General features: G+C 41.8%; 2 protein-coding genes and 1 pseudogene across 11 annotated transcripts; 1 reads left to right on the forward strand and 2 right to left on the reverse strand.

The window, feature by feature from the left end:
- Positions 1 to 2375: 2375 nt before the first annotated feature.
- On the reverse strand, positions 2376 to 150296 carry Mllt10 (MLLT10 histone lysine methyltransferase DOT1L cofactor). 10 transcript variants are annotated; one of them, XM_057787271.1, is made up of 24 exons: positions 137195 to 137272; positions 135720 to 135931; positions 127985 to 128131; positions 127457 to 127507; positions 116610 to 116664; positions 107308 to 107417; positions 100704 to 100807; positions 98814 to 98907; positions 96355 to 96450; positions 80902 to 80997; positions 69411 to 69666; positions 66281 to 66850; positions 59088 to 59132; positions 58239 to 58271; positions 31224 to 31402; positions 18009 to 18126; positions 16452 to 16524; positions 13764 to 13918; positions 11512 to 11700; positions 11069 to 11157; positions 10568 to 10932; positions 9589 to 9685; positions 5926 to 6120; positions 2376 to 3981 (listed from the first exon to the last, which is right to left on the reverse strand). In XM_057787271.1, exons 4-24 carry the CDS (start codon positions 127460 to 127462, stop codon positions 3937 to 3939), a joined length of 2970 nt encoding a protein of 989 aa, XP_057643254.1. In that variant the 5' UTR covers positions 127463 to 127507; positions 127985 to 128131; positions 135720 to 135931; positions 137195 to 137272; the 3' UTR covers positions 2376 to 3936. The 10 variants fall into 10 exon arrangements, with proteins under 10 accessions (XP_057643254.1, XP_057643250.1, XP_057643248.1 ...); XM_057787267.1 differs by lacking the exons at positions 127457 to 127507; positions 127985 to 128131; positions 135720 to 135931; positions 137195 to 137272 and adding exons at positions 144293 to 144372; positions 149751 to 149910; positions 150160 to 150296; XM_057787265.1 differs by lacking the exons at positions 127457 to 127507; positions 127985 to 128131; positions 135720 to 135931; positions 137195 to 137272 and adding exons at positions 144293 to 144372; positions 149751 to 149910; positions 150038 to 150118.
- A 16696-nt stretch (positions 150297 to 166992) lies between these two features.
- On the forward strand, positions 166993 to 169858 carry Skida1 (SKI/DACH domain containing 1). The gene has a single exon (XM_057787692.1). The coding sequence runs from the start codon at positions 166993 to 166995 to the stop codon at positions 169699 to 169701; it is 2709 nt and encodes a 902-aa protein (XP_057643675.1). The 3' UTR covers positions 169702 to 169858.
- Positions 169859 to 191265: 21407 nt separating this feature from the next.
- Positions 191266 to 225206, reverse strand: LOC130886106 (40S ribosomal protein S26-like; annotated as a pseudogene).
- Positions 225207 to 288358: the final 63152 nt, after the last annotated feature.

The following is a 288358-nucleotide window of genomic DNA, read 5'->3' on the forward strand; positions in this document are numbered from 1 at the left end:
CTTATAACAGGGGACTGAGTGCCCCACAGGAGCAGGCTGTGTGGCCAAAAACTTGAGGGATCCTGTTAGCCAGTCAAGGAGAAAAAAACAGGTGCATCAGGCAGAATTTGAGAGAAAGAAAGAAAAAAAAGACGGACTTCAGGACCTGGGAGCTGGCTAAGTGGATAATGCCACTGGCTGACAAGCTTGGCAGCCAAGTTCCCTCTCCAGGAAACACATGATGGGAAGTGTGAGCCAATCTCTAAAGTTGTTCACCTTTGTGCTGTGACCAACAACACACAACCAGCCCACATACACACATGCACGCAAATAAACGTAATTTAAAACCTTGAAGATAATTTCTTGTTTTAAAGATTTTTGTGTATTTTGCCTTCATGTATATCTGTGCACCCCATGTATGCCTGTTGCCCTTGGAGGGCAGAAGAGGAAACCCCTCACCCCCACCTTTACTACTATAAAACCCTATTCTAACTGAGCTCGGGGTTCTCCGTTTATTCCAATATGTTGGACATGTGGAGAAACCGAGTTTGCAAACTTGCATAAAATAAAGGCTCTTTGCTTTTACATACGGGACTCAGTCTCCTTGTTGGCTTTTGCAGGGACTTTGCAGATTTGGGCACAACACTGTAAACACTGAGAGAAGAGTAAATGTAGCGTGGAACATGACATCGACCTAACAGCTTCCTGGCTGGGGCACAGGGCAGGAGTGAAGCCATTGTCCACCATCTCCAAGGCCCAGGGAAGCAGCTGCACAAACGCTGCCATCTCACTAAAGGGTTGGTTTAATCTAGCAGAAAGATGGTTCCAGGGTGGCCGCTTCATTTTCTTTCTGTTGGTTCTTGAGACTGGATCTCAAGTAGCCCAGATGAGATCTGAATTCTGCTGACCTTGAGCTCCTGAAGTCCCAGCCTCTACCTCCCTGTGCTGTACCAGCTGTACCTGCCTCTGTGGACTTGAAGCACATGGCTCAGCAAAGGGACATTTCATCCTACGAGCCTCCTTGAAGTCAGGCCCTCTTGCTCCTATAAAATGCCCAGAGCTATGAGGAGTATCCCTCCCTCCCTCCCTCCCTCCCTCCCTCCCTCCCTCCCTCCCTCCCTCCCTCCCTCCCTCCCTCCCTCCCTCCCTCCCTCCCTCCCTCCCTCCCTCCCTCCCTCCCTTCCTTCCTTCCTTCCTTCCTTCCTTCCTTCCTGTGGTTGGGTGACAGTTTAGCAACTGGGTGAACAAGTCTATAGATCCCTGTCAAATGGAGCCCAGACATGGACGTCCTGCTTAAAAAATATTTTTCTCACATTTTGGGTGAATGTTTGCCTCCGTGTGCATATATGCACCATTTGTGTGCATTGTGGCCAGAGGCCAAAAGACAGCATCAGCCACCCTAAAAGTAGAGTGACAAATAGTTGAATCACCACGTGGATGCTGGGAACCGAACCTGAGCCCTCTGCAAAAGCGGATGATGTTGGGTTTGCAGGTGTGAACCACCACATCCGCCCAACAGAAAAGACTTTCTAAAGTCAATTTTTTACTTGTGTCTTTCCACAATCCTAACAGTCAGTCCATGGTAAAGTTGGGAGCTCAAGGATGGAGATGTAGCTCCCCCAGAAGTACTTCCATGAACCCTTGGTTCTATCCTAGCACCAGATAAACCAGGAGAGACAGCACATACCTGTAAACCCACCACCCAGGAAGCAAAGGCAAAAGGATCACAAGTTCAAGGCCGTCCTTAGCTACACACTGAGTTGAGCTGGGGAGGATACATGAGCCCCTTGTCTCAATTAAAATAAAATAGGTATCTAGGATTGGATTTTTCTGATCACTCAACTCTTGATTACCAAGAAGAAATGACAACACACCTCTACATCCCAATGCATCCTTCACCCAAGGGCCATTAACCACATCTGTATTCTCTTTCAGAGAATACCCTATTTTACTCTGTGAACAAGTGGACTTCATCTTCAATCAAGTGTGTACGTTATTTTTTTAATGTAGTATAATTTTTTTTTTCGAGATAGAGTTTCTCTGTAGTTTTGGAGCCTATCCTGGAACTAGCTCTTATACACCAGGTTGGCCTCGAACTCACAGAGATCCACGTGCCTCTGCCTCCCGAGTGCTGGGATTAAAGGCATGCGCCACCGCCGCCCGGCTAATGTAGTATAATTAACTGTCTCCTTTGGAGCAAAGTCTCTGTCCTCTTACTATGGACACACCCAATCCTCTCTCAACAATCACCTGCCATCTCTGGCCACTGCTAATTTGCTCCATGCTGTTCTGCACAGCCCACCCCTAAGAAGTCAGACCGAACAGCACACTGCACATGAGGGCCCATGGGCTCAGGACAGTCATCTGTCCAAAATAGAATAGCACAGGGCTATAAACATCATTAAATTTTATTAACAAAACTTTGTACATTTTAATACATGTGGAATTTTACATCTAAGGAAAATAACAGCACATTCAAAATTTACCATTTATACAAATTGTTACAGAATAACAACCAGTGGGTTAAATAAGTAAAATAAACCACACTGATTCTTTGAAATTATCTACAAAAGGTTTGACTTTAAAATTCCCCTGAACATATAAAAATAAATTAATTTTACTTTTCAATTAAATCTACCAATTAGAAATATTACAAATCAAAATATCAATGTTATCTTATGAATTTTTCACATTACAAAACAGATTCACAAACCGTATTTACAGAAGTGAGGTAAGAACTGTGCAGTCACCAGGAGACAGACTGCAGAGCTAGCTTGTTCTTCCAGCTAAGCACACAGTGGAGGCCGAACTGCAGCTGGGCCTTTTCCACTAGCGAGTCGTGCATTTCAGAGACAGATCAGTGATTATATCCCCAACTGTTTAACCTACCCGTCTGCCATATTGTCACAATCAAGAGTGTGACTACCCAAAGTCAAAATGCTGAGAGACAGATCTCAGGAACTGTGGTGGCCCGTTCATTCCTAGGGCACTCTGATAGGGTGATTATATATACTCTCCCCAATCCATGGCTTCCTTGTGAGTCATGAGTGGACAAATACCCAGGTGAGAGTTTGCATGAGCCCGACAGTGGCGTAGAGAAGTCTCAACAAAGGCAGAGGCTCGGGGACGGCTGCTGGCACAGTGGCCGACTCTGCTGTCCGGAGCCCTTTCATGTGGAGTCCGAACAGGCACTTCATCTAGGCCAGACCCTACCAGCAGTTTCCACATTGGTGTCTCTTTCTGAAAAAAAATTTATTCATTTCTAATTGATCTGGTTTTCCCAGCAGCCTTAGAACTCACTTAACTCAAGATCTCTTTAAATGGAATAGATTTTTAACAATAAAAAAATATTTTTTTGCAAGACTGTCAGCAGAAGCAGGTGTTTCCATCCTAATCTGATCAGCAAAGGGAAAAATCTCATCACAATAAAATTTTTAAAACATTTGCAGAGCCCCAGGTGAGGACCTGTATGATCACGGTACCCAGTGACCACAACTGCAGGAAAAGAAGCTGGACAGTGCTCAAGACATACGCTCTGCCCTAAAGAGCAGCCACACTCTATCTCAAATGAGATCATATTTCATATTCCAACTTTTACAATAAAACCAAGTGGTTTGCAAATGAGCTAAGTCTTCAGTTGTGCTACCTGTGTCTCTAACGTGTAACAAAACCAGCTGGGTATCAAGCACATTACATTTTCTTGGGTTGATAAACTCTGCATGTGAATTATCTCATTGACAAAAAAGTTATTCATTTTTCTTCCAAAGTTCAAACACTCTGGCAGGGGATGGGGACATAGGAATTTCATTTCAGTGCAACAAAGCGACAGGAAAACTAAGCAAAGCCTCCTATAGGAGCGCACGCGACGTCCTTTCCTGTGCACCCCTGCCGCCTCTTCCGTCACCACAGCTGTGCAGAGCCGCCCGGGGGGAGCAGGAGCAGCAGAGGCTTTCAGTGTCAACTTTTCTCCTGAGCTACAGATCCAGCTTTATCACTAAGTCTCTGTGGTTCAAAACAAAACAAATTAGGAGCATTAGTTCAATCAGTTCTGGCCAAGCCAATACCCTCTAACTGAGACTGTCCTGAAGCTGGCTACTTTGTTGTACAGTGTACACGAATTTTCTAAGGAAGTCTTTAGAAACCACACTGGGCATATGTGAAGGCATAAAGGTGGTGTGCCCGTCCTTGAACAGTCCCCAAGGAAGGGGTGCAGAATTGCCCTTCCATACACACTTTTCCAAAGGAGAAGCAAAGTATGGCCAATACTGCAGTGTTATGGACTAAGAAAGTCATTGTTCTGACCCAATGTTGTGTGTTTTCTGAGCGGGGCCGCACCTATCATCAGATGACTGAAACCAATCAACAGTGTATCCCATGGCGCTGGGACCTGCAGGGACCCCATGACTTCCCTCTTAGTGCTCTCTTGTTTGTTTGAGATGGGGTCTCAGCCTTAAGTCCCAGTACTTAGAAGCCGAGGAAGGTGGATCTCCATGAGTTTGAGGCCAGCCTGATCTACAAAGTGAATTCTAGAACATCTAGAACTATGTAGAGACCCTGTCTCTGAGAGCAGGTTGGGGGAAGGGGAGAGAGATCCAGATAGATGGACAGATGAGGTCTCTCTACATGACTCAGGACTGTTGTAATATGGAGCGGTGGGCTGCGTCCAGCCACCCGGCTAGCTTTACCAAAATAATTACACGGAAACTGTATTCTTTTAAACACTGCCTGGCCCATTAGTTCCAGCCTCTTATTGGCTAGCTCTTACATATTGATTTAACCCATTTTTAATATTTTATGTAGCACCACGAGCTGGCTTACCAGGAAAGATTTTAACCTGTATCTGTCTGGAGTGGGAGAATTATGGCGACTGTCCTGACTCAGCTTCTTTCTCCCAGCATTTTGTTCTGTCTACTCTGCCTACCTAATTTTATGTCCTATGGCAGTTTCTTTATTTAACCAGAAGGGGGCGGGGCCAGAAAATGAGGCCGAACTCAGCCACCCACGGGGAGGGGATACAGAGCAGTCACGTGCGCGGAGTGGCACTGTGTACTGATCACGCTGTTGACTGTGCTGGGGGGGGGGGGGGGGTTTGAATACAGAGGTGCTTGCACCCCTGTTGCTAGACTCGAGCAAGCCCGAGTCAGCGATCCACCGAGCCGCGGGTACTCTGTTTTAGGCGCTGTGAAAGCTGTGGCGGGCTAGCGGCCCGGGCCAAGTATGGTGGGCCGGCTGAGTCGCCCTTTAGAAGTCCCGTTTGCTGACGTTTTAGAGTCGTTGCCAATGTTCAGTGACTCAGAAGCTCAGCTGTGCTGAGAGGGTACAATCTGCGTGGAGGGAGAGGCCTCCGGAGAGAGGCGGGGGCCGCTGGCTTCCAGCGGTCGCCACCCAGGAGGCTCTGATTCAGAACGGGTATCGGAAAAGCTGTGGCTGTGGATGGCCTCAAGGACTGCAGTCATCTCTGTACCAGACTCCTTAGAAACACTGTGCCAAGTTCAGAATACTGACCTAATTTTGTATATTTACCATATCAAATATGTAACATCATCTAAAAAAGCATGTTGGAACAAAATAAAATAAACACATAATTTTTTTTTCCTTTTTCGAGACAGGGTTTCTCTGTGGCTTTGGAGCCTGTCCTGGAACTAGCTCTTGTAGACCAGGCTGGTCAAACACATAAAATTGAAGGGAGAAAAATTCTACAAACAAATTAAAATCTCGTTTTAAATAATCTGTTTTGAATGGGCTGTCTCATATCTCGCTAACTAAAACATTTAGGAAAATGCCTTCAAACATTATATGGAAATTCAATTGGCTTAGACCTTCTATTTACAATATCGAGTTGCTGAAACAAGTGGTTTTATGAAGGAAACATTGGCTAAAGAGCACCCACCCATCTCTGCTCACTATGTTCCTTGCCTCCCACAGTGTATCACGAAACACACTTACTGTGACTTTCTGACTCGTGTTGTCCCCGTGGATGGTGAGAAAGGGGTTGGTGGTGGCCGTGTGAAGTGGGGGCGCCGGAGTGCCTGCAAGGAGGTTGTTGATGGGGATCTGTGTGGGCCCAGGGAGCTGCAGCTGCTGGAGCTCAGGTGGGTGGTGCTGCTGCATTAGCTGGTACAGAAAGGCCTGGTGCTGTTCCTTCAACAAAAATGGGAGAGAAGATGAGCTTCAGGCAGAGAATACAATTGTCAGCAAAACATTCCTTTTCTATTTCTTTCTTTTACAGTATTATTTAAAAGTAAATCACATTCACACTAGTAAGAAAGAGCTGTAAAAGCTGGGTATGATGGCATAGGCCTTTAATTCCAGCATTCGACAAGCAGAAGCAGGCGGATTTCTATGAATTTCCGGCTAGTTTGGTCTACGTAGTGCCCTGCCAGCCAGGGTTATATGATGGAGCCTATTCAGAACAAAAGGATGAATGGATGGATAAATGCATGAATAAATAAATAGCTGCTTCTAAAAAAACATTTGCACTAGGTGATAACCATTTACTGAAATCCCCAGGACCACCTGAGAATTGACCATTTTTAAACCACAGCAAAGTAAAGCTAGGAGAAATGAGGCTGTCCATCGTGAACACAGAATGGGCTGCTTTGGTTCTGGTTCACACACAAGCATGTTATCTGAAGGGAGACCCTTAACTCAGAAGATACCTTTGTCAGACTGGCCTACAGGCAAGTCTGTTGGGCATTTTCTTGGCTAGTGACTAATGTAGGAGGGTCCAGGCATCTGAAGAGAGTGCCACCCCAAGACAGAGTGGAGAAGAAAACAGGCTGGACAAGCCAATAGGAATAAGCCAGCAAGCAGAGTTCCTGCTGTGTTTCCCTGGATGGTAATCCTGTCGACTACATACAATAAGCCCTTTCTTCCATACATTGCTTGGGTCAGTGTTTTGTCAGAGCACCAGAGAGACAAACTGCAGCAGGCAATCACACTGCGATTAGCTAGCTACTTTACACCTGCTTCCCATGGGCCAAATCCTGCCATTAACTCTTTTCTAACATATCTAAAAGTTGCTATCTTTTTTTTTTTTTGATTTTCAAGACAGGGTTTCTCCATAGCTTTTTGGTTCCTGTCCTGGAACTAGCTCTTGTAGACCAGGCTGGCCTCAAACTCACAGAGAACCACCTGCCTCTGCCTCCCGAGTGCTGGGATTAAAGGTGTGCGCCACCACCGCCCTGCTATTCACTCTTCACAAGTATTTTCTTGCTGTAGTTTTGGATTCTTCTTTTCAGCAAGCATAAATTCCTTTCAACATACATTTCCTGGATGCTGATGATTAGACACTATAATTAGCTGTTTGGGAAATATGATGGCCGGTGTCCCTGCCCGCCTAGGGAATGAGAAACACTGCTAGACAAAGTCCCTGAGAATGCATTAAGTAGTCGGGGCAGCTCTGTCAAGTTAACATAGGACAGACTTGGAGGACACTGGCAAGTGGATAAGGAACAGTTCTAGGTTCTCAGTGAGACCTTGTGAAGAAAATGTCTGTACCTACAAGAGCCCAATGAGGCTGGCAGGCAGTGCTGGTCAGCAGTTAAGGAGGGAAAAGAATGCAGGGCTCCCACTTAGACCAGGAGAGGGCAGCTGGGAAGTCAGGAGAAAGTTGAGTAGAGGAGGGAGCGTTCTTTTTCCCTTCCTTTTTGGGGGTGGGGACAGACATGGTCTCATCATACAGCCCTGTCCTACCTGAAACTCATTATACAGAGTGCCTACCTCTGTTGCTGAATGCTGGGATTAAAGGTGTGTGCCATCACACCCAGTGAAATGAGAAGGGATTACTTGATGAAGTCACTGGAGTATGTAGAAAATGACTATAGTTTTTGACTTAAGCAACCCCAAGAATGGAGTTGGGGTGAGTAGGGCAGCCAAGCGCGGTAGCTCACTCTAGCTGTGAGTGCAAGGGCAGCTATGTAGTAAGCAGGTGGATCCAGAGTGGAAGGCTCTGGGCAGAGGTCTAATCTGAAGACGCCTACATCTGCACACGGACCACTCTGAAACACCTGAGAGGGAAGGGCTGCTGATCTCTTTTAGTTAAGAAGGTTGAAGAGGAGAAGATCCAAAAGGGGAACAAAATGGACTAGCTAGGTAGGACTGTGATGTCACAGCAGCTGGAGGGAATGGCGACTGTCAGATGTGACCGCCAGGTCAGGAAGACACAGGGAAATGACCACTGGACTTAGAAGTCTGCCATCATCTGTGCGCAGACAAACTGGTAGCAATAGGGGCCAACATGAGGGTGGGATTTTGGTTTTCTAAAACTGTCTCATATGGTTAGTCTGGCTTCCACTCCCAAGTGCTAGGATTACAGGCATGTGCTATCCTATCTCATACACTATATATTAGAAGTATACTTTATCTTACATTTTTAGGACATGGTTAAAAAGCTAAGTTTTTCACATGCCTGAAATCACAGCACTTGAGGGGCTGACAGAGGACTATGAATTTGAAGCCAGCTAGAGATACATATCAATACTGTCTCCAAAAAAAGGCATAGTGTCTGTATTTAACTTGTGTAACTCTCCCATACACTTCAAAACCATTGCTAGAATACAAAGAAAATAATGAATAATAATGTATAGCTAGTTACACAGTGTTGTCCAGGGAATTGTAGCAAAAACAATTCAGAACAAATGCACATTTTTTTTTAATATTTTTGATTTGAAAACAAAGGAACCAACAGATGGGGAACCCATGGATCTGAAGGATGAACTGTATGTGATAATGGAATTACTACTTCTCAGGAAAATAACTTCCTTTCTGTTCCTCTACATGTCTGTAAAAGTCAACACCCAATTGTTCAAGGTTCCTCTTTTTCTTGTTATCAGCAAAATATACAATTCTGCAGATATCTTACCAGAGATGGCGGTGTATGAGGACACAAACTGTTTGTGATTCCTATTTCTGTTGAGCCCGTCTTTCTTCCCTCCTAAAACAGTTTCCATACAGCAACTAATCTTTCTAAACCCTTGATCACTATCATATATCACTGCTCAAGTTCAATATTCTCCAATGAATCCTTTAAGAAAGAAAGAAAAACTAGGGCATGAATGAACCAGGGTCAGCACCACTGATCGAACTATCAGAGAGAGGCGGCAGAATGATGGTTCAAATGCCATCTCCCAAGAAGCTTGGACCAGTCCGTCTAAAACTCGAACTCAGGATGGAGAGCCGTAATAGAATGCTAGTCCAGCAAGCCTATCGCACTGAGGCCCTAGGTTCTACTCCCAACACCATAAAGTAAAATGGCCCTCACCTTACTTCATCCCTTGAACCATTTAAAGCCCTAATCCTATTTCATTTGCCTTTTTGGAATTTATCACCAACAAAACAGTGTGTACTCATTACCTCCCCTCTCAGAGTGAACCACCAGGAAGATACAGCTTGCTTCCAATCCCCAGAGCCTAGTGAGCCCTACAATACATGTTCTAACATTTGTAAAACAATCAACAAATGTGATGGTATAGGTTATGTCAGAGGGTAAGGCAACTTGATGGATAGACATTCACAACAGAGGGGTCTTTACCACAATCAACATCTATTACAGTCTATAGTACCAGACTCTAACAAAAAAAAGAAAGAAAAAAATCTCAAAGAACTTACAGGTGTGAGCTGCTGGGAGTTTAGCAGCTGCTGGAACTGCTGCTGCTGGATGAACATCTGTCTCTGTTGGTCGGACAGGAGTCCTAGCCCCGAGGCACTGAAAAACCATTGCAACCCTTACTTCTACGGCAGCCTTCTCAGGGATGACATCAAAGGCAGCCTTTCCAGTAGGCATTTAACAAACTCAGCTTTACCTACAACACTTCATTATGCACAAATCATTCTTTTTTCTATACACATGTATACAACAAAGCAGAAACGCACTGTCAAGAAGTCGTTTTAAATACGCACAAAAACAATTTATGGGTTTGTAATAAAGTATATGTAATAATCATCTATCCCTTGCTTCATCAAAATCTTTGATTAGAGAATATCAAAATTTTGATTAGAGAATATCAAAATTGTGCTGCTAAATCTTGCAGAACCAGTATCATGTGTCTGCCATAATAATACCTTTGTAGAGTAAAATACACATATGCAGAAGGAAGGGATAAGAAAGAGTAACATTTAGGGGGCTGGAAAGATGGCTCAGTGGTTAAGAGCATCGCCTGCTCGTCTAAGGGTCCTGAGTTCAATTGTGAGCAGTCACATGGTGGCTTACAGCCATCTGTAATGTGATCTGGTTGGCGCCTTCTTCTGTCCTGCAGGCATGCATGTAGGCAAAATACTGCATACACAATAAATAAATGAATCTTTAAAAAAGCCACTTATCACAAAACGGGAATGACATTTTCAACATGGAATGTATATATTATGTTACTGAAACTGATTTTTAAATGAATTTTATCAGTCTAAAAATTACAATGAGTAACAAGCACTTACTTACTCAATGAGATTGGGTAGCCATTTTTCTTAGAGAACATCTATAAAATACATTAAAACTCCTAATCCAGAACAAGGGCAACACTGGTAACATGTTGCATGGAAAATAAAACAAAAGAAAAAATAATAAAAAACTTCATATAAGTCAGTTTCTTACCTGTTAGTCAGTGCAGCTGCCGGCACTGGATGAGCCGCATTAGGTGGTACACTGGCGTGGGTGAGGGGGGCAGGGTTCTGGGACATCGTGACAGGGGTCTGAATCACGCCATTTAAAGCTCCTACGATGCCATTAATTGCCAGTTGGTTACCTGGCAAAGCTCCAATTATTCCACCAACTGCAGACACGGCAGGAATGGTGGATGTTACGGTCTGCATTCCACCAGCTAGCGCCCCTACTGTCACGCCATTGACCTGCTGAACTCCGCTAACTCCGGAGCCTTGCTGAGCTGGACTCTGCCCAGCAGGAGGGGGGGTAGAAAGAGCAGAAGAACCGCTGGTGCTTTGTCCACTGGACGCTAAGTCCTAACGTAAGGAAAAAGAAAAACACACGTTGGAAAGAGTACATCAAAACTGTTTAAAAAATTTTAAATCAAGTGTAATATGCTATATATCACAAATAAAACACACAAATGAATATAATCACACACACAAAAATTACCTGATTTAATACAGGAAGAGAATTGTCAGGTAAAAAGCTGTTTCCTATATGTGGGCTCTTACTGCTGTTCAATGAATCCGTAGTAGGAGCTAAAAAGAGTAAAAGATTAAAAAAAAAAAAAAAGTACCCTGTTAAATTGATTGTAGTATGTGTAAAATTAAAGGCTACTTTAAAAACATATGCTGAAGCCTACAGTCTTGTTATTCCTGAAACTAATTACAATGGGGCACAGGTAGTGTTGAATACTGTAGCTTTAAGTCAATTATGAGATCATTTAAATAAATTTTACCATTGAACTATGCACTGAAGTGAGAACAAACTCAAGACAATTAACAGGGCCTGTCATGTCCCGCAGACATAACCCAACATTTGTTTCCTACATCTTTACAGACGGGTAACCAGGTACTGTTGATTGTGTAGGTGACATTTCCTTCAACACTCACCAGTCTGTGCGGGAAATGTGTGTATCGGATGAGGTGGACTAGGATTGGTTGCTATTGTTGGAAAAGGCACGGAAAGCTGTGCGTTCAGTAACTGAAGACGTTCCTTTTTGGCAGTCAAGTTTTTAATTTGTTCTTCTAATCTTCGATTTTCAACTTGAAGTTGGTGTAATGACTTCAGCATTCCTAAAACTAGCAAATCATTTGTGTGACTTTCAGTAATGGCAATTCCACTCCCGTGACTAAGACTTTTATGGTCACAGCATCAACTGCTTTAGAAATGAAATGAAAACGTGGAAATTCTGTACACCAAATGACTGAGCTTTATTCCTAGATTGGAATATAGATAGATATAGGAGTGTATACATAAAAGAAGACTGTTCCTAGACGTGCCACATTCATGATTTGCTGCCAATATTGATCAAATAAACAGAATCCCAACCCAATCAAGTTCAAGTAGGTTTATATACTCAGAGAAAAAAAGATGGCATTTTATTTTCCTCAAGAACCCAAAACAGTAACAGCAGTAGCAGCAGCATCAACAAAACCCAAGCATGCCACAGACACCCGGCGGAAAGCCTGCCATCCCAGCTGCTCAACCTGTCTCTCTGCAGGCTCCCCAGCAGGGAGCGCTGTTATCTGCACCCTGCTACTTCTCCCTTCCAGGAGAAAGGCCTTTCTGTTAACAAGCTTCCTGCCCTACCAGACCACCTCAGATACTGTGTTAATTCCTCCAAGGGTGGGACGTCCAGCTGACAATCAAGAGCACTGCTGTCAGGTCACAGTGATGGACACTTTAAAAACTCCAGGTATTAAAAAGTTGTATTTGCTTAACACGACCTCAGAGCCTTCAGACAACCACAGCTCTAGCAGAACAAGACAAAACTTTCTCCCTTAAGGGGAGCCAAGATGAAACTTACCCCCCAGCTAACCTGTAAAAGGTTATCTGCACATCAAGTTCCTCACGATATAGGCAGTTTTAGACAGGGGCACCATTCATAAAAATATCAATTTAAAGCACGTGGCTCACTAGCAACTAAAAAAAAAATCTTGTTTTCATAAAACAAAGCAGTGAAAGCTTCCATGCCAGAGTGACAGAAACCACCTGCTTTTCTCCCTATCTGTTCCAACTTTGCTTTTTCTGGGTTTTATTTTTGTTTTTTTTTTGGTTTTGTTTGTTTGTTTTAGTATTTTCCCTTGTAGTTTTAATACTTAAAAGTACTAAATATGTATATACAATGCACATGATATAATTTCATAAATTGGTGAATATTTCAATTAAACATAAAATTTACTAATTACTATTCCTTTTCGGGGGACAGGGTCTCACCAAGGAGCCCTTGACGGGGCCTGAACTCTCTATAAAGACCATGTTGGCCTCAAACCCAGAGATTCGACTGCCTCTACCTCACAGTGCTGGGATTATCGGCGTGCGCCACCTGCTCCTATCTCCTAAGTGATAGGATTAGAAACAGATATCACCATGCCTGCCTAATTATCATTCCTATAAATTGTAAAACAGATACCTAGCCATCCCTGACTAGATATATTTTTAATTTATTTATTTGTATTTTATGTGCATTGGTGTTTTGCCTGCATACATGTCTGTGTGAGGGTGTTGGATCCCCTGTAAAGGAGTTACAGACAGTTGTGTGCCGTCATGTGGGTGCTGGGAATTGAACCCCGCTCCTCTGGAAGAACAGCCAGTGCTCTTAACTGCTGAGCCATCTCTCCAGCCCCTAGATAAATTGTTTTAAAAGATCTCTGGGAGTAGGCATATATTTTTCAAATGCTAGGCTGAGAGGAGACACTGTGTGTTTCCAAAGTTGACAGACAAGAACAAAGTATAGTATGACAGAGAAAGGGCAGCATGCTATGTTGTGTTTCAACAATAACCATCTAACACAAAGCACTTAAGGCAATTTTCCCAACTTTTCATGTAGTTTACCTTCATAACAACTCTAAGTTACAGGTACAGTATTACTCCCAATTCCAAAAGAGAATAAAGAACTTAAAAACCACACCACACCAAACCAAACCCTTGTCTGTGATCATATAATAACAAAGACAAGTTTGGAGTTAACACTGTAGAGTCAGCTCTGCCAATGCCTAGCACCATACCGCCACTACTTAGACGGAGTGTATGCCATCATGTCTTTATTATCTTGGTAAACACTTTCTTCTGCATCCATTAATCTATATGTCGTTCCACCCAATGCTGTTCCATTTTTAGACACAAGAAAAAGAATACTTACTGTCACTAGGAGTACCCTGTTCTAATAAAAATTGCTGTCCTTCACTCCACTGCCTCTCCAAAAGTTGTTCAATACTTGCTGCTACCGGAGGCAGATTTTCCAAACTGCTATTGCTTGGTTGATCATAGCGAATCTGTAAATTGCTTACAGGGGATCTGTCAAAAATATTAATTCTCAAGTTAAAAAAGAAGGGAATGCTTCTAAGTAGCTGTGCATTGGTTTTTTGCATTATGCCAAGAGCCCCTTTTCCTGTACAAATTTTTCTGGTACCAAGTGGCCTATGGCAGAGGTATCAGGTCTCATAAAACCATAATTGAGTCATTATCATTCTTCCTCCCTAAATGAGAAATTAAAATAGCTGAACACAGTAGGAAATTAAAAAAAAATCATTAGAAAACACACTACTAATAATCTCTGAAACAGATTACAAACAAACAGTATGACTTTCTTTATAAGATATGGGAGACAGACTGTAGGAGAACTTTACTCAAAACACTCAGAAAGAGAAGGGGCTGCAGAGACAGTTCAGGGGTTAAGAGAACTTGCTACTTTTGCAGAAGTCCCAAGTTTAGTGCTCAGAACATACATGGTGGCCACAATCATCTGTAACTCTAATTCCTGAGGACCTGATGCACACTTCTGACCACCCTGGGCACTAGGTCTTCATGTGGTACACATACATACATACATACATACATACATACATACATACATACATACATGCAGGCAAAGCATACATACACATTAAATTAAAATAGCCAGAAAGTTCTACCACTGTCTTAATATAAACACTACTACAAGTGTAACACTGTGGGAGACATTTGAATTCACAACCAAGGAAATTCTTAAGTTCAGTGAAAAGAAAATCTAACAATTCTGAATTGAAAATGAAAACCTGTTTCAGTTCTGAGGAAGATCATTCAGTACAAAGCAATTTTATGTGTAGAATGCAGATTTTTTTAAATTTTTAATTTTTAAAATGTTTAGGTTAGTTCTTCAACAGAGCTTACCCCTTCCAAGATAAATGTTTCCTGAATGAAAATGAACATGTAATGTTCCCATGTCCAGTTGTGATTTTACATTAATAAATGGGGGCGAGCCATTTTTGGTATCTACCTTAATATATCAGGAAAGATATATTAAGTTTCCTGAGTATTTTCTACAAAGTGGTTTTACAGACAAAATTCTCCAAACACGGAGAAGGGAGGTGTGGGGTTGGGAGGGCTTCTATGGCGTGCTCACAGGTGCACAGCTGGGACACAGCGTCTCTAGCAATGCACTGGTGCTTGTTATATAGCAATCCCTTAAAATGAGGACTTCAATCTGTGAGGCAAGCATCATGAGCTGGCCACTGTTTTCTGAACACGTTATGGAAGGATAAGTTGAGCCACTCCAGGCTGATATTTAAACAGTAATGTAGCGTTCTAAATGCACACTGAAAATAATTTAGTATCATTCACTGTACGATGGCCTGTTTTTAAAAAAATAAAAATTTCACGAAACAAAATTGCACTAAGGGATTCTGAACACATTTTACATAACTTGTGTGATGTTTTAGGTTTAAAAGGGACAAGAAAACTCTTCCTGTACTAAACAGGAGCAAGATCCCATTAACAGTCTCATCTGAAAAGAAACCTAACAGTACATATACAATTACAGACCAGCAATTTCATAACTCTCCCATTCTGTAGTTCCGATCTCTGGTTTCCAGATGAGGAATACTTCCTCCAGAATTTAATAAGGAAAAATATCATTACTTCTTACATATAGTTGCTTACTACAGGAATGATGTGGGGAAGGTATACTCAATGTACCATTAGGAAACAGGTGAGGTCACTGGACTAGTGTCTATAAGGACAAAGAATGTGCCCCTTAAAAACTGGATGGTCAACCTGAATGTTCCTTGTGTCAGAATATGAAAGGTCCTCATTTGCAATTACTTCCTTCCTTACATGAAAAGAACCAAGAATTGGCTTTTCCTTCTGTTTTTGCCCTCAACCAACTTAATGTAAGGCATAGTTTATAAAACTGGAGAACACAGAAAAAACAAACTAGAGAAGGATGCAGAGGTTGAAAATGGAATCAACTCCACGCCATTCTGTAAACTGGCACCCACTCCACAGCAATAGCCCTCTTTAGAACAGAAGCTATATGGCTCCATAATCCCACTCTGACAGATTAAACAGTGTTGGGTGGTTCTGGGGTACCACCTAAAACCTAAGAAAATTAATGAAACACATAACATATTGGCTATACCCTCTTCAAACAACCTAAAAGGAAACAGAGGGACTTATTAATAGCTTCATTTGTGGGGTAGCAACTAAGAAACTTAGCCAAAGCTGTAACCCAACAGTGATAGTCTTGTGTTTGAATCTTCAGATATTTTATGATAAAAAATGATCACCCAAGCCAATGCATTAATCATATCAGAAACTAAATATACAAATGTAAATAGTTCAAACTGATTAAAAACATGAAAATGTATTCCTTTTAGCTTAGAAATCTAACAACGTGTTTAAAATTAACATTTCAATTAATTTAGAATCATTTTTCTTGACTGTCTAGACAGGGTTCTTATTTACAAAATCTATGTAGAGCCTCAACAAATATACACTTTACTGCTCAAGATAACCAAGTTTCCAATCTCAGTGTTCCTTCCCTATGGTTTGCAGTATGAACAATGCTTACCTTGGTGAGAGACTTCCTCGGGGTGAGCTTCCTCGACCAACTAGGCTTCGGCTATTGTCTCCGAGATCTTGATCTGCAGTATAAATATTTCAGAGCTTATAAAGTGTCTCTCTTACTAGATAAGATGTTTCAAACTCTTACTCTGAGTTGTCCTAAAATACATAGTAAGCCCAGTTAGGACAGTGGGAGACTTGGCACGCTGCTGTTGAGAGCCATTGAACTGTGGTGTGTAAAACGTCGTCTGTACACGTTGTTGTGGGTGTAGAAGGCCATGGATTATGTTCTCTTCTTTCATTTCTTTCAATATTACAGCACGGAAGCGTGGTTTGAATTTGTACTGCCCTCCCCTCAGCCACTTTTAATTTCTACGGTTAAAGTAATGAATCACAGCTGTAGAGAGCTAATCTGTATGCTTATCATAGCAAATCCTTATGTGCTGTATTTTAACACCTCGTATCCCGAGCAAAGTCACAAAATATATTTCTACAGCACCATATATGCCAAGGCTAAAATTAAGTGACTCTTCATAAGAATAAAATAAATGTAATATACATCCAGATTGGCAAAAAACAAAAACAAAAAAAAACCAACAAACCCAAACACCCTAAGAACCTTTATTAAAATGATTTTAACCCTTGATAAATATATTGCTGATATAGAAGAGATCTTCATCTCCCAAGTGGCTTTCATTCCACCTGCAGACTCTTTTAGAGTTTCTCTGGCCTCTTTCAGGTTCCCTCCACCCCTTACTCTAAGTCAGGTAGCCACTGACCCTTGAAGGGTAAAGACATGGTGAGTGATCCATTATTGTGAACTGGTAAAGCCGTTCCCTTCCCAGGTAGACTAGGACATGCCAACAAACCCTTAAAGATGGAATGAAACAAAGTAAATGCAGAGGTAATTAAAGAAATGCAAGAGGCAAACACTACAAATATCAACTGGTGAAAAAAAAATCACAGGATTACTAAACACTGCAGAAATCCTCTAACAGCCGGGCGGTGGTGGCGCACGCCTTTAATCCCAGCACTTGGGAGGCAGAGGCAGGCGGATCTCTGTGAGTTTGAGACCAGCCTGGTCTACAAGAGCTAGTTCCAGGACAGGCTCCAAAAACCACAGAGAAACCCTGTCTCGAAAAACCAAAAAAAAAAAAAAAAAAAAAGAAAGGAAAAATCCTCTAACAGGATATTTTTTAAAACCAAGTTTGTGTAATTCAATTTCATGAATTATGCAAATAAAGGCTTGGGCTATTCACGGCAAACCCCAATGTTGTGTTCCTTGCACAGCATAGACTGGATGACTGAAAGCATCTATCACTAAAGTCACAGGAGACACTGTCACTCCTGCCTGCTCGCGGCTCAGCTCAAACAGTTACATTTCAGACAGAAAAAACACGTCAGTGCTTTGCAGCATGGCGTCTACTTATTTCAAATTGTGGTTCTTTTGGTTTTTAAAAAAGAAAAGCAAAATAAAAATGCAATTCCCTAGTTGGTTTTCTTTATTTATTTTTTGTTTTAAGAAAATAACTAACAGAGAAAGTGTACACGGGGAGGGCTTTACCTGTTTGGTTGCTTTCAGACTGTGCTATGAGAACGGCCATGGGTGGATTTGGATTTAATCTACTGCCATACAGATGAGCTGGCGCCTGGCTAAGAGAAGGTCCAGAAAGGGCGTTCGCCTGCACGGAAAGAAGCACAGTAGTTACTGAGTCAGACTGGAATGGCTAGAGGGTTACCGCCTACAGTCGCAGCAGTAGTCTCCACCTTAGATACAAGCAGAAATGGCTGACTTTCGACAGTAAACACTGTTTTGACATCTGTCAATTTTTGAAAACTATAATATTTTTTAAAGGAGTGAATCTAAACCTAGTAGTATGATAACTCTGTGGACTTACAACTAATTCTTTAATCACATAAAACCATTTAGAAGAGCAGGCAGGTAGACAACGGATGTTTAACAAATGCTGCCTTTCCTACATCACAAGCAGACTGCAGAAGTCAAAGGTTCAACTTCTAGTATTTTAACTGCTCAAAGTCATGCTGCTATTGCTTAACTCTACCGTCAGAAAAACCTGCACAGTGCTTTGTTACTTCCTATTCTGGTACACTTGGAAGCCTGCTGCTTGTGGTGTTTTGTTTTGTTTTTGTTTTAAAAGAAAGCAAACAGGCATCACAAGAATGTTTTCTATACAATCCAGAGCTCAACCAATCACAGCTTTACCCTGACCCCATATATGGCACTGTCTTTTTGGCAGAAAGCCAATTCTACTAACTGAAGAGCTCCTTCACAGTTTGTGATTCATTCATGTTGCTAACCACAAATATGAAGGCCTCTTACTGGGACCTGTGCCAAATAACGAAGAATGAACCCTTAAACAGATGAAGTTAAGGAGGCTGGCCAAAGTGTTGCATAATCCAATGTAATAAAAATGCCTTCTTTGATGTATATAGGTTCCCACTTTCCAAGAATATCAGACCCTTAAGATGTGCCATTTTGGAAACAAATCTCTTGTATACAAAATTCTGTTGCTAACAGAAAGCTTTTATTACCCTAAATAATTGTCAGATTTAACAGAATCACAAAATTTAAAGTAAAATTACTCCTCTGTTTCATTACTAAAATCAAAGCATAGCTATTTAAGAACAAATCTCTTGAAAATCATTTTTAAAAAGCTAGAGCATTTCTAGCAAAAAAAAAAAGTGACAGCAGAAAGAGACATGGGGCCTTGTGACATGGTTAACAGCACATACCTAGAGAATAATATGTTTCTGGGGAACTACCAGCTCAAGCAACAGTATATCGTGTCATTTGGCCAATTTATAAAGACGGTATCCTTTGTTGTTGTTGTTTTTGAGACAGGGTTTCTCTGTAGCTTTGGAGCCTGTCCTGAACAAGTTCTTGTCGACCAGGCTGACCTCGAACTCACAGAGATCCGCCTGCCTCTGCCTCCCGAGTGCTGGGATTAAAGGCGTGCGCCACCACTACCTGGCGAAGACTGTAGTCTTATAACCCATAGTAGTAATTTCCATGATGAAGAATCCTTTGCTTTCTATTGTTCCAAGGCATTTTGCAGTTCACATTTAATATGTAAAGTCAATCTAACAACTTCTGTATCCTCTCAAGAACATAAAGATTAAGTTTATATATGAAGCTGTTTAAAAATTAGGCACACAAAACAGCTGAGTGGGAAAGAACCCCTGCTATCAAGCTTGATGACTTGAGCCCATTCCTAGGATCCACTCATTGGGAAGAACTGTGTCCTACAGGTTGCCCTCTTCACACACCCATCCACATGCATGCACACACACATGTACACACATACCCCCCAAATTATCAATCCACAGTGAAAAACAAACCAACTTCAACCTAAAGATCAACAATGGATACTTACTATGTATTTAATAGTATGGATACTTAAAACACAATTCATAAACTAAAATAATACGACTCTTTTGACTATGAAATAGCTTAGTGGGGGCTGGAGAGATGGCTCAGCGGTTAAGAGCATTGCCTGCTCTTCCAAAGGTCCTGAGTTCAATTCCCAGCAACCACATGGTGGCTCACAAACATCTGTAATGAGATCTGGTGCCCTCTTCTGGCCTGCAGACATACACACAGACAGAATATTGTATACATAATAAATTAATAAATATTTAAAAAGAAATAGCTTAGTGGGTGAGGGGACAGGTCACCAAGCCTGATGCCCTGAGTGCCATTCCCATGACTCACACGGCAGAGGGAACTGACTACTCCCAGTTATCCTGACATCCACATGTGTGCTATGGCATATACATGGTAGGAATAGATAAAACAATCATTTTTTAAAAAGTGACTTTTTCCCTCTCCAAAAGCAACTATTTAGGAGTCTTAGCTATTCGTAAAATAACTAAGAACAAAAACAATGCAAACAAATCTCCATCCTGGGCACCAGTAACAACTCTCAGATACCGACACCTAAGAGTTCTTTTCATGGAACCTTTTATTCTTACTTGAGACATAAATTTTTTAAAGATCAGCTAAGCATATAGAAAATTACAAGGAGGAAGAAAGTTTGAGATTTGTTGACAGCAAGAGAGGAGAGAGATCTGTGTGTAGCAGGGACTACTGAGTAAGGGTACGGAGGACTACTGAGTAAAAGTAGAGAGAACTGCTAGGTAGGGGTAAGGAGGACTGCTAGGTAGGGGTAGGGAGGACTGCTAGGTGGGGGTAGGGAGGACTGCTAGGTGGGGGTAGGGGACTGCTAGGTAGGGGTAGGGAGGACTGCTAGGTAGGGGTAGGGAGGACTGCTAGGTGGGGTAGGGGACTGCTGGGTAGGGGTAAGGAGGACTGCTGGGTAGGGGTAAGGAGGACTGCTAGGTAGGGGTAAGGAGGACTGCTAGGTAGGGGTAGGGAGGACTGCTAGGTAGGGGTAGGGAGGACTGCTAGGTGGGGGTAGGGGACTGCTGGGTAGGGGTAAGGAGGACTGCTGGGTAGGGGTAAGGAGGACTGCTGGGTAGGGGTAAGGAGGACTGCTGGGTAGGGGTAGGGAGGACTGCTAAGTGGGGGGTAGGGGACTGCTGAGTAGGGGTAGATAGAGCTTTAGCACCCAGCTGCACAGCAGAAGACACTCAGCATGTGGGTCTCCTTCCCTTTGCTGCCATCTCTGTTCTATAACTTACTAGCAGGAATACCTTCTCAGTTTTGAGTTCCTTAATAAATCAAGAGACCGAACTCTCTTACTAGTCTCTTCGTGAAAAGAAGGGACCCTGCTGCCACTGGCTTCATAATTACTCTTGTTAGCTTCAAATTTAAGAGGGTAGCATTTTCATATCTCCCTCGGGCACAGTAAACATCACAACAGAACACAGTCCAGCGCAGTAGTGGAGCCCATCTGATAACCATGATCAAATTTATGAATAAGCACAACTGTCTTCAGCCTATTCTAAGTCGACTTTTAAATTTACAGTTTCATTATTGTTATGGGTATGGAGATTTTGTCTGCATGTAAGTCTGTGGGCCACATGTGTGCTATACCCACAGCCCTCCCCCTTTTCCCGTTTTTTTGAGCCAGGGTTTCTCTGTAGTTTTGGAGCCTGTCCTGGAACTAGCTCTTACAAACCAGGCTGTTGGCGAACTCACAGAGATCCACCTGCCTTTGCCTCCAGAGTGCTGGGATTAAAGGTGTGTGCCACTGTCACCTGGCAAAGACAGACAGTCTTGAGATGCCATGTGGTTTCTGGGAATTGAGCCTGGGTCTTTTGGAAGAGAAACTAGTGCTCCTGACAGCTGAGGCAGCTTGCCAGCTCCAGAAAATTCTATCTAAAAGGTAAACTGGGGGGGGGGGGAGGAGTACTGTTCTACGTGATCAATTTCCAAAACTATCTGAATGGCTAAAATAAAAAATTACAGTATTCTTTTTCTAAAAAGTTGTTACATTTATCTAAACAAGAAATGGTCAACCCAAGTATGATGTCATATTCTTATACTTCCAAAATTTACAAAGTTCAGGCAGGAGGATCGCAAGCTTGAGGCTACAAGGAAAGATCGTGTTTCAAAAAGAAAAATAAATTTTCAAAGAGAAATTGTATTTAGTAATTTTGCTGGACAGGAAGGTGCTTTTATTCTGTACAGTGATGCTTCTGAACCACTGCACATTGAGTTCAGAAAGACATACATCAATGTGAGGGAAAGAACATGAGTCAGGACTATCACTGAACCCAAGGCCAGCCTGGACAACACAGACCCTGTTGTTCCCCCTCCAAAATTAGCTTTGCTGTCACCAACAAAAAGAAGTATCAAGATTCAAGAGGACTAGAAAAAAATCCCTGTTAACCTACAGAAGTAACAGCAAAGGGCACTGAAAGCTTTTATACAAAAAAAAAAAAAAATCTTTAACAAGGAATAAAGGAACTATTAACAGACACTTCTCTAAAGCCTATTTCCAACATGGGTTTTAAGAAAGCAAAATGCTGAAAGCAAATTACCAATGTATCACAGTCTACTACAGAGTGTATGGTATAAAGAAGGGGATTTTTTGGAAGCAAGTCCCTATGTTATAGCATTGCAGCACTTCATTCTATTCTGTCCAGGTAAGGGAAGTGACTTCTGAAAGCCGTCTCTCGAGCTGAGTAAACAGGTCAGTCACAATTTATGTAGGAACATTTTGCACTGCTGTTAATAGCTTTTCTATGAATCTAGAAGGAATTCTAACAATCTATAGAAAAGCTCACTTTTATAAAATACAATATTTTATAATTGGACCCAAAGACCAACAAACTAAAAATAAATTGAACAATTATTGAAGTAAATCTAAATAATTTTTAAACAAGTATCTAACATTTTTTAAAAGGCATTAACAACTTAATGTATCAGACAGCTATAAAAGGCACAAACATTGATCTCAAGGCAACGTTCAACCTCAAGACAAATAAGTAAAACTCAGGGTTTAGTCTATCCTATTAAAAATCTTAAGATCAAAACTCTACGTCTGCTCTAATCTATCTATTAATACATCTTTTCTATTTTAAGGACTTGCTTATGATCACAGATGTGTCTGTGATGACCTCTTGCAAACTGGTGACTACACAATGCCTACATGCTGGGCTTGCTCTAAGGAGTTTTACCTATAAAGAAGGGGAAAGGTTTGGTCTTAAGCTGACCAGACGACCTGAACTTGCTGTCAAGTCTGCAGGACCAGATGAGTTCAATCCTCAGGACCCACACTCCCAAAAGCTGTCCTTTAATCTCCAGACACATGCTGAGCTGCAGGCACATACGCGCATGAGCACACGCACAGACATACAAGCACAGACTAAGTAATAAAAAGAAAACTGGAAAGAGCTAGGTCTAATACATTATATGATAAACAAACACGGAGAATGACATCAGACAGGACATGGCAGAGTCTACAACCCCAGGATTGGGGGGCGGATATGGGATGACCAGCATGGTCACCTTTGACAGAAAAGCAAACACATGAGACTCTTCTTCATAAAAATAAAAATTAGGGGCGAAATACAATAGTTACTTGTAAAATTTTCAACCTTAGAAAATATGATAGCAGTGCATTTAGGACAAAAACTGTTTTAAAGCACACAATTAACCTGTTAGTCAACACTGCAGTCAAATGATTTAAACAACTTTCAAAATGTAGTAGTAGCCATTTTTTCAACATTCTAGCACTGGAACATAACTTTATATTCTTTCAGCCAGGTAGCAGTGCCATCTTTTATCCCAATACTCTTAGAAGGCAGAGGCAGGCGGGTCTCTAAGTTTGAGGACAGGCTGGTCTACACACAGCCAGGGTTGCACAGAAAAACCTTCTCTCGAAAAACTAACCGAAGTCAGGCACTGGTGGCGCACGCCTTTAATCCCAGCACTCGGGAGGCAGAGACAGGCAGATCTCTGTGAGTTCGAGGCCAGCCTGGTCTACAAGAGCTAGTTCCAGGACAGGCTCCAAAGCCACAAGAGAAACCCTGTCTCGAAAGAAAAAAAGGAAAAAAAAAAGGGAAAGAAAAGAAAAACAAAACCAACCAAGCAACACCCCCCTCCACAAAAAAAAAAAAAAAAAGAGAGAGAGAGAGAGAGAGAAAGTTTGAAAGAAAAAAGAATTAAAGAAAGAAAAAAGCTTAACTTTTAACTGTAACTGTCTTGGTGGCTAATACAAGAAAAGATCAAAAAGAAATAACAATAAGAAAAACTGTAGATAAAATTACAGTTTGACTTCATTGTAACAAAAGTTCCTTAAAATTTTTAAATAGAAAAAAATTACACATAAGAAAGCAATTGAATTTACAAAAAAAAAAAAAAAAGCTTTGTCTACAATCAAAAACATCTTACCAGGCTATGGGAGCACGCACCTTTCATCCCAGTCCATGGGAGACAGAGGCAAGGTGGATTTCTGAGTTCAGGCTCAGCCTGGTCTACAGAGTGAGTTCCAGGACAGCCAGGGCTGCACAGAGAAATCCTGCCTCAAAAAGCAATACAAACAAAAAATGTGTTCTTCCAAAATTTTTATTAAGATTATTTGTTAGATGCTGAGAGAGACAGCTCAATAGTTAAGAACATGAGTTACTCTTTCTGAGGATACAGGTTCAATTCCCAACAACCACGTGGCAGCTAACTCACAACTATTAGAAATACCAGGCCCAAGGAATACAGCCCCCTCTTTAGGCAGGCACTAAATACACACCAATTGTATGAATTTTTTTTAAGACTACTTTTAAAAATTACCAATTCATATATACTTAACGTTTTTTGGTTTATTTTGTGGGCTGGGAATGAAACACAGGACTCACATATGCTAGGCAAGTATTTTATTACTAAGCTCCATCTCCAGCTCCCTACTTCATATATACTTTTAAAGTAAAACAATTTTTTTTAATCACCGCTGTATTTGCTACTAGCTAAGCTGTAGGCAAGCCATTAACTTTCTCTATCCTCAAATTCTTATTATAGGAATGATGGTATAATGCTTTTCTTACCAGAATACTGTAAGAATATAGTTAATATGCATAATGGGCTCATAAAAACATCTGGAACAGGCTAAGTAAGTATCCCATAGTTCAGCTTGTTATTTTATTTCTGTGACAGTCAAAACTATGTTTCAGCACATGAAGGTGCCTGCTGCCGAGTGTGACAATCTAACTTTAATTCCTGAAACCTGAAGCAGAAAACAGCCTTCTGCAAGTTCTATTATGACCTATACACATGCACACTGTCCATGTGCACACCCACACAATACCCAAAATAAATACACAATAAAAAACTTTAAAGAGCATACTATTTGTAAACTAATATGATTTCTGTATTTCCATAAACTTGGATAAGATAAATTATCAATTATATACTGATACTAGTTGTGGCAAATATCCACGAGTAAAAACAGTGTCCAAAGAACCATTAGATGGCATAAATGCCTCACTGTAAGAATTATTTCACCTGCAGATTCGATAACAATACAGCAATACCCCTGAGCACAGTGGTCACACCTGTAATCACAACACTGGAAAAGCAAAGGAGAAATGCTAAAACACGATGTGCTCCATACCACTTTAGGAGACAGGAGTTCAAAGCCAGCTAGCCATGACTATATGGCAGGATTGTCAAAAAAGTAGAAATTTTTGTTTTTGTTTTTTTCCAAGTCTGAAAGTTTCTTAAAGCAGGCAGTTCTGGCCAAGCAGGACTGCTGCGTAAAAACTGAGCTGCTAAGGGAAGGTACACCTGTGGCTGCTGATGAAGGTTCCACAGAGACACAGACAGGAGAGACTCCCATGGCTACAGATGGAGAAACCAGTGGTTCTTGTGAAAAGAGCAGGGACACCAGCCGTCCAAATGCACCCAAACATACTCAGGAGAACACAAGAGCTAGCCCGTAGGAAGGTACCAACAGAGCATCTCGGGTGGCCAAAAACGGTCTTTCAGAAAGAGACACAGGAGTTAAAAAGCAAAACCATGTCACAACTGATGACTTCATGCAGACTTCTGTCACTGGCAGCAATGGATATTTTTTAAATAAACCAGTCCTGCAGGGGCAGCCCTTGAGGACTCCCAAAAAAAAAAGAAGAATCCACACACACACACCACAACAAAAGCATACAAGACTTCAAATACAATGCTAGTATTAAGATGTTTTAAAGTTTTATTTACACACACACTTATAATTATGAGCACATGTTTGAACAGAAAGGTTTTCATAAAGAAATAATGACCATTAGAAAGGACTGGAAAAGTTTCATTTATTCTCTGCCATGATTCAAACTTCATACTTTCCTGAGAACCAACTCCAATTCTGAGTCAGCTACCACCAGTGAAGCATTAATACCCAGCGTGTGATGAGAGATGAACCAAGTGTGAACAACTTTCTGGTCCCATGAGTAGGCAGACTGTTGACGCTGTCAGGTTCAATTGCATCATTCCCCATTACTCAATGCCCCAAACGGCTCCCTAATTGTTAGGAGCTTAATGTATTCAAAACCACTGTTTAGGCTAATGCTGAATGTTCCACAATTGAGTCTCCAAAAAGTAGGAGGAGGATTAAAGTGCAGTTAAATCATTACTGAACATTCTCGACAGGACAGGAGAACTGGACAGAATAACCAATTCTAAATAGATTGCTTAAGTGGTTAATATCTAATCAATGTTATCACTTATCTTTTAGGGAGAAAATAGTGGAATATGAAAAGCAACATGAAAAGTCAGCGGTACTCCTAAAATGATTTAAACCCTTTACTGATGATCCAATTAGAAAGAATACAAAACATTTTACCTTCCAGTAATGGTAAGGATCTACAGTTATGACTACTGATATATTATAGACAGTCTACTATGTACTGAGCTTTTATACCAACTACATGTAAAGGAAAAGTTACTCTAAAAAACAAGTACAGCATATCAAGTAAGCTAAAATATAACACTTAAGAATATTTAGTATAAAATATTTAAGAATATAAAATTAACTTATAAAACAGTTTTTTATATTTTTTCTTTTCTCCACATAATTTTACAAGTGTCCTTTTCCGATTAAAACCCCAAATCTAACAGAGAAACCCTGTCTCGAAAAGCAACAACAACAAAAAAAACCCAAATCTATTCTTACTCTTTAATTTCTATCAGCTTGTCCTGATTTTTATCTTCTTTACTACTTCTGAGTGACAATTTATAAAGCAAAATAAATAAATAAATAAATAAATAAATAAATAAATAAATAACGTGAAAGGTCTGTTGATCTTACTTACACAGAGGGCCAGAAAGAATGACTGCTGAACTTCTAGCTTCAATCCAGGCCCTAAAAATTCTGACTTTATTAAATTATGTGGTGAAGGGTTTGGCCAAAAATTATTTACATTTCTATTCTCTACACACATTTTAAAATATCTGCTGTTAAAGTGTTTGTGTGTGTTGTGTGTTTTATCTCACTTTCTTTTTTTTTTTTTTTTGGTTTTTCGAGACAGGGTTTCTCTGTGGACTTTCTTTTTTTTTTTTTGCTTTTCCAAGACAGGGTTTCTCTGTGGTTTTGGTTCCTGTCCTGGAACTAGCTCTTGTAGACCAGGCTGGCCTCGAACTCACAGAGATCCGCCTGCCTCTGCCTCCCAAGAGCTGGGATTAAAGGCGTGCACCACCACCGCCCGGCTCTCACTTTCTTTTTGGCAGTGCTGCGTGAACCCTCCTAGCCCTTGCACATGCTATGTTCTTAATGTTCTTGCACAGTTCTTAATGGTAACAAGACATCTAGGATCACATTTTAAGTACTGATAATGTTAACTACCCATCTTTTAACATTGCTTTGTTTTACACTGTATATAGTTAAAATGCTAAGATGTAAGTAACTATGTTTAAAAGCCAACTAAGATTTATGGAACGGTTAAATTGAAATGAACGTTGACATGGGGGGAGAGGAAGGGAGTCAATGAACAATTTTAAAAGTTCTCTAATTTTTGTTTCTTTCCCCTTATAGACTGCTAAAACATTTTACATTTTCACACTGAACACCTTTTTATTGTCTCAGGCAGCTAAACTAAAGTAGATCTGCACTCAGTTCAACTGAGAGGTCAATGTGCCTCAGTTGCCTGGAGACTGATGATTGCTACAGCAGCACCAGATAAGCCAGACATATTAAATATGATTCAGCTTCAAGGCAGAATGCATTTACTGCTAGACAGAAACACACATGCAGCTGTCTCAGCATGCAGCATGTGAATATAACTGGATCTATATGGATCTCTCTCTCTCTCTCTCTCTCTCTCTCTCTCTCTCTCTCTCTCTCTCTCTCATATGAGAGACCCATCCTACGGGACCATGGAAGGAGACAGAGTAAAGGCTGTTTTGCTCTTCACTCGAATCACATGACAAGTGAAACTGTTTCCCTTCACTTCCAGACCACTCACCCCCATGTACCTCTCCCTAATGACAGTCCCAAGACCACTGACTTAACGAATGAGAAGAAATGATACTTTGCTAAATTCAGCCTGGAATTAACCAGAATAATTAAAACAGACTTCTATAAAGACAGAAAAGAAAATGCAAACTGGAAATATTCAAAAGTGAGACTTGGTCCAAGGGTAAAGAGCTATCAAACAGCACATAGTTACATTTAATTAAAAGAGATAAAACAATTAGAGCCATTCTTTCATTTGTTCTTTCACCCTCCCTAAATCCTGTTATTTCCATCCCTTACTTTTCCAGAGAAATAAGCTAAAGAAAGGTTGGGCAGTGGTGGCGCACACCTTTAATCCCAGCACTCGGGAGGCAGAGGCAGGTGGATCTCTGGAGTTCGAGGCCAGCCTGGTCGACAAGAGCTAGTTCCAGGACAGCCTCCAAAATTACAGAGAAACCCCATCTCGAAAAACAAAAAAGCTAAAGGAAACCCTTCTAAAGTAATCAAGCTACCCTTATTCACCAAATAGTGCGTTTTCATGTTCAAAGATGGCACAGATAATCATACTCTTTGTTCAGTCTATTATTTGGCTTAATTAAAATGATGACTGCCCAACACCATTTATAAAAACACTCATGACAATAATACAATGTTGTACTCTAATAATACAGCATATGGGGGATGGAGAAATGGCTCAGCGGTTAAGAGCACTGACTGCTCTTCCAGAGGACCAGGGTTCAGTTCCCAGCACCCACATGGCAGCTCACAACTGTCTGAAAAATCCAGTTCCAGGGGATCTGACACCTTCACACCAATGCACATAAAATAAAGATAAATAAATCATAAAAAAATTAAAAAAAAATACAGCATATGGCCAGGCAGTGGTGGCAGACACCTTTAATCTCAGCACTTAAGAGGCCGAGGAAGGTGAATCTCTGTGAGTTTAGGGCCAGCCTGGTCTATAGAGTGAGTTTTAGGATAGCCGGAGCAACACAGAAAAACCCTACTTTAAAAAACCAAAAATAAATATAAATTTTTAAAAAACGGACGTCCAGAATACACCAAAGAAATGCATATTTTAAAGTCTCATAATAGAAATTATGCACATATAGAAAAGCTCAAATTTGTATTTTTTTTTTTTTTTAAGCTTGGGTAGAGAATCAAACCTACGGCCTCACACAGGTTAGGCAAAGGCTTTCTCCACACAGCAATTAAACGTTAACTAGACAAACTAGTGCTTTAGAAATTACACTATAGCAACTTTCTCCAATGTTAGAAAATCTGTTACTAGAGTTTTGAAGAGAAGTGAAATAAGATGATTATAGAGTTAAGCTGGGTGTGGTGGCACAAAGCTCTAAAGTCTTGAAACTCTGCAGACAGACACAAAAGACTCAGTTTGAGGACAGAGATGTAGCTTTAAAATAGTGGGGAAAGGCAGGACAAGCATGCACAAGACAGCTCAGAGGGTAAAGGCACTTTCCTTCCTGTGATACAAGCCTAGCTACCTAGGTTTCATCTGAGACCTAGCTGTCTCAGACCTAAACATGCACACTGCTTTGTGCCCACATATAACAAACACAAATAATTCAAATATACATAGTTTAGGACTCTCAAACGATTACCTTTAGAAGTAACGGTTTAAATGGCTTTTTAAAACATCTAATTATTTTTCTTATTAATAAGATACAAGACTACGTTTTTTCTTTTCTATCACTTGTTTTTCGTAACATTCCTATTGCCAGACCTAGTGGAGCTCACCAGTATCAGTTACTCAGCACTCCAAAGCAAGAAGACCACCAGTTCAAGGCCCACTTAGTCCAAAGAATTAATTTAAAGCCAATCTGGGCAACTTAGTTGAGACCATACCTTAAAATTATATATAAAATTGAGGGCTGGGGCCAGGCAGTGACACGAGCCTTTAATACCTGCACTCAGAGTGAAAGGCAGGTGGATCTCTGTTCCACCTGCCTGGTGTACAGAGTAAGTTCCAGGACAGCCAGGGTTACACAGACAAATCCGATCTCGAAAAAAGCAAAGGGGGTGGGGGTGGGGGGTCACAGGCAGGCGGGAAGAGAAGGGGAGGGGAGGGGAGGGGAGGGGAGGGGAGGGGAGGAAGAGGCAGGCAGAAGGCTGGGTAAGATAAATTTCAGTGGTAGAGCACTTGTCTGGTTTATGGGAGCTCTGGACTTAAAGATAGAAAGAATCATAACCCTACAGAGTAGGCTGCAGATGTGACTGTGAAAGAGAGCAGACAAAGGAGAGCCTGCAGTCTATGAAGAGCTCTTTCATTTTTATTTATTCTTTTAAGTAATGTATTGGGTGGATCGATTTATATTTGGAAATTTTGAAAGGTTTATTTTGTTTTAGATTATGTGTATGTGGGTGGAAATCCGCACAAGTGTAGGTACCAGGTGTTAGAGAAATTGGATCCCTGAGTTGCAGTTACACCAGGTGCTAGAAACTGAACTCTGCTTTCTTCCAAAAGCAGCATACACTCTTTTTTTTTTTTGAGACAGGGTTTCTCCGTAGCTTTTGGTTCCTGTCCTGCAACTAGCTCTTGGAGACCAGGCTGGCCTCGAACTCACAGAGATCCGCCTGTCTCTGCCTCCCGAGTGCTGGGATTAAAGGCGTGCGCCACCACCGCCCAGCATAGCAGCACACACTCTTAACCAGTGAGCTATCTCTTCAGCCTGGAGTCATTTACTCTTCAATATTATCTCCTAGGTTAATTAAAATAATTTATACAAAAGATTTTCAAATACTATTTGTGCAATTTTAAATGTTCTTTTATAAAAAGAGGAAGAGCGCCAAAAAGCCCACAAAAACGCCAAATTGACTCAGACATTTTTCTACATTTTCTGATTTTTGTTGGAGACAATCACAATGCTTGCTAATAAGGCTGACTCTGAACTATGACATACCTGAGTTGTAGTGGCTGCAGGGGTTACAGATGACGCAGCTGAGGGGGAGAGGGCTCCCACCTGTTGCAAATGCCCAGATGACTGCTGAGGTATGTGAGAGCTAGAGACAGGAGTGCTAGATCCCGAGCCAGACACCACGTTTGGAAAGGACACAGCTACATCATTGCTGTTATAAATACCTGCAACCAAAGAAAGTTTATTTAAATATCTTATAATTTAGCAGTCAAATTGGTCAGACAAGATTTGTCCTCTAAATAAATTTAATTAGTGTTTAATAACTACTAAAATAAGCTAACACTAAAAAAATATTTTCACAAAATATCTGTCTAAAAGAATCTAAGTCGCTTTTGACTTAGCAAGTATTTTTCTTAATTAAACAAACAACCAAAAGTTAAGCATTGTAGGCATTTCTAAGAGCAAGAAAAGGTTTCCAAACAGAAGGAAGCAGCTGAGAGCTGTGTTTTTAAAACCACTTGGTAAGCCATTCAAAGTGCGTAGGACCTTAGAAATCGTAACTGATGAGCTATGAAACGGACAGAGAACTTGTTCTAGGAAGGTACAAAATAAAGTACAATAGTATTGGATTTGATTTCAATATTAAAAATGCTAGTGTCCTTCATGCATCCCAGTTGTGAGACCAGAGGTGGCATCTAGAATAGCCAGGAATCGAGCAGACAGGAGTCTCTGAGTGACCGCACTAAGTGAATGAGGCCAACATAAGAGGAAGAATTAAAACACCAAGAGATGGAAGATGAGGTAGTAGCTACCTTTTGGGGACAAGAAAATTGACAGCATACTTGACGATAACAGTTTTTCATTGTTCCATTGGGTAAAGCAGTAAAGGAAGAAGGAAACAAAAAGTAGATTTTATTCATTCTAGAAGAGCTGAGAAGCAGGGGTGGTTGGCGCACACCTTTAATCCCAGCATGGGGGGTGGGGGTTCAAGGCCATCCTGGCCTACAGAGCAAGTTCCAGCACAGACAGGCTCCAAAAAGCAACAGAGAAACCCTGTCTTGAAAAAACAACCAATCAAACAAGCAACAAACAAAAACAAACAGGAAAAATATTAGAGCTGGGCAGTGGTAGCGCACACCTTTAAATCCCAGCATACGGGGAGGCAGAGGCAGGCGGATCTCTGTGAGTTCAAGTCTAGCCTGGTCTACAAAGCGAGTTCCAGGACACCCAGAACTGTTACACAGAGAAACCCTGTCTCTAAAAATCAAAAAAAAAAAAGAAAAAGAAAAAAGAACTGGAGGAGGAAGTGAAGCAGAAGAAAAGAAAATCTCAGCAGAAAGTAACAGTTATTGAGGACAAACTGTGCCCCATAATCTGCCCCCATTGACACTGGGGAAAGGATCAATTGGGTGTGTGTATATATATATACAGGCATGAGAACAAGTAACTTTGGAGGTCTCACTGGCAGTGAGAACAGCCTGACAACAGCAGCAAGCTCTAGGTTCAGTGACAGACCCTATCGCAAGGGAATAAGGCTGAGAATAAAGAGCAGGGAACACACCTAATGTCCTCCTCCATCCTCTATGGATGTGCACAGGTGAACCCACCTGCACACGTGCGGAAGCAACAACACCCCCCCACACACACACACACCAGGAGGCCAGGGGAATACAGAGAAAAAGCAGCTAATCTTCAACCAGGAATGACTGCCCACAGAAACACTTGACTAATTCCAGGAGACATTTTTGTCAATATCCCATTTTTTCAAAACTTGGAAATGCTACTGGTACAAACTGAGAGGCCAAGGATGCTACTAACATCTTCCAATGCATGTGACAATCTCCTGGATGGTCCAGAGCATCAAGGAGAATAAAAACTGAGAAACCAGTTACAAACCTGAGAGGAAGAAAAGAGGAAATGGATGGAAAGAAAAGAGGAAGGGAAGGACAAATCAAGAACACTGGCATTTAAATAGAAGAAAAGCAGGAAGGAATTAAGCAGGCTGAGATGACTCAGTTAAAAAAGTCCTGAGCTGGCCTGGCAGTGGTGGCGCACGCCTTTAATCCCAGCACTCGGGAGGCAGAGGCAGGCGGATCTCTGTGAGTTCGAGACCAGCCTGGTCTACAAGAGCTAGTTCCAGGACAGGCTCCAAAACCACAGAGAAACCCTGTCTCGAAAAACCAAAAAAAAAAAAAAAAAAAAAAAACCAAAAAAAAGAAAAAAAAAGAAGTCCTGAGCTTAATGACCTGAATCACTGACAGGCACCCAGATTCCCTGAGGTAGAGACAGGAGGGTGAGCCAGTCTAGTCAGATTGGTGAGTGCCAGGCTCAGCAAAAGATCTCAAAAATTCAGGTTTGTGAATTTTTGGGAGATACTCTCAGTTTTTGGCCTCTGAATGTATGTACACATATATGAATCTCACACGTAGACACACGCTCTCCTCCCTCATCCCTTCATAAACTATACTAGAAGACAATAATAATTAGTAAATTATATCACTTATCAATGGGGTTTATGTGACTCTAAAAATTCCAAATATCAATTTATGCTTATAGAAACACCTACAACCTTCTTCAAAAAAAGAAAATAGAAGAATCAGGACACATTAAAAGGCTTTACACCTAGAATTTAGGGCCTTATATAATGTTTGCCTCAACAGTTTCTATAAAAAAATGATTTATTCATTCTGCCTGACAACTCACTGTTTCCCAGATATTTAGATTAATATTTTATAATCTAAAGGTAAAATTATTCAAGATACATGGTTTCTGCCTTCAAGAAGCTTGGCAGAAAAGAGAATTATAACAATCAGAAAAATTCTGATGAAAACTGCTCGACTGTCTTGGGATTGGGTGAGTGCACACAAAAGGATATCTAACCTAGTCCTTGATGACGGAGTGAAAACTAAAACTTACTCCCTGGAATGAACATGGTTTCTAGAACTGGTTTCTAAATGCACTACACAGCAGAGAATGATTGCATGAAAGAAGCATGTGCCAGAGAGCAATGAACCTGTGAGCAAGAAAGCAGGGACCAGATCTACAACAATAAAAGTTAAATGGTCAAGCTTAGACACGGTGAGATCTTACGTCGGGGATCACTGGCAGCAGGCTAAAAAAACCTGTGAATGGAAGCTACGATGCTACTGATATACAAAAACAAGGACTCGATGAAGGCAAAAGAGACATTATAGAAGCAAAGAGCATGGGGCCGGGGAAAAGAATAAATGGGTATGTCCACGATAATCCCTAGGCACTGCTAAGTGGGGTGGAGAGCACTGGAGCCAGAAGAGCAAAGGCAAACAGTATTTGGTTCTGTGTGCAGCTAACAGTGGTGGCATCTAAAATTTCAAGGCTTTACACAGAATCAAACATAACTTTAAAGAAAGTGACTTCTTGTCCAAGTCAGAATGGCTATCATTAAGAACACAATGACAATTTCTGGCAAGGATGTGGGGAAAGAGGGACCTTACTCATTGCTGATGGGAGGGTAAACTTGTGTAGTCTTCATGGAAATCACCATGGAGACTTCTCAAAACCTAACAGAAATATCACGTGATCCAGCTCTACCACTCTGGGATACATTACACCTAAAGGACTCTTAAGTCAGCTTACCATAGAGATACTCGATCAATCATGTTCATTGCTACTCTATCTACAAAAGCTAAGAAAAGGAATAACACTAGATATTCATCAACAAATGAACGGATAGGGAAAATGTGGTACATGTACACAATGGAACTGGGGGGAGGGGGGACAGTTCGAGACAAACTTTCTCTGCATAGCTAGCCTTGGTTGTCCTTGAATTCACCACCTTCCTTGAACTTCTGAGTGCTAGGATTAAAGATGTGTGCCACCATTGCCTGTCAACACAATGGAATTTTATACAGCCATAAAGAAAAGCGAAATTAAGAATGTAGGAAAATTTTGATGCCGGGCTGTGGTGGTGCGCGCCTTTAATCCCAGCACTCGGGAGGCAGAGGCAGGCGGATCTCTGTGAGTTCGAGACCAGCCTGGTCTACAAGAGCTAGTTCCAGGACAGGCTCCAAAGCCACAGAGAAACCCTGTCTCAAAAAACAAAACAAAACAAAAACAAAACAAACAAACAAACAAACAAAAAGAATGTAGGAAAATTGATATAACTGGTTATCATAATATTAAAAGAAACTAGCAAGACTCATAAATACTGTATGTTTCCTCTTCTGGGGAATTTAGACTTAAAAGTGTATGTGTGGGGGGTGGGGAATGGAAATAAAGCAAAAAAAGTTTGATGATCTTGTAGATAGCAAAATCAAGATTAATAAAATCGATTTCCTAATACAAATCAAAGTATCAAGGGATTATCATAGTCTTGGAGATTTCTGTGGTCATAAAATAGTTGCATAATCTAGAACATAAAAGAATGAGCATGAAGCCCCAGGGCCAGCCCAGCCCCGCATTGGCAGGAAAGCCAAGTGCCTGTTATACAAGCCTAACTTGATTTAAATCTCCCAAACCCATAAAAGTAGAATGAGAAAACTGACTCCACATCTGTGCTGTTAATATGCACATGTGTTCATGTACACACATGCACGTACTCGCGCATGCACACAAACCCCATAAACTACTTTTTTTTTTTTTTTTTGGTTTTTCAAGACAGGGTTTCTCTGTGGCTTTGGAGCCTGTCCTGGAACTAGCTCTTGTAGACCAGGCTGGTCTTGAACTCACAGAGATCCACCTGCCTCTGCCTCCCAAGTGCTGGGATTAAAGGCGTGCGCCACCACCGCCTGGCCATAAACTACATTTTTAAAAACCAGCATGAAGACAGATCTTGAGGCCATAGCGTACTGACAGTATGTAATCTTCTGAACCTAAACTTTCTGTTGCTCTGTGTTATGGCTCAAAGTTCTAAGTAGTAAATATTTATTTAGAAGAACACAAATTTCATTAAGAAAACTGAATTTTTAGGTCCTATTTAAAAACAGATGGAGCATGCCCTTTGATCCCAGCACTGGAGAGGCGGAGGCAGGAGGAGGACCTTACAAACTCGGGGGGGGGGGGGGGGGAGTTTGGTCATGTGGGACAGAAAAGAAAATAGCACTTCTGGGACTGAAGAGATGGCTATTATTATAAGATGTGCTACATTTGTTAATGCTGTGATACATTTGCTTTTATGATGCAAGATGTGTTGCGTTCTTTTATGCTGCATTTGTTTAACTCTGTGAAGCTGTGTTACTTTGCCTGTCTAAAACACCTGATTGGTCTAACAGCAAGTCAGGAGAAAGGATAGGTAGAGCTAATGGGCAGAGAGAATAAATAGGAGAAATCTGGGAAGAAAAGATCAAAGAGAGGAAGAGGAAGAGGACATCAGGGCCCAGTGACCCAGTTACATAGCAACCAATGGAGGAAAAGGTAAAGAAAGGTATATAGAAATAGAGGAAGGGAAAAGCCCAGAGGCACAAGATAGATGGGATAATTTAAGTAAAGAAAAGCTGGCTAGGAATAAGCCAAGCTAAGGTCGGGCATTCATAAGAATAAACCACCACGTGATTTATTTATTTGGGAGCTGGGAGCCAAAACATAAAAGGTTAAAAAAAATTAAAACAAACAAACAAAAATTAAAAAAAAAAAAATGGCTGGGTGGTGGTCGCACATACCTTCAATCCCAGCACTTGGGAGGCAGAGGCAGGTGGATCTCTGTGAGCTTGAGGCCAGCCTGGTCTACAGAGTGAGTTCCAGGACAGCCAAGGCAGTTACACAGAGAAACCCTGTCTCAAACAAACAAACAAACAAACAAACAAACAAACAAACAAACAAAAACTGCAATTAAGAGCACTGGCTGCTCTTCCAGAGGTCCTACACCTACATAGTGGGTCACAACCACCTGTAATGAGAACTGGTGCCCTCTTCTTGCCTGCAGACATACATACAGACAAAACACTATACATAATAAATAAGTAAATCTTTAACTAAAGATGGTGCCAGATCTGAGTTACACATGGTTTTAAGCTGTCATGTGAGTGCAAGGAACTAAACCTGGGTCCTCTGCAAGAGCAGTAAATGCTCTTAACTGTAGAGACATTGATCCAGGACAAAAAGGGACTTCTGAATGAAGATTATTCCAATAGTTTATTTATTAGCTTTCTGTAACAAAACATATGAAACAACAAAAAGAACTTTTGCCTTAATATTCTTCCAGTAAGCACTTGTAATCTAGCCGAGGTAGGCATGGTGGTAGAGGGTGACTCAGGAAGCAGATAGAGGGATTAAATTCAAGGCCAGTCTGAATTGCAGAGTGAAATTATGACTCCAATAATGGAGGAAGGCTGGAGATGAGAGGAAAAGAAAGTACGAGTATGCAGAAATCTAAGTTCATGAAATGCTTGGACTATTTTCTTCAAGGTACATTAAAATGCTGACTACCTAGACCTTGTGGGTGTGGTATGGCTATTTGATTGTGAGTGTTTGTGCTTTGCAGATAGATGTGTGGAGGACAGAAGTCGTTATTGGGTATTTTTCTTTTCTTGTCTTTCTTGGTTTTTTTTTTGGGGGGGGGGGCAGGGTTTCTCTGTATATCCCTGGCTATCCTGGAATTCGCTCTGTAAACCAGGCTGGCCTCAAACTTACAGAAATCCACCTACCTCTGTCTCCTGAGTGCTGGGATTAAAGCATGCAATACCACCACCCAGCATACTGGACATTCTAGACAGCCCCCCCCCCCGCCCGCCCCCGTTTGTTTGTTTGTTTGATTGATTGTTTGTTTGTTTTTGAGACAATCCCTTCCACCACCATCCCACTCAGGTCTAGCATACACTTCAACAACAGTCACAGCACTACTAACTGCCTACAAGTCCTGAAGGAGAAAAGCCTACCATACACTGAATATCCAACTTCTAAAACTAAGAGCAAAAGTTAGAGATAGCATGCTGAAACCAAAATGGTGCGATTTCTTTTCATAAGTACAAACTTCTAGATGAGATAAAATTGAGTTCTATGTAAAGTTTCAATAAATGGTAGCTTACAGCCATTTTAGTATTTTAAATTCTAATTTAAAATTTCTAAGTAAGTAGTACTATAATTTTCTTGCACACTTAAAGCCCCTTCAATACTAAAAAAGCAAAAATTACTATCACCATATGCCGTAATAATCACAAAATATAATATTGAAAAGCAAAACTGTGGTGAACAAGGGTCTTCAATTGTTTTGATATGGTATTAATATGTACTTACTTATATAATTTATCCAGTCTGACTGCAATCCTCTAATCCTGCTTCGAGGCTGTTTGTGGCACTTAGGTTTTTGTTATAAAATACTGCAAATCAAAATGTTCCTTTCATGACACCGAAGTTCAAGAAGATCTCTGATTTCACTCACCACCCTGGCATGAACATTTTCTGCATCTACTTTCTTTAATAATAATAATTTTGAAATTAGGACCTAGAGAGATGGCTCAGAACTTAAGACTACCTGCTATTCTTGCAGAGGACCTAGGTTCAACTCCTAGCAACCACAGAGTGGCACAGAACCATCCATAACTCCAGTTCCAGATAATCTGGTGCCCTCTTCTAACTTCTGCAGGACCAGATATCTATGCAGTAAGCATACATGCATACAAGAAAAACGTCCATACACATAAATCAATCCTCTGCGAGAGCAGCAAGTGCTCCTCACTACAAAGCCATCCTCCAGCCTACCACCACTGCCATTTTCTATTTAACTCCATTCTATTTCCATCTTTTACAAGTTTTACAGTTTTTAATCCAAATCCATCTGACATTCATTTGGGTTCAATGGAGCTAAATCCTACAACATACAAGCTCCAGGCAAACTCTGAAGTTCAGGACAGAGAACAGAAATGATAATACAGTGGATGGCAATGACATATTGATTCACATTCTTTTATCCACCCACCCAGGCTGCTGTTCCTTCATCCAGTTGATAAACAAGTACTAAGTAACTACTAAGAAAGAGACAAGGAGTTTGGAGCAAAAGTAAAACTAAAAACAAGAAAAACAAGGTAAAACTGTTCACCAGGAACATACAGTTCAACTACAAAGACAAGCTTACAAAAACATACAAAAATGCATTCCAACATAAACTAGGATGGACAAGGAAAATATGAGCAAAATAATTAGAGTGCTAAGATATAACTCAGTTGAAAGTGCTTGCTTAGATACACATAGCCCTGTGTTTAATTCCCAGTACCACATAAAACCAGGTGGCACATGATTGTAATCTTAGGACTCTGCTACTAGAGACATGATGATCAGAAATCCAGAAACATTTACACTGCCTCAAACAACAAAGAATAAAAAAATTAGGAATCAATAAGACCTGAAGAAATATAAAACTGTAAGCCAAGATCTAAAAAGTTTGATCAGTGCTACCCAGACAGAAAGAGAAGTACTCACAGGAGACTTAAACAAGAGAGAGACTTCAAATGTGCTATTATCCACGGGCAGATGCCTAACCCCTAGCCCCAACCCTATTTACAGCACGACATACCCTTTAAAACAATAATCCCCTAACCCCTATGTAGCAAGGAGACTGAGAGGACAGATGTAAAAAGAAGAGTGTTTCAGGAGACAGTTCAACAAATTTGATAAAAATTTATGCTTCTCTGGAAAGGGGTGGGTCTGAAGCACACCTACAGGTTAGAATCCTCTAAAGTTGATGCTATATTAATTACATTTGCTAACTAGAGCAGAGAAAAAACGAATAAGTCATAGAATTCTCACTTTTGATTAAAATTAAAAGTGCCGTTTGTTCAGAGGTGAAAACTGATACACAACAAAGCAACATTTTGTTAAAAGCTGACCTTGTGCACCAGCACCAGGGAGGCAAAAGCCAGGAAATCTCTGAGTTCAAGGCCAGCCTGGTCTAAAGTAGCAGGACAACGAGGGCTGCAGAGCAACCCATCTCAGGAAAATAAAACAAAAAAAAGTTGACCTTATTGACAAAATACTTGCAGTCACAGGAAGGCCCCTTGAGTTCATGAGTTTAAGGCCAGTCTGGGGGAGAGTGTAACTTCATCTCAGTCAGTCAAAGACAAAATAAAATAGCCAGCCTTGAGGATCACCAATTAGTTCAAGGACAACTTGTGAAAAAAATAAATCATAAAAAAACCTAACAGGAAGCCAGCCGATGGTGGCGCACGCCTTTAATCCCAGCACTCGGGAGGCAGAGGCAGGCAGATCTCTTTGAGTTTGAGGCCAGCCGGGTCTACAAGAGCTAGTTCCAGGACAGGCTCCAAAGCTACAGAGAAACGTCTTGAAAAAACAAAAACAACAACAACAAAAAACTAACAAGCTATGAAAATCATGATGTACTGCTGTGTGGTAGTAGGGCAGGCACACTTTTAATCCCTGCACTTGGGAGGCAGAGGCAAGCGGATCTCTGTGAATTCAAGGCCAGCCTGATCTACAGAGCAGGGCAGCTAGGGCTGTTACACAGAGAAACCCTGTCTCGAAATTGCGCCCCCTCTTCAACAAAAGAAAAAAGAAAAGAATGATGGGTGTCACCGAAAGCAACAAAAAGAGTATGATGAAAGGGTGTAGTTCTATCAAATGCTGTTGAGATTATCAACTTGTCACAGGCTATAGTCATTTAGGAAGGAAACCTCAAGCGAGAAAATACCTCCACAAGACTAGCCTTTCTTGATTGATGATTGATGTAGTGGGGCCAGCTTACTACAGGCAGTATCACCTTGGGTTGGTCATCCCTGGTGCTGTATGAGAAAGCAGATTGAGCAAGCCATGAAGAACTCCCATGTTGTCTATATCGTTACTGTCTCTACGCTCCTGCCCTAACATTCTTCAGTGGTATACTGTAGTGGTGAGCTATAAGCTGAAATAAACCCTTTCTTCTCCAAACTGCATTTTGGTATTGTGTTTTATCATAGCAATAAAAATCCTGAGATAGTAAGCAAAACAAAACAAAACTATTAAACACAAAGGAAAAGCACTACTTCTAAGTGTTTGTTCCCTTTGATAACTAGTGTTCCCTTTCTAGATTACAGAATATGCTCCCCCATTGTGCAGGAAAGATAGAACTTATTTTCCTGAGTTTCCTGGCCATCCTGATGAAATTCTACGTCTGTTAGCTTTTTCACAGGTGACTCCATTTTAACATGAAGATTTATTCTGGTTGGCAATAGTTTAGTGGGAGTATTTGCAAACTTGTAGAAGGCCCTGTGTATGATTCTCAGCTTTGGCTCTTTTGTTAACACTGTTTGTTAAAAAGATTGGTTATAAGAATGTGAAATGTATTTAAAAGGGTGGGGGGAAAATCACCCACAAACACTGGTATTTTGGCATACTTTCACAGTTCAATTTTGTTCTACATACCAGCCTATGAGATGCACATGTATGAGATTTTGGGAAAGTGGATACATGTATGTGTGGGTGTGTGCTCACTTGTGTGCGTGCATGTGGAAGCCAGAGGTCAACTTCCTCCATTGTTTAAGCTCATCCTTTTGTCTAGACTGGCTGGCTACTATGCCCTGAGATGCCTCTCTTTCTACGTCCCCTGCCGGGTCCTTTACAGACTTAGTATATTCAATGCCCTTTCCCAAGCCCCTAAATCTACATCTCTGGTAGACATCTGAAGTCATGGACAGTACCAAGCCCCCTAAGCACTATGTCTTTACCTATGTGCCTGCAGTGTTGACAAACAGTCCTGGATTTAGTATGACTTCCCATGTTTCATGGGTGCCTCCTGTACACCATTATTCTTCAACTGTGGTGTTATTTTTAGTAAAATTAGAGTTATGAACTAATAACAGTTATTGATACTGTAATAATCAAGCTGTGTGTGGAATATTCCTTTACACTATGTGAATATGTGTCACTCTGCCCGGTTTAATGAAGAAGCAGCTTGGTCAATAGATGGGCAGGATAAGGTTAGGGGAGGGCCAAACAAAGAATGCTGGGAAGAGGGCAGAGTCAGAGGGTGAGCAGATACAGAGAAAAGCAAGATGGACAGACATGATGTACTGGGGAAAGGTCAATAAAAATATGGGTTCACTGAAAATGTAAGAGTCACCTAGTAACAAGCCTGACCTATCGGCCGAGCATTTATAATTAAGTCTATGTATGGCTACTTGGGAACGGCTTACAGGACAAAACTTGTGTGTACAGACAGCTACCACACTGACATAACATACATAGCATGGTTTTAATAGAGGGACAATTCTCACCCAGGGTGGGATAAAGTAATGACAGGACATACTCCGAAGATTATTTCTGGAATTATCTTTTGAATAGTTTCATAGCAAGCAACTAAAACTAGAGAAAACGTAGCTAAGAGAATATGGCCGTGTAAGTTTTACAATTTCATGTAAAATTCAGCAGGTAGTGGTGGTACACACCTTTAATCCCAGCACTCGGATCTCTGTGAGTTTAAGGCCAGCCTGATCTACGGAGTGAGTTCCAGGACAGGCTCCAAAGCTACAGAAAAACCATGTCTCCAAAAAAAAAAAAAAGAAAAAAAGAAAAAAGAGAGAGAGAGAAAGAAAGAAAAGAAAAAGAAAGAGAAGAAAAAAAGAAAAACCAGCTGGTTTGTTATAATGAATATACAAACAAGAAGCTCAAAGATGGAACTAGGGAGAAACGCCTCAATTTCACCCCAATGGATGATACTGGAGATATTTGTGTTTATACACACACATATATGTGTACATATAATACACACACATACTAAACCATGAGTGGTTTGATGAAACAATGTTTAAACGTATACCAAAAAAACCAAATCGCTATGGCTATCATGTGGACAAAGACCTAAAAGTAGAATTAAAAAGTAGAATTAGATCATTAATATTTTATTCAGTGGGAATAATAGGGGAAAACAGAGGTTCATTGAATTTAAGCATTAAACTAGGACAAAGAAAAGCCACAAGAAGTCAAGAGTGCAGCCAAGTTATGGCAAGCTGAATGTCAAAGGAAAAAAAAATAATAAACTGCTTCCAACAATAATTCTTTACCAAAAACAAACTTGCTAAATAACATTCACTGACTTGACAACGTGAAAATTATCCTAAGAGAGATGGCAGCCGCAGAAACCAGGATAATGTGTTTTAAAACAATAAAAATAAAAAAGAATCTTTGGAAGAATATCTGTTTCTAGAAATAAGGTAAAGTAGATAACTAATAAACCCTCCTAGTTAAAGTTACCTAAAAATGAGCTAGGTCGTGGTGGCTCACGCCTTTAATCCCAGCACTCAGGAGGCAGAGGCAGTTAGATCTTGGTTTAAGCCAGCCTGGTCTACTGAACAAGTTCCAGGAGAGGCTCCAAAGCTACACTGAGAAACCCTGTCTCGAAAAACAAACAAAACAAAACAAGAAAAAACATAAAGCCTGCTCTCTACCCTAGAAGACTCATCCTGCACTAGTAACTCATAAGCTTTGGTTTTGAAGCCAACAAGAAAAAGATGAGACCTTGAGCCTCTAAAGAATAGAAGGCTGAAAAGGATGACACTGCTCATGTGGCTTAGGCGTGCAAAGGGACACACTATCAGTGAAAGGGAGATCACCACACAAAAATCCTGCCTTAACCAGGAGTGGTAGTGCATACCTTTTATCCCAGTACTTGGGAGACACAGGAAGGTGGATCTCTGACTTCAAGGCCTACCTGGTCTACAGAACAAGTTCTAGGACAGCCATGGCAACGAAAACAAACAAACCCTGTGTGGGGATATTGTGGGATAATCTTTTTGTACACTGTAAAGATGTCTCTGCTTTTAATAAAGAGTTGAATGGCCAACTGCTAGCAGGAGAGGATAAGTGGGACCTCCTTAAAAAGAGAGAAAACTCTTCATCATGAAGGGTGTTGGATTTTGTCCAATGCTTTTTCAGCATCTAATGAAATGATCATATGGTTTTTTTCTTTCAGTTTATTTATATGATGGATTACATTGATAGATTTTTGTATGTTGAACCAGCCCTGCATCTCTGGGATGAAGCCTACTTGATCATAATGGATAATTTTTCTAATGTGTTCTTGGATTCGGTTTGCCAGTATTTTATTGAGGATTTTTGCGTCGATGTTCATGAGTGAGATTGGCCTGTAGTTCTCTTTCTTGGTTGTGTCTTTGTGTGGTTTTGGTATCAGAGTAACTGCAGCTTCATAAAAGGAATTTGGCAATGACTTCTCTGTTTCTATATTGTGAAATACATTAAGGAGTATAGGTATTAGGTCTTCTTGGAAGTTCTGGTAGAATTTTGCATTGAAGCTGTCTGGACCTGGGCTTTTTTTGGTGGGGAGGTTTTTTATAACAACTTCTAATTCTTCGCGACTAACAGGTCTATTTAGATTGTTCACCTGGTCCTGGTTTAACTTTGGTATATGGTACTTATCTAAAAAAGTGTCCATTTCTTTTACATTTTCCAATTTTGTGGCATACAGGTTTTTGTAGTAAGATCTAATGATTCTCTGAATTTCCTCTGTGTCTGTGGTTATGTCTCCCTTTTCATTTCTGATTTTGTTAATTTGCGTATTCTCTCTCCGCCATTTGATTAGTTTGGATAGGGGTTTATCAATCTTATTGATTTTCTCCAAGAACCAGCTTTTTGTTTCATTGATTCTTTGGATTATTTTCTGTGTTTCTATTTTGTTGATTTCAGCCCTCAATTTGATTATTTCCAGTCTTCTACTTCTCCTAGGTGAGTCTGCTTCTTTTTTTTCTAAAGCTTTCAGGTGGGCTATTAAGTCTCCAATGAGTGCTTTCTCCGTTTTCTTCAAGTGGGCACTTAATGCTATGAACTTTCCTCTTAGCACTGCTTTCATAGTGTCCCATAGGTTTGAGTATGTTGTGTCTTCGTTTTCATTGAATTCAAGAAAGACTTTAATTTCTTTATTTCTTCCTTGATCCAGGTGTGGTTCAGTAGTTGACTGTCCAGTTTCCATGAGTTCGTAGGCTTTCTGGGGATAGCATTGTTGTTGAATTCTAACTATAATCCATGGTGATCTGATAAGACACAGGTGGTTACCGATATTTTTTTGTAACTGTGTAAGTTTGCTTTGTTACCGAGTATGTGGTCTATTTTCGAGAAGGTTCCATGAGCTGCAGAGAAGGTATATTCTTTCCTCTTTGATAAAGGTCTTAGATTAGGGATACAAGGGTCGTACCTAAGTATAATAAAAGCTATTTATAGCAAGCCGTCAGCTAACATCAAATTAAATGGAGAGAAACTCAAAGCTATTCCACTAAAATCAGGAACACGACAAGGTTGTCCACTCTCTCCATACCTCTTTAATATAGTGCTTGAAATTCTAGCAATAGCAATAAGACAACATAAAGGGATCAAAGGGATTCAAACTGGAAAGGAAGAAGTTAAACTTTCATTATTTGCAGACGATATGATAGTGTACATAAGCGACCCCAAAAACTCCAGCAAAGAACTCCTTCAGCTGATAAACACCTTTAGTAGCGTTGCAGGATACAAGATCAATTCCAAAAAATCAGTTGCCCTCCTATACACAAAGGATAAGGAAGCAGAGAGGGAAATCAGAGAAGCATCACCCTTCACGATAGCCACAAATAACATAAGATATCTTGGGGTAACTCTAACCAAGGAAGTGAAGGATCTATTTGACAAAAACTTTAAGTCTATGAAGAAAGAAATTGAGGAGGATACCAGAAAATGGAAGGATCTCCCTTGCTCTTGGATTGGGAGGATCAACATAGTAAAAATGGCAATTCTACCAAGGGCAATTTATAGATTCAATGCAATCCCCATTAAAATCCCATCAAAATTCTTCACATATCTTGAGAGGACAATAATCAACTTTATATGGAGAAACAAAAAACCCAGGATAGCCAAAACAATCTTATATAATAAAGGATCGTCTGGAGGCATTACCATCCCTGACCTCAAACTCTATTACAGAGCCTCAGTATTGAAAACAGCTTGGTATTGGCATAAAAACAGAGAAGTCGATCAATGGAACCGAGTAGAAGACCCTGATTTTAACCCACAAACATATGAACACCTAATTTTTGATAAAGGAGCTGAAAGTATTCAATGGAAAAAAGAGAGCATCTTTAACAAATGATGCTGGCAGAACTGGTTGGCAACCTGTAGAAGAATGAAAATAGATCCATATCTATCGCCATGCACAAAACTCAAGTCCAAATGGATTAAAGACCTCAATATTAGTCTGAACACACTGAACCTGATAGAAGAAAAAGTGGGAAGTACTCTACAACACATGGGCACAGGAGACCACTTCCTACGTTTATCCCCAGCAGCACAGACATTAAGGACAACATTGAATAAATGGGACCTCCTGAAACTGAGTAGCTTCTGTAAAGCAAAGGACACTGTCACTAAGACAAAAAGGCAACCCACTGACTGGGAGAAGATCTTCACCAACCCTGCAACAGGCAAAGGTCTGATCTCCAAAATATATAAAGAACTCAAGAAGCTAGACTTTAAAATGCTAATTAACCCAATTAAAAAATGGGGCACTGAACTGAACAGAGAATTCTCAACAGAAGAAATTCAAATGGCCAAAAGACACTTAAGGTCATGCTCAACCTCCTTAGCTATAAGGGAAATGCAAATTAAAACAACTTTGAGATACCATCTTACACCTGTCAGAATGGCTAAAATCAAAAACACCAATGATAGCCTTTGCTGGAGAGGTTGTGGAGAAAGGGGTACACTCATCCATTGCTGGTGGGAATGCAAACTTGTGCAACCACTTTGGAAATCAGTGTGGTGATTTCTCAGGAAATTTGGGATCAACCTACCCCAAGATCCAGTAATACCACTCTTGGGAATATACCCAAGAGATGCCCTATCATATGACAAAAGTATCTGTTCAACTATGTTCATAGCAGCATTGTTTGTAATAGCCAGAACCTGGAAACAACCTAGATGCCCTTCAATGGAGGAATGGATGAAGAAAGTGTGGAATATATACATATTAGAGTACTACTCAGCGGTAAAAAACAATGACTTCTCGAATTTTGCGTGCAAATGGATGGAAATAGAAAACACTATCCCCCCCCAAAAAAAAGATAAAAAAATTCCCCCCCCCCAAAAAAATAAAAAAAATTTTCCAAAACCACAGAGAAACCCTGTCTCGAACCCCCCCCCAAAAAAAGAAAACACTATCCTGAGTGAGGTATCCCAGACCCAAAAAGAGGAACATGGGATGTACTCACTCATAATCGGTTTCTAGCCATAAATAAAGGACACTGAGCATATAATTTGTGATCCTAGAGAAGCTAAATAAGAAAGTGAACCCAAAGAAAATCGTATAGTCAGCCGCCTGGATAGGGGAAGTAGACAAGATTGCGGGGCAAAAACGGGAAACTTGAGGGTGAGGTGGCAAGGGGCAAAGGGGAAATGGGGTGAGAAACGTGAGAAGGGGAGGATGGGAGGAGCTTGGGGGATTGGGATGGTTGGGATATAGGAAGGGTGGATATGGGAGCAGCGAAGTATATATCCTAACTAAGGGAGCCATCTTAGGGTTGGCAAGAGACTTGACTCTAGAGGGGTTCGCAGGTGTCCAGGGAGATGTCCCCAGCTGGTACCTTGGGCAACTAAGGAGAGGGAACCTGAAATGACCCTATCCTATACTGATGAATATCTTACATATCACCTTAGAACCTTCATCTGGCGATGGATCAAGGTAGAGACAGAGACCCAATTTGGAGCAACAGTCTGAGCTCTTAAGGTCCAAATGAGGTGCAGAAGGAGGGAGAACATGAGCAAGGAAATCAGGACCACGAGGGGTGCACCCACCCACTGTGACAGTGGAACTGATTTATTGGGAGCCCACCAAGGCCAGCTGGTCTGGGACTGAATAAGCATGGGTTGAAACTGGACTCTCTGAGCATGGCGGACAATGAAGGCTGATGAGAAGCCAAGGACAATGGCACTAGGTTTTGATCCTAATACATGAACTGGCTTTGTGGGAGCTTAGCCTGTTTAGACGCTCACCTTCCTGGACGTAGATAGAAGACCTTGGTCTTCCCGCAGGGCAGGGAATTTGGACTGCTCTTCAGTATCGAGAGGGAGGGGGAATGGTGTGGGAGGAGGAGAAGAGGAGTGGGGATAGGGGGAGGGGAGTGGGGGGAGGGGGTAATGTTTGGAAATGGGAAACGGGGAGCAGGTGGAAATCTTAATTAAAAAAGAATAAAAATAAAAATTAAAAAAAAAAGAGAGAGAGAGAAAACTCAAAAGGAATCTAGGAGTGGAGATTTTGCCAGCAGCCTTGGAGCAAGTCAAACATGAAGTATTGAGGAAAGGTAAAAGCCACATGGCAGAACATAGATCAATAGAAACAAGTTGAGTTCTAAGAGCTAGTTGGGGACAAGCTTAAACTAAGAGCCAAGCTTTCAAAATTTTAAGTATCTGTGTCATTATTTGGGGGCTGGTGATACAAAGATAGTCTGGCAAAAAAGTTTGCTACAGTGGAGAAAGAGAGAATCCTGCATAATCTGTTTCATAATTTGTAGAGAGGTGGGAAAAAAGTCTGCTCTAAAGAAAAGCCTTACTATCAAACAGGTTTGGGGTCTAAACTGAAAAAGAAGTGCAAAAATCCCTTCTGAGGGGATACCTTAACCATAGCCACAATGAATTCACAATCCACAATTAGGAGATGTAAAGAAACAAACCCTAGGATGACAAGAGATGAGCAGACACATGAACTCTGCCTGCCCTCCAAGAACCACAGAAGACAGAAACGGCAAACAAAACTCATCTGATACATACTGTGAATGACAAACAACCTATGAGAGCTCGGTGCGGTGGTGTACACTTAGAGTCCCAGGACTTGGAAGGAGGAGCCAGGATGATATAAAGTTCCAGGTCATGCATCATCCTCAGCCACCCTATCCTATATGAAACCCTATCTCAAAAAACAAAATCAAGTAAACAGAAAAATCCTAAAGATCCTAGCCTGGTAGCATAGGACTACTCAAGAGGATAAGGCACCAGAAATTAATCCAGCCTGGATTATACAGCAAGCTCAAGTGAACAGCACCCTAATGTCAGTCATGTCAAGTCTAAACAAAAAACAAAAACAAAACAAAAAAATAGCGACTTGAACCCAAATTTCTTTCATATGAATAAAGCAGAGGAAAAGAAAAGAAATAAAAGCTAATAAATGTTTGTCCTTTAAGCTATTAAATGCGTACAAATCTGTAAGGGCAACAATAACGGATATCTGCAGTACCATAAAAGAAGCAGGAGATGGAAAGATGGACACATGAGGGAGGGAGGGAGGGAGGGAGGGAGGGAGGGAGGGAGGGAGGGAGGGAGGGACTCAGGAAAGAGAACAAACATTCAAATTACAGGGATACGGAATGAGGTTAAAGGCAACACAGAAAATCTATAGAATGACTCACAGCAAAACCCAACAACTTAAGAATCATGAATAACATCAGAAACTGAAAGAATAATAATAAATGGCTTTCACATCGTCTCATATCTTAATTCTACAAATTACTCATCATAAAGGGAAAAAGAAACACTTTACATTAGTAAAAAAGCTGATTTTATACTATACAATGAAAAGATTGTTTCTACTGTATTTCTCAAAAAGAAAACTTGAATCTAACAATGGTAGGGGAGAGCCCTAAAGTAAGGAGCCCATTCTGATGGTTGTTCTTGGTTGTCAACCTGACTACATCTGGAATTACCTAAAATCCAAGTGATTGGGATGTGAACACAACCACAGCCACTGGGCAGCTTTAAAAAGCTGGACACACCATTTCCCTCTCTCTCTCCGCACACTGACTTCCCCAGGCCTGGACACGGCCCCCTCTAATAAACACCTCAGCGGGTTTGTGATGAATTCCGTGTTTCCTTCTCACTCGCACCAGGTAATTTCAAAGGATACTAGTATACGAGTCTAAAAACAATGTTTTAAAGATTTACATATTTATTATATATGCAGTATTCTGACTGCATGTATTCCTGCAGGCCAGAAGAGGGCACCAGATCTCATTATAGATGGTTGTGAGCCATCACGTGGTTGCTGGAAATTGAACTCAGGATCTCTGGAAGAACAACCAGTGTTTTTAACCAGTAAGTCATCTCTCTAACCCACAGAGATTTGTTCTTAATTAAACCATTTGAGATGGGAAGACCCACCCTAAATCCAGATCTTTTTAGGTGGGAAGATCCACTTTAAATCTGTGCCATAATCTCTGATGACAGCCCATGTAAAGGAGGAAGCACTTGCTCTCTGCCAGCTTCTGCTCACTCTCACAGGCCAAGTCCATCCTTCACTGATACTAGAGTCCACTTCTCTAGGATTCTGGTATACACTGAAGAACAACTGAGACAACCAGACTCGTGAATTCAACAATTACTGGATCCTCAGATATCCAATATTCCATTGGGATACAGTCATCACTGGCATAGTCAGACCATAACTTGTAAAGCACACTAGCAAACCCCGGTTGTATATAATAAATATTCCTATCAATTCTGTTTATCTAGAGAACCCTGACTAATATGCCTGTGTTCTTCAAAATTACTGAGATAGACATCAGAAAGACTGATGACAACAACAGCAGCACAAACTTCTTGCTCTTTTTGTAGGAATACACATTCAGGGCAGATAGAGTACCATGCCTTCAATTTCTTCTCAAGTGCTTTATAAAACTAAAGCTCTCTTAATGCTTCCTCTAAGTTTGAGACTGTTTAGAAATTTTAAGATACTTTTACATATGGGAAAAAACTACAGATTTAATAAAACAAAAAGAAAGTCAAACAAGGTCCATTTTAAAAGACACTACAAAGAATGTCAAAAATTGAAAAATGCCAGTTGTGGTGGTGCACACCAGTAGGATTTGCTGAAGGAAGCAGAGGCAGGAGGATCACGAGTTCGGGGCCAGCCTGGGCTACACAAGAAAACAAAAATTGAAAAAAACATGCTCATTGAAATTCTTTACTCAACCTCAGGTGAAACAATCTATTATACAAAGCTGAAGAGAGCAAGGGGGCGGGGGCGTGTTGCATATTTAGAATAAAAGGAAACATGAAAAATATGAGCCTAACTTTTTTTTTTTTTTTTTTTGGTTTTTCAAGACAGGGTTTCTCTGTGGTTTTGGAGCCTGTCCTGGAACTAGCTCTTGTAGACCAGGCTGGTCTCGAACTCACAGAGATCCGCCTGCCTCTGCCTCCCAAGTGCTGGGATTAAAGGCGTGCCTCACCACTGCCCGGCCCAAGCCTAACTTAAATGGTTTTAAAAATCCATAAAACGAAAAATTTTACACAGCAATATTAGAATATAATTGAAAGATTATACCCAAGACTGAAAAAAGGTGTGAATTCTCTCATCCAGGAAGCAAAGCAGAACTGATTCTCTATACTGGGGTAACTGAGCCATACAAAAACAACCTACCAGAAGACATTATCTCTGACTTCAGGTTTAGTTAAAGTGATTAGGGTATAGATTCCACAAATACAAAACTAGACATTAATCTGACAGTATGCAAAGAAATAAATTACACAAAGAGAAAAAGAATACTGTGAATATGATACTCTTCCAACGTGACCTACCTATCTGATATTGAACTAGCTAAGCAAGCATGTTTCAATATTAACTTTGTTTACCCTTAAGGAAAAATAAGACAACACTTGGCATTCGTTATAGTTATGCTTTATCAGGAGATTAAAGGCATTCATTCTTCTCTACCATCATGTAAGGGACCGACTCAAGTCTGCCCACATGACCAATTCTAGATATATTAATGAAACAAGTATTATAATAATCTGTGGGAGAAATATAAGGGCTTAAATGAACGCAGATATACAAGTGTAAGATAGATCTTGAAAAATAATAAGTTGGAAAGAAACGTTTATCTATGAGAATTTAATAAAGCACAAAAAGTTAGAAGAAATAACTTCATAATTGATTTAGGTGTGGAGCCCCAAACAGGACAATGTAAGAGTGCCGAGAACCCCTACTATAGAACAAAAGTACTGCAGGCAAGAGTCCAAGAGCAAAGGAGTGCTAGTGTCTACCACACTTCAGTTGGGTAAGCAAAGTGTTCCACATATGCTAATTTATTGCTCTGGCTTCACTGGCAAAGCACTATCTGAGGGACACTTAAAGAAGGGCAGCTATTCTGAACTTTACTGAAGGTAATAAACAAGTCTGTGGAAAGCAACAAGCTTCTTCTCGGGGGGGGGGGGATCGATTCTTAAGATTTCTACTAATTTAAGCATTCATTAGTCAAAGATGATACAGATTTTTTAAAAAAAAACTAGAGGCCCCTTGCTAGCAAGATGGCTATGGTGGTTTGAACAAGACTGATCCCCATAAGCTCCTATGTATTAATGCATGTTCCCCCAGTTGGTGGAACCATTTGGATAGGATTAGGAAGTATGGTCTTGGAGGAGGTGTGTCACTAACCCCCACCCCTTTGTCTCTGGTCATGTCCCCTCACTTATCTCTGCTTCCTGGTCTTGTTTCAGGATCTAAGCTCTTAGCTACTGCTCCAATACCATGCCTACTGTCTGCTCCCCGCCAAAATGGTCATGGACTCACCCTCTGAAACTGTAGGCAAGGCCACAAATGTTTTCTTTGGGTTAAGGTGGTTGCTTGCTATGATGACAACCTAAATTCAATCCCATGCATCTATGAAGCAGGAGGAATCCATTGCCACTGCAAGTTGTCCTCTAACTTCCTTATATAGGTGGACACACAATAGGCACAAAAACATAAACATGAAAAATACTGAAAACTAGAGAAGAGGACAAGAAAGGATAAGAGAACACACATGACATGAAAGCAGAGAACAGAAGACAAAAGCAGGGCAGGGCAGGAGAACTAGGCAGGATCAGCAAGAGCACCTGTGCATGCACGCATTCTCCTTCAGCCCAGTGCTGAGACCCCACTTGGGTCACTATGGTAACCCCCACTCCCTATGACTTGGCTCCTATTTTTGTCTTTACTTTGTATTGACTTAAGGATGTATAAAAATTTCACAATAAAGTTCATTATTTTAAAAATTTAAAGAAAAATTAAAGAGGGCCAGGAAGTGCTGGTGCACACTTTTAATCTCAACACTTAGGTGAGGCAGGTGAATCTCAGTGAGTTCAAGTTCAGACTGAGTTCCAGGAAAGCCAGGGCTGATACACACACACACACACACACACACACACACACACACGCAAGCAACTACAGAAGATAATCTGAAAGCTAAGCTGTCATGTTGTACTGAATGCTCATCGTTTTCAGCTCTAGTATCTCTACTTGCCTCTCTTCTCATCAAACAGCCTGTCTTAAACCTTTATCCTTCTTTTCTCTACAAGTTTCCCTTTCAGTACTAGGATGTCATGACTGTTAACACGAACTAGACACCAAAGACCACAGTAGGGCACAAAACTGTAGTCCCAGCACTCGTGAGCCTAAGGTAAGATTAACTAGAGCCTAGGAATCCAAGACCAGCCTGGAAAACAGGTAATTCTCTCTAAAAACAAAGACAAACAAACAAACAAGTCCAAAGCAAGTAAAATAAAAATCCAGCACTTTTCAATTACAACCAAGAGTTTCCCTATATGAACTAACTGTAATTCTTTTGTGCCCAAGTGTTACTGTTTTGTATGGGCTAAATACTGGCAAATTAGTGCCTTCCGTCCCCTAGACACTGCTACTTAATTCACTAAAAACCACAAGTTTCTCTCTCTCTTTTCGGGGGTGGAGTGTAAGCTTATTTTTGCTCTTTCAAGTTATTGACAAAAGGTATGTCTATAAACAAGAGATTCTGACCTAGGGTGTGGTTAATTAGTATTTTGGATATAGAGGAAGACTGCTCCACCAGGACCAAAGGTTGGAGAATTCAAATCTATTTACTTTATCATGTTAATGTAGTCTGTTGCCTCCCCCTCCCCTTTAGGAGTGAAGTATATAAGCATGTAGAAAGTAAATGAGGAAGGATTCAGGGTTCAGTATTCACTGAATTTCGCTCCTGATGGTGTTCTGTCTCTTATTTCTCTTAAATCTCTGCTCCTTTTGCTTAATAATTCTAACCCTCATGCTCCTACCCTGGAACTGGTCTTTTCCAGGAGGGTGAGGGAGTATGCTGACTATCACATTCCTCTTTGGGTCCCCATAATATTATAACAAAGTTCTATTTGGTGTCAGTCTCAGTACTAACTTTTTCAAGTCTTATATGCAATCATCCAATTTACCTCCCTAGATAATAGGTGTACTATATGCTTTTCCCAACTCAAAACACCAACTACTTTGGTCTTCCTGACCTAAAAGCTAAGGTTATTATTTTATTTATGTTCTGAATCAAGTATCAGTTATTACTGTCACCTTGCACAGACTGTGTGCTGGTTAGCTTGTCAACTTGAATAAAACTAGAGTCATCTGAGCAGAGAAAACTTCAATTGAGAAAATGCTCATACCCGATTGGCCTATGGGCAAGCTTTGACAATTAATGTGGAAAGGGGTCCAGCTCACTGCAGGTGGTGGTATCCCTGGACTGATAGTCCTAGGTACTATAAAAAGTAAGCTGAGCAAGCCAGTAAGTAATGCTTCTTCATGGTCTCTGCATCAGTTCTTGCCTCAAAATTCCAGTCCTGAGTGCCAACTCTGACTTTCCTGGATGACAGCATGTAACTAAGTTCTCCTAAAATGAATTAAGCATTTCCTTCCTCCCCTACGCTGCTTTTGGTTATGGGGTTTTATCAAAGCCAACAGGAAAGTAACACTTGGTGGGACAGACTACTTGTGCTGATCAGACCCTGATGCCTACACCAGATAGCTGGCCCTATATACTCTCAAGCAAACAGGTCCAATGCTACATTCTCAGTACATGTTTTTCCTTCAAAGGTAATTTTCCATTAAAACTCTTCTGTATTGTAAATCATAAAATTTAACTGTATTTCTTGAAAATGTTATTAATAAACATATTTACCTCTTGTTTAGAGTGTATTCCCTAAAGGCAGGATCCATTTATATTATCCATTTTCCCAACACAACTAACAATCTTCTACATGGAAAGAACTTAATGTGTATTTATCAAATGGAGGAAGGAGAACTAAGAATCTTGAGGAAGACGGTTCTGTGTTTTACAGATTCTTGTACTGATGATATGTTGTCCATGTGAAAACCAAAGGAATTTAGGTGCTGATTCCATTCTGTAAATTATAGGGATATTTTATTTATGCTTTAATAATTAAAGTTTGCCTGACTATCAGAAGAAGAAAGCTAAGCCATTAGAGGTCAGACAGTGGTGGCATACACCTTAATCCCAGGATTTGGGAGACAGAGGCAGATGGATCTCTGTGAGTTCAATGCCATTCTGGGCTACACAAGATTAATGTAGAAACAAATCCAGGTGGTCGTGGCTCTCACCTTTAATCCCAATACTAGGGAGTCTCACTTTAATCCCAATACTAGGGAGTCACACCTTTAATACCAGCACAAGAGGGAATATAAAATGGGAGGGGAGAGAGGCTCGGGCAGCTCAGTCTGTTTAGGAGGCTTAGTCTGTGGTCAGCCAGTCAGCTTTCATAGAGGTAAGACTTCTCTAGTGGCTTGGATGCTTTGCTTTTCTGACCGACCCCAATATCTGACTCTGGGTTCTTAATATTCGTACTACAGTAAATCAGAACACCCATGTCACTCCCTACCTATCTAGAAAACTGTGAGCTAAAATTTTTTTATTTAATACACCTTACACAATAAGACATACGCAGAAAGCATCATAAAGAAGGAAGCAGCCAGGCAGTGGTAGTACACACCTTTAATCCCAGCACTTGGGAGGAAGAGGCAGGCAGATCTCTGAGTGAGGCCAGTCTGGTTTTTTCTTTCTTTTTTATTTATATTTTGTTGTTGTTGCTTGTTTTTGGGTTTTTTTTTTCCCCCAGCCTGGTCTAAAAATTGAGTTCCAGGACAGCTAGGGCTGTTACACAGAAAAATTCTGTCTCAAAATACCCACCCCCAAAAAGGACACATAAAGAAGGAAATAATAAACATTAGGGATAATAAAACAGAAAAAAGATAAACAGCCCCATAACTTTAATTCCAGCATTTGGAAGGTAGAAGCAGGATTATAGTATCAAGATCATTCTTAGCTACATAGACTACGTGAGACCCTGCTCATAGATAGATAGATAGATAGATAGATAGATAGATAGATAGATAGATAGATAGATAGATAGATAGAGATAGATAGATAGATAAAAAATATGTAAATAAAGAGGGGGAACAATCAAAAGGGGTTGTGTAGAAAGAAGTGTAATAGGATGTTTAGTGCTACCATATCCAAATGAAAAGATATAAAAATACTATGAATAGTTATATGCCAAGTACTTAATACACAAAAACCAAAACTTCAAGTCACTCCATTGATAGGCACTTTAAAAAAAACTATAAGGCTTAAAGAACATTTTTAAGAGAGAAAAAAAATCTGTATTTGGAAAAAAAGAAAAATCATCAGACAAAATATAATTTATAGGAAATCAACCCTTCATCTGCCTTTATAGCCCCCCAAAAAAGGACCATTCACTTATTTTCTTTGTAATGCAGAGTGAAGAAAACACAAGAATTTTCTCAAACCTCAAACTACTAAAACCCCAAATTTTAAAGAAAGTTCACATTATAATAACCTAATGACATTTATTTACCTACTGAGGAACAAAAGAAGTTTTCACCCCAGTGTTTTCTCAGTGCACAGTGGAATCAAAGGTCTTTGTGATAGCTCATCAAAATTACTCCCTGTGATGTCTACTTTATGAAGTATAGCTGGGCTTAAATTTTTAATATTCCAGCAAGTAATGAACATATAAATACAGCTGTGCAAACTGAAAAAAACTGCTAAGGCTCTTCAGTTTTTATACTCCCCTATGTCCCCCAAAAACCTGTCAAGTGTTTAAACGTTGAATTTATTCTTAAGAAAAGCTTTCCGTCCTTTTTCCTATCATTACTATTTCTATTGTCTACAGTTGTTCATTTCCTATATCAGCACATGTACAGGCTTAGTAGGAAAGTCAAAGTTAAACTAAGAGCGAATACAATTCCATGGCAGAAGACTTCTCTACAAGCATAAGGCTCTGGCTCAATCCCCAGCACTGCACAAACCCTGTAAATAAACACTTTTGTTCATAAGCAACACTTCTGAGTTTCCACATCAACCACCTCTACCCTCAAAGCAATGAGGCTCACTTATATCTGCTCATTATGCCACTTGTCTCTTGTTGACTGTATTCTGTAAACATCTGACATTATAACCTTTACATAATGCCAATCTGTTACATCAACAAATTCCAAGTTAAAGAAAATGTTTTAGAAAATTGCTTGAAATCATAGTCTCAAGTAAATGAGCTCAATTAATAACTGAAAAATAAAGATGACATCATATTAGAGAAATTTTCAGGGCCAGCAAGATGACTTAGCAGGTAAAAACACTCACCACCAAATCTAACAACCTGATTCAATCTAGGGAACTTGTAGCACAAGAAGAAAATGGATTCTTCAGAACACACAATTTAAAAATTTTTGAATACAAAAGGATTACAGAAAGTTCTTGGGGAAACTGAAGAAATCCTCAGACATTCTGCAATAATGACCATCACTATAATTACACTGTTCAAGTGAAAAGTGATAGAATTTGCCTTATATGCTGACTTAGAATTCAAAGCGGCATAAGATGCGATCCCATTGTGAAAATAGTTCACAATTTAAAATACTATCTTCTACTTATTTACTACATGAAAATATAAGAGTATTAAAATTAAAGATCTGAAAAAACAAAAATCACATTCCACATTGAAGTTAAAAGCAAAAAATTCCTCTTGTATATACTAATTACAAATGCATTAGTAAGAAAGATCACGGAAGCAGACTATTTGCAAACAGAAAACTTTCAGAAACTTAGAATTCTGAGACAATAAAAGCCAGACTGAAGATCTTAACTAACCTATCCACCCTTCCTTCTGTAGACAAGCCTACCATGTTTTTACCAAACAATTAACAAGCTCACCGGAACACTAGACCTGATCTATTCATCAGACTGCCCTAACTTTCAATTGGGCTTCTTGACAAAAGACAACTTTTGTGATAAATGAACTTCCAGAGAAGATTCTAACAAAACTTACCATTGTGTATTGCATTCAGCAACTCTGAGAAAGCTTTTAAGTAAGGAAAAAAGGACGTCAGGTTAAGATCATTCTCAAACACACAAAAGAAATACATAGGCATAAACTCAGTTTAACAAAATCTCGGTATCTTTGCTTGAATTCTTAAATCTGAAAGCTTTATTCTTTTTTCAAAGCATAACTCCCTGAATGCTACATTTCATTCAGTAGTATACTGCCTAGTAACCTGAGATAATAGGTAGGTGTACTGTCACAATGGTGACCCTTTCTTTAATATGTTTTTGAGAATTCCTTTAAAAAAAGACATCTACATATTATCTCTATTCATCTATGTAGTATCACAATAAAATTGAGTATTACAGGATGTAACAATCAGACTTACAAGATAATCAACAAGATATAAAACAAAATCTCATTACATCTTCGAACCCTACCAAACATTTATTTTCACTTCTTAAACTTCACTGTCAGTTTCAACACATACAGTAGTCAAAACATAAAGCTACCTAATACTAATATACAAATAATGAAAACATATCTACATTAAGGCTAATGGCACCCCAATACTGAAAATAACATTCTCACTAAGAGCAGAAGTCACAATTTTGCAACATAAATACTATAGTAAAAGACCAATAATAATTAAAGTTTGCAATATTTGGCTATAATACAGATCCTGAACACAAGACAAAGTATACAAAGGCATCTTCGTAAGACAAAAAAATCTACACAATAAAAACCTAATGCACTTTAAAAAATAATATTTAGATCTTCAAAGGTGGTATATTATACAAGGCACTGAACTAAGAGTCAGAAAGCCCAGGTTACTAACCCAGTTGGACAACTTACTAGTTGTTGGACAAGCTCCATCATGCCGATACTGCATGGAAATTTCTGTGGATAAGGGGAAAGGGGAATTAGCAAAGAAAGTGCTAGTGACTTAAGGACAAAAAAGAAACAGGCCAGAAAACTGGGGGAAATTCATGGCAAAGTCCATTTGAGAAGACAAAACAGACCTGCAAGAACAAAAATTATAAAATAGTATTTGCTATACTAGGAACAGGAAAATTAAACCTAATTCTCACAAATATCAACAGGCTAGTCCAAGAACACATATGTGTATGTATAAGGAGTAAGAAAAAGGTACAGTTTACACATCAATGTTCATAGCAAGTATCTGAGAAGTAATGGCTTTGTTATGCCCAACTGACATAAGTTAGAAACACCCAGAAAGAATCTCAATAGGACTGTCTGTATTTGGTAGGCCTGTGGGATTGTCTAAGTCATATGAGAAGACCCAGTTCACTTTGAACATCACTGTGTGTGAGGTAGAGACACCAAGCTAACTAAACACAAGCACCAAGTATACATTCATTTTCCTCTGCTCTAACTAGAGATCAAAAAGCTCCCATCTTAACTTCTCCACAGTGCTAAGTCTGTAACCTGAAAGTATGCTAAAATAAGCATACTTTTCGTCAAGCATGATATAAAGAACAATTTAGAAAGAAATCTCTGATCACTGGCAATCTTTTATTTTGGTAGAAACTAAAGTGGGTGGGGGCCTTCACTCCTGAGTGGTCAATTTCAAGAACTTGCCTCTCTCTGACTTTATTTTGAAAACAACACGACACGCTCCATCAAACAATGCTAAACCACCAACCCCTTGCTACATTTAGGTGTGGACGCACCATGCCGTTTTTATGTGAGGATGTAGGACCATTTTGTGGAGTTCTTTACCTATCTCTGCATTAGTGCCAGGATCAAATATAGGTTTACCAGGCTTGCATGACAAGCGTCTTTATCTGCTAAATGATCTCACCTGTATTCTTTTCCTTTTCAATGTGTATATATGATGTGTGTATGTGACTAAAGGCACATGTGTGAAGGTCACAGAATAGCCTTCCATCTTGATTCAGGCAGGGTCCCTAGTTTTCCACTGCTGTGTAGACGAGGTTATCTGGCATGAAAACTGGGGATTCTGGTTTTCCTCCCGCCCTGCCAAAGGTGAACTGGAATTACAGATGCACACTACCACATGCTTCTTTACTTAGCATTATAGGTATCTGAACTCTTCCTTAGAGTTCCAAGTAAATACTTGATCCATTGAGTAGATCATCTATCCAGCACCCTAAATCACGAGACCATAAAATGTCATAAGAAGAAAAGTACAAGGTTTGGATTTTCTAAACACTAATATTTAATCTTTCAAAAGGTCAGGTTCCAGAGCTAGAGTTAAGAACACTCACTGTCCTTACAGAGTGAACTTGAGCACAGTTCCAAGCACTAATATGACAGCCCACAACTTTCTCTAACTGTAGTTCCAGGGCATCCTATGCCAAGGATACCCTCTCTGTCTTCTGTGGGCACAAACATGAATGTGGTACACACACATACAAACACACACACCAACACGCAGACAAAACACTGACACACATAAAATAGAGAGTAGGGGCACAAAGCTACCTAAGTGCTCATAACCTAAAAGTTTATTTACAGAAAGTAATGGATCAGAGTCTTAGTATTAAGACAGGCATGGTGGCACATCCTAGCACTTAAACAAGAGGATTTCCAGTTCCAAGAGCTCCTTGGCTAAGACAAACAAAATCAAATAAAATAACAATACTAACAACAACACCAATTGTCCTGCCTGGATTAAACCAGAGTACCTAAGGTGTTCTTTAGAAACTCAAACATAAGACAGTACTGTTACTATAGACTGAATGAGGCAACTCTTTTTTCTATGAAATTGTGAAATGATAAATTATCAAGACTAAGTCCAGAATGTCCTATTTTTTTTTTATGTCCTATTTCTTAATCCTGGTACTCACCCTCAGTTTAAGTCCACCCACCCCCCACCAACTGTGACACAAACACAAGCTTCTCATTTCTATTGGATTTATCCCTTAAATATGCATTTACTTCCTTTTCTACAAATAATGTAGAGCTACTTTTCTTCTTACTCCAAAGTACAGCTTAATTTCTCTCTACTCTCTTCCAGTGTGATACAAAACTTTACAATGAAAAGATTTGTATTACAGCTTAACTGTAAGCACCTGAAGCACATGATACGATTCCCATATGAAATAGACTCAGTGCTCACCACTTTTAAAAGACAATACTTCATGCTATGTTAAAAGCACTGTGCTGGCAGTGAAGATACAGTGAGAAGACAGAGTCCCTAACCTCACTAATGTGACAGCTGATCATGCCTAGCCAGTGCTTCCATAAACAAACAAACAAACCAACCATTAGTAACTCACCAACCTGTTGTTAAAACAAACAAAAAACAACTTTTCAGACCCGAGTCTCAACTGCATAGTCTTTAGCTGGCCTGGAACTTTCTAGGCAGACCACATGGCCTTAAACACATAGAGATCCTACACCTGCCTCAGCCTCCCTAGACCTGGGATTTACGGCATGTGCCACCATACCTACCTTCTTCCTACTTTATTACTTGTTAGAGGGATGGGGGATGACTGGGGAAGAAGAGGGGGTTTGAGACAGCCCTGGCTGTCCTTGTCCTTCGCGGACCAAGCTGGCCTAGGACTCAAGAGATTCAGCAGCCTCTGCCCCAAAGTGCTGGGATTAAAGGCGTGTGCCACCACATGGTGATGACTTTTATGGTTAATAAACGATTTCTGAACTTAAAATTTAAGAAAAATTAATTCTTAAATTTAGGAAATTTTAATTTAAAATTTTTTTTATTAATTTAAAATTAATTATTTTAAAGAATGAGGGTATTATTACTGAAAATTACATTATTTTCTAAATTTGCTCATGCATTTCACTGCTTGCTTAAAGAATGACATTATACTATCAGTTGAATTTACAACCAATTTTTTCTCAAATCAGGAATTCGGTTTCAGCACAAGCTAAGTATCTGTACATGTTAGTGTTGTAGAATATTATTTTAAGATGTGTTATATTTGTTTATACTGTTGAAACATTTGTTTTAATGATGCGAAGATGTACTTCATTCTTTTATGTTACATTTGTTTAACTCTGTGAAGCTGTGTTGCACTGCCTGTCTAAACACCTGATGGGTCTAATAAAGAGCTGAACGGCCAATAACAAGTCAGGAGGAAAGACAGGCAGGGTAGGCAGTCAGATAAAATAAATAGAAGGAGAAAGCAGGAAGATGAGGAGCAAGATAACAAGGAGAGGAGGACATCAGGGACCAGTCACCCTGCTATAAAGCTAGCCATGGAGTAAGAGTAAAGTAAGATACACAGAAATAGAGAAAGGTAAAAGAGCAAAGACAAAAAGTAGATGGGATAATTTAAGTTAAGAAAAGCTGACTAGAAATAAGCCAGTCTCCTTGTGTGTATTTATTTCAGAACTGGGAGGCAGGACCCCAAAAGAGCCAAGAGTAAATAAAATAACCAACTACATGTTAGTTTCTTCTCCAACATAATAATAATATTTAATGCATCTTAAGAGCTTAACACAATGTAAAGCACACGCTCGACAGCAGTTGTCAATTCCTAACACATTACTTTTAGGAAGGTATAATCATCCTAAATACACACAGTTAGTCAAGCTTCTGGAGAGCAGACTTTTTACTCCCAATTTATCAGTAAAAAAGCACTCTGTTCTAGATACAAAACTTTTATTAGAAACACATAAAATGGCCAGGCAGTAGTAGTGCATGCCTTTAATCTTAGCACTTGGGATATGGAGGCAGACAGAACCCTGTGAGTTCCAGGACATGTTCCAAAGCTACATAGAGCTACATAGAGAAACCCTGTCCCTGTAATTTTAGCTATTTTAACACATATTTGGTTGCTTTAACACAATTTAAAATTTATTTACATTATTAAAATTTTAAATAATTTACTGATTTGAAACTATAGTATCTTCTAAAGGGAATTCCTTTTTGATAATTGATTATATAATAGAGATAAAAAATATGAATTAAGCTTTATACTGCAATTAATATAACACAAACTCTGCTCACTAAAAGGAACATTACTTTTCATGCCTAAAATCTCCCTAACAGCTTTAAAAAAAACTCTTCTGAGAACTGTAAATTAGCTATTTTTTAATTCCATTAATCTAAAGACATGTGTTTCAAAGAAGCATTCAAATATAACTTTGAAATTCAAATATTTTCCAGTTATGTTTCAAAATTACAGTACTCAGTGAAGACCTTAATATAAATAAATTTAAGCTTTATATTCTCAGTCAGGTTTTCATTTAATTATAACTTTTGCTAAAATAGTATGAACCCAATTTTTATGAGTAAACTTGCATTTAAATTTGCTTTTTGTGGCAAAAGGTTAAGGCTGATTGCTAGGCCCTTATAGTCTCAAGGGAAGCATAAATAATAAACATTTATTCAAATGTGCACTATATTTAAATCTTTTTAAAGAACTTTGTTCCCACTGTAATTTATTTTTCCCACTTCCTGAAACAGTGATTCTGAACCAGAGGCAATTTTGGCCTCTTGGGGACATTTAACAATGTCTGGAGACATTTTTATTATGGAGGGAGTGCTACTAACAACTAATGAGAGTGGGCTGGGGATTCTGGTAAACATGTAAAAAAGACAAATACTGAATACAAAGACTATCCCACCAATAAGTCAGTAACACCAAGACTGAGGACTGACCTTCAACCCCCCACCCCCATGGCATAGTGCTAGCAATGTAACAATTTTACAAATTCCACTAAATTGGGGGCTGTTTACAAAACTACAACAGGTACCAAAGTAATCTATTTAAAAAACAAACAAAAAACTCCAGGATGTATGGAGCAACTTTACCCTCAAAAGCTCAGTTTTACCAGCTCTGGAACAGGGACATCAATAGCCCTTTATAAAACTCTTGCTAATTGAGATATAAATAACAATGCACTTAGTGAGACCTAATGTAACAGATAACACAGTGTTTTCATATAGGATTGCATATGTATGCTTCTTGGAATGGTTACTGTTATTTTTGCTTACTTCCCCTTACTGAAGTTAATACACAAGCCATTCAAAGATTCTTTTATTTTGTTATTTATAAAATATACAATATAAAATATAATGAAAAAATTTTAACTTAACTGTTTTTAATACACTATTTCTTCCTTCCCTCATTATGGACTAATAAAACTGATTTTATCCATACTAGTGTTTCTTAACTGAAATCTCATTTCAACCATCAGAAATCCAAAGCTAGCAGAGAGGTTTGCAGTCAAGATTTATTGAAAACCCAAATTATCTCATATTCACAGGAAAAGTAACAGACAAATGAAACTTGAAACTGTTAAGGGTTGGTGCTGGAGAGATGGCTTGGTAGTTAAGAGCTTTTGTAGTTTTTCCAGAGGACCTGAATTCAACAACTATACTGGACAGCTCACAACAGCCTGTTAAACTCATTTCCAGGAGATCCAATGCCCTCATCTATTCTGACTTCCATAGGTGCCCATACATGTGCCACACAGATACACATAAATGAAAATAACAATAAATCTTTAAAAAAAAAAAAAAAAGCTGAGGCATGATGTCATGATGTCAGCTAGGGCAGAGGCTAGCAAATGTCTGTGGGTTTCAATATTCTGAGCAATGAGACAGCCAGAGTTACACAGGACAGGTAGTTCCCAGCACCCACACAGCAGCTCACAATCGATCATCTGTAACTCCAGTAGCAGAGGGATCCTACACATATTTTTGGCCTCAGAGACCACCAGGCACGCACTTATTCTCATAACAAAAATCATTAAAATGAATAAAGCATGCAAGTCCAGCATTTTTAAAGACTTAAAACTGTAACACAAATTACAGGTTGCATAGAAGCATACCAGTGACATGAGCACTACATATAAATTCATGTGTACTGTCATAAAAATAATGATAAAAGGTGATGCACACCTGTAATCTCAGCACCAACAAGACATGGATAACTGATTCACAGCCAATTTCAGGCTTATGTGTACTAAACAGTCACTTCTAAACAAGACTAGGACAGTTATTACAAAATCAAAAATAAAAGCAAGGCTGGGGACCACGTTCAAATCTATGTAATCAACTCTAATTTGAGATAAAAATAATGGTTAAAAAAACCTCTAAATACATTTAAAACGAATTTTAAAACAATTCAGGTATTTCGACATGAAATGTACCTAACAAATACTAACTTTAAGTCAGAGTAATTCACATTATTTGTGTACAATTATAGAGAAAGAGAAAATTAAAGATGAGTTTTGCAAAAGAGCTCAAAACAAGAAGACACCAAAAGTCAGTGGAGAACTGTTCACATGTTAAGATGCGAATCCTGTTTTTGTGTTAAACATAATGTGCAGGTGGAACAAAAGCACAATTGGGAAATAAATACCAGATGAATAATAAGCTATTTAGTCTGTATTTAATAACATATGAGATTATTTGGTGCTTAAATATTTAGCACTAGTTTTGCCAGGATTGTAAAATACTTTCACTTTTCTCATTAGGAAATGAAAAAAATAGTTGAGATGGCTCAAAGGTTTAAACAAATGTTAGCTACCAAGTCTGATGACCTGAGACTCACATAGTGGAAGAAAGAAGAGAATCAACTGCTCATGTTGTCCTCTGGCCTCCATGCATAAGCTACAGTACATGCCATCTCCTCCTGAAAACTGGCCAGTCATGGAACAGACCACTGCAATTCCAGCACCGAGAAGGCTGATTCATGAGGCCAAAAGTCCGAGGCCATTCTGAGTTACAGAGAGATCCAGGACAGTATGGGCCATTTAATGAGCTCCTATCTTTTATTTATAAACAAACATTTTTTAAAAAAAATAAAGTGTCATGTTAATTACCCAGCACTTGGGAGGCTGATCCATGAACAAGAGTTTGAGGTCAGCCTTGGTTACAGAGTGATTCGGGCCAGCCTGGGCTATTTATTAAGCTCCTGTCCTCAAAAAAAAAAATAAAATAAAATAAAAATTAAGAAATGCCATGTTAATTAAATGTAGCTCACCAATTCAAAATACACTAATAACAACTGTTCATAACTTTCTGGCGAGGGAAAAAAAGGATAGTGAAGAAATGAAATGGAAAACAAGGCACAAATCTCTACCTGAACCAACTGGAGATGAGCCAACACTAAGACTCTGCAGACTTCCATTCCTGAGCAACGTAGGAGATTTCTGAAGACTAGAGCTTGTTACACTTCCTGCAGCTGATGCAACAGATGATGTTGGTGAAGCAGAAGAAACTGAGAGGTGAGAAACATTTTCTTGATTTTTGTTTCCTTTGGGTCGGCCAGGCCCGTGTTTACTTTGTTTATTTCCTTTTCGTTTCTTTTCTTTTACAGCTTCCTCTTCTATACCAGAAGTCTGAGCTCGCTTATATCCTGCTGTAGGGAGGCTGGAACTACCCAAATCTCCAGGTGAATTTTCAAAGCTTTTAGGCTGTGAAATAACAGTTGAGGTCACAGGGTGACCCACTAAAGAACTGAAACTATTTACTCCCCCCTCCTGGCTTCCAGACTCTCCTTTATGTACATCTTTGGTTGATGATGATTGCTGGGAGTGAGGATACCCGTCATTCCGCAGATCCGAGTCTGGAAAGCTTAAGAAGTCCTGAGGGGATTGCACTGAACTCCCCGAAGATGATTTTACACTGCCCGGAGTTCCTGAAAAACTGCCTGCAGCAAAACACAAAAAAAACACCAAAGGTAGTGGAAGAAAAAAACTTGGACACAAAGTTCCTCTAAGCAACAGACATAACACAATTATCAAAAAGAAAAGGATGTTTTAAAAGTAAATTATAAAACACAGGTTATAGCTCTATGTAACAAAGTTTGATACAAGAAATCAACTTTATCTCTAAAATTAACTTTAGAACACTTGTCAAAGACAGTATCACATACTCACTCTTGAATTGTACTGTATTACTAAGACACTAGCTATGTCTTATTTAACCTGATCTTTCTGTTTTGTTTTGTTTTTCGGATAGGGTTTCTCTGTGTAGTCCTGGCTATCCTGGAACTCACTTCATAGACAAGACTGACCTCAAACTCCCAGAGAGCCGCCTGTCTCTGCCTCCGAAGTGCTGGAATTAAAGGCATGCGCCACCACTGCTCATTGGGAACTGTCCTTTGTTCATAATGGAAATGAACAGTCATAATTTTAAAAAGAAATTACCATGTAGAGAGATGGCTCAGTGGTTTAAAGTACTTGTTCCTCTTGCAGAGTTCCTCTTGGTAGTTTGGCTCCCAGCGCCCATAAAGTGACTTACCATCATCTGTAACTCCCATTCCAGGGGATCTTATAACCCTCTTCTGACCTCTTCAGGCACACACAGAGTACACAGACATACACACACAGAATACTCATAAAGTAAATAAATCTAAAAACAAGAATGAAAAATCATGGAAAAAGAGGTAGCTCTTCTTTGCCTCTTTTCCAACTGCTTATTCTCTCCTCACTCTAGTCAAAACCCTTAGCAACCCCCTGCCATTATGCAGTCTAAGAAACTCTAAATCCTTCTGTGCCTAGTAAGTAGAAAATTGCCCTGGGAGAATAGTTTCCATCACCCCTATTTCACTATACTCTTCCCTTGTTTGCCAAATGAAATAAGCAACTAAACTAAACAGACTCAGCTCAGACATCTACTGTTTCATAAGTCTAAACTGTAGAGTTTGCACAAAATATGGGAGACCCTAGTCTCAATCCCACACTAAAACACACACATGTACACACATGCACACATATACAATATTAAAAATATCAAATACTTCTATTGGTATATTTAAATTTTCTATAATCCACAGGTAATAAGAACAGTTAATAAAAAAACAAGGCCATCTTAAATACCTTATCTTCATATTTCAACATTTTATTGGTTACTTCACATAACTATAACATATTTCCTATCTTTAATATTACAAAGTTCCAAAACCACAGGAGCTACCTCTTCAAAATTGAATAGCACTTCATACAAAAAAAACCTTAAGAATACAGTAGGTCTGGTGACCCACACTTTAATTCCTGTACTTGGAAGACTGAGAAAGGATGATCAGAATCCACACAGGCTATTAAAGGCCATGCTGGGCTACATCTCAAAAACTCAAATAAACAATTTTAATGAGATTAATTGACTTCTGCTAATACAACATTCATTTAAAATGTAAATGAAGTTACATTTAAGGTTAATTAAGGTTTGACTGATTTTCAAAGTGGTATAAAAATAACACTAATTTTTATTTAAATAAAATAGTAACTTTGGCATTTTGTTTTATCTATGCTTACTGAACTTTCTGTCCAAAAAGAAATACATTCACATCCATATACCTGGCTTATATTTGTAGCTCCAAATTATTCCTATGACATACATGAATATATTTTTAGTGAAAGGTCAGCAGATTAGCAATCTACTATTTATCTATTACCATTAAGACCTTGGATTTAAGTCTAACAAATGCTTCAACAAAGATAAATGACAGTCCTTTCATTCATTTCTAAGGGAACAACAGACATACAAGTGAACAAGCTACTTAACTTGGTTTCTTTCAAATCATAACATTTCTGTTATTCAAGGTATTTGTGTTGACATTTAAAATGACATATAAAGCAAGAACATTAGTGTATATACTTTAAAATGTAACAGTGTTCCTATTTTCCATAAAACTACACATATTGAACTTCAGTCTTTAACCAAACAGTATTTGGGAAACACACTAAAATACTATTTGCCATTTATGCAAAACTCAAATATATAGGGCATCCTGTTGATACAGCGGCCTGAGCATAGAACATAGGGCTGATGAGTAAAAGTCTACTTCAAGCTTTATAATTAATGCACTGCTTATAATATCACTAATACCGACTTTGATTCAAAAATTTGCTTAATTCTCATCTACTTACTAAAACATAAAATGTTATTAGGAGAGGTAAATAAAAACAGCTTACAGAAAGAATACCTATTCGGGGGGGGGCGACTTTTTCTCCCCAATCTTGTTCCCTATTCTATAGCCATTTAAATATTAAAATTACAGTTTAAAAAACATAAATCATTCAATAAAGAGAACAAAAGCTCCAGAAACACTTTAAAATGAAACACTACTTTTGGAAGTAATCCTACACTACCAACTACTTACATAATCTAGAATAATCCTTAGTCATAAGAAAAAAATGAATTCTTTTACAAAACATTAACAACTACTGGCTACTATCAAAATAAGTATTTTTACTAAGATATAATACCTTGTGGAAAGGGGCTAGATGCTGACACAGCTGTTCCTGGATTTCGTCCACCACCAGGCTTCCTTCCCCTTTGACCTGAGCTGTGAGCTGAAGATTTCTTCCCTTTTCCCTCTGACCCTCTAGCCTCTGAAACATCTTTTCCACTAGAGGTGTGTGCAGAGACTTCCTGGAAATTTGCATTTGTAAATCGTGCTGCAGTATCTTCCAAGCGCTTCAATGATCCAGATATAGAGTTGTTGCTAGTGCTTGTGTAAGTCTAACATTTTGATTCCAAAACAAAAACAAAACAAAACAAAACAAAAAAAAACAAAGAAAGAAGGGAGTAAAAGGAAAAAAGAACTAATTATATTTGGCTAAAGAAAACAGTATAAATAAGCACTGAACTTATGTGAACATTTCCATTCTAAAAAAGTCAGGCTCTACCAAAGAAAATCATACCATAAAATCTATTTTCACTTTTTTTTTTTTTTTTTTTTTTTTGCTGGTTTACCATCTTCACAATCAACCCCAGGGCCTTTCACATGCTGGGCTTCCACCACTGGCTTTCTACATACCCCACCCTATCACTACTTTGAAACAAAGTATCTATAATAGATAGGATGACTGACTGAAGGTGAGGCTGCAGCAAGTAACACTTGACCTTATTAATATATTTTTAAAAGCAATTCATTTTTAAAGCATTATTTTCACCAAGAACATACTATTGCTTAGCCATGAAATTATAAGCTTTAGTGTTCAAAACAGTAGTCAGAGTTATAGAGAACAAAAAGCACATCATCCACTAGAGGACTACATGCATTAGGCTCCCTCCTAGAATGTAACAACAAAGTTCCAGTATTTGAAACACAAATCATTTCTCTGCAAACTGAAGTAAAGCTATATGATGTGCATATGACTAAAGAAAAATAAGATAAAGATTGTGTAGACAACCAGTTTCTGGGTTTAGAAATCATCTTAAATGCAATGTATGGCCAAATAAAGGGAGTGTGGATGTACACAAACTAGATGTATGTTAATTAACATGATTCATAGCATCCCTCAGGAGCAAGACTTTATATCACCAGTATATTCACAAGTATCCGATATGTTTAAATACACTACCTTGAACATAACTAGTAATAAATTTTGAATAAATCTTTGTGATATATCTGTTATCAAACGTAATGTGAAATTAAAAAATCTAAAGATACACAAGTATTAATTTCTATGCAACACTTAGTCTGAGAATAAACTTAAAATTGAAAAATAACAATCAATTTTAAGAATGAGTGGTGAAACCACAGAGAAACCCTGTCTCGAAAAACCAAAACAAACAAAAAAGAATGACTGGTGATTTTTGCAAAATCAATGTTCAAAAGAAAAAACTAAGAGAAATGTTTTGAAAATCAAATCTTGCTGGGTAGTGGTGGCACTTGGGAGGCAGTGGCAGGCAGATCTCTGGTACTTGCTAGAGTTTAGATCTTGAATATATCCAAGGTACCAATGCTAAGAACTGGCTAACAAGTTCAAGGCAGTGGAACCTACAGGTGGGGCCTAGTGGAATTAGGCACCAGGGACGGGCCTGTGAAGAAGACACTCAGGGCCTAACTTCCCCCTTTCACCTTGAGATGAACAGATGACCTCTATCAATGCAGGTTAAAGCAATGAGACAAAGCAACTCTACACCGAAGCCACTGAAACTATGATCTAAAAAACCCTTCCTTGTAATGATCCCGTTGTGTATGCTGTTGAAGTGAGAGAAAAGGTGGCTAGGGTACACTCGACTGAAGGCAAGTATAGCCTTTTCCTGTTTTTAAGTGTATATGACTGTTTTCCCTGCATGTACGTATGTGGTACACCAAGTGCATGCTTGAGTTCAAAAGACGAGATCAGATACCCCTGGAATTGGTTCTGAGCTACCATCATATGGGTGGTTGAGTACTGAATCCAAGGTCACCACGTGGGTGCTAAAAATTGAACCCAAATCCTCTACAAACACTACTTGTGCTTTTACTCACCGAACCCTGTCTCTAGCAACCCCAGTCCCTTTTTTTGTGGGGTTTTGTTTGTTTGTTTTGAGACAGCGTTTCTCTATGTAGCTTTGGAGCCTGTCCTGAAACTAGCTCTTGTAGCCCAGCCTACCCTCAAACTCACAGAGATCCACATGCCTCTGCCTCCTGAGTGCTGGGATTAAAGGCATGCACCACCACCGCCCAGCCCCAGTCCTTTTTTAAATTAACATATACAAATGTAATTTTAAAGGCTTCATTTATTTTTATTTTATGTGTTATAGGTATTTTGTCTATTTACCATGAACATACAGCGCCTGCAGAGGTCAGAAGAGAGTGTCAGATCTTCTGGAACTAAGAGTTACTACAGGTGGCTGTTATCACCAAGTTTGGGACTAGGAACCAAATCTGGGTCCTCTGCCAAGAGCACCTACTGAGCCATCTTCTAAGCCCCATAATACAGTCTCTCTATCCTTTCCACTAGAAAGAAAACTGGCTATTTGGTTGTAATAAGAATCAATTAATGCATGCAAACATTGGTCATTCTGATTTACAGGCAATTTAATGAGTAATTAAGAATATGCTTTGTTTCACAGCCTGGAGTCACTAGGCTGCTGCTAAAATATGGCATTAATATAACTACTAAGTTGCTATACTAGGTACAAATTATTTCCTACTTTAAACAAAACTCTTAAGTTTATAAAGAAGAAATGACTCTGTAGTAGGGAACCAAAATTTTCAGTTATGGTTTTATTTAAAACCTGTAATTGTGTCATACTTTTGTACAAGGCTCTGTCATTTATACTGGAATTGGAAAGTAACAACAGAGAAGGGCTATTTCTTCAATCATGAGTAGGTGTAAAATACTGGACAAATATGATATTTCGTTTGTGTTGTAACAAATAAAGTTAGCCTGAGAATCAGAGTTAGGAGCAGGATACTAGTCAGCCACAGAGGCCAGGCAGTGGTAGCACAAACCTTTAATCCCAGCTCTCAGGGAGGCAGAGGCCTCTGTGAGTTCAAGGCCACCCTGGGCTACACTAGAGAAACAGAGCCAGGCAGTGGTGGCTTACACTTTTAATCCCAGTACCCAGTCGCACACCTTTAATTCCAACACTAAGAAGGTGGACACTGGAAGGGCTATGGCTGGGCAGAGAGGAATACAGGGCAGGAGGAGAATAGTAGTGCAGTCTGAGGACTAGCAGAGACAGGACACCCTATTCAGTGGGAAGATGTCGCAGAAGAACTACTGGCTGGTCGCTCTACTTCTCTATCTGTCAGCATTTACCCCTATATCTGACTCTGTGTTTTTATTATTAAGACAAACTAGAATTCACACTACAGACAAACGTCTCAAAAGAGCCACAGATTTTCCCTACATAACTTGGAGAACCCATTATAGAAATTATCCTAACTCAAAAAACAAAAATGGAGACTTGAGTTTAAACCTTTGAAGCCAATGGAAAGACAGAATCTTATCCTCTGTCTCTGTGACTTCAAGGCCAGCATGGTCTACACAGTAAGATCCAGACAGACAGAGCTGCTTTCTCGACCTGTGTGTGTGTTTCTGGCCTTTGTGCGTACTTCTGTGCAGCTTGTGTGTATACCTATATACCCACTCACGTTCAGCCCAGACTAACCTGCTAGATAGACTGTCTCTTCCTGATACTATGTTTCACCTGCATAGTTAGTTCCTCCCATTACCTCCAAACCCTCAGCTATTCATACCTATCTTTCAACAATAACTGGATGAACAAATAGTCAAAAAATAAGTTAGGAAATAAACAAAACAATACAAAAGAGTCAATAAATTTAAAGGAAGTGGCATAAAGAAAGTAAATTAGAAACAAATAACCAAGATAAATGGAAGATATTTCAAAACAAAGTAAAACAATTCTTTTTTTGGGGGGGGGGGGTGAGACAGGGTTTCTCTGTAGCTTTAGAGCCTGTCCTGGAACTAGCTCTTGTAGACCAGACTGGCCTCGAACTCACAGAGGTCACCTGCCTCTGCCTCCTGGGATTAAAGGCATGCGCCTCCAACGCCTGGCACTAAAACAATTCTAATTAATCTCTGTGACAAAAAAGAAATCAAAAGAAAAAAACAAGATATTTTCTCAACAATCCATAAAAAAGCAAACATTACACCAAAGTTAGAAGATGTAGTTTCTATCAGTAAATGTCTAAGACATTAGGATTCCTACTTTGTAGTCCAACCTAAAGAGCTTTTAAGTCTTCACTCTGAAATGAAACACACACAAAGTGTACATAACAGCCTGAAAAATCACCAGAAAAGTCGTCACAAACAAGCTGCTCCCCAACACACTAGAGAAGCAAATAAGAGAGAGACATAACTTATACCAGATTAAGCAACTAAACTAAAGCTGGGGAACCTAGCAGGTCAGTGTAGACCAGGCCAAGGGAAAAACTCCCAGGAGGGTCCTCACAGATGAGAATTTTACCTCTAGAAACTCTAGCAGGTCCTCAGAGAATTTAGGAGAATAGTCCCCAGGGATTCACAAAAGAAACCACCGGAGAGTATTAGAACATCTGTTTTTGTCTGTTGTATGTTTAATGTTATTGATTCTGTGGGGAAGGGTGTGCTACGGTGCACACTCGTGTGTGTATCTGTCAGAGCTGGTTTTTTCCTTAGACCATGTGGATGGAGCCTGGGAATCAACTCTGATTCTAAGGCTTGGCAGCAATCTTAGAATCATTCAAAGCATTCTGTTCTTAACAACTCCTGCCCTTGGGAGGAACTAGCTAACCATACCTTAACATGTTCGAGTTTTATCAGTGCTGGGGGTTGGGGGACTATAACTTCTATCAGTACACCCTGTTTTCCTCCTTGAGGGAGGTAGAGGGATGGTTAAAAACAGAGAAACATTTGTAAAATTCATGGTCACAGAAACACTTAAGTTCTAAGACTTAATACAATATAGAAAGCCTTCTCTGCCCATACCTCACACCAGAATACTACTGAAGGTTTGTCTATTTACTCTGGTTCCTTTTACTAGGACATGGTAATTTCTGCAGCAAGCAAGGACTACTAAAAGATTATTTAAAAAAAAAAATCTTTAAGAAACTAAGAGCATTACAGATTCAATGCAATGCCCATCAAAATCCCAGCAAAATTCTTCAAAGACCTCAAAAGAACGGTACTCAACTTCATATGGAAAAGCAAAAAACCCAGGATAGCCAAAACAATCCTGTACAATAAAAGAACTTCTGGAGGCATCACAATCCCTGACTTCAAACGCTACTACAGAGCTACAGTACTGAAAACAGCCTGGTTTTGGCATAAGAACAGACAGGAGGACCAATGGAACCAAATAGAAGACCTGGATATCAACCCATACATCTTCAAACACCTGATTTTTGACAAAGATGCAAAAAATAACAAATGGAAAAAAGAAAGCATATTTAACAAGTGGTGCTGGCATAACTGGATATCAACATGTAGAAGAATGAAAATAGATCCATATCTATCACTATGCACAAAATTCAAGTCCAAATGGATCAAAGACCTCAACATAAAGCCAGCCACACTGAATCTTATAGAAGAGAAAGTGGAAGTACACTTGAACGCATTGGCACAGAGAACCACTTCCTAAATATAACCCCAGCAGCACAGACACTGAGAGAAACAATTAATAAATGGGACCTCCTAAAACTGAAAAGCTTCTGTAAAGCAAAGGACACAGTCAACAAGACAAAACAACAGCCTACAGAGTGGGAAAAGGTCTTCATTAATTCCACATCAGACAGACGTCTGATCTCCAAAATATACAAAAAAACTCAAGAAATTGGACACCAAAAGAACACATAATCCAATTTAAAAAAAATGGAGTACAGACCTAAACAGAGAACTCTCAACAGAGGAATCTAAAATGGCTGAAAGACACATAAGGAAATGTTCAACATCCTTAGTCATCAGAGAAATGCAAATCAAAACAACTCTGAGATTCCATCTTACACCTGTAAGAAGGGCCAAGATCAAAAACACTGATGACAACTTATGCTGGAGAGGTTGTGGGGAAAAGGGAACACTCCTGCATTGCTGGTGGGAATGCAAGCTGGTACAGCCCCTTTGGATGTCAGTGTGGTGATTTCTAAGAAAATTAGAAAACAACCTTCCTTAAGACCCAGTAATACCACTTGTGGGTATATATCCAAAGGATGCTCAACCATGCCACAAGGACACGTGCTCAACTATGTTCATAGCAGCTTTGTTTGTCATAGCCAGAACCTGAAAACAACCTAAATGCCCCTCCACCGAAGAATGGATAAGGAAAATGTGCTACATTTACACAATGGAGTACTAACACAGCATAAAAAAATAACGACATCTTGAATTTTGCAGGAAAATGGATGGAGCTAGAAAACATTATTGAGTGAGATAACCCAGACAATTATCACAACATGTACTCACTCATAGGCGGTTTTTAAACATAAAGCAAAGAAAACCAGCTTACAAACCACAATCCCAGAGAACTTAGACAATAATGAGGACAGTAAGAGAGACTTGCATAAATCTAATCTACATGGGAAGTAGAAAGTAGAAAAAGACATGATCTCCTGAGTAAATTGGAAGCATGGGGACCTAGGGGGAAGGTTGAAGTGGGGAGAGGAGAGCCACAGAGGGGAGCAGAGAAAAATGTAGAGCTCAATAAATATTAATAAAAAATTAAAATTAAAAAAAAACAAGAGCATCAAAAAATAGCATCAGATACAACAAGAATATCAAAATCATTGAGCCAGTAATTAAAAGTGTGTGTATGTTTTGATGTTCAATAAAAGGTATGGTAACCTACACCCAATTTTAGCATTCTGGAAACCAATACACGAGAACATTGAGTCGAGTCCACGTAGAGCCACACAGAAGATCCTCAAACAGTGCCTCAATAAAATAGGCCATTATAAGGAAGATAAAGGCCAGAAACAAAAAGAGAGGAAGGGGAGGGGAGAACAAAAAAAGAAAGGAGAACAGACTACAAAAAAAAAAAAAATCACAAAAGGCTGTAATGATAAAGAAAAAATAAAATCAACAAATAGAAAATAGTAACAATTACGGTCCCTATTAGCTATAGTATATAAATTAAGTGTCCTAAACATGGTTTAATCACAGAAAGATTGTCAGAGTAGATCAAAGTTCAAAGACTATGTGTGGCCTAGAAGAAACCTACTTTCAATGGTTAATCTCAACTGTCGACATGATGACATCTAGGACTACCTGGCTTATTCAAGGGAGGTTATCTCGGTCAGGTTAATTGGGGGTAGGAAGGCTTCATCATTGCAGGCAGCCACAGTCCTTGGGCTAGGATCATGGACTCAAGTAGAAGAGCACCCCAGTGGTGGTGGTGGTGCACACCTTTAATCTCAGCACTCAGGAGGCAGAGGCAGGTGGATCTCTGAGTTTGAGGCCAACCTGGTCTACAGAGTGAGTTCCAGGACAGTCTCCAAAGCTACACCGAGAAACCCTGACTCAAAAATCAAAAGTGGAAGAGCTTAGCACAGACAGCCATTTCCCTCTGCATGTGCCGTGTGACTAACCATGGCTCAGACAGGCTCCTAGCGCTGGAATTTCTCTGCCAGGATGGACTTTATCCTGGAACCATTAGACAGAATAAGCTACTTTTCTTGAGTTGCCTTTGTCAATGTTGTTATCACAACAGAAAAGTAACTAAGACATTAAGTATAGACACACAGAGTATGAAGGAAATGGATGAATAAAGATATGCCAACACTAATCCCAAGTAAAGCAGCAGTTAAAATTAAAAATGAAGAGAACAAAGCCGGGCAGTTGTGGCGTATGCCTTTAATCCCAGCACTTGGGAGGCTGAGGCAGGTGGATTGTGAGTTCAAGGCCACCCTGGGCTACAGAAGATTGAAACTGTCTGTCTAAAAGGAAAACAGAGCTCATACAAAGGTGAACCCAGCACTGGGGATCACATGCCTTTAACCCCAACAATAGGGAGGTGGACAGAGGAGCAATATGGCTGGGCAGAGAGAAGAATATAAGGGGTAGGAGCTCAGTGGAGTGTCGACTCTGAGGTTTGGCAATGTGAAGATCGTCCTTTATGTCTGAGCATTGGTAGAGAGAGGTAAAAGGTCTCTCGAGTGGTTGGCTACTCTGTTTTTCCCAATATCTGTCTCTAGGTTTTAATTATTTGTGCTACACAAAAGTCAAAAAGATAAAAAGCATATATCTATATAAGGCTTGTAATATGCTCATAGCAGCTTTATTTGTAATAGCCCCAAACCAGAAACCTAGATATTCACCAACTACTGAATCAATAAGCAAGCTATTCTAGCCATAAAACAAGAAAGCAGACAATGACAGAAATGATTCAACTATTGATACACATAACACAGTTCAAATCTTATGCAGAATGAAATAATCCAAGCCAAAATTTAAAAAGTGTCACACTGTATGTTTCTCCTTTTAAACTTTCTAAAGGATTCAAGCTAATTTAAAGCTACAAAAAGCAGAATTACCTAAGGAGAGATGGGAATGGAAGACACAGAAGATAATTGTAAAACACATTTTTTGCCTAGAACCATGGTGGTAGTTTTTATTAATACATGTACTTGAAAATTTATCAAAAATACATTTTTTGTTGTGTCGCTGCACATTTTTAACCCCAGTACTCACTCCGGAGACAGAGGTAGGTGGCATTCTGTGCATTTCCAGCCAGGCAAATCAACACATTGAGACCTGCTTCCTCCTTATCATCCTCTTTATAATTTTAATATTGTTTTACTTTAAATATGTGTAACTTATTACATAACGATTATAACTAAATTAAAAGTAACAAAATAACCAATGTATCTGGTATACTGAACTTTATTATAAAATAAGCATTTATATTTTCTCCGAATTAAGATTACTTTAAAAAGTAGCCAGGTAATGGTGGCACATGCCTTTAATGCCAGCACTGGGGAGAGAGAGGCAGGCGGATCTCTGAGGTAGAGAGGTCAGCCTGGTCCTCAGAACACCCAGGGGTACATAGAGAAACTTTGTCTCAAAACAAACAAAAAACAAAGAAAACAAAAGCTTAACCTTCAAATATAACTGTCTTGGTAGATAGTGCAGGGAAAGAACAAAAATAAAGTGACTTTTATAAATTTGTACTTTGACTTCATTATAACAAAAGTCTGTAAGATTTCTTAAAATATTAATCGTTAAATTTTTAAAGTATAAAAATTAAACATAGGAAAGCAATTCAAAAAGTCTCGACAGAAGGTGGTGATACAAGCCTTTAATCCCAGCACTCGGGAGGCAGAGGCCAGCCTGGCCTACAGAGTGCATTTCCAGGACAGCCAGGGCTGTCACTCAGAGAAACCCCATCTTGAAAGCAAACAAAACAAGTCTTATAGGGCTGGTACTGGGGTACAGCTCAGTAGGAAACCACTTGCCTAGCAGTAATGAGGCCTAGTATTCTAACTTCAATACAAAACAGGAAAGAAAGAAGGAAACAGCAAGGGAGAGAGGGTGGTCTTTATCCTCTCCTATAAATACTGCAAGAAGAAAATCTCACTAACTACAGAAAATCTTCTTGCATATGGAGACCCCTGGGGACGCAAAATTTAAACCCTTAAGTTATTTGCAATGATGGTAAGAAAACTACTATGTCTCCTACTAATTATAAAAAGTAATGAATCTAAGCCGGGCGGTGGTGGCGCACACCTTTAATCCCAGCACTGGGGAGGCAGAGGCAGGCGGATCTCTGGGAGTTCGAGGTCAGCCTGGTCTACAAGAGCTAGTTCCAGGACAGGCTCCAAAACCACAGAGAAACCCTGTCTCGAAAAACCAAAAAAAAAAAAAAAAAAGTAATGAATCTATTAAGATTACTTTTTTAACGATTAGGCTCAATTTGTTACAAATTTAAAAACAGAAATAAATTGATGCTTACATGCTTCTACGAACTTTTTAGAAAAACAATGACACAAAAACTAAATCTCCAGGTACCAAAATCAAAGGCTTTTTCCTCTTTCACCCTCCGTTCTACCATAAAAATAAGACAATCTGGTTATGAATATAAAGGACTGCAAATTAATTAAAGGCAGAAGACACAGCAGAGGTAAAGTTAGAAAAACACTAAATGCTCCCTGCTCTGGATGAAGTAGCTGACCAGGGAGAGGGACCTAGGGAAGAAGAGTGGGCTGCTTGGAAAGGGGGTGGCTGACACAGAAATGGAGCCTCAAAATCCTACAACCACAACCTGAGTTTAGAAGATTCATCCCAGTGAGAGGCAATCCGACACTCTGATTTTAGCCTTTACCTATGATAGACTAGTACAATGTATCCAGACTATCTTGCAAACAGAACCAGAGACATGATAAATTTTTATTTTATTTTAAAATGCTGAACTGTGGTAACATGTTCTGATACCAAAACCTGTATACATGACAATTCTTTCTTCTAAAGTCTCAAGCGTATCTTTTAGAAAGTCAGAAGGGGTTCGTGTTTGAATGTACCCAAAATTTGAGCACCCCCTGCTATCTCCAGTTTTAGTGCCACCTTCAGTGGCAGGCTATTTTAAGAACCTCCTTATAGCCTCTCTGGCGTCAAGTCTTCCTACCTTCTCTCCTCCCCCTCCCTTCACCAAAGCAACTGAAACACCTTATAAAACTCAAGTTACAAACCATATTTAATTTCAGTTCTGCCTAATAGCTCCAATTTCACTAACACCAAGGCGAGGTTTTACACGAGGCCTATGTAGCTAGACCTTTGTGGAGAGGCCCTTATATTGGTCTCATCTCCAAATGCACTTCCTCACTCACCCCTCTTTCCCAGCCAAATGTTCCCATTTCTAGGCTGTTTTCATATCATCTTATGATAATCTGAGTGATGCCTAACAATTAATATGAACCAGATGTGTGTATTCTTTTAATGTTTTTAATAATATTTAATGTTAGTAATATTAAATATTTTATCTTAATTTCAATTATTATTTCCCCTATTTTACAGGTATTGAAATAGTGTTGCAGAGAGGTAAATCAACCTAAGGTTCAATTACTAAGTGGTGAAGCCAGATTTCTAAGTCACAGATAGCTGAAGTCTGAATTAACCCTATTTCTTAATTTAGACGGTGTCATTCACTTGTTATCCATACATGGTCCTTGAAGACAAGAACAGAATAAACAGAAAACAGCATAAAGGACTAAAAAGGCGATAGTTCTAAGTGCATATATGGCTAGAAAGGTGGGCAAAATTGTAACCAGAGTACTGGGAATGAAAAGACTCCTTGGATCAAAAACCAATATTTCATTAATTACATAAAACAAAATTTGAGAGCTGGAGAGATGGCTCAGAGGTTAAGAGCATTGCCTATTCTTCCAAAGGTCCTGAGTTCAATTCCCAGCAACCACATGGTGGCTCACAACCATCTGAAATGAGATCTGATGCCCTCTTCTGGCCTTCCGGCACACATACAAACAGAACACTGTATACATAACAAATAAGTATTTTAAAAAAACAAAATTTGATACTTCAATCTTACTTTTTCTGTAGTAACAGTCAAAGAAGGAACCAAGGCAGGTGATGGTTCTGGTTGCTTCTTATGTTTCTGTTTGTGTTTGTCCTTTTCTTTGTATTTCTAAAAATAAACAGATGTTTTAAAATTAATAATTCATATATATGTAATATTCTTTTATAACCTTTGTAAAAGAAATCACCCATTTTTTCAGTTATGTATAAAAATTATTTTAAAATGGCCCTTCCTTAACTTTGTCCAATCTAGTAACAATGAATAACTAAAGGCTGTCTCTATTTGCTATATTTATATGTAGCAAAAATATATTTTTATAAATGGCACTTTAAGATCTACAGGACACTTCACATAGCACACACACATAATTAATTCTTTGGGCTTTCATTGTTTTGAAAAGAAGTGGCTCCCGTGTAAGACCACTTCAACCACCTCAGTGCTGTGACTCTTTATGGCACCTCCATGTACTGAACGTCCAGTAACTAGACATTAGGACAAAGAAACTCGAGCAAAGAAATTGTTTCCTCAGTTTCTAATAACAACCGAAAGCAAAACAAAAACAACGGGGGGGGGGGGGGGGCAAGGCAAGGTTATACTAACATAACTGTGAAGCACTAGAACCAATCCACACCTCAATACAAAAGAAAACTTGGTTAAATAAGAAATTACATAATAAGATCCCAACTTTGTTTACTATCAAAGGTTTTCTACGAAAATGTTCTCAGTACTGTGTATGAATATTCAGTTAGTTGAATCTATCTATTTCCCACAATGCATAAAAATGTAATCCATTAAACCACTTTACCTGTTCAAGGCAGGAAGAATAAGTTTCCTTTCCCTGTCCTAAAAGGCATTATTATATTCGAGCAGAACAAAACACATAAAAATTAAGGATACAGTTCTTAATACAACATTCTAAAAACAACCACTGTTTCTGGCTGTAGTATAAATACAGTGAAACAAAAAATGTAAACAGAATAAAACCTTTCATTCAAATTTTAGAAGAAACTTTTTTATACTTCTTTTAACTGATTATTCCAAAACAGAGATACTTCCATTTTTGGCAATTGAACATCATTGTTCCATCAAAAAGTATTCTCTCTTCCAACCCCCTGAGTTAGCCTTGTGACTCACTGTGATAGACAGGATGTGGTATTTAAATCCAGGAAAAAGGAACTTTAAGAAGCTTTGCATAGCTTCCACCTCTACTACTGAAGCAATCTACTAGGCATCATGTTAAACATTGCCCCAGGGCTGGAGAAATGGCTCATGGGTTAATGTTCTTCCTGAGGTCCTCAGTTCACAACCATCTGTAATGCTCCCAAACTGACAGAGAAGAGTTTATTACTCACTACACCAGAAATAGACTACACTGTGCTGATGGTCCAAGCCCCAATGATAACAAGGTATCATGAAGAGGTACATATTACACTTGTCATCACAAAGTGGAATGTATTACATTATGAGAGAAGAACCTTGTAAGGAGTCCAACTTTGTGCAATACGTACACCTGTCAATTACTACAAAAGGTGGTATTATCTTTTTATTTTCCATAGCTATATGCAAATCTGCCCTTTACTCGGAATAACTGAGCTTCCATTTTCCAAAACTGTTATATAAATAACCTGGATAAGATCATCAGGAAGAAAGAAAGTCAGAGTCCTTCATGAGTCTAAGATGTCTGTAAAAATTAGATAGCCCATGGAGAATCATGTTCCAACACCCTAGAGATACTGCCACTACCCAAAATGAACCAAGGAAATACTAAATGACAATACTCTATTTTAATGGAGGGGGGTTCCCAGACAAAAATCTCTCTACATAGCACTGACTGTCCTGGAACTCAGTATGTAGACCAGGCGGGGCTACCTCTGCTGGAATTAAAAGCATGTGCCACCAACTATAACTTATACTCTATAACCTCTTATTATGCTCACCGTTGGAGTTCATGAAATCTTTTTGGCCCTTAGGCTCCAGTATTTTTTCTAAACCTGTTTTCCCCTTCCCTACTTTCTCCACATTTATTACCCACCTTCAACTCTCTAACAATAAACACTCTTCCTTATAGCCACTCTTCATAGCATTATCTTCAATAAAGTCATTTATTTACCTTCATGTTTCTTTACTTCTGAACCAAATTAGAGCAATAAATAGTATGTTCTTTATACATACACTTTTTTCATACCTAAATTCTTAATATAAGATTATTTTTCAAGGTGGGTTTTACTGTGTAATAGTGGCTATCCTGGAACTCTTGCTCTGTAGACCTAAATCAGGCTGGCCTAAAACATGGAGATCTGCCTCTGCCTCAAGATTTAATTTTTTTAATCCTTAAAAAAACGTTTTAAGGTTCACTTATTTTTATTCTTTTATATATGTTGATGTTTTTGCCTTTATATGTGTCTGTGTACCACATGAATCCTTCCCATGGAAGCCAGAAGAGGGGGCAGATTCCCTAAAACTGGAATATAGTGCTGGGAATTGAACTTTGGTCCTCTAGAATAGCCTGTTGAGCTACCTCTCCAGGTCCATATATAAGACTCTTAAAAGAATTTAGTACTCTCACTATATATACCCTGGTCTTCAGGCTAAAAACCTTCATTGAGTTTTTGCTCCAACCACTACCTTAAAAATCCCCAAGAGCTGCTTTAGCACTAAATCCAAAGGACATTTATTTCTCCTTGCATTGTTTAATCCACTCCCACTCCCTAGTTACTTCTGTAGATTCTTCCCTTCTTTATTATTGAAGGAAAAGAAGACTGAACAGTAGAATGCCAAGAAATAGATATGGAAAGAAAAGCATTACAAAAGTACCTTTGGCCGGGCGGTGGTGGCGCACACCTCTAATCCCAGCACTCCAGAGGCAGAGGCAGGCAGATCTCTGGGAGTTCGAGGCCAGCCTGGTTTACAAGAGCTAGTTCCGGGACAGGCATCAAAGTTACAGAGAAACTCTGTCTCGAAAAACCAAAGTACCTTTGTCATAATTTCAAAGGCAGAAATTTGAGAGATGATCATATTACAGTCACAGTCAGAAGGAAAGAACAATAAACGCACCCATGAAAAAGGCACTTCTCCACTCTAATTCAAGCTGGATCCAGTTTCCATGGAACTATGTATCCAGCAATGGGTAGTTCTTCCTACTCAATTAATGCAATCAAGACAATTCCCTCCACAAACACAGTAATGTGATCTAGACAATTCTTCATTGAGACTCCCTTCTCAGGTGATTTTAGGTTGTGCTAAGCCGACTATTAAAATTAACCATCATTCTCCAAAGACCTTTAACCCTAAGTAATGTCTCCCATTCATTGACCAACACTGATCTACGGAGTCAACAGATATATACTGCAAAAATGGAGAGAGCCAGCCAGTGGTGGTACATGCCTTTAATCCCAGTACTGCAGAGGCTGTGAGTTCAAGGCCAGCATGGGGGGGGGGGGGGCCTGGAGAGATGGTTCAGGGGTTAAGAGCACTGGCTACTCTTCCAGTGGTCCTGAGTTCAATTCTCAGCAATGACATGGTGGTTCACAACCATCTATATTGGGACCTGATGCCCTCTTCTGGCATAAAGTCATACATTCAGATAGAGTACTCATACACAAAATAAATGAATCTTTAAAAAAAAATTAAGAAAAAAATCCGGGCCAGCCTGGTCTACATAGTGAATTCCAGGACAGCCAGGGCTGTTACACAGAGAAATCCTGTCACAAGCCTCCCCCAAAGGAATATATTCCATTAATACAGTTTGAACCAACAAACAAAAAACAAATCACATATTGTTTTGCCACAACTACTCCAGAAAAAAGTAGTAGTGTTAAGACAGACTGCTCTTCTCTCTTCTATCATTCATACTGGAAAGCCTAGTTGTCACTGTCGCAATACTCAGGTAGCCCTAACACACCATGATCCATTTTGCAAAAATTTCAACTAATACCAGCGTGAAACCACATGAGTAAGGCATTTTGGAAAATGTTCTCCCACCTTCACTCAATCCTTCAAAAGAGTTGTCAGCCTACTCCCTGATTTCTTCCGCACTCCTCCAAACCCCATTTTAAATAAACAATTTTAAACAATTTATGTATTTGTTTATTTGATGTGTGTTGGTGTTTTACCTGAAACTGGGAACGCCCCTGGAGGTGCTGGGAATTGAATCCAGGTCCTCTGGAAGAACAGGCAGGGCTCCCAATGGCTGAGCCATCTCTCCAGCCTCCCCCAACCACATTTTAAGCCATTTTTAAAGAAACTGAATAAGAGACTCTGAGCTAAAACTAGCTGCTAAACTCCAATTATTGACCAATATATAGGTAGAAGACCATAAATTTTTATTATAGTTAAGCCAATAAATTTTAATGTCATGCTATAAAGAATAAATAATACAGACTTACAGATAAGAGGATCACAGCCTATAGACATTCTTATTATATATAATATATAAGTTAATATATAACAAATATAGCCACTCATAATTAAGTATGTATATGTGTATACATGCATAATATTATACTGCATTCTGATAATTCAGAGAATCCTAATATAAAAGGGACTAGAAACGCCGGGCGGTAGTGGCGCACGCCTTTAATCCCAGCACTTGGGAGGCAGAGGCAGGCGGATCTCTGTGAGTTCGAGACCAGCCTGGTCTACAAGAGCTAGTTCCAGGACAGGCTCCAAAACCACAGAGAAACCCTGTCTCGAAAAACCAAAAAAAAAAAAAAAAAAAAGGGACTAGGAATATAACTGATAAAGTATCTGCCTCTCACCAACGGTATATGCCAAAAAGAATACACTGTTAAGACTTCAGAAATAGGTTTCTTTCTCCCTCCCTCTCTCTCTCTCCATAACCCACTGAATAAACTCTATACTCACCCTGGGGGGGAGGGGGGGGACTGTTCAGAAATAGAGCCACAGAAAATCTAAAGCAGTAGGCAATTTTTCATGACTGTCAAGGTCACAGAAGGATTGGGGGGGGGGGTGGTCAAATACTCCAAACACTGACTAGATCTGAGAACGAATTATATATCCATCATGAACATGGGTTAGATCCAGGACCAAGATTTAAATTTTTTTTTTTTAAGTTTCCCCTATTGCTATGAAAGACATTAGCATTTTAACATTATGCTGTGTGTGGTGGTGCATGTGTCTAAACCCAGAACTTGGGGGATAGAGACAGAAGCTGTGAATTCCAGGCCAGACAGGGTTACACAGTAAGAGTCTTGTCTTTTAAAAAAAAAATTAAGGACAGCAACCTGGTACAATCAAGTCTAAATACTGCAGTTTACCACCCAGACCTACCTGGTAGTAAGAGAGAAGCAACATGCTGGGCAGTGGTGGTGCAAACCTTTAATCCCAGCACTTGGAAGGCAAATCTCTAAGTTCGAAGCCAGCCTGGTCCATAGAAGGAGTTCCAGGACAGCAAGGACTACAGAAGGAAACTCTACCTCGAATACCAAAAAAGGAGAGGGACGGAGGGAGACATAAATGACATACTACTGAATTGATCCTCAAGGAAATCAATAAGAAAAAATTTTTTTAAAAAAACTGAGTAAATTAAAATTAAAACACTGCTTATCAAAATCTACCAGATACAATGAAAGCAGTCATAAGAGGGAAGTTACAGTCCTAGTATTTATATTAAACAACAATATCTCAAATAAGTAGCATCAGGTGTACCTTAGGACCTTAGAGAAACAAGAATATCCCAAGCCATAATCAAACCAAAGAGAATTAACTAGAATCAAGGGCTGACTCTATTCCCTTAAAGAATGAGGCCCCGACTTAATCCCCAGCACCCATCTAAAAGCGCCTGAAATCCCAGCACTGGAAGAGACAGGAAGGAAGATCCCTGGGATTTAGCAGCCAGTCAGTCTAGCCAAACCTGTGAGCTCAAAGCTTACTATGAGACCCCCGTCTCAAAAAAAAAAAAGTGGGAAGAAACTGAGGAAAATACTTGACATCAACTTAAGATCTCTATTAGGCACAAATGCACATGCATAAAAAACTTATTCAGGAAAAAAATTAATAAAAATTAAAAACACAATACAAAAACTCCATGACAGAATTGATCTTTGAAAAGAGGATGGACAAACCAAACTATCTAAAGACAAAAACACAAGACGCAAATTTACAAAAGACAAAATGTAACACATTACAACATATATTAACGAAATTCATAAAATCATTACTATATACCTTAAAAAATTACATTCCAGGGTTGGGGAGATGAATTAGTCTTAAGCAAGAGGCCCTGAGTTTGGATCTCCAGCACCCACGTACTAGTCAGGCATGGAGGTGTACATCTGTAAAACAGCACGGGTGGGTGGGGACAGGCAGCTCCCTGGAGCTTATCGGCCAGCCAGGCTAGCCGAATCCAAGAGCTCCAGGTTCAGTGAGAGATCCTGTCTCAAAAAACAAGGTGGATAGTGATCAAGGAAGACACCTCTGCACACATATGCATACATATATAGATATGATGTATACCTTCTGTGTATATGATATAGCTAGTTATTATCTTAATCGTTTTATGAGACTCCTAACTGTGAGAAAGAGTGGGTCTCTGACTCTTGTGCTTGCTGTTGGGATTCTTCCTCCTGTTGGGTTGCCATGTTCATTGACTGCTTGTGCTCCATCTTACTATGTTGTATGTTGTCATGTTTGTGGTATCTCTTAGAAGCCTGTTGTTTTCTAGTGAGAGACAGAAGGGGAGTGGAACCAGAGGGGAGGGAAGATGGGGAGAAACTGGGAGGTGTGGAGGGAGGTGAAACTATAATCAGGATACATTGTATGTGAAAATAATCTATTTTTAATAAAAGGAATAAATGAAAAAGTAAAAAGAAAAAAAGTCCTAAGTTAAAAAGAAGTAAGGATCTGTGCCTCGTGCCTATAATAACGACTGTAGCTTTTAGGAGACTGAAGTAAGAGGGCAGCCACGAGTTTTCCCAGTCAGCTTGGCTTATAGAGTGTAACCCTGTATCAAAAATAATTTTTTTTGAGCTAGGTGGTGGTGGTGCACACTTTTGATCCCAGCACACAGGAAGATCTGAGTTCCAGGACAGCTGTTGAGATATCTGATTACACTGTGTAAAGGAAGATATGTCACTCTGATTAGTTTAATAAAGAGCTAAAGGCTGATAGGCAGAATTTCCAGGGACAGAGGATAGGTTAATTTAAGTTATAAAAACTAGTTAGGCCAGACGGTGGTGGTGTATGCCTTATATCCCAACACTCAGGAGAGACAGGCAGTGAGTCTCTTTCTTGTGAGTCTCGTGGCCAACCTGGAGTTCCAGGACAGGCTCCAAAGCTACAGAAACCCTGTCTCAAAAAACAAAAACGAAACCAACAAACAAACAAAAATCCTACCCCACTCCCCACCCCACGCCAAAAGAACTAATTAGAAACAAGCCTAAGCTACCGGCCAAGTTTTCATAATTAATAAGTCTCCCTGTCATGATCTGGGAGCTAGTTGGCAGGATAAAGGCATGGGACAGTCAGGGCTACACAGAGAAACCCGATCTCAGAAGGGAAAAAAATTAAAAAGCAGGCAAAGAGCACAACTCAATGTACTGTTCACAGCTACCTAGCAATCATGAGGACCTAGTTTCAGTTCTCAGCACTATGAATAACAGAAAAGAGTTAAATATATAATCCTTGGGCTGGTGCTCACTGCCCAAGATAGAGTCTGAAACTAGAATCAGTATGTCTCCTCTTTTCTCACACTTCAGTTTATCAAGCATACTACAGCTATTCCAGCTCTTGACTATACTGCTCTCTTAGCTCTCAATAAGAAAAAGCTTCAGCTTCTATATGAGATTCCAAAAAGAAAACAAGTTTTTTTAAAAAATGAAGTGGAGGGCTGGAGAGATGGCTCAGCAGTTAAAAAGTACTGTCTACTCCTCCAGAAGAGTTCAATTTTCAGCACCCACATGGTAGCTCACAGTCATCTATAATGGGATCTGATACCCTCTTCTATCTGATGACCTCTGTCACGCTGGCATACATGCAAATAGGGCACTCATATACACAAGTATTTTTTTTTAAGTGGATACCTGGTAACTCCCCATGCTGAAAGCTCTGCTTGAGACACAGAAAAGAAACAGCAATACAAGGATTTGATTTTATTCATCTGAGCCACATAAGAAAGCACTCTAATTCTCTTATGAGATGAGTAACCCTATACAACAAGTAAATCTAGTCAATTCTAAGCCTGCCACCTAGAAACTTCCACCTACTCTAAGCGTTTTACACTGGCAAAAGCTCCTCCTCCTCTTACCAACTATTAATAGCAAACTGCAAGCAAGGGCAGGAGATAATCCCTTCTCGCTATAATAAGAGACATATGGATTCTGTCAAGCCTACTTGAAACTGAGTACATTTCAAGAAAGATAATTTTTTACTGAATAGGATTCAATCTGAAGATTTTCAAAATGGGGGGCTGGAAAGATGGCTCAGAGGTTAAGAGCACTCACTGGCTGTTCTTCCAGAGATCCTGAGTTCAATCCCAGCAACCACATGGTGACTCACAATTATCTATAATGAGATATGATGCCTTCTTTCTGGCATACAGGCAGAACACTGTATATATAATAAATAAATAAATAAATATTTTTTAAAAAGATTTTCAAGGGGGCTGGAGAGATGGCTCAGCGGTTAAGAGCATTGCCTCTCTTCCAAAGGACCCGAGTTCGATTGCCAGCAACCATATGGTGGCTCACACCCATCTGTAATGAGGTCTGGTGTCCTCTTCTAGCCTGCAAACATGCAGATAAAATATTGTATCCATAATAAATAAATATTTTTTTAAAAAAAAATTTCAAAATGGAGCTCAGCATGGTGTTACATGCTTTTAATCCCAGCACTTGAGAAGCAGCGGCAGGAAGACCTCTGAGTTCAAAGCCAACCTGGTATATGGTATACATAGTGAGTTCCAGAACAGTCATAACTATGTAGAGAGATTCTGTCTCAATAAAAAAAAAAAAAAAAAAAAAAAAAACTAAACCAAAAACAAATTAGGCTGGTGCAAAAGTTTTTATAAACAGCTCAGCATGTACTGCACAGCACTACACATCAAATTATGACTTTTATCTTTTCTTGCATAAGTAACATACAGTGACAGCAAGCAGCAGTTCTCCCAGTTAACAATGAGAATTCACTGAACAACACAGTGTATGGCTAAACTGGTGTTCAACAGGCTAGACAAACACTTTCTTTTTTTTTTTTTTTTTTTTTGGTTTTTCAAGACAGGGTTTCTCTGTGGTTTTGGAGCCTGTCCTGGAACTAGCTCTTGTAGATCAGGATGGTCTCGAACTCACAGAGATCCGCCTGCCTCTGCCTCCCGAGTGCTGGGATTAAAGGACAAACACTTTCAATATACTTTTTCCATTTATGAATTCATCTCAATGTATTCCTCCATACTTTAAGCTACAGTGCACCTATAAGACAGTCACTAATGCAGGCAGACTCTAGAAAAAATTTGATACAAGACTGTCTCAGTGTAATAAATAATCAACAAATCCCAAATCATGACCTACAACTTAGCCTTTAGCAATAATTTCTAGATAGCCTGGAACTCAACTTTGTAGAGCAGGTTGGCCTCCAATTCACTGAGATCTACCTATCTCTTCCTCTGGACTGCTGGGATTAAAGGCGTGTGCCACCACACTTAGCTAAAGCAATAAATCTTTTCTGAAGTTGAAAAATTCCCAATGTGGTGGCAGGTTGCACATATGGTAATCTTGTAAATTTCTCAACTCCTCTCTGTGACTATGCTTCTTTTACTTAAGAACAATTGGACATAAAAACCAAAATAAATCCATTTTCCTCTATTACAAAAATCTATTGACTTTAGACATGCCATTTAGCCTCTCTAGGAAAAGATGGTTTCACCAGTCTTAAATGGTTACATAAACCTTCAAACTGAACAAAGCTGGTAGTACATAATTGACATTCTAGTTCTCAAGAGGCTGGAGTAGGATGGCAAGTTCTGGACCAATCTAGTCTACATAATTAGTTCAAGACCAGCCTCAGCTACACGATGAGAGCCGGTCTATAAATACATAAATAAATGTCTACAAATTGGATTAGGGCAGAAGAAAGGTTGGATGCAAAAATAACTAAATACAACTTTAAAAATAAACCTTATTTCATGTGTAAAAAATGCCTTACCTACATGCACACCAGGAGCGTGCCGAGTACCCACAGAAGCAGAAAGTTGCATTGGATCCACTGAAACTGGAATTACAATTATGAACTATGCATGGGTGGGGGTTGAGAACCAAACTCAGGTCCTCTACGAGAGTACTCTTACCTGCTAAGCCACATCCCTGGCCTTAAAGTTGGTTCTATTAAACCTTTCTAAGATCAGAGAGTGTTTTTAAATGGAGGGTCTGCTAAATACATAGATGATTCCAAAGACCAACAATACTTCCATTCCTATTGATTTTGACTATAGTCAAGTCTACTGTTCATTTTAAATAGCACTTGATTACTTTAGAAAGCAAAATTTTATTTTATAAATATTTAATGGCTGTGATTAATTCACAATCCAAATTATTAGCAGCTAAATTAAAACCTCACATGCACTGTAATTAATTTAGCATGTCCTTTGGTTCCTTTAAAAATATGTGTCAGGGGGCTGGAGAGATGGCTCAAAGGTTAAGAGCATCGCCTGCTTTTCCAAAGGTCCTGAGTTCAATTCCCAGCAACCACATGGTGGTTCACAACCATCTGTAATGGGGTCTAGTGCCCTCTTCTGGCCTGCAGGCATACATGCAGACAGAATATTGTATACATAATAAATAAATAAATAAATATTTAAAAAAAAATATGTGTCAGATGATCATAATTTATAAAAATTGTCTTTTATCCAAAATTTTATCTCATTATGAGCTTTTTATTCTGCCTTGCACTGTTATTACTTACCTGGAGCTCAATTATTTCAACTAAACTAGCTGGTCATTGAGTCCCAAGGATCCACTGATCTCTTTCTTCCTCCTCCACCATGCACTGAGGTTACAGGTAAACATCATTACACCTGGTTTGCACATAGGTGCTTAGGTCCTTATGCTTGTATAGCACTTTACCCACTGGGCATCTCTAATCAGTCTGTATCTCTGGCTGGCCTGAAATTCACTATGTAGACCAGGCGGCTCTGTCTGTATGCCTCTGTCTCCCTATGATTAAAGGCATGTGTCACAACACCTGGGTCTCTTAACCCATTGTAATGAAGCTTTGGTCTCACAGAAGTTCCCTGAAAAGAAAAATATTTTCTTTTAAATTTTTTATTATATTTACTTATTTCTATATTTTTTGCCTGCATGTATGTTTGTGCACCACATGTGTGCTTGGTGTCCTCCAAGGCCAGAGGGCATCAGATACCCTGGAATTAGAATTACAGACAGCTGTGAACCACCATTTAAGAACAGAAAATCAAACCCGGATCCTCTGGAAGAGCAACCAGTGTTCTTTTTTTTTTTGGTTTTTCGAGACAGGGTTTCTCTGTGGCTTTGGAGCCTGTCCTGGAACTAGCTCTGTAGATCAGGCTGGTCTCGAACTCACAGAGATCCGCCTGCCTCTGCCTCCCGAGTGCTGGGATTAAAGGCGTGCGCCACCACGCCCGGCGCGCAAGCAGTGTTCTTAAACCATCTCTCCAATCACTTAAATGTTCCTCCAGATGCTTTTAAAATGTAGCCCCACCCCTCCCTGAGGATCTCTAGGCAGTTAATGGTTGCTGGAGGGGAGAGAAATTTTCTTCAGTTGTGCATATTCATGAGTAGCTTATGACCCTATAACTAACCCCCCCATCTATACTCCTATAATCAATCTTAAACTCATTGGGTCATCCTCCCGATCATGCAAAACAAACAAAAAAAAAACCCAAAGTAGAAGAGAGACTAATTGGTAAAAGGAAGAGGATCAAAGGGAGAGGGACAAGAAAGGATACTGAAGAGTAAATATGATCAAAATGCATTATATAGACGTATAAAAAAAGCATAATGTAACCCATCTGTAAAAGTAATATATGTTAACAAAAATATAGCCAGGCATGGTAAAGCAAGTCTACAGTTCCAGTTTGTGGAAGGCTAAAGCAGGAGAACTATAATTTTGAAGCCAGTTGAACTACAGTGAGACATCATCCATAAAAATAAATGAATGAATAAATTCATTTTTAAAAGTTATAAACTTTTGACGGGCATTGTGGTGCATGCCTTTAATCCCAGCACTTGGAAGCGGAGGCAGGCAGTTCTCTGAACTGAAGGTATATAGAGAGGGTTCCAGAACAGCCAGGATTACACAGAGAGAAACTCTGTCTTTGAAAACAAATTTTGATATTAGGGATAAAGTATACACCTAGCACTGACTTATACTGCTACTTTCAAATTTAAATAATGTACATAACAAAATATTTAGCATTAAATGCAATGTATGAGCAACATATTTTAATAAGAAAACATTCTGCAATATACAAAGAAGGTTCCATAACAGAGATAAACAAAGGTGGTCATTTAACATTTAAGAACAGCATTAGGAGGAGGCAGAAATCTTTAATAAATAAATTAATTAATTAATAATAAAAAAAAGAACAGCATTAGGTCAGCAGTGGTAGTGCATGCTTTGATTCTAGCACTTGGGGTGCAGGAGAAAGCTGATCACTGAGTTCAAGGCCAGCCTGGTCTACAGCTGAGTTCCAAGATAACCAGGTCACCTGTCTTGAAAAACAACAGTACCGGAAGCTGTCAATGTCTGCTTCGTGTAGTGTCACACACCTACATTTCCAGAATTTGGGAGGTAGAGGCAAGATCAGAAATTCGAGACTAGTATTGTCTCAATAGCCAGAACAATAAATAAAATACCCAAGTATAAACTGATCGTGAATGATACATTTCAATGAAATGAGTCATCTGATTAACATTCCTGGGGAGGTGGGCATAGGGTGTTTCCAGGATACAATCCTGTGTCTGACACATACATTCACGAATACCCAAATCAATCAATCTCTCACGCTCTCTCTGGTTTTTCAAGACAGGGTTTCTCTAAGAAACAGTTCTGGCTGTCCTGGAACTCACACTGTAGACCAGGCTAGCCTCAAACTCACACTGTAGACCAGGCTAGCCTCAAACTCACAAAGATCCACCTGCCTCTGCCTCCTGAGTGCTGGAATTACAGGTGTGTGCCACCACCGCCCGGAAATACTCAAGTCTCTTACATATATACAATGTTGTATTGCTTACATATAATCTACAGATATCCTTAGACATTCTTATTTCAAGATTATCTGTAATGGCTAATACAATAATGTCTGTAAATGTCTAATGCAGGTTTGTCTGTGGTTACTGTCAGCAGCCCAATCTGGCCTGGAATTACTAAACTTCCTAATTCACTCTCTGCATACTGGAATCACAGGTGTGTATCACCATGCCAAGCCTAGATATAAACATTTAAAAGAAAATAGCCGGGTACAATGTGATGCAGGTCTGTAATTCTAACTACTAAAGAGAATGAGACAAGATAACAACTTGAACAAGGGTTTAGATGTCTTGCATGAGCCCCTTCCTCTAATGAATGCCAAACAGACAAACAGGGTGACAGCAAACTATTAAATAGGTGTAAAGAATGAGGAAAAGATCTGTCTGTAATACTCCCATCAATTCATCTATGTTATTACTTAATACCATACCACATTTAAAAGTCCTACACTAGGGTAAGCTAATAGCTTACAATAGACTTAACTATGTGTAATACATTAATAATAAACATGAACTAATAAAAAAACACAGAAATATATACTGGGGATGTAGCTCAGTATTAAAAATGATTATGTTGTATGCCAGAGGCCTTGGGTTCAACTGCCAGCACCAGAGAGAGAAAAATAAACAGATCATAGGCTTGATGACAAAAAATAATTCAGTTATACCTTTAATATATGCGCAAAGTAAAATCCAAACATTGTTTACAACTCTAAAACCTGGAGTTAACAAATTTAATTAAATACAGTTTTTTGATTCTAGAATTCCACAACAATTCATAAAGATTTAGTAAAATACAAATTCACATTCATTTGGGGGAGATAAATGACAAGCACAATCACAGAACTGTACTTATTCAACACTGTACTATATTAGTCCTTCAATAATGAGAGTGTGCATTCAAATCAGTATGATCATGTAATGGTCATTTCTAAAACAAACAGTACTCATAAAATACCACAACTAAAGATCACTAACGGCGACACTTCCCTTTTCACACTCTACTAAGTCCTACCTACAGAAACTTCAGTTTGTGGTTTCAAAAGTCTAAATACAATCATGGTATCACTTATTAAAACCAACCTATCATTTTTTAAATCAACAATCCAAGCAATAAACATAATCCTACTGTCACTTTATCACAAAACAACCTCAAACATAAACACATTCAGTTACTGGCTACCAGAGACTTCCAATATTTATATATAAAACCCTAACTATGCTAAACAAATTGCACTTACTATTTTGCTCATACTAGAAGAGCAATCTCAAAACCAAGTATTTGAAATTTTTTAATATTTATCTTGAAAAAGGTACAAACATAAACTGAAAGTCAACACATGCTAAAAAAAAAAAAAAAACAAAAACAAAAACAACTATACATTACCATTTCCCAAATCCTAAGTACTTACAGACATAAAGTGTTATATGGCTTATTTTCGAACACTAAATAAAACCTGCTGATATACTTTCAAAACTAATTCATATCAACTCTGCAAGAACATTCTCCATTTAAGATACCCTCTTTTATCTCATTTCCATTAAGATAACTAAGAGGGATTATCCCTTTATTATACTGCCAATATATTCTTAAAAGAATCACAAATCAAGTATGAATAGTTCTATAATATTTTCTTTTAATTAATTAAAAATTAATTAGCCTTTAAAGAAAAGCAGGTAAAAATGTAAGCAGAAAACAGGTAAATCAGAATAAAGATTAGTATTTAAGAAAGATTTAGTATTTTGATTAAAAAGGCAAAATATTCACAAACAAATGATGTAACATTTGGCCGCTAGGAAAAATAAAACATTAGCATCACAGAAAAATATAAAACAGCCAAGAATATTTAAAATTCAAAGTTGTTCTATTGTAAAAGCAAAAAGTTGATGGGAAAATTACTTACATGTGACATAATCAGTTAGTGATACATAGCAACAAACTATCATTGCCCAAGTCACCTCAGATTTTGTAAGGTGACCTGTTAACACATGCAAGAAATCACTCTCATGCTGTCAATCAAGTTCTATTTAAACTTTCGGTTACAATAGTCAAAATCGTATTTACAAATATGGCATTATTTTAAACATAGTCTTTGATTTAATATTAGGCCAAAATTTTTCTGAATTTCAATGTTTCCATTTAGCTGTAAAAAAACAATTTTACCTAAAAAGATTCTTTTCATTTTATTAAGTGATGTGCTACATAATTAGCAACAACAAATCCACTTACTTTTTTCTCTTTCTCATGATGTTTATCCTGAGAGTGAGAGGAAGAATCACTTAAACTTTGGTCATATGACCTATTAGATCCCCGTTTGCTCTTTTTCTAAAAAAGAAAATATATACATATATGTATATGTATATAAAAATCCACTTTTTATTAGGCTTAAACTATTTTCAATGTGAAATGTTTAAATGTCAAAAGAATTTTTTAAAAAAATCAGTATTTCAATTTATAATAGTTTAAACACAATCCACTTGCATTACAAAGAAAAATCTAATAAACCTAATTTTAACATCAATGCCATATTTTTTGTATATTTGTTAATATGTGTGAAAACAAGCCAGGCATAGAGGCATACATCTTTAATCCCAGCATTTGGGAAGCAGAAGCAGACAGCTCTGTGAGTTCAAGGTTAGCACGGCCTACATACAGAGTAGCCATCCAAGGCTACTTATAGAGATCCTGCTCCATCCCCCACAAAAAAATTTGAAAACATTCCTATTTCAAATAAGCTACTACATTTTCAGAGAGAGAGAAAGAGAGATGGGAGAAGAGGGAGGGAAGGAGAGGCGAGGGAAGGGGAAGGGAGGGGAAGGAAGGGGACGGGAGGGGAGGGGAAGAGAGGGGAGGGAAAGAGCAAAGCTCTAACCAAAAGCTATTTACAAAAGAATGCCATAGCTGAAATCCCAGCACTTGGGACACAGGGGAAAAATAAATGGCAAGACTGGAAGAACAGAAAAAGTAAATATGTAAAAGAGCTACTTTATTGCCAGCAGTAAAGCAAGAAGCATTTACTTTCAATAAATACTGAGAAAAACAGTTTTCTAAAGCCTTGTCTCTGCAGGTCATTTAAAACAAATTAAGACAAATGTCAATATTAGACCTATATATTACTAAAAACATTACATATTTCTATTTAAAATACAGCACTGCATAATAGAGTACAAAGGTAAGAATCGTTTGGGTGCTTGCAAGTTGCTCACACTGTAACTGATTAGTTTTAAACTGATTTTTAAAGTGACTACAAAATAACTTCAAGTTCTATAAAAGTTTTATTTTAACCAGATGTATTTTCACAACTAGCAAATAATATCACATCAATAATTAGTAATGAGAAAACTCTAATTGTATAAATGTCAAAATTATTTCAGCTATTTGTTTGAGATAAGGTCTCGTAGTAGCCAAGGTTGGCGCTCAACAACAAACAGCTGCAAGATGACTTTCAACTCTTTATTCTACCACCTCCCAGGTGCTGGGTGGGTGGGGTTACAAACATGCCACCACACCCAGCTTCAAACTTTTCACTTTTATAATGTCTAAACTTCTTATAAACAGTTCATTTTTACCAGCCCATTAAGATAACCATCGTTAGCAATGACTAACACAGACACACACTTTAGGTAATAGTCATGTATCATTTAATGAGGAACACCGTAACAACTTGCTGTATTAGGTGATTTCATCAGTAGAGGCCTGAAGAATGGTTAATATTATTTATAAGAGGAAGGAGGGCAAGTAAGACCTATTCAGCAGATAATGGCAATTAAAAATAAGACAAAGAGATAAAAACAAAGAAAAAATGTTAAGTATATGAATCTACATATTTAAGAACTGAAAGAGGTACTTAGGAGCATTAAAAATACTTATTTTTCAAAGGAAATTGGACATAAGTACATAAAACCCAAAGTTTCTAACTATGGGCTACGGACATGGCTCAGCAGTTCAGAACACTCGTTGCTCTTTCAGAGGGCCCAAGTTCAGTTCCCAGCACCCACATGAGGGTCCATAACCATCCATAAGCTCCAATTCCAGAAGATCTGATACCCTCTTCTGACCTCTATGAGCACCAGGCACACTTTGTGGTGCATATACACACATGCAAGTACAACACTCATACACATAAAATTTAAAAACTTTGAAAACTAAATGCTTCAAAAGGTTTCTAATTCAATCATCCATGTAACTGTTTCATCACAAAGTCTGACTAAATCTTAAAACCTTTCAAGATGGGTCTAAATACATTTTATCAGAGTCTTTAGTCAAATAACAAAACAGCCTAATTTTTGTTTTATTATTTCCATAGTAAATAAAAACAAAAATTACATATATAATAAATAAGATGGGTAACAGAGATGCAACAGGAAGATGAGACAAAATACAAAAAATTTCAAAGTGATTACAAACAGGAAATCAAAGCAACTAGAACATCAAAAAGTTCTCTAAAAGTTAATTTTTCCACTAACTGATATTTGCTGTCAGTTACTAGAATATTCTAGTGAAGCAAAATATTTTACAATTACTAGTTCTTTCCATTTTCAATACAGAACATACTAAATGAATTTAATTTTTAGCAAAAGTCAAGGAAGATCTGTGACTATGCTCTTATTTTATGCCCTTTGTAAGATGGTGTCACCATCTTGTCAAAATCAACTGCTATTTAATACTAAATTTAAAACTGCTCTTACCAGCTTACTAAAGTGGTATTTACAGTAGCCACAGTACTGGACGTTGTCTGCACCATTTCCTTCTTCTTCACAAAGCAGCCCAGCAAACTGAGCACTGCAAACAAAAGCCACAGACATCAATGATCCTCAAGCCATGACACATTTAAGCAAAGAAAATTAACCTTTTAGCATTTGTCAGACAATATAGAGGAAAAAGAGGTAATATAGGGGCCAAGGGTCTAGCTTCATTAGGAAACCACCTGCTTTTTAGTATGTGCAAGGTCCTAGCCTTGCCCAAGCTCACCTTACTCGCTCAAAGAAGGGGACAGAAAAGCTCTATTGCAGTTATAACCAAGGTCATTTCACCTCCATTTGTAATTATCATTCTTTAAGACTATGGTTACAGTTTACGATAACCTCTTCATTTTTATCATGAATGAAGATATGTGAAGGTTTTATGTCACCAAATAGTGATTAAGTTGCTTTAAAAGTTGCATTCAATGACACACCCCTATGATTCCAAGTGCTTAGGAGGTTGATAAGAGTTGAGTCTAGGGTTTAAAACAAGCATGGATAACAATGAAAGCCCAGGAAAACACAGTAACAATGTTTCATAAGATAATTCTAATTTCAAAATATTAAATATTTTAAAAAATAAATACAAGTTATGAAAAAAAGGGAGAAAGAGACAAATTCCTTTTCTCTTCATAATTAGTAATTCTTCTTACTTTTACAATCAGTATGTTAGTACAAATAAATGTCATGCTTCACTAGAGGTCTGAAGCAGCAATGCGGTGGGGATGGGGTGAACAGTGCCCTTTCTTTTTGTGGACTGGTCCTGAGGCCTCTCATATGCTAGGCAAACACACTACTACTCAATTACATCCCTATCCATCTTTATTTGTTATTATCTTTATTCATGTATTCAGCATGTATTTTTGAGGAGGGTACACACAATGCATTTACAGAGGTCAAAGAAGAACTTGGAAGAGTTGGCTCTTTCCTTCCACCATGTGGGATCTAGAGTTCAAACTCGGGTCATCAAGGCTGGCAGCATCTTTATTTGCTGAACTATCTTGTCAGGTCTTTTGTATTTTAGAAATATGGTCTCTCTCATAAAGTTTTCCAAAATGGCTTCATATTACAGAGCTCATGCAGGCCTTGAATTTGTAATTTTCCTGCCTCCACCTGAGGTACAAGCAGGTATCACATGCTTGTACCACCGGGCCTGGCTCACACATCAACTTAAAAGGAAACATTCTTGCGATTCATACCTGTTTCAAAATCATAGCTCAGTAAGCAAGATCGATATAGACTATGTTTTTGGTCAAAATAATAAACAAGGGCTGGGGATGTAGCTGGACAGCAGAGTGTTTTTATAGCACGTACAAGGTGTGTCACAGCTCTGAGGGGGAAAGACTTCCCCAGTGCAAATGTTACAGCTCTGAAGGGAAAGGTATCCTGGCAAGCAGGGAGCCAAGGAATACCACAAAATCATACCACATGACAAACCTCGCACAAGAGATTTATTGGGAGGGGAAAAACCCAGGAGCGTGGCTGCCTCTGCTCGGGCAAGAAGCAACAGGGACTGGGCTTACAGAGGGTTTCTGTGGGGATGAGTAGGTTTTCAAGTTCTGGCCTTGGGCTTGTTACTCTGTAGGAACTCGGCAACCTGAGGCTGGAAGAACTGGGATCCAGCTGGATGGTGGAGCCTGACAGAGGGAGATCCTCAGGAATGGGGCCTGACCACCCTTATGCCTCAGGGTCTTACACAAGTTACAGAGTTTGAACAAAAAACCTAATCCAGTAGAAACAATGCAATAATACATGCATAGACAGATATTTGATATCATGATGTTACATAATATAATCACCAATGCTATTTATGTACAATAATGGAAACATACTTACCAGGTTACATGGAAAGCCTGTCGACATCCATGTTTATTACAGGTCATGCAAGCACCAGTAGCTGCTTTGCTTTCTCTTCCTTGTTCATCACATATATAGCAAGTCTTAGGATAAAGGGACAAAAACAAAAATAAACAGACAGGGCTTTATATGAATCTGTACTTTATAGCTGTCTTCAGAACTAATAATATATTAAATATCTAATCTTCTTAAGAATGTTAAGTTCACAAAGGCACTGCTTTCATTAGCCTTTTCACTGTACTCCAAAAACCTGCCAGACAAAAGGCCTCTTAACTGGCACTGAGGTCAAGTCTTCCATATCTTACAAAACCAAACGTGAGCAAAGTTTAGGTTACATAACTCTCCATATTAGCAATTAAGCCCCAATAATATAACATGCTGTAGTAGGAAGGCAGCACGTCACCTTGGTAAATCAGAAATTCTTTAAACCAACGCCAGCAACTTTAACTGACATTTTGTTCACTTCCCATGTAAAAATAGGCTTTGACAGCTCAAAATCATAGATGGCCAAGCGACAAAAAATTACACAAATACTATTTTGTGATGAACAGTATACAGGTGAATAAAATCTCACAGCCAACTAGAAATTGGTTATAAAAAGAACAATGTCCAGCATCAGCCCATAGGGAACTTTAAGAAACAGAAGCTAGGAATGATATAATACATATCCATAATCTAGCAGTCAATAGGCTGAGATAAAAAGAACCAACTTCAAAACCAGTCTAGATTACATAACAAGGTCCAGGCTATGAGTCTGATAATGAGGGGGGAAAAAAAGTGCCAGGCAGTGGCAGCATACACCTTTAATCCCAGCATTTAGGAAGCAGATAGATGAAGGTGAATCTCTGTGAGTTCAAGACCAGCCTGGTTTACAAAGAGAACTCTAGGATAGCCAGGGCTACACAGAGACCTATCTTGAAATACTGGGCGGGGAAGGAGAGGGCTAAGTTTAACAGTTCTTCTTAAGACACATTTTTATTGTAACAGGGTTTAGAGTGTATGCACAAAGTCACTGTTAAACTAACAAGGAGAATTCTACACTGTATCAAAATGTTACAACAATACCTCATAAAACCATGGTAATGGACATTAAAAACAACAGGAGCAATAGCTCAACTGGAAAAGTAGTTGTTGCCACCTAAGCATGAGAACCTCAGTTTAATCCCCAAAACCCAGGCAGTCAGCCTGACTGACCTACTCAGCAAGCTTGGGGTTGGTAAAAGACCCTGTCTAAAAACAAGATGGATGGCGTCATATCCGAGAAATAGCACCCGAGACCGACAACAACTGGCCTCCATAGACATGGACACACTTTGCTTTTGTTTGTTTTCTGAGACATAGTTTCTCCATACAGCTCTGGCTATACTGGAACTCACTCTATCAGAGATTCACTGGATTAAAGGCATGTGCCACCACACCAGGCTTCACGCATCTTTTTTAAAAGGTGTAACCACAGCTGCATAACAGTACAGCATTTCAAAACTGTAGCAGTGAGAGGATGGAGTGATAACTCAGCAGTTAAGAGACTGGCTGCTCTGCCAGCAGACCCAGGATCAGTTCCCATAACATATGTCAGGTAGGCACTAGGCACACATGTGATGCTCAGACATACATGTATCCAAAATATCCTTATACATAAAATAATAAATTTGTTTTAAAAAAAATTAACAGTAGCCATCCAATTGTGGTTCAAGATCATTCTGAATTACCCTGAGACCTTGTCTTCCTAAGCAGTGGTGACACACATCTTTAGTCCCAGCACTCAGGAGGCAGAAACAGGTGGATCTCTGTGAGTTCAAGGCCAGCCTGGTCTAAAGAGTTCCAGTACAGTGCCTAAAGCTACAGAGAAACCCTGTCTCAGGAGGGTGGGAAAAACTGAACTTGGGTTATTTAAAAAAAAAAAAAAAAAAAAAAAAAAAGGTCATGAGGTTGAGAAGGAGACAAAAGAGGGTCAGGAGAAGTTGGACAAGGAAATGTGGGGGAAATACATAAAATCCAATCACTGACTATATGTGAAATTCTCATACATTGACTATATGTAAAACTATCCAATTATATGTATGTGCGAGCACGCGTGTGTGTGAGTGCACGCGTGAATAAAAACTGGGTGTGGTGGCACACACCTTTAATCCCAGCACTCAAGAGGCAGAGGCAGGAGGATTACTGTGACTACCCAGGTCAGAGAGAAAGGACACATATTTTTCAGGTTGTGAAACTAATTGAGATGGATTCAAGATTGAAATCTAATTGATTAGCTCTTCCTTTCACCCCTCTCCCTTTCTCTTCAAATACTTTATCCTTAAAACCATGAGGTGGAAAAAGGGAAATCTCCACACTAGAAAGTCAGGGACAGTCCAGTGTCACAATCTCACTAGCGTTTGTTCCCCTGAAAGAAGCAGGCTAGGAGTGAGTGAGACATCAGAACAAGGGAAAATCAACCACAGAGGGGAAGTAGGCAGCAGTAGAGTGAAGCTGCCAAACCCTGAAGAGGAAGAAAAAAACTGCCATGCAGGGCAGGAAGAAATGGGCCTGAATGAGGCTATGATGCAATAAGGATCTGTTCATATAGGGAAAAAGAATCAAATAAACAAATTACTAAAGATTAAGGAAGTCATTTATCTTTAGATTGAAACAAGAAATAATGATAATGAGCCTAGCTAGATTACATTTGGCAAAGTCATTGAGTTTATGAACTACCAATATATATAGACACTGATACAGAACATATCAATATGTTCAAAGGTATATCCAAATATTGCATCAGAATTCAACCACTATGGACTCACAGTTTTTAACATATATGATGTAGATATTAATACATACAAATTTGCATTTAAGTGCTAATAAGCATGTCTCTATTTTCTAACTATAACAACTGAAAGAACCTAAGACCAAAAATGCCCTAAGAATAGTAAGTATGTTTAATGTATACATTGGTCTCTAACTATCATTCTCATGTAAAAGAAAATCTAGCTCCTTAGAGTAAATTAATTCTAGTAGTACTAGACTACCCATGAATCGAGATGAACCACAATACAATGCTGTGGTGAAAAGAAAATGCTCAGAAAACGAAAGAAATGAGTCAAGAGACTAAGGAGGCAGATTAAAGAGATACCATCAGTCAAGCTGCAACATAGCATGAACATCAAAATAAATGAAGGTAACAGAGCAGGAGCTATTTCAGAAACATACAGGACTATGGTTTGGGTGGCAAAGTGCTTGCTTAATGTAACAAGAACCTGAGTCTGATTCACCGGAGTCAAACAAACAAGGCATGGTAATACGTCCTGTTATTCCAACATTCGGGAAAGATGCAGAAGGATCAGACGTTCAAGGTTACGGAATGTAACAAGAACCTGAGTCTGATTCACCGGAGTCAAACAAACAAGGCATGGTAATACGTCCTGTTATTCCAACATTCGGGAAAGATGCAGAAGGATCAGACGTTCAAGGTTACGGAGCTTAGTTAAGAACACTCGCTATTCTTGCAAAGGACCCAGGTTCAGTTCCCAGTGGCCACATCAACCAGCTAACCAGAACATCCAACACACTGTTCTGGCCTCCATGAGCACCAGCACATATATGGTGTACATACAAGCAGGCACATACACATAAATAATAGTAACTAATCAAATAACTATCTTTTAATGAGGTTTGAACTCACACTTAGCTACATTTCAAATGAGACTAACCAAATATTCATTGACTCTCTGAAAACAAAATATGACAGCACCACATTTAAGTCCATACTATAACTGCACTTTTTGTTATAACAGAATGCAAACTAAAAAAATAAATAAATAAATACAGAATTAGCCATGAATCATAATAGTAAGTTAAGAAGTAGTTGTGGGGGCCTGGAGAGATAGATAGCTTAGAGGTTACAAGCACTGGCTACTCTCTTCCAAAGGTCCTGAGCTCAATTCCCAGCAACCATGTGGTGTTTCAAAACCATCTGTAATGAGATCTGGTGCCTTCTTTTGGCTTACAGGCATACATACAGGCATAACACTGTATACATAATAATCTTAAATTAAAACAAAAAAGAAATAGTTATGGATGCCAAAATGAGTAAAAGGCAGAAGGCATACAAAAGATGTTTACATAAAAATTAATTTCCCACAAAGTGACTAATGATTCTAAAGGGAATAAAATCAACCTACTAGTAGAGAAACTTAACAGGCATCACCTTAACTAATGATGAAAGTAAGATTATAAGGTATGAAAAAAACTGGAATCAGTGGAATCAGACGCAATAAAAGCATAAAATCATTTGAGTGGCATTCTTTTCAAAAATGCAACCACCAAACTGGACAAGTCCAGATAGAATGATATGCTACAAAATAAAAACTACAATATTCTAAAGTATCAAACTGACAAAAGTCAAGGAAAGATTAAGTTACTATTGAGATTAAAAGATAAAACAAACTTCTGTTATTTTTGCATCAATTTATGGGAAAAATGAGAAAACATGAATGAATCCTGATTTTGACAGTTATGTTACAGATGTATGAGTACCATCCTTCATTTTCTATTTTGTAGTGCTAGACATTGAACTCAGGACCTGGCATATAGTAGGAGATGCTCTACCCCTGAGCTTTTCTAGCCCAAGTACATCCATCCTTATAGGAATATATAGTTTGGAATAACAGAGGAGGAACACTATACTATTCCCATAGCTTATGTATAAACCTTTATTTCAAAATTTGTAAGGAAAACAGGTTTTTACATTAATTTTAAAGGTACTAAGCAATACAGGCTTGAGAGGCATGTCAGTGTTAGGAGTGCCTGCAATGTAACCCATTAAGATCTGAATTCAGATCCTAGCATAAATGTAACAAGCAAGGTGAGGTACCACACACACCTTTTAACCCCAGCACTACAGAGGAAAGAGAGAGGATTGTTGGGGCTTACTGCTACCAGCCTAGCCAAAAGAGGGGAGAAAAAAGAAAACACTTCAAGCTTCAAGTTCAGTGAGAGAGTCTGTCTCAGTCAACAATGTGGAAAACATGAGAACAATCAATGCCTTCTTCTGACTCCCTGACACACACCTGCACACACGCACGCACGCACACACACACACACACACACACAGCACATTTACATATACCACACACCTGTAATCCAACCCTCTGGAAGTAGAAACAGGAAGATGACAAATTCAAGGTCTCTGTCTCTCTGTGTCTGTCTGTCTGTCTGTCTGTCTGTCTGTCTGTCTGTCTCTCTCTCTCTCTCTCTCTCTCTCTCTCACACACACACACACACACACACCTACCTTACTTAGCAAGTCTGAAGCCTACTGGGATACAAGAGAGCCTGTCTCCACCAAACAAAACAAGCAAAACAAACCTCCAGAAAAAAACACAAAGCACCGTGAAGAAAAAAATGTTGTAATAAAACAAGGTCAATTAATCAACCCGAAAAACCTCTGAAAAAAGAACTTAAATATAACAGCACTTTAATGTCAACATAGACTCACTCAACATGGTAATTATTTAAGAACTGGAAAATGCATTGCAGAGAAAAATGCCACACAATAATGAAACTTCCAGAACACTCAGACCCTTTCACATGGATCCCCCAACAGTATGATATGAACCCAGACACCACAGGAGGCCCTTCTATGAGGAGCTGCTCCACAGCTGACTAAATCTAGCAATATTCTGTACTACAGACAAAAGAGCCAGAAAAATTATGACATTTACTGATACAATATCATTTATTGATGTAAAAATATACTCAGGATTATTAAATTTCAAAAGTGGAGGAAATAGTAAGTAATATGATCTAAATATTTTATAAGCACTTGTGAGATGCACAAAAAAGTCAACAAAAGGCTTGAATAAGAAGATTTATTTTTTCCAAATGTTGTAAATAAATACCAATTACTTAATCTGAAGATTATTAAAGTATCTGAAATCTTACAATTGACTATAATGACATTGTTCCACAGAAGCAACATGTACCTTCTTTTACACACCCAGTAACACTGTCTACTGGCAGTGGACAGCAGAAAAGCCTTGAGAGTGTGGCAGCAGCATCAAACAGTGTGTGTGAATGAGTCTGAGTGTGAGTGTGGCGGGGGTGGGGGATGCACTAAATTAGGACGAGATAAAGCAAATGGTTAAGGTCTCAAATATTACCCTAGACCCTAAACTCCTGGGCTCAACTCATCCTCCTGCCTCAATGTCCCAAATACTTGGGATTAATGACAGAAAACTAATGACTAATTCAAACCTTAACATTTGATAAGGCAAGAGGTTGGTAAATTTTCAAGGACAAATGTGTACTAAGTGACCAAAATGTCCTGAAAACATTAATAAACGCCTAGATTAGAATAAAAGATGACATGACACAGGTTTATGACTTTTACACTCTTGTGAGCTTATTTTACTACTGTAGCCTAAGATGGTAACTATTTTTCTCCAAATCTCTATGAAGCTAAAGGGAGGTCTTTAGTTTTTTAAGGGGGAAAAAAAACACAACAAACAAAAAATTAAAAATAAAAACTAAAACCCACCTCTTTTCTATCTCCTAGTTTCAAAACCAAAAGTGCAAACAACATTGAGATGAATCACTGTACCTTATTATAACGGTCATGTGGGACAGACTGTAAAACGATTGGCTCCATTGTAGAGACATTGGCAAACTGTACCTCTGGGATATAGAGGGCACAGACCACATGAGCCCAACCTAAAAATAAATACAGACATAGTGTCATTCTTCAACTTTTATCAAAAATAAAATTACTATCTGTCTTAAAAGATCTCTTAAAATGACTATTTAAGCAAATTCATAACAAAACCGTAATAAAAAATCTAGCTGCTGCATTATTTATGTAATAATTGTCCCCGCTCACTGCGATGAAAGGTTCCTAATCATGGCTACATCTGTTATGCACTGAACATAAACAAAAGGAGCACTTATGTATTCAGGTGCTGACATTGATACTTAAGGGCAGACTAAATTCAGATTAACACTACTTTCTGAAACCCACTTTCATTTGAAGAAAACAGGTATGATGATTCCCAGCACTCTGAACACTTTGAGACTACATCAAAAGGTGTTTCTCCACTTCCAGGTCAGTCAATCTACACAGTGAGTTAAAGATCAGACTACTGCCAAGTTAAGACTATTTTAAAAAGCCAAAAGCAAACGCATAAATAACGCGAAGGCTGTGTAACTCAACAGTTAGTAGTGCCCCTGATTCATCTGTAAGCTCTAGGTTCCATTCTCATTTCTGCAATTAATAATTTATAGTTTTAAATAGCTTAAAGCTTCAAGTCTTGAAAGGTTGGATAGTTCAAAGGCAGAGAACTTGCCTTAGTCTGCACAAGGGTAAGGGTTGGTTCCATTCTCATCAAGGAAATAAAGAAGAGGAAGGATTTTAATACTATTAATTGTAATAACCTTAAATCTATCAGTATTAGTCTTTGTATTTTGTCAATATTTTGAATGTTCATAGGATGGGTGTAATTTTTCTATTTTAAATCTTTATCTGATATGTTACCAGTTGATATTAAAGTCTCTTTTAATTTAGCTGAGGCTAAAGAGACAATATTATGGTTAAGAATTACTATAAAACTGAAAAAAAAAAAAAAGGTGAAATTCCAGGAAGGTGAGGTCACAGACAAAGAAAAGTAGTAATACTGGAAGACTAGAAGCTAGGATTAAAAATCAGATAACTACAGACCACGGAAAGATCACACCTAGGCTTTAGTCATCTTAAACTCTAAACTTCGAACAAAGCAATCCTAAACAAGCACCATCGGCATCAAACAAATAAATATACATCTTCTCTGAAGGAAAAGGCTAACATTTCATAACCAAGTCACAAATAATGACTGTAATTTGTTAAGAAGAACTTCTAGAATAAAAAGCACTGAACACATTAAAGTAAGATAGCACAAATCCAGTGGAAACAAAATCAAATCTACAATTTGGAGTTATCAGAAAATTAGTATGTTTATTATGGTCAAACATATATAAAGATTACAAGGTTGCTCATGAAAAAGGTGCCAAAAAAAAAAAAAAAATCACCAAACAAAGCCAAAAGTACTATCAAACACCAAAGGAAGCATCATCATTTCCCTCAAAAAGGAAAAATTATTCCAAAAGGAAGCTTGAATTGGTGGTAGGGGAGGAAGAGATGTGTAGATACTATCTATAAATATAAGGGCTTATATTAAAAAAAGAAAGTATGCCAGGCTGTAGTGGTGTACACCTTTAATACCAGCATTTAGGAAGCAGAGGCAAGGGGGATCTATGTGAGTTCAAGACCAGACTAGTCTATAAAGCAAGTTCCAGGACAGCTAAGACTGTTACACAGAGAAACCCTGTCTTGCGGAGGGCGGAGGGGGGCAGGGGGGAGGGAGAAAAGAGATGAGAAGAAGCAGGCGTGGTGTGGTGGTGTACATCTTTAATCCTAGCAGATGGAAGGCAAAGGCAGGCAGATCTCCGAGTTAAGGTCAGCCAGGGCTATACAATGAGACTGACCCCAAAACAAACAAACAAACAAAAAAGAAAAAAACAGGGAAGGAGGGGAAGGGAGGGGAGGGGAAGGGAGGGGAGGAGAGGGCACAAAGGCTGGAGCCATGGTTCAAGTGGTTAAGAGTGTTTGCTGATCTTAGAGAGGACCCTGGTTCAATTCCTAGAACTCACATGACAGGTCACAACTGTTAACTCCTGGGATTAGATACCTTCTTCTGGCTCTGAAGGCACCAAGCATGCACACGGTTCACATTCATACTTGAAGCAAAACACACAGGCGCATAAAAATAAATAAATCTTTAAAAACAACAACACTGCCAGGTGAAGTGGCCCAAATATGAAAGATGGAGGTGTGAACAAGCCTACAAAAATGAAGGAAGTGTAACTAATGAATTATTGCCTAAATGGTATGGAATAAATCCCCTAGATCAACACTGATAAAAACTAATCTAACAAATCTAAGATTTGTTTCCCAAAACCTTAACCGTATTTCAGAACAAAGTTTACAAACAGTTAAAGGGGTAAAGCATGATGGGACATTCACAGTGATAATCCCAGCAATAAAGGGTTAAAGTAGAAAGAACAGTAGCCTAGGCCACAAGACTGTACATATATAAATAGTTGTGTATGTACATATACACATAGAATGCAAAATATATAATTTATACCAAGAAAATATGGTAGAAGAGACAGATACAAGGGTAGGTTCCGTACTAGAAACAATGACAAATAGGAATTGTTCAACTCTCTTACACAACTCTAGAAAACAGTGAAAGGTTTGTGGCAACCAAGTACCTACTCAACTAAGGAAAAGGCAATAGCTCTTTGACATCTTTCGTTCCCTTAGCATACGAATGCTTTAGGTTCAGGGGTCTTTTTTTTTTTTTTTTGGTTTTTTGAGACAGGGTTTCTCTGTAGCTTTGGAGCCTGTCCTGGAACTAGCTCTGTAGACCAGGCTGGTCTCGAACTCACAGAGATCCGCCTGCCTCTGCCTCCCGAGTGCTGGGATTAAAGGTGTGCGCTACCATCACCCGGCAGGTTCAGGGGTCTTAAATACACAGCTAGAGTTTCCAGGGTAGACTCTGGCCTCAAAAGGCAAAAGAACCAGCGTAAAGTGTTTTTTTTTTTTTTTTTTTTTTTTTGGTTTTTCGAGACAGGGTTTCTCTGTGGTTTTGGAGCCTGTCCTGGAACTAGCTCTTGTAGACCAGGCTGGTCTCGAACTCACAGAGATCCGCCTGCCTCTGCCTCCCGAGTGCTGGGATTAAAGGCGTGCGCCACCGCCCGGCCAGCGTAAAGTTTTATGTACAAAGAATTGTGTCTGTCACTGCTCCAGAGTGTCTGAAAGCGAACCAGGGACTGAGTCCTGCCTGTCCTGCTCTCTGAGTTCATTCAGAAGAGAAAGTAGCCCTTTCAACGAAAGGCAACAACCCACTGATGCCTGGAAGAAAAGATTACAGTTGAAGCACACACTGAGTATCCAACAGTCCAGGAGGAAAAACTAGAGAAAGAGCTGCTGAGAGCTGAATTCACCTTCTAAAGCAGTAGCTCTCAACCTTCCTAGCCCTGAGACCCTTTAATACAGATCCTCATGTCGTGGTAACCCCCAACCATAAAATTATTTTCATTGCTACTTCGTAACTGTAATTTTGCTGTTATAAATCATAATGTAAGGACTTTTGGACTGATCTAAAAAGAACTGAGATAGCCCTCAATTTTTACCTCTAGTTAGAATCTATGTATGGTAAAAACAGGAAGTAAGGGGATAAGGCAGAGTGGTAAACAGAATGAAACATCACAGAAAGAATGCAGCACAGTGCTTCTTTTTCAGTTTTCCTTCTTTTTCTCACTAATCTGTACTAGATGTTCAAGGAAATCATCATCAAAACATTAACTGAAGAGTCTCCAGCAATTATATAACAAAAATAATCTACAAGTCTCTAAAAATAAAAGTTTTAGAACACTGTAAGCAATAAAAACTAAATCCCTAAAGGAAAGGTGGACCATTACTCCAAAGTTAACCCATTATAACATTCAATTATATCTAGTTTGTGGTTTTGCAATGTCTCTCTCTCTCTTTTGTTTGTTTTTCAAGACAGGATTTCAAATCTTACCTAGCCCTGGCTGTCCTAGAGCCCCCTCTGTAGACCAGGCTGGCCTCGAACTCAGAGACCCTCTTGCCTCTGTCTCCTGAGTGCTCGGATTAAAGGGGTGTGTGTGCGTGTGCGTGTGTGTGCGTGTGATGTCACCACCTGGCTTGGTTTTGCAATGCTTTAGAGGATATACCCCAAAGCATGCTAAGCAAGCACCCTACAACTGAGTTATACAACCCAATACAATAAATACATACATTCTAAAGTAAGCTACAGAGTTAGTAAGGAAAATATGGGGAGGCAGAGGGGGGAAGGGGCTGTGGAGATAGTTCAGCAGGTAAAGTGCTTGCTGTGTAAACGTAAGACCTTGAATTCAGATCCCCAGAACCCACATAAAATGCCAGGTATTCTGCTGGAAAGCAGACAGGAGAGAGAGTTGCTCTAGCCAATCAATGAGTTATAGAACCTTTAGGCTTCACAGGTACACATGTACACACAGTTGTGTGCATGCACAAAAAACCCACAATATTTTAAGTATGGCTTATTCACAGAAGAGTTTCTATCTTACACATGCTCAATATTTATATACTAAAGAAAGTTATTAAAAAGAACCAAGCCGGGAGGTGGTAACGCACGCCTTTAATCCCAGCACTCGGGAGGCAGAGGCAGGCAGATCTCTGTGAGTTCGAGGCCAGCCTGGTCTACAAGAGCTAGTTCCAGGACTGGAACTAAAAGCTACGGAGAAACCCTGTCTCGAAAATCCAAAAATATAAAAATAAATAAAATGAACCAAACAAAAATCTTGAAGTTTTATAAAAATGAAAATAAAAATATTACAACAATGCCAACAGCAAACACAAGCAAATAGAAGGGGATAATGTGGGTTCCCCTCTGCATGCTGTGAATATGTATTATTGCCACTGGTTAATAAAGAAGCTGCTTTCAGTCAATGACTAAACAGAGTAAAGCCAGGCAGGAAATCCGAACAAAGATGTAGAGAGAGAGTAGGCAGAGTCAGGGAGAGCCATGTAGCCATCACAGGAGATAGACGCCTGACGTAGGTCACAACCACACGGCAATACACAGATTAACAGAAATAGGTAATTTAAGATACGAGTTAGTCAGGAATATGCATAAGCTAATAGGCCAAACAGTGTTTCAATTAATACAGTTACTGTGTGATTATTTTGGGTCTGGGTGGCCGGGAAATGAACAAGCAATGTCAACAGGGGGAAAAGTAATATTAAAGACAAATCAACTGATAATATCATTTGATGAACACTGGAGGAGAGGAGAAAAAAAACAAAAGTGTGGGTAAAATACCTTTAAGACACAATACTGTGTGCATGTATTAATAAAAGAATTTTCATGAGTAGAGGAGAAAGAACGATGGATGGGACTGTGTAGGGAAATAATGGTTCCAAATTTCTACAATTTCATAAAACAAATGAATATATAATTAAAAAAGAATAAAAATAAAAATTAAAAAATAAAAATAAAAAACAAATGAATATATAATTCAAGAGTCTCAAAACCCTTCAGCGAGTGCAGAAGGAGACATATAATGATCAACGCTACATGCCACGGAAAAGCTACCATCGTTTTAAAGCACTGAGAAGCTATTCAACACAAAACAAGATGCTAAGCCAAAAATACACAGCCTACAATTTGTAATGGCTTGGATTGTAAGTTTTGAACTCTACAATGAAACAAAAATCAAAAAACATTCAGTAGAGACAACTTCAAGTTTGAATATGGCAATTCTTCTAGGCTAGTAACATGTGGTACCATATTCTTCCAGTAAGCCAAAACCAATGTGACAAGTAAACAGCGAGAACTCTACAGAACTGTGCTGACAAATGACAATGTTCAGAAGTTTAAGACTAACTATTTTCATCTCAGAGTACAGTCAGGCATACTCTAACAACATTTTGATCAATGACAGACACTCCATATATACAACCAGGTTCCCAAAAGATTACTAAGAAGGCAAATTTTTCCAGTGCCTTCTAAAATTACACATCTATTACACATCCCCGTGTACTGCATTATTAACATGTTTACAGTGCTTGGGAGGCAGAGGCAGGCGGATCTCTGTGAGTTCGAGACCAGCTTGGTCTACAAGAGCTAGTTCCAGGACAGGCTCCAAAACCACAGAGAAACCCTGTCTCGAAAAACCAAAAAAAAAAAAAAAAAAAATGTTTACAGTGATGTTAGGCTGAATAAACTTACTACACTAGCATTCGATACGCCACCCACATACATACAACTACGTGCACATACAATATTAAATAGTGGTAATAAGCAATTATGCTACTGGCTAATGTGTATGCTCTGCTTTAAGTATTTTAATTCTTATGTCTTCTATCTGATTTTAAAAGCAAAATATGCCAACTATAAAGTCAGGTCCTTAAGGGAATATTCTAAAATGTACTGCTACTGTAAATTCTAATAGCTCTGCATGCTTTTTGGTGACAACGGTTTTTGGTTTTTTTGCAGTACTGGAGATTAAACTCAGTTCCTCGCACATGCTAGCACACACTTTATCACCATGCTACATACTCAGCCCATGAATAAGACTTCCCTGAAGACTTTTCAAGGAGATGATAGGTTAAGATGGGAAACAGTGGTTCTGATATGCTGATCTTATGCAGAACAAGGCCAATAATGAGAGCTGTTTCTGCCTAATTTTCTAACAAAACTTAAAAAATTTTTAAAAGAAGATCATATAGGATGGATTCATGATAGCACACATCTTCAATCCCAGCACTTAGAAGGAAGAGGCAAGAAGAACTCTCCGAGTTTGAGGCAGGCCTGGCATATATACAGAGTTCAAGGTCAACTAAAAGATACATAGTAAAATCCTTTTTTTTTTTGAATAAACAATTATTTTTTGATGAACATAACAATGTCATTTATAGGAAATATTTTAGATAGTTCTATGACATTTTAAGATTATGTTATTACAAAAGAGTCAACAAATGAAAACAATGAAAAATTATAATGTAAAAATGCTACAGTAGCTGGATATGGTGGTGTAGGATTTTAATCCCAGCACTCAGAGGCAGAAGCAGGTGGATCTCTGTGAGTTCCAGGTCAACCTGGTCTACAGAGTAAGTTCCAAGACAAGCTATAAAACAAAAAAAAAAGGGGGGGGGGGCAATGGTAGTGAATGATAATCCCAGCTCCCAGAGCTCAGGAGGCAGAGAAGGTCAAAGATAGCTGGTCTACAGAGTAAGTTCTAGGGTAGCCAGGACAACATTAAGAAACAAAAAACATCCCATCTCAAAAACCAAGAAAGAATACCTTCCTGTCTTACATCATCATATTCTCCTGCCATTGGAAAGCTTCAATTCTCACAAACTTCACAAACTCATGCCTACACGGTACCCTATATCAGGCAGGCATTTATTATACCCTTTCAGTATTTGGATTGATAAGTTACCACTATGTTATGCCTGTGTTATTCAGCATTATAGAAATATGTGTGTTTGTAACCTTGAGGCAAAAAGCTGTATCATGTAACTTAGATGCATAGTAAGTAAGTTATATGTCTAGGTTTATGTAAATACACTCTGATGTTCACTAAATAAGAAAGCACCTATGACACATTTCTCAGAACTTAAGCAGTATATGACCATATCTAAAAAGTTAAAAAAATCAACTTTTGTCAATAAAGTTTTAAAACTAAAGAAATAAATTGCCAAAATTTACAAACAAAACCAACCAACAAAATAGAACATTTTAAATTCTTTAATCACTAAAAGCAATGACGCAAATTTATAACCTTGAGAAAACTCGGGATATATTTCTCAGCTATTTCTACCAAAAATTTCCAGATTATAAAATTCCAAATTTACTGAAATACCTCCAGAGAGTATTCCCATTGTGTTATAAAACCATTATAACATTACTGCCAAAACCTGTAAAATAAGAAATCCCTGCTTAACCCACTTATGAAAAGACGCTAACATTTTTAATTTTTTTACTCCCCAAAAACCATTATCTTTAACAAAATATTAACCAAATAAATCTCATATTATTTACTTTAAGAAAATAGGCTGATTTTACTTTCAAAATCAAACCAGTGTAATTCCTATCAAAAGAAAGGAGAACAAGTATATGACCATCTCAACAGAAAAAAAAGAAAACCTATCTTTCTTTATGCTTATGTATCAGTCACTTAATTTTCATAGTTTAACAAGCACACATCTACATAGTTAAGAATGGTACTGATATATAAAGGAAGAAGTACTTTAATCCAGGCATGTAGAACATTCCTATAATCCTAGAACTCATGAGGCAGAGGTAGGGGAACTGCCACACATCTAGGCCAGGCTGAGCTACAAAGAAAGCGCCAAGTCCTAAACTATACACAAGGAAATAAAGAACAAGAGAGGACAAGAAAAAGAAGACAGGGAAAAGAAAAACCAGACAAATTTCTCAGGGAAAGATAACTCAAAGTAAAGATGCAAAATAAATACAGGGTAATTGTCATCCAAAATGCTTGGAACTGGAAGATAAGGGAGATTTAGCTTTCTGAATATTTGCATTGATTTTTTACCAGCTAAATATTACTAATCCAAAAATTCAAAATCTGAAACCAATGTTCAAAAGATGTTAGATTTTAACAGTACTTCAGATTCTGAATCTTCAGAAGAGAAAATGCTCAGAATCCTCATGAAAGAACTCCTTGCCTGATGTAGCTGGTACCCAGCACTTAGGAATAACACATTATTAACAATACTCGCTGAGAATGGCTGGTCCTGTAACCCCAGAACCTAGGTGAGACGTAGTGGTGAGGCCATCTTAAAAGCAACAACAAAGACCAAACCATGTGTGGTGGCATACACCTTCAATCTCAACACTCGGGAGGGAAAGACAGGCAGATTTCTTTGAGTTCAGAGCCAGCCTGGTCTACATAGAGAGTTCCAGGACAGCAGAGAATATAGTAAGACCCTGTCTCAAAAGATAAAATAAATCAAGATTTCAAGTAGAAGAATGTAGATGATTCTACATAAAACAGCCAATACATAATGAAAGCAAACTGTATGAATAGAGAAAATGAGTTCAACTACACATAACTGTGCCCATTTACAATCCCAGAACATGGAACAATGAAGCAAGAAGATAGGGAAGTCAGGTTAACCTAGAATACATAGTGAGACCTTGTCTCCAATTAATTAATTACACCATCATTAATATTTTAGTAACAATATTTAGTTTGATAAAATAGTATGAATTACCAAATTTTTAAGTACTATACCATATCAATTTTCAATATTTTTTGAAAGACTGTACTTACCCCCATTATCTGTTCTTTTTAAAGCTCCATCTTTATGGGGACACAGCTCACATCTCTATTTAAAGAAAATTCAAAATAAAAAAAAGGAAAAGGCAATGAAGCTTTTTTTCAGATCACCAAAACCATCTTTCCTATAACTTCAAAACTAACAAATAGAGTAGCATCTCTATTCATTGCCACCAAGAAAATTCCAGAACACTTCTCACAAAATAACTATTTGCTGAAAATACCTTGTTTTCTAAAGATTCATTTTTTATGTTACGTTTGTGTGCTCTACAAATATGTATGCAAGCATGCATGTTGCCTGTATGCAGGTATCCACGGAGGCCAGAAGAGGGTACCAGATTCCTTGATATTAAAACTATGGAAGATTGTAATCTATCATGTGGTTACTGGAAACTTAATCCAGGTACTCTACAAAAGGAGCAAATGCTTTTAGGGACTGCCAAGCCATCTCTCCATCCCCCAAAATAATTATGATTTTCCTTATAATACAAGATTAACAACTTCTTTAAAAGTATACTTTGAAACTCTGGCCCCATAACTGGGCAGTGATAGCACATGATTTTAATCCCAGCAACCGGGAAGCAGAGGCAGGAGGATCTCAAGTGAGTTCTAGGACAACCAGAACCACTGCACAGAGAAGTCCTGTCTTAAAAAAAACCCAAAAGAGGGAAAATCTGCCCACCCCCGTTTTTCAGTTTTACATGCCTGTCATCCCAACAAATGGGAAATCTAGACAACAGTACTGCCATGAATTGAAGCCATCCTGGGCTAGAAAGAGTTCCAGAACAGCATAGACTATATAATGAGATAGTTTCTCAAAACAAGCAAGCAGAACCCTGAATTTTATATTAATAAAAACAAAGGCAGATGTGGTAGCATATATTGAGAGTACCAGGATACTTGGGATGTTGTAGCATGAAGGTAAGTCTAGGAGTTTGAGACCACCCCAGAAAACAAGACCTCCTTGGAGGAAAAAAAGGAAAAAAAAAAAACTGGGTATGGTAGGACAAACCAGTTATCGCAGTACTCAGCAGGCTGAAGCACGACTACAATGTTCAAGGCTACAGTGAGAAAACATTTAAAAACAAAAACGAAAAGAAACAAGGCTGTGACATTTACCTAGGTCACTTTGGTTTCTAATACAGGGAAGAACCAGCTTGAGGACTCTGGAGAGATGGCTCAGCAGTGCAGAGCACTGGCTGCTCTTCCAGAGAATCCAAGCTAGGTCTGGCACCCACATCAGGTGACTCACAAAGGTTTCTTCCATTCCAGGGGATCTGACATTCTCTACTGGCCTCTTCATGTACAAACATGCACACTCACACACAAATGGTATACACACAGATACACAATAAATAAAAATAAATCTTAAAATACATTTTAAAAAAAGGACCCAGTTTGCCTAGCATAGTGATGCACACTTGGGAGGCAGAGGCAAACTGACTTCTTTTTTGTTTGGTTTTTTTTTTTTTTTTTTTTTTTTTTTTAGTTTGGCGAGATGGTGGGTTTGAACTCGCTCTGTAGGCCCAACAGGCCTCGATCTCCTGCCTCTGCCTCCTGAGTGCTAGGATTAAAGGCGTGAACCACGAATGCTTGACTGCTTTCTTGAGTTCAAGGCAAGCTAGTACTAACTACCTAGTGAGACCCTATCTAGGCTGACAACATAGTTTTTTTAAAGGTGACAGACTGTACTGGGCCAAGTGTGGTAGGCCTCAACTGTAACACCAGCACTTAAGGAGGCAAGAGAAATTCAGATTATCATCAGCTACATAGTAAATCTGAGGCTGGCCTGGGATACATAAAGGCCTATCTCAAAAATTATCAAGAAAAAATAAAGGAAAGTAATTACAATCAACTGAACTATATCATACATTTTAAATACCTACAACAAATAAATTTAAACTTCTGAAAGTGGTAAGCTTGTGAGAGGACAAATCCATAATAAAGATGACAACTGTAAGTTCTGGAGAACACAAGTAACTGCTACCTGAATGAAATGCATAGCAGAAAAGAAAGCATCTAGAATCCATACTAAGTGAAAACTTGGAAAAAATGGAGAACACATCATTGTGTTCACCCTGAAGACAAGACATAATCAACCCTTCAGGCTCCTGTAGTTATAATACCTAAGAACCACAACAGAAGGTTCAGAGCAACTTTGGTGTCCAGAAAGTAGATCTGAATCCCAAACAGGGCAAAATGAAGAGAAAGAACCTACTTTTACAGTTATAAAACCAACCCAAATCTTTTGTTGACCTTACACCACACATACACAGGGCAAGCCATTAGTCCAGCTAAGGAAAGAAGAAGAGACAGACATAAAAACGAGATTTAAATAGATTTTTGAAATAATACAAGGTGGCTTGAATTCAAACAATCAACTACCTCTAATTTTAAAATTTTCAATTTCAGGGCTGTTGAGAACAGCTCAACGAGTAAAGTGCTTGCCAACAAGTAATATAAGCTCAGATCCCCAAAACCTATGCACAGCTCAACCAAGTAAAGAGTATGGGTAACCTCCAGTGCTCTATAGCTAGATGGGAGAGGGAAAGCAGTTTATTGGCTAGCAAGTCTGGTGTACAGTTTGAAACAAGAGACCCTGCAACAAACAACAAGATGAATAGTGAGGACTCACACCACATTCAAGGTTGTCCTCAACTTCTATATATGCATCATGGTATGTATATTCCTGAACTTCTACACACAAACACACATACATACACACAAAAAGATCAATTTTATTTTTTTAAGACAGAGTCTTGTACAAATTCCTATGTGGAATATCTTGAAATTCTGATCCTTCTGTCTCTACTTTCTAGTGCTAGAATTGTAGGCATGCTTGATGAGGTGCTAGGTAACAACTAGATAAAGATTCTACTGAACTAAAACTATCAGTCCCTTCAAAGGAATACAACAGAGCATGGACTTTTCAACAAAATATGTTTGTGAGATGACCTATATTACTTGACCTGTAAAGAACCAGAGAGAAGGTTAACCATTATCAAAACAAAAGGAAGTCAACAAATGTCAACTCCAAGATTACCCAGACTTTAGAGATAGCAGAAGAGTTTTAAAATATATATAAAGCAGGCAGATCTCAAAATCTCTGTGCATCTTAGGCCAACCTGCTCTCCATGTTGAGTTCCAGGCCACATGAGGATATATAATGAGACTCTAAATTAAATAAATAAGATACATATGAAATAGAATGAAAATGTATCTATCTGTAATAAATGAAATGGAAACTATCAATAAAGGAAAAGAAGCTATAAATAACTGAATGGGGCTAGAGGTGTACCTTAATGGTAGAAAGAATACCTACCTTTCACAAGGCTCAGAGAAAGAAAAAACCATCAATAAAGCCTGGCCTGGCAGCACAGAGGACACAAGAGTCAGGAGGAATGAGCCAAGTTCAAGCCAGCCACAACTGTAGGGATTTAAAGGCCAGCCTCTGCTACAGAGATCCTGTCTCAAAACTTAAAACAAAGCTAGGTATGTAATTTAGTTGTAGAAAACCTGCCTAGTGCATGTAAAACTCTGGGTTTCATTGTTCAGCACTGTAAAAACCAGCACTGCAGAAAAACAAAAGGAGGAAGACAAGAACTACAACGTGACAAAAAAAAAAAACAAAACACCGAAGTGGCCAGGCAGTGATGGCGCACACCTTTAATCCCAGCACTCGGGAGGCCGAGGCAAGAGGTTCTCAGTGAGTTCAAGTTCAGCCTGGTTTACAAAGCAAGTTCCAGGACAGCCAAGGCTAAACAGTGAAACCATGTGTGTGTGTGTTGAGGAGGGGTGGGGCAAGGGAAGGGTTATGGATGCTCAGAGAACTAAGGAACAAAAAAGGAGGCTCAGGTGCCAGGCTGAAAAGGCAGAGACAAACGGACAAATGGTCACAAATTCAAGGCCAGCCTACTCTACAAAGCACACTCTATGCCAGCAAGGGCTACCAAAACAAAAGTCTGTCTCAACAGTAAAACAGAAGGGAGAGAAAGACCTAAAATATAAATGTGACAGAGTTTGAAAGAAAAGAAAAATGTAAGTTTTTCACTGTCAACACAGAATTATATATTTATATATCCAATTGATATGGGAAGAAATATAATGGCCAATCACCCAGGAGACTCAGCACATTTATGGGAGTATCTATCAGGTAAGGATTCTCAAGGGAGCCACACTACTGGGCTACCGGAGGCCTGGATAAAATGGAATATGTGTGTGTGTGTGTGTGTGTGTGTGTGTGTGTGTGTGTGTATGTTAGCCAACAATCCTGACCCTTCCCCTTCTGTCAGATTTTTTTTTTCTTTTCTTTCATCTTTCAAGTAGGATTTCTCTGTGTAACAGCACTTGCTGTCCTGGAACTCACTTTGTAGAGCAGACTGGCCAGGAACTCACTGAGATCCACCTGCCTCGGCCTCCCGAGTGCTGGAATTAAAAGCATACGCCACAATCACCTGACTTTCTGTCAGACAGTTTGTGTCAGAAACAACTAACATTAAAATAGCAAGAAGAATTCATCATCAAAAAACATACTTTGTAAAAATGAGGGGGAGGCTAGCAAGAAGATGCCTTAGGAAGCCCGATGAGCTGAGTTCTATCTCCAGAAACCATGTAAACATGAAAAACCAGAACTCCACAAACTTGTCCTCTGATTTCCACATGCTTGTTATGGGAGCACCAAAACATGTGTGCAACACACAATTACAAACATACAAACAGCCAGGCGATAGTGGTGCATGCCTTTATAATTCCAGCACTCAGAGGCAGAGGCAGTTCAATCTGAGTTTGAGGCCAGCCTGGTCTACAGAGCAAGTTCCAAGACAACCAGAGATATACAGAGAAATCATCTCGAAAAACCAAAAACAAACAAACAAACAAACAAATACAAACAACAATGACAACAATAATATTAAACCAACTGGGCCCACAAGACAGCTCAGCAGTAAAGGTACTTCTTGTTCAGTTGGAACCTCTAGCTCACCCCTGCATGATCTAGAAAGCCCCATTTCTGTCTCTCTCCCACTCCAAGAATCTCCAAAAAAGAAAAGGTGCAATAAAGCCCAGTTCTGAATTCTTGGCAACTGTTGCAACTCCTTCCCCTGTGGCCACCAGCAACCCAAGCCCCCTCGTAAATATTCCAGCTTTTGCTCATACTTGGGCACAAACCCACCTTGTGGAAGACACATCAACAACCCTCACCTACAAAGCTATATAATCTCCCTGCTTTAGTTTGGGCATACAGCCTCTCTAATCTAGATCTCTGGGAATGGAGAACCTACTTTTTCAGTTCAGCTTTATCTGGCTTACCGTGGCTGGAGAAACCTAGTATCAGGTTACAGAAAACCTATTACCTGTCACCAAACCTGATAACCTGGATCAACCAAACCATGGGACCCACACTATTAAGAAAACTGACTCCCTAGCCGGGCGGTGGTGGCACACGCCTTTAATCCCAGCACTTGGGAGGCAGAGGTAGGCGGATCTCTGTGAGTTCGAGACCAGCCTGGTCTACAAGAGCTAGTTCCAGGACAGGCTCCAAAACCACAGAGAAACCCTGTCTCGAAAAACCAAAAAAAAAAAAAAAAAAAAAGAAAACTGACTCCCACAAGTTGTACCCTGACCTCCACAAGCACACTATGGCATGTGCGTACCCACACACATACGTACACTAGTTAGACAGACAGACAGACACATTTTAAGTTTTAATTACTATGCCTGATCCATGAAACAAAAATACCTTGCCCAAGGACAAGGAGGATAAGTTTCTGGAGGCTGTTATGGGAGATAACAAGCCACATGCTTTTAGGTGTGAGATTCACAGGCTGGAGGTACACTTCAGGATGTATAATTGTTCTGGATTGGACCTGATGGGAAATGCAATGAATTGTGGGTTTTCTTAAAGCCCTGGCCATATTGATTCTGGGCCATTTCCCAGGAATCTGGGCATGAACCTGGCTAGAGCCCATAAACCTGGCATTAAACTGTGGTAGTGGTCTTTTTCTCACTATTGGGATTAATAATAGACAGACTAGATAGACAGGTAGGCAGGTAGGTAAGAGACAGATGAGAGATTGACGGAAAGACAGACAGATGTAATTAAAAAAAAAAAATGAGGGGCTGGAGAGATGGCTCAGTGGTTAAGAGCACTGGCTGTTTTTCCAGAGGACCCTGGTTCAATTTTCAGCACCCACATGGCAGCTCACAACTGTCTGTAACTCCAGTTCCAGACACCTTCACACCAATGCATATAAGTTAAATAAATTCTAAAAAATGTTTTTAAAGAATGAGTTTGGGAGATAAATTTCTCAGTACATTGCTGCCTTCCATGTATCCATGTGAAACAAGTTGGACACGATAGCACAAGCCTAGAACCCCAGTCCTGGGGAAAGGGATCCTGGGGGATTACCAGCAGACACTAGAGATGTGGTGTGTGGGGTGGCTCACACCTTTAATACCAACATTCAAGAGGCAAATCTCTGAATTCAAAGCCAGCTACATAGTGAGCTCCAGGACATTCAGAGCTATATAGTGAGACTCAAAAATCAAGGAAAATTCTTAAAACGCCTAGCATCAAGTCTCGGCAGCTCAGACACACAGGCACGCATAATAATGAACAAAAAATTCAGAAATTACATACTTCAAATGTTTGAACTCTTATATTAATTGTATATTATTAAAGTCATTCTAAAAAGAAAAGCAATTCTAAAATGAATTTAAGTTAATTATAAGCCTAAATTACATTTTTTAAAAAAAATGGCTCAGAGGCCAAGCGGTGGTGGCACATTCCTTTAATCCCAACAATTGGGAGGCAGAGGCAGACAGATAGATGTCTCTGAGTTCGAGGCCAGCCTGATCTACGGAGTAAGTTCCAGAACAGGCCAGGGCTGTTACACACAAAACCCTGCGTTGGGGGGGGGGGGGCTCTCACCTGTAATTCCCAAAACTGAAAAAGCTGAGGTAAAAGGATCCCTGGGATATGCTACCCAACCAAGTTGGCTAGCAAAAAGAAAGTTTAGTGAGGGACTCTACCTCAAAAAGCAAGGTGGAAAGCTACTGAGAAATACACAGAATGTTAATCTCTGGCTTCCATACATACACAAAGACATAGATAATTTCAGCCATAGTATAAAACATGTCCTTTTAGTTGAACATGATACACTCACCAAAGACCTTATAAATAAATCAATAAAGTAAGGTGTATTTAAAACAAAATTGTTTTAAGACAGAGTCTCATTATGCAGCTCTGGCTAGCTCAGAACCTGCCTACTATCTAGACCAAGATGGCCTGAAACTTAGAGCAATTTCCCTGCCTCTGCCTTCAGAGTACATTACAGGCATGTACCACGACCTACCTACTCAAGTCAACAATGAAATTAAATCATTTATTGTATTTGTTGACCACACTAGAAATACATAAAATTTATGATATAGGATCCCACCTAAAAGAAAGGGTGAAAGAACAAACTAGGGCTAGCAAGATGGCTAGGAAGGTAAAGGTGCTTGCTATCCTCAGAATCCACACAATGAAGAGAACCAACTACCACAGTTGCTCTTGGACTTACATACTCACAAATAAGCAAGCAAACAAACAAATAAATGGTCTTTTTATAAGTTGAAAGAAAAAGAATAACAAAGTGGAAGGATGGAAGAAAAGATAATCAGGCAGGGAAGTCTAAAAGCAAAGTGGATTGATCATTTGTTAATAATTGCAAACCCTTTTTTTAGGCATAAAAAGAATATGATGTTACAAACCTATAATCCCACCACTTGGGAGACATACAGAAAGATTAACACAAGTCCAAAGCCAGTTTGGTGTACATACTGGCTAGAACACAGTAAAATCTTACCTCAAAATTCAAAATAAACAACCAAGTGCAGGGGCAAATGCCTTCATTTCCAGTACCAGGAGACAGAAGGGTCTCTGTGAGTTCAAGGCCAGCCTGGTCTACAGCGCAAGTTCCAGAACAGTCAGGATTACACAGAAAAACCAGTCTCAAAAAAACCAAAACGAGAGAGAGAGAGAGAGAGAGAGAGAGAGAGAGAGAGAGAGAGAGAAGACTGCACCAATAACCAATAAATCTGGTGATAAATCCCTGTACTCCTAGAACTTGGGAGAACAGGAGCATTATTAATTGGGGGAATAGAGAGGGACAGAACTGAAGAGATGGCCCTGAAGTTAATAGAACTGCTGTACTTCTAGAGGACCAAAGTTAAATTCCCTGCGCTTGACGATCAACAACCATCTATAACTCTGCAGGCACTTAGCACACAAGTGGTACACAGACATACATGCAGATAAACATACACATACAAAAAACAAATCTTAAAAAATAAAAAAGTAGATCCAGGTCAGCCTGAGCTATATAAAACTCTGTTCCAAAAGGACAAAATTCAAACAATAATAAAACAAAGCCAATAACATCACTATCTAGCAAATTACTACAAAAATTGTAAAAATCCTGACGTACATAAATGTGAAAAGATCTAATATTAACGATTTGAATCCTACACCATAATAGAGATTAGAAACAAGTACTATATCCCATGAATACAAGATTAGTACATTTTAAAATGTTTATCAAATTCAAGTATTTTAAACACATCATCTCAATATAAGCAGTTTAAGAAAAACTCAACATCCATTTACAATAAAAATTCTCAGATAACTCATTACAGTCCTCCAGTCTCAAATAATCACTTTACATCCAACTATGTTTTCATTTTGGGTTTTTTGTTTTCAGAGTACTAGAGGTCAAATCCAAACTTTTACAAATGCTAAGCACCAGCACCTGCAATATTTTTAATACTTATTCTGAAGAGACTGTCCTTGCCAGAGCTAGCTAATTCCTGAGATAGTATGAGCTTTCATGTGTAAACCAAGATCCCATACCTTAACCTTCTTAACCTACCTAAGTCTAGGCCATTGTATTCCCCCAACCTGAGGCACCCCAGAAACAAGTATAGACCAACTCATTCACTCCTTCAGGCTTCCCTTTTCCCCCTCTGCCACATGACCAAGCACCACTGAAGGTGACATTGTAACATGGCCTACCTCTCCCTTCTTCAAGTGACTGGTAAATGTAAAGATCTTTTCAATGGCAGTTTATGTCCTTATTTGTTCATACATTTGAAATAATAAAAACTTATATCTGAAAACAATATGATAAAGATCATTAATAAAAAGTTAACAACGGGATTGGAGAGGTGGCTCAGAGGTTGAGGTTAAGGTCAATTCCCAGCAACCACATGGTGGCTCACAATGAGATGCAAGCATCTGTTGTACAAGCATACATGAAGGCAGAACACTGCACATACAATAAATAGTAAATAAACAGGCAGATAAATAAATCTTTTTTTTAAAAAAAAAAAAAGCCAATATGCTGGGCATGGTGCCACAAGCCTTTAATCCCAGCACTCAGGAGGCAGAGGAACAAAAGCTCTCGAGTTTGAGGCCAGCCTATTCTATGTGAGTTTCGGTCCAGCCAGGGATACAAAGATAGACTACATCTCCAAAAATTAAAAATAAAAATCAATTCTAAAAATATTTAGAATAGTGCCACTTTAGCTAGGCAATAGTGGTGTATAGATACAACAGTAACTCAACACTCAAAATGATTGCAAAAATGTAGCCATTAATCCTATTAATCCTAGCACTTTGGACTGAAAATTCAAGGCCAGCTTCAGTTACCTTTAAAACAAGTCAGGTGGCAGTGGGGTGGTGGTAGTGGCGGCAGCAGCGAAGGCGCACATCTTTACACCAGGAGCTTGGGAAGCAGGGGCAGGCAGATTTCTGAGTTCGAGGCAAGCTTGGACTACAGACTGAGTTCCAGGACAGCCAGGACTATTACACAGAGGAAACCCTGTCTCAAAAAACAAACACAGACTAAGTTTCAAAACCACCACATAAAAAGATTTTTAAAAATAGGGCCAAGGCTGTGAAATGACTGAACAGGTAAAGTTGCTTGCTGACAAATCTAATAACCTGAGTCTGGTCCCCAAGACCTACAGAGTGAAGGGAACAAAAAGACTCCCACAAACTGTGCTCTGACCTCCACACACACATATATACACAATATAAGAAAATCAAAAGGAAAATAGAGTTGAGCAGGAAGCAAAGGCAAACAGATCTCTCATGAGTTCAAGGCCAGACTGCTCTACAGGTATATTTTAAAAGGAAAAAGAAAAATGGGGTGACATATGCACAACTGTAATTTTAGGTGGGCATGTCCAAGATACATACATACATATATACATACAGATATAGATACAAGGATTCAAAACTTCGTATGTCAATTCTAACACTTATCTACAGAGTCAAACCAAGTATCATGTCATTTGATGTTTTGGAGGAAATAGAAAAGCTAATATTTATACAATGTGAATTTAGATTGTGCACTCTTGAAAATAAAAAGGAAGATTAAAAGTCTTGCAATTTTAACTTCAAAATTTATACTAAAAAGCTTAGAATCCCAGCACTTGGGAGGCAGAGGCAGGCAGATCTAAGTTCAAGGTCAGCCTGTTGAACAGAGCAGTCAGGGTTACACTAAGAAACCCTATCTTTAAAAAAAAAAAAAAAAAAAAAAAAAAGAATAAGTTACAAATATTTGGAACAGCATGATAAAAATAAGGCTAGATGAACAGACCAACTGAAGAAGGCAAAGTTCTGAAAGAGGGCCCACTTATACAGCATGTTCTACAAAAGTGATGCAGTGAAGAAAGGTTTCAGACAAAAGTAACTGCATAGCCATATACAAAAACTGAAACCTACAAAAAAAAAAATGTGGAATATGCCACAGACCTAAATATAAATTAGCAAAAACAAAAAATTTAAAGGAAATTACCTTCATGACTTCGGGGTTAGGCAAAGTGTCTTAGCTCACAGTAAGCAACAACTATAAAAGAAAACACTGACAAATTAGACTTCATCAGATTTAAATATTTTTGCTTATGGGTACAATTAAGAAAATAAATAAGTGAAAGCATACAGATTTGAAGAAGTATATATAATATATAAAACATTTCTCTAACAAAGACCGGTATCTCCAACACATAAAAACCTATGCAAATCAAACTGGACAGAAAAATTAAAGAAGCTAAAGCTCGGAGCAGACTTAGAACTTAGGTCAACACACAAACCACAACATGCTCAATATCAACTTCTCACAATGACACCCAAAGTATCACAATGACATGACTTCCAATCAAGATGCAGTGAACAAAAGGAACTCAATTTAGCTTTTTTACATGAAATAATAAAAACCTAACAAAATGAGTAAAATAATAGCACTGAAGATACTAGACAAGAAACAAGACAATGATACCTAGGAGACAAGAAACATATGACACAAGCCACAAAGTGCCCAGCTTACTGCCTTGGGAGAGTTTTCAGGCCGAGGAACAGGGAGGAGGAACCCAGACAGGGCCTGTGGTCTCCCCAAGTTGAGGAAACGGAGCTGGGAGTCCAAGGAAGCCAAGGTGGCTAGAGCTCACAAAGGAGACCAGCAATGAGTAGAGAGCTGGAGAGAGAGAGAGAAATGAAGAAATCTACAAAGGCTCATTCTAGAACTTTTAGTTGAATACCAAATCAACACTTACATGTAAGGCCTATCCGAAGCCAGAAGAGTCACAGGGAACTAGGTCCAGCATTACACAAAGTAACTAATATATAGTATCCCAAAAGTCAGAACATCACATCAGAGGGCTAAGAAAAACAGGTGAGGACTGGAAAGATGGCTCGGTAGGTTAAGTGTTTGCAGGACAACCCTGATTAACTGAGTTTAACACCCGGAACCCATGGGAGGAGGACAGAACCCCAAACATGGAAGTAGTCCCCATTACCTCCACACACTCACCATGGCATGTACATCCAAACACCCTTGAATAGGCCAAAGAGGCGCGTACACACACACACATACACACACATACACACACACACACACACAAAAATACAAGGAAAAATTTATAAGACCAAAGCAAAAGCAAGACATGCTACCTTGTAGTGAAATAAGAATTAATCAAACCAGTAATAAAATGCAGAAAACTACCAGAGAAGCCCTTTAAAACAGTTATAAGGGGATGGAGAGGTGGCTCAGAGGTTAAGAGTCACTGCTTGCTCTTCGAGAGGTCCTGAATTCAAGTTCCAGAAACCACATTTTTGCTCACAGCCATGTATAATGAGATCTGGTGCCCTCTTCTGGCATGCAGACATACATACATGCAGAACACTATACATAATAAATAAATCTTTTTAAAAAGAAGAAAAAAAACAGGGGGCTCAGAGGTTAAGAGCATTGCCTGCTCTTCCAAAGGTCCTGAGTTCAATTCCCAGCAACCATATAGTGGCTCACAACCATCTGTAATGAGATCTGGTGCCCTCTTCTGGCCTGCAGACATACACACAGACAGAATATTGTATACATAATAAATAATATAAAAAGGTAGTTTAAAAAAAAAAGAAAAAAACAGCTATAATGACTAAATAAGCAGAAAGCTAGAGGAAGCAAGCAAGTAATAACAAAAGATTTAAAAATTTTCCAGGCAGTGATGGCACACTCCTTTAATCCCAGCACTCATTAGACAGAGGCAGGTGGATCTCTGAGTTCACAGCCAGCCTGGTCTATAGAGTTCCAGGACAGCCAGGGCTGTTACACAGAGAAACCCTGTCTTGAAAAAACAGAGTGGGGGAAAAAAAATACTTAAAATTTGAGCCATATTGGGCTGGAGAGATGGCTCAGCGGTTAAGAGCATTGCCTGCTCTTCCAAAGGTCCTGAGTTCAATTCCCAGCAACCACATGGTGGCTCACAACCATCTGTAATGAGGTCTGGTGCCCTCTTCTGGCCTGTAGGCATACACACAGACAGAACATTGTATACATAATAAATAAATAAATATTTAAAAAAAAAATTTGAGCCATATTACAACCTGCCTATAATCCCAGCACTTGAATGGGAAGGACCAGGAATTCAGGATGAGCCTGACTACTTGAGACCCTGTTTCAAAAAAATTAGTAATATGAAATTATAAACATGAGAATCACAAGGTTTAACTGGAAAAACTGATTCACAGCACATAAAACCAAGCAATGTTTGCTTATTGTACATGGTGTGATATATGCATGTGTTTGTAAATGTGTGTAGGGTGGACACACCTATACATGTGAACATATAAGCCAGAAGCTGGCAACAGATGTTTTGCTCTATGACCCTCCATTTTATTTTTCTAGACATGGTCTCTCACTGAACCTGGAGCTCCCCAACTGGCTGGACCTTCTAACTAGAAAAATCACAAAGATCCCTAACTCTGCCTTTCTGTGCTGGTACCACCATTCTTGGCTTTTTATGTGAGTGTTGGGAATTCAAACCCAGATCCTTATGCTTATGCAACACGCCCTTAGCAGCTGAGTCATCTCCCCAGATCCCCAAGTAACTTTCAATAACCTGGGTGAGACAAAGGGGAAAGAACTTCAAAAGGTGAACTTCAATTAGCTTTACAATGACACACACATACACACACACACACACAAAAATGTATTTATAATCAGAGTTACAAAAACAAATAGAATAGTAAACCTTTTTTAACTGGTTAAAATTATAAACATAAGACCAATTGTAGACACAGACCCTACGGGGAGGGAAGGGGGAAATTACTCAAGTATCCCCAGGGATATTGGCTCACATCTATAAAGTTAGCACAGAGTAGGCAGAATCAGGAAAGCACTGTAAATGTGAGGGCAGTTTGGTTTATGTGGCAGGTTCCAGGCTAGAAAAGGCTCCATGACAAAGAGGTTTTTTAAAACACTAGACAGAGGAACTGGAGAGTACCCAGGCTCCAGTTCTAGCACCCAAACACCACAGTTCAGGCACATTAACCCTAGCTCTGAAGAACCCAATGTCCTTTAGCCACCTGTATGCATACAGCAAATACACAAACACACATATATATACATACAAGTAATTAAAACTAAAAATATTTAATTATACATAAAAAGGCACCCTAGTAAACATCAACTACCAAAATCAAGAAAGGTAAAACAACCAGGTACGGTGGTGCATACTTTTAATCCCAGGAGGCAGAGGCAGAGTGATCTCCCAAAGTCAGATCAAGCTCTTAGTCTACAGATCAAATTCCAGAACAGTCGGGATTACACAGAGAAAACCCTGTCTCAAAAAACTGCATACTCTAATCTCAGCACTCGGGGAAACAGAGGCAGGTGAATCTCAGTGAACTGAAGGCCAGCCTGGTTCTGAGTTCCAGGACAGTCAGAACTGTTACACAGAGAAATCATGTCTTAAAACAAACAAAAACAAACAAAAAGGAAAATTGTAAAACATGATAAATCATACAAGACCAGAAACATAAAATCCTTAATGTAAAAAAGGTCACATTATCACAAAATTAAAACTAAAATTCAAATGAGAAAATAGGCAAAACTTTCAAGGGACTTATCCCATAGCTGAATGGGAAATGTACAGCATTTAATGTATGTATTTTAAAGGTTTCAGCTTGACTAGGCATTGTGGAGCACACCTTTAATCCCAGATTTCTGGAGGCAGAGGCAGGACTGACCTACACAGAGAGTTCCTTTCAGGACAGCAAAGGCTACATATTTTCATTTTGAGACTTTGTCTCAAAAAGAAAGGGAAAAAAATGCAAAGATTTTGTCTCAAAAAGTAAGGAAAAAAAAACAAGTTCAGCATGGTGTTTATCCTAGCACCTTGGAGGTAGAGGCTCAGAAATCAAGAGCTGGAACTCAGTGTTAGGTTATCTGTCAAGAATACACAAGGCTAAGGTTTAAGTTGTAAAGTATGAAGAGTGCACAGGCAGAAAAAGGGAACGACAGCTGTTTCAAATGTAATGTACCAGACACCCATGGACTATAAAAATTAACTTAAAAGAGCCAGGCAAGGTAGCACATGTCTTTAATCCATCACACAGGAGGCGGATAGGGGATCCCTGAATTTGAGGCCACCCTGTTCTACAGAGTTCTACAGGACAGCCAGGACTACACAGAGAAAGCCTGTCTCAGAAGAAGAAAAAAGTTAACATAAAATAGATCACAGACTTGGGCTAGGCAGTGTTGGCGCAAGCCTTTAATCCCGGTACTCAGGAGGCAGAGGCAGGCAGATCTCTGTGAGTTCGAGACCAGCCTGGTCTACAAGAGTTAGTTCTAGGACAGGCACCAAACTTAGAGAAACCCTGTCTCAAAAAACTGAAAAAAAGAAAAAAAAAAAACCAAAAAACTGGAAAAAAAAAAAAAACAGGGATATTGCTAGGGTCTAGCCTTAAATAAAAAATAAAGCTATTAAATTTAATGCCAAAAGGATAATCCAAAAAGAAAACGTACTGGACTAAAATTTATCTCATACATAGAATCTAGATTTAAAAAAAAAAAAACGAGCTGGAGAGCAAAGGCTCAGAGGCTAAACAGTGTAGGCTGCTTGCAAAGGACTCAGTTTCTGTTTCTAGCACCCACACAGCAGCTTGCAACCACCTGTAACTCCAGTTCCAGGGGTTCCGACACCCTCACATAGATACATGCAAACAAAACACCAATGTGCATAAAATAAAAAATTTAAGAATAAGTTTTATTATGTGTATGAGTGTTCTCCCTACTTATGTGTGTATGTGCACCACATACGTGCAGTGCCCATGGACTACAAGAGTTGCCATGTGGATGCTGGGAATTAATTGAACCCAGGTCCTAACTACTGAGTCATCTCTCCAGCCCCTAAGAATAAATGAATCTTTAAAAAAAGACATTTGCAACAGGGACCACCACATAAAACAACAACCAAAATGCACAGCTGTGGAGCCCAGCTGCAAAGGCTACATCCACAAACACTTCAGGTCCTAAGGCTTAGGGGAACACTGTGGAAGAACGGCAGAGATTGTAAGATCCAGAGAATCAGGGAGTTCACTATGAGACTCTTGTCTCCTAGTAATTTCAAAGCTACTCCCCTAAAGCCTCACTACAATGACTGCCTAACCATGAGCTCAACAAGAACAGCAACAGACATGCCAAAGTGGAGAGGGAGGGGTAGCCTATAAGGCCTCAACCCACACAAAGAACTATAGGCAACTAAGAACTGCTGAGAGTCAGAGGTCCATAATCCCAGCATTCTCAAAGTTAAATGGAAGGATCATGAGTTCAAAGCCAGTCAAAACCACATGTCAAGAAGCTGGCTCCAAACAAAAGATAGTGACCAAGGATAAACTAATTTGACTAATTTAAAAGTGTCAAATTCACTTTTACAAATTTTCCCATCCTAATTTTCAAGGTAAAGGGAATAAAATAATAATTACAGGACTTGAACAATGGTAAAAATTAGTAAAATAAAATCTATGAGACGATCCACCCATGAAAGTACTGTTGTAGGGGCTGGAGAGATGGCTCAGCGGTAAAGAGCACTGCCTGCTCTTCCAAAGGTCCTGAGTTCAATTCCCAGCAACCTCATGGTGGCTCACAACCATCTGTAATGAAACCTGGTGCCCTCTTCTGGCCTGCAGGCATACATGCAGACAGAATACTGAGACTATTGTATACATAATAAATAAATCTTTAAAAAAAAAGAAAAGTACTGTTGTAATAAATGACGGTACACCTTCAACCTTATCACCCAGACACTATTTCACTTGACTTCTATTTTAAAGTAATGTCAAGTTTAAGGCAGTCAATACAAACAAATGTGTCTGTATTAACATTTCTGGGCATGGGCTACGGAAGAGTTAAATGACAGAGCATATGCTTATACGCATGAGACTATCATACATATAATCTCTCTTCAAATCTGTTTATACGCATGAGACTATCATGCATATATTCTCTCTTCAAATCTATGTTTATACACACGAGACTATCATGCATATAATCTCTCTTCAAATCTATCTCTCATCTATCTCACACACCACACATACAATGAACACATCAAATGCATAGAACAGCATATTTAAGATCACCAATTTTTTTTTTTTGTTTTTTTTGTTTTTTGTTTTTCGAGACAGGGTTTTTCTGTGGCTTTGGAGACTGTCCTGGAACTAGCTCTTGTAGACCAGGCTGGTCTCGAACTCACAGAGATTCACCTGCCTCTGCCTCCCAAGTGCTGGGATTAAAGGCGTGCGCCACCACCGCCGGGCCAAGATCACCAATTTTTGAAGTACCCAAGTTTCAAGCTGTTTTTCACATGACCCTGGACAAATTCCTATTATGTCTCACATTTCCTCTTTGATTAAGAAAAAAAGTGTGAGCTGGAAAGACGGCTCTGAGGTTAAGAAAGCACGGGCTGCTCTTCCAAAGGTCCTGAGTTCAATTCCCAGCAACCACATGGTGGCTCACAACCATCTGTAATGAGATCTGGTGCTCTCTTCTGACCTGCAGGCATATAGGCAAGCAGAACACTATATACATAATAAGTAATCTTAAATTTAAAAAAAAAAAAAAGTGTTATAGGAAAACTGGGATTGATGGCTCACACCTATAATCCCAGCATCTGAGAGGTCCATGAACAGAGACCTGTCTTGGCTACACAGTGAGACTCTCTCCCTCACTTTAAAAAAAACAAAAAACAAAAAACAAAGGGAAAAAAAGAAAAGGAAAGGCAAAAGGGAAAAGGAAAGAAAAGAGATGAGGCCTGGGTAGGCCTTTAATCCCAGCATTTAGTAGACAGAGGCAGGTGGGTCTGAGTTCAAGGCCAGCCTGGTCTAGGAAGCAAGTTGCAGAACAGCCAGGACTATTACACAGAGAAACACTATTCTGAAAAACCAGAAGCAAAAAACAAAATAAAAAAATGAGACTTAAAATACTCAATAGGAAAGCTGGCTTAGCAGTTAGAAGAACTTGTTCCTCTTGTTTCTGTAGAGCACGTGGGTTTTATACCCACCACCCACAATATCAACACTCTCCTTTGACCTCAGTGGGCATCAGGCACATACATGGTGAAGACATACATGCAGGCAAAACACTTATACACATAAAGGAATAATATAATTTTTTAAAAGATGCTCAGTAGTGTGTGCCAAAATTGATAAATAACAGTGCCTGCGTATCTTCTCTCAGCACAGTCCTGCTGAAAGACATGGGACAGAAAGTTGGCTTGGTAAGGTTAAAGAGCACTTGCTATTCTTGCAAAGGACTGGGATTCAATTCCCAGCAGCCATATGGAGGCTCACCACTTCCTCAGACACCAGGTATTACATGAGATACAGGTATACATGCAGGCAAAACACTCATACACACAAAATAAATCTTTATTTTAAAATGTAAATTAAAATTTACAGGGGCTGGAGAGATAGCTCAGTGGTTAAGAGCATTGACTGTTCTTCCAGAGGACCTGAGTTCTATTCCCAGCAACCACATGGTGGCTCACAACCATCTATAATGAAATCTGGTGCCCTCTTCTGGCATGCAGGCACACATGGAGGAAGAATGTTGTATACATAATAAAAAATAAAATCTTTAAAAAAAATAAAATAAAATTTACCAAAAAAAGGCTGAAACAATGCACACTCCTATATTAAGCACCTAGTGTCTGTCACATAAGAGTGCTATGCTGAGAACATGAGGTTTGAGGCCAGCCTGGTCTACAGAGCAAGTTCTAGGACAGCCAGGGCTGTTAAACAGAGAAACCTTGCCCCCCAAAATTAAAAAAAAAAAAACTAGCAGCTTTTAGAAAGTCATGAAAAAAAAAACTTCAATGATCTCTGGAACTTGACCAGGTTTCATGTAGCATAGAGGCTGGGCTTAAAATTCTGATCTTCATGCTTCTACCTCCCACATCTAGGACTATTAATGTACATCACCACACCTAACTTTGGTACAATGGTTTAAATGTCAAAAATAGACCAAATAGAATCAAATTAGGAAAAAAGTTTAGATTTGGTTATTATAATAGCAAAATTACTTGTGGAAGAATTAAAAGCCAAACATAGTTTGAAGGGTAAGTGAACATATTTATAATATTCCATGTACTTGGGCTTAAAATTTTCAGCAAAGGACCTATATAATAATAATAATAATGTCAGAATTATAGATATCTAGTATTCATCTGTTCATCATATTCACTTTCTTCAACAGCACCCACCCACCAGAATCAGGGAACTGCTCTTACCCCTGACTCCGACTATGTAGCTCTAGTGAGGGTTGTAATTCATAGAACCCTCCCCAATCCAGCCAGAAGGATGGTGGGTACATGATCCAAGACAGGTCAGAGTCCTTCTCAAGATTCTTCAAAAGAGCCCCTTTTTCCTGGTAGAAGGGGTTGGGAAGATGAAAGTCAAGAGCTGCCAGCAGTCATGGTTCCAGCCTCATGTAGTAGAGAGTCTGTAGTATAAGAGAATGAAATCAACATGCAGAGAAGCAGAGATAAGAAGTGAAGTCCTAACCCCAATGGAAAGAGGAAGAGAAAACAAATACACTAATTATAAGAGTAAAGTAACAAATGTGACTAAAGACCAGATTTGATTCTAAGTTGTCTAGTATAGAGGACAAAAGAAAAGCAGAAAGCATTTCACATATCTAACAAAAAGAAAGAAATTCCCCATGCTAAGATCAAAGAACTTCTTAGGCAGGGAACTTAATTTAATGGTCACCAAAAGGAAACAGGGATAATGTGGACAGTGCCCATGATGAAAGTGGACAGCAAAAGCAGATTTCAAATGTTATCATTTATAATGACAAGTAGTTATTTCTCAATCATTAAACTAAGAGAACATGGCAGACAGTTGACAAAGCAGACATCAACTACTGCTTATTCTTCTACAAAGTTTGTCAATGGAGGGGAAAAAAAACAACGGTAAATATGTAAAAGGCTATGAGAACTAAAGATCATTCTTAGCTGAGTAGGAAAAATCAAGCAGAAAGGGACAAATTGAAGAGAGAAGCCATCAGCTACTAATTTCTAAAGGAAGACCTCAAAATAAGCCTGACATGGAAACATATGCTTGTAGTACCAGCACTCAGAAGGCTGAGGCAGGAGGACTTCAAGTTGGAAAACAATTGGAAAACTAGTGTAGTTATTCATTTCACTTAAAAGCTATCTTCTCTCTCCCTCAAGTATCTATTGAATAACTTTAGAGAGATAAAAAGGCATGAAGCCACAAATACAAGAGAGAAAACTAGCCCTAAAATTCTAGACAGACAAGAAGTGATGATCTTCAAAGGAGAATAAGGTGTGGCTCTGTAGTACAGTATATGCTTATCATGCAGTAGGCACTGAGCTCGACCAGCACCGAAACAAGAAAACCCAGATACTATACAAACCATAAATAAGACAATTCCAAAATTAATTCATCATGTGTTACACAGTTTAGAAAACAGGAGAAACTTTAGATCCTAGCCAATGTAGGATAGATGAATTCATGTGTACAGAGTGATGGGTCATTAATATATGACAAGTGTTCTCTAGTAAGGGGGAAATCAGGAAGTGCTAGATATAACCAGAAAAGCAATCAAATCAGTTTCATCTCTCCACTACACACTACCAGTAACTATCTTTCTCCTGTCCTGAGAAACTGCAATGATGAATTTTCTGAAGATAGTAAACCAAAAGAAATCTAAGCAGGTACCAGGGACGGTGGCACACACCTGCAACAGCAGTGCTGGTGACACAGGCAGTTCAAAACCAGCCTCATCTATGTAACGAGTTGGAGGCAGCAAGTAAATCCAGAACACCATACAGGAAAGCTGAGGTGGGACAGTGAGATCATGTTAAAAATGAAAGCCTCGATGAAAGTCTAAGAACAAAACAGTACTTCAGAAAATTAAAACAAAGCAAAACCTCAACAGAATTTCAAATGTTTATGAAAGTAAGTTATGAGAATAACAAAAGAAAAAACAAAGTTAAATACAAAAATTCTAAACAAAAATTAGGATTAATTAATAGAGAGGATCTAAGGTCCAAACTCAAAAGCACACACACACACAAACAAGATCAAATCAAAAGGTTAATCGCAGCACTCGGGAGGCAGAGGCAAGCAGATCTCTGAGTTTGAAGCCAGCCTGGTCTAGAAAAACTAGTTCCAGGACAGGCTCGAAAGCTACAGAGAAACCCTGTATCGAAAAACAAAACAAAAAAATTGAGGAAATTATCAAAGAAGTAATCCAAAAACATTTCTCTGACCTCAACTCATTTTTCCTCACATGATTTAGCAACTAAAGAGAAGGTGCCAGCAGGCATAATGGTGCACAGCTCTAATCCCAGCACTTGGGAGACTGAGGCAGGTAGATGGAGACCAGCCTCGCCTACAGAATAAGTTCCTGGACAGTCAGGGCTACACAAAGAAATCCTGTCTTGAAAAAACAAGGAAAAGCCGGGCGGTGGTGGCGCAAGCCTTTAATCCCAGCACTTGGGAGGCAGAGGCAGGCGGATCTCTGGGAGTTCGAGGCCAGCCTAGTCTACAAGAGCTAGTTCCAGGCCAGGGTCCAAAGCAACAGAGAAACCCTGTCTAGAAAAACCAAAAAGAAAAAAAGAAAAAACAAGGAAAAAAGATGTGTGCCCAAGAATAATCAAGTAAACCAGTATTAAAGTATCAGAAGGTCGGAAAGATTTTTTTTTTTTTTTTTTTTTTGGTTTTTTCAAGACAGGTTTTCACTGTAGCTATCAAGCCTGTCCTGAAACTAGCTCTTGTAGACCAGACTGGCCTCGAACTCACAGGAATCCGCCTGCCTCTAAGAAGAAAATTTTAGTCAGTCTTGGTGCGCACACCCTTGATGAGATGCTGGGAGGAAGAGCTCTGTGAGTTCAAGGTCAGCCTGATCTACAGTGAGTTTCAGGACAGCCAGGGTTAACACAGAGAAACCCTATCTGGAGATGTAGTTCAGTGATAGAGAACATGCCTTACATGGGAGAGACCCTGAGTTTAACCTCTAGCATTTGGGGAAGGGGGTACTAAATCCTGAAAGAATATTCAAATAATTAGAAACCATTGTGCATGGCTATAATCTCAGTATCTGGGAGACAGAAGCAAGAAGATGGCCTCCAAATTCAAGGCCAGTCTAGGTCATACAGTGAGCTCCACATGAATATGGGCTACAGAATGAGACAAGAAAGGCAGCATAGGCTGAATATGTATGAGGTCCTAGATTCACTCTCTAGCAACTCACACATATTCAAAGAGAAGACCAAAGCAAGGGAAAGGAGAGAAAAATGAAAAAGATGATAAAAAGAAAAGTTAATCTGCCTGGCACTAGTAGTGCACACCTTTAATCCCAGCACTCAGGAGGCAGAGGCAGGCAGATCTCTGAATTCAAGGCTAGGCTGGTCTACAAAGCAAGTTCCAGGACAACCAGAGCTACACAGAGAATCCCTATTGGGGGCAGGGGCAGGCTACAAGGACCCAGGTACAATTCCCAGCACCCTCATGCCAGCTCACAACACTCTGAGTTGTATCCAGTCCCATAGGATACAATGCCATCTTCTAGTCTCCATGGGTACTGCATATACTTGGTGCACAGACATACATGAAAATCCAGAACTTTCACACACAAACAATAAAAATAGTAAGTCAGGTGGGGTAGTGCACACCTTTAATCCCAGCACTTGGAAGGCTGGGGGTTCTTTGTGAATTCCAGGCCAGCTTGGTCTACAAAGCAAGTCCCAGGAAACCCAGGGCAGTTACAAAGAGAAACCATGTCTCAAAAAGGGGGGGAGGGGCAGATACCACAAAACAAAGTGAAAACTAAAAATGAACCCATCTTCTCAAAAGCATGAATGAAAAAGGTAATGATCTACTGATGGTTGAGGCTAAAACTTTTGTTTTTTGGGTTTTTTTTATCAAGACAAGAGTTTCTCTGTGTAACAATCCTGGTCGGACTCACTCTGTAGTCCAGGCTGGCCTTGAACTCAGAGATCTACCTGCCTCTGCCTCCTAATGCTGGGATTAAAGGTGAACTGAAAATTTTTAACTCATAAAAATAAATATGTAGACAGCAAGTTCCCATAATAGAAGCACACACACAAAACTAGAACAAACAAACAAAAGCATATTCTGAAGTAAATGAATGTTCCTCCTTGGATTAAAAAAAAGGCAGCCAAGCCTGAAGAGGACAGGCTATAGGCTACAGGCTGTCAACTGTCTATTCAAACACCCCAGAAGGCAGACTAGGATGAAATCTTACTTCCAGCTAAATAGCTATTATCCCAGAATTCAAAACAACACACAAAAGCAAAAATCACAAAATGCTTAAATATAAAAACACTAGCAGAGCTTTATTACGATAAGCCTAAACACATGGACAACAAATAACTTCAAAGTAAAGGCAAACAGGCTGGGAATGTAGTTTAGTTTAAGGGTAAAATAGGTAGGACCTGGTTTCAATCCCAGAACAAGAGAAGAAAGAACAAAGTACAGCATCACTATGACTATAGTCACAGCTACTTAGGAGGATCAAGGGCCCAAAGTTCAAGTCCAGAATGCACAGGGCTGCAGCTTTGGCTCACTCACTGGTTAAGGGTTTGCTTGATATGTCCAAGGCCTTAGGTTTAATCACCATCATCTTTTAATCTTACACATAGCTACTACTCCTATACAACAATACAAATTATACATACTCATAGAGGAGCACATTAAGATAATGTAACCACTGAAACATGGATGGCCTAAAAGAGAGTAAGTTAGTAAAAACTGAGACAGTGGAGAACAAAATAAAAACAAACTTAATCTTTTAATTTGTTTTTCTTTTGGGAGAATGCTTGAAACAGCGACTCAACAACTGAGTGCAGAAAATAAACTTGTCTATTAATAATCTATTAGGGGCTAGAGAAATGGCTTAGTGATGTAGTGGTCTTAGAGGACCAGAGTCTGGTTCTCAGCATCCACAATACAGGTTCACGAGCTGTAACTTTTAGCTCCAGGAGATCCAATGTTCAAATCCACAGAGGCCACAAACACATATAGAACAGAAAATAAAAATTAAATTGTAAAACTGGCATAGGTGCAGTCCTGTAATCCCAGCACTTGAGAAAGAACAATTTGGAAGTTCAAGGTCATCCTCAGTTATACAATGAGTTTTCAGTCAGCCTGTGCTATGTGAGACCTTGTTCCAATAACAGAAATTATTTTTTTACCTTAGGAAGCTAGAGAGATGGCTTTGTCATCAATGGAAACAGCACTGCAATGGCCCTGAGGCTGGAGATTAGGTGTTTGAGCTGCATGGGACCCTCATGTTCAGTTCTCAATGAGAGAGCTTTGTTTTTATGTTTTGGTTATTTGTTGTCGCCTGATTGGGGTCTTATGTTTTTCGTGGGGGGAGGCTTTTTTTTTTTTTTGGTTTTTCGAGTTGTTGTTGTTTTGAATCAGGGTCTTACTCTACAGAGACCAGTCTGGCCTAGAAACCACTATGCAACCCAGGCTGGCCTCGAACTCAAGGCAACCCTCCTTCCTCAGCCTCCCAAGTGCTGGCATAAGTCACCATATTTGATTTTTTGATTTTTTTGTTTTGTTTTGGTTTGGTTTTTGAGACAGCAGCCCAAGCTACGCTCCAACTCAAAACCTTTTCCCTACTTCTAGAATGCTGAGATTACAGGCATGTTTCACCATGATAAAAAACTCCAGGTCTTTTTATTTATTTACATTTATTTGGTTTTGTTTTCTGTTGTGTTTTGTTTGGAGGGTATGTCTTGGAGTGTGAGTGGAGGTCAGCCAACAACTTGCAGCATTAGTTCTGTCCTACCCACGTGTATGTTCCCAGGAACAAAATTTAGGTTGTCGATCTTGGTGGCAAGTTCCCTTATCCACTGAGCCATATCACTAGTCCTCTATTTGTTTTTCATTTGTTCTCTTTTTTTCTATTTCCTCCTCTTCTTCTGTTACTATTACTCTGAAAATTTTGTTTCCTTGTAGGCATTAAACGTAAGGCCTTGGGCTTTGAAGCACACATTCTACCCACTGAGCATACACCATGCCTAATAGTTACTAAAGATGGTAAAACCATTCTAGAGTAAATGATCATGACATCACTGAGCCAGACGCTCCCAGTGGATTCCTATGTCCTCCCTTTAAGGTCCTACATCTTATGATAGCGTCCTCTGTACCTTTTCACTTCAAATTTCACCTTGTAAATGCATTCTACATACTAACAAACAAAAACAGTTTTCTCAAAATGTTGCTTTATCTTTCTGGATCATTATTATTCCTATCTGTCAAAGTACAGTCAGCTCACAACTCTTCCTTTTCTGGCAAATGAGCTGTCTCTGATCCCAGAATTCCAAGTGCATCTGAGCAATTTGATCTTAAAGAGGTCTAGAGGTAGGCACTATATCCAAGTCAAATCAGTCCAGGGATATTTTAGGCAAAAGAATATGAGATTCAGATTGGGAATTTAGGCTCTTAGTACAGAAGGTACAGGTTGGAGAGACAACTCAGTGTATAAAAGCCACAAGCACCACACACCAGCCCTGAAAACCTGAGTTCAGATGCCCAGAACCCATGAAAAAGGCAGACTCAGTAGAGCAATGACCTGTAAGCCCAGCAAGCCTCTACAAAAATAAGAGGTAGAGCTCACAGGCCAGCTAGCTTGTTTATGAGGATTGAAAGAGACTGTCTCTCCCTCTCTTTTATTTTGACATTTTTGAGACAAGATCTACATAGTCCTGACTATCCTGGAATTTGCTGTATTGACCAGGCTGACCCTACACAGAGATCCATCCACCTGTCTCTGCCTCCTGAATGCTGGGATTAAAGTCATGGGCCACCATGTTCCACAAGATCATCTTAAAGAAGTCGAAAGGGTAGGGACTGATATCCAATGGCTGTCCTCTAATCCACACTCTGTTGCACAGATTCACATACACGCATATTCAAAACCTCTCACATACACACTTTTTTTTTAAGTCAAACCATTTTTTTAAGCCGTAAACTGCCTAGGTAATGCAGCCCTCACCAATCTCATTACTCAAGAGGTTAATAGTTCGAGGCAAGCCAGCCTGGACTCCACATTACGTTAAGACCTGTCTCAGAGAGACTGGGGGAAGGGAAAGGTGGAAGAGGAGCTGGGAAACAGTCATCTCTCGCCACAGAAGTCAATATGGCTACCTAGATTGCAATTCTTGATATGTATTTCCCTTAAAACTACATCTTTCTAATCCATAAAATGAGGACTACTTCAGGAATTTGACAAATAAAGTAACTGGTGTAAAACATTTAGTACAGTATCTAGTGCATAAACACTTGGACCACTAAGTAGTAGAGACAATTTTCACAAAGATAAAGAAGATACTACAGAACAGATAACAGGACTAGTTCAAGTTACCGTTCATATTAATGCTCTTGGTACCTGTATCCTTAAATAAAAAACGATCCGCTTTGTTCACTTCTCAATATAGCTATATTTCCCTTGGCATTTTGGCCACTCACATAAAATAAAGGTATAAAAACAAACTGGTATTTGAGGCATTCCACCACACCCCAACCAGTACTTTTTGTCTTTACTGTATTTAATACTCCTATCATGTCCTCTTCACTCTGCTGTTAGTGTTTACTGGTAATTCTGGTAATTCAAGCTAACACCCTACACATGGAAAAAGTCAACAAGTAGTAGACTTTCCATATTTCTTTTTTTTAATACTTATTTATTATGCATACAATATTCTGTCTGCGTGCATGCCTGAAGAGGGCACCAGACCTCATTACAGATGGTTGTGAGCCACCATGTAGTTGCTGGGAATTGAACTCAGGACCTTTGGAGGAATAGGCAATGCTCTTAACCACTGAGCCATCTCTCCAGCCCGACTTTCCATATTTCAAGTCTTAAACGTGCACATCTTTTTTTGAGACAGGGTTTTATGAAACCCAGATTAGTCTCAAACTAGAACTCACTATGTAGCCAAGGAAAACTGTTAACTTCTGATCTCCTCCCTCCACTTCATGAGCATTGGGATTACAGGTGTATACTATACCACACCCACTTCCATGCAGTGCTGGTGTGGAGCTGAGGGCCCTCATGCACACTAAGCAAACATTCGGCCAACTGACCTACATTCCCTAAGTCTTGAAATTTGCATGACTGATTTCATCCTGCAATCCCACTATTTTATTTATTTATTTAACACTACAATAATTAGCTACAATGCATTTTCACAATCAATTGAGGTTCACTAACTTATGGAAGCTACTGGGCCACTACCCAAGGCAAAAGTAAAACTTCTACTTTTGCTATATGCTTATGACAAAAAGTTAAAATGCCTGTTTTCTAACTTCAGGCCAAATCTCCCTCATTTCCCAAAGTCATAAAAGTGCTCACAAAGAACGTGAGCAGTTATGTTAAAAACAAAAACAAAACAAACAAAAACTCTACTGCTTTGTCAAAGTTGTTACGACTTGAAAACCGAGTACTGAAAAATAAGCTTCATACCACAAATATAGTAAAATGACAGTAACTAAAGACCTGCATTCCCCCCACACAGTTAGTAAACCTAGCAGAAATACTACAAGTCAGCACTAGGAAAGAGACTGGGTGGAGTGCCATAGACACAGCTCAGAGGTGCATGAAGCTGGAGTTTAGTTCTCAGCTCCTGAATATAACATCTTATCTCTGGTTTTCAAAGTATCTCTCTCTCTCATACACACACACACCTTAATTTTTCAGATTTTACAAAAATCCATTTAAAATTTCAAAGTCAACATTTAATATTTGGCATCCTAAACTTAAGGTTTTTTTTAAATGTTTTTGATAAACAGTCCTTACCACTCTGGCTGCTCTCTCCTGAGATTCACATTTCCTGCAAAACCATGGTCCAGTAGGTACTTGAACAATGCCATAGCAAGCTGTGGGAAAACAAAATATTTACATTTGAAAACTAATTATAACAATTTTTTTGTTGTTTTTTGTTTTGTTTTTGCTTTTCGAGACAAGGTTTCTCTGTAGTTTTTGAAGTTGTCCTGGAACTATTTCTTGTAAACCAGACTAGCCTCAAACTCAGAGATCCGCCTGCCTATGCCTCCCTAGTATGGCATTAAAGGCATGCATCATCACCACCTAGCTTAACATAAAATTTTAAAATTCAACCATCTGAGTTATTCCCACTAAAGTCTAACGTGTTCAGTGTGACCGTGCACAAGTGTAATCACAAAGCTCTAGAGGCTAAACCAAGATGACCGTAAATGTCAAGTCGATCTGAACTAGATAGAAACTATTTCAAATAAGTCAAAATGCTATAAACGTTGGGCTTCTCTCTTGTAGGTGATGTACAAAATACATCAGAAACTCACTGATCATTCCTCACCCTATAGTTTGTACCAGGTGTTTTCTGTTGCTGAGAGAGGATTTCACTGACTATAGCCAGCCTCAGCCTCTTAAAGTGCTGCGGCTATAAGCATACAAATAAACAACAAAAATAGAGATTAAGAAAAAAATAAGACTAAGACGAACAACAGCTACAAAACAAAATATGCTGAAGTGAAATACTTTGTGTATAGCATACACAGCATGCGTGAAGTCCTGGCTGCATCTCTGCACCAAGGAAAGCCACACTTAGTGGGGTAAGCCTGTAAGGCAGCACTCAGGAAACAACGGAGGGCAACCTCTACCTCTACCACACAGCAAATTCAAAGCCAGCCAAGTTATTCGATACTAAAGTGACAGTTTGTGATAGAGCACTCTGTACAGCATGTTCAAGGACCTGAATCTAATCCCCAGCACTTAAAAAATGTGAGCTGGATGGTGGTGGTGCACACCTTTAATCCCAGCACTCGGGAGGCAGAGGCAGGAGAATCTTTGCAAGTTTGAGGCAAGCCTTGTCTACAAGAGCTAGTTCCAGGACAGCTAGGGCTGTTACCCAGAGAAACCCTGTCTCAAACACCCCCCCAAAAAATTATGTGAAATATCAAAAAAAGGCAAATTAATAAACAAAAGTTGTGGTTACCTAGGTATATGAGAATCAAATATAAAGGGGAAGTGACTTCTAATGGGTTCAAGATTTTCATTAGGGCGATTAAAAGGATCCTAAACAAACTGTGGGGGCCGGGCAGTGGTGGCGCACGCCTTTAATCCCAGTACTCCGGGAGGCAGAGGCAGGCGGATCTCTGGGAGTTCGAGGCGAGTCTGGTCTACAAGAGCTAGTTCCAGGACAGGCTCCAAAACCACAGAGAAACCCTGTCTCGAAAAACCAAAAAAAAAAAAAAAAAAAAAAAAAAAAACTGTGGTAGTGTCTGCACAATTCTACAAATATACCAAAAACCGTTCCATACTCCAAACAGGTGAACAGCACAGGATGTTAACTACCTCAATACAATCATTATTAAAAAAAAAAAACAAAACAGAAACTTTATAAAATTAGCATCCCAAGTATTCTCAGTTTCACATACCTAATTCACAGCCTCCTTTTTAAAAAATATTTCTATATTACATTTATTGCGTATGTGAACTTCACATATACAGTGTGTATGTCAACCTCCAGGAACCTTCCACTATGAGTCCACCAATTGATTTCAAGGCTTGGCAACAAGTGCCTTACACCACACACTGGCCCAGCCTCCTTGTGTTATAAAGAGATAGGAGTTGTTTCAAACTGGGCATGGTAGCACAATTGTAATTCCAGCACTCAGGAAGGTGAAACACAAGGACCTCAAATTCAGCCAAATTGGTTACATAGTGAGATTCTATCTATAAAATCCAAGGGATGGGGCTACTGGAGCAGCTGGAAGGTTTTAAAAAAAAAAAAAACTTCTCTAGCATGAACAAAGTCCTGGGTCTGACCCTCAGCATGAAAACACAAGAGGAAAAGAAAAAGTTTGATTTGTTAGCCGGGCGGTGGTGGCACACACCTTTAATCCCAGCACTCGGGAGGCAGAGGCAGGCGGATCTCTGTGAGTTCAAGGCCAGCCTGATCTAGAAGAGCTAGTTCCAGAACAGGAACCAAAAGCTACAAAGAAACCCTGTCTCGAAAATCAAAAAAAAAAAAAGTTTGATTTGTTTTGTTTAGCAATTAAAAAAAAAAGTTTCTAAAATTTATTATTTATGCTGTGGGGGAAGACAGTGTGCCGGTAAACTTTCGCAGTTTTGGATCTCTCCTTCCACCATGAGTAGTGGGGGTCACACTGGTCAGGTTTGGTGACAGGTGCCATCTCACTAGCTGAAAAGTTGGCTTTAGGTTTTAATCTTTCATCTTCTTCTTTTTTTTGTTTTGTTTTGTTTTTCGGGACCAGGGTTTCTCTGTAGCTTTGGAGCCTGTCCTAGAACTCACCCCATAGGCCAGGTTGGCCTTGAACTCACAGAGACCCACCTGCCTCCACCACACAAGTGCTGGGATTAAAGTCAGGCACCACCATCACCACCCAGTTTAATGTTCATTTTTAATTTATTAAGATTTTAAATTTTTCTGAGAATTTATAAACACATTCATCTCCCATCTAACACAGCAGAAAATGTCTTAAAATATTGGGAAACAATAAAATAAAACCAACAGCAACTTTTTAGATACCAAAAGCTAGACTTTTTATTTTTGAGACAAGAGTGCCAAACAGCACAGGTTGGCCTCAAACTTGCTATGCAATCCCTAGGTTGGACTTGCGATTCTGACTCTACCAAGTACCGGGACTGCTGACATGTACCGTCATGCCAAACGTATTCCACACTAAAGTTGAGACCCAGGGCCCTGTGTATGATACCTACTTACTTCAACTGAACTATATGCTTCACAAGCATAATTGAATAGTCTAGGCTGTCCTTAAACTCAGAAGGATCCTCCTGCCTGACCTGCAAGAGCTGAGCACAGACATCAACCACCATGCCTCAGTTAAGCTCTTCTAAACCTGTGTAAGGATGTCTAAGTAAACAAACAACACCATCAGTAGCTGGGTGGTGAGAGCAGGCATCTGTAATTCCAGCACTTGGAAGGTAGAAGCCTCGTCAGCATACCAGTTTTGAGGCTAGCCTGAGCTATGAAAGACCCTGTATCAAAAAAGAAAAAAGAAACAGCATAGAGTACAAACATATTTATTTGAAGCACCCTAGTAGGGAAGAGATTAAGATGTACATTTTCTGTATTGACAAGCAAGAGATTACATAACAAAAGTAATTTGTCATCCAATTCATGAGATATGCCCTGCTCCCAGACAAAAAAAGCAGACAGAAAAAGGTATTGGGAAAATATATTTGAGCAAAGTAAAAGATATATATGTATGTATGTATGTATATACATATATATGAGGACGCCTTAACAACCATTATTTTTTAATCCCAACTAAAGATCTTAACACAGACACACAAATGCCAATGAAGACAAATTATATAGGTTTGACATAAATCTTCATTCCTTCTTGCACTTATCTTTGCCAAATACTGAGAATTAGATATCAAGGGCAATAAGAAACTTTCTCCTTTAAAAGAAATCAGTTGCCGGGCGGTGGTGGCTCACGCCTTTAATCCCAGCACTTGGGAGGCAGAGGCAGGCGGATCTCTGTGAGTTCGAGGCCAGCCTGGTCTACAAGAGCTAGTTCCAGGACAGGCTCCAAAGCCACAGAGAAACCCTGTCTCGAAAAACCAAAAAAAAAAAAAAAGAAATCAGTTAAATCTCTGTTAAATTACTCTCTCAATATCATTACTTGTCTGAATGTGCCCTTCCCAATGGTAATTTTTTTTTTTGAGACAGATTTCTCTATGAAACAGTTTGGCTATAGAGCAGGCTGGCCTCAAACTCAGAGATCCTCCTGCCTCGGCCTTCAAATTATTAACTTTGTACTGGGTGTGGCTTGCCTTTTAATCCCAGCACGTGAGGCAGAGGAAGGTGAATCTCTGCTGGTTTCAGACCAGTCTGATCTAGTTCCAGGACAACCAGTTACACAGAAAAAAAGCCTAGGGGGAGGGGAACTTTGGGGCTGGGATTTGGCTCAAGTTAAAAGAATGCTTGCCCACCACCCTAGGTCTCATCCTCTGGACAGTGTAACCTAGGAACAGTAGTGCATGTCTGAAATCCTCAAACAGGAAAGGCAGAAGCATGAGGATGGGGGAATTCGAGGCCAGCCTGGTCTACAAGAGCTAGTTCCAGGACAGGAACCAAAAAGCTACGGAGAAACCCTGTCTCGAAAATCAAAAAAAAAAAAAAAAAAAAAAAAAAAAAAAAAGCTAGTTCCAGGACAGGAACCAAAAAAAGCTACAGAGAAACCCTGTCTCGAAAATCCAAAAAAATAAAAATAAAAAAAAAATTAAAAAAAAATAAAAACTAAAATAAAAGTTGCACTTTGGCATCTTATGTCCAATTTCCCTCTCTCCCCTTTGGTAGGGCACCTCCCATTACATCACAAAACAACTTCTTTAGGCGCACACCTATAATTTCTGTACTCGAGGGCTAATGGAGGGGGATTGCTGCATGTCTCGGTCCTACCTGGGCTACATAGAACAACCCTGTCTAACTACACAGAAACTTCCGCCAGTCAGTCAGCCTTAGCAATAGGAAGGGTGGGTAGGCTGACAGCCACATCTAGTCCTTCGTCTGGATCCCCTTACCACTCGGAATGGACAGTTGGAAACTTCAATAACCTGGAAGATATCCTAAAGAGGTCCCCAGTTTTTGTTTTGGGGTGGGGATTTATCCAAAGCATTCTAATGATAATACCCAAAAATTAACTCAAGAGTCTCCCAAGTCTCTTCTCTGGAGCCATACAGGCTGTGCTACAGCCACCGACCAGCCCAGGTCAGCTCAGTCCAGACACTCCATCACAGGGGCGCCTTCCACGGTCTCCGCCAAAGAACTTGGGGTGCAGCAGGACCCTCTCTCCCTCAACTGAAAAGCCAGGTTGCCCCACACACTGAGGCAAAGGGAGCTGGCAGGAGAGAGGAGGGGCTCAGGCTTCGGATCCCCAAAGCCACCACACCGTCACGGGGACTCCAGCGCGGGTCGCACGCTCCTCCCATACCCAGGCGCAGACCCGGCGGCCGCAGGCAGCCACCAAATGACACTTGAGTGAGCGCCGAATCACATGACAGCCCGGGCCACACGCACTTTCTCCCACAGGCCGAGGCACGGCCCGCGCCCGCGGCGACCACGCCGGGCTCCCGGGGCCTGCGCACGGGGCGGGGCGGGGCGGGCCGGGGGCGGGGCGGCGGGCCGGGGGAGGGGCGGCGGTGGCAGTTGCCGCCGAGGGAGGGGGGGGCAGTGACGGTTGGGAGCAGGCCGGTTCGGCCCGGCGGGCGGTTGAGTGTTTACCTTGATGCACCGCGACGCTGCAGCCGTGCCCGTCGCAATAAACCAGCGGGTTCTCGGCCCAGCCTCTCTCGTCTGAGCAAACGCAACAGCCTCCAATCATTTCCTTCATACTATGGGAGACCTCGTCCTCCAGTGACACGGGCCGGTCGCTAGAGACCATCTAAGAGGGAGTTGGGGGGACCATTAACAAACACAAGCAAGCCAGCCAGAGCTCCCCACACGCAGCCCCCTGGTCCGCCCGCCCGCCCGGTCCCCGTCCCCGCCCGCCAGCTCGGCCGCTCGCTCACTCGGGCTTTGCCGCTCAGTCACTCACGTTCCGCACAGGAGTCAGGAGCCATGTCCTTGCTGACTCCCCCCACCTCCCCGCCACCGCCTCCTCCTCCTCCTCCGCGGCGTCCTCCCTCCCCACCTCCACCCGGCCGCTAACGCCGCCGCCCGAGGAGGGCACACATAATCAAGCAGGCCTCCGCACAGGCGCACTGGGGGGCTCCCGCTGGGCCCGGGGCGGCGAGGGAGGGGAAGGGGCTGCGCTTCCTCCTCCGAGCGTCACCCGGCGTGCGCGTCGGCCCGCCCTGCGGCCGGCGTGAGGGAGGCGGCCCGGAGAGGCGAGGCCTGCGTGCGCGCCGCCGCGTCCCCAGCCTCCTGCCTACCTCCAGGCTTTCCCCTCCCCCCGCACCGCTCGGCGGCGGCGCCGAGGTGTGCGGAGGTGGGGGACCCGCGGAGCCGGCTGCTCGGCGCGGCCGGAGTGAGTCGCCCGGAGGGCTCAGGGGCGCGCGCGGGCCTGGACGTTGGGCCGCCCTCGCCTCGCGGGCCCGGGGCACGCGTGGGAGAGAGACCGCGCGCGGGGCGGGGGCCAGAGTCGCTGAGGGGCGTCCTCGGGGCGTCTCGTGGCACGGGGAACCTACCTGAAGGCCTGTGCCTCGAGAACTGGCCCGCGGGTAACAATGGTTGGGAGAGGGTGCCAGCTTCCATGAAGGGTGTAATGAAGCATGGCTTCCTGCAGTTGGCCGCTCTAACTTCCCAGTACTGCGGCAGCTTCACCTCCCATTAAATTCACGTCCTGGATTCCTCCCAAAGTTCACCCAGTGGAAGTGTTACCCTATCTACCGGCCACTTACGCACCACCTTGGCCCCCGTGACAAATGAAAGTGCAGCAGACAGGTTAAAAGCTTGTGTTTGGGTTATACTCTGAGCGGGAGCCCCAAGACTGCATCGTAGCTTGGTAGGTATACAAATTAGCATTAGCCTCCAACCTAAAGGAGTGATCCGGAAATTTCAGCTATAAGACGAAGGAACCCACGTTCTAGCCTGTCACTAGAGTGTGGTGCCCAGTTTTGATTGAGGATTCCTCTGATCTGTTTCTCCAGATTTACTATTGCAAATGTGATGTCATTTAAGTGGGAGAAATATGGGAGCTCTGATACACAAATAGATTAGACCAATGTGAGCAGATTAATTAGCTGAATACTGAGTAGATTTTAGCTAAAAAAAAAAAAGTCTTTCTCCCTATTCCTTTCTCCATGTACACCCACTATTGATATTAATCAAAAAGTGTTCAGTCATTTTACCATGAAATGGGAATAATGGATAGAGTGTCTAAATGACATACAGTTCCAAGGCAACTTCAAGGCTTTTGGTTAATTACTTAGAGGTGCAAAGGGCTTATTAGAAATTAACAATATGATATGGTCTGAAAAGTGCACTTACTCAATGCTAGAAGACCCCAAGTTCTAGAAACTCCTCAGGGAATATAATAATTTAAGTTTAAAATGTTCAGGAAAGGTAATGCGGCTGTTCTTTTTCTATTTCAAAAGTAATTGCTAAAAGTCTAAAGAATAGTAATAGATATAGCACAATGTAAGCACCTATTGGCAAATACATTCAAATGTTTCAAAAGCTGTGAGAGATATCTACATTAATGGGGAGTCTACCAAAGCTTGTGATAGGGAGAAAATGCAGTCTAAAGAAGTACAAAATTGAGGATTCTCTTTTAATCTTAATATATTTAGAAATGGTGACCACACATTAGTAAAATGACATTTTAAGAGGACATAGTAATAATAAATTCTGGCCCTCTAATGATGCTCTTAACATAACTATAAAGTATTAAATCAAAGCAATCTTCAAACAGTATACTGTTTTGTTTATCTTAACTGTACAGAATATTTTATCTTTACCCTGCTACAAAGGAGATTAGTTCAATGTCTACTTCCTACTCTGCTTCCTAATGTAGAGTAATTTTGAGTTCAAATCAATGTGGAACTTACTTCCAAACACTGCAGTCAAGCCTTAATGCACTAAATTATTTAAAAATACATTCATTTTATTTTTAATGCATTGGAGCTTAGTTCTTGTGATGGAATTAATTTGTATGTAAAGAAGGATAAATACCGAACTTCATTCTGTGGCATCTAATAAACAGAGGTAAATACTTGCTCTTTTCAAGACCAAAAAAAGGTCACTTATATGAAGTTTTGAAATTTACCAAAAAAAAAAAATGGGGAAGTAGATGTTGTGGAGAAGAAAAAATAGAAAAGATGCATAATTTATAACAGGTTTTTATATAAATAATAGTATCTGCAGCAGAAATTTTGTGAAAGATGTAAATGCATACATGTTAACACTAGAATTCAAATTATTCAAAATTGGTCTTTAACATTCTATAATGGTAAGTCATAAAAATAAGGAAAATATTGGGAATAAATAAGACATTTCATCTTAAGTCAAGTACAAGATACTGAACTTTTTGTTATTTTGTGTCTAAAATACAATGTTTGGTATATTTCTATAATCAATCAAGTACAAAAGAAGAACAGACAGAATATACTCAAATATGTAGTGAATTATTCACTTAGTAAAGGTTTACTGAACATTCAGTGTGTACCAGGAACTCTTTTTTATATAACAATAAAAAAAAACTGTATTTGTTCTTTATGAGATATGTATAGTCACATACTGTATATACACATAGAATGAAAACACCAAGCTCAATATGCTAATCCTCAGATCTCAGAATGAGTAAAACTTATAATTGCCATAATTGCTAAAGTTCAAGTATTTTTTAAATTAGTGATACAAAATTATATTGCCATGTGACTGACAGAATATCTAGAAAAGAGCTTCAATATTAATGTTAGCATTTAAATCCAATTCCATATTCCCCAAATATGTACATCTTGTACCTGTAGGAAAGAATGAAAAGCCTATTGTCTCGAATATTCTTCACATAATGGTGTCTAACATGGTATTGGCTCATCTATTTTCTCTAAACTAATCATCTGAGGCAAACCACAAAAAACTCAAATAAAGTATTTTATGATGTAACCTCTAACCCTACTATAATGGGAAAATGTATTTTCACTCTCTGAGCAATATATCTTCTTATCATTTTCTTTACTCCCTAACCCAGACACCAACTTTTCAAATTTGCTTTTCCGTAATCACTTACCAAGTAGATTCTATGAAGGAAATTTTAAAATTGTATTTGGTTCATAGATTATCCATGTTCATACTTATCTCCTTTTTAAACTAGCTTTATTTGCCTTCAATTTGTACAGATTATATCTAGTTTAAGATTCTTTTCTATAATAAAGCATAGGAACTAAGGTATATTTCTGCATAATTGTGAATATTTCTATAATAGTTACAACTATATACTTTCCTTAGCTAGCTTCTTGAACTTTAAGGAATCACTTTTTTTTTTTTTTTTTTTTTTTTTTTTTTTTTTTTTTTTGGTTTTTCGAGACAGGGTTTCTCTGTGGTTTTGGAGCCTGTCCTGGAACTAGCTCTTGTAGACCAGGCTGGTCTCGAACTCACAGAGATTCACCTGCCTCTGAGGAATCACTTTAAATGTTAAATTACCCTTATACTTATTTGCTAAACCAAACAATTGAAACTCATTTATTATAAAACTTTATTGAAAACTATAACATTATTTCCAGATACATTAGCTAGAAACCTTTGGAAAAAATCCAATTTCTTATGATCCACATAGACTTTCAGATAAAATTTGTATAAAAAGTTGTTTTATTAATTTGATACCTAAGATTTTACCTTACTGTGAAAAGTTTATCACACAAGCTATATATATTTATACTATTTTAATTATTTTAATAAGTATTTTGAACCTGGTTTTGTTACAGTAAGTGGCTCATGTGTCTTTGTAGATGCAAACTCTACACACGTCTCCCATATGTATTATAGATTCAGAGTTCATGAAAGAGTATTCTTTTCAATTATGTTTTCAGTTGAAAATCTGTTAATGGCTTTTGCAAGATTCCATTTAATGAGCCATGTTAGTCTTTCTTGATGACTTTTTTTCTTATCATAGTGCTTACCAAGTACCTAGCAAGTAGCCTGGAAGTAGTAACCTTAAAAACATTTCTTTTATATATAACATTAGTGTTGAAAAAGATGAGTGCAGCCTGAAATTTATTCTTCAGAATAAAGTAAGCCTTTATTTTGTAGACACAATCAAACTAAAATTCCTAACAATGTTTTTCTAATAAGTCAAATCTTAAAAGATTTTCAATAGCTAAAATTAATATACTAGACATAAAGGAATTTTTAACTTTTATTAGTATATATTGTACTGTATAATGGGCTTCATTGTGGTATATTCATGTCTTGCTTTCATCATGTTTACTCCGCATTACCTTCTCTAGCCTCCTCTGCTCCAGTCCTCCACACTGGTCATCTTCCCCTCTACAAACAGTCCCTCTTTCTGTTTTCTTTCTTTTGTGTTTTTATTCTAGATTCAGAATATGAAGGAAAACATACTCTACTGTTTCTCTCTGGGTCTGTTAGAGTTTGTATTTAAAAGATTATTTAGAACTACATAGATCATGACTTTCCGCATGTCAGAACTGTATTTGCGAAAGTCTCTTAGATCAGTTATAATTAATATTATTTGTAGATGTATTTAACTTTTGGAAAGTGAAGTGATTATCAGTTTTAAATGTTATCTAAATTTAAAATATTTCTAAAGACCAAGATCTAGTATTTCCTCAAAGAGTTTGCTTTACTTCACCTTGCGTTTGCTTCAGAGCTGTTCCTCTCACTATAAAATTGATACTAATAAGAAAGTAATACACTTACATCTTTACATTTTAGAGGATGAAACACAACCTAATTTCCAATAGAAAAGCAATGTCACTAGACAGCCTTTAAAACTTGTGGGTGTTACATAAACCTAAACAGTGGTGCTTTTTCCTGTGATCAACAACGCTTAACACTGACTTTTTAGGGTGTCATCAATATAATGTGGGACCCATTTTCTATTTTTTTTACTGACATTGAAGATTTCCATCTCTGTTATAATTAAAGTGTAATTAAAGCAACATATTCTGCTGTCTGTTGATAGGACACAATAAGATTATCTTAAGTGAAAGATTCTCAACATGCAAAGAGGAAAATCAGTTTTGGAAATGGAAGAGTCCTTTAAAAAAAATGAACCATATCTGGAACTGAAAAAAAAGAAATGAAAGAGAAGAAAAGAACAAATTAAGCTGAATTGCTAAATAGTATTTGGACTAAAGAAGGTCACTTTTTAAGATTTAAATGTTTTCCTCTGTGAAAGGGGCCACTGCTTCCCAAATCCAGAAACAAGCCCACGAATATGTTAATTAAGTTCATTGTGTCCCACAAAGAATGAGTTTGACAAATTCATTTTTATTCCTTCAATTAATAAACTGTTTGTCTAGCCATCTAAGATTTTTTAAATCTATAATGTGTATATTTGCCATTGTACAGTAACAGTGCCAAGGACCAACATGACCCCATAGGGTGAATCTTCTGAAGCTTAACATTCCTGGCGAATTAAACACACAAGCCTCAGATCATTTTGTCAGTCTTTACTGTGGAACTGAGAGCCAGAATGTAGGTAATTTTTATATGGTGGCACTTTAGCCCAATTAAAACAGCAATCTTCTTTGGCACAAGCAGAGGGGGCAAATATAATATTAGAGAAAGGTTTCACAAAGACTGACCAGAAATGCTACTCCCTTTCCACCCCCACCCCCACTCTGACTTTCTTTTCCTGCCCATTTGTTGTTTTTCTCACAAGTATATCCTGACTTCTAATTTTTTCTTTTACTTTGAAACAAAAAACATCTGAGATAGTAAAAAATGTAAAGAAGATTCATCTTCCACTATCAACTACATTACAGATAAACTTGCAAAGCTATCCTAAATATTCAAAGGCTTATAAATAAAAAATGTAAATTGAGCAGGGGATGAGTGTGAAGCAGAATGAACAGATTGAAAATACTTAATTTTCAACCTCGATTTTCTCCGATTCCAACCTTCCCGTAGTTGTGCTGTAAATGACCCCTCACAAAATGTGTCTCTGTGCCTCGAAATAAGTGACTGATTTCCAGGAGGAAATGCAGCTTTTGAAAGAAGACCTGCAAAATGAAAGTGTTCAAATGCAAACTACTTCAATAGCATTTCAAATGCAAAAATCACAACCTTCACCACCTTAACTGACTCTTAAGGGGTCTTTTCAAACATGCTATTTACGACATCATGTTAACTTCATTTTCTAATTCAAAACTCTTGCCAAATGATGTTTTCATGATGACGTGTAAATATAATATTCCATTAGAGATCAATTCTAATTGGTTTTTTTAAATCAACCTTGGGAAACAGTGCTGCATAATACAGACTCGTAATGAGTATTTTAGAAGGAATTTCCACAAAGTCTATTATAATTCCTAAATCCAAATTATTCTTTTTCGTAGTTAAGCTTTGGGCCACAAAACTGAAATTATTTCTTCACGAGTCCTCACGCAGGAGGACTTTGGTCTTGTCTACAAGACCAGCATCACTTGTTGGAAATCTTCATTAAAAAAAAAAAAAAAAAAAAAAAAAAAAAAAAACTGACGTTTGCCAAAAATATTTTTCCCACGACTCACAAAGGAAAACAGTTTCTTAGGATAGGTTGCAATTTATTTTGTTTCCAAAACGTAGTTTAAAGCCATAATGAACGTTTTTCCCTTTTGAAATTCCCTGTTATTTTGGAAACGCGTTTCACCTTAATAAACCAAGCCCCTTTTTGTTAAAGCCCTTCCTTTTAAAACCAGACTTCTTGTACACAACAAAGAGCTGAGTAGTAACAAATGAGGACAAAAAAAAATGTGCTTTTCCAAACTCCTTTGAACCTTAACACTCATTTTCGAATCCATACATTTAAAGAAAATTTAAATATTATATAATCTGCTCAAATTTCCCACTCAGGAAGGTGGCCCACTTTGTCGCTTATCTAGTGATGACTTTATAAACATCTATGCAGCTTTCGCTTGTAACATGTGAGCTGCAGTCTGGCCTGAAGTCTTTCCGTTTACTGCACGTTGTGAAAGCGCCTTTCTATGAGGTGCACGGCTGGGAAAGCCCCTAACAGGGGGACCTCCGTAAAACCGGCCGGGCGAGCAGGGGGCGAGCAGGGGGCGAGCCTTGTGGACTCCCGCGGGCCGCAGGCTGGAGCAAACGAGTCACAGATCCCCTCCCCCGGGAAAAACACGTCGCTGAGCGTCGGCGCTGGGACCCGAACAATGGGAGCACCCTGGAGCCCGGCGGGTCCCGCTTCCTCCACCTCACTCCCCGGGTTTTCCCGCTCGCCAGCCCCGCTCTGGCCTCCCGACCCCGGCCACCTCCAAAGCCCGGCCCTTCCCCCCCATGCCACATAAGGTGCTTCCTTTGGTGACCCTAGATGTAGACGTGGCCTCCTTCCTCCTATATTCTAAACGTATTTTTACTAACTCTCCCTTGCTTTCCAGAAGTGGTCTTGAAGTCTCATTGCCAGCGTAAGGCTGAGTTGCTGTTTCCTTCCGGGGAAAAAAAAAATTTCCTCCGGAAAAGATTTCCTCCAGAAATCAAAAATCTAGAAGGAAATACAGGCAATCCAACATAACCTTTTTTTTTTTAACCGTAACTACACTCTCCCGTGTTAAGGAAAAATAGAATTTGAAGCACGTAGTCTTTAAAAAAAACCTTGAAGAGAACACTTTCCTCTTTTATTTCCTCCTTTCAATACAGTTGTTTTAAACTCTCCAGCGAATGCCTTCTGAAGAGGATGTGCCCAGCAGCACGCGGCAAATCAGAGGTTTTCTCTTACGCCTCCTGGGACTAGGGAGAAAGTACCAGGACGAGGGAGCTACCAAGGCAGAAAGCAGCCGGGCCGGAGGGACGCGGGACGGCCGGCTGGGGACGCGGGGCCCGCGGGCTCTCGGCCGCGAGTCGGCCGCCAGGGGCGAAGGACTTAAATAGCAGGGGCCGAAGGGGGCGGCGGGCCCGCGCGTGACGATACTTTCCGAGGAAGGCTGGGGCAGCCGAGGAGTTTGCAGATCGGCCTCACCCTCCCGTCCCCCCCACCCCCGAGAGGAAAAAAAAAAGTTGAAGGGAGGCGGGGAGAGGAGCCACCCCGTTTCCTCCCCCGGATTCTGCGGAAGGGCTGGGGCGGCGCGGGCAGAGAGGGCGCGGACGGAGCGGACCAATGGCAGTCAACAGGTTCAGGCCTCGGCAGGGCCGCGGGCCCGGCCTCCTCTCGCCTCCCCCGCGGCCCAGCAGCGCCGAGCACCCCGCCCGCACGGCCTGGCTGCCGACTCCTCGGCTGGGGCCCGGGTGGGGGCGGGGCGGGGGTTCCCCGGTGGAGAATCCTCCCGCGGGGCTGGCGGCGCAGGGGGAGGGGCCGCGAGGCCGGGAAAGGAGGCTGAGCAAGGACTCGGGCTCCACACGAGCGCGGCCCGCGCGTGGCATCCTGGGTAAAAAGTGGCCGAGCCACACCGGGAGAGAGCCGAGAGGAGCCGGGGTCAGAGGTCAGGGCCCAGGAGCCCGGCGCGCAGAGCTCCCCCACGTGAACGCAGCGAGCGGGAGGAACCTTTTTGTTTTCCACCGCGCCAGCATGCTCCCCTATTGACCGGGCTGCTGGAAAGAGAGGAGCTGCGTGGCGGCTCTCAGCCCACCCCACCCCCTCCCCTGCCAGCACACAGCCCAACTCTCCCCTTCCCCTCTACTCATCCCAGCCCCCCGCACGGGGCTGGCAAGAACGCAATAAATTTGCTTTCACAACAAGTGGGGGTGGTTGCATTTACTCCTCCCTCTCGCCTCTCCCCCCCCCCTCGCCGCGGCTCTTGACACTACTACAAACCAGGACTATAAACATAAACATGTGTCACTGTAACAGGGCAGGTAATATACGCATTTTGAGGTGGGGTGGGGTGGATGGGGGCTTGGTCGCTGCTTGGGGGGCAGTAAAAAAAATCATGTTTCACGTGCTCGATGTCTTTCCCCCACACGCGGATTCATTTATATAGAATGCAGACAGCGCCCAGTCACTTAGTCACACAGATCCACAAAAGCAGACTTGCCAATAACCAGAGTGCCCCCAAAGCAAATATATTTAAATACCATCCCTCTCCTCCTTCAGCCATCGCTACCATTTCTTCCACTAGCAAGCAGTAGCGTTAATAATTGAATCCTCAATTCTTTTAAAAATATTCTTTTTTAGGACAGTGATAGAAATCAACTTTAGATCTAAATCGAACACCACTTTCTTCCCATAAAACAGTATCTACTACACAGTCTGTGCGCAGAGATTCCTTCAAACAACAAGAAAGGCTGTTTTAAAAAAAATGAGTTCGAGACCTAGTATGCAAAGGTTATTTCCTGGGCTGTGCCTTCCTGCTTTTTCCAACTTCTGCAAGTTGCCGCGCCAGGAGCAGTGCAGATTCGCCACCGCAAGCCTTTATTATTATTTAGCCTATTTACACTGTCTCTCAACTTTTCTCTCATTCTTACTTCAACCTACTACTTTAAAGATAGAGTAAGCGAACCCCTGTGCAAGCTTTAGGCTTGAAAACCAGGGAGAACCAGAAAAATTTCAGATGAGGAAGTGGTTCCCTTTGTTCTTTCATTGTTTCTCTACCAACTGGTGGATACAAGGACAAACACTTACCTTCTCTTCTTTTTCCTCCAAAAACCAGAAGCTCCCATCGGCCTTAAAATACACAATCCACCTTGAAAGTAACTAGGAACGTCGGGAGAGTTTGTATTCCATTCATTTTCGCTCTCTGCCCTCTTTTAGCGTAGGATTAAGTCGCAGAGCACGTTGCCGCATGCTGTAGCCCCCCGCCTTAGTGAATCGGTCACGTTTAGGACCCTCTAAGTCCACCTAATTCTGCCAGTAGAATTGAGGGTATTGGATCTCTAAACTTTCAAAAGGGAAGGGGCCTGCGACTCTCCAGAAAACTTAAAAATACCCTGAAGTTTTTTGCGATTGATTTTTGTACCACTTCACCAAATACGATTTGCTCTGAAATTAATTTTTTTTAAAAAAAGTATTTCTTAGAGAAAAGTGTATTTTTGTTGTTGTTGTTGTTGTTCGGCGTCTGCTCAGCAAAGCGTTACTTAGATGAAGTAAAGAGCAAGTTTGTATATGCATTTTCCATAATACGTCCTGTGCCACGTGTTTTCAAAAACAAACAAAACCCTACCACACAGAAAGGAAGGAGACAAAAATTTGAATTAAAATGTTGTGAAACAACTTTAGAAGAAGCATTTATGTGAAATTTACTAGTGTAAATTGTTCTCAGATTGTGAAAAGTAAGCTTTTCTAAGTTAACAGACTTTATTTTTACTCTATAATCACAAATAGAAAGCAAATTTTTTGCTTTGTAGTGTTTAGTGGCCATCCTGATGGATGTACATGGTCAAACCATGTTTAAATCTAATCACGATGTGATTTGCTGATGTCATGAATATGAAATGATACATATCCATAAAATTCAAACTTGTGATTTTTTTTTTAATCTCCCGCTTTTTTGTGTGTTCCCAGTAGCTGAAAGTGGAAGACAGTGATTGGCTCCAGTGCTTCTTGGAGGATTTGGGCTGGAGCCAGGGGAAAGGAAGCAGAGCATTCCCTTCCCAGACCATCCCACTGCTCCTCCCTTCCCTTCCCTTCCCTTCCCTTCCCTTCCCTTCCCTTCCCTTCCCTTCCCTTCCCTTCCCTCCCCTCCCCTCCCCTCCCCTCCCCTTCTCCCCTCCCCTCCCCTTCTTCCCTTCCCTCCCCTTCTTCCCTTCCCTTCCCTTCCCTTCTCTTCTTTCCTTCCTTTCCCTTTTTCCCTTCCCTTCCCTTCCCTTCCCTTCCCTTCCCTTCCCTTCCCTTCCCTTCCCTTCCCTTCCCTTCCCTTCCCTTCCCTTCCCTCCCTTCCCTTCCCTTCCCTTCCCTTCCCTTCCCTTCCCTTCCCTTCCCTTCCCTTCCCTTCCCTTCCCTTCCCTTCTCTTCTCTCCTGGGTGCTTCAGCTGCCCTTAGGTAGGCCTCCACATTTGGTACCATCACTTCACTTTCTGCACATTTGGCCTTCGTGTAAAATAAACAAAAACTTGGGTAACCCCAATAAATGTTCATTCATGAGATTTGTGTGTTATTTAATAGAAGATTGAACTCGACTTTCTGTGAGTTTGTTCTCTATGTTCAGGATCAATTGTGAAAGGCCCTTGTGTCTCATAGGAAAATATTGCAACAAAACAGGATAATTGGGGAGAAAGGCAGTTGTAGCAGAAAAAGTGGCTTTTCTTTGATAGCATTTAATTGGAATTAAAAGATTCTTGAGCTGTAAACATTCTTTATTTATTCAGCACACATAAGCAGGCATTGTTTTATCACCATCATAATTATGGTGTCCTTTAAACTGGCTGATAGCAGGAGAGATAAGGGATGTGCCTGCAGATTCAGATCAGGTCTTACTCCTCCCCCACCTTTCTTCCCTTCTCTCTGTGTAGCCCTCCCCCCCATTCTTTCCTTGGTCACTAGGGTCCCCCACAGCCCTTGAGATGAGAAAAGCGGGAAGATTGTGGCCTAACCATTTCTTACATCATGGAAGTGATTTGTACCACACTCTAATTTAATGCAATCTGTAACCTTCTTGTCTCCTATGCTTATAACTGTTTTGTTTAGCTTGCAGTATTCGTGTCTGAAGAGTTGCCTAGTGCTCACCTGCATAAAATCTCAGCCACTGAGGTTTTCAGCTTTACCTTTGTCTAATTTAGAAAGCACACTCTTAGGGCTTTCTCAGAACAAAGCCTCACAAAAAACCCTTTACCTCCAAGGATTTGCAAATTTATAAAGGCTGCATTGAATTCAAGATGGGTCAGGGGGCAAAAAAGGGGTAGAAGGTCACTGCATTTTGATTATGGGTCAATAGACAACATGGCATATACTCTGTGTCCCAAACTTCTGTTCAAGACAGGGTTTTTAAATGTCTGAGCACAGAAGGATGGGTCCATTGGTACACAGGCCCTGATATATTTGAATGAGACTCTTTTTTTAAAAAAAAAGAATTAAAAGACTTTAAAGAAAATATCCTAAATCATAGTTCATCCCTCATTTTAGCTAATTATTCTTCTCATTTCCACCTCCCAAAAAGGAGAGGGTATGTGATATCAGTTAAGTTTAGCTAAGGACTGTACGGATTGTGTTGTCCTATATCTTCAACTAATGCAGTCATATGAGATTTTATTATTTTATACCTCATATTATTATGAGTTAATTTTAGTTAACAGTATAAAAGACTTCTTTTATTCTTCTAACCACGACACTTACACTGTTGGGACCTTTGTGATGCCCCTTACTCTTCTCTGTCTGAATTCACATTGAACAAAATGTGCCCAGCAATCACTAAGACAAATATATATGATGAAGAGTTTGGTGGTGGTAGTGGTGGTGGTGTGTGTGATCCTCATTTAAATTATGTATGTATGGGTGAGAGGATGGGTGAAAAAGGATTATTTTAATGCCCTTCAATACTTTAATTATATAACAGTTGTTGGTTAGAAATGCAAAAGTACTCTTAGGTTTTCCTTCAGATTTTCAAAAGAACTTTCCCCATTAGTAAACTACTCCTGCAAATTGCTGTTGCATTTCCCAGCTAACCATTTAAAAGACTGTGAATGCCTTGTGCATTACTTCGCTCCAGAGGAAAGAGGTCAGACTGAATTGCTATGGTATTTAAACATAAAATACAGTGAAAATAAACCAAAATAGAGCTTCTGAAGGTGAACCTAGCACAGTCCTATGGGATAAGTGAAGACAAATATGTTCAGGTCTTCATAGCCCGTCACTTTAAAGACCGAAAGTGCTGGTGTCTTTTTTCTTACAATAAATGCAGAAATAAGTGGACATTAAGAATACATTTGAAACTGTTTTGCTACAGAGGATTTTTCTTTAACAAGCAGCTTTGTTTTCCAAAGCTAAAATACTTTTTAGGGTAGTACAGATTTTGTATTCCTCCCTGTGTAAATGATCACATTTTATTAACAAATTCAATACATATTATATATACATATATATGTGTGTACACACCTAAACTCATAATTATTCCCTAGACGTACAGAGATATATGTATGTATGTATGTATGTATGTATGTATGTATGTGTAAATGTTCATTTAAGCATATTCCCCCACATATATACATGTGTTTGAGAACTATAGAAGTTGATATATCCTTTCTTAAAAAGAATTTGAATATAGTCCATCATCTGAATTGGGTTCATCTTTGATTGCAGAGGCGGCTGACATGGTCAACCAATTTATTGAAGAAACCCCCTGGCTTTTGAAGAATAGTACTTCATACATCTGGATCTGCACATCTAGGCAAACTAAGTAAATTATTGCATAACTTTAAGCATAATTGATAACAGATACCTTTAATTTTTCATCCCTATTCTTTTGGCCAGCTTTCGCATTAATAATCTAAGCCATAAATGTTGGTAGCTATTGATCGAAATCCCCGGTGTGCATGCAAATCCATCTTAAAGTCCCCTGCCTTTCATGTGTGAGCGCTCAGGGGCCTCTGTTAGGTCTTTTTATCGGGATCGACCCCCAATGTGTCTGGAGAAGACCCCGGATATGCAACGTGTGCTGATGGCCACAAGAAAGCTGTCTGTCACATTCTGTGTGGTGTGTGTATGTGTGTGTGTGTGTGTGTGCGCACGCTATAAGCCCCAGTTCTGGAGCCTTAACACACACTAGGATGGGGAAGTTACAGGAACAAAAGAATGTATTAAACAAAAAGAAAGATGTGTAAATGGAGTATTTAAAATGTATAAATTTAAAGGTATGTATCTATGTACATAGAGAGACTTTCTAAGTATACATAGATACATCCCTCAAATCCCTTGTTCTTTACTTTTTTTCTAATTGATCTAACAGATTATACCTTTAGTTTAAAAATAATACTCAATATTGTACTAATTTTCAAAAGCACCCATATTCCCAGTGTTTTAAAGATAGACAGAGAGGACAGGAAAGAGCATTTGAAATGTTTGCTAAAGTATGCTCCTATGTGCAGGGGAAATAGGAACATGGGGGCAGGGGAAGAGGATCTAAACCAGAACCAGGAACAGCTAAAAAACTACCTGCCCCCTCCCCCTTCAAAAAAGACACCATAACCACCTTCTGTAAGGTCTTCTTAAAGCCTCCCCCTCCCTTTATTTTTAGTTTACTATTTCTTGGCTGTTTGACTCTTTGGTCTAAATCTTCTAGCTGGAGGAGGGGAGTGGGCGGGGGTGAGGTGGGAGGAAGAGGGCTGGCAGTATATAAGAGCATCAGGAGGAATTTTAAAACACTGTCGTTGGCAATAGAAAGGCTCTGGTCATCCTACTTTAAAACAACAAACACCAGCATTTGCTTTTCCTGGAAACTTCGATTTCTGCTTAAAGCTTGCACATTTTGCCTCCTGTGAAAGTGAAAGAGAAAAACTCGGTGTGATAGAACCAGATGCAAAAGAAAGCCAAGTCGTGGATGGTATTAGCTGTGACGAGGCATTGTTCATTGCTGCCTCTCGGTTACGTTTAAAGCCTGAAATATCACGAGATCCATTCAATGATCCTTCTCTCATTCAAGGGACAAAAATGTAATTTGCTGTAGCTCTGATTTCTTGGATGGAAATGCTAGCCTTAGATTTCAAAGGCAAGAACTAGACATCGCGGTTTGTACACACATTGATTAAGTTGAAGAGCGGCGATTACATCTGTGCTGAGTGCAACAGTAGTCCAGGGCTGACTTTTCAAATCCCAACCTCCTGAGTTACAGACGCTCTTAAATAGACTTCCTTAATTTCCGGATGTACTTCTTGAAATTCCCAATTCTCTTCAAAATTCCTGGGAAAATTACAAGGGAGATGAGGGTGGGGGTGGAGAACCATGGCTGAGATTTCATCTTGTCAAGCAAACTACCTTTTTATAGGTCTGATTCCTGGTTTGGTGGGGGGAGGGGGGGTAAAGATTTTTTTCTTTTCTTCTCTTTTTTTCTTCCTTTCTTTCTTTTTTTCCCCTTTCTTGACTCATACCTGCTCCTGCTGGCCAGACCACAGCAGGGGAAGTGGAACTTTTGAATATGAAGAAAGAAATTTATTGTGCATTTTTTCTTGCAGGTTCAGAAATATCAGTTCATTCTTTAACCTCAGGGATGTGTCTGTCTTGGGAGGAAGAAGGAAACATGTAGATGCCTGAGTTGCATTTATGCTGTAGTTGCAAACACGGATGAAGATTTTGCCGAATTTTGCCCAGCAGCCAGCTAAACATCCTGAGATCCTGCAAGTGCAAGTGGAAAGCCTCTCGCTCTCACTTGGCAATATTTTGGATATTCTTGAAAAATGACAGTAAGTCATGCTAGTGACTAAGAAGAGGTTAAACCAGATTGATATTCATCCAAAGTGATTTTGTTAAAACAGATGCCTGGCTTGCATGGGGAAAATGGGAGCTGTGGAAGATTCATCTAAACTACCAGCCAAGCCATCAGCCACCGAAATGGTCCACATCGCACATCAGCACTTTCTTCTCCTTGCTTTCATGTAAAACTTCTGCGAGCACCTTGGGGCTTTACATTTTCTTCCTTTGCTGCAGAAGGAAGTAATCTGTTCCCTGGAATTCTGCTCTGAGGAGGACAGGACCCTAAAGTGTGTGCTGGGCGCTCTAGAACGACCCCACCACTAGTCCAGGCTGGTTAATCTGAAAAGTGTACACATTTTTGGCTTATCTATGCTTTGTTATGGGTCTGACGTGAAACTACCTCCTCCCTACCCCACTCGACAGCAGAGAACAGAAATCCAGTTGAATTGTTACGTGTTCCTGAGCTGGAGCCTTGAACTGCTTTCTTGCTCAAATAACTTTGTTTCTGGTTGTAAAAGGGCGGTGGGGGTGGGGGTGGGAGAAGGAAAATCGAGAGAAATTGCAAACGTAAGTCTGTATTGGGGTGGTTCACCTCTCGGTTTAACTTTGGAGCTCCCAGCCTGTCTCCTTCCCCACTCCCATAAGGGAAATACCAGGCTATTCTGGCACGTTTTCCTTTAAGCTTCATTTTCCAAAGAAAAGAGGGCTGGGGTATACATCTATTTGGGTTTGGTAATGTTTTTAAAATGCTTTCCTTTGAAACGATAATAGCTGGATCGGTAAAATGCAAATAAAGCAAAAAATAGGCAGTATTTCTTTAAAGGGGAATATACGGTGGCTTTTTTTTTTTTTTTTTTTTTTGCGTACACACGCTGCTTCTGATGAAGTCTGTGAGTCAGGCTGTTTCTGAGCTCCGATAGTTTAATGGAAAGATTTATATACCGGCTGTATTATTTACTTTGGGAGGGGAGGTGGCAGTATAAGGGTATGCTAATTAGTAGGAGATTTTGGGGGGAAGGGGTGGAATATCAATTTTTATTGCATCACCTGTCAGGAGTGTCCAATCAGCGTTGGCTTTAGGGGAATTAATTGATGAAGGTGTCTCCGGACGAGCTCACTTCACTCTGTCATTTTATTTGTAGCTAAAGCAGCGGCGGGAATAGCAGCTGCATTTCTTTTCTCTTTCTCCCTTCACATTCCATTATCATAGTGCTCCAATGGAGAAGGAAGGAGTAGAGGGGCCCAGGTACTGATCCGCATCGAGGACTCAGACCAACACACTGGCAGATCTGAAGTCGGATGGTTTTTTCCCTCTTTTTTAAAAAAACGAAAACCAAAAAAAAAAAAAAAAGCAAGAATCAAGTCAGTGTAATTTCATGGGGTTTTTCTCCCCCCCCCCAATAATTCGCCTAGAGTTTGGCACTCCCTTGGCCGGGAATAACAGTCTTTGTTATTTTATTAGCAGGATGCCTTGAGACACACGCAGCATCTGGCGGAGGATTAACATACATACATGTGTATGTATGCGTCACGTATATATTTACTGCAAATGGTGGGGATCATTTAGTGCCCGAGATGGGAGACCTGAAGTCAGGTTTCGAAGAGGTGGATGGCGTGAGGCTCGGCTACCTCATCATTAAAGGAAAGCAAATGTTTGCTCTCTCCCAAGTCTTCACAGATCTGCTGAAAAACATCCCGAGGACGACCGTGCACAAGCGCATGGATCATCTGAAAGTGAAAAAGCACCACTGCGATCTGGAGGAGTTGCGGAAACTCAAAGCAATCAACAGTATCGCCTTCCACGCGGCCAAATGCACGCTCATCTCCCGGGAAGACGTGGAAGCGCTCTATACCTCCTGCAAAACCGAGCGTGTGCTCAAGACCAAGCGCAGGAGGGCCGGTCGGGCCCTGGCCACAAAGGCGCCGCCGCCAGAGCGCGCCGCCGCCGCCAGCCCCCGCCCGGCTTTTTGGAAGGACAAGCACCAACTTTGGCGGGGCCTGAGCGGAGCCGCGCGGCCCCTGCCAATCAGCGCGCAGTCCCAGCGTCCGGGCGCCGCCGCCGCGCGCCCCGCCGCCCATCTACCTCAGATTTTTAGCGAATACCCGGGCTCGCACTACCCGGAGATCGTTCGCTCGCCTTGCAAAGCCCCTTTAAACTATGAAACTGCCCCGCTCCAGGGAAACTACGTCGCCTTCCACTCGGATCCCGCTTATTTTCGGAGCCTGCTGTGCAGCAAGCACCCGGCGGCCGCCGCCGCCGCTGCCGCCGCCGCCGCTGCCGCTGCCGCCGCCGCCGCCGCCGCCTACTACCAGGCATCGGCAGCCGGGCCCCAGCCCAAGGCGGCGGCTGGAGCCGGAGGCCCCGTGAGCCTGACCTACCGCTGCAAGCGCAAGCGCGGGGGCGCCAAGAACTGCCTGCTCGCACCTCACGCCGGAGCCCGGAGACTGCTGCTGCTGCCCAGGTCCTACAAAGCCAAGGCGGCGGCAGCGGCTGCTGCAGCGGCGGCGGCGGCGGCGGCCGCCGGGGCCACTTGCTTGGAGAGGTTTCATCTGGTCAACAGCTTCTGCCCGCCTCCCCACCACCACCACCACCACCATCACCATCATCACCATCATCGGGCCCAGCAGCCAACGCCGAGTCACCACCCCCCTCACCACCACCGACCGCAGCCCCATCTAGGAAGCTTTCCCGAGAGTTGTAGCAGCGACTCCGAGTCCAGCTCCTACTCCGATCATGCAGCCAACGATTCGGATTTTGGCTCCAGTTTGTCCAGCTCCAGCAACTCGATGTCCTCAGAGGAAGAGGAGGAGGAAGGAGAGGAGGAGGAGGAAGAGGAGGAGGAAGAGGGGGGCAGCGGGGCCTCGGATTCCAGTGAAATCAGCTCCGAGGAGGAGGACTCGTCCACCGAGTCAGACTCCAGCTCCGGCTCCAGCCAAGTGTCAGTGCAGAGCATCCGTTTCAGGCGCACCAGCTTCTGCAAGCCTCCCAGCGTGCAGGCGCAGGCCAACTTCTTGTACCATCTGGCCTCCGCCGCCGCTGCAACCAAACCCGCTGCTTTCGAGGATGCGGGCCGACTTCCCGACCTCAAGAGTGGTGTCAAAGCCGAGTCGCCAGAGGAGTGGAATCTGCAGGGTTGGGCTCCCAAAGGGGCTCCGGTGTACTGCCCGGCCAGCATGGGGAGTTGTTTCCCAGAGATAAGAAACGATAGGGTATCTGAGATTACATTCCCACACTCTGAAATTTCCAGTACTGTAAAGAGAACTGACCTGACAATTAACTGCCTGGCAGAGGGGGCCTCTTCACCTAGCCCAAAGACAAACAATGTATTTCCACAACAAAGAATACTCCGAGAGGCTAGGAAATGCCTACAAGCAACTCCTACTGCACACTGTTCAGATAACAACACAATAGCTGCTAGGTTCTTAAATAATGATTCTTGTGGAACGGCAACAAATTCAGGAAAAGAGTCCAAAATCCCTCATTGTCTTGAATTTGCTATGAATTTGGTCTCTTCGCAAACTGATTCCGAAGTGGATGCAGCAGCAGCAACTAAAGCTGAGAATCTCTGCACTGACTCAGGCGACAAGACATTGCCATTTCTGCACAATATTAAAATCAAAGTAGAAGACAGTAGTGCTAATGAAGACTATGAACCTGATCTCATTACAAGCAAGCTGAAGTGCGAGTGCAATGATACAAAGGGGGAGCTTTACAGTGTGACTGGGAAGACAGAGGAGAGCGCCTTCCTAACCACAGCCAAGGAGGCTTTTGCATGCCCTGAGAAAGAAACTCCTTCCTTAAATCCACTGGCTTACAGTCAGGGCCTTTCATGCACTTTAGGATCTCCAAAACCTGAGGATGGGGAGTATAAATTTGGTGCCAGGGTGAGAAAAAATTACCGGACACTAGTACTGGGTAAACGCCCAGTCCTTCAGACACCTCCAGTCAAACCAAATTTGAAATCAGCTAGAAGCCCTCGTCCTACAGGTAAAACTGAGACACATGAAGGAACACTGGATGACTTTACAGTTTTAAACAGACGCAAAAAGGTAGCCAGCAATGTAGCATCAGCAGTGAAAAGGCCATTTAATTTCATGGCAAATTTTCCTTGTCCACCATCACTCATTGTTGGGAAGGACGGGGATTTGTGGCCAGCGTATTCCTTAAGCACCACCAAGGATTGGCAACCTCCTCACAAGGCCCATCCTGTGTGGAAATGGCAGCTGGGCGGTTCTGCAGTACCTCTTCCACCTAGTCACAAATTCAGGAAATTTCATTCATAAAATGTTTGGGAAGATATTTTCTTGAACCATATTACCTTCCTTTTGTTGCAAACTGCACAGGATGGCTTGTACAAGTCCATTAATGGTGTTACACCCCCTTTGGAGTCCTGGTTTATCGCATTTTGAAGACAGAAATCGGATTACTTTTTTTTCCCATTGCGGGTTTTTTTTTTTGTAGGGTGGGGGCGGGGTGGGAGAAGGGTTGGTTTACATACCACAGACTACTTCAGGCTAAAGACTCAAGTAAAACTCAGTTATTACGACAGAGCTGGAACACTCTACTGTTTCAATGCTAATAATGCACCAGTACCTCAATTCAACTGCTACAAATAAATGTCAAAAGGTTGAATAATAAATATTACAATGAGCCATTAAGTTTATGCACTAGATTTCAGACCTGCAAGTGTAACTGGTATTCAGTGAAAGTTTGTTAGATTACATGGTTACACAATGAGGTAGCAAGAAGTTTCTGTGAGCCCAAAATGTCATTTTCTGGAGCTCTTATTTGTGGGGTGACTTTTTTTTTTAAAACTACCCTTATTCCCTTTCCAAGAGTAGTTGCACTTAACTTTTTTTTTTTTTTTTGAAATACTGGGGTATGAGCCCTGATTGGATGCTGATTTAAAAGCTGCCTCTTGTGTAAGAAGTAAGAGAAATATGGGATTGTTTTTGTTTTTTGAAGATGTGCTTTTTTAAAAAAAAAAAAACCTTTACAGTCACTCTTTGTAATTGGAAAAGTCCTTTCATGCTCTCAGCGAAACATTTAAAACAATATGACTCTTACTGCAATCCTGCTTATCTTGTGGTCTAAAGATGACTCTTCAAGCTTTCAAAACAATTAAAACATTTCTCTTAATAGCAGGATATTTAATGGTCTAGCTCATCATAGTGACCAATCATTAAGTACAACCAAGCAAAAGAAAAAAGAGGGGTCAGAGTCGTAACACCCCAAGTAAAAATAACAGTTATTTCAGGGCTTTTGGTACCAGAACTCAGGCACTTGGATTTTATTACCTTATGCTTTTTTTTTTCTGCGTCTCTCTAAACTTCTGTTTTCAGGCCATCCTGTGTATAGAACAGGAGAGTTTCTACTGCACGTGACAATCAGAGGTGACTATCTATATTTGCACTTAAAATTAAAGGAATTCCACATGCAAATGGTCTAGCCCTTGGTAAGGGCCATGCTGGGGTACTGTGTTGTAATGATGAGAGCAGTAAATCAAAATTATGGAAATTTGCACTGTTGAAAAGCATGCTTTAGCTTTATTTTCAATTAAAAACACTGTTTAAAATTCCTGGTTCCATACATTTCTACTTATTCCAGATTGAAGAAGGGTTAACAAGAATGAATGGTTTTGTTGACATTTCTACTTGTAATGTTTTTGCCTGGAAGAAATGCACTCACTGGGTGCAGTATTTTGTGGCAATGCTTTGTGATGAGACCAACTAGGTTCCCTGTATAACACTGGCAGGTTCCTTCTCAAATAACAGGAAAAAAACTTTCCAAAGTACTACAAATTTCATATTTAAGAAAGTAAAGGAAAGATTAGTTGTTATTTTAATGAAAGTTGAATCTAGTAATTCTTGGGCCACCAAATTATGTATTTCAGATCCTTGGTATCTTTAGTCTAAGAAGTTGCATCTATAGTCCATAAATCACAGAGCAAAACAAAACACCAATGAAATGTTTACTGTGTGAATTTAAACCATTACTTCTCATGGAAATTCAGCTATTTATTTTGCTTAACCTTTTACTTTCTACTCCTTTGAAAATTTCCTTTTGTCTATAATGTTTCAGATAGCTCTGGATGGTCTCGGGCCTAATTGCTGTGTGTGATCTGTGGCTTGGCCTGCTGTAAAGTCAGAGGCTGAGAGTACCTGCATCCAGATACATTTGGATGGAGTGAAAAGATCCTTTGGACTCCCTCCCTTCCTCCTTGAATGTTGCCAGATGTAGGCTCACTGGGTCATTGTTATTGGGATCATAGATATGGTCAAAGAAAAAATTGGGGGAATGTTATCCTTGAACTCATGTTTGAATATAATTACAAAGACTAGTCCATATTCTCAGTTAAAAGTCCCAGAGAGGTGAACAACTGGTTTCTGAGCCTGAATCCTTTCTCCTTTGGAAGGCAATGAAGAATTTAGGGACAGTGAGCTGTCCTAAAAAAGAAAAAAGGAAAAAAAAAAAAAACCAGTCTGTAAAAAGTATGACACCACAGCAGGGAAGTCTGTAATTTTTACTCTTTAATTAGTGCCAAGACAAGAAAGTTCAAGTACAGTGAGTGACTACTGCATTTAGACTGGGACTTTCTATGTTGGCTACAGACTGTCCCCAAATTATAAACTGAGAAAATATTTGAAGTTTACTGATCTTGAGTGTGGAACCACTGTAAGATGGAATATGCACAAATTTAAACAAATATCCCATAGAATTTTGGACAAAATATCAGTCTCCAACTTGGTCTCCAATCCTCAGAGAATCAATACTTTCAGCTTCTAGGAGCTGGGTAATGAGCAAGGAGGGAGGCCGAGGCATGCCAGAGTGAGACCATCTAAAGGAAAGACAATAAGTAGTCAACACAGATACTGCCTCACAGTGTTCCTATGGGCCATCCAACCACAGCAAGCTCTGAGCTGGGGCTTCTGTCAGTGAAGTGTACCAAGTACTAAGTCTTAGTGTGCAAATAGAAGGGACTCTTTTCAGTCCCTAGCAGCCCTCAGTTGGTTTCTCATCCTGCTGTGGGAATTACTCCCAGCACAGTTTATTTTATTTGGGTTGTTTTATGATTAAAGACAGTTTCTAGGTCTTTCTCAGCTGCTATAAATGTCACATTTGTTCAAAAGTTAAGCCTTATTGAGAGAAAAACAAAAGTTACCTCTATTGACAGGTTGCATTTCTACATTTAAATGTTTTCAGGGAATAGATTTGCTCTTTTAACTGATTCAGTTTCCAGGGCCACTGATTCCTGTGTCTAAATTAGCTAAGCAGACATGGGGAAAGTGGAGGAAAAGCTGCTTCTGCTGATTTTGTTGAAGCAAACTTATTTCTGGTCTTCTATAAATGTAATATCTTGATAAGACTGTGAAGATTTAATTATTTTATAAAAAGATGTGTGTACTTTTTTTTTCCCAAGTCAGGTTATCTGCCTTTTTAGAAACTGCAGCTCCCCCCACCCGAGTATTTACTTTTTAGAGTGGGTGTTCCTTTCTATTGCCTTACTTGATTACAGTGGAGTAATCTCAATAATGGTTGTTTATTTGAAAACCAACAAGGAGCCACCACTAAACAGCAATAACACAAAGTAGATGGGCTGGTGTGTGGATTTTTTTTTTCTTTAAATCTTATTTGTGTCTGGGTGACTTTCAGTGGTCTAGAGATTGCTCAAAGTTCTTAGCCAAAAAGAAGTGGGCTGGAAATTCCTGCTGATATGAGACAGGCAGTTCATTTGCATGCAGGAAGAACTGACGTAGGGGAAGCTAATTCCTCAAAAGCATTTTTTTTCTTTCAAAGGAAACAAAAATACTCCACGGTGAAATTTTTCGTAAAAACAATAAAACATCAGCATCTATAAAAGAAAGAAAATGTGGGTTTTGCTTCACCTTGAAACCTCTTCCTGCTGAAAAGGATATGTAGAGGGAGGGATTTCCCAGGGTCAAAAGAGGAATTTAAAAAAAAAAAAATCAAGGCTCCTATCAGATAAACTCAGGAAATTGGCCAGGAGAAACAGGGCATCTACCTTCGCGAGCCCTCCCTGTCACCCAGTCATCCCTAAGATTCTCCCTTCCCTGAGAGGAACAACTACTTTCCCTCTGGCTTTGGTTATGGTTTGCTCCCTAGGCCAAAGGGCACCCTGCAAACCAGCCTGGGGGCTGGGTACGTAGGGCAGATCCAGGAGGTGGGGGAGGGCTGCATTTTACCTGTTTGGCAGGCCCTCTTTTGCTTTAAAATACGCAGAAGAGGAGGGGGGGGCAGCTATCAGTCTTTGCCCATGCCCTAGGCCCCCGCTACTCTCGCTCCTTTTCAAACTGTGGCGGCCTCACAAGCTCCTACTTTAAAAGGCCTGAGATGTTTTGCATGAAGCCCTCACAATAGGGGTTGAGGGAATTGACAGTTTCAAAAACAAGGCGTTCAGTCCTTTCCAGCTGCCGGGCCGGCTCTCTCGCACCAACTCCTGGGTCCTCTCTGCTGGTGGCGTCCTCGGCAGCGCGCGGCCTCCCCCCCCCACCCCCCCACCCGCCCCTCCAGCCCTCCAGCCCGCGCTCTGGCTGGCCCCACCCCGCCCCCAGGCTGTGTTTGTAAACAGGGGTCAGTGGCCAGGGGCTGCTGGCGCGGGCTTCGGGCCTAGCAGCCTGGGAGGGAAGGCCAGGGACTATGGAGCCGGCCAAGGGCTGCAGGCAAAGGGCTGAGGGGGTTCCAAGGGTTGCTTTCCCCAGCCACGAAACTCTGGGAACTGCACTGTCCCAGGGCAGCTGTGGGTTCTCTGACCAGGGCCACCATAGTCACCAGAAAGATGTTTAAGTGCCGCCATTTTGCATGGTGGCAAACAAATTTCTTTGTGACTTTTTTTTTCCTCCCGCCAAGATTTTGCTTTCCTTGAACGTGTGATGATTTCGCTCCTCCAGGCAGAAGAGCCTGCAGCCCAGCTCGTCCTGCGCAGCCTCCAGGCCAAGCGGCCAGAAGGCCGAGAGCAGAGGGCGCCTCAGCCGCCTTGGGCCTCCTCCCCAGCAGAGACTGGATCGCTTCCCCTCACTTTGCACTTCTTTCGTGTGCCCATTCCTGCGCTTGCCGCCCAGTATCTCTCGCCTTCTTATCCCTACTCCCCAGGCACAAGGAACCCAGCTCTTTTCATTGCTCAGCGGACTCTAAGGCCTCCAAAATGCGCTTGTGGGAGGCGAGGGGCAAAAGGACTGGGCCAGCATGGCTGCGATCTCCTCCAGGGATCAGGAGCAGAGGCCTAGCGAGCCGGGAGGGAGCGGGCACGTTAGCCAGGCCCCCTGGTAACTCCGTGAGTGGGAGTAACCTGGGGCAAGGCTTGCTTGCTTTGGCTCCGTGGTTCCTGTCCCTTGGAACTTCTTTCAGTGGAATGATGACCTGGAAACGGGAAACAGGAGACAATGACCTGGAAAACCACCCTCGGCTGGGAGGTTGCAGTGCAGCAATGCAAACAAAGCTGCTACTGGGAAAGAGGGGAAACAGAGGTGCACCGCAGCATAGGTCACAGGGAAGTGCAACAAGCTTGTTTTCTCGGGTGTTTAAAATGCAGCCCCAGTTGTAAAGTGTGTGAAATTACGCACTGGTCTCTTAAAGAGTGCCTAATTTATAGTAAATAGCAAGGTCTTTGTAAATGGCTTTATTATGTTGTTTCTTGTTAATTGTTGAGAAAATCCCCATTGTTGAGTGTGAAAGGCTTTATGAGCTAACCTGGTCCTCGGCGCAATCAGAGGGCAGTAAATGGCCGCTCGACCTCCAAGGCCTCTCGCGCAAGCAGGCCCGGGCAAAGAGTGCTGCGGGGACTTCTAGACGTGCTGCTTCGGCCTGGAAAGAAAGTGACAAGGCTGTCCAGCTTTTAATTAATGAGAAAGCGTGTTTTGAACTCGCAAGCACCCAAGAGCAGCTGCCTGAGCGCGACAGAGAGAACCTGACTGGCCAGGGCTAGCCAGGACCGCTGAGCCGGGCCTGGGCTCCCGGCTCCGGTCACAGCCCGCAGGGGGTCGCGCCTCAACCGCTGACTGGCAAGCTCGGGGCGCTGATTGGAGCCTCGCTGAGATAGACGCTTTGGATCCCGGCTTTGTCTCTAGTTCTTCACCAGCCGCAGGGAGCACGAGCTCCGGACCTTCCGCCTCGGTGACAGAACGTCTCCAAAATGCTTGCCTGGCTGGGGAACTGGAGGGTCTGCAGGCTGAGCAGGCTCCAGGGGCTGCTCCAGGCCCCTGCTTGGGCCTCCTTGTCTTTTGTTTAAAGCGCTCCCTCCTTCCCTCCCTCTTTTTCTCTTCCTCTCTCTTATGCGTGGGGATACACACAAGTGTCTTCATTAGGAACCAGCAAAAGACTCAGAAGATGGGAGAAATAAGAGGAAGGGGTTTGGTTCTGTTTGTTTAGTATGGAAAAATAATTTCTTAGTCAAAGATGAAATGTTCCTATCTCCGCTTCCGGTCACCTCCTGGTCCCTGTCCAGCCAGTTAGGATCCGGGATGAAAACAGGCAAAACCAGGCAGGCTCTGGGTTCACTGCTACAAGTTTGAAGACAGAAAGAATCCCATGTGTCCTGCTGGTCCTGAAAGGCCTGGAGGGCAGGCAGATAGCGCCTCCAGGGCTCTGCCCCGCGGACTTTCCAGGTCCAAGGGAAAAGCAGCTGCTCCCCTCTGCAGCTTCTTAGCTCTGGTACTACACCCTAGAACCAGAATTTCTTCTTGAGCTTACACTGATGGCAGAAACCTGGCTTGGACGGACTATAAGTGACGGTTTGGACATTAGTTGATGCAAATCACAAGGAAATGTTAATTCCAGGGAGGGAAAAACCAGTATTCAGCTGTCTTCCCTTCCCTTCTTAGCTGGCCCTCTGCTTGCGCACTCTCGCTCTCACCAAATTAGCTATTACGTGAAATCCCCCTGGGTTTAGAGCACTTGTTTCGCGAATTGGCGCACAACCCATATTAACTATGCACTTTCTGCTATTCCTCTTGTGACTGTCCCTGCTTCTTCCTTCTTTGCGGAGAGTATGATGCATTTTATTTTAGTCGAATCGATGCGCACAAATACTGGGATAACACAACCCACACATCTGCGGTGGAGGCTGTTTTCAAAATTGAGTTTAGGGATCAATACTAAGTCGGAATGCTCCAAATTGCATGAATTCACCAAATTCAAGCTTTGGGCTCCCAAGCCTCTTTCCTGAGTAATTAACACACTCACGGTTATAGCTGTGCATCCACACTTCCTGCCTCTCTCAAAACAGGATGTTTTCCTCCTGTGTATTTGGCTTTACCTAAAGATCACTTGGAAAAACACGACCCCAAAACTTTTGTAGCCAAACCCTTATCATCAGCTTTCATGTTGATATCCTCACTTTATTTTCCTGAGACCTTACAGTGGTGCCTAGAAGTGGCCTAGTGGGTGTCCTACAAACGTTTGCCCAATTTAATATTTCACTGTTGAGGGAGCAGCCACCACTTGACTGCCAGGACTTCTATGTCTGGCATGGTACAATACACGCCATACAGTAGTTTGGTTTTTTTTTTTTTTTATTTTTTGCAGCCCAGGTCACAACTACATGGACTGGTGCCTAAGGGGAGCTGGGTGGACAACAGTTGCCCCCTTTGCAAGGGACAGTGAGTTTAAGACCAGAGACATGAGTAGCTTCTGAACAAGAATTAGGAGAGCTTGCTGTCCATAAGGAGTGTGTGTGTGTGAGTGTGTGTGCGTGTGTGTGCACATATATGCACATAAGCATGTGTGGTCTGAAAGAAATACCTAAGGGAAACCACTAAAGAATCTAGGTTTTTAGTGCGTTAGTGGGTCCCAGTTTCTTAGCTCTTGTCTGAGCCTTCCTTCAGGTTAGGTGTCTGAAACAACACAGGAAACCGTGGAGAGGGTGGGGATGAGGAAAGCTTTGAGGTTTTCCAGAAAGATCCATTATTCTAATTGGTGCTATGAATATGTTTGTGCTTGACCTTTTTTGGAGAAAGACTTTGCAGTCAATCAACTTCGACCCTAAAATAGTAGCAACTTAGGAGAGGGCTCACAGGTCCAAGAAGGCCTTCCCAGCCCGGAAGCATGCAGGATGAGAGGGGAACAGAAGGGAAACCATTTGAGTGGATGCTACCTTCTTCCCCAAGCCACCAGAAAAACAAACAAAACCAACAGTCTCCTGGAGAGTAGGCTACTTGGAAGGTGCTGGAAGGCTGGGGGAGAATTTCCATGGTTGGTGCTTGCCTTCCAAGTTAGCTCCAGGAAAAACACAAGGCTCCAGATAAGTGATGAGCAGTGGTGTGTGTGTGTGTGGGGGGGACCACGGTAAGGAGGGAGGACCTGGCCAGACTTAGCAGCAGCTCTGCCCCTGTCCTGTGAAAGTTACATTTGACACAGATGCGGGGACCTAGGAGTAAAAGGCTACAACCTGCTCAGGGGATGAGAGGGGAAGCATTTCAGCCTTTGAAACCACCTGAGAGGGCCTGGATGCCTCGATCTGCCAGGAATAAAAGCACATTTTGCATTCAACCCCCTCAGATTTCCCTGGTTTTCCCTTCCTGCAAATGAATACCCTGATTGTCAATAGGGCAGGTGTCAAAGATTAGTTTTCTTCCTCTACATTTGGGCCCAAATATGAGGTCAAGAGGATAGTTAAACTTTAAGATTTTTTTTATATCATACCTATTCAAATTAAAAGCTGCATATTATAGTAGAAATTGCATGAACAAGTCTGTTTGTGCTCTCATCTCTCCCACCCTTTCCCCTACCTGACTCTCACACTCAGCTGAAGGCTGGGGGGAAAAACCAACATTTATTAAACCTTTCTCCTGGGGTGGGAAAAGGAAGAGCTAGACCTACAACAGCGGTGAGAGGCAATGTGGGGAACCGTGTCCACTGCTGAGCTTTCTTGCTGGGATGAGGGACCAGAGCGTCCCAGCCTCTCCTCCTGCAAATGCTGAAGACACTCCACTTTGAGTATCAAACCCAGCATGTATACCAAACCCAAAGGGCTCCATTCCATAAACGCAAGGCTATATAGGTCTAACACAGAGTGTATCGCCAGACACAAACGTACAGAGGTGCTTTTAATTTTGTTCCAAGTGTTACACATCAAGTGGCAAATCGGCCTTCAGAAAGCCAATTTTATTTTATTTTTCTGTTAATAATAAAGACCACTTAAACAAGATTAAAGTATGTGATTGAGAATTAAGAGTGTACATCTTTACTACTGTTTCTTATCTGATTTTTAAACGAGAATTAGTACACGGTTTTTTCTTTCCTAAGGACGATTTTTTTTTTAAATGTGGAAGAGTTTGGGTTACATTAGAATTGTTGAGTGGTTAGGCACTTCACATGCTTTTTAAAAAAATAATAAAAATATTTAAATCCTTTAAAAATCCTTTTACATTTTTAGTGAACCATGGATTTTTTTTAAGTAAAATAGGAAATTAGTCATATATTCTTACCACCTTCTTGACAAAACCTACCCATGAAAAGTCCACTTTCTCTAAACTACCACCATTTCATATTATCTTAAATATCCCACCCTGTGTTTGCAGTTGTAATATGAGATTACAGGGAAACAGAGCTCATTTTGTGGACCTTACCATGGGGAGGAAATATCATTTATTTTGCAGGGCTACCAGGGCTTCTAAAATCTTATCACTTGCATCAGTGTCTTCTTGGTCTGATTTGATCGGGATCTGACACAACAGAAGATTCCCAGGTAAACTGGAAGCACCCTGGTTTCAGGGAACTCCCTATTTCTTCCTGATCTGAACTAACCATTTAGTGAATGCTTCAATACTGATCTTACATGGGATCTTCAAGCGCAGTGCAAACAAACAAACAAAAATGTTGTTAAGGAAAAGAAAACCAGGAACCTTCTTATAAATACTGTTGGACCATTGATTCCAGTTACCTGCTCTACTGTGAGTGGAATCATTATGGCCGGCTGATCCATTGACATGGTTTCTTCATTCAGGATCCTGGCCAAAGGACTAGCATGTCAATGTGTAAACTTCCAGCCAAAGATAAGCCATTACAATGGAAATCGCAATGTGCAAAGTCTCGTTGAAGCCAATGAAATTGAGTGTAATATCCATACAGCATTCTCATCTGCTTGCTCCAGGATTTAGTATGCAGCTCTGCACTGAAATGAGATTATGCATATAAAATGCCAATATAGAATACACTGCCCAATAAAACATTAGGAGAGCAACTTACAGTCCAGAAACATAGGCTTTACTTAAATTTGAACTTCATATACCAAATAAAGCACAGCACCACCAGAGCACTAAATCTGCACCATGGCCTCACTCTAGTTTCTCATGCTTCTTTCTGCATGACTCCCCCACCTCCTCTCCTATCCAAACATAATTCTTTTAAGGGCACTCTTCAAATCATCTAGCAAGTCCCAAAGGGACCCAGGAGTCTCTTAAAGTGCCTTTCTAAATTAAAAGGCTCCAAACAATTTAAGTGCATTTTTGACCAAACATATATGTGAATGGAATTATATGTGTACGTATACACACACACACACATATGTATATCAGAAAGTATTTGGACCTGCAAGCCTATGGTTTTATAAAAAAAAAAAAAGAAAGAAAAGAAAAAAAAAGAAAAGAAAGGCACCAAAGAGAAAGAGAAAGAGGCCCCCACCGTGGATGACAAGGTTATGGGACAGGTCACTAGGAACCGGGAACAGACTCGCTGTTAGGTTTGGTCTGTAAATTATGCACCTTTCAGGAAAGGGGGTTTAAGGTCTCTTCACTCAAGGGTTTTTTCCCATCCATTTTGCTATTAATTCTTAACTCTTGGTAGGCAGTTTTTTAATGAGGTTGTTTGTAGCAGGTTAATTTTCTCCCATCTACTGAGTTCCTCTTTTTCCCTTTTAAGTGCACTGCTGCCTAGAGCTTTCAGAGGAAAGCTGTCCGTACTAGAAGAAAACAGAATAAACACAGTGGAGTTCCCTGGGTGGGCTGGGAATTAAAGGCGTTATGTGGACAGATAAACAGAGGGCCTCGGACAGATGGGAGTGGGAGGGCAGGAGCCAGGCTGAGTTGAGGGCAAGAGGGAGAGAATTCGGTCTTAGGAGAGCAATGACCCTGGGAGTGTAATATATTAAATATTGCAGCGATCGATTTCAATACCCCAAGTGGACACGGGAATAAAAATTCACCAACAAGCTGAAGTGATTAGGAATGCTTTGTTGCGAGGGGAAAAATGTGATTTTCTTCAAATCCTTTTTGTTCAGGTTAGAAGAGGCCCAGACAATCCAAGTGTAAGCCCCAGACTCCCAGTTTGGGATATAACCCTAAAGGTTAGTCATATCTCAATGGCACTTCTGCATAGTGGAAAGATGAGCTGTGTACCGAGGGGGATTAAATAGCAGCCACAATTACGGGCTGCTGACTCCAGGAGCTTGCCTCCCAAATCAGAGAAGAGGACATTCTGGAGAGCTGAGCTTTTCCTGTGAGTTAGTCTTTGTTTCAGCGCTGGGACAAAGCAGAGGCTTGTACAATTCTTCTTTCATTAAAATCCCGGTGAAAAATGCAGACAATATGGCTTACAGAAGGTTGAATCACCATAGTGGGATGTGGAAGCAGCATTTTGTGCTATGCAGGAGAAAAATGTTTTCCAAGTGTCATTCTGGGAACAAGAGTATGAAACTGTCATCCATAGAGGCGCAAATACCTGCTACCACGCATGATTTTCTTAGTGATTTCGGAATGAATGGGATTCTTGCTTAGATACCCATGCCATGAACTGTTCCCTCTCCAAGTCCAGGAATCTGCTTAGGGATTTGGGGTAGTCGTGGTGGTGGCTGCTTGGAGCAGGGGGATTGTTTTCAGTCACAGACTAATGGGCAAAGCCTGGGCTCTACACACTGGGGACACCAAGTCTGCTGCTGGGGACACATTGCTGGATGCCTCCAGGTAGCTGCAGTAGCAGCTCCTGCAGCTGCCTCCTCCTTCAGTGTGGCCAGGCTACAAATCTGGGAGAGAAAGGCAGCACCATACAAAGGGTTTCTTTAATGAGGAAGACTTCCTCAGACTGATGTGACATGCTGGTGCTGTTTCTCTGGCTCGGCTGGCTTTCCCAGGAAGATGCTTTCCCTTCACGTGATAACTGGGCCTTGGAAATGGTACACCCCACCCCCACCCACTCCCACACAGCACTTCTTGATAACCCACCTACAGACTTCTATTTTACCCTGGTGGGTAAGTAAGACTGGCATAGAAGGTCTGAGTCGAGCTAAATTTCTGATTTGGGCAGGAGCAAGCCTCTCTGATTTCCCCCCTCCCCCTCCACACACATAAAAATGCTTCCTTCCTCATCATCAGTGGTCCAGGCTTCTATTCATCATGGAGATGAGTAGTTCTCACCTGCAATATGGCAAGCAGCTGTATTTCTGTGTGAGCATCTCCCCATCATGGAATGGACCAGGGAAGACAAGGAACACCCTAAGCTTCCCCATCTCTTTACATCTAATACAGGCTGAACATGGCGGGTTAAGGCTGAGATTGGTTGTGCAACAGAGCACTTAGGTGCCTGCAGCTTGAATCGTCCAGGCTTTCTGTGAAGCACAGAGGGGCTACAGGGAGGCTATTATGTCCTACAAAGCTGTTTATCTCTCTTAAGCTACGTGGCTTCTTCCTCTCTTCAGGTTGTGTCTAACCAGGTTCAGGTGTGAAATATCACTCGGAGAAGTGACCTTGAGAAGGTCCTTCTGGAGACCGTTATCTTGTTAATGCGGGGAAGACTGATTTGGGGGAATCTGAGTGAGATGGTTCTTGTGCCCTGTTGTGGATCCCATTTTTGCCATTTTTTATTTTGCACCTCCCAGGCCCCTTTCTACTTTCCTTCTTTGATCCTCTTGCTCTCTGTTTTAAATCGTGTGAGAAGAATATGTAAAGGTGTGGGCCTTCTGAGCAGAAACCAGGCCTGCCTGTGCCTGGGCGGGGAGGAAAGTCTGGAGATTTCTGATCTTCTATGACTCTCGAGTGATCTGGAGGGAAGGAATGTCCTGGGGGAAGACGTGTGCTCGGGAGGGCCTTTCCTCCCAGGTCACGGAGGTCTAGCTACCGAGTCCAGAGCCATGCTCTGGAACAGACTCCTGAAGGCCTGATTGATATAGGTACCTGTTGCTTGAAGTGTCTGAGGAGCCTTTGGGTCCCTAACCTATTGTAAATCTTGGGGTTATGTCGGGCTCCCCCTGGGGCTGCTGGGTTCACCTGTCATTATAATCCCTGCCCAGAGTTCTTGACAAACCTCCACAATGTGTGTCTGCACAAGGGCGCTGAAGGTTCACTGATCTGTATGTAGAACTTTGCAAAACTGCAAATAAGTGAGAAAATTATTCTTGTGAAGGGAGATATAAGTTGGTAGTTAACATGGAAGCAGGAGAAAGGGGGGGACATTCTAGCCAAAAGCCCCACTGTAATCTCCAGAACAATTTCATTTCCTCTGTGGCACTCTGGCTACCCTGGCCCAGGCCTCAGAAAGGTCAGGGAGGAGATGGAATTGAAGGACCGGGTGAGGTAGGGTGAGGGGCTAGGCCCTCCCAGCTAGGTCGCAGGTGAGGGCTGAGCAGGGCGGTGCCTAGGCAACTGGAAGGAAGGTCGCAGGACGGGGGAGGGGCGGAAGTCTTTGGCTTTTTGCAAAGGGGTTTTTCCTCTGGAATTCGCTCAGCCCGCCTCCGGGGCAGCTTGCTAGGCTCTCCCCCGCCCCTTCTCGTGGAGCTGGTCGCGGGGAGCTCGGGTTTCCTCAAGACCCTGGGGCCTCTAGGCCACCGGCTCTCAGCTTGTCGGGAGAGCAGGCCTATCCCGCTTGCTGAGAAAGGGAAAAGCGCGTGCGGCGCTGATTCGGCGTGCAGCACGCGCGTCTGTGCCCGGGGAGTCCGATCCTCCCGGAGGAGCCCAGTCGCCATCGGCCGACTGTGTAGTGCTCGACCTGCGGAGCGGGCTGGAGCCTGGGATCCCGGGTCCCACCACAGGCCTCCGAGACCTCTGCGCCTAGAGACGCTGCTCGGAAACCACGGATAGCAGAGACGGGCAGGCCGCGGGAAGCTTTCCCCCTGTCTTCCGAAGGGAAGCCTGGGATTTTTTTTTTCTTTTTTGAACCATTTACTTTAAAGTGATCGATCACGTCCCACCCGATAGTGGCTCCACCTTCTGTCCCCACCTCTGCGGCCTTCGCTTTTCACCTCGGCTCTAAGTGCCCGGAGGAGGCGCGCGTTGTGTGCGTACGGCTAAGGGTGCTACAAGCGCCAGTAGCTCGACCCTGAGCGACTGTCGCGTTTGTATGAATTCCGATATAAAAACCCAGAGCTAGAGGACTGAGAGGGTTGATTCGTGCTTCCTTGCCCATAACCCTGTAGGTGAAAGTCTCCATCGATCGCTTTTCCCCTGACAACTGTCCCTGCACGCCTGCCTCCCTGCAAGGAAGTCCTCAGGAACCGGGCTCCATACCCGGTGCCTTCAGGGAACTGAAGATAAAGCCTCTAGTCCTCCATGAATTAAGTTGATTATTAATTTGGGCTGTTTGGAGCTGGTAACACTCTTGACATCTTCGGCTTTGGGAATTGTCGCGAGGCGGGGACGCAGGCATGAATGACCCAGGGTTGTGACTGGGAAAAGCGAGTGGCGGAGACGCTCTGACGCCTGAGTGGGCAGGGGAGACAGCTTCCTAGTAAAGCTTAGAGCTCTTCCTCGCTCCCAAATAAATTCTTAGTTAACTAGTGTAAACACATTAGTATTATTAAATGGGTGAAACATAGGGGGTTGGATGTGGGGGCATGTCAACTGGACCCCGACCCCGTGATACTTTCTCAGATGACAAATCAGTACGCTTCCAACACGAAAATAGAAATGTAACATTCGACTGGACGAATTAATTTTTGACGGATTTACGGTATGATTTTCTTTCAGGAGGTATTCATTGCTTCTTTCTATCCACAGTGCGGTCCAAAGACAGAAATATAAACAAGCACCCTGCCTTGCCCAAGCCCCTTAACAGTATCTCCCAAAGAAAGATCAAGACACTTTGTGAATTTTCCCCAGATAATGCCTCATATTCCGAATGACTGATCAGAGAACTCCGGTATTGTTCAATAAAATGAGAGGAAGGCGAGTGACGTGGGAGCCGAACAATGGCATTTCTGAATCAGTTTGCTTGATTGACATTTGGGAGCTTCATGACCGCAGGGAATAGGACTCATTACGGTGACTACACCAAAACATCAACCGAGATTAGAACTCTAGATCCTGTTTTAATCCCATTTCAGCCTAAATTATAGTGGGAAAATATAAGATCCAAGAGAAGAGAATTACGCCAGCATATACTGACCTAAAGTTTTAATTGTGGTCAAAGGGAAATGAAGGCGGGAAACTAAAGTACTTCCCAGCCATTTCAGGACCAGTGCTGACAATTAGGCAGGATGCTCAAATATGGTAGGGTAGGTAGTAAGTACTAAGAATATTTATGTGGCATGAAATATTTCATAGTGACTTGGGGTGACACATGTTTGGAGGAAGGTATAGGAATGCTTTTTTACTTTGTAGTAGAAAAATATCACAGCCCTTCCAGTGGCTAAAAACCAGGGCCATTAGCAAATTCATGGTGAGAAATAGCCAGACACTTTAAAGCTAAGGTTTACATATCCATTGTTATTTGGAAGACCTTATTGGTTTGAAGAAGATTTTTATGTTAATGTCAAAAGTTGTGTTAACACTAAATTCAGCCCAGGAAATTGCAATAGCTGTTTCTCAGTTCGTGCTGGAAAGGGGGAACGTGTTTTGCAGTCTGTTTTAATAACAGAAGTGTATAAGCTAATGCGGGTTGTGGGCTTGATCAGAGTCTGGTGTGTGGCAACCACTCCATACAAAAAAAAAACTTGGTTCTTCAGTGGAGTTCATTTTCAAATCTTAGAAAGTTAAAATACTCCAAGTCTTAGGAATCATGGATTAAACTGAACTGACTGACTCTAGTAAGAAGACAAAGCAATAGTAGAAGATAGTTACATTTTTGTATTTTAGTAGGTAAATTGCAGCACAGGAAAATGTAATAGGATATGAACATAGAGCAAATTTATTACAAATAATGGAACAGAAAGGGTTCTACATGATACAGCTTCACAATCATTTTGAGGGGTGTGTTTTAATGAGAAGCCTCAGTTGCAGGGGAACCAGGAATCGTAAGAATTATTTTTGCATCAAGAAGGGACTAAAATTAATTATTAGAAGCTCAGTAATCACCAAATAAACTCCGAGCTTTGAGGTTAAAAACAGACGCCTATCTCTCCATGTTCAATTATACAGTATCAATTACTAATACAACCGATTTTCAGTGTCTCAGCGCCGCCAGATACCATCTTCTATGGAGATACCTTGGTATTAATTAATGACTTCTTTATTCTCATTATTCACGAGGAAAAATAGGGGTCGTGTCACATTAAAATTAAGATTATCTTAGTTTATCTGGGCTCTTAAACAAAGATCATTCAAACTAATTATATTTTGAATTAACAGAGGTAGGCAATTTATCGCTTAACTTTTTTTTTCAAAGACAGGAAAATAAAGATCAGAAATAAGCAGAGTTTCATTTTAAAGACAGAAAGAAGCAAACATGTCCTGACTTTTGCAGTATTTCCCTTGCTAAAGGGGGAATGAGGGGAGTGTAAAAGACGTGACTTTGCAAAGTCAAGTCCTTTTTAAAAGACTTGGATCGAAATTCTTGCTATGCAACAAGGATTCAAGTTTGATTAATTTTCTGCAAGCGACGTGACAGCGGTGTTTTAAAAGATTAATTAAAATTGAAGTGATACGGAGCAGGAATTCAACCTGCAGAGGCGTCCCAGGCGCCTTGGCGGGGGGAGGGGGTGCCTTGCAAGCGAGTCCCTAGCCCGAAAAGCGGGCTTTCCCGAGCCTGGGACGCAATTCCCCGTCTCCTAGAGAGGAACGCGGAATTTGGCAGGGCGCCCGTCTGGCCGCCTGGCATCCCGAGCTGGCCGCCAGCTCTCGGGGGTGGGGACGGGGTGTGTCCCCCGGAACCCGCTGCGGAGAGAGCTGCTAGCGCGCCTTTAGACTAGCCAGTGAAGACCTGGGTCTAGCTAAGAGGCGGGAGGGGGCTCCAGAAAGCCTGCAGCTGACAGCCACAGGCCGCGCTGCTACTCCAGCGGCAGCACCTACTTGGTGACACCCTGCTCGTAAGGAGCCTTCTCCCCCCACACCCGGCTGAGCGCAACCGTGCTGGAGTGCAGCGAATGTGGATGGCACTCCGTGGAGATTCGTGCCCTGGGCCGAGGCTGGGGAGGGCTCGGCCGCGCTGCGGCTACCGGGCCCAGATCCTGGATCCAAGCAATGCTACTTGGTCACCTCGGACCCGGAACCCGTGGTAGCTGTTCACAGAGCTGTTGCCCTCCCATCCCCCGCAGTTTCCCGCTCTAGCTCCCCTCCCCCACATCCTGCTCCCCCGCGCTTTACTCGGTGCGACGCCTTCATCCGAGTAAGAAATTAAGCTGAACACAATTGTAACTGTACTCAGGGAGACACAATCGCCCAAGCCCTTGGGGTCACGCGCGGCAGAGGGGCGACGCGGGTGGCGCCGCCGAGGGTGGTGTGGTGTGGGGAGAGCTTTCGTTTGCAATCAGATTCCCGGGCGCGAAATACACTGTCCCATTCTCCCCACTGGGGACCTTGGGTTTCCATTATGAGAGGCCGCGGCGCGCCTCGCTGCCGGGACCGTGCGCCCAAGGTCCGAAGATGTCGGAGTTCGGGCCCAAAAGAGTCCCTGGGACTTCTTAGCGCCGGGAAGTAGACGTAGTTTCTCTATCCCCTGGCGTCAGTCTTTACCCGTCAGCTTCCAGGAGACCAGGGAGGCGGCGACGAGCAAAGAGGGGAGGAAAAGCCCGCCCCGGGCTGCCTAAGTCAAGGGGCGCTGGGGCGCAGGGGACTCTAAGGGCGAGGGCTGTGGGTCGGAAGCCAGGCGACAATCCCTTCCCCTCCGCGTGCAGCAAAGGCACCTCCTCCCCGGGGAACCCACCCAGCCGCTCCCAACCTGGAGAACAAAGGGTCTGGGAAGCACGGTCGGGGTCGGAGAACAGAGGTGGTGGAGGGAGGCAGGAAGGCAGGCGGTGGGGGTAGGGGAGGGCGCCTGCCTGCACTTCCTCTCTGGGCCGAATGATGGAAAGCTCCACGCAGCAAGCGCCTCACTGAGGCTGCTTCTCAATCCTGAAGGGCTCGGGTTCCTTACCTAACGGCGGCACTGGCGCCCTTCCTCCCCTAGCGTCCCCACCCCCTCCGGGGACGAAGGCCAGGAAGCTGCGGAGCCTGCTGTGCCTTGGCGCGGGAGGAACCGCGAGGCAGCAGCGCCCCCTGCAGGTGTCAGCCGCTCCCCGGCTCTTAAGGTGGAGCCCGTCTGATTCTCCAGCCTGCTAGCGGCTGTGGGTGGCGGTTGGTAGTCCCCGCTCGGACTCCAGTCTGGCTCGAGTTCCCCCCCCCCCCAAGCAAAATGGGCCTGACGGTTCAGAACCCCGGAGACTATCGCTTACTGCTGCTATTTTCTGGACCCTTGGCCCCACCACCTGCAGGACCTTTTCTGTGGATGTCCCACTGTGGATCTCGACAAATCACACTGATAGTTCCCTGCTGTGTAAGAGGATGCCTAAATTCCGCGCCGGGGCGGTAAGACCAGAAGGGTGTTTCTGTAACTGGAAAGAAAAATTTTACTTTTGTTTATTAAACGTAGAAGCAAAGGGTCACCAAGGGCTGACATGAAAATGGAATGAGACTGGCCAATCCCGAAATCTTTTCACTCTCTGCAAACTCGTGGACAGGTGCACGTGGGGGGCGTCTCGTGCATCTATGGCGCCTCAGCTTCAGCAAACTCAGCTCGGATATTTTATCTATTCATCCATCCATTTATTTATTTTCCTCGAACCGATTGGTGAGCGCATGAGAACTCAACGCCTCCTGGAAGTGTCCTCCACAAACTCCATGTTCTTGGAGGAAAACCTATGAACAAGAAAGAAACAAGCAAGCTGGTTTCAGTATATTCCTGACGGCGCCTGGAGCGTGTTACTGAAGGCAGTTCCTGGACTCCGGCACATCCAGGACCACGGAGGACAGCACGGACTGGAGCGAGCCAGGGCTAGAAGGCCGGCTGCTGGCTTTGGGCGAGGGGATCGTCCGCACCGTGGGAACTCCCCTCCCCCTGGGCACTGGGCCTGGGCTCCGCCCCACGGAATGGGAGGTGGACGGTCCCCTGGGTGGGTACTGGCGCCGGAGAAGCGTAGTCCACGCGCTCGGCAGCTGCGGGCGAAGCTCGTCTGGGCAGGTGCCACGGGGTCAGACCCGCCCTGGGACTTGCAAACCGCAAGGGAAAGTCGAGAAGGGCAGGAGCTTGCCCACTAATCCGTTTTACACTGTGAAAACCGCAGGCCTGTCGCCCAAGAGGCAACTTTTTAATTTGGAAGCACGTGGAGGGAAAAAAATTAACATACGAGCACACTTCCTTTCCTCCTTTCCTTACCGTAAAGAGCCACAAGACTCCCCTCCCCCACTCTTCTAACACTTTTCAGCAAAAAGCTATCTTTCTGTTAAACAGGGAAAGTGATCTGTACTTTGGGTTGTAGGAGAGACTCAGGCACGTAGGGAGCGCGGCGGGGATCCAGGAACAAGATGCTGACTGCCAGGTTCTTCCCGGACTTCTCACCTGCGTGTCCGCGGGTCACCGCAGGTCCCATGCTCCAGGCAAACCCCATCTAGCGCTTTTTTCTCAGTGGGCAGCATTTGGATGTTGGTGTTCCTTGAGAGAGCGTCTGCTCGGTCTGTGGATCTACCGGAAGGGTAGGGATTTGGTTTGGCTCTACTCCAGGGCCTCTGAGCGTCTACAGACGTGAGGACCAGAAGAAACACTCCCAGACGCGTCTCACAGCTTTTCTTGGGAAAACCACCAAAGTTGTTAGGTGCATCAGGAAGCAAAACTTGATTTACCGCGTTCGGACCTGAGGTGCTTAGGCCCTTGGAGGAACCGCAGGAGAAAGGAGGAGAGCAGCGAGGGGTCGAGTGGGGAATGCCGAGGGTCAAGTGAGCAAGTCCCAGGACAGTGATTTCCTTCTTCCCACGTTCCTCTCTTAAGGGTCCTATCTAGGAACTCTCTCCCACTGCCCAAATATGTGCCCATGGCTACAGACAGGGAAGGAAGGCAAAAGAAAGCCTGGATAATGACCTTTATTTAAAAAGTAAAACTAAGATAAATTGCTTGGTGACATTGTGTGGGGGAGGGAAGATGGATGGAGGCAGCTTTTCACTTCATTTGTTTTTTGAAACATAGAACGTTTTTAAAATCCAAAATGTTAGAGGGCCAGGAAGTCTTGTAACATGTTTGTACGGTTGAGAGGGACTGCTCATGAATTCCTTTCGAAAACGTTTGCCGGGTTGGATGGAGATCTGAGAAGGTTCTTTCTCAGTTCCTGTGTGAAGATCAACCAATTTTGATGTAAAGCAAAACTTTGATCAGAATTTCATTAACAGAAAATGTGTATAGGTCTTTATAGCACTCTGGTCTATTTCTGGGACGAGAGATGATGAATGTAAGCGAGATGACCCATGTGTTCGTGACACTCGCCCATCCACCCATAGACACACTGGTGTGTTTGCTTACACGTGAGCGTGCACAAAGCAGTACATTTGCGTAGACTTGGGTAGACTTACATTTTTTTTATGAGTCTAGGCCTGTGTTTCGGTTTTCATTGAAGTTGGGACCTACCTTGTTTCTGTCTGTGTATGTACTTTATTATAAAGATCATTTGTTAGCAAATAAAATGACCGTCATGGCTCTGAATTTGTTTGTAACTAAAAGGGAAATAACATTACTGAACTGTCCAAGCCGTGTTTTTGTATCAAAATATCAAAAGGTATTGAAAAGTATGCCACAGTCGTTCCAAATGTTCAGAAGGACGGCTTCCCATTTGCAGCCATATTTTGGTAAAGTTCCATCGTGGTAATTGAAAATGAGTAACCAGTGTGTGCATTCCATAAAGTCAGGCTTGCTCACTGTTATATATCACCAACAACTTAAGACTATTTGGTTTAATTAAGTACTGTCTACAGAACAAAAAGGGTCAGAAAATTAGTAACTGGACAGTTTTTGTGTTTTGGGCCTTTTATGAAGTTTTAATTAAATTTAATTTTGTGTGTGTGTTAGATGGACACAATTCAAGAATTCCTTAAGTGGTCTTGTAAAACAATCTGTGACTATTTATCAAATTATATCCCCAAGTGATATTTTAGTCAAACTGGATGAACACAGATACAACTAGTAAGTGTTTTCTCTCCAGTGAGTTTTTTCTTTCTCACAAATGTAAGGCATATAACAACTCTGCTCATGCACTTGAATTTGTTTCATAATAGGAAAACTGACGCTGATTTTATCAGGGCATCTTAGTTATCGGGAGGGGAGATGTCAAAATCATGTGATAAGCATCACTTTTCCTATCTCATCATTGTCTACATGAGATTCTATCATAGGAAATATGCAAGAATATTATATTTGCTTCAGATGCTTGAGAATACAATACACTATAAAGTACTGAAAATATGATTCCAGCTTGACAATATCTTAGAAGTGGCCCATGTATCTCTTTTTGAAATGACTTTAATAATGACTGACTTTAATAATGTCAGGGAGGAAGGATTTCAATGGCAGGCAAGCTGTGATGAATGAGCAGGCGGGACAATGAAGCTATTGACAAAACATGCTAACTTTTAGATTCTAGCTAAATTATTACTTTTCTTTCCGGTGCAGAGGGAGACATGCAAGTGTATCAATGTTCATTAGACTCGGGGTAATAAAAACGTGAGTGACAGTCAATGGTCTGTGACTGTCATGTGATTGTTAGTGTAGGTGAGCGAGGCGCGGCAGCATGCCTTCTTGTTTAAGAGAGCTCCGTGGCCCACAGTTGAGATGGGGACTTTGTAGAAAATGGAGGCCATGAAGGAGGCGAAAGAACGGAGTCTAAAAAAAGAATAGAGCAAATTTCATAATTAAAAGAGATTTGTTTTCTGTTTTAGATTTGACTCTTGTTGGTTGTTCCTGCTAGCTGTTTAGATGAAATAAATGGAATATCACTTAATAGACAGAGGCGTTGATACAATTTCCTCTCCAAAGATCTGATCCCTAGCATCCGAAGGCAACGAATTCAAGTTAGTATTGAACTTGAATTTGTTCTGCCGGAGTGAAAATTGGTTCCATTAGGCATCAGGCACAGAACTCTTTGAGACCTGGCTGGCGCTGTGGCTATGATCTCTCCAACTAGCTGCAACAATAAAGTCTTAAGTAATGCTGGGTGTGCTCCGGGAAATCATCCAGTGCTGCTGGATTGCTTTTTTAAATTAAAGTTTCCTAATTTTATAGTCTTCATAAATCTGGACCAAGTTTAATTAAGGTCATCTGGGTGGGTAAAGCTTTAAGGAGTGAGCACTTAGAGGACACACGATATTTGGAATAACTTAAAATGTGGAATATTCTGTTATATACTGTCTTTCGCAGGGACTCTTTCCTTAGCATTTTTTCTTCCCCATTTACCCATACTTCTACTTCCTTCTCATTGCAAATTTATAGCTCTCTGGGGGAAACCCTGGAAGAGTAGTATATCAGACAGATAGATATACTACCCAAAAGCTTAAAAGTTAGTATCTGACTAGATAAATAAAAATCTAAACAATAGCTGCAAGAAAGAAAGAGGGAAAAAAAAAACAGTTTATCTTATGTGAACAAATATGCACAATATGTTAAGAGAAATTAAAAAAAAACACATATCATCTAAAACTTCATAATTTAGGGGCTGGAGATGTAGCTCAGTTGGCAGAGCACTTGCTTGGCATTCAGAGACTTTATTCCAAAACCACAGAAAAGCCGCATGTGTGCGCTTGTAATCCCAACCCTTCCCACCCAGAGGCAAAATCAGAAACTCAAGGTCATAGTGAGTTTGAGGCCAGCTGAGGATATACTAAGGGAGAAAATGTTCATATTTTACCTGTAGACTTATGAAATGAATGTATTTTTTAGAAATAAAGTATATTGATTAGATACTGTGGTAGATATCCCCATTATGAAAGTATTTGATAGCTTTAATGAAATAAATATGAGAATTTCAAAATTACTAATGAGAAATATTCAACTCAATGGCAAAGTGACATAGTTTTAAATTCTCTTTAATTTATCATTTAAATTTATTTTCTATTCTTTTGAACAGAAAATTTGTAAATTTACTATTTTTACACCATTTTCTCCTTTTAAGTGTTTGGTTTATTTCCTTGTGAAGAAATACTACTAACTGAGTTAATAGTGCACAAATAAGACAAAAGTCATAAAAATCTTAAAGGTAGGGGCTGGAGAGATGACTTGGGGGAGATGAGCACTTCTTTGCTGTTGTCGAAGCACCAGGTTCAGTTCCCAGCACCCACAGGGCAGCTCACTGTCATTTGTAACTCAAGTTCCAGGGAGCCCATGCCCTCTTTTATCTCCTTGAGTGCCAAGCATGCAAGTGATATACATATACACATGCAGGTCAAAAATTCATTCGTAAAATAGAACAAATAAATCTAGGCTTTAAAAAGAATCTCGTAATGTTTGGCAATAGATAGAATTCATATCTAGTTGCCACTTAAAAAGCTTACTGTGCCTGAGCGGTGGTGGTACAAGCCTTTAATCCCAGCACTTGAGAGACAGAGGCAGGCGGTCTACATAGTGAGTCCAGCCTGGTCAACAGAATGAGTTCCACTCAAAAAACAAATCAACAACAACAAAAATGCTCTCTCTCTCTCTCTCTCTCTCTCTCTCTCTCTCTCTCTCTCTCTCTCTGTGTGTAGTCCTGAGTATCAAACCCAGGGCCTTTTACATACTAGACAATCACTCTATCAACTTCCTTCCTTTCTCCCTCCCTCCTTTCCTCCGTCCCTCCATCCCTCCCTCCCTCGCTCCTTCCTTCCTCCCTTCCTTCTTTTATTTATTTTTCCAGACAGAATTTCTCTGTGTAGCTCTATTTCCTGGAACTAGCTCTATAGACCATGCTGGCCTCAGACTCACAGAGATCTGCCTGCCTCTGCCTCCCAAGTGCTGGGATCAAAGGTTTGTGCCACTGCTGCCCAGCCAGTGTTTTGTTTTTCTTTCTTTCAAATTTGTTCATTCATGCCGGGCGGTGGTGGCGCACGCCTTTAATCCCAGCACTTGGGAGGCAGAGGCAGGCGGATCTCTGTGAGTTCGAGACCAGCCTTGTCTACAAGAGCTAGTTCCAGGACAGGCTCCAAAACCACAGAGAAACCCTGTCTCGAAAAACAAACAAACAAACAAACAAACAAAAAACAAATTTGTTCATTCATTTATTTATTTAATGTATATGAATGGTTTATCTGCATGTACACCTTTGTCCCAGAAGAAGACATCAGATCCCACTAGAGATACTTGTACAACACCATATGGTTGCTGGGATTTGAACTCAGGGCCTCTGGAAGAACAGCCTGGGCTTTTAAGCACTAAACCATGTTTTCAGCCCCCTCCAGTGTTTTCAATAAGTGGAAAAATTAATGCCATCTTCAACAAATTTGTAACTCAAAATCCAAATTGATCCTATTTTGTGATAAATGGTTAAAAGTAGGTGAAGAAGCAGTTTACATTTCTTTTGCTCAGTGAAAATTGAGTAACATTCCTCAGAATCCATTGAAGTCTTTTATTTTCCTATGTGTTTTTGTTTGAGAGTGTGTGTGCGCCTGAGTATATGTCTATGCACCATATGTGTACAGTGCTCATGGGGACCCAGAAGAGGGTTTTGGAATGCCTGGAACTGTAGTTATAGATAGTTGTAAGCCACGATGTGAGTGCTGAGAATTGAACCCAGGTTCCCTAGAAGAGCAGCAAATGCTCTTAACTGATGAGCCATCTTTCCAACTCCAAGACTTTCTTTTTCTATTGTTCTTGCTTATATAAAAGATATAATGGCCTCAGAAAAAAAATCATTGAGTAACAACAATGGTGACAACAATTTTATTAAAAAGCAATGCCCAGCAGGAGCACCAGTAATGCAAGACACACACGCAAACAAAGCACTCATGCATATAAAATAAAAATAAAGGAGAAAGAGAAGGCCTACATTGAAGGCGAAGGCATAAGTCACAAACAATCCCACACCAGTTTGGAATTATGATTAATAGAATGGTTATTTATTTAAAGGGGAAAAAAACAATCAGGAAGGGAGTCTAGTTGCCAGAAGCAGAGCAGAAAGCAAGAGAGAGAGGAGAGGGAAGTGGCTGTTTTTTTAAAGGGAGAGAGACCACACCCCAATGGGCTGGTATCTCAACGACTATTGGCTGAAGGAGCGGAAGGAGCTCCCGCAACACTACATGGCTCCTTAAAAATAGCTCTAATATTGCACCAGATGTTGCCTGTCAGTGTCTTGCTCTTTCCATTTTTCCCCCTAGATCTATTGAAAGGACGTTGCTTTGTCTTGTAGGAGTCTTGTTCTTCCCAAGGAGTAGGGGAAAATGCAACAGACAATTGCAGGAGCATAGTCTTTGACACCGTGTCCCAGAGGACTTAGGTGGCAAGTGGGCAAGGAAAGTAGAACACTTAGGCAACTGCTGGACTAGAACACTGAGCAGGTGCTATCATAGCTGACTGGAGAAGAGGGAACTGCTGCATTCAAATGAATTAGGAAGTGAAAGGTGTGTGTGCGCGTGTGCGCGCACACGCATGTGTGTGCATGCGGTCTGTGTGTCTGTGTGTTGCTATTTGCATGTAGATTTTTTTTGTTTGTTTGTTTTTTTTTGTTTTTCGAGACAGGGTTTCTCTGTGGTTTTGGAGCCTGTCCTGGAACTAGCGCTTGTAGACCAGGCTGGCCTCGAACTCACAGAGATCCGCCTGCCTCTGCCTCCCAAGAGCTGGGATTAAAGGCGTGCGCCACCACCGCCCGGCCAGGCTCACTTTTTTAAAAAAATAATAAACTTATAATTTTCAAATAGCTTTAGTAGACTGTATAGTGCATATAGGACTTTTTTCCTAAAAGTTTTATCCCATTTATGTATACACTGAGGATAATCCGAAAGGCAGTTCTCTCCTTGCTCTGCGTGGGTTCTGTGGATAGAACTGGGGTCCTTGTTGGAGTCTGCTCCAACAAATGAGCTAGGGTTCCTGTGAAGGGGTGTGAGAATGGAGGAAGTGGTAGATTGAAAGAAATCGAGTCAGAAAACACAGGATCGATGTGGGGGACTGCCAGTTTACTTTGCACAGCAGTGAGTTTATTCAGAGCCTGCTTAAATACAAAAGCAGAACAAAGCACAGCATAGATGGACAGTATCAAACCACAAGACCATTCCTGTCCTTGAGTGAGCAGTTTCTTCTTCTACCTGGATATGCCCCCGGCTGGCATTCACCTGCCTGTGTCATAGTAGATAACGTGTTCTTTGCCATGGGCTTAATCCAAACTTTCTCACAACCCTCAAGGATGCAGGCAGAGCAGGCGAGCTTGAACCCAGATAAGTCAGAATGGACTCCAGATGGAAACTGAGTCATCTGCAGGCTACAGGTCTTCAGGCTCTGAGGCAAGCTCTTACCTGCTGAGCCATCTCATCATCTCAGAGTTTGAAATAATTGCAGGTTGTGGAAATAGTATGTTGAGCTCCCTGCATGTGCATTATCTCACAATATTCTGTTTTCTTTCCTTGTTTCAAGACAGTGTCTTGTTACATAACCATAGCAGGCTGGAACTCTCCGCATACACTAGTCTGGCCTTGACTTTACTGTGATTTTTCAGCCTCTTCTTCCCCAGTGCTTAGTTTGCAGGTGTGGTCCTCTGTGCCTAGCTACACAGACTTCGGAGAACACTTAAAATCAAGTTTAGTACACTGTTATCAACCATATTCACTGTGTCCTAACTAGATCATGAACTTATTTCTCCTATCCACCAGCTTCTTTTAAACTCTGTTTGTTGGAGTTCTCTCTTAAGTCTTTTTCCTAGTACTTTATCACATCACCCAGGACAAAGGATGCTCTCGTGTGTGTGTGTGTGTGTGTGTGTGAAGTGACCCCACGGGCTTGTGAGTACTAGGAAACTACTAGCTTAAATTTTTATTATTTATTTTAAAAATATTTTATTTTGATACAGGGCCAACCTAAATTTCCTAGTGTTTGTATGTGTATTTTGTCTGTTTGACACAAGTTAGAGTCATCTGGGAAGACAGTCTCAGTGAAAAACCATCTTCATTAGCTGGGCAGTGATGGCACACGTCTTTAATCCCAGCAGTCGGGAGGCAGGGGCAGGCGAATCTCTGTGAATTCAAGGCCAACCTGGTCTACAAGAGCTAGTTCTGGGACAGGCTCCAAAAGCTACAAAGAAATCTTGTCTCAAAAAAACAAAACAAACAAACAAACAAAAAACCATCCCACTGAACTTAACACTATTGGAGAAAAAAAAAAACATGTCAACATAATGATGCCTAACAATATTCTGCAATTCTTATAGGTTGGTGCCTACCCCAGTTATCATCAGAGAAGCTTCATCTAGCAACTGATGGAAACAGATGCAGAGACCCACAGCCAATTGTTAGTCTGAGCTTGGGGAATCCTGCTCAATCAGGTGTCAAGGACACCACAAAAAAACCCATACAGACTCAACTAACCTGAGCTCACAGAGTCTCAACCAAAACCCAGGGAGCCTGCGTGGAACTGACCTAGGCCCTCCGCACGAATGTGACAGTTGTGCAGTTTGGTCTACTTTTGGAATTCCTAAGAGTGGGGGCAGGGGCCGCCCCGACACTTCTGCTGGCTTTTGGAACCCTATTCCTCATGCTTGGTTGCCTTGCCCAGCCTTAATACAAGCAGAGGTTGCTTAGTCCTATGGAAACTTGATATTCCTTTCAAAACTGAGGAGGGGTGGAAGGGGATGGAGGGCAGAGGCGAGCTGGAGGAGGGAATGAGAGGAGGGAAGGTAGGGATGTAAAAATAAATAAATAAATTTAATTAATAAAAAAAGAAAGAAAAGAAAAACCACTTCCATCGGATTGGCCTATAGGTAAACCTGTGGGATATTTTCTTGATTGATGATTGGTATGAAAGGGACAGTCCAGTGTAGTCAGTGCCATCCCTCGGCAGGTGGTCCTGGGTGTATAAGAAAGAAACAGGGATGGGCGGTGGTGGCGCACGCCTTTAATCCCAGCACTCGGGAGGCAGAGGCAGGCGGATCTCTGTGAGTTCGAGACCAGCCTGGTCTACAAGAGCTAGTTCCAGGACAGGCTCCAAAACCACAGAGAAACCCTGTCTCAAAAAACCAAAAAAAAAAAAAAAAAAAGAAAGAAACAGAACAAGCCAACAGTTAGCACACCCTCATGGCCTCTGCTTCAGTTTCTGACTCCAGGTTTCTACTTTGAGTTCCCACCCTGATTTCCCTTCATGAAAAGGTCTAAGAGGAAAGAAGGGGTTGCTCCTGGTAACCACAGCAACAGAGAACCTAACTCACCTGCTGGCTTTGAACTCCTTTATGTAGCCTAGGTAGGTCTCTAATTCATCCTCCTCTCTGTCAGTCTCCAAACTAGCTAAGATTCCAGACATTCATTTCCATCTTACTTTCAGCATTTTGCCTGGAAATCACTAGAGTTCAATCCCGAAGTTTATTAGGCATATTTACCGATGGTGCTATTTCCCCACTCACTTCTGAGTTGTAGAATGCAAATCATAGTTTCCAGACTGCAGCAAGCCTTTTACTTTCTGGCCTGTGCAAATGATTTATTATATATATGCTAAGGTTATATATTAGAGGTACTTCTTTCTGTGTGTTGTTTGTATTGGTTAATGAATAAAGAAACTGCCTTGGCCTGATAATTCAGAACTTAGGTAGGCGGGGAAGGTGGAACTGAATTCTGGGAGGAAGAAAGCAGAGTCAGGGAGAGACACCATGGATCTGCTGCTGGAGATAGATGTGTTGAGTTTTACCCGGTAAGCCACTGCCATGTGGTGATACACAGATTAATAGAAATGGGTTAAATTAAACTGTAAATTAGTCAATAAGAAACTAGAGCTAATAGGCCAAGCCATGACTTAATTAATACAGCTTCTGTGTGGTTATTTTGGGTTAAAGCTAGCCAGGACGAACAAGTAGCCCTCTCCTACAACATATAAAACCTTTAACTGATAGTGTCCTTGCTGCTTTTCCAGTCTCTTTCCTATCCACAAAGTTCATGTATTTTTGATTTTGTTCTGGTGACCAACTGTAAGATCAGTAAGGGAGGCAGAGTCTTTAGAAGTGTTAGGGAAATGAGAAACTAGAGAGTTGTACAAATGTAAGAGGAGTCAGAGAAGTGAAGGTCTGCTAGAAAGATTCAAAGGAGATAGACACATCTGGTCTCTGTGAAGCTCTGGAATGGGTATGCCAGTTGCTGCTGTAGAGAAATTCTTGATGTGATGGACCACTCAGAGCCTGCACTGGAATCCAAAGGGAGAGACCACCGAAAGGTCTTTGGGATGCTATTGCCTCTGTGGGGCTGTTCTATGACTCCTGGTGGCTTTCCTGTTAGTTGGAGGGCTGGTGGTTGGGAAGAAGAGCTGGATACACAGTGATAGAGAATGTTGATCAACTGGGGTCACCAAGCACCTGAGATTGTTTTCCATGTCTGACTGAAGACCCCATCAGTAATTGCTGCTGCTTCATGTCAACCTTTCAGTTAATAAATTTTTTTTTGATGAATTCTAACATGAAACATAGAGGGAAGGGCATTCTGGGACTTGTAGTTAATTGAGTTGACAACAGCAGAATCCAGCATCGAACCTATATTCTTCTCTGTGGCTCCTATGGAAACAGCACCACAGAAGACCGAAACCATGTATTTCATGTGCCGTATATGTGAGACGGTGGTGTGCCAGTTTTGCAGATTGGTACAAACTGGGGCAGTGAGATGCCTTAGTGAAGAAAAGTGCTTATTGCCTTCTAGGCCAATCAGTTTATAATTAATGTAGGAAGTAGAGACGGGGCAACGAGAATTCCGGGAAGAGGGAAGTTTCAGTCTGCCATTGTGACCCAGATGCTGAGGACGAAAGATGTGACTGCCTCCCTGAAAAAGGTACCGAGCCATGTGGCTAACACAGACAAGAATTATGGGCTAATATAAGTTATAAGCATTAATTAATAAGAAGCCTGAGATACTAGGCCAATCAGTTTGTAATTAATGTAGACCTCTGTGCGATTTCTTTGGGACTTAACACCTGCGGGAACCAGGCAGGACAGAAAGCTCAGTCAACAATGGCCAAACAGGGTGACCCGAGTTCAATTCTAGAAACCCACATGGTGCAGGAGAGAAAAGACCTCTGCAAGTCGTCTTCTGACCACCACACATATACCATGGTGCGCACAATAAACAGTAAATAGATAAAAGACAAAGACAATTCATACAATTTGATATTCTGTTGGGGAATAGAATTTAGTTCTATTTTACAGTCATGGTTTTCTGTGTATGATTTGACCTTTACATCTACACCCAATATTCTGTGTTGCATATTCTTGCCACTCCATTGAAAAGTATCTTATCAAGTAGGTGAATGATTTTTAGACGTTAAATCCAACGTACTTGAAAGAAAACCTTATCTTTGGAGGAAAAATGAGAATTTGCCATTTCTTTCCCTATATCCTTCCTTTCTCCACCTTTTTTCTGTATGTAGCATGCCTTATGCGGTATGCACACTTGTGTACGGGGTGCATGGGCCCAGAAGAGGATGTTGGGTATCTTCCTCTGATCTCCACGTTTTTGTTTTCTTTTAAAAGATAGATAGATTCCCTTACTGAACCTGAAGGTCTGTGTTCCAGCTTGATGCCCGTCCAGGGAGCTCCTGCAATGCAGTACATCTCTGTCCTGAGTGCTGGGTTATGGACATGCACTGCCCTTATCTGGGCGCTGAAGATTTGAACTTACATCCTCTTGCTTTTTCACCCCTGAGCTATCTCCTAAACCTCACCTACCCTTTCTTTCTCCAGTTCCTATGATGGAGTCCTCTTTTACTTCTTTGGTTCTGTCTATTTTTTAAACACTAGTGTTAGGATTGTATTCGAGGCTTTCTTGTATTTGGTGGTGAGCTGGAGCCAGCTCACAGAAGCTCCCAAGAACCAACTGGGCACATTCCTTCACAACTTCACGTTCAGTGATGACAAGCTGGTAGCTTGAAATTGGTGCGGGTGTTTATGCCACAGACACCAGCAAATGCTACAAACGAGGCCTCCCTTAGCTGGAGAGGTGGAAGCTAGACGCCCGAATATCACTGCTTCTATCTTGTTCTTCACGCTCTGCCTGCATAATCCACAGTTACAGGCTCGAGAATCATCTCTGCTGTCGCGGCTTTTCCCTCCAGGGAAGAGTTGTCTGTAGGCCCAGTTTTTCAAACCCCTTCTGGCTTCACTTGGCTCTTCCACAGCCGATCATATTTCTCCTTAAAACTGCTCTTTCTTTTTTTAATTCTCTCTTGATGATTGGCACCATCATCGCCCTCTCTGTCACCCTCATCTCTCCATTCCTCATTCCACCGGGAGATGCTGTTACTACTCCAACTGTGCGCATGCGCTCTCTCTCCTTTCTTATGCTGGGAATCAAACCCCGAGCCTCACAGATCCTAGGTAAGTGCTCCACCGCTGATCTACACCCTCGGCTCTCTGCTGTTGCAAACAGGGGTCTCTCAGTGTTGCTCAGGCTGAACCTGCACTTCTGAATGAGATGACAGCTGAGTGTTACCATACCTGGCAATTCCAATTCTTTCTGAAAGCCCTCTGCTCCTTATACCCACTGCAACAGCCCTCAGACAACGTTTCTTTTCTAGATTGTTGCAACAACTTCCAAATTGGCTTCCCTCCTTTTGGTCTTCCCTCCTTCCAATCTGTTCTCTACAATGCAGCCAGAATGATCTTTCAGAGGCACAGATATGAACATCTCATCTCATCCCCTTGTTTGGAACCCTTGAATAGTCCTTATATCTGCTGCTCTTAGTGATAAAAGTCTGGCTTGATTTACATAGTGCACAGACTACAATAAGTCCTGTTGTTATGTCCTGCCTCCTCCCGCACCTCTTTGTGACAGGGTCTAGTGTAGTCCATGCTGGCCTGGAAGTTCTGTAGCTGAGGATGACCTTGAACTGCAGATCCTCTTGCAGGTACCTTTCCTATGCTGGAATTACAGACATGTGTTGTACGCCCCACTTATATGGCTCTGGGAATTGAACCCAGAGCTTCAGGCATGCTAGGCAAGCACTCTGCTAACTGAGGTAAGTCTCCAGTCTCTCTTTTCAGTCTCATCGGTTACCGCAACTTCTCTTGACACCATCTAATCCATCCCTTTCCCGCTAAGAGTTTTCACCTCTTGGATTTACGTGTGGTGACCTTTGTCACAGATTGATGATACACACCTTTAATTCCAGCACTTGTGAGGCAGAGACAGGCAGACGTCTGTGAGTTCAAGGCCAACCTAGTCTATGTAGTCAGCTGGGACTAAACAGTGAGACCTCGTCTCAAACAAACAAACAACAGAAAAGAAAATGTAAACACTCAGCATCTGCCTCACCACAATAAAGAAATTCCTCCTTCTAGAGTGAGGAGGAGGATAAAGAAGATGAGGGCACTTCTGGCTTTTTTTTCTTTTTCTTTTTGTGCAGGGATATAATCCAGGGCTTTGGGTGCACACTAAGCAAATTTTTACCACTGAGCTATGCTCTTTACTTACGTGTGGTGAGCTTTGGCCCAGACTGATGATGCATATCTTTCATTCCGGCACTTGTTCTGATCCAATCCACCCCATTTCTCCCCTTCAGCTTCCTTCCCATGCCTCACCACCACTTATTCCTCTAACTTCATGTGTTGTTTTTATTGAGCTATATATTTTTCTCTGCTCCCCTCCCTTCCTTCCCCCTCCTCTTCTACCCTCTCCCATGGTCCCCATGCTTCCAATTTACTCAGGAGATCTTGTCTTTTTCTACTTCCCATGTATATTAGATCTATGTATATCTCTCTTATTGTCCTCATTGTTGTCTAGGTTCTCTGGGATTGTGAATTATAGACTGGTGTTTCTTTGCTTTATGTCTAAAAGCCAATTATGAGTGAGTACATGTGATATTTGTCTTTCTGGATCTGTATTATCTCACTCAATATGATGTTTTCTAGATCCATCCATTTGCCTGCAAATTTCAAGATGTCATTATTTTTTTCTACCCTTGTGTAAAGGTACTACATCTTTTTTAGCCATTCTTCAGTCAAAGGGCATTTAGGTTGTTTCCAGTTTCTGGCTATGACAAACAAAGCTGCTATGAACATAGTTGAGCACATGTTCTTGTGGTATGATTGAACATCCTTTGGGTATATACTCAAGAGTGGTACTGCGGGGTCTTGAGGTAGGATAAACTCTTTTGCTTTTGATCATAATGTTTTGTCACAGCAACAGAAAAATAAACATGCAGAGTCTATCTTTTGCAGCTGTCTGCCTCTCCTCATGTTTTCCAATAATAATGGGGGCAAGTTCTGGTTTTCAACACCAGGCAGAGGGGTCTGGGATATAGCTCAGTAGCTAAGAGCACTTGCTCTTCCAGAGGACCCAGGTTTGATTCTCAGCACCCACATGGCAGCTCACAACTGACTGTAACTCCAGTTCCAGAGATCTGATGTCCTCTTCTGGCCTCTGTGGGCACCAGGTACACATGGGCATAGATATCCATGTAGGCAGAATACTCATAAACATAAAACTAATAATACATACTATTAAAACATAAACATGAGGCAGGGATAAAGCTATGGCATAGAATGAGTTCTTCAGAGGGCTTTGGTTTAGGACTGCAGTTCCTCCAGTCTTTGTCCGGTGCTATCACCACCGAAGGGGTACAGGAGCAAGCCCAGACATGGCTTCCTGGATCCATCCACTAGTCTAGATCTGTGCAGATACCTACAGATGACCTCCCAGAGAAAAGTTCATAATCACCTTTATTTCTGAGTTCTAAACACTGGGACAAAGTGACTGGATCTGGACAGGCCGGCTACCCCCAGCTTCACACTCTGTAAAAAGCTATTCCTTGTGACGCTCACCTAGGCTGAGTCTTTTGTGCTGCATTCTTCTCTATCTCCTGGTGAGTTACTCACTTCCAAAATTTTGATGTCCTTTGTTCTCACCAGCTCTCCAGCCTTCAGAGAGGTTGCGAGCCAGTGAATCTCAGAGAGATGGGGCAGGGTGTGAATGCTTCTTCCCAGGATGCTTCAGTCCCCCCATGACCAAGCCTTGAGACAGACTTTGTCAGGTCAGAAAATAGGACCCTGGGCCTCCGGCCTCTACCTCGTGGCTAGACATACTTTTGTTATTATCAATATTAGTCTGATCAGATTTTTTTTTTTTTTTGAGACAGACTCTTGCCAGATAGCCTAATCTTGCTTTGAATTTTCAATTCACAGCTTCCAAAATGCTGGGATAACAGGTGTGGCCTGTCAGGAGCCATGTCCCCCCAAAATTTACAGGAAGCACCACCGTGAGGAGTTTTTGCAGAGGGCTTCACTTTCCAATTGTATTGAAAATAGTCTTATTGACCAAGCCTATCTCACACCCAAATTAACTGTTAATAGAGAGCTATCTGTTAACAAAACCTGCCTCACATTCCAAACTATCTAGACAACTAGGTGTGTCACCTTGTGACTTCCCGACCAAGGAATCGTGACCCGACCCATCGTAACCTCTCAGACTACGTGACGGACGTGGACCACGTGGCAAGATCCCGTGCCCCAGCCCCCCAAGCTCCCCATTCAGGGGCTATATAAGCTGTAACCATGACCCTAATAAACGGAGGCTTTGACAAATAAGCTTAGCCTCCTTCCTGCTTATCAGCCTATGCCTTTCAGGTGGTGCCTCTCCGTGACCCTGGAATAACTGACCAGCCAGGCGGGTTACAAACCCTAGACAGAGTAACCCGCCGAGGCGGCTACAGTGGCCCACTGTTTTTGGCAGTATCAACAAGGTTGCTTATATTATTAGTGTGGAGTCTAACCTACCCTCTGTGCATACTAAACACAAATAACTTCGTTACCCCTGGACTATACCCCAAACCTTTATCAAAAAATTCTTAAATAGGGAGCTAGAGAAATGGCTCAGAGGTTAAGAGCACTGACTACTCTTCCAGAGGACCTGGGTTCAATTCCCAGCACCCACATGGCAGCTCACAACTGTCTGAAAATCCAGTTCCAGGGGATCTGACACCTTCACACCAATACACATAAAATAAAGATAAATAAATCATAAAAAATTTTTTAAAAAGTCAGGACTATATAGAGAGATACTGTCTCCAAACAAACAAAAAACGCTACTGCCAGGTGGTGGTGGCGCACGCCTTTAATCCCAGCACTTGGGAGGCAGAGGCAGGCGGATCTCTGTGAGTTCGAGACCAGCCTGGTCTACAAGAGCTAGTTCCGGGGCAGGCACCAAAGCTACAGAGAAACCCTGCCTCGAAAAACAAAAAAAAAAAAAAAAAAAAAAAAAAAAAAAAAAAAAAAAAAAAAAAAAAAAAAGAATTTTTAATGCATTTTTCTTTTTTTGGTAGCGGTTTTTGTTTTCTTTGTTTTTTTTGTTTTTGTTTTTTTTTTTTTTTGGTTTTTTGAGGCAGGGTTTCTCTGTAGCTTTGGTGCCTGCCCCGGAACTAGCTCTTGTAGACCAGGCTGGTCTCGAACTCACAGAGATCTGCCTGTCTCTGCCTCCCAAGTGCTGGGATTAAAGGCGTGCCCCACCAACACCCGGCTAAAAATTCATAAATATTAGAAAAATGTTGGGTTTACAGTAGCATTTGTACATTTTCAGTAATTCTACTATTTACTTATAAGATTTCATATTTTATTACTAGATACCAACAATGTCAGCTTCTTTCTTGTCCTGGAAGTGACAGGTTGTTCTCAAACTTTTGATCTCCCACGTATCTTAAAGGACAGGTTGACATCAGATGAGCAAAGAAGGTGATGTTGGCCTACAGCTGAATTTTGGATTACATACGAATAGCCTGTTGGAGTGGCTTGGGATTTTTCATGTCCATGGATGCCCTTGTGGATCATAGCAGATAGGTCTGGGGGTTTTAGGATGCTCTTCGTTCTTTTCTTCCGCTAGTTCTGTCTGTCTGCCCCTCAGCTCTCTTCCCTTCCTTTGTTGTCTATTTCCCTGAACAGTTAGCCTTTTCTAAAGCTTCGTACTTCCCGATTGGAGCTTCAACTACAAGCCCAAAGCCTTTTTATCACATTTATATTTTATTTCCTAGACAGACACAACCCATTTCTCCACTGAAAAGTTTCCCTATGCTGGGAATAAGAGTAAATTTTCATGCACTTGGGGAGAGTGAAAGGAGTTCTCTGTTCACAGGAGACTGGTGACAGTCAGAGGGCGGCCACGGCTGAGCAAGGTCAAGTGGAAGCTGTGCTCGCCAGCGTCTGACGTCTGGGCTTTGAACTAGAGGGTCAAGGCCCGTAATTCCAGCGTGGTAGGGAACACCTTTAATCTCAGCAGGCAGAGGCAGAGGCGGACAGACCTCTGAGTTCAAGGCCACCTAGTCTAAAGAGTGAATTCCAGGACAGCCAGAAGTACAGTACAGAGGCGGAGAAAGCCTGTTTCAAACCAAACAAAAACACAAAAACAAAAAACAAACAAACAAACAAACAAAAGACTCATAATCCCAGGGGACTGGGGAGACGTCTCAGATAGTAAACTGTCTGTTATAAAAGCATGAGGACCCAAGTTTGGTCCTAGGCACCGACATAGAAAACACAATATACAGACAAAAAAAAAAAATTGGGTGCCATGTTTGTAAGCTCAGTGTTGGGATCTGGGGTCAGTGTTGCATGAGATGGAGATAGCCAGATACTGGGACCCATTGGCCAGTCAGCCTAGTCAAATCCATGAGCTCTTGGTTCAGTCAGGGAGTCTGTCTCAAAAAATAAGGCGGGAAGCAATGGAAAAAAAGCATCTGATGTTGCTGTTGGCCTCCACCTGCACAGGTGCACATGTACATACACATAGACGCGCACACACACCTAAAAACATGATAACCGCAGTCCCTCATAATTTTAAAAGTCTTAACTGGAAAAACAAAAACCGAGAGCAGTGAGTGCTTCGTTATGAGACCTGTGAAGAGCCTTCCAGGCTCAAGTTTCTCTTTATAATCCTTTCTTCAGCGCTCTGCAAGAGTTATCTTTCTAAAAGCACAAACTCCCGTCCCCAGCTTGAATGTCACCTCCAGAATACAATCTAAGTGATTTAGCACAAGTTCTGGAGGTCTCTGGAATTCTATCTTCCCCTAGGACTGTGTGGTTTTTCCATCCTGTCTTTGGTGTCATCCCCACCTGCGAGGCTATTCTGAATTGTTCCTATTCAACTTCTTTCCCAGATCACCTGTTGAGTGAAGATCTTGTTAAGGACACTTTCGGAGGACTTTTCACTCTTTCTCATAAAGAACTCTTTACAGGGGAATGAGAGTTTTGGTTTTATTTTATTTTATTTTGAGTTTTTGTTGAAACCCAGAGCTAGAGAGAGCATGCCGGGCAAACACTCTACAGCTAAGCGATACGCCCAGCAACATTTAAACAATTTTGAAGTGTTCTTATGTTGAGTTTTAAGCTAAATAATTTAAGGATAACCTTCTGATTTTCCCAGAAGGCCATCAACCATCAAATGTGTGTGTGTGAGTGTGCACTTCCATGCTTACACTTGTTGTCTGATGTTTCTCCCATGGCTCTCCATTCTCTTAGGCAGGATCTCTTGCTGAACCTAACACTAGCTTGCTCTGGGGATCCCTGTCTCTGCTTACTGCATGCTGGGATTCCAGCCAGGCCTCCATTCCTACCTGGCTTTTCCATGAGTTCAGGGGATTCAAGCTCTGGTTCTTGAGTTTGTACAGCAAATACTTTCCCCACCAAGTGAGTCATTTCTTCAGGCCAGTTTAAAGGGTCTCAATTCTTATTTTCTCTTTTACCTACTATTACTCAAATCTCAGCAAAAAGTAAACAATTTTAATTTTTTTTTCATAAATTTTTATGAAAACTGATGTTCTTAGGAATGGTAGCAGCTTTAATGTACAATAGTTGATTGACTAGAGGAAGCAGACCAACTCCAAAGTCTCCTTGTTCTCATTCTGAAGAGCTGTCTGCTGTTTAAACTAGGTGAATTTCTTAGTGTTTCTCAGAGCACACCAGTTCAGCTGTTTTTCTATAAAAATTACTTTTTGAAAATCTGGGTGACCTTTCTTTGCCCTCAAATAACTTTCAGAATACTTAGACATAAAACCTTCAAACTCTACATATTCACGGCCCTCTGAGGAATACAATGGTCGTTAGTTTGAGAAGTTTAGTATTTTTTTTTTTGAGTTGGATAGCTCTAATGTTACATGTTTGCACATGCTTGGTATGTGACTCTTCATCTGCTGATGAAAATTGATATGAGACTTTCATATCATATATATAGACACTTTAAAATTTGTTGCCTTATTTACTATGTCATAGATGTTACAAAGACATAAGAAATTTATGCTGTGACTTCTATATTGAAATCAAACTTTATATTTTTAAGCAGTATGAAAACTGAAATCCTACTATGAAATTTCAGAGGCCAGGCAGAATGCTTTATGGTGCTGATACCTCCAAAAGTGATCTCCATTTTGTCCACATTCCATCACAGGAACTCCATGGCAAATGGGCTTTTGCGAAGATCCATAGAAGATTTTTAAAAAAGGCTTACTTTTGTTTTTTGAGTATCTTACCTACATGTATGTATATGTAACGTGTGTGCTTGGTACTGTGGAGGCAGAAGATGTTATCAGATCCCTTGGAACTGTAGCTACTGATGGCTGTGAGCTGCTATGTGGGTGCTGGGAACTAAGTCATGTACTCTGCAAGAGTTAGTGCTCGTAACCACCAAGCAATCTTGTTAGTACCTCTGTAAAAGAGTTTACACACATTCTCCTTAGAGTCCTAAGCAAAGACTGCTGGTTGCTAGAGGAATTAAAAGCAATAATTCAAAGAGTGGTGGGTGGGTAGAGAGATGGCTCCGTGCTTAAGAGCACAGTGCTGACTACTTTTCCAGGGGACATGGGTTCCGTTCTCAGCATCCACATGGTGGCTCATAACCACCTATAACTCCATTCCCAGGGGATCTGATGTCCTCTTCTGGTTTCTATGGGCATGACACACATGTAGTGCATAGACAGGCATGAAGGCAAAACAGCTATACACATAGAATAAAGAATCAAGGTTAAAAATAATTTTTATATGAGTTGCATTTAGAATGTGGTGAATACATTTTACTGCTTGGACATGAAGTATGTCCTCCTCAAGTCTCGTTTGTCCCTTTTCTCAATGAAACTCAGAGCTCACAGAGGTAGTTTGTCTCGCTTGTTCCAGGGATTCCATGTCTCTACACCTGGCATTTATGAGGGCTCTGGGGATCTGACTCTGCCCCCCTGCTTGTACAGCAAGCACTTTAAGTCTTGAGCCATCTCCCCAGCTTCTAAAGCCTCATTGGTGAAGGGCCCTCAGCTTGTGGAGTCTGTCATTGTGTTACTCATTGGCAAATTCACCATTGAGAAGCGATGGGAACTAGATGTAGGGCAGGCTGGCTGGAAGAAGTAGGTGACCAGGTTAGGGCTTTTGGAGAGTGTCCCTTTTTCCTGGCCCCTTTCTGTCTTCCTCCTTCTGCTCAATGGCTGCCAGGACTGAAACAGTTCCTTTATGTCCTCTGTGCCATGACATTCTCATCACAAGCCTGTTGAAATGGCAGCGAGTGACCATGGACCGGAAGCCCTGAAAATCTTAAGTCTAAATTAATCTCCCTTTAAATAGTCTCTTTCAGATACTATGTGACAGTGATGGCGGCTAGCATATAATTAACTAGTATCTAATCCCATAGTTCCTCCTAGATTGTCCCTGAATGTTTGACCCTTATTCAAAATACAAGACGCTTGACTCATTGCCTCTGGCGGTTTGGTTCTGTTTGCTTCTACACTCATCTACCAGCCTAGAATGGAAAGAGCTCTCTGCTATGGTTAGCTCCGGGGTATTTACTACACCCTCTGTCATTGGGCTCAAGTTCTATCTCTCAGCACCTCGCAATGTGACTGTATTTAGGGAAATATTGTTTTATTTATTTATTTATTTATTATGTATACAATATTCCATCTGTGTGTATGCCTGCAGGCCAGAAGAGGGCACCAGACCCCATTACAGATGGTTGTAAGCCACCATGTGGTTGCTGGGAATTGAACTCAGGACCTTTGGAAGAGCAGACAATGCTCTTAATCTCTGAGCCATCTCTCCAGCCCCCGGAAATATTGTTTTTTAACTCGTTTTTCTAATTATTACTCTTCACTGATTAATTTGTGTATGAGTGTATGACATGTATACCTGGTGTCCACAGATACCAGGAGAGGCATCTGATACCCTGGAGCTAGACTTAAAGACAGTTGTAAGTTGCCATGCAGATGCTCAGAATTGAACCAGGATCCTCTGCAAGAGCAACAAATGCTTTTAACCAGTGAGCCAACTCTCCAGCCCTGAGGTGCTGGGGATTGAATCAGGCAGAGAAAGTATCTTTATATAACATTTAAAATGAGAGCATGAAAGTGGATTCTAATTCATTATGACTGGTGTTATGATTTGAATATGAAGTGTTCTTCCTAAAGGTCTTGGTCCCTATTAGCTGTTGGCGCTATTCTGGGAGGCTATGGAAAGCTTATGAAGGTGGGGGGCGGGGCAAGCTAGAGGAAGTAGGTCACTGGGGTGGATACTTGAGGTTATGTTATGGAATATTACTTAACCAGGCAAAGATGTGTTACATTTGTTTATGCTGCATTTGTTTAATGATGTAAAGATGGGTTGCTTTGCCTGCCTAAGGCCCCTGATTGGTCTAATAAAAAGCTGAATGGCCGATAGCTAGGAAACAGAGGGGTGACAGGGCTGGCAGACAGAGAGGAGAAGCTGGAGGAGAAATTTAGGCTCAAGTGAGAAAAGGGAGAGGGAGTGAGGGAGAAAGAGAAGGAGATTCCTGGGGTCAGTCAGTCAGGCAGCTGCCAGCCAGTAAACATGGAATAGACACACAGAATGAAAGAAAGGTAAAAAGCCCCGAGGCAAAACATAGATGAAAAGAATAAGTTATAGGAGCTAGTTGGGACAAGCATGCGATAAGGCTGAGCATTCATAATTAATAAGTCTCCGTATCATGATTTGGGAGCTGGTTGGTGGCCCAAGAGAAAGCCCGCTACAAGGGTGTATCGAACCTGGCCTGCCCTTATCTTCCTCTGTTCTTTGTCTGTCATGAGGTGAACAGCTCCCTCTTCTACAAGCCCTAGTCCCTCACAATGGGCCCAGAAATACAGAGCCAAGTGACCATGGCAATTCCTCCCTATAGGTTGTTTTTGCCAGATGTTGGTCACAGTGAGGCAAGGGTGCCTGCTACAGTGACTGTCCTTACAGAAAGGGTGAGCTTGACACAGAGACAGATGTGCACAGAAGGAAGACAATGAGAGACCTTGGGAGGACTTGTGGGATGTCTAGGGATAAGGGAGCTTGCCACCAAGACCAATGACAGAGTTTGATCTCTGAGCCCCACCTGATGGAGGGAAAGAGCAGACCCTTGTAAGTTCTTGTCTAAACTCAATAACATTCCATGGTGCCCTTGCTCACACACATAAGTGCAGGCTAAGCCCTGCTAATGTCCTACTCTAGCAAGCTCTACAACACCTTTCGTGTAATGACACTGAGTCAGCCAGTCTGAGTGGCTTCTGTCTCCTACTGGAACTGGTTAATTTAGGACTATAGTTTATTTGGTCTTTTAAAAACTGTGTTTGCTGTTTTATTTTATTTGTTTGCTTTTTCTCTTATGCTACTGCTAACCGAACTTAAGGCCTAATTTGTTAGGCAAGAATTCTACCATTGAATTATATCAGCTTATGCCTTATTTGCTTCAAGATTTCATTAGGCTCCCTTTCTCCTTTTTCAATGCTGGCTCTCCTGTGTTTGTGCCACTGAGATATACTCTCAGCCCATATTCACGACAGTAACCATGTTGGCATAACAGTCTACACAGTCAGGATGCTTGGGTTAGAACATTTTTCTAATATCAGTCCATACCTGCCTCTTTCCATCCTCGTGGGAGTGGGCTCTCTTATAGTTATCTGGTCCCCATGATGCTATAATTCATTCGTCACTTTGATTGAAGTCATTCATGAATTGCTTGGCAACAGTCATTCCCAGTCATGCAGATGAGCGTAGACCAGTGCTTCTCAAGCTGCCTAATGCTGTGACCCTTTAATAAAGTTCCTCATGTTGTGGTGACCCCCAACCATAAAATTATTTTTGTTGCTATTTCACAACTGTAATTTTGCTACTGTTATAAAATGTAATATAAACATCTAATATGCAAGATATCTGATATGAGATCCCCGTGAAAGGGTTGTCTGACCCCAAAGGGGTTACAGGCTACTGGTTAAGAACCATGAATATAGATGATAACCAATAGCCACATCATTGCCTATAGACAACACATTTGTTGAATGGAAATCTTTTTTGTTGTATAGGGACAATATGTTTGTCACAGAGTTACCCTTCAGGCCTTTTGTCTTCTTGTTGCTATTGATTTATTCTCAGAAATAATTCTAATTCTTTTTGACTTGAGACAGGGTCTTACTAGGTATTTCAGTCTGGTCTCAGATTTACTGTTTTCCAACTTCAACCTCCTAAGTGCTGGGATTACATGTGTGTGCTGTTATATATCTGGTCCATTTTCCCACTAAGAATGTCATCCAGGAGTCAGGCAGTGGTGGCACACACATTTAATCCCAGCCCTTGGGAGGCAGAGACAGGTAGATCTTTGTGAGTTTGAGGTCAGCCTGGTCTACAGAGTGAGTTTCATCCTGTCTCAAAGGAAAAAAGAAAAAGAAAAAAGAAAAAAAGAAAAAGAAAATGCCATCCAGGAAATTTCTGGTTTCCCTGGTTTTCAAAAAGGGAACCAAGGGACCTAGAGATAGTTCAGTGGTAGAGTACTTGCCTAGTATGTGTGAGACCTCAGTTTCACACACATATACACACCAAGAAAGAACAAGAATACAAAAATGTTTTGTTGGCAAGGCCTTATGCTAGAAACAAAATAAAACACAATTTTCTCTGCCAAGTGAAGATTTAGTTATGTCAAAAGTAGTGAAATTGCCGGGCGGTGGTGGCGCACGCCTTTAATCCCAGCACTCAGGAGGCAGAGGCAGGTGCATCTCTGTGAGTTCGAGGCCAGCCTGGTCTACAAGAGCTAGTTCCAGGACGGGCACCAAAGCTACAGAGAAACCCTGTCTCAAAAAACCAAAAAAAAAAAAAAAAAAAAGTAGTGAAATCAAGCTTCAGGTTCCTCTGCCCACCCTAGACAGCCAGCAGGGCAGGTTTCAAACAGAATTAACCTCAGAAGATGAACTAACTGTTCAGTGGGGAAAATAGAGTTTAACTGCCTTGAGGGGAAATGTAACCAGAGATTAAAAACTCAATCTGTGTTACATTTGAGCTACCGAATGTGATTTGACTGTATAGCTCAGTGGCCTGCTCCCCCAGGCTCATCTTGAAGCAGGGGCATTGCCAACAGCGCTTGTCATTTGGCTACCTTTTCACTGTGGCTTTCAAGATAACATGTTGTCCATTTTTAAATAACATTTAACATGTTCATCTCCATTTGACCGAGCACTTACAGCAAAATTGTTAGTGCTTACAGCTTGCTGTAGACAGTATTTATCCTGCTTTCCAGAGCCACTTTATCAGTTGGGGGAAAAAAAAACCACTGTAGGATTTCTAGCCTTTTAGGCTAACATCTACTCTATTAGCTCCCGAAGAGAAGGACCATAAATAATCCGTCCATTTTGCAGCCCATGCTTTTAGCTGAGGCATTAATCATGGATGCTTTTCCTTTGCCTCATGAGAGAAGACAGTCTTGGAGTTTTAAAAATTTTGGTTTACAAAATATGGTTCTTAAGGTAGGCAGCAGTAGAGGTTGGAGATGGGAAAGGGGGGCAGACTCTGCTGGACTTTTGAGGAAAAAACCTTGGGAACAAATGGGTCTTTTCTTTCCAGGGCTGAGTGATACTTCAGAGAGCTATCTAGTAATAAATGTGGGGGAGGGCTTTCTGCTAACTCTTGCAGGTCGGAAGGTGCCATTCATTCCTTCTGCATCGACGCACCGAGCCATCCCTTGGCCCTCGAGCAACGGATGTGCACAAGAAAGAGCTCCGTGTTTCAAGCCAGTGCAGGGGGACTTCAGAGCACAGTTAAGGCTGATGAACTGCCTTTCTTTTTATGGGGGCTTTTTGTGAAATTCACGAGCATACAGTGAAGTTACTAGTTGAGTACAGTGGTCCAGCTGATCATCCTAGCACTCAGGAAGCTGAAGTGCAGGGACCAGGAGATGGTGAGTTCAAGACCAGCCTGGGGTATATGGTGACTCGTCTCAAAAAAACAAAGTGGTGTTGGTCTTTATTACTAGTACTGTTTTTATTGACGTTGAAGGGGGAGGGTCCTTAGATACGATTTTTTTTTTTTTTTTTTGGTTTTTCGAGACAAGGTTTTTCTGTAGCTTTGGAGCCTGTCCTGGAACTCCCTTTGTAGACCACGCTGGCCTCGAACTCACAGAGATCTGCCTGCCTCTGCCTCCCGAGTGCTGGGATTAAAGGCGTGCGCCACCACCGCCCAGCTCTTAGATACAATTTGCTTAGTAAATAAGCATTGTCTTTTTCCTAAAAGGTAACCACTTAAAAAAAAAAAAAGCTGATCATGAAAGAGTACGTTTAATACAAATTTTAATTTTCCTTTTTTCTTTTTCTTCTTCACAAAAAAAGGAACACGATCCCAAGATTAGGAGGGGTAAGATGGTGCCAGATCTGGTTCAAACAGTGACTACCTACGTTATTTGCTTCCTTCCTTCCTTCCTTCCTTCCTTCCTTCCTTCCTTCCTTCCTTCCTTCCTTCCTTCCTCCCTCCCTCCCTCTCTCCTTCCCTCCCTCCCTCCCTCCCTCTCTCCTTCCTTCCTTTCTTCTTTTGTTTTGTCTTTTTGTTTGTTTGTTTGTTTGAGACAGGGTTTCTTTGTGTAACAGCCCTGGCTCTCCTGCAAGTTGCTCTGTAGACCAGGCTGGCCTCCAGCTCACAGAGTTCACCTACCTCTACCTCCTGAGTGCTAGGATTAAAGGCATGTCTACCACCATCCAGCTTTTTTCTTTCTTAAAATATCTTGTTATCTATCTATCTATCTATCTATCTATCTATCTATCTATCTATCTATCTATCTATCTGTTGTTGTCTCTCTTTCTCTTTCTCCCTCCTCTGTGTTTGCATGTATACCACATGTTTCAGATGCTTAAAGAGCCTATACTAGGTTGTTTCCTGGCTAGTAAAGTCCGAAGTGTCAGAAATTGTTTTAATTGGCATTGGAGAGATATTTCAGTGGCTAAGAGCACATGCACACATGCACGTGTTAGTTAATACGTACACACACACACACACACACACACACACACACACACATCGCTGTGTGGGTGGTGCATGCATGCCTTTGTAGTACCCCAGAGGCTAACATAGGATGATCTTGAGTTTGAGATCAGTCTGGACTACATATTAAGACTATGTCTCAAAAATCCAAACAAACAAAACAAAATAGAAAACCCTAAAGCATGCAAACAATAACAATTAAGGCTGGGTGAGGTGCACAGGCCTTTCATCTCTGCACTCCGGAGTCAGAGGCAGGTGCATTTCTGAGTTTGAGGCCAGCTTGAGCTACAGAGTGAGTTCTAGGACAGCCAGGGCTATACAGAGAAACCCTGTCTCAATAAAATAAAAACAGAGCTATAACAATTGACAGCCCCCCTCCTCCAAATAACAAGTAAGAGAAAAGATGCCTTATTCAACGGTTAGGGGGAATGTAAATTAGTCTAGTCACTATGGAAATCAGTATGGAGGTTCTTGAACAAGCTAAAAATAGATCTCTCACATGATCTAGCTTTGCCCTTTCTGAGTATTTTCCTAAAGGAATGCGAGTCACTGTACCACAGAATTACATGAACATTTATTTTTTATTACAGCACTGTTCTTAACAGCTAAGATATGGAACCAGCCTAGATGTCTGTCAACAGATGAATGGAACAAGAAAATGCAGTATGTATGTATATTGGGGGTATTCTACCCTGAAGAGGAATGAAGCCATAGCCTTTCTAGGAGAATTCATGGAGCTGGTGATCACCATGTCAAGCAAGATAAACTGTAAGACAAGTGACACATGTTTTTCACTCTTGTAGAATTTTTTTTGTTTTGTTTTTCGAGACAGGGTTTCTCTGTGGCTTTGGAGCCTGTCCTGGAATTAGCTCTGTAGACCAGACTGGTCTCGAACTCACAGAGATCCGCCTGCCTCTGCCTCCCGAGTGCTGGGATTAAAAGCGTGCGCCACCATCGCCCGGCTACTCTTGTAGAATCTTAAAAAAGAAAATAAAACAAAACAAGCCATGAGAGGCTGGAGAGATGGCTCAGTGGTTAAGAGCACTAATTGCTTTTCCAGAGAACCTAGGTTCAATTCTTAGCACGCACATGGCAGCTCACAACTGTAACTCCAGTTCCAGGGGACCAATGTATATATAATAAAGTTAAATAATTAAAAAAAAACAAACAAAACATACAAAAAACTGTGACAAGAAAGCAGAAAGAGGTAAATACCAGAGGTGAGGAGGCATATTAGGGGAGGGAAGAGATGGATTCCGGATGAAAACAATGAGGACAGGCTCCTGGGTATGGTGGAGGAGAAGGGTTATTGTAGATATGAGGGAGAAAACATCCAGAGGGGTCTGGAAGGATCTAGACTTAACATGACCAGTAGACTAGATCAGGATGTGGGATGTGGGGGCTGAGAGAGAAGAGATGGGGGCAAGGGGACAAGAGAGGTCCAGGAGCAGAGCCATCTGCGAGCTGGAAGGGAAGTGGAAGTCCCACCCCTGAGAGGGAGTGGTTTGGGGTAGGAAGTGCGGGAAGGAGCCATTGCTACTGAGTGAGACTTGTCAAAGGTTCCTTTGAAATGTAACATTCCAGGCTTTTTGTTGATAAGGAGTGACATTATCTCTCCCGTAACTACTTCCTGCTGAAATTGAGGTGCCTTTGTGTATATGGGTGGGCAGGAAGGTTGGAATGATGGTCGAAGGGTAGGAAGGGAGAGAGGAGTGCAGGTTGCGGAATATCTGAGGCTGGTGAAATGCAGGCTACTTTAGGGGTAGTCAGGGATGCAGAGGCTCAGTCTGGTTGGGGAATTCAGCCCGAAACATCTAGAGCTGACTTTTGGAGCAATCTGCAGTGGACTGGAAACCTGTTGGGGCAGATATAGACTAGGGACAGAAGGTAAAGTTAAGGAGCTTTGGGAAAATCTTTATCTTGGGTGTACACTTGAACCTTCCAGGCTCGTGGTCCTGCTAGTTGGGTGGGAGAGTCCCAAGACCAAGAGAGATAGATCCCACCCTTAGAAATAGGCATTAGGCAGGGAAGCTTAGGCTTTGACTGGCAGGAATACTTATTTGTAATCTGTCTGACCTGCCTGTGAAAGGTTTATCTAAATCGACTCTCTGAAGCATACTTGATTTTTTTTTTCAAGATAGGGTTTTTTCTTGTGTCCTGACTGTTCTGGAACTTACTCTGTAGGCCAGGCTGGCCTTGAACTCACAGAGATCCACCTGCCTCTGCATCCCAAGTGCTCGGTTTAAAGGCGTGCACCACCGCTGCCTGGCTTAATATAAATCTTAATATAACAATAGCATGGAGAGGGAAAGAAATAAATCTAGAATATTTCTCATTTTTTAGATACCTTAAACACTTCCTTAGACCCTCAGAACTTACAGAAACTTTAAACCTTTCCTTTTTATCCAGCCATTTACCATGAGAACAAGTGGTTGACTTCGAGAACAGTCACTGCAAAGCAAGTTCCTTTACAGAAAGGAACAGTAGTGAGTTTATCTCTTTTAGCGTGGAGCTTGTCGGCTTAGTCTGCCAGACTGACTTATTGTTGGGGATCAGAACATTAAAGCCACCCCACCCCTCCAAGCAGGTCTCTTTGGTATTTTAAATACTTTAGATGAAGAAAAAGATTCTGAAGCAAGACTCTTCTGAATCTTCTTTCCCTGCTTCCTGTCTTTCCAAGGTACGACACAGAAACTAGAACCCTTCTTCCCCAAAGCGTCATAAAGCCTAGAAATATTTCTCTCGGCACCCCTTGTCTTTTGGGGGTGTGGGTGAATGCAGATTTTCATTATGAAGCCCAAGCTAGGCTTGAATTCCAGACTGTCTTGACTAGCATTCGCTAGGAGCACAGGTGTATACAACCTTGCCAGGCTTCCCTTGACTTCCTGCAGAAGAACTCACTGTACAGGAAGTCCGAGACACACCTTGTCTGACCCTTGAGGGTTCCCACTCTGTCTCCAGGAGGAAGGAACCCTACAGAGAAAGGCCAATAGAAAACTGAGTGAATGACTCTGCTTGAGTGTCCTTTTTCACATCACATCTAGTCCATTCACCCCTGTTTCTCAGTGGCTGATCCTCCTTCGCTGAAATAAGCATCGCAATGAACATGATTTCCTGAAGCATCAAATCTTCACTGGAAAGCTCCCTGTGTATGTGGAAGTTCAAGCACAAAAACCGAGCTGTGCTTTTCTCTTGTTGATCCATCTTTTGTTACAGGAGTGTTGGGTGTGACCCCTGTAGTGATGGCAATGCCTTTGTGGCCAAGGCTTCAGTATTATGATGCTAAGATGTGCCTATTGCTATGGATTTTCAGATCCTACTTCTTTTGAAAACTGGAATCTACTAGGTATGGTAGCCCAGTATGTAATCCCAGTACTCCAGAAGTGGGGCAGAAAGATTTCAAGTTTGAAGCCATCCAAGGCTGAAGAACAAAACTTTGTCTTACAGAAAGAAACCAATTCCCCCAAATCTCGGGATACTTAGATTTCTGCCTTTCTGTCCTTGTATAATAAAAGTAATAATAATTGTAAAGGATTTGTTGTGGTGATATTTTGTTTGTGCTATAACAAATAAAGCTTGCGTGAAGATCAGAGTATGGAGTGAGCCACTAATTAGCCACAGAAGCCAGGCAGTGGTGGCGGCACATACCTTTAATCCCAGCACTTAGAAGGTAGAGGCAGAGAGATCTCTGCAAGTTCAAGGACACCTTGGGCTATACTAGATTGACCCAGTTTCAAAGAGGAACAGAGCCAGGCAGTGGTGGCTTACACCTTTAATTCCAGTACTTGGGAGTCACACACCTTTAATCCTAACACTAGGGAGTAGAGACAGGAAGGGATGTGGCTAGGCAGAGAGAGGAGTATAAGGTGTAAGGAGACAGGAGCGCAAGGCATTCAGTTTGAGGACTTAGAGACAGGATACCCCATTCGGTCTGAGGATTTTGTAGAGGTAAGAACTAGCGGCTGGCTGCTCTGTTTCTTTGATCTTTCAGTTTTCGCTCCCTACTATCTGACTCTAAGTTTTTATTATTAAGACCAATTAGAATTTGCGCATCATCATCTGTGTATCTTTTTATTGATTATGCCAATAAAAATTTCATGTCATCATTAGGTGGTGGGGGTGTACACCTCAAAATTCCAGCACTTGGGAGGCAGGCAGATGGATCTCTGTGAGTTCAAGGCCAGACTGATTTAAAAATCAAGTTCCAGAACAGAGCTGTTACACAAAGAAATCCTGTGTTGAAAAAACAAAACAAGATGTCATGTCATATTTTAATGTTTGATTTGAATTTGAGTAGAGAGGTATTTTGCCTGGTGTCGCGGGCCTTTGATCCTAGCTCTGGAAAAAGGAGGCAGGAGAATATCAAGTTCAAGTTTAGCCTGACACTTAGTCAGACCTAGTCTCAAAGTAAGTTAAAAATCTGGGGGTAGGGCTGGAGAGACGGCTCAGTGGTTAAGAGCACTGGCTGCTCTTCCAGAGTTCCGGAGTTCAATTCCCAGCAACCACATGGTGGCTCACAACCACCTGTAACGAGATCTGGCGTGGGCATACATGGAGGCAGAATGTTGTATACATAATAAATAAATATTTAAAGAAAAAATCTGGGGGTATTTGTTGGTGGCAGAGTACTTTCCCTGGTGCTCTCTATTTAAGTGGAAACCCTACTGGCATTCATATATACATCAAAAGTCTGGGATGCTTGGGATCTCCAGCCCAGAGCTCCATTCCAGACTCCACTGGCAGCATTTAAGAGTGGCATCTTTTTAAACTCCGCCCCTGAGAAAGCCCACCAAAAGTCAGACCCTCCTTGGGGCTGTTCAAGACCACAACTATAGGCTACTTAAGACCTAGTAGCTATATTTGCCATGTGATATCTCTCTTGTCCTCCTGAGGGTCACCCAGGAGTACTTTGTTCTATTCATTAAACCTGGATTTATTAATTTGATTGACTTATTACATCAGCAGTGGCGGAATAACCGGGGATTCAAAACCTATCGCCCTCTTTCACACACAAAGGAGCAGAGTAGATAGCAGTGAAGAAAGAGCAGCTGAAAGACCCCGGGTGTGGGGAGACTCTCAAGTCTTGGGATAACACACCCCACCCCCAGTAACTCATGAGAGACCGTCCTTGCTGCAATCACACGAGGTTTATTGACAGGTACCAGTGCACTGGGGCCAAAACTCATAACCCACGCAGGGGTGGAGTTCGACCCCTAGTAGCTGGGAGAAGGGGTATTTAAGGGAAGAAACCACAACCCAGTAATTCAAGTCATTGAAAATTCGAAAATACTAGTGATAATCACAAGGGGGTAACTCCCTGTTTCTCAAGATTATTCTCAAGATTACAACCTAACTTTATCTTCAGCTAGTTCCTGAAACAGAGTCACTGAACTGGTTAATCCTAGATTTTTGGCTCTTGTCTTCCTGCTAGAGGGGTCTGGATTTATCCGGGTCTTTCACAGCAATGAAGTCTTGGAAAGCTCTTCCTGGTTCTGTTACGTTGGCATTGTGGTGAGGTGGAGAGCTCTGAATGGGTGCTGTGATAAGGAACTTGAGTAGTCACAAAAGCACATGGCACAGAGAGAAGCGGCTGGAGGGCTGACTTAACGAGGCATGCTTCTGGGCTCCCCCCCCCCCCGCAAGTAAGCAAACAAAAAGAGAGAAAAAAATTATAGCTGGAGTATCAGAATTTAGGTGTTGTGCAGGTCACATCACTTCACCGGTGTTTGAGCATCTCAAAGAACTTTGTCTCATCTATTAGGACGTTCTCTCCAACTTCGGGGTCTTGCAGAGAGCAGAAAGTACCCTCAAATACGGCGGGCAAGAACTGTTCATAGGAGGCTGGATACACACTACTCAGGTTACACTCACTGAAAGTGATATTAGGCTCCAAAGTCTTGCCCAGAGATCCTGGGCTCCAACTCCATATCAGGCTGGTCTCAAACAGTAACCTGCTGCCTAGTAAGGGTGAGCAGGAGTGAAGACAAGACAAGGTCAGTCTCCCACTGGATCTTCTTGTCACGTGTTTTAGGAAGAGCAGGGAATTGACCTTAGGAATCTGGGTTTTATTTTGTCGTCTTGCTTGCATTGAGAAGTACCTTCAGGTCAGTAAAGCCCATTTCTGTGTCTATCTATGAAGGTGTCTCCAAAAAAGATTGACTAAGGAGAGGGGACACTGGGTTATGGGGCCCATCATATAGGCTGAGGGCCCCAAAAAGAGCAAAAGAGGAAGCCAGCCAGCATAAGCACCCCTGCTCTCTGCTTCCTTGCTATGGGTCTGATGAACAGTTTTCTGCTACTGTGCCCTTCTGCTGATACACTTCATCACAGACCCAGAAACACGGAGCTGGCCAAGCTGACGTAGAGACATCAGAGGCTCTGAGCCGGCATACATAGTTCTTCTCTTTGTTTATATTGGGTATCACGTCATACACAGAAATCATAGACCTGGACGGGAACTAATTGAAGCTATTCGAATGGTTTTTCCCTTTGATTCTGTGTATTTGAGCTAATTTCCTGACCTTGAACTTCAAAGCCTACCTCCGCTATAGCATCAATAAAATGGAGATTATATAGTAGTTTTTGTGAGAATTATATAAGACCCCGATACCTATAGACTTTTGACAAATGTGCCTATTAATAGGCTTTCTGTCCCCCTCCCCCATAATAGGTTTCTCTGAGGACACTGTAAGCTAGATGAAGTCAAAAAAGTGTAACAACAGGTTTATTGAGAGCAACTCCTGGGTGGATTCTCCAGCGTCAGATATTAGGGCCAGAGAAGTTGCACCCCTGAAATAAAGTGGAGAGATTTTATAGGTTGTAGGTGAGGGTTGATGATGCGTGTGTCACAAGCTGGATTTGTGTTCAAGTATGGTCAAAACCTAAGAGCTTTGATGGGGACCGGGACAGTCGACAACTCAGGTGGGGGGTGGTGGAAGCTGTAATGATCACCGAGAATTTGGAACTAGGCTTTTTGGTGCCTTTCCTTTGTTCGGAGACTGAGTGACAGGGTTTGGAGTGGTTGGGGGGGATGGGACTTTCAGGATTGTGCAGAGAGGAGTGGAAGGCCAGAGGGTGCGACCGAGTGCTGTGAAGTGCTGCTCTGAGTTATGACAGAACGGCCGCACTGACAACCTCACAGCAGCCGTGGGGAAGTCCACGAGAACAAGCCAGGCGATGACTCCAGTGTGGGTAGAGGAGGGATTGCAAGGCCCCACTCCAAGCTGAGGAGACACACTGCAGGTGATGACGGCTGGGGCAGGAGAGTCATTTTTCTTTGGGGGTGTGGCCACTGCTAGGTTGTCCGTGCTCTGGAGGATGGCCCTAGACCCTGTGCAAACGAGCAGTACTACAGAGTCAATTGGAGGCAATGAATACATTAAGGAGAGAGAAAAGAAGAAGATGTGAAGTTGGTAGGGAGATGTGTGGGGGAAAGTGGGAAGGAAGTTGAAAAAGGGAAGTAGGAGGGAGGAACAATTACAGCACAGGTATAACATCTTAAATAATAAAATGTTTTAAAAGCCTAGGAGGAGAACTTTTTTTTTCTCTTGAATTTCTTGAGGTATTTAAATTTATCTATGTATCACATGCATTAATTATTTATTGAAGGAAAGAAGGAATGAAAGGGGGAAAGAAAGAAATTAAGGATTAATTGTTTTCTTTTTTTCATAAAAATTGTATTAGCGGGCCGGTGAGAGGGCTTAGCGAGTAAAGGCACTTGCTGAGCCAATGTGATTTGAATTCAATTCCAGGGACCCACATAAAGGTGGCAGGAATCGATCCCACAAAGTCGTTCTCTGACCTCCACAAACAGTCTGTGGGCATATACATACACACAGCTAATATATTACAAATAAAAAACAATTACATAGGAAAAACTGCCAGTATTAAAAGTGAGTGATCAATTTCATGGTCATATGTTCTAAGTTCGCATCAGCTAAGAAAGAAAATACCACTCGCTACTGCCGTGTCATCTTCAGGGTAGTTATTTCTGCTCGTTTCATAGCAAAGTGTTAAAAATATGAAAATGTTTGTGCGGCAGAGGCAAAACTTGCCAATCTGAAAGCATTGTGTTAAACAGACTGTTGGTTGCACGTTGTCAAACCGATTTTTGTTTGCTGTGAAACAGAATTTAATCTCTGACCTCAAGTTTTATTGTGTAATGAGCTCACCAAATACACTGAACTGCAGATTTTCATGGTACTATGTATGATTTGTGTACTGGCTTGAACTCTGGAAGTCATTGCAGCTGTCATTTGGTGAAGAATAGGAAAAAAGGGGGCTTTGGGGAGCTTAGGTTTCTAGCTGATGGAAGGGGAAAAAACCTCAAATGCTAGATTATTTAGAGACTGTCTAAATTGAAGTGGCTATCTTTGACATATTTGTAAGTTTCAGTATTCCTAGAGATTTGTCTTTGGGGACCCAAAATATGCATCAGTAACTGGAATGGTCTGCCAGAAAGATTACTGAATTGGGAGCCTGAACATCAACAAATGTTCCTAATAGATACTTAATGTGTGTCTTGAGTTATGCTAGATATCAATGTCCCAAACAGTCAGCACTGGAGGGGATGGTGGAGGGACCAACCCAGTCCTCAAGTAATCGACAGCCTGACTGGGGAGCCAAGGGCAATAATTGGGAAAGGATAAAAGACTGTATGATTAAGGGCTAAGCCATGTGTTAGGGTTGTAAGTGTAACAGGAAATCAGAGGTAAAAGTCACAACAGACTTTTGTAGATTAGGGGAGTGCTCAGCTAGAGCTCAAAGACTTAGATGCAGAGAATCTACATGCTATCTTAGTTCTCTTGGGCTTCGCTTAAAAAGAAAAAGAAAGGTCTTTGTCTGCCATCAATTTACATAAAATCCCTTTTCTTAACTCGTATTTAACCAGTGAATGGGTCTGATTTTTTTTTTTTAAATCCAAGCTTGCTTTGTTGGTAATACCCTAGCCAGGAGTTCTCACTTCATGCGTAGATTTTGATTTAAGATCACACAGCAAGTACAAAGTCCTGTGCTTTTTGTCTGACGCTGTATGGTGATAGCCACAGTCAGAAATGTTAACATGATCTCTACTGGTCACTTACAGACCACTGTAAATCATGATTGAGGGCTGGAGAGGTAGCTCAGTAGTTAAGGATGCTAGCAGTTATTTTTCTCCCCAAAGAACCCAGATTCAGTTCCCAGCGTAGTGGCTCATGACAACCTGAAACTCCAGTTCCTGGGTTTCCACTGAGGATTCAAGGCAAGCACCAGGTACACAGACATACACACAAACAAAACACTCGTAAACAAAAGATAAACAAAAAAATTTAAAGGTAATTATTATTTATACCGATATTTATTGTGGAAGTTTTTGCTTGTTTGTTTGTTTTTCGAGACAGGATTTTTCTGTATAGCCCTGGCTGTCCTAAAACTCACTCTGTAGATCAGGCTGGCTCAAACTCAGAGATCCACCTGTCTCTGCCTCCTGACTTCCTGAGTTCTCTGATTAAAGGCATTCGTCACCATGCCCAGATGTGGATTTTTTAAAAAAGTTTAAGTCCCATTTTATTTTTCAAGGTGTTTTTTTCTGTCTTTATGAAGCCGCCACTGCATGGGCTTTGGTGGAGGTCATGGCGCAGCACCAGCAGGTCTAAACCGTGGTGGGGGTGTCCGGTCCTTCTGAGCTTCCCGAGATCGATTCCTGACTACCTTGCTATGAACAGCACAGCTCACACAGCAATGCAGCTTGACATAGAGTTTGGGGAGCACATAAGTGCTAAAAACACTTGCTTCGGATATGTCCCTGATGGCAGCGGCCTCTACAATGTTCCGAATGACGAACTTCAATGGCCTTGTCCTTGGGCACACACGGGGCACAATTAGTGCAGCGAATTGACCACACATGGCCGCGGCCCTTTCTGGCATGACTGTTGTGTTTCTCCTTTTTTTGGTCATCTTGGAGCCAAGTCCCGAAAGCATGGATGTTGTTTTTGTTTTTTGTTTTTTTGTTTTTGTCTTTGTTTTTTTTTAGGATTTTCGAGACAGGGCTTCTCTGTAGCTTTTTGGTTACTGTCCTGGAACTAGCTCTTGTAGACCAGGCTGGCCTCGAACTCACAGAGATCCGCCTGCCTCTGCCTCCCGAGTGCTGGGATTAAAGGCGTGCGCCACCACCGCCCGGCTATGGATGTTGTTTTTTAACATAGTATTTTAATTACATCCTTGAGAATTCTATACAATGTATTCTCATCACATTGGTTTCCTGCTTCTCCCCCTAACTACTCCTTCCAGACCGACCTCTTGCATCTCGCCTCCCCTCACAACTTTGGTCCTTCCTTCCTTCCTTCCTTCCTTCCTTCCTTCCTTCCTTCCTTCCTTCCTTCCTTCCTTCCTTCCTTCCTTCCTTCCTTCCTTTCTTTCTTTTTATAACCTACCAAGTCCAATTTTGGGTGCTTACATTCTTAGGACTCAGGAGAGTGGGGGTCATCCATTGGAATGTGATTGACCTATCAAGGGTCACACCCCTTTAAAAAATTTTCCTACTCTCCTTCCCTACCAAACTGTTGGCTGTCTACAGTGACCCTGGGAGGGGAGGAGAACGTGGTGGTGTGCCTGAGGAATCCGAGCCCTCCGGTGGCAAAGGCAAGTGTAAGAGCAGCCAGTGTGCGTGAGTCCTAGCCCACTGAGTCATCTCACCAGCCCCAGGAAGCTATGGCTTTAACCGCTCTATTAGAACTTAGTGTCTCGGTACTGACATTCTGTGGACCACAGCTCCTGGGTGCCAACTGGGGCTTTTTTTTTTTTTTTTTTTTTTTGGATTTTTCGAGACAGGGTTTCTCTGTAGCTTTTGGTTCCTGTCCTGGAACTAGCTCTTGTAGACCAGGCTGGCCTCGAACTCACAGAGATCCGCCTGCCTCTGCCTCCCGAGTGCTGGGATTAAAGGCGTGCGCCACCACCGCCCGGCCCAACTGGGGCTTATATTAAAAAGCACTGTATAATACTCAGAGGTAACCCAGGGAATCTTTTAAAAACTATTTATTTTCGGTGTGTTTGTGAATGTACACACACACACACACACATATACGGTATCTTGTGTGTGGAGAACAGAGGAGAACCCTAGGGACTCAGTTCCTTCTTGTTACCTTGTGGGATCCAGGATCCAGCTTCAGGCACTTGAACACATAGTCTTTACCAATGGCTCTACTGGATGAGCCAGTTTGTTGGTCCAGAGTTGTGAAATTTATACACCAGAAAATTCTCACTTTTGAGAGATGACTAATTTGTATTTTAAAAAGACTTATTTATTTTTGTTTTTTGTGCATTAGTGTTTGTGCCTCCATGTGTGTCTGTGACGGTGACAGGTCTCCTGGAACTGGAGTTACAGCTGATTGTTAGCTGGCATGTGGGTGCTGGGAATTGAGCCTGGGTCCTCTTGAAGAGCATCCATCCAGTGCTCTCAACTCCTGAGCTACCTCTCCAGTGCCCTAAATTTGTATTTTTTATGTCTGAGGCTGGATCTTGCTCTGTGGAATCTAGGCTGACCTACAGTCTTCTTGATTTGGCCTCACAAGTACTGAAACTTGTGCTACCCTTCCCAAATCACTACTGGAGACCAGTTAAAATTGTCCCTATCACTGAAGTCTAGAAAATATCCTTGAAATAGGAAGAACACGTGCAACAACTCTCTAGCTAATGCCAAGAGTGACATGGTGTCAAACTGCCTTCTAAAGAGTTGCTCTTGTACCCATAAGTTAGCGCTGTTGTCCTCTTCGGTCAGAGAGGCTTCTCTTTGCAGTAGCTGATGGGTAATGCAGACTTGAAAGAGCCTAAAGTGCAGAGAACAAATGACTGTTGAGTGCTCACCCTAAACAGGATGTCTATATCACACCCTCCAAGGCTCAGCACACAAATAAGAACAGAGGCACAAAGGATGTGGGAGCCAGAGGGTGAGGAGGGCCATGGACTGCTGTCTTCTAGACATGATGTGGCTTTTAAACGTAAGGGGCACAGCATCTGTGACTACCTGCACAAGACCTGACTTGGCAGGGCTGCTCAACATTCTACAGTGGATGCGGAGTGGCTTACCAGGTCCTAATCTAGTTCTGAGGAGCTGTAGACAATTAGTAATTGCTGGGGTGGGATCATTTCCTTCTTCGGGCCACCGGTAAGTTTCCACACTCTAGCAAATACTCATCCCATGTTTGTGCAAGCAACCCTAATTAGTGGGTCATAAAAACATACAAACATAGAAAAAAGATGAAAAAGGAGGGGACTTGTTGGGAACGTAAAAGAGGTTCAGTAGGAGTGGGAAGGGGAAGAGAGGGAGAAAAAATAACTAAAATGTATTCTGTCCATGTATGAAACTGGCAAAGAATCATAAATATAAAAACAAACCAAAAGCAAACCCCCAAGTGGCTGAGTTTTAGAGGAAAGAACTGAACTTGTCCAAAAGAGTTCTGACTTTTGAGCCAGGTGGTGGTGCACACTCAGCACTCAGGAGGCAGAGGCAGGTGGATCTCTGTGAGATCGAGGCCAGCCTGGTCTATAAAGCAAGTTCCGGGACAACCAAGGCTTTCACACAAAGAAACCTGGTCTGAAAAAAAAAGTTCTGGCTTTTAACTTAGGACCTTGTAATATTCTGACAGGTAGGAACACTTGCTTTTCTGAAATGGTATTTAACGTGAGGGCTTTGGATCATGTGGGATCAGTTTGAGCTCCTGAAGTACTACTGATGACCAGCGATGAGTCATTTGGGCAGTCAGTTACCCCAATAAAACCATGTATACTGAAGCCCGAGCTCTGTGGATGGTACATTGTCCACAGCGTCCCACACTGTGAGCAGTACCCATGATGCCATGGGTGCTGATAACTGGAAACTCCAATTTGAAGCTCCTCTGACTCCTGTCTTTCCTTCGTGGATGTTAATCTGTGTGCTTAGCTGTAGTAAACTATAGCTCTGAGCAGCTTCCAGTAAGTTTGCGGACCCTTTAAACAAATCTGTAAAACTAAGTTATTTTGGACCTTTGAATTTGCAGGGTCAGAATTAAGGGTGACTTTGTAGTATTTGTTTCTCATGGAACTGTGGTGAAATAATCTTTTTGTATGCTGTGAAATTTGTCACTCCGATTGGTTTAATAAAAGATTGAACGGGACAATAGATAGGCAGGTGGACTTATCCATGTTCTGCATGCTGAGAGGATGCAGAAGGGCACAGTTTCCTATCCCCAGTCTTCTCTTGCTTCCTGTGACTCCTTGGTGTGGAGACCCTCCCCGTTTCCCCCGAAGGATGCAATTGTTGGATGAAGCTTGTCTGTTGGTTGAGGAGTCGATCCAGATCTCCAAACAGTTCTTTTCCTTTGATTCTCTTTTCCCGTGTCCTGTGACCCCACGTCGACTCCACTTCCAGAAGTGTCTGGTGCATCAGTTCCTGGCTTTTGGCTGTCTGCTGCTCAGAACCCAGTCAGTTCTTGACTTTCCTCACTGTCAGAGTAGGATTTAGTTTCTCAGGATGTTAAATCATTTATCACTCAACTGCCTGCTGTCCAAACCTTGGCACCTTGTTTCGTCTCGATTCTTCCCGTCCTTCTGGGTTTGTTTATTCTTTTAAACCCTCGGAGTGGCCTGGGTCGCTTCTATTTGGCTCAGTAAAGGCTGGGTTTAGAAGTTTCCCTTGATTTCGTCTGAGATTTTTAGCGCTGGTGCCAGAATCGCTCTCACACTGGCAGAAATGTGTAAAAGAGCTCTTTGCACACAGGGTAGAGCCAGACCTGGAGGGAAGACGAGCTCGGTATCGCGCAGCCGGAAAGGGGCGGAGCTAGGACTGAGGCCCAGGTCGAGTGTTCTTAGGTCTCCAGCTCTTGCTACTGTCCACCAGCTTCCCAGAGATGAGAAGGAAAAGCTTACCACTAAGTGCAGCCAAGGATTTTCAAAGTAGCCTCCAGCTGTTTGGGGATTCTGCTATATGCTGTTCTAGAATGTCATTTTGAAACAGACTTGCAGTACTAATGCCTATATATTTTCCAAATTTATACAAATAAAGTATTTTTTTTAAGTTTTTCAGAACAGGGTTTCTCTGTGTAACAGTCCTGGCTGTCTTGGAACTTGCTCTGTAGACCTGTAGACTCTGGCCTTGAACTCACAGAGATCCACCTGCCTCTGTCTCCCGCTGGGATTAAAGGCGGGCGCCACCACCACTTGGCAAAATATTTTTATTGGACTGACAATCCCTATTATGAGCCAGTAAGATGGCTCAGCTGTCAAGCCTGATGATTTGAGCATAAATCCCTGGACCCACATAGAAGGAGAGAACCGGCTCCTGCAGACTGTCCCTTGACTTTCGGGAGCTCATCCTCCAAATAGACAAAAACCGCTGTCTCTCTGTGGCTGTTTTATATGATTTTAGGAGGCATTAGACTTGCTCAGCCATATTTATTCAGAAGTCAGTTCTTTTTATTTATTTATTTTTTCTTGGCCTGCTCATGATCTAAGGTAGGAACAGGGGCAGAGAACTGAATGACAGGGTTGTTTGTGAATGTGTGTGCTCATGTGTATGTAGGCCAGAAGATACCTTAGATGTTGTTCCTCAGGCTATCCTCCCTCTTCTTGGAAACAGGGTCTCTCATTGGTTCAGCAGGCTAGGCTGGTTAGCCAGCCAGGCCCAGGGATCCACTTCTCTCCATCTTCCGATTCTGGGACTGCAAGTGGGGACCAATATGCTGTGATTATTTTTCATGGGTTCTGGGGACTGAACTCCAGTCCTCATACTTTACATTCTGAGCATTTCCCCAATCCAACAGGAGTGGTCTTGACTAACTTAATTGAGGAAAGAAAATAAACCCGGGCTGCGGAATTGATTTCCCACGGTTTGTTTAACAGTGACAGAAGTCTTGAAGTTTCTCCCTTGACAACCATCTGTGTTGATGCTGCTTAGTCTCTTCTAATGAATGGGAAGAACGGGTAGAAACTGCTGAGGATGAAAAGGAGTAGGGAGAAAGGGAGAAAAGGCTTCCTCCCTCAGGCACCTTCTCCCCGTCTGCCTCCTCTCCTACTCCGTTCTCTCTTCCTTCCCCTTTCCCTTCCTCATCTTCTTCCCCTTTCTCCTCCCCCTCTCTCTCCCCTGCTTCCCTCCTCTGTCTCTTTCCTCGAGGAACACAATCCAGAGCTGGACAGGGTGGCACATACGTGTAGTCACAGTATCCAAGAGGCTGAGACAAGGCAGGGCTACAAAGTGAGACCCTGTCTAAACACCAAACCAAACCCAAACCAAGATAAACAAAAAATCCAAAAACAAATCAAGGGAAAGTGTTGTATTTCTTAAGTGCCTCTGCCTTTCTTCTCCCTCCCCCTCCGGATTCCCCCTCCTGGTGTGGAATGTTTGCTTAGCCAAGCAAAGATGTGTTACATTTGCTCATGCTGTGTTTGTTAACTATGTAAAGATGTGTTGCATTTGTGTGTTAATTACATAAAATTAAGCTGGGCTCAGAGAGGTGGGGTTAGCAACTGGTTGACAGGAAGTGGCGGGGAGGAGCTTAGTGTGAATTTTTTCTTTTTTTAAATTGGGGTGGTGTGGAAGGGAGTGGTCTCTGGGATGGCAGCAAAGGGAGAAAGTTAGCCAGCTGCTACTCAAATAACTCCAGGTTTTCTCCCTAGCCTTGGCAATCTTGAATTTTATAGGCACTACAGAGATGTCTTTTAGTGGCAGCAACAGAGCCATTGTCTGGAGAACAGACCCCCTTCCCCAAGGCCTTAGCAGCCTGGCTTCTAGTCTGTTGTAGGAAGGTAAAATAGCACCCCCTCCTATACCTCAAACTCATTGCTGTATCATTTATAATTTGCTTAGGAAGTAAACAACTTTAGTTAGCTCATTGCAATGAGAACCATGGGCACTGTGGTAAGAGCAAAACTGTCTGCCTTGTCATGTTCTAAACATTCAATTACATTGAATTATGACCCTTTTCTTGGCTGGTTTGAGTAAACCAATCATGAATGACTAATTTTGAGCAAAATTAATATACAGTATTACTGTGATTACATAGGTATTGTCCTCATTTTTTTTTTTTTTTTTTTTTTTTTTTTTTTTTTTTGGTTTTTCGAGACAGGGTTTCTCTGTGGTTTTGGAGCCTATCCTGGAACTAGCTCTTGTAGACCAGGCTGGTCTCGAACTCACAGAGATCCGCCTGCCTCTGCCTCCCGAGTGCTGGGATTAAAGGCGTGCGCCACCACCGCCCGGCTTTGTCCTCATTTTTATAGGTACATTGATAAGTGATATTCTTGAAAAAAAAGCGAAAACATTATTGAGCCAAAAAAGAAAAAAGAAAAAAAAAATGAGTCGATGAAACAAGTATGGCAAACTGGCCCCTTGAGTCTGGAGAACGGTTTGCTACATTTCTCTATTTGCAATTTTTCATGATAAAAAGTTTTTTTCTTTTTAGAAAATGCCTTACTCTGTTAGCCAACGCTGACCTAGCACTTTCAGCAATCCTCCTGCTTCAGCCTCCTGAGTGTTGAGATTGTATGTCTGAGCACTGAGCAAACAAGTTTGGTCCAAAAAAAGTCATGTATTTATTTAAAAGAATTTTATGTGAATGGGTGTTTTGCCTATCTGTATATATGTGTGTCATGTGTGTGAAGTAGCCATGGAGACCAGAAGAGGGAGTTACACATGGTTGTGTGGGTTCTGGGAATCCAATCTGGATCTTCTGGAAGAACAGTCATTGCTGTTAACCACTGAGTCATCTCTCTAGCCACTCCTTCCCCAAAAGTTTGAAATGATATTTAGGGATATGCAAGTCTTGATAGGTACCTGAGGATGACCTACCTTGGATTTCTGATCCCCTTGCATCCATCTTGAAGATGCTGATATTGATTATAGATGTGGCCTGTTTTGTGCCATGCTGGGGATTAGTGTCATGCATACTAGGCAGACTAACAACTGAGCTTCACCCCCAGACCCAGAAATTGTAATTAACTAATTAATATTATATGTGTATATGTATGTTGAGTGGGCTACGGTCACTTTACCTTAGTTTAAACCTTAGATAAGTTTACCTTAGTGGGGAGATCAGAAGACAACTTTGAGTAGCTTGTTCTCTTCATCCACCTTATAGGGACAGGCCCCTTGTCTGCATGCTTGCTAGTTTCGAGGTGCTTCTTCTGTGTCTGCCACCCATCTTTCTGTAGAAGTGCTGGGATTACAGATGGGAGCCACCACGTCAGTCCTTTCATTGGATACCAGGGACCAAACTGAGATGTTAGGGTTATAAGGCAAGTGCTTTTTCTACTGAGTCGTCTTGCCAGGCCCAAAATTATTCTTATTCTTTGTAGATCGATTCTAATTAGTCTTAATAATAAAAACCTAGAGTCAGATATCGGGGGTAAGTGCTGAAAGATCAGAGAAGCAAAGGAGCCAGCCACTAGAGAGACTTCTTACCTCTATAGAATTCTCAGACCGAAGGGCTGAGCTCCTATCTCCTCCCACCTTATATTCCTCTCTCTGCCCAGCCATATGACTTCCTGTCTCCACATCCCTAATGCTGGGATCAAAGGCGTGAGCTCTGTTTTTCTTTTAGACTGGTTAAATCTAGAGCCCAGTGTGGCCTCGAAGTCCAGATCTTCCAGCTTCCACCTCCCCTGTGCTGGGCTTAAAGGTGTGTGGCACCACTGCCCAGCCTTCATGGTTAGCTAGTGGCTAGCTCCTTCCTCTGATCTTCAGGCAACCTTTATTTGTTAGAGCACAAACAAAATATCCCCGCAATTATTATTTTAGAAGAGTTATTTTTATTGCTGTGTGACTGTGTGCCACACATGTGCCGGTGTTAGCGGAGGCTGAAGGACTTTTGGATCCCTTAACGCTGGAACTTTGGGCGATTCTGTGTGGTTTTAACTTCAGCACAGTGGCTGTGTCTTAATCTCCTGTTATTCCAGTCAGCAATCGCGACTCTGCAGTTAACCGGCCTGCTTCTCTGGCAGTGGCCCAGCTGCTCAGGCCTCAGCCAGGCAGGAATTCTGTTCCCTCAGGCACTGTCTCTGCCACTAAAAGTATCTTTAACTGAATCTCTGTCATTCTATTTATAAATAAGACTCAAGATTCAAACGCTGGGGTGAAAACCTGCTAGGTCAGAGAGACTGAGTAGCAACTAGCTCACCGTCTCTCCTTGGTGATGTCCCCCCAAAAACGGCACCCTTCCACTCCACCAAACAAAAGTAGTCATGCCACTCCAAACCCCTCCTTCTCCTTCTGGTGCCTCTCTGTCTCTTCCAGGTGCCTGCTGATGCTCTACGATTACTTTCTGTCAACTAGTTGCTAACTCAACCTCCTGACCCAAGGTTAATTTTATTTAATTAAGAAATGCAAACTCGGGGCCGGGCGGTGGTGGCGCACGCCTTTAATCCCAGCACTCGGGAGGCAGAGGCAGGCGGATCTCTGTGAGTTCGAGACCAGCCTGGTCTACAGAGCTAGTTCCGGGACAGGCTCCAAAGCCACAGAGAAACCCTGTCTCGAAAAACCAAAAAAAAAAAAAAAAAAAAAAAAAAGAAAAAGAAAAAAAAGAAATGCAAACTCGGGTTCACAGTGTGATCAGATATCCCCTAACAATTCTAAGCCTTCAGACATTGGTGCCAGGTACTGAATCAGGTCCTCTGGAGAGCAGCAAGTGCTCTTAACTTCTGAGCAATCTCTCCTGCCCCAAATTACCACTATCATACTATTTAAATATTTATGTTTATTTAACATTTAATTAAATATAATTATACATATGCATACAAATAAATTTAAAATAAATATAATTATACATTTAATAACCTATAATATAGAAATTATGTGTATGAGTGTTTTGACTGTGTGTATTTATGCTTGTATGTATGTATGTATGTTTGCCTGTATGTGTGTATGTATGTAAGCTACATGCATGCTTGGTGCCATTGGAGGTTAGAAGAGGGTGCCAGATCCTCTGGAATTATGGATGTTTCTGATCCATCCTGTATGTCCTGGGAGCTGAACCTGGGTCCTCTGCAAGAGTACCAAGTACTCTTAGCCACTGAGCTGCCTCTTCAGACCCCCAAATTATTTTCTGAATACACAAACCAGTTGTTTTGATCAAAGAGTTCTTTCTTTTTTGACATTTTTACATTCAGGAACTCACGGTTATAAGACCTTTACAAGATCAAGAGAGTAAGAAGAGCCAGCATTAGTGGGGTACTCCTCTCCTAGCTAAGGCCCTAATGGCAGCTGCTGGCTGCTGAAGGAGGGAAAGTTGCTTTGGGAGATGGTGGCCATGGGTAGGTTACCCGAGCCTCAGTGGATGACTCCACACACACAGGCTGCACTGGAGGAGCTAGGAAGCTATTGAAAAACGTCATGAGGGCAGGGAGGACAGGAGGGACTGGGGGTGGCATCGCATCCTCTGTCATGCAGTAGACAATGCCAGGTAGTCTGGTCATCCCGTGTACAGTCCTGTCTCCTATCCCATGTCCCCCCCCCAGTCTTATGTGTTGTATACGGGAGGCAAGTGTTGTTTCCACAAGGGGAGGGAGAACAGTTAACTGGCCAGGTGGTTAAGCTTCAGCCCAGGGCCACATTGCGTAGGGATTCAGGGCTGGCCTAGTTTTACTTGAGATAGTTCTAACACTTTTCATGAGACGGCACAACTACAGTTCAGAAGCTTACTACAACACTATTTTAATTTTTTTTTTTTTTTGATTTTTCGAGACAGGGTTTCTCTGTAGCTTTTGGTTCCTGTCCTGGAACTAGCTCTTGTAGACCAGGCTGGCCTCGAACTCACAGAGATCCGCCTGCCTCTGCCTCCCGAGTGCTGGGATTAAAGGCTTGCGCCACCACCGCCCGGCAACACTATTTTAATTTTAAGTTGATTTATTTTATTTTTACATTTACTTATTCATTTTTGAGATAGGATCTCCCTGTTAGCCCTGGCTGGCCTGGCACATATAGACCAGGTTGTCTTTGAACTCACAGGGACTGTCTTGTCTGCTTCTGCTTCCTGAGCCCTAGGATTACAAACACCCAGCTGTTTATTTATTTTTGAGGTTAGATCTTAAGGCAGGTAAAGAGGTGTTGCGGGAGGTCCTTCCGCTCCTCCAGCCAATAGCCGTTGAGATACCAGCACATTGGGGTGTGGTCTCTCTCCCTTTAAAAAAGCGGCCACTTCCCTCCTTGCTCTCTCTTCCTGATCTGCTTCCGGTGACTAGACTCCCTTCCTGATTGTGTAGAGGGCTGTTGTCTGGGACGGTGATCTGTAAGTTTTTTCCCCTTTAAATAAATAATCATTCTATTAATCATAATTCCAAACTGGTGTGGGATTTGTTTGTGACTTACACCTTCGCCTTCAAAGAGGATAACCTTGAACCTCTGATCCTCCTTCCTTTACCTCTCAAGAACTGGGATAACAAGCCGGAGCCACCATACCTCACCCTCAGGATGCTAGGAACTGAACCCAGTACTTGCTTCCTGTTAGTCAAGAACTCTATCACCTGAGCTATGCCCCTGCCTGTTATTTTACCTCTCCCCCCCACACCCAAGGCAACAGAATGGTCAGGGGAATTAACTGTTGGGGAGTAATATTACAGTGAACAAAAATCCTCTAATCAGAAAGTGAACTCTATCTGGGAAAGTAAAAGCAACCTATGGGTGAACTCTGTGCCCCCCCCCCCCCAATATCTGTCTCTATACTCAAAGTTAGCAAAACTCCTCTCACAGGGAAAGTGGGAACAGTCTTACACAAAAGTGCTGGTGATAATTCCAGCACTTGGAAAGCTAAAGTAGGAGAACTGCCACAAGTTCAAGGTCAGCCTAGGCTACGTAGTGATTTCCTGATGGCCAGGGCTGTTTAGCAAGACCTTGTCTCAGAACAAACAAATCTCACTCACATCATTCAAGAAGAAACTTGAGTGACTTTTAAATATATCTGAACCATAGATAGAGTGGTCTAACAATCTCTCAGGGATGCACCTCGTGCTTGTGATGTGATTCCAGACCTGAGACTGTGTGTGTGTGTGTGTGTGTGTGTGTGTGCCAGAGGACAATTACAGGAATTGGTTCTCTTCCACCATGTGGATCCTACCAGGGATCAAATTTAGGTCCTCAGGCTTCGAAGCACTTTTACTCAGTGAGTCATCTTGCCAGCTTCCCCCCCCCACCCACACACACCTTTTGTTACTTTTTGAAATGAGGGCTTCTGAAGCCAAGTTGACCTTGAACTTGTAATGGCCAGGATAGCCTTGAACTCCAAATCCTCCCACTCCGACCTCCTGACTGGGGGGGATTTCAGGCCTGCAAACCCGCCCCCCTTTTGTTTTTTCAGGAATAGGACATGAAGGAAGCCAATCATGTTGATAGGAGACAGTTAATGTCATAGGTGTCACCAGCCAGCATTTCAGTTGTGATTATTGCAGACAAAAAGAGAAGAATGAAAATAAAAACAAGGAATGAAGAAGATGGAGGAAGATTATAGGTTCAGCCCGTGCTGCTTCTGGCAAAGGCGAGTGGTGGAGCCTGGCTTTGGATAGACTCTGTGCAGGCTAGAACGGCAGGTAGTAATTGACAGTTATATAGACTTTGGCTAAACTATGCCCATCGCCCACATTATCCCGTAATCTCTGGGGTCAGCTCTGCCATTATGTGTGATATGATCTGTTTCACAACAGGGCTACTAGTTAGAGAGGGCTGCGGGATGGTTCCAGAAATGCCCGATGAGAGGGAAGGACGAAAGAACACCTTTGAGGCGCAGGAAGAATCTCAGAAACAGTTTGCTGTTAGTCTTCTAAGTGTGCCTGGCCATGCAGAGGGGAGGCTCGCCAGAGAATTATCAGCTCATTCCCTCCCCAGGACCTATGTGATGGCGGACAGAGGGCATTTTCGGGAATAGGGTGGCAGTGACTGCATTTACTGTAGATTTCTTTTGCAGAGACTTAAGTTATGTCCTGTATGGCTACTAATGTGATACCAATAAAAATCAGCATTTACTGAGCTGATACATAATTTAAGGAGAGAGTGAATCCCCAAAGGAGCAGTTGATGCACAGATTGAAACAGCAGAGACTCGTTACGTTTTTACTATCCCCTTTAGTTGAAAAAGAATCAGAGGGCCAGGAAGGTTAAGTAACTGGGTCAAGGTCACACACCTGGCCTGCGAACGCCCACTGCTTGTCTGATTTCTACACCCAGGTTCCTGATTCTATGAACAATGGATATTTCCAGGAACAACATTAACCTCATTTAAGTATAAACACCAAAAGATACTCCAACGGTTGGGATAGTAATAGCCAGGTAAGCATGTGACCTGAGTTCTGGTTCCCAGTACCCATGTGAAAAGCAGAAACCACAGAAACTACAGTGGCAGATGGTCTTAATGCTGGGGAGGCAGAGACAGAATTGTTTGTGGAACTCACTGCTCAGGCAGTGGAGCTGAATTGCTGAGTTCCAGGCTCATGGAGAGATACAGTCTAAAAACATAAGGAGAAAGACACCTGACCTCAGCTTCTGGCCACACATACACAGACACACACACACACACACACACACACACACACACACACACACACCCCTTTCCACATGCCAACTTCTCCCACAAAGATTGTCTTTGTTGAGCTTGAGGTTTCTTCCATTAAAAAGCTTCATTTGTATTAAACCCTCCTTAAATAAAATCTGATCTTACTATCTTAAAAAAACAAACAAACAAAAACCATATTTAACCGTTGCTCGCTTTGCTCCTGTCAGGAAACTCCTGCTCTTAGTTTCCCAGACTGATGCTTCTTCAGCCCACAGCTGTAACAGCTGGCCCCTTCCTACTCCCATGCTGATGCTCAAAAACTTCCAATTCTTCTTCCTCCTCTTCCCTCTCCCTCCTCCCCAACCTCCCTCCCCCCCCCTTTGGAGACAGGGTCTCTCTATGAAGCCCAAGCTGTCCTAGAACTCATTATGCAGACCAGGCTGACCTCAAACTCACCAAGATCCACTTGCCTCTGTCTCCTGAATACTGGGATTAAAGGTGTGTTACAATCATGGCTAGCTTGATTTATTCTTCATTGAGCTATTGATATGCTAATCCTGAAAAGACATTCCCCTCTTTAAAAATAGACTCTGTCTTACATACGTCACACATGCACACACACATACACAGCCTAGGCTGCCCTTGAACTTGAGGTCTTCTTCCTTCAGTCTCCCAAGTACTGGGATTACAGGGTTTTGGAACATTTTGGATTTTGAATTTCTGGATTAGGGATATTCAACTAGTAAAACCTGTGTGACTAGTTCCAGAGTTGGAAAAATTCTGAAATCTGCAGTGCTTATGGTCGCAAGCCTTTGAAAGGTGTGATCAGCAATTGGCAGTGTCTGCAGCTGACTGTGCAAAGATGGGAGCTTCCAACTGCTGCTGCTCCGTGGAGCCAACTAGCAGCTTTACTGTATTCCAGTTCCAAAGTGTTTGTTACTGTGAGGCCTCCTGTATTCTTTCCTTGGGGGTGCTGAAAGTGAATGTGTTCGGGTTATTATCACACAGACACTCGGCTGCTGCATAGTACGTGACCCCAGACTAAGTGTTAAAGAAATTTAAAAATTTTTTAAAAACTATTTGACCTATATGTAAATCTGTGCACTGGCTCCAAGGCCGGAAGAGGGCATTGTATTCTCTGGAACTAGAGTTTTGAACCACCATGTGGGTGGTGGAAATCTGGGTTACTGGCTTATAGATCTAGGTTGGAGAGATGGCTCAGTGGTTAAGAGCACATATTGTTTTTCCAGAGTTCCTGGGTTTCCTGAGTTCAATTCCTAACATCCACATCAGATGCCCCATAACTGCCTGTATCTCCAGCTCCAGGGGACCCCAAACTTCTGGTCTCTATGTACACCTGTACTTAAATGGACATGCACCATACATTTAAAACAAACAAGCAGCCGGGCGGTGGTGGCGCACGCCTTTAATCCCAGCACTTGGGAGGCAGAGGCAGGCGGATCTCTGTGAGTTCGAGACCAGCCTGGTCTACAAGAGCTAGTTCCAGGACAGGCTCCAAAGCCACAGAGAAACCCTGTCTCGAAAAACCAAAAAAAAAAAAAAAAAAACCAAAAAAAAAAAAAAAAAAACAAACAAGCAAGCAAACAAACAAACAAAAAAATCTGAAAATTTTGGCCGGCGTAGGTGATGGTGGCGCACATCTTTAAGCCCAGCACTTGGCAGAGGCAGGCAAATCTCTCTGTGAGTTCGAGGCCAGTCTGGTCTACAGAGTGAGTTTTAGGACAGCCAGGACTGTTACAGAAACTCTGTCTTGAAAAAACCAAAACCAACCAAACAACCACCACTACCAACGAAACACTAAGAAACAAAAAACAAACCAAAACAAAATAAAACTCCAGGTCTTTACCAACGCTTAGTAGGCATCCTACGAGAGTCAAACCACTCCAAGAATTCTTGTTTCAGTCTGGACCTTCTTGTTCCTTCATGAGGGCAGCGTCCTAACCTACTCATTCCTAAGGCATTATGGGCCTGATGCATTGCTACTGTCTCTGGGAGCGTGTTAAGATACCATTTTTTATGTCCTTGTCTATTGATTGTAGAGATGAGTGAGGTTTTCCCACTAGCGTAACTGCAGGAAGAAGAGCACCTTAACCTTTTGTGGCCTTATTCCAAGCAGAGAAAAAAATATAAATCACCAAATAAAATGATTTTAATTTAAATCTTGTTTACTATCATGTATAATATTTCCACCAAAATAAGTGTCAGGAAATTGCTGTCATATCGAGTAGGGAAACACAAAGAGATTTTTTATTATTCAAAGGACTACAAGAGGTTGTGAAGACCATTTTGAAAATATAGAGGCCTGTTCAAAAGAAAACAAACAGCCCTCCTGTCCAAAGATAGACAGGTTAATTTGAAAAAATCCTTTTAGACTTTTTAAGGACACACATTCAGTTTGAGGAGGGTCCTAAAAAGATGGAAGGTGGATGGGGCTGTGTCTCAGTAACACAGTGCTTTCCAGTATCCATGAGTCCTGGGCTCCATTTTCCAGTCCCAGGGAGGGGTCAGGAAGGACCTCATGCTTTTCCGTTTCCTCCAGCGTGTGTTTTATTCCAGTTATGTTAAAAGTCAACAAGGGAGAAACTGTCCATTTCCTTTTAGACAATTACATAACTTTTTTATGGTGTTTGTCTCATCACGCTTTGAGGGAGAGGATGAAATATGATCCTTGGACCAGCAAATTTAGCTGTGTGAGCTCCATCCTTCTATGGACTAAGCAAACATGCCACAGTGCGTTTGAGCCAGGAGGATACAAAAATACAGACCTGTCGATGGCCATGAAGTCAGTTAAGCAGCCTGCCAGCTGACCAGGATTTCCTTCTCCCAACTAAAGACCAGACGGATATTGGTTAGCATTCTCAAAGAGGTGACTCTTACGCCCAGAGAATGGCGTTGGCTCAGTCGGACTCACACATGCTTTAAGGCATTCACAATTTATTGGACTCTGAAATGAAGACAGTGAGCATGCTGCTTTGGCAAACAGATGGCTTTCATTAGACATCACCATTAATCTTGTCCTGATTATTTACTGGGTTGTGCTAGATTGCAGTGTTTCCTTAATCTATTGATGAACTATCACCTCAGAATGTGTCACTGAAGTAAAATAATTGTTGCACATTAATAAAAACTGCAAGATAGGCCAGCGCTGCCCCTCCCTCCTAAAATCAGGAAGATGAAGAATTTGGAGAAGAAGGATAGCTATTGAGACATAAGGTAATGGGCTTGGAGATAGTATAGTGAACATAGTGCTTACCTAGCACATAGGAGACCTGGGTTCAAATCCCAACTCCATCACCACCACCACCACCACCACACAGAACACCAAAGCTTAGGGGCTAGAGAAACTGACTGCCTGTGGAGGGACCCTCAGTCCAGTTCCCAGCCTCCACACGATGCCTGTCTCACAAACATCTGAAACGGTAGTTTAAGGGGATCTGACACCCTCTTCTGGCCTTCAAGAGCACTTCACACACATAGGACATTTACATGAACACTCATACACATAAAATAAAATAAATCTTAAAAAAGAAATACCGAGTGGTAACACTTTGGAGTAATTTTGTCCTCTTTGAAACAAAACCACAAAAGTGTGTACACAACCTGTTGAATTATAGTCTCACTTTGAGTTTTACAGAAACAATTAAGTTTTGTTTTGTTTTATATCCCTGGCTGGCTTGAAACTCACTGTGTAGACCAGGTTGGCCTTGAACTCACAAACACTAGCCTGCCCCTGGGGAACCTCTCTCAGCCAATGACCTTTAAGTGGTTGGACCAGGTTAGGGCATGACCTTTTGGGGTACCCAGAGAAAACTGCCAGTCCGCCCAGGGCTCTCTCTCTTTCTGGTTCCCACATTACACGCCTGAGGTAGGGCTTCTTGTTCCTGATCTGTGGGTTTTCCCCTTATAATAAAGAAAATATAATTGGACCTGCGCCATCACCCCCAACATGCCCCTGCCTCCCCAGTGCTGGGATTAAAGGTGTGCACCATCATACTCAACTCTGGGTCACAACATTTTGTTTTGTTTTGTTTTGTTTTGGTTTGGTTTTTTGAGACAGGGTTTTTTTCTGTATAATAGCCCTAGCTGTCCTGGAACTAGCCCTGTGGACAAGGCTGGCCTTGAACTCACAGAGATCTGCCTACCTCTGCCTCCTGAGCACTAGATTTAAAGGCATGTGTCACCAGGCCTGGCTGTGAGATTTAGATCTGAAGATTCTATCTGTAACATCTGGAGGACACATCTTAAGTATAAAGTGAAGGGCTGTAACGTGAGGGCCTGCTTCTCACCCCAGCTGCCCTGCTAGCTTAGCCCCGAAAAAAAAAATCGTGGTTCCCACAGCCGGTATGTCCCAAAAGAAATCACACAGATGTCTCCATAAGTTATAAACTGATTGGCCCCTTAGCTCAGGCTTCTTGTTAACTCTTTTTAAAAAGTTTTTTATGATTTATTTATCTTTATTTTATGTGCATTGGTATGAAGGTGTCAGATCCCCTGGAACTGGATTTTCAGACAGTTGTGAGCTGCCATGTGGGTGCTGGGAATCGAACCTGGGTCCTCTGGAAGAGCAGTCAGTGCTCTTAATCGCTGAGCTATTTCTCCAGCCCCTTCTTGTTAACTCTTATAACTTATATTAACCCATTATTCTTATCAATGTTAGCCACATGGCTTGGTACCTTTTTCGGCAGGGCAGGTCACATCTTCTTTCTTGTGTGTCTGGGGAGGACTGCAGAGGAATAAGCTTCCTCCTTCCCAGAATACTCCTGTTCTCATTGCCCTGCCTCTACTTCCTGTCTGGTTGTCCTGCCTATACTTCCTGCCTGGCTACTGGTCAATCAGCATTTATTTAAAATATAATTGACAGAATACAGAATTGTCCCACACCAAAAGGCACTAAGATGACTCACAATACTGTCACATGAAGGAAAGAGGTTGCAGTCTGACCCCCAGCTTCCTTTCCTGGGACTGGGTCCCCTTACACATGCAGAGTAACAAGGGAGAGGTCAGGCAAGTGCACGCTTGTAATCTAGGTACTCAGCAACAGAGACTGGGTGTGGAAGCAGGTTCAGTGCCAGCTTGATCTACATAGGGAAGGCTAGACAGAGCTCAATGGCAAGACTGTGTCTACACACACACACACACACACACACACACACACCAGTTGGATTTTGGCTGTTCAGTTCTTGTATTCTCTTTGCATGTAGTGGAAAAAGTCTTAGTAAAACTCTCTTTAAAGAATAGTCAAGGAGCCGGGCGGTGGTGGCGCACGCCTTTAATCCCAGCACTCAGGAGGCAGAGGCAGGTGGATCTCTGTGAGTTCGAGACCAGCCTGGTCTACAAGAGCTAGTTCCAGGACAGGCTCCAAAACCACAGAGAAACCCTGTCTCGAAAAACCAAAAAAAAAAAAAAAAAAAAAAAAAAAAAAAAAAAAAAAAAAGAATAGTCAAGGAATCTGAAAACGGAGAAGCTCAGAGATTGCCTGAATCAGTGAGTCAGTGGAACAGCAGGGTTTCACACTGCTCAGAGGTCCAAGCCCCAGAGTTCCAGTATCACGTTCAAGTCCTAGCTAGTTATCCAGAGCCTCGTACATGCTATGCAAGCACTCTACCTCCTGGACCTCATCCTCAGCCCTATAACCTCACTATAACACAGTGCAACAGTGTCTCCATACTCTGAGTGGGGAATGCGGACACTTTTTGTCTTATTTTGGGGAAGATAGTCATGACTAGAGGAAGGCAACTAGGAATGATTCATCCTGGGGTGGTGCAGTCAAAGTTTTCTTCTGGCCTCCAGCTCACAAATAGCAACATTGAGACTTACTACTAATTACGAAAGCCTGACCTTAGCCTTGGCTGGTCCCGCTGGCTCTTTTTTTTTTTTTTTTTTTTAATATTTATTTATTTATTTATTTATTTATTTATTTATTTATTTATTATGTATACAATATTCTGTCTGTGTGTATGCCTACAGGCCAGAAGAGGGCTCCAGACCCCATTACAGATGGTTGTCAGCCACCATGTGGTTGCTGGGAATTGAACTCAGGACCTTTGGAAGAGCAGGCAATGCTCTTAACCTCTGAGCCATCTCTCCAGCCCCTCCCGCTGGCTCTTATAGCATAAATTAACCTGTTTCTATTAATCTATGTTTTACCAGGCAACTTTTTACCTTCCTTTCATCTGTATGTCTGACTCCCTCCATGTCTTGTTGGCATCTTGCTGGAGTAAGCCTTGAAGCTTCCTTCTCCCTGGAAATCCCCGCCTGTCTCTCCAGCCTAGCTATCGGCCATTCAACCTTTTCTTAAACCAATCACAGTGACACATCTTTACACAGTGTAAACAAATTTCCCACAACAGGGTGGCTGTCACTGTGATACAAACAGACCATGACTTCTCTGTAGCTCACGTTTCCTCACACTTAATACTCAAATATGGCACAGAGTTATATGAGGATCAACAGGATGAGAAGTATAAAAGCCTTAGAAGAAAAGCTTTGCAAAATACATAAGCCTTCAAGAAAACTGATTCCAGGGGGAATAACTGAGATTTACACCTATTTCCCACTTTCTTGTGACATTAGAAAATTACTGAAAACTTTTTATTTTGATAATTGACTTTCCCAATGTAAAAATTGAAGAAATGCAAGATGCTGCTTTAAAACTTATAGACCAGTGTTTCTCAACCTTCCTAATGTGGCACCATTTAACACAGTTCCTCAGGTGGTGACCCCAACCACGAGATGAATTCATTGCTACTTCATAACTGTACTTTTGTTACTGTTATGAATTGCCATGTAAAGGCAGGGTATCTGATACACAACCCCTAAAGGGGTTACAGATCACAGATTGAGAACCGCTGTTATAGACACTTTTTTTTTTTCCCCAAGCTAGGGTTTCTCCTTGTAGTCTTGGCCGAGCTGGAACTCACTCTGTAGACCAGACTGGCCTCGAACTTATAGAGATCCACCTGCCTCTGTCTCCCAAGTGCTGGAATTAAAGGCGTGCACCACCACTGTCCAACTCAGGGATTTGGCTTCTTTCTGGAGTGTGAGGCAGTGTTATTACAACAGTTTAGGATAATTAAAACATAGCAGACCATTGCCAATAACTAGAAACTCATCATGTTTCTTCATGACAAAGGCTACTATCAGCCTTAACCGAAGAATCCTCTTTGTGGTGAACCACGGTGGATTCAGAGACCCGTGGCCACACAAGATTCTGAGAATAAGTTAAGGGCTTGGTCCTAAATGATACACTTATATCACTTTATCTAAGATTCAGAGAATACTGCAGAAGAGAGGAGGAAAGAATGAATGTAAGGACCGGAAGAGAGGGAGAAGTCTTGTCTAGGCCATCTTCTGAGTATGATGCGGGCATGGCAGTCATGAGCTCATAGCAATTGTGATTACTGCCACTGGGCCTACATAAGACTGGTTTAGCCAGTAGTTAGACATGGGAGACAAGGGGCTTATAGGACCCTGCCACTTCCTGTTGATCTGTTGACAAGTAACCAGTTCTGGGAGGAAAGAGACACAGTCTCCAGATGTTTGCATAACCACTGTGAATTCACCAATGGAGAGTTCTGAACCCAAGGTTACACAGCCATGTTAAACCCATTAGGACCCAAAACAAAACAAAAAGTTATGAATCTGGGGGAAGGAGAGAGGGGATGCTGGCAGGGGCAGGAGAGAATTAAAAGAGGGTGGGCAGCGAGAAACCAGAATCTATTATAGACATCTATGAGCTTGTCAAAGAACAAACTTTATTAATAAAGAATAAAAAAATTACAAATTAAGTCAATAAGCTGCAAGCTACGTTCTTCAGGAAGTTATTTTCTGAAAATAACATTCTCTCATGAGAATAGCGACTATCTAAACCCATTCCAGGTTGGTAAACACAATTTTGAAGCATATTACAGAATTGGTCCTTATTAAACATCACAGCGGCGTGGCAAGCGTTAGAACTGATGGTGTACATCTGTTTGCAGTTTATGGTGCTTATGGTTCTTCAATAGGATGCTGGCCTTTTCCTTCTCCTGACTCTATTTCCTTTCTGTTTCTTATTCTTTTTATAGATTGTTTCAATCTGTCTCACTTCTGAGCCCCAGGTTTTGAGACTGGGCTCCCACTTGGGATCCTTCACTTACTCATGCTTTGCACACACATGTTTCTGTAAACATGTACACGGACACACGTGCACAGAGAGCTAATTATACAAGGCCTCTGCTTAAACCTTTAATCACATGTGCGCATATAAATAACCAAAGCACCCCTAGGAAATCATGAGAGTTGATCTCTCCCCTTTATGCTCCTCTGTGATGTATTTCCTTGACCTCTCTTGAAGTGCACACACTGTATTTCCTGATACATGTAAGTCTAGAGCTGGTCAAGATGTTGGAAGCTCGGTTAAGCAGGTTTCCATTGCTGTGACAAAATGTCTGAGGATTTCAACTCACAGGAGAAAAAGCTTATTTGGCTTATAATTGCAGGAGTTTTCATCAGTGGCTGGCTGTCTTCAGCTGTTGCTGGGCCTGTTGAGGCAAGAAATCATGGTGGAAGGGCAGAGAGAAGAAAACGTTCCTCGTGTTGGCAGAAAGCAAAAAGAGAAGAGGCAGGGAGGAAGAAGCTGGGAACAAAACCTACTTCCTCTGAGGCCTCACAGTGAAGCCTCCCATACCCACAAAAGCCTGTTAGGCCATGCACTCATCCATGAGGCCTTGACCCAGTCCCCTGTCAGAAGCTTGCGGCTGAATACTGCTGCATCTGGGACCAGCCTTTAACACTTGTGATTATGTTGAAGAAGACATTATGTTTGGGGGGACATTTTATGTCCAAACCACAGTGGAGGTCCTAACCTTATAGGAAACGATATCCACATATACAAAAACAGGACATATCACCCTAAAGTGTGGCACTTTGACAACTGAATATTCCTTTTGTGTTGTATTTAATTTCTTGTACCTGAATATGTGTGTCTGTGTATTGGGGAGGTCAAAAGAGGACATCAGATCCCCTGGAGCTGGAGCCACAGGCTTTTGTGAGACATCAGATATGGATGCTGGGAGCCCAAGCCGGGTCCTCTGGAAGGGCAGTATGTGCTCTTGACCCTCTGAGCCACCTTTCCAGCCCCAGACTGGATATTTGAAGCTGAAAGAATTTGAGAGAATGGAAGAGGCAGCAAGGTCTCCCTGACCATCCCTCTGCTTTCTCATTTGACCTAGGTCGTAAGATGCATGTGTGAGAGACACATATACATGTATGTTCCCTAGACAGAGGGACTGTAGGGAGGGAGCCGTCCCACCTCTGACGACACAGCGACGTGGAGAAGACCCTGACGGCATGGGATTTACTGAGTTCCTGCCTCTATCATGTTTCTTCACTTTTCATCGAACCTGCTAGAGAAGCTCTTCAGGATCAGAGATGTAGCTCAGAAGTAGGGCCCTTGACTGGGTGTGCAAGTCCAGGAATCAACCCCTAACTCCCCGAACAGAAAGAAACAGAACCACTTGGTTCTCCTAAGCCACACACATAAAATTGTGTAATAAATAAATCTGTGTGGTTTTCTCTTGTAATCTGTCTTTTGTTATTGAGGTGTCAGTCATGGGCCTAGGATGGGAGAGAGAAAGATAATTTTTCACTCTGGTACAATAAAATCAAGATTATCTAATGTTTGCAGTGAACCTTGTTTGAAATTCTCTCTCTCTCTCTTCTCTCTCTCTCTCTCTCTGTCTCTCTCTCTCTGTCTCTCTCTCTCTGTCTCTCTCTCTCTCTCTCTCATTTTTTTCTGCCTTTCCTCCTTTCTTTGAGATAGCGTTGTATCCCAGCATAGCCTTGAACTTACTATGTAGTTGAGGATCATCTTGAACTTCTGATCCTTCTGTCTCTAGATCCCAAGTGCCAAAACTATGTACCACCACCCAATTTATGGGGTGCTGGGACTGGAAGCCGGAGCTTCATCCATATAGGCAAGTGCTCTACCACTGGAGCTACACCCCAGCTGTCTTCCTCTTTCCCTTTGCTGGTGCTCCAAGCACATACTGGTTTTCCTCTCAGATCACCAGCTCCCTGGTTACCCATAGCCGCACAGCTGCTACCATGCACTTCAAGCCTCCCAGGCTCCGAGCCTCCGTCTTCCCAGTGGTAGTTTGTAGGAGACGTCTATTCACCGACCCTCTTTTCTCCTCCTTTTTCTTCTTATGGCCCAAGTTTCTTAGTTCAGACTCTTCATCCAGTGGGTCCCATTCTATTGCTCTGGATACCTCTGTATTTACATGAAATCAATGAGCAGTATTTAGTAGAGAAAGAGACCCCAAGATTGTCACTCAATGTATACTGCTCAGTGTTGTCCTCTAGTGGCAGGGTGTGATACAGGGACACATAATTCTTATGCATTTGTTCATTCATTCATTCATTCATTCATTCATTCATATGTTCCCTTGAAGGGATGCAGAAGGCGTTTTTTTCTGGGCCTACCTTTGTAAGAGAAAAGCCTCCCCAAAGCAATCCACTGTCATCAATCTTATCCTTGAAGCATCACAACCAGGTAAATTGATTCTTGTTACAGAAGCAAAAAAAATCAGTCCAGGTCAACACCTGGTACAGAAGTTACCTGAATAGACATCATCATAAAACTTACTTTCTGAAGCAAAATTCATATACTACAACCTGTTCCCTGATGAAAGGGTATTTTGAGATGGGGCCTTTGGAAGGTAATTAGGTCAAGAGGGTGGTACCCTGTAACCCGCCCAGCGGGTCAGTTATTCTAGGGTTGTAACCCGCCTGGCAGGTCAGTTATTCCAGGGTCCCAAAGAGGCGCTATCTGAAAAGACATGGGCGGGAAAGAGGAAGGAGACTAAGCAGAGTTCTTGTCAAGGTCTCCACTTATTAGCGTAATGGTTGTGGCTTACATAGCCCCTGGATGAAAAATTTGGGTTGGGATGGGGGGGCATGGCAAGGGCAGGAAGGGATCTTGCAGCAATGGTCACGAGTTGATGCTTGGTCACGAGTCGGTCACGAGGTCTCGAATCATAGGTCACGAGGTCACGAGTCGTTGGTCAGGAGGTCACGAGTCGACACACCTAGTGTTCTCTATGCAGGCAGAATCGTTCCTTTTGTGATTCCAACCACAAACAGTTCTCTAGATAGTTGGAATGTGGGGCAGGTTCCGCTAACAGATAACTCTCAAGATAGTTGGGTGTGGGGTGGGCTCTGCCAACAAACAGTTCTCAATACAGTTGGGGTGTGGGGCTCTCTGCAAACATCCCCAGGACAATGGTCCCCGCCATCATCCCTGGAAAATGGCTCCTGACAGTACCTGTGTAAGTGGGACGGGTGTTTTAGTAAAGAGGTCCTTGTGAGAGTCCTTGCTTCTCCACCATGTAAAGCTACAGCAGTGATCATATCTCTCAGGTAGTCTCAAGATTTCCTTCCTTCCTTCCTTCCTTCCTTCCTTCCTTCCTTCCTTCCTTCCTTCCTTCCTTCCTTCCTTCCTTCCTTCCTTCCTCCTCCTCCTCCTCCTTTATAACTTAAAGTCTTCAGTGAAAGTCGTGCATGAGACGCCTCCACTCCTGTGTCTTCTCAATTGCTTCTCCCTTGTGTTTGCCCTTCTCCTTTCCTACTTGTTGAGCCTTGGCTTCTCTTCCAGGATTTTCTTGTGGTCTTTGTCCAGCTTTAGTCTGGTAATAACCAGCTTTCTGGGAGAGTTGTGGTGTTAGCCTTTTCTCACTGGACTCATTCAATGTAGATGACACATCTCTTCCTGTATATCTGGACCACTTTATGCTGGTCTTTATAGAGTTTTTGTCAACTTGAACTTCATCATCCTTTAGAATGAGCATAAATCGAACATTGCACTTCTGTCTCAGTTCTGGAGAGAAGGGAACACTTGATCTTCCTCCGAATATGAGAAGATGCATTGAAATGCCGTTTGCTTCAGTCAGAAGTCACAAAGGGATTGAACTTCATTTTCATGGTTGTCAATCCAGCAATGGCCACAAAAGGAAAGAGGTCTAGATGTGACTTCTGGTTCTGTATATACTTTTTTCTTTCTTAAAAGTCTATCTGTCCCTATTAAGATGGCATATGTGGTAGTTTGAATGTATTTGGCCCCCATAATCTCACAGGGAGTGGCGCTATTAGGAGGTGTGGCTTTGTTGAAGTGGGTGTGGCCTTGTTGGAGGAAGTGTGTCACTGTGGAGGTGGGCTTTGAAGTTTCCTATCCTCAGGATACTGCCCAGTGTTTTGGTCCATTTCTTGTTGACTATAAGATGTAGGACTCTTAGCTTCATCTCGGGCACCACACTCCCTTCCTTGATAATGGACTGAACCTCTGAACTTGTAAGTCACCTCAATTAAGTGTTTACCTTTATAAGAGTTGCTGTGGTCATGGTGTCTCTTCACAGCAGTAGAAGCCTTAACTAAGACAGGATATATCCCACTGATTTTGTCCCTTAGTCACATTTATTTATGAACACCTACGCATATACAAGTAATAACTAAATTGACTTCCCCTTCTTTAATCATTTGTTCATTTAATTTGTAGGTCCCCCAAAACAGAAGGATGAGGGGAGAAGTAAAGGTTTTACTTCCTGATATTTTCATTCACATACTCAGTTGTCTTATCTGTCACTCAGAGAGCAGTCTCTAAAGGTGGGAGGTGCCCTGGAAGCGAGGACAAAATGTCCCCTAAGACATTGCCCTTTTCTTTAAGAAACTCGGGTGCAGGGATTATTCCCAATGGCCTGGGGGTTCAATTCTACTGAAATAAATCGACAATAGATTGCCAGGAGAAAAGGCATCTGAGTTTATTTAATGTGCACTTGGGCATGGGAGCCGTGCAAAGTACAGTTTAAAGAAAGGCCATATGGTTGAGGTTTAAACACTCACTTCAAGGGAACAGAGAAATGGGGGCTAAAAACAATTTTAGAGGGATAGGAAATGATCTCTTGGGCTGGTGGAAAGCTAAAATAATGGACAAACGCCTGGGACAAACCCTCCCTGGAGTTTAGGGGTGGTGTTTGGTTTTCAATCTTCTCTGGGGGTTCATATTTACTGGTTAATGAGATTTCAAAATAATTGCATTTCTTTTGGGTAAGGAACTCCCCTTAGCTAAACAGAAAAGCAAAACAGACTTTTCCTGTCATTTTAGGAAAGATAGATGAAGAATGTTGGGGAAACAGGGATGTTAGAGTTTGGATCTGAAATGTCCCCATAGGCTCGCGTTTTTATTTTCATTTTTAAGGCTTTATTTTTATTTTAAAGGCCATGGATCCTTCAGGAAGTGAGCCTGGCTCCAGGGAGTGGATCACTAGGGGCGGGCCTTTGAAGATTGTACCACCCGACTCTGATTGCTTGCCTGCCCACCTTGTTTCCTGGGTTGCCACCATGTAACCAGCTAGCATCTCAGCTCGCTGCTGTGCTCACCACCACAGACGGGGCTCGTTGTGCCCCGCCTTCCCGCTGTGACCTACTGGAACCCTGAGTCAAATGATTCCTAACTGAACTGTTTCTGTCTCATGCTCCCTTCCCGCTGACATGAAGGTAGCCTGCCGAGGGGGAGAGAAGGTCAGAGAGAGACCTGGTTGCTCCGTCAGGGAGTGCCGTGCTCAGGGTACACAATCACATGCCAAGGTGTGGTCAGAGTGATGGAGGGGTACCCAGAGGAGGAAGCAAACAGCCTCGCCTAGAGGGAAAAGTCCCATTTTTCCCTTTATCCCTGAAGAACACTTTGGAAGGCTGGCTCCAGGGAATCCTGGGTGTTCTGACGGGCACTGCAGAAGTAAGGACGTCCTTTAGCGAACAACGCTGGCGTGAGCTGTGAATAAATTCAGATATTTCTGGCCAGTTGAATTTCCAGCTGTTTCATGTGTCTAGAACAGGAAGATGTTTACATGTGAAGAATGGTTTTCTTGCACGTATCTCCTCTTTAACAGGCATTTCCCCTTTAAATGTTTGTTTTTTTTTGTTTTTGTTTTTGTTTTTGTTTTGTTTTGTTTTTTCGAGACAGGGTTTCTCTGTGGTTTTGGAGCCTGTCCTGGAGCTAGCTCTTGTAGACCAGACTGGTCTCGAACTCACAGAGATCTGCCTGCCTCTGCCTCCCGAGTGCTGGGATTAAAGGCGTGTGCCACCACCGCCCGGCTCCCCTTTAAATGTTATACAGATGACTGAAGCCTCCCTGGGCTCAGAGCAAGTAGAAGTGTGTTCACTACACATTGATGGAGAGTTTTGCTTTTGGATTCTCTGTCTCCTGATTTTATAGATCCAGAATCTTCTAAATCGGAAATGGACTTTTAATGGGGTAACAGCGCAGTCTCCCAGGTTCAGAGCCGTAGGCACAGGGATCCCATTGCGGTTTCTTCGCTACTCTATGATCGCTACTCTATGGTTGGCAAAAAAAGACTTTTTTTTTTATTTTTTAAATAAAAAAAGGAATCTGAAACTAGAATGGGATAATGCTGTTTCTCTTACCTCTGGTCAGGAAATGATGTTTCTTCTAAATCTTTTTGGCTGTTGATGAGACTTGTCACGGGCCTGGGAGAGTCCTACTTGCTGCTTCTGCTTAGCTAGCTTCCTTAGGTAACCCAGCAGTTTCTGTCTAGGGATGGTACCACCCGCAGTGGACTAGGTCCTCCTTCATCAAGCAACAATCAAGAAAATGCCCCATGATGTGTCCATAGGCCAATCTGATGGAGGCAGTTCCTTAGTTGAGAGTTCTTCCCTCTAGGAGGGTCAAGTTCACACCAAGATTAGTCAGCAAAGTGACATTTTTTGGTTTGTGTTTCTGGAGGGGAGGATTTAGAAACTGAAGCTGAGTGAAAAGGGAAGGCTTTAGGACCCAGAGAAGTCAGATGAAGTATTTCTAGACTACAGCCCCTCAGCAGGAGGCGGAATGCTCAGGTCTGTGTGAGGCTTAGAGATTGTTTCTCTCCGATGGCAGTTAACCACTAGTCAGGGTATTTGGAAATGGAGCTTGACTATCCAGTCAAGATAGGTCCTTTGGCCCAGTTGGAATTGCACTCTTCCTTCTAGGTGCTGGGGACCTCGTAGAGCTCTGTTGTGATTAGGCTGTGGTTTGTCCCCCAGAGGTTTGTGTGTTGCAAGAATGGTCACCTGTTTTTTCCACCCAGGAGTCTGGGGATAGAAGTGGTTAATACCTCGTGATTGACACTGTCTCGAGAGCCAGGCCATATCAAGTTCCCACAAGCAGGACCAGAGGTGCCTAACAGTCTAGGTGACCTTTGTATTATCTGTACAGCCAGGGGCTCCCTCAGGCTTCCACAGGGCAGGAGGTGGCTGATAGCATAAATGACTCCTCCTCCTTCTTCTTTCTCATTTTTTTTTTTTTTTTTGAGACAGGGTTTCTTTGCATAGCCTTGACTGTCCAAGAACTCACTCTGTAGACCAGGCTGACCTCGAACTCACAGAAATCAGCTTTCCTCTGCCTTCCCAGTGCTGGGATTAAAGGCACGTGCCACCACTGCCCAGCCATTAAATGACTTCTTTTTTTTTTTTTTTTTTGGTTTTTCGAGACAGGGTTTCTATGTAGCTTTGGAGCCTGTCCTGGAACTAGCTCTTGTAGACCAGGCTGGTCTCGAACTCACAGAGATCCGCCTGCCTCTGCCTCCCGAGTGCTGGGATTAAAGGCGTGCGCCACCACCACCCGGCCCATTAAATGACTTCTATGCTGGCTATATAACCAGGACCACGCCAGATCTTTCACTGGGTCCTTAAGATAATGCATGTAGCCTATCTTAGAACCCATCTTCATGGAAGAAGTGACTTTTACTTTGAGTTTCAATGTAATTATGCCGCCTTGTGCACACTGCATAGTATTACACGGGAAGACATTATTCCAAGTTGTACTATGCTTAAATATGCTTACAATAAACTATTTGGGGTCAGACTCTAAAGTTTGAACCAGCACTGGCCATCTACGTTGTGCTGAACTGGATTTTCTTCTTGCCTCTCACTGATAGTCTCTCTGCTAGTCATAGCATTTGTAGGGATCCCCACAGGGTTCTGATGTAGTATTGAAAGTGGTAGAATCTTTAAGAAATGGGACATGATGGGAAAGGTTTATAACATGTGGCACTTACTCTGGGAAGAGGTTAAAGGTTATATTGTGGGACCGGGTTATTTCTGTCATGAATGGATTAGATATAACTAGAGTGAGTTGTTAAGTCAGTATATGGGGATACATGCCATAGTCCCAGCTACTAGGGAGGCTGCGGCAGGAAGAGCATTTGAGCCCAGGAATTGGAGGTCAGCCTGTACACTATTGGGTAGCCTGTCTGTTTAATACCAAACCAAACCAAACCAGAAAAAGAGTCAATAAAGTCAGGTTATCCCACATGTCTGGCCTCTGCTTTGTTTGCCTCTCGAAGGAGGTCTTGTTGGTGGTCCCATCCACATTATATGAAGTAGCAGGAGGTCCTGGCTACATGTGGCTTCCAAGCGTGGGGCTTTAGCTTCACAGCCTCCTTTCCTTATAGAAGGTGCCTGTCTTGTTTTAAAGAAACAACACAAGCCGATGAAGACAAACATTTGCCAGGTCCTGATTGGGTGCAATCTCTCCATCTCTTTCTCTTTCTGACTGGCTCTTTTCTACACCAGACATAGTAGTATTAATGCACACACACACACACACACACACACACACACACACACTAGTGGAGGCAGACTCAAATGAGCCTTTCTGTTTTACAGTGAGGATATAGTCTCAAGTGACTTAAACAAAAGTGTGTAAAAGAATAATCTAGGGCACTTGGGAGGCAGAGGCAGGTGGATCTACAAGTTCAAGGCCAGCCTCTTCTACAGAGCGAGTTCCAGGATATCCAGGGCTACACAGATATAGGTGGTGGCGCACGCCTTTAATCCCAGCACTTGGGAGGCAGAGGCAGGCGGATCTCTGTAAGTTCGAGACCAGCCTGGTCTACAAGAACTAGTTCCAGGACAGGCTCCAAAACCACAGAGAAACCCTGTCTCGAAAAACCAAAAAAGAAAAAAAAAAAAAAAAAAAACCCAAAACCAACCAATCATCCAATCAATCAAACAAAAACAATACTCTAGGGGTTGGTGAGGTAGCTCAGCAAGTGAAGATACTAGCTTAGGTGAGCTGATCCCTGGAACCCACATAGAAAGCTGGACTTGGTGGATTTTCACAGTGCATAAGGGGGTGGAGGCAGGCGACTCTCTACAGAGACTTACACATCAGCTGTCCTGGAGGATAGCAGAAACAAGAGAGACTCTACCTCAAAGCAGTGGAAGACAAGAACTCTCTCAAAAGTTGTCCTTTGACCTCTTCACGCACAAGTGCAGGTGTGCTCTCAAGCGTGTATCACACAAACACACACAGGGTAGGGGTTGTTACAGCTCAGTGGTAGTGTAGAGTGCTTACCTAGCATGCCTAAAGCCTCGGGGTTCATCCCCAGCAACACACATCCCAGTTGGAGGACTATAATGCTTTTTTGAAGACACAGAGAATCATGTCATCTTTACACTAATAATAACAGTCAACAGGTCTGGGCCTGGGCTGAGGCCAAAGGCCCTATTTGTGCCTATGGCCCTGCCACAGCTGTGGTTTGTGTTGATGTCCTTGGCTCCTGATACCATGGAAGACAGGATAGGGTTGCACAGAGCTGGATCTGCCCCTCATTGGCTGTAACATTAGGGAGAACTGGGCCTCTCCCCTACTGGTGACAGCAGAGAATGGGTTCTGCACCTCACTGGGGCAGTATAACAGAGATGAGCCTTCTGGTGGGGGTGTGGACAGGCTGTCCCTGAGGGCGTGAGAGTGGGAGGGCTGACCCCGCCTTCCCTGGGCATCACAGTAGAGCTGACTCCATTGGCAGAGGTGGGGTGAGCCAGCCTTGAGAATGTGAGCTTGAGAGACCTGGCCCCACCCCCACCTACCATATGGTGGCATGGGCAAAGGAGAGAAGCACCCCAATGTCCCTTCAGGCCTGTGACAGGTGGGAGGTCCCTGAGGTCACCAGAGCAAGAGAGCTAGCCATGCCTCTTACCACCTTACACCTGGCCTAGGCAACACAGTAGAGTTGGCCTGGTGGTGTGGGTGTGGGTAAGCAAACCCCAGGACAGGAGAGCAGGAGAACCAGCCCTGCCCCTTGCTGCTTTCTACATAGGTGAGCTAGCCATGGCTGTGCTGGAGAGCTCACAATGGTGTTGAGGATGAGGAAGAGCTGGCGGGCCGACTACACCAGCAACTGTCCAGACCCAGACTAGTGTTCTAAGTTGACCCGTTCCATCATCCACCCCAACTGTGATCTGCTGGAGCCCATGATGGGACCGGCCCTGTAGACCCAAAGTGCAGGATCTCTGCGACACAAAACAACAACAAGATATCCAAGAGGAGCCCCAGTGAGGGCCTTGTATTGGTGATGTAGTGTAGTAAGGTGGGTGACGGGTGGCTAGCTTAGCCCCGAAATAGTCACACAGAAACTGCATTCATTTAAACACTGCCTGGCCCATTAGCTCCAGCCTCTTATTGGCTAACTCTCACATCTTGATTAACCCATTTCTATTAATCTGTGTTCACCATGAGGTCGTGGCTTACTGGCATGAGTCTAACCAACGTCCATCTTGGGCAGGAGAAGCATGGCATCTGCCACACTTCCCTTCTTCCCAGCCTCCTGTTCTGCCTATTCCACCCACCTAAGGGCTGCTCTATCAAAAGGCCAAGGCAGCTTCTTTATTCAGCCAATGAAAGCAACACAAATATAGAAGGACTTCCTACACCAGTGTAGCAAAAACCAGACAAATGACTCATTGCAATGAATACGTGCAAGTAATAATATATGGACTGAAGGGCAAACCACGTGACTTGCTGTATCAACTACAGCTTCCACAAGGAGTTTTTTCTTTTCTTTTTTCATTTTTCTCTCTTTTCTTCTAAAGTCTATATTGTTTATCTTGGGAACCTGGGAAGGTAGGGGTTGCAAAGGCAGAGAGGGTAGATGAGAAGAGACAAGGAGACAAGGGGGATGGAGTTATATGATGTGAAATCCACAATCAAGCCAGAATCAATGAAAAGTTAAATTTGGAAAAAAAAATAAAAGAAATTATGTATAGTGAAATTTCAGTTTGAATTATCTAATTTACATGTTACTTCTGTGGCTTTTCTCCATTTTTTTGAAAAACCTTCAAGTTAAAAATATAAAATGCAATTAAATAAATAAAAATAAAAAAGAAGAGTCAGCAGAACTTGAACTTTGTGTTAGTTCTCTGGAACAGTCATAAGAACTTATTCTTTATGCCTTTGTGTAGTCCTGGCTGTCCTGGAACTCTCTATGTTGACCAGCCTGGCCTCGAACTCACAGAGATCCACCTCCCTCTGCCTCCTGAGTGATGGGATTAAAGGCGTGTGCCAGCGCGACTTGATTTATTCTTCACTATGCTGTTGAGGGTTGAGGTGCTAATCTTGAAAAGGTACCTGCCTCTTTTATAGTTTCCAAGCTCCTAGATGTAAAAACAGACCCCTGAACAAACTTGGGTAACTTTTGCTAATTCTTCCTTTCCTCCCTCCCTCCCTGGAACTCACTCTGTGGACCAGGCTGTTCTCAAACCAGGCTGAGATCTGCCTACGCCTGCCTCTGCCTCCCAAGTGCTGGATTCAAAGGGATCAAAGGCATGCACCACCACTGCCCACCTCTCTCTCTCTTCCTCCCTCCCTCCCTCCCTCCTTTCCTCCCTCCCTCCCTCCTTTCTTCCCTCCCTCCTTCCCTCCCTCCCTCCCTTCCTTCTTCTCCTCCTCCTCCTCTTTTTCTTCTTCTTCTCTGTTTTTTTCTTTCTTCTTTTTTTTAGTTTTTTTTTTTTTTTCAAGACAAAGATTCTCTGTGTAGCTTTGGAGTCTGTCCTGGAACTTGCTCTGTAGACCAGGATGGCCTTGAACTCACAGAGATCTGCCTACCTCTGCTGGGATTAAAGGCATGTGCCACCACTGACCTGCCTAGTTTTTTCTTTCTTTTTTTAATTTTTCAGGATTAAAACCTGGGAAGGCCAGGCATGATGGCACAGCTATATAGTCCCAAGTATTCATGAGGCTGATGCGGAAGGCTCCTTTGAGTCTGGGGAACATGATGCAACCCTGTCTCAAGCAACAGACTGAGGGAGATACTTTTTGTTAGAGCTAAATAAACACCTTCTTCCCCTATAGGAAAGAAACCCCTTAAGAGCCAAACAAAAAAAGTCAGGGAAGGATGGCTTTGCTTAGGACATTTCTTTTAGGACTCTCCCCCACCCGTTTGGTTTGGGTAAATGATAGATCTTTATCATATCTAGCCACCAAGTTCTTCTTTGCTTGGCAGCAATCTAGTCATCAGAAATAGTCTTGGTCTATGTACACATTGCTCTTCCTTAATAGAAACCTGATGAACTTCAGAATTTATTTGAAATATGTATTCAATAAACCACTCTTCATTTTTTTCTTTTTTCTTGCAAAAATAGAGTCAACAGACTTATAGTTTCCACCCCTCCCCCATTTTTCATCTTCTTCAGAGCAAGCAGAGTGAAAATATTGATAACCATGAAAACATATTCGACTTCCTTAATAATCAAAGAAGTGCACATTAGAATGAGATACTACTGCTTCTCCATCACGGTGACAGGAATGAAGGGTATCAATCATGCCCATTATTGGTGAGGAAGTGTGACAGACCTCAGAGGAAGCGTGGCCTTCCGTCCGCACAGCTACTCCGCTCTGCTCTGAGACCTGGCTCTTTCTGCCCCCGTGGTCTATAAATCATCCTGTAAGCCTGCAACCAATCCTTGTTCTTCTTTTGCCTTCATTTGAAAGGAATTTACTGCGAGCGAAGGGTGTGGATCTTCCACGGACAGCCCGCCTTCTTTCCAGCCTGTGCTCTCCTCCTGGCTTTATTACTGTCAGCAATCGACTCCTGCTGCCTCTTCCTTTCTCTATATTAATGATAAAGAAATGTTTCCCCAATTTCCACCTACCCCCAGATCCTGAATAGAACCATTTTTAGTTGAAGTTATTTTGCAAATTTTTTTGAGGGCCTTTTTCCTCTTCTTTTTTTTTCTCTAAGTTTGATTTCACAGACCTCAAACTTCCCCCCTCCTCTCTCTTTGGAACTTCAAACAAAATGAGATTTTCTAATTTTTAGGGATTGCTATCAGATCAAAGTATTAATTGCTTTTGGCTGTACTCACTGTATGTCTCTCCTTATATCCACAGCTAGGCACAGAGCTGTGGGCTCAGCTCCGTACCCCTGTTCTAAATCAGCTCGCTAAAGGGGCCTCTTATGGTACTCAGGCATGAAGAATTCCTACCCTCTGTCCCCAAACCTTTGAACCAACAACTGTAATTCCCATTGGAACCGCAAATCCCAGGGAGGGCCATAGTCTTCATCATGTACGGCAATGCTCTGATGGACAGCTACCTCTATTCCTGCCTCTGACTCACCCTTATAGGGGGAAGAAAAGCAATTTTCTTTTTACCTTTCATGGAGGGGGCACAAACTAATATCTGTTTCTAACCCACTGCAAGGTTCACAGCAGAGATCTGTATAACAAAAGACAGACTAGCAAAAGTATTGAAATTTGGCATAAGTCTTGTATGACATAGGGGCACATGTGACACCAGAAAAGAACACTATGCCTCTTTATACTTAGGTTTGATGGAACACAGACAGTGGTGGGGAAGAACAGGAGGAGCGTCCTCCTTGCCAGAGGCTAGAGATGCCAAAAATGTTTAACTCAAAGTCTCTCTAGTTCTGCCATTACCAGAAACTGGAGCTACCAGGAAGCTGGGAGGCAGAGGGCAGGCCGGGGTATCTTCCTTTTTCTTATCTCTTTTCCCCTGAAGGAATGCCCCTTTCCTGAAGACCATATTGAAGACTACAAGGCACCTCATCTCCTGAAGTGGAAACTGGACTGGACGACACATCCCTGGACTCTAACATTCAGTGAAGCCTAAGTAACTCCGAGGTATAGAGACTCAATGGTGTATTCTGTTGTCCATCATGCCCCACCACCAGCTTAAGGTTCCTCCGAGGCTGGAGAGATGGTTCAGTGATTAGGAGCACTGGTGCGTTCAACTCTTAGCACTGCATGGCAGCTCACAACTGTCTGGAACTCCAGTTTCAAGGGGTCCAACACTCTCAGACAGACATACAGGCAAAACATCAATGCACATAAAATAAAAAATGATAAATAGATAAATAAATATTATTAATAAAAAGTTTCCATCTGTGAATCTATAATAAGCTCTCTAAAACTCACCCGCTGTGGCCCATGAATTTCGTTCTTCAAACTCACGAGAAAAGAGCTCAAAAGCCACAGGCTGGGGGTGGCTTTGATGGCCATTCAGTTCCCAGGACCCTAGCACCCTGTGACCGTCTCCATCATCCTCAAAGACCCCCAGTCTCCCGTGTCAGCAGTATGCTTTACTGCTGAGAAACTGCCATTACTTGTTTAGGTTCCGCATCTTCGTGTCTGTCGTGTGGGGGTCCAGTTGCTGGAGCTGAAGGCTGGGGAGTCCCCAGAATCAGAGCCAACTGTGAGCTCTACTTAATGTTCCAAGTTCTCATCACTGTCAGAGAAAGACTTCAGGGGAAACAAAGTAAGGAAGTAGGGGGACGTTGGGGTTCATTGTCTGCAGCTGTGGGTAGCTCCTCTGAATGGATTATTTACGAGTTTGGGGAGGTGGGGAATTCCAGGAATGGGTTGGATTTTCTGGACTAGGGCTCACTCCCTTCTCTGCATGTAAGGCTTCTGGAAGTGTCGTGGCGTGAGAGGCATGAGGGGAAGTACCAATACTGTCAGGTTAATGGTGTCGTTATAATGAAGCAAAGGACATAATTCCTGTAGAATTTACATGTGGAATTTACGTCTGTGAAGATGTAGTGTATCTTGGCTCTCATAATTTCCTGGCAGACAGCAGAGCCATTCGGGGATTTGGTTCTGGAGGTCTTGAAGTAAGTTATTTAGTATTTTGGTAGCCAAACACTTATGGTCTCTGAGACGGGAAATAGATGTGGAAGAGGTAAAATATGTCATTTTTTTTTCAGTTGGGCTCTAGTTAGATTTCTCTCAATCCGGTTCCAACAGCAAAGGGCAGTGGAAACTTGTAACAGGTCACTGGCACATGGTGATTTCTGTCTGAGTGAAAGAAAGTTGATGAGAGAAAGGAAGTTGATGAGAAACCCAGCCATCCTGTGTACAACGTTCTAACAATGTCTTCTTGCTGTAAAATCTGCCTCAGTCCCCATGCCTTTCCATAAGTGATCCAATGATATCTTCCTGGTGTGGAGTTTACCTCAGTCTCCATGCTTTTCTATAGTGAGCACATCTGGACTAACCTGCAATCCATATCCTTGCTCTCAGCTAGCTGGTGCTCTTCCATGGTGAGCACATCTGGACTAACCTGCAATCCATATCTTGCTCTCAGCTAGCTGGTGTTTTTCCATAGTGGGCACATCTGGACTAACCTGCAATCTGCGTCCTTCCTCTCAACTAGCTGGTGCTCTTCCATGGTGAGCACATCTGGACTAGCCTGCAATCCGCATTCTTGCTCTCAGCTAGCTGATCTCTTTGCCTGCTTCACTCACCACTTTTCTTCCTGGCTGGTTTTCTTTCTGCTGGGTTAGGTTCTTCCACGCAATGCTCCCTCTCCTTCATGAAGTTGTTTTGCTTTGTTTTGCAGCACAAACTTGCTGTGAAGCACAGGCTGGCTTTAAACTTGTGGTCCTGCCTCTGCCTCCTGAGTGCTGAGATTAGAGGCATGCCTCAACAAGTCTTTTGATAGCCTCCTTGAACACCGAAATACTTCCTCCTTCTCTTGTTTCAACTTTGCCTCTGAAACAGGGGTTTTGTGTAGTCCAGGCTGGCCTTGATCTTGATATACAGCTGAGGGTGATCTAGAACTTTTGGTTCTCTCGCCTACTCCTTCCCAGTGCTGGAGACTAAACATATGGTTTTATACGTGCTGGGCAAGCATTCTACCAGCTGAAACTCATCTCCAACTCTCTCTTCCTGCAGTATCATCTGTTGGGAACTGTGGACCCCCAGACCCTGAATTTCTTGTAAACAACTTGTTATGCTTGCAGCTGCTCTGAGCAAAACAACTTGTTTTTCTGTGTTTGCAGCTGCTCTGAGCAGGAGATCCTCAGGAGTTCCTGATGGCAGGGGAGTGGTTTCTGGTGGGTTTGTTCATGGGTATTTGTATATATTCACATGGTATAGTTTGAATATGAAGTGTATCCCCAGAAGATATCATTGAGGGCTTAATTCCAAGCCAGTGGTGCTGTTTGGGGGAAATTTTAGAAGATGGGGCCTAGCTGGGAGAAGTAGATTGCCGAGGAGCGTCTTTGGGGCATAGAGCGTGCCCTGGCTCTTCCCTGGATTCCCTTCTGAACCTTCCTGTTCGCCTGGAGAAAACGTCCTCTGGCATCCTGCTGCCGCCCGATGTTCTGTCCAAGTGCGTGCAGCCAAATGTCCCAGATAGAAAGAAGCCCTGAGACCATGAGAAAAAGAAACCATTCCTTCCTTCCTTAGGATTGTGTCAGGCGGTTACCATGGCAATGAAGAACACACCATACTTGGGGGGAAATGTGGGATTCTCCAGAAGGACAGACAGACAGACAAGGGGAAGCGACTCAATGAAAGTACGGTTGTTTTTTTTTTTTGTGGGCGGGGGGGGGGAGGTGCGCTGAGACCATGTTGCAGGATATTTGATCACATTGTGAATCCCAAGATTGTGTTATTTAATTAAAATCAACGATAGGTCAAGAGGCTGAGCAAGTAACGGGCTGACTGGAAGTAATCAGAGAGAGTGAGAGGAAATTAGTAGGTGGGGGGGGGAGCAGCACAGAGGAAATAAGGGAGGGACATCCGGTTGGTGGGGTTTTGTTTCAGAGGACGTAGGAGAGAGCCCACTTTCTGAGATGATGGCTAAGGAGGAAGGTCATTCCACTACTTTCTCTGCTTCTCTGAGCTAGCAGGTTTTCACCCCAACATCTGGCTCCTGAATCTTTGTTGGTAAAATAGAACAACAGAGCCAAAGACATCTGGCTCCCAATGGAGGTGGTTGAGGCAACCACAGAGGTGGCAGTGGAGGGACACGAAGGCTATAGTGAAAGACCCCCAGTGTGGAGACTCTCACTCAAGTCTCGGGATAACACGACCCCCCAGGAACTCATGAGAGACTGTCCTTGCTGCAATCACAGGAGGTTTAATCGATGAGATGGGAACCAGTGCACTGGGGCCGAGACTCATAACCCTCGCAGGGGAAGAGTTCGACCCCTAGTGACCAGGAGAAGGGGTTTTTAAGGGAAGGAACCACAGCCCAGTAATCCAAAGGAGTAGAGAGGGCATCATAGAAAATTCCAAAAATACCAGTGATGTCACAAGGGGGCAACTCCCTGCCTCTCAAGATCACTCTCAAGGTCATAATCAGCTAGTTTCTGAAACACAGTATTCCAAAAATACCAATGATAATCACAAGAGGGAAGCTCCCTGTTTCTCAAGATTATTCTCAAGATTACAATCTAACTTTATCTTCAGCTAGTTCCCGAAACACAGTCACTGAACCAGCTAATTCTAGATTTCTGATTCTTTTCTCTCTGCTTAGATTTTTGGCTCTATTTTTTCCTACTAGGGGGTCTGGATTTATCCAGGTCTTTCAATAGCAGCTAGGTGACAGCTGCAGAGGCACAATTACTAACTGAGACAGTGAGAGGATCAGGTGCAGGCACTATGCTGCAGATACCCCCCCCCCCCACAAGACAGGGTTTCTCTGTGAGTCCTGACTGCCCTGAAACTCACTCTATAGACCAGGCTGTTCTTGAACTCAGAGATCCATCTGCCTCTGCTTCCCGAGTGCTGAGATTAAAGGAGTGACCCCCACCGTGAAGTACAGTTTTTAAAATTGTTTTTATTGAGTTATGTATTTTTCTCCACTCCCCTCCCTTCCTCTCCTCTTCCATAATCTCCATGCTCCCGATTTATTCAGGGGATCTTGTCTTCTTCTGAGTACAAGTTTTTATTCAGGGGAAAAACCTGCAGAAGGAATCCTCTGGTGTAAGAACCTGGCCTATTGTCTGCTTACAGGTCAGGGTACTTAGAGGGCAGAAAGAGGGGTGAGAACTTAGAGGGCAGAGAGAGGGGTGAGAAGAGTCAAAGTTTACACTTTTGGTCTGTTGCCAAGGGTAACCAGTGGGTACTCAATTAAAGAATGCTAGGTTGATCCCTAGGCATCTTTCCTGGTAGCCATCACTGGGTGTCATTTGGGTATTTAGGACAAGAATCTAGAAGATAAGTTGCTGTAGCTCTGAGAACCAAGCCACCCATAGTTTGAGAATTGTCTGAGATCAGTCAGCTGGGGGAGCTTTACAGAACGTAGTATCCTGGCCCAGGAGAATCCCCACAGCAGATAAGGCAGGTGTAAGCCTGTGTTCAGGGGACTGAGCATCTTGGAGATTTTGGTATAATTATATTTATTCAGTTCTCCTCCTTCCCTGCTCCCTCTCTCCAACTTCTTCCTCCCCCCCTTTCCTCTCTTCCTCCTTTTCTTTTTTTATTCAGGGTCTCATAGTGTAGCCCAGGCTGTCTTTGGAACATTCAGCAATCCTCCTGTCTCAGTTTCCTGGGTGCTGGGATATGAGTTACCACATCTGTGTTTGACAGTTAAGAGAAGTCCGAGAGTTTGGTTGTTTCTTTGGTTTCTGCATTTATTTTGATTTTGTTTTTAATACAGTTTTCTGTGTAGCCCTGGCTGTCCTGGAATTTGTTCTGTAGCCCAGGCTGAGCCTCAAACCCAGAGATCTGTCTGCCTCTGCTCCTGAGTGCTGAGATTAAAAGTGAGAACCGGCGTACCCACCTGTGTTTTTGTTTCATTTTGTTTTTGAGACAGGGTTTCACTGTGTTGCCCTGAATGTCCTGTAACTCACTCTGTAGACCAGGCTGGCCTCAAACTCACCTGCCTGCCTCTGCCCCGGAGTGCTGGGGTCAATGGTGTACTCTGACACACCTGGCCTTGTTTAATTTTTCTAAGTGCTGGAGATTGAACCTAGGGCCTCATACATGCTAGGCAAGCATTCTACCACTGAGCTACCTCCCCAGACTGATGCTTACTTAAAAAACAAAAAACGTTTCTTTTCTTTTCTTAATTAATTGTGTGTGTATGGGGGAGCGTCTAAGCGTGTGAGTGTGGGCGTCTGCCAAGGACGGAGGTGTCTGGTCTGCTGCAGGTGGCGTGTGCTCAGAATGGAATCTGAGCCTTCTGCGGGAGCAGCACACACTTTTCAACCACTGATCCTTTCTAATGAGTGTAATCTGAAGAGGAACGAGTCAGATGGGGGGGGGGGCGCGCAGACAAAGGAATCCCGTGCTTGCTCCTGATACGGTATAACAAGGGTAATATTAATAATAATAAGGTATGATAAATTATTAAAAAAGAACTCACAGATCACAGCGAGGAACAGGAAGAGAAGCCTGCTAGTGCTCCAGAGCCATGCTCCCTACCATGATGATAATGGACGAAGCTCTGAAACAAGTCAGCCCCTGGTTAAATCCTTGCTTTTCCTGGCGTCTCTTCACAGCAATAGAACACTGACTAAACAAAGCCCAAGTCAGCTGACTCCCCCAAGATCGTTCGGGTGAATAGAAGTAGTGGTGTCAAAGGGGAGGGTTGCGGCACCGAAGATACTCACCAGCTAACTTTTGGGGCACCGAGGACGGGCACCAGCTAACTTTTAGGGCACCGAAGACAGGCACCAGCTAACTTTTGGGGCACCGAGGACACGCACCAGCTAACTTTTAGGGCACCGAAGACAGGCACCAGCTAACTTTTGGGGCACCGAGGACACGCACCAGCTAACTTTTAGGGCACCGAAGACAGGCACCAGCTAACTTTTGGGGCACCGAGGACGGGCACCAGCTAACTTTTGCATCAGAGTGACAAGATACCTGATGAAACAACCTACTGGGAGATTGCTGTTGGCTCCCAGTTCACTGTAATGGGAAGACAAGGAAGCATTCACGGTGGCAGGAGAGTATGCAGGTGAGCCTCATCACGGCAGACCAGGAAGGAGGGCATGTGGGTGAGCCTCATCACGGCAGACCAGGAAGGAGGGCATGTGGGTGAGCCTTATCACGGCAGACCAGGTAGCCCAGAGGGTACCCAGAGCAGTGTCTAGATTATAACCTTCAAACCCGTTCTATTCTATTCTATTCTATTCTATTCTATTCTATTCTATTCTATTCTATTCTATTCTATTCTATTCTATTCTATTCTATTCTATTCTATTCTAATTTCTGCCAGCTGGAGTTCACATCCTGAAGGTTCCAGTCTTCCAAACACCACCGCCTGGCTACAGACATTTAAAACATAAACCTGGGGCGTATATTTCAGATTCAACTGTAACAAGGCCTTACCTATGATAGGGAGCTTTTCAGAACAAGAAAAATCATGATCTGGAATCTTCCTCTTGGGGATCCAGTGCTACACTGCCCAGATTTCCCCTTCAAGGTTGAATTTATAGCTGCTGGGAGCCCAGTGGGCCTCTGAGAGCTGCTACCAGGTAAACCCTGGGAGTTACCTAGGAGGACTGAACCTTTGCCCTGGGGCATGTGCATACATTTTCCCCACAAGCACGTGACTCTCTCTCTCTCTCTCTCTCTCTCTCTCTCTCTCTCTCTCTCTCTCTCTCTCTCACACACACACACACACACACACACACACACACACAGAGAGAGAGAGAGAGAGAGAGAGAGAGAGAGAGAGAGAGAGAGAGAAGCTGTCCAACGGCCCTGGGGTAGGATGATTTTGAACAAGACTTTAGAGGTCCTACTTCACAGCCTAGCTTCTCCAAGTACCAAGTCCTCTGTCCTCCTTGCCTCCATAAATAGTGAGTACATCACCTGATAACAGCCTTACCTGAGTCTCCATCTCAGTCTCAGTGTGCTGAGGTGGGCAACTTGCCACCCACTGATGGAAAGCCACTCTTTATTATCTGGCATCTTTATGAACTGCTCTGTACTCTCTTATGCTTTCTTCTATGGGCAGTGTGTGCTCCTCTCAAACTCACATGTTGAAATACTAAATAGTGTTGTTGGAGGGCGGACCTTTGAGAGCCGGTTAGGTCACAGGGCGGAACCCTCATAAATGGTATTGTGCCCTTATAAATGATGCCTCAGAGAGCTAGAACATTTTTTCCACTACATAAGGGCATGGCAAGAAGGCACATTCCATGAACCAGGAAGAAGGTCCTCACCAGATACCAGATCTCAGATTTCCCAGTCTCCAGAATAATAAATTTCTATTTGATAGAGGATACCCAGTTTATTCTGACACATCTTCTAAACCACACACTTCTCTATGTCTAGAAATCTCACTGGTGTCTAGCCCTCTTCCCAACTGCAGCATGAGGCATATAAGTATCACTCAAAATTATATCTTCATTGACGTATTAGCCCCAGTTGAGAGACAAAAGTCATGCATATCAAAACATTGCTGTTTTAGGTGGATCAGAGATTTAATACTTCAAGAGACCTATTTTTCTTATGTTTTTGGTTGTGAGCCTAGCCTTAAGCAGCTGAGCCATCTCTCTAGCCCAAGACTTGTTCTTTTTCTTAAAAAAAAAAAAGTTTCAAGCTGTGGTCAATGCTTGCCCCCAATGTTTATTGCTTTTACCACCCAAGGGCCACCTTCACTTCTGTCTCCAAAGGTGCCTGCCACCTTACCACCCTCCAAAGCATGCGTAAGTCCATGGCATTAAGACATGTTTGCATTCTTCCTAAGTACACACATGTGTCGGGTGGAAGAATGTGCCTGCTAGACTATGACATCATACGTCTCAGTGCCTGTATTTGGTAACTGACTGGGTTCAAACATCTCTGTGTGCAAAGAAGAATAGACTCCCAGGCTTTGATCTTTTATGTAAATATTTTCCTTTTTAAGAAGAGGGGATTTAGGAGTAAATCACCGTTACCTTTTCATTGATCTCAGTTCTAAAACTAACATTTGTTTTAACCAGAAAACATGTAGTTAAGAAAAAAAGAAGAAGAAAAAAAACCCTTGATTTCCCAGTCTTTTTGAGGGCTCCTAGCACCGCTCCCCGTTCAGAGCCGACTCTGGCAAAGGAAAGTTATTACTGCTCCTCGTCAGTTTCTGTCGGGGACTGATAAGGTAATAATATTTCATTGAGTTAACCCAGGATGCAAGCACATTTTCTCCTCTCAGCACACACGTGTGGCTTCTTTTCATTCTGGGAAAATCATGCTAAGAGCCCAGCAAGGAGAAAACTCTGTTTGTCCTCTTACAGGCAATGCACTTTTATGATATGTTTCTTAATTGATTAAGAGGAGGGTAATAAATGAACATCAGATCCGAGCTTCAGCAAAGGACTCTTTATTGGAGCACGGGCTCTAGAAAGTTATTTTAGGCACATGCCCAGAGGCCATTTTCGAAAGCGTGAGGCTGGAGGAGACTATGATTCTAATGAATGCTGGCGCTCTTCAGAAATAAATTAAGGGTTTCCTTCCAAGTAGGGTGGCTAGCGGGCTGGGAAGACATATTTTTAAATGGTGGAATCCAAACATAGCCTGCGTTTGCATCTTTTAAGCCCATGGCTTGCTTTTCACATTTAATTTCTCTCCTAGTGACTTTGGCATGGTACCGGCAAGCTGTTCTTGCAAAGGTACCTTGGGCTCATTTTATGAGGTGTGGAATAGAAAGAGAGCCAGCCTTGGTGCTCTGCCTGGCCCAACTCTCCATCCTGGTTTAAACCACCTGGGAAAAGTCAGTGTGATTTACAACAGCAGTTACGACTGCCCTTTGGCTTAGTCAGGGATAGTCTTGTGCTATTAAAAAACAAAAACAAAGAAAAGAGCAGGGCATGTAGGTCAGTGGTGAAGAACGTGCCTAGTGTATGTGAGGTTTTGAGTTCTATCCCAAGCATCCTGCTCCCCAAAGACACATTTTTGAGCCATTGTCATTCCTTCCTGTCTAACCTGAGCAACTTGTTAATATAGTTAGTTCAGGCAATTAGAAAGAAGACAGGTATCTCAGTTACTTTTCTGTTGCTGTGATTAAAAGAAAAAACAACCTGGCTAAGGGGTTAGAGCGATGGCTAAGAGGTTAAGACCGCAGGTTGCTCTTCCAGCACCCACGAGAAAGCTCGTAATCATCTGTGACCACGCATAGGTCTAGGGCAGCTAGTATTCCCTCCCAGGACACTGCATGCACTCGGTATATTCAGTCATAAATTCAGGCAGAAGACCCAGACACATAAAACAGAGCAAAACAAAAGCAACAAAACAAACATACAAGCAAACGTTCAAAAACAACTTAGAGGAGAAAAGGAGTTATTTTAGCTTATGTTTCCAGAGGGGTGGCTGAGAAGGCATGAACACAGGCAGGGAGATATGGTGGCAGGACAGCAAACTGGTTGATCACATTTCCATTCACACACAAGAAGCAGAGAGATGGACAGGATGTGCCAAGGCTATAAACCCTCAAAACCGGCCCTCCAGTGACATACTTCCTCCCAAAGGTTCTACCTCCCGAAAGTCCTATAACCTTATACTACCAACTGGGGGCCAAATGTTCAAACACATGACCCTTGTGTGTGCGTGTGCATGTGTGTGTGTGTGTCTGTGCATTTCTCATTCAAACCACCATACTAGGTGACAGATCACTTCTGTTTTTAGCTAAATCCAGTAAGATCTTAGACAGGGAGGACCTATCAGATCTCTGCTTAGAGGCTTCCTGGCTATTCTCATGAATCATGAGGCAGGTGCTGGCCTTTCCAGTGAGTGTTTTAGGTTTGCAAGTCCTTGAGTGGAGATGAAGATAGACACACACAAGCCAGTTCTAGTGGCACACGCCTTTAATCCCACCACTTGGGAGAGAGAGGCAGGCAGACCTCTGTGAGTTTGAATCCAGCCTGGTCTACAGAGTGAGTACCAAGACAGCCAGGACTAAGTAGAGAGACCTTGTTTCAAAAAAGAAAAAAAAAAAAAGGAAAAAAAGAAACCCCCAAATGCTTCTGAAAGTGATGGATGCCAAGTATGTGTTTTTAAAGGCTCACTTGAGATGACTATCAACATTAATCAGTCTCTTTGGAACCCTAGGGTGCCTCTGCCCTACAGTAACTTACTGGGCTCTCTTCATTCCAGGTATGTGTGGGGAACAAAAATACTGCCTCTGTGAATAGAGGGAAGCCAGGCATCTCGAGCTTTGGCACTGTGGCACAGTAACACACGAGGACACGCTTCCTGCTGTTGATGAAGACAGCCTGCCTCCTGTGTGCGCTCCTTGCCAGAGCTGCAAGTCCTCCTTACCTTTCCCAGACGCCGAAGCAAGCTGGTTAGGAAGCGAAGCATTAAGACAAGATCATGGTCGATGAGTTTAACACCGCAAACCCTTCTTTTCTCGTTCATTTTAAAAGAAGGAAGTATCTGCAAGAACTAAGTCAGTTTCTTGTGCCGGTCTCGCAACAGTTTCCACGCCCACGGTGTCGGGTCTCTTGTCAGGGACTGCTCGTTAGCCTGTGACGCTGGAGCAGTGCATTTTTGTAGTATGGGATTTTTATCATTTAACAGGAAAGTCTTTGCCGTTTTCCCTTCCCCCTTCCTTTCCTTCCCTCCCACGCTAGTTTTGTCTTCTCAAATGATGCGGTCAGCAAGCCATTCCTTCTCCCAAGCATTCTCCCTGGAGCCCGTTTATCTTTCAAAGGCGCCCTCTGTGTTTGCTCCACACCTTCTAAGAAGTCATCTGCTTTTTCAAAACTGTTCCTCAACCCTTTGTCTCCCAGTAAGATGGTGAGTAACAAGGCTGGAGAGATGGACCGGTGGTTAAGAACATTTTCTCCTCTTACAAGAGTCTGTTCCATTCTCAGCATCTATACGGTGCTGGAACGCCCCGTGATTCCAGTATCGGAGTATCTCATGCCCTCTTCTGGCGTCGCCTGCGTCAGTCACACACATGATGCGCACATTCATACATGCAGACAAAGTGCTCACATACATGAAATAAATAAGTCTAGAAGAAAAAGATGGGGAAGATCCTCCAAATTCTAGCATCCTCTTTGAATCACGCCTTTTTTCTGAACTCACACGTGTGTTATGTAAATTTAAAAAATTTAAACATCTTTTATTATTTTAACTTGTGACCTCTTGAATATTGAAAATAAGAATAGAGAGAATTTTTTTTCTATTGATACAGCTTGAGGGAAAAAATAGGAGATAGTACATATGGTAATAAATATTTGGACAGAAAGACCTGGATATTTAAATTTTCTGTGTTGCTCCTTCTTCGTGTAAATTATTCAGCCTGTCTGAACCTTCTTACCTGTGAAATGTGTTCGTCTTAGCTCTGCTCCCCAGAGTCCTGCTGTGCGACTCTCTTGTCTGTCCTTTGACTCTCGGTTTTGTTCATTTCACACTTCCACTGTGGGTTTGGATCATACAACATGCACACAGCGTTCAGCATGGTTCTGGACACATGGCCGGGGTACAGTAATGACATGGCCGTTTTGTACATCATGAAGCTGCAGACCCCACAACTAATACTTTTTGTGTATTTTCACTTTGATGACTATTTAAGCAGTTTGGATTAGAATTGATACATTTGAGCTGCCATACAACTGATCAAAGGGCTTTTTTTTTTTTTAAAAAAAAATACAACTAAAGAAAATTTAAATCGTTTAATTATAATTTACTTATTTACTCATTTAGCTCGAGACAGGTTCCATGTAGTTCTGGTCTCAGGCAGAAGGTGCCACACTGGGGAAAAAGTTTAAATTCCTTCTCTCCTCTGAAGCCCTTTAAATGATCTCATACTTTAAAATAAAACAAAACAAAATGCCCCTTTTGTTTTATCCTCTTCATGTGGTCCCACGTCTCATGAGCACAGGGCCTAGATGTGTGTATATTTCCCACAGAGTACAAAGCAGATCATGAATAACCTTATGTATAATGATAAATGTTTTCTTCTTTTTTTTTTTTTTTTAGTGGGGCGGGGCTGCGATTGAACCCCTGGCTTCATGCAGGCACGGTAGGCAAGTTCTCTACTCCCAGGCCTTTCTCGCTGTCTTCTGCCTTGGGTTTACTTAGATTCACCAAATAACCTCTTAGGTCTCAGAGAGATCTGGGGGTAATTTCTTCACTGTTTTCCCAGCTGGGGAGGCATCACTCTCTTTACCAAGATAAAAATCTGCCTTTGAAAGGAAATCGTTAGTAGGGACAGAGCAGAACTCGGGAGTTCAGGCCGACAGTCACACTCTTTTAATCTCACTTTTTATGAATGTGAATTGTTGTGAGCATCCGAAAGGACGGGGACAAAGCCCAAGCCACACCTGTGGGAACACGTCGGGCTCAGACCGGGAATTAGTGATGGAAATGGGACAAAGGTTATCTAAGCTGCACCCCTTCTGGGGCAACCACGGGGCTTCTGGTGGGGTTTCTTCTTTTTATGTTTCAAATGGGAGCGGAATGAGAAAGCGAGGACTTATAGGGCAGATTTGCATGAGAATAGGGAGCCGGAGAGAAGGGTCCTGTCAGGGAAGTTTGTAGTCCTCCTAAGGCCACTGGGGTGGGTGAGAAGTGTAAGGTTAAGCAGGAACAGAGGGAATACAAAGAGAGACCAAAATAATTGTCCTCGGACTACATTTTCCCCCTCTTGATCCAGAAAATGACAGACTGCTCCTTAGCAGCCTGGAAACCTTTGATTTAACCCACCTTCTCTTCCTTCTAGAGCATGCACCCGAAGGTATTTCTAAGTCATTGTGACACAGGGCTTATTAGGAGAGTGTTCTATGGGGTGAAGGACATTCTTTACCCTGTCTGCCTCACAAAGGGCATGGGGATCTGGATTGCTCTGGTCAGCTGTGATTTTTCTTTGAATACAGCAGTAAGAACACCTAGAGGGCTTCGTTAGCTTGGAACCTCATAGCAATAAGAATGGTGTTAATTAAGAACAGCAAGATGTAGGCACTGGAAGAGACCTAGATCCAATTTTTGCTGAGCTGAATGTGAATATTACTTTACAGAGAAAGAGTCCAAATCCCTTCCAGCATGCTTCTGCTCTGAACATATTGTTCTTCCCTGTTGGGGACTGAGAGAAACCTTTAGCCGCCTGTGCCTAAGGCAAGGGTCTCTGCAGTGTGCCCACTCTCCTCTTTGTCAAACACTTCTGTGTTTTGTCTGTTGACCTTTCCGAATGTCCCAAACCGCTCTTATCCTGCACCCAGCTGCACAGTGACGTCCCTTCTGCTTATCAGGGACCCTTTCTTTTTTCTGCTGCTAATTGAACATCCCGTGCTGCAAGCAGGCTCTGTATCAAGAGTCCTCGTTCAGTGACTCTTAGGATGCCTCAATGCAAGCAGCTAAGGCCTGGTTAGGGCTAGGCCTCAGAAAACGTAGGTATGCCAGTCTGGATTTTTCTTGGGAGGGGGGTGCGGCAGAGTCTCAACATGTAGCCTTCTGGCCTGGAACTCATTATGTAAACCAGTTTGGCTTGAGCAGGCAGCTGTCTACCTGTCTCTTCCTCCTGAGTACTGAGATTGAAGGCATGCACCACCATGCCTGGTGCCAATTTTGACTCTAAGCAGAGAGAGCCCCAAGGGAGAAGAAAATGCTGGACAGGGCTTTCCTAATCTATCTTCAAGACTGAATCTTCCAGAAGATATTAAATTGTGGGTTTGTTTCCCATTATTCAGATTATCCCACTGACTAGGGGAATTGACGACAAGAAGGAAGGTACCAGTGAACCCAGAACAAACCAGGCTCAGTCTATTTCCTGTCTCTGAGGACATTCATTTCCCCTAAAACTGCCTCCACCCAGGCATGCTTCCTTCCCATGAAAGGGCGCATCGCTTCTGACCCTCACTGGGTTGTTAGGTTCTCGCACTTCGGGGCATGTTGGGAACGTGTGGCCTTTCTTCTGTTTCAGTAGCATCGCTGTTGGGACCTCAGAGGGCAGAGGGAAGCTCCCTTGTGCTTTGCCGTGCTCTGGTAAGGAAGGGCTTCTCTTCGGATGGTTTTACTTTCAAACAGGAGACCTCTGAGTGTCCTGTAGCTCCCTCAGCCGCCAAAGCTGGGACAAACTTCGTCATTAACTCATTTCTGGAGTTACTCTTTCTCCTTGTTTTAGCTAAAAATTTTGGAGAATCAACCAAGATCTCTTGGGCCATTCAACTCATTTTTCTAAGCCCTTACAATCAAGGTGCCTTTCAGTCTCTTGAAGCTGGTAAGTTGGCCAAGGGCTGACCCTGTCCTAAATTGTGTCTTGAATGATGACCTTAAACAAAGAATCCTCAGGAAAGTGTCCTCTCCACAAAGATCTCAGATGCCATGAGAGCACAGGCCAGGGGCTCGTCTTCCCTAGGGTGTGTATAGCATCTCGATAGGAACTTTGTCCTGGGTTCTGAGAAGTAGGCTGTCTTAGAATATTGCTTTTACTAGGCAAAGATGTGCTACAATTTGTCAGGAGCCATTTTTCCAAAGATTATAGCAGGGACCATTGTCCTGGGGATGTTTGCGGAGAGCCCCATACCCCAACTGTATTGAGAACTGTTTGTTGGCAGAGCCCACCCCACACCCAACTATCTTGAGCTATCTGTTAGCGGAACCCGCCCCACATCCCAACTATCTAGAGAATTGTTTGTGGTTGGAATCACAAAAGGAACGATTCCGCTTGCATAGAGAACACTAGGTGTTTCGACTCATGACCGACTCATGACCAAGCGTCGACTCATGACCATTGCTGCCCCATTGCTGTCTCGGCAAGATCCTTTCCTGCCCTTGCCATGCCCCTGCCCCTATCCCAAGCCAAATTCCTCACTCAAGGGCTATATAAGCCACAACCATTTTGCCAATAAAGTGAGACCTTGCTTGGTCTCCGTTTCTCCCTCCTGCCCATGTCTTTTTCAGATAGCACCTCTTTGGGACCCTGGAATAACTGACCCGCTGGACGGGGTTACAACATTTGTTTATGCTGCAGAATACTACCTACACTGTATAAAGGTGTGTTGCTTTTGTTTTGGCTGCATTTGTTTAGTTAGGAAAAGATGTGTTGCTTTCGTTACACCTTGCCTACTAGGGCACCTGTTCGGTCTAATAAAGAGCTGAATGGCCGATAGCTAAGGACAAAGGACAGGTGGAGAAATCTAAGCGCACAAGAGAAGAAAAGAATGAAAGAAGACAAAGAGGGGCACAACCCGGGCAAGAAACGAGGCAGCTGCTAGCCAGCAAGACATAAGGAAGCAGTGAAAGTAAGATAAACAGAAACAAGGAAATAAGCCCGAAGCTAAAGGTAGATGAAGAGAAATGGGTAAAGGTAAAAGAGTTAGCCAGAAACGTGCCTAAGTGTCAGGAGCCATTTTCCAGGGATGATTGCGGGGACCATTGTCCTGGGGATGTTTGCGGAGAGCCCCACACCCCAACTGTATTAAGAACTATTTGTTGGCAGAGCCCACCCCACACCCAACTATCTTGAGAGTTATCTGTTAGCTGAACTGCCCCGCATTCCAACTATCTAGAGAACTGTTTGTGGTTGGAATCACAAAAGGAACGATTCCACTTGCATAGAGAACACTAGGTGTGTCGACTCGTGACCTCCTGACCGAGGACTCGTGACTTCGTGACCTACTAATGACCAAGTTGATGGAGGAATTACTTTCATTTAATAAAGAAACTGCCTTGGCCCATTTATAGGCCAGCCCTTAGGTGGGTGGAGTAAACAGAACAGAATGCTGGGAGAAAGAAGCCGAGTCAGGAGTCGCCATGATTCTCCCACTCCAGACAGACGCAGGTTAAGATCTTTCCTGGTAAGCCAGCTCATGGTACTACACAGAATATTAGAAATGGGTTAGATCAATATGTAAGAGCTAGCCAATAAGAGGCTGTAGCTAATGGGCCAGGCAGTGATTAAAAGAATACAGTTTCCATGTAATTATTTCGGGGCATAAGCTAGCCATGCGGGCGGCTGGGTGCTGGGGACACAGCCCTGCCGCTCCTATTACAACACCAAGTGTCAACTTGTGACCATTGCTGCAAGACCCCTTCCTGCCCTCGCCATGCCCCTGCCCCCATCCCAAGCCAAGTTCCTCATTCAAGGGCTATATAAGCCACAACCATTACGCTAATAAACGGAGACCTTGACAAGAACTCTGCTTGGTCTCCTTCCTCTTTCCCGCCCATGTCTTTTCAGATAGCGCCTCTTCGGGACCCTGGAATAACTGACCTGCCAGGCAGGTTACAACCCTAGACTAACTGACCTGCTGGGCGGTTACACCTAAGTTAGCCCGAGCATTCACGACTCATAAGTCTCTGTGTCATGACTTGGGAAATGGTTGCTCCCTCCGCCCTGCAAAAAGAGAAAGCCTGGTACGGTAGGCTGTGTCCTTGTTTATTTTGGATGAAAGAGAGATTTCCAGGCTGAGCTGGATATGAAAAATTTCTCATCAGTCAAGTTCCTGGGTGCCATTTAAACATATGAAGCTTTCACTGAATAAACCGCTTTAGCTGAAGTTTCTCTATCACTATCTTGTGTTTATTGTCTCTGTTAATAGTTTTTAAATATTTTATCATTATTTGTATCTGTGTGTATGTTGTTGTGCCTGTACGAGTGAATGCCATATGTGTGTTGGTGCCTGTGGAGGTCAGAAGAATGTGTCAGAACCCCAGAGGCTGGGGTCACAGGCGGGTGTGAACTGCCCACCGTAGGTGCTGGGAACCTCTGCAGGAGCAGTAAGTGCTCTTGACTTCGAGCTGTCTCTCTTGCTTCTTTATTATTGTTTTAAAGAAGAATATGGCATTTAACAAGACTAAGTAAAACTTAAAAATTGGTGGAAATTTTCCAGTTAACTTAAAGTAAAAGTTGTATAGACTCAAAGATAAGACAATGTGGGGGTTTCCTAGTGAAAAGCTGTGCTTTTATGTTACTGAAAGTTTTATGGAGCTGCACGTTGGTGTTAAGAAAAATCCTTTCCGCCAGCACTCAAAAATCCATCCAAGCCAAATTAAACTGTATTAAAATGACCATGTGTTAATAAATACAGCACTCTTGGGTGGCCAGGCCAACTTTCCCCTCTCCCCTCTCCCACATCATCCCATGCCCGCAGGAAGCAGCCAGACTTGAGTCTACGCCCCTTTTTCCAAAGAGAGCTTAAAATGTTGGTTATAGTTATCACCTCAACTTCCTGTCACCCCTATATCCAAAGAGTCTGGAATGTGATGTTAAGTTGGGAGCATCACCCCAGTCCCTGGCATCCATCCCAGCCCCCTGGCCTGGAAGTTGCATTCGTCTGGACTCCAAATCCCAGCATGCCAGGTCTTGACCTCTCCCTGGGTATGTAAGTGGGCACTCAGAGGAGGAACACGTGGTACCACGTTTTGCATGTGCTTCCCTGTTTTCTGTTTCCCTTGCCATGCTCTCGGTCACCTGAGAGTGCTGTATTTATTTAAACACGGGCATTTTAATTTGATTTAATTTGGCTTGATTGAATTTTTGTGCGCTGGCAGAGAGGATTTTTCTTAACAATTGGGTACCCTACATTTCTGAGAAAGCTGTCTCCTCTTGGGACTCTTTACCTCCTCAAAAGAAAGCTCAGGGACAATTTTATTAGAGTTTAAAAATACTTACACCCTTCTAAGTCATACGCAGAAGGTGATAGACATCACAGAATCTCAGGGCACCTCCCTGCTCCAGGTTCCAGCTTTCTGGGAAGGAAAAGCACATTATGTCGTTAGGAGGATAGTTATTCCTCCCTTCTCTTTAGTATGGCATTAGGTGGATGAATTTGCCTTTCTAGGTGGTGGTCTCTTAGTCAGGTGATTGACTGGCCCAACTGGGTTTTGGGTGGTTTGGAATGTTAGGTCTCCCTCCAGGCCAGAGGCATTCCATTCTTCTGATCAGAGGGAAATAGCTTTTCCTCGAGGGGACCCAATAGAACCCTGATCAAGGCTCCTGTGACACGAAAGTTCTAGTGGTTTAAAGGAAAGAGTCCAGTGTCTACCCATAATATTTAATATTCATTTAATTATATATTTAAAGTCAATATTAATGACAAATATACAAGTATTGCTTTAAAAACTTAGGTAAGAAATTTTATGTTTGTTTGTTTTTAAGACAGGGTCTCTCTGTATCGTCCTGCCTGTGTTAGAACTCTCTGTGTAGAGCAGACTGGCCTCAGATGCACAGAGATCCGCCTGCCTCTGCCCCACCTGGCAAGAAAATTTTAATTCATATTTTTATCCACATTTTGAGCATGTGTGTCTTTCTTTATTGCAGATGAGAAAATTAATAAATTTTCTTCATCAATTCCAAGGTTCATGGTAGAGATGCCTGTATCAGACAGCAGATTAACAAGAAAAAAAATGGAATATTTTAAAAAAATATAATCATGATACAGGAGCCTTCAGAAATGAAGACCCAAAGAAACAAGTAAACCTGTGACTTAAAACTTTAAAAAAAAAAGTGTCTATCCTTGTGCCGTGGTGCCTGTGTGGAGGTCAGAGCACACTTTGTGGAATCTTCCTCCCCTTCTGTCTTTGTCCAATTGTGACCTGGCTCAGTGGATAACGGTGCTGGGCACCAAGCTGACACCTGAGTTCCAGCCCCGGAACCCACACAATGGAGGGAGAGAACTGACTCCCATAAGCTATCCTCTGACCTCCACACCGTGGTGTGTTTACTTGCCCCCTTCCCAACAAAATAACTAAATGTTAAAATTAAAAAGAAACAAAAGCTTATGTTTGAAAAACTCTGAGTGGAGAAAAGATTCTGATCTGATGGTAATAAACTGTGGGAAACTTAGCAGAGCCTTTTGTTCGTGTGTGTGTGTGTGTGTGTGTCCGTCTGTGTCTGTAGGGATAAGCACACTCCTGTTTTTCTGATATAGGGAAGATGTTTCTAGAACAAGATTTTATTACTTCAGAGAAAATAAGAAGGTGAAGCCAGGCTGTGGTGGCACATGCATTTAACCCCAGCACTCGGGAGGCAGAGGCAGGCAGATCTCTGTGAGTTCAAGGCCAGCCTGGTCTATGAGAGTTAGTTCCAGGACATGCTTCAAAGCTACACAAAGAGACCCTATCTTGAAAAAACAAATGAATGAATGAATGAATGAATGAATAAATAAATAAATAAATAAATAAATAAAAAGAAGAAGAAGAAGGTGAGAAAGAGCATGATCTTGTTTTCTCAAATGCCAAGGTGTGGAATTCTTGAGTAGTGTAGCCCGAGCATCACCACCTACCTGCCAAAGGTTTTTCAGACCACGTTGTATTTCTGTCTACATTGTTTGAGACATAGATCTTTGTAGTTATTTTTTTGGGGGGGGGGTGTTCTGCCACCCAGCTTCCAAATAAATTCATGGAAATTTATTCTTACTTATGAATGCCTGGTTTTAGCTTGGTTTATTTCTAGCCAGCTTTCTTAAATTATCCCTTCTATCTTTGACTCCAGGCTTTTGCCATTCTCTGGTCTGTATACCTTCCTTTATTTCTTACTCTGTGGTTTGCTGTGTGGTTGGGTGGCTGGCCCCTGGTGTCCTTCTCTCCTTCTCCTTTTCTCTTTCCTCCTTTCTGCTCTTCTTTTCCTTCTATTTATTCTCTCTACTTGGCAGTCCCACCTATCCCTCTCCAGATTTGCTATTGGCTGTTCAGCTCTTTATTAGACCAATCGGGTGTTTTAGACAGGCAAAGTAACACAACTTCACAGAGTTAAACAAATGCAACATAAAAGAATGCAACATATCTTTGTGCCATTAAACAAATATTCCACAGCATAAACAAATGTGACACATCTTTAACTAATATTCCACAACAGCTCTTTCTTAATCTATGAATAATGTGGTTTTTGGAAATTCCTTTCTAAAGTACCAGCAGTCATCCATGTAATACTAAGATTCATGGGATGCCATTACTCCTGTTGGTGTCTGCTTTACCTATACCCTCCATAGCCTGACCACTCTACATTCTGCTTAGAGTGATTTTCAAAAGGGTCACGTTTGTGGAATATTCCTTTACACTATGTGAAGATGTGTCGCTGTGATTGGTTTAATAAAGAGCTGAATGGCCATCAGCTAGGTAGGAAGAGGTTAGGAGGGACTTCTGGGGACAGAGAGCTCTGGGAGGAAGAAAGAAGGAGATCATCACTAAACACAGAGGGACAAGACATGCAGGAGGAGAGGTAAAGCCATGAGTCATGTGGCATCCCGTAGTTGAACAAAAATGGGTTGTCATAAGAGCTAGTGGGACAAGCCTGAGCTATAGAACAAGCTTTAAACATTTTGGGGGCCTTTAATAATTATTAATGTTTCCATGTCATTTTTTGTGAGCTGGCAGCCCAAAGAAAAATCTGTCTGCAGTCAAGTGCAATGACATCTAAAATTTAACATTCCCATGTTCCTGGGAAGTGAAGTGTAACAATGTACCTTTTAATAAGGCAGATTCATGCGGTTGCATCTGTAAGAGTCCAAGACATATGCAGTGGCTAGATTAATATGTCTTCCTTAGGGTTGGGGATGAAGCCCACTTGGTGCAGTGCTTTCCTAGCATGCGAGAAGCAGACCTTGTGGCTCATTGCCTACTGGGCATTTGTGGGCATCCTTTCTCCAATGAGGGCTTCATTAGATTGTTCTTCAGTTCTCAGCCTCAACAACTGGTAAATCAAAAACATCTAACAGGTAGTATTGATGGGCAGCTTCTTTTCCTCCTCTTCTCTTTCTCTTCTTGTCAGAGGCCAGCTTGGGCTACACAGTGAGACAGCCTCAAAAAGAAAAAAAAATGTAGTGGCACATACTTTCAGTCCCAGAACTGGGAAGGCAGAGGCAGGTAGACCTCCGTGAGTTCAAGCCTAGCCTGGTCTACAGAGTGAGCTCCAGGCTAGTGCAACATTGTGAGACACTGTCACAAATAAACTCTCACCAGAAAACAACAGCAACAATAAAATCCTAAGTGATTCTAAGCGGTAAGAAAGTGTTGTATCAGAGTTTATCTGATATCGTGTGTGTGTGTGTGTGCTTGTGTAGATAATCTGTATTTAAAGGCCAGCGGTATCTTAAGTTCAACAAGTGTGCTGGTATTTTCTGTGAATTAGAGAGTCGAATCTCCTGTCCTTGGTAAAAGTCTTGCTCTGGTGAGCTTTGTGTATTCCTGGCATTGAAGATCGCATTTAAAGGAAATTATCTGTAATCCATTTACTCAAACTTTGTCAAAGCTCAAACTGCAGTTATTCAATCATACTTTACTTCAAAGCATCACAGGGGAGAGAGACGGAAAATCTGGTGAACATGTTGCAATAGGAATGAGTATGAGATCCCATAAAGGAACAAGAAGATCTGAGGTTACAGGAACACTAGGGCTAAATAAAGTCTGCACTGAAGTATTTTCTCTAAAAAAGAACAACTTTATGGCTTCATAAGGAATTGTTTAAAGACTAATGCATAAGATTTGGGTGACTCAGTTAATCATCTGACATATTTCTTTAACTCAGTGTTTATTCAGATCTAATAATCAGTGAGCCTACTATGAGCTAGGCATTGTCCTGGACTCTGAAAACAAATACCAAAAGGTTTTGAGACAGGGTTTCTTTAACAGCTCTACTTGTTCTGGAACTCACTTTGTAGACCAGGCTGGCTTTGAACTCACAGAGATCCACGTGCCTCTGTCTCCAGAGTGCTGGGATTAAAGGCATGCACCACATGCCAGGCCCAGAGAGCTTAAGGAAGGTAGCAGTCTTTTAGCCTTTATTTCATCCAGGGGAATATGGGTACATGTGGGCAGGAGGGAGTTCTAAGCTTTGCAGGTTGTCTTGGCCTAGCTATGTAGCTAGAACAAAACACCATAGACTGGATAATTTATAAATAAGTAAATTTATTTCTCCCAGTTCTAGAGACTGGGAAGTCTAAGCTAAAGTTGCTGGTAGGAGCAGTGAGTGGCAAGGACTTCTCTTTGCTTCCAGTGTTGTGCTTTCTGGTCTGGGAGTGTAGCTCAGTGGTAGGGAGAAAAAGACCTAGGCCAAAACATGCCCTCTAAAAACAGAAAGAGAGGAAGGAAGAAAAATGGTGTTGCTGCTGCTGGGGATGTATATTGTATCTTCACCCAGTAGAAGACGTGGAGTAGACAACAGACAACTGTTAGCTGCTGGAATGAGCAGACAAGGTCTTATTATAACTATGCTAGAGATATGCGGCGCGCAACTCTGCCGGCAGAGAAGACGACCACAACAGGATTCTTCTTGGAACGTACTTTATTGGAGCGCAGAAGACTAAAGATAAGATGGAGGCGAAAAGACCCCGAGCCCGACCGCGCGGTGAATATATAGGCGCCTGGTCCGCCTATGATGTGTCATTGCTTGATTGGCTCGGCCTACACTGATGCGATTGCGTGAGCAAGACGTGTGAGCAATTGATAGGTGGAATTCAAACCACTCTTGGACTGGTAGCGAGCGTGCACAGAAGTTGTTTACCACTAGGGACAACTAGCAAATGGCGGCAACGGGCTTAGTGCCAGATCCTGAGAACGTGACAGATGACAGCGCCGTGGCGTGCTACAGAGATATAACAGAGAAGGTGGATGAGGGCTGGGGAGATGGCTCAATGTATAAAGTACCCAAGTTCAAATCCCCAAAACTGGGCATGGTAGCGTATGTTTATATTTTAATGTTACTATGGTGAGAAAGGAGGTGAAGACAGATTCACTGGAGGTTCATGGGCCAGCTAGTGACATCCACAGTGGTGAACAACAAAGAGACCTTATCTCAAACCGGGGAGAAGCTGGGGATCAATACCCAGATGTTTTCATTGGTTCTTCAATGTGTATGCATGCATTTATACTCACACACAGATGCACACATACTACACACCACAGTACATACATACATACACATGCACCCACAAGCACATGCACACAGAACACATGATGAGGTGGGAAGGGACAGAAGCGATGGAGGGTCCTCATGACTTAACTACTTCCCAGAGGCCATACCTCTTTTTTTTTTTTTTAAACATAATTATTTATTGGTTCTTTGGAAGTTTCACATTGGGCACCCCAATCCGCTTTACTTCCAAATCCCTACATATCCTCCCCTCACTCCTGCAATATACCCTCCGAAAGAACACCCCACCCCAAAATCACCTTTTTCCTGACAAGAGGAAGAGGAAAATGGACATTGAGGAGCATTAAGGTCTCAGCTGTCACCTAAAAAGAGGTTCTGGCAATTCTGCTCGCCCTACGGTTTTCCTACCACCCATGTTGCCAGCTGACTCTGGACACGTGACCATCTTTGGGTGGTGGGATGTGAACTGGGAAGCTTTGAGGTCTTCTTGTTAATAACTGGTTCTAACTCCTGTTTGCAGGCAATGTCTGGAGCAGGCTTTGGAAGCATGCTCTCCTCTCACCTCAGTGGAGTTGTGAGAGAAACAGACTTCTGTGGCCTTGGACACAAAGCACAATTTTGCTGAGCTTTAACTTCCTTCTTTCTTCTTCTTCCCTCTCTTTTCACCTCTTCTTCTTCCTCTTCTCCCCTCTCATCTCCTCTCCTCCTCCTGCTCTTCTCTCTCTCTCTCTCTCTCTCTCTCTCTCTCTCTTTCTTTCTTTCGGACAGTGTCCCATTTGGCTGTCCTGGAACTCACTTTGTAGCCCTGGCTGGCCTGGAAATCACTCTGTAAACCAGGCTGGCCTGGAACTCGCTGAAATCCACCTACTGCTGCCTCTGTGTACTGGGATTAAAGGTGTGCACCACCGTGCCTGGCGCCTCCTCTTCTTACTTCTCTCCTTTTTTCTCTATGGGACATGGTTTTACTAGGTACCCCTAGGCGGGCCACCAACTTGTAATGTTACTGTCCCAGTCTCCTAAGTACTAGAATTTCAGCTGAATCTTTGTATGTTTGTTTGTTTGAGACACTCTTTCTATGTAACTATAGCTGTTCTGGAACTTGCTATGTAGACCAGGCTGGCCTCACACTTACAGAGGTCCGTCTGTCTCTGCCTCCCAAGTGCTGGAGTTGGCATCTGATACCACACCTGACTAGGTAGATCTTAATTTCTTTGTTATTAGAAGAATTCCATGACGTAGTGGTTTAAATGAGAATGTTCCCTACTGTTATATTTGAACGCTTGGTCCCAGTGTGGTAGTGCTGTTTGGGAGGCTTAGGAGGTGTGGCCTTGCTGGAGAAGTGTGTCATTGTGTAGAGACTCTGAAAGAAAAAGCATGTTGCTACTTCCAGTTCACTCTCTCTGCTTTGTAGACTTTCAGCTTTCTGCTCTAGACATCATACCCGTTGCCTACTAGCAAGCTTCCCTGATTGTGATGGACACATCCCTCTGGAACCATAGGCCCCACCTGTCCTTGCTCCTGGCCTTGCTATTGGTTGTTCTTCTCTTTATTAGGACCATCGGGTGTTTTAGACAGGCACAATATCACAGCTTCATAGAGTTAAACAAATGCAGTATAAAGAAAAGTCACACACCTGAAAATAATATTCCCCAACAGACATATCTTATTCAAGCTTGTGTAGCTCAGGGTGGCCTTGAACACACAGAGATCTGTCTGCCTGTTTCCTGAATGCTGGGATAAAAGGAGTGTGCACCACCACTGCCTGGCCTGTATGACTGAGCAGTCTGGCTGTTTTGCCCTCCCATCTTCAGGCAAGCTTTATTTATTAAAGCACAAATATCACTATAATCAGATATTTGGTCAAAGTGGCAAAGAGCTTAGCTAATAACGAACCTGTCTGATGGAATTGAGAGAGTCTGCTTGTCCCTTTCTGCCTTGTTGCCCATTTCCCCATGTGAGGAGACAGTAAGAGGAGCCATCTATGAGGAAGAAAGCAAGGCCCCATCCAACACTGTGTCTGTTGAAGCCTCGATCTTGGCCGTCAGAATTATAAGCAATAATTCACGATTTATCAGTTTCTCAGCCTTGGGCAGTTTGTTAAAACACCCCAAGTTGATTAAGACACCAAACATCACATGAAATGATCGGGGCCACGGTTGACATAAGAACATGACTAATAAAATGTGAACTGTTTTCTTCTGTAGTGCCAGGAGTTTCTTGCATGCTAACACATGTTTAACTGCTGAACTACACCCACAACTGCCAGCTAAGGGATTTCTATGATCCACAGTTAGTCAGATTTGCCTCTTCTACCAGGAGGGGCATCAGTGACCATCAGTGCATGGGCTACAGTCCATGTTATACTACTGTCCAGGGGGAAGGATGCAGAGGCAGGATGTTGACACCAACAGAATACTAAACATATGGACAACCTCATGAAATCTTAAAGAAGGTGGACCAGGGCAGCTTTTGGTTCACTGTGGGACTTTAATTTATTTCACTTCAATTCCAGGAAACAGGTAGATTCTAGCTTCATAGATACGAGCACTGACTATTTTGACTTATTCTTGGGAGTGTGCACTAAAGTAATTGGTACATTTCTGAAAAATGGTCTGAAGGTATTCATTTTTAATGGTTTGGATGGCTATCAGGCTGGTTGATTTTCTTTCATTTTTTCAATATTAAATGTATTGAATTTATAGCTATAGCTCTTTAAAAAACCTTGTATTTATTTTAAACTAGCATACCACAACATAAAAATTGTCCATATTAATGGGAAATGGGATGTCTGAAAGAGGCATGCATTGCAGAATGTTTAAATCAGAAACATTTTCTTTTAAAAAATTTGTTTTTTTATATGCACCCATAAATTAATGAAAAAGGTATTAAAAATTTTCAAGACTAAGTCTCATGTATTCCATGTATCCCAGGCTGATCTTGAACTTCTATGTAACCAAGAAAGACCTTGAACTTTGGATCCTCTTGGGATTGACAGGTAGACACCACCATACCTACTGTATTTAATTTTGTGGATAAAACTCAGGCCTTTGTAAATGCTAGATGTCTTAAGGGTTTCTATTGCTATGAAGAGAGATCATGACCACAGCAACTTTTATAAAGACATTAAATGGGGCTGGCTTACAGGTTCAGCGGTTTAGTTCATTGTTGTCATGGTGGGAAGCATGGTGACATGCAGCCAGACATGGTGCCGGAGGAGGAATAGAAAGTTCTACATCTAGATAGGCAGGCAACAGAAAGGGGGCGGGGGAGAGACTGAACCTGACTTGAACATTTGAAGCCCCCAAACTCACCCCTAGTGACACACTTCCTCTGACACCACATCTCCTACTCCCTAACAATGCTACTCTCTAGCTCCCCAAGCATTCAAACCTGAGTCTACGGGGCCACTTTTACTGACACTACCATGCTAGGCAAACACTCTATCTAGTGAGCTGTAACTCTGGTCTCCCACTTTCAGCGTCTTTGAGGACAACTCTTAGCTTCCACATATGAGTGACGCCATGTGCTTGTTTTTCTCTGTCCATCTTATTAAGATACTGTTCTCCAGTTTCATCCAGGTTGTTGAAAATAATGGAATTTTATCTTTTTTATGGCTAAGGTTGTGAAGGACCATATTCCAATGCAGATAGCAGATTTAAGTCACGCTGGCTCTAGGTTGTCACCTGGCTGAGGACATGTGTCTGAGATAATACTGCTGGGAAAGTAGAGGTGAGCTGACATGGCTCTGAGAACAGCCAGGGACGTGGTCCTGGTATTGCCTCGCCTCCATGCTGTCCTAGGGGGTGTGAAATGAAGACGTGCCAGCAGACGTCAGGAGCAATTTCAGAAATCACCAGAGGTTCTGGCTAGCACTTGCATTTAATGGAAAAAGACATTGCTTCCTGTTAAATCCTCAAAGGCAGCCAGAGTCTTTATGAACTATTTTGAGATATAATTCTAACATTTCTCAATTTTCCTCCAACCAGGACAAAATTGGTCCTGCAGCCTCTGACCTTGTGGCTGTAATCTACACCCCTGGGACTACTGGTCCTAGCTAGCTGTATAAAATCCACTCTCATCGTAGGACAGGTTCGTTCCCACGCACCTTCCGCACCGGAGTTCACCTTCCTCCATCCACCAGGGTTGGCTCCCCACTCCCTGACCCTGTGCCCTCACACATCCGCTCCTTACCCTTCTGCGTTACTTCATTTTTCTGGCACTTGGAAAGTTCCTACCAGTCTTTGCCCCCTGCACTCCTGATCCAGCCAATCAGCCCTGGCTGCATCTTACCAACCTGGGCTCGCTGGACAGAGCCCCCCACCCCCGCACCGGGGTTCTGTAAAGTCAGGATCAGTTACAGTGGGATGTGCTTTCTCTTTTAGGATAGTGGCCTTCTAACCTCATGGATTAACTGTGGTGGTGCGAGCAGGAGAGAAATTTGCTTAGCGTCACTATCACAGCACAGAAGCTGGGGAAGACATTACTTATGTGATGTTTTCTTTGTCAGATTATAAAGTCTTCCCTGGTTTGTTGCCGGACTCTTTTCATTTGTTTGTTTGTTTTTGACACAGGTTTTCTCTGTGTAGCCCTCGCTGTCTTGGAACTTGCTTTGTGTACCAGGCTGGCCATAAAGCTCAGAGATCCGCCTGCCTCTGCCTCCTGAGTGCTTGAGCCACACTGCCCAGCTTGCTGCTTGCTTTTAATTTTTGAATGATGTCTGCTCTCTCAGTCTTGAATAGCACTTCTTTATTTAATATCTGTCTGTGTGTATGTAATGTGTGAGTGTGTGTGTGTGCGCATGTTCTTGTGTGAATGGTATCTTTCGATAAATCAAAATTTTTATTTTTTATTTTTATAAAAATTAAAATTTCAATGCCACATATTGTGTGCCTGTGTGTTGGTTCATGCATGTGAGTGCAGGGTGGTGAAAGCATGGTGAGAATACTGGACCCCTTAGAGCTGCTGGGCAGTTGTGAGCCACGGGGTATGGTGTTGGGTCCTGTGCAGGAAGCTGCTCTCAGCTGTCTCTCCGGCCACTCCCATATTTTCTTCCAGAGCCATGTAGCGTGGCCTTTATGTTCAGAGCTGTGACCCCCCTCAAGTTAACTTTTGTGTATGTTCTGAGGTCTGAGCAGAGGCTTCCCTTTTAAGATTATAGCTAGCCTGGGACTGGATTTGTTATCTACTGGCTTGTCTTTCTCTCTTAGGAGCTAGACGTGTTGTAAGTCAGCTTCTGTATCCACTACTTTTTCTTAATACCATGACGGTAATTTAAGACAAGTTCTCCATGATGCCCCTGCCCCCACATTATTTTAGTTCTAAGTTATATGCATTTGGATATAATTTCAGAATCACCTATCAAACCTCTGTCACGGTGCCTGCTTGAAACTTGATGGATCTTGGGTCTGAACCCAGAGCCTCACACCTGCTGAATATAAAACTGACTACTGAGGTACACCCCAATTCTGCAGTGCCCCATTTTTCTCCTGCCCTCAACCTTCAACCAGTTTGTAGACCTAAATGTCCAAATCTGTTTCCTCAGTCCTGCGGGACCTCTGTGTACTCTTGAGTCTTCTCTGAGCTGCAGTCTGGAAAGTGTCTACACAGACGGCTGTGGAGGCCCCGGCCTCCTTTCCTTTCTTCTCCAGGAGCACAGCTCTGTGCTATCCTGCATCGGCCCCAAACACTGTCACTTCCTAGCTTCGTTCAGCTGAGAAGCTGTTTACCATGGAGGGCCACTGTGGTGCCCATGCACTCAACCATGGCCAAGAATAGGTCCCCCAGCTCCCCCTGAGCTGTAATTTCACTTTCTCAAAATTCCTTTTCATGTAGTCAACTGTGAGCTAAAAGCATCAAATAGAAAATCTTATTTTGAGTGAGAAAGAGAAGAGTCACACAATCTTCATTCTATTAAATTGTTACAATTATTCTCTTTTTATTATTAGTTATTATTGCTATTGTCTTAGTCTAATTCATCAGTGATCATAGATATGAGTGTAGAGGAAAGGGAATAGTTTATACAACATCAGCACTTTATGAGTATTTACTAAATGTCTTGGAACAGTCCCTTGAGAAGGGGAATGATCATAGACACCTTATCATTATATTTTTATGAACTAAATTGATAGT

The sequence above is a fragment of the Chionomys nivalis genome, chromosome 13 (assembly GCF_950005125.1).
Source record: "Chionomys nivalis chromosome 13, mChiNiv1.1, whole genome shotgun sequence".
NCBI lineage: Eukaryota > Metazoa > Chordata > Mammalia > Rodentia > Cricetidae > Chionomys > Chionomys nivalis.

Coding starts and splice junctions, on each gene's coding strand:
- Mllt10 (XM_057787267.1), bottom strand. CDS start 149,910: ATGGTCTCTAGCGACCGGCCCGTGTCACTGGAGGACGAGGTCTCCCAT. Junction 144,373..149,750: donor CAGCGTCGCGGTGCATCAAG/GTAAACACTCAA, acceptor GTTTTCCCACAG/CTTGCTATGGCATTGTTCAA. Junction 3,982..5,925: donor ACACGAGTCAGAAAGTCACA/GTAAGTGTGTTT, acceptor TTTGAACCACAG/AGACTTAGTGATAAAGCTGG.
- Skida1 (XM_057787692.1), top strand. CDS start 166,993: ATGGGAGACCTGAAGTCAGGTTTCGAAGAGGTGGATGGCGTGAGGCTC.